Source organism: Lepidochelys kempii, chromosome 2 (assembly GCF_965140265.1).
Source record: "Lepidochelys kempii isolate rLepKem1 chromosome 2, rLepKem1.hap2, whole genome shotgun sequence".
In the NCBI taxonomy this organism is placed as follows: domain Eukaryota; kingdom Metazoa; phylum Chordata; order Testudines; family Cheloniidae; genus Lepidochelys; species Lepidochelys kempii.
In genome coordinates this window covers 168818397-169106754 of record NC_133257.1, presented here as the reverse complement: position 1 = coordinate 169106754, position 288358 = coordinate 168818397, and the positions used below count along the sequence as shown (strand labels likewise).

The window sequence follows — 288358 nt, the reverse complement described above, 5'->3', positions numbered from 1 at the left end:
GCAACTGAAAATAGCATATTTTAATAGAAAACGTCAGACAACCTTAAATATAGGCAGTAATACCAGCTCTGCCTATTGTCATAGCTAAGGATTTCAGGTGTTCCATAGTTGTCCAGTAGATATAACTGAAGAGAGATCTCTAACACAATTCAGTGATCCCCTATCTCATTTATTTCCACAAAACTGTTTGGGACCTCTTGTGTGCTGAGTAGAGTATATAAATTAAAAACTAAATATTTTGATTTTCAATCGCTGTTGGTTAAAGACTTTGTAGTAGATGAAACTGTATATGCTTTGAGTTAATCAGCTTCTATGAGTATTTTAAATCTTAAAATAAGCAGGTGAGCTGCTTAGGTTTACAATAGCTCACTGTTCAGTGTCTTCAATCTTAGCTTAGTAGATTATTTATTAGAGTTGGTTGACATTTTTAAAATTTTAAAATCTCAAAGAAGGAGAAAATTTGAAAACAAAAATGTAACCCACTCCCCCTTTGACCAGCTGTATAACTTAGATATTTGGGGGTTTATCAGAGAAAGTGTACTTCTGATCTATATTTGTATGCCTGACAGTATAGCATGAAAGAGGATGATGGCAGTCAGAGGTGTCCTAAAGCACTTCTTTTCCTCCTGTCATTGTAGATCAATCTTGTTTCCGGTGTGGCTAGGCTTATTTTAGTGTAGGAATGGCTGGATTCGCTTTCAGAATCCAGGCTTGCTCCAGGAATCAAAGACCACCCACTCTTTCTTTTTATTAGGTTGTCTTTGTAACAATTTTATCTTTTGGAATAGCTTCCCTGATATGGACAGATGATGTAAGTACTGTATCTAGCATTTAAGCTACTAGAGTTAGTAGCCTCAGAAATCCACAGCTTCAATGTAATGATCTTGTCAGACTTTCATGTTCTGTAATTCTTTTATTTTTCTGATTTAACATTTTTGTGACTCTGCCCTATTTAACTGCTTCTGAAATACTGCTTTGTTACTGAAAAGCTTGCATATGAGGATCCTACTACTCCTTACAAAGCTGGCTGGCTGATATCATCCGATTTTGCAGCTGGAGCAACTGAGGCATGAAGATGACTTGCTTTCACTCTGTCCTAAACTAGTTTTCTAGATTTTGGAGAACAGCGTGCCTGTTTCATTCGATTAGTTATTTTATATAGATGTAGAAGAAAAGATTCATGAAAATACTGTAAATAACAAGACAATGGCCTTTACTCTCATGCTCTGAAATCAGTGTTCTTTGCTCCATAAAGATAGATGTGTTTCTACTTAGAAGTAAGTTTCAAACAAAACAGGATCTGGTTTAATAGTTTCTTTTTTATGGCATTTATACTGGTATATTCATTTGCTTGTCCGTGTAATAATATATATTTGTATGATGCGGTTCAATTTCTACAATGCTGATATTATCGTTTTGGGTTTACTTTTCAGGTGCTGTCTCTCTCTGAAGTACTCTGGCCATGCATACTGTTCCTTATTCTGGCTGCAATTCGCATCCAACAACCTTCAAAACACAAGGAAAACTGTATGTTTCATGTTTAACCTTCATGTTTTGCACATCTGTAGACTATATTCTAAAGAGGGCTTCATAATAAGGAAATATCAGCAGGTTAAACCTGAGGGCCTGAATCAAAGCCCATTGACTTCATTGGGATTTGGATCAGGCCTTAAATTGGTTTTGTCTTTTGTGTCCTATAATATTATAATATTGAGTCCCCCTGCAATCTATAGTTCTTTCTGCTTCACCCTTTCCAAGCATTATCTTACCTAAAACAGTGTGGTAGATGTTACTGTGCTATGTTTTATTTAGTTGCTGCAGTTCTATAGGATTCGGGCATGGTCTGTATTTTATAACCTGTCTGGAAATGGCATCTTGGGTTCAACCCACACATTCTCAACTTCCTAGAAGAATGATGTAATGCAATGTCATTTAAAACAAGAAATAGAACAGGGATCAGCAACCTTTGCCACTTCCCGCAGCCCCCATTGGCCTGGAACAGCGAACCGCGGTGGTGGGAGCTGTGATCGGCCAAACCTGCGGGTGCTGCACGTAAACAAACTGGCCCGGCCCATCAGCAGATTTCCCTGATGGGCCACGTGCCAAAGGTTGCCGATCCCTGGCATAGAAGATACAACAAAAGAAACAATGAAAATCAGTCACACCATTATATGGGAGCTTAAATGATCCTGTATTTAAGACTGACATGTAAAACCTATTTCCTTGTAAAAGGCTTATGAGACCAGAAACCATGGATCTCTTTCTTTATGCTTGCTTAGAAATTAAACACACACAGCTATGAGCTAATTAACAAACCTTTAGATTAAGTGGTGTTAATTAAGACTGGTGTCTGAAACAGTACTGCAAATGCGGCATCATGACGTGTCTGGACTCTAGGTGTTTATCTAGTGTCAGTATAACACCCACTCTCTCTGTCTAATTCATCATTCTGTTGAATGGAACATAGTCCTATCAGTTGGAATAGTGACTTTTACCAGTAACTTTGTTGTCACAATTCTCCAGTCAGAAACTGATACTGTTAGTAATGATTCATTCTTGGGAGATGACTGAGACCCATGGTGCATGTTCAATCAGTTTTAACTTTGATCGTTGCATTTATAATTTGAATACGTACATTTCAGTGTGTGGCAGTGTATATACAAGGATCAGTTCCTACATGTCTCTAAAGAACCTAGCACTCAGTTCTATTAATAAGGAGATAGGAAGTGAAGAATATCTTCTCCAAACTATGGGGGCATTTAAGAAAACTGAACATAATTACACAAGTTGGCATGTTGCTGGGACAATTTTGTGAAAAGTGCCTCGGGATCTTATAATGACCATGAATGGAAAGGTCTTCTTGATCCTACACCTTCTCTGCTTTGCTTGTGAGAACTGATATGTTTGTATGTATAAAAGAGAACACAACTATTTCTTTTGGGAAGAGATCTTTGTGGACCAAATTTTGCTGTCAGTTACACTTTTGGAAATCAATGGTAATGCCCCACTGAATTTAACAGAGTAACTGAATTTTCACTAGCGTAGCTGAAGGCAGAATTTTGTTCTGTTGTCTACAGAGTGTGGTCCCAATTCTGCAAGCTACTTTGGATAAGCTTGCAGGATCAGGGCCAATATTACGGTCTCAGTAAAATTTAGAAACTGTCAAACTTATTTAAGATGGGTTGTTTTCAAAATGGCGTTGGTCATACAGAACTAGAACTAGACCGTATGTTTTTATGAAGCAGGCTAATACTCTTTCCGGGGCGCTATGCAAGGACATCTCTATGTTGTTTAACTGGTAGTGCAATTTCTAGTGATATATGTCTCAAAAATAATGATATTTCAGTTCCAACAAAACTAGCTTGGGTTTTTTAGGTAGTATGGAATACTTGAATACACTGTTTCTCCAGTTCTTCCACTTCTGTTGTGAACATTCAATAGGAGTAAAAAGAAAAGGAGGACTTGTGGCACCTTAGAGACTAACCAATTTATTAGAGCATAAGCTTTCGTGAGCTACAGCTCACTTCCTCAGATGCATATCGTGGAAACTGTAGCTCACGAAAGCTTATGCTCTAATAAATTGGTTAGTCTCTAAGGTGCCACAAGTCCTCCTTTTCTTTTTGCGAATACAGACTAACACGGCTGTTACTCTGAAACCATTCAATAGGAGTGTTATGTCCAGGCCTAATTCAGCTTGGGTAACTCATTGTAGCTATTTCTCCAGCAATTCAGTTGCATGAAATAGTCTCCATTTCCTGTCCAAAGGTTCCTACATAGCTGTGGCTCTCACTGGGGGCTTACAATGGAGGAATGGACAGGTTTCTCAGTTATTCACTACAGTCTCGGCTTTATTGAAAAACAAACAAAGAAAAAACACCCTTCAAAACATAAGGAGGACTTGTGGCATCTTAGAGACTAACCAATTTATTTGAGCATAAGCTTTCTTGAGCTACAGCTCACTTCATCGGATGCAGAAAGCTTATGCTCAAATAAATTGGTTAGTCTCTAAGATGCCACAAGTACTCCTTTTCTTTTTGCGAATACAGACTAACACGGCTGCTACTCTGAAACCCTTCAAAATATGTGTAACCAAAGTGTAACTAGTGCAGCAGTGTCTGCCTGAGTTTGCAGAAAGTCTGAAACAATAGCTCTGAAGTGCAAACTGCCCCATTCATTTCAATGAGTGGTAGCTCAAATGCCAGTGATGATACATTAAATGTCAACATTGTTAATTATTTCACTGCTCATTAAATCATGGAAGGAAGGCAAGGACATATTTTATTAGGAAGACTTGCACAGTCTACTCTAGAAAGCCAGTCATTTTGGGTAGGCCAAAATCAAACACACAGTGAGGTTGCAGAAGAGTGACTGGTTTCATTTTCCTAAAGGGGAGCTCAGCTTTCAAAAGTTTGTATAACACTGTTGAACTGTGTTGCTCTGTGCTGTTAAACTGTTGTCATACTGAACCCCAGACGTGCCTACGTTTCAGTGCTGAGTGAATCATTTATAAATGGAATGCATGGTGGTGCAGTATAAAGTTTTTATCAAGAGATTGGGATAGCTGCATTACTTGCAAAGTGTTGTGGTACGTAGAGCTGTGTGGAGAAAGGGAATTCCATTTCATGGATGATTTTGATATTTCAAAATTTGGTTTTGTTCCAATTAGGAACAAACCCACCATTTTAAAAAAAAATTTCTGAGAAAGGAAATGGAGTTCTGGCTCCAGGGCAGGCCACTTGGCAGGCTGCTCCAAGGCCATGGCCCTTGAAAGCCCTGGGTTCCCATTTTTGGGGTAGTCCACACTACTGGCTTCCCCACAGCCATGGACCCTCAAACACCTAGGGTCCCTAGCCCTGGGGCAGTCTGCATGGCGGGCTGCCCTGGAGCCATATACCTTGGAAGGCTAGACTGCCAAGGACCTGAGCAGATGAGCTGGCAGGAAATCTGGCAAAGGTTTCCTCCACAACACCAGTGAAATGAGCCTGTCTTCACAAAAGGTTCTGTGTTGCAATGTAATTTTTCCAACAAGTTTTAGGGGTGAGGGAGCAGTATTACTACTAAAGCTTTATAGCCTTAGTCTCACTGATGTAATTTTGTCTGCTGTTGCTTTTTAGGTTATTTGGAAGCCCGGGATTTGCCAAGTCGGGGCCTTTATCCTTTTGTTCAGAGTCTCTTCTGTAATGTTGGCTCAAGGTGCAAAAACAGCAGTTATACATCTCAGAAACATCACAGTTTCCGGTAAGATGCACCAATTTATCAGTATTTCTGACTAATGTGTCTTTTCCTATAAGAAGGGTCATTATTGTCTAGTAGCTAGGAGTTGCAGGAATTTAATTACTGTGGGCTAGATTGCTTCCCCCAGTGTGCTGTGTGAGGGCGGGGCAGAGCTCCTTCTGACCGCTCCTTACATTTTTCAGGGTGTTTTTGCTCCCCAGAGATAGCAAGGACCTAGCCGTTGCTTCTCACAGAGGCTGCTATTTTAATCTGTCTAAAAAAGTCAGGGGAGAAGGTGGGGAGACTTCTTGTGCTGTCGCCAGCCCCCCATGCACTCACACAAGACAGATAATAATTTATCCTGGTTAGAAGTTCTGTCAGTACATGATGTGGGGCAGTGCATGGAAGATAATACTATATTTGCACATTTGTATTTTGGATAGTTCGGGAGTGTCTGAGGTTTCCCAGTTATGGGGTGCAGAGGGAAGAGAGTGGGAATCAAGGACAGCATCTTGAGGGACAAGAACAGAGAGCTGAGGCAGGAAATAGGAGGAGCTAAAGGAGTGGTCAGACAGATAAGAAGAAAATCAATGGAGGGCAAAGTCAAACAGAGGAGAGAAAACCCAAGAGTACACTTAGATTTTAAGCTCTTTGGAGCTTTTTTTTGTTCTGTGTTTGGACAGCACCCAGGATGATGGGGTTCTGGTCCAGGAGTAAAGCTCCTAGATACTATTGCAATACAAATAAATGATAGGTAATAAACAGCCACAAAAGAACTGAACTTAAAAAGCTTTCCTGTTTGGTAATAATAATAGTACATAGTAGCAAACATGTAAATCATTAATTTACTTCAATATACTGCCACAGACTGAGAATTATGAATGTAAGTGAGCAGGGTGCTCTGTAGATGATGGGCCTAGTTGCAAATAGCCTTTTTGTCAGAGTTATATTCAGGGCAAACTGGATAACCAGGTCACTCAGCCAGAACACAGTGATTGGCTGTGAATATATAGCAAATAAATAAATAAATAAAATAAAAAAAAATCTGCCAAGTAGAATGAGATTGCTCCTTTATAGGCCTTCAGAGTGAAAAGCTTAATTTTAAAGATAATGTGGACTTTAGCAGGGGTCAAGTGTAAAGCTTTCAATGTCACAGTAATATGTCAACCTTTCTGTCCCTTTTATGTTACATGCTACAGTTTTTGGAGTAAATCACATTCCAGTTACTTTATATGTGAGTCCCTGTAAGTTGTTTAAACTGAAAAGCTATCCCAGACTGGTAATTTTCCTCACGCTATATTGTAGAATGTACAAAATGGAGCCCTGAAATTAGTTTATTTTATTTCTCTACCGCACAAATCAGTGCTAAAATAACAAGGCATTATGCCTTGACACTGACTTTGTATTTAAAAAAAAATCAAGTTTTTTTTCTGTTCTGTCTGAGGTGGTTGGAAGCTCCCCGATATTAAAACATGACACTCATATAGTGAAGTACCTAACTGTAAACTGTCTTGATTGTCTGCACTGCATGAGTATTTGCACAGCTCTGACTGTAGTCTCAAAGTCACATCTCAGCTTAATGTAGAAACAGGAAAATATTTCCTGGAGGCAGAGTTTCTTTCATTCCAGAGATCTAGTGAGGAATCTGAAGGGATATTCCAAGGATTTCATCAAGTTGATTTAGAAGTAATATCTATCTATAGATATATAGATGCTAGATTTATGGCTGAGAAGCATGAAGCACACAGCCTACTCAGGATAGAAAGTGTGAAAAGTTGGCATAAAGTTCATCCTGAAAACAGTCTGTTCCAGACCAGTCCACCAGTATAAATTAGATCAACCTGAGGGCTTCTCTGAGTTATGCTGGCTGTCAACAGCCTCTAGGTTCCAAGTGCTGGCATAAAAGTTATATAGAAGTTCCTCGTTAGATCTCATGGCCCAATTATTCCTCAATTTGCTGGTGCTTATGCTCAAGATATGCTTTTTTAACTAAAAAGGACAATTTAAGCAGGGGATTAATCACACTGTTCAACAATAATAGAATACCATGTATTTAAATATTTTTGGATGTTTTCTACATTTTCAAATATACTGATTTCAATTACAACACAGAATACTAAGTGTACAGTGCTCACTTTATACTTACTTTTGATTACAAGGGTTTGCACTGTAAAAAGACAAAAGAAATAGTATTTTTCAATTCACCTAAAACAAGTACTGTAATGCAATCTCTTTATCATGAAAGTTGAACTTACAAATATATAATATGTACAAAAATACTGCATTCAAAAATAAAACCATGTAACATTTTAGAGCTTGCAAGTCCACTCAGTCCTGGTTGTTCAGCCAATCACTCAGACAAAAAAGTTTGTTTACATTTGCAGAAGATAATGCTGCCCGCTTCTTGTTTACAATGTCACCTGAAAGTGAGAACAGGCGTTCTCATGGCACTGTTGTAGCTGGCATTGCAAGATATTTACATGCCAGATGTGTATGCTTCAACCACCATTCCAGGGGACATGTGCCCATGTTGATGACAGGTTCTACCTGAAAACCATCCAAAGCAGTGCGGAGTGATGCATGTTCATTTTCATTATCTGAGTCAGATGCCACCAGCAGAAGGTTGATTTTCTTTTTTGGTGGTTCAGGTTCTTTAGATTCTGCATCGGAGTGTTGCTCCTTTAAAACTTTTGAAAGCATGCTCCACACCTCGTCCCTCTCAAATTTTGGAAGGCACTTTAGATTCTTAAATCTTGGGTCAAGTGCTGGAGCTATCTTTACAAATCTCACATTGGTACCTTCTTTTTGTTTTGTCAAATCTGCAGTGAAAGTGTTCTTAAAATGAACAACATGTGCTGGCTCATCATCTGAGATTGCTGTAACATGAAATATATGGCAGAATGAGGGTAAAACAGAGCAGGGAGCGTACAATTCTCCTTCAAGGAGTTCAGTCACAAATTTAATTAACTCATTATTTTTTTAACGAGCGGCATCAGCATGGAAACATGTCCTCTGGAATGGTGGCCGAAGCATGAAGGAGCATACGAAAGTTTAGCATATCTGGCATGTAAATACCTTGCAGTGCTGGCTACAAAAGTGCTATGCAAATGCCTGTTCTCACTTTCAGGTGACATTGTAAATAAGAAGAGGGCAGCATTATCTCCTGTAAATGTAAACAAACGTGTTTGTTTTAGGGATTGGCTGAACAAGAAGTAGGACTGAGTGGACTTGTAGCCTCCGAAGTTTTACATTGTTTTGTTTTTGAGTGCAGTTATGTAACAAAAAAAAATCTACATTTGTAAATTGCAATTTCAGGACAAAGAGGTTATATTACAGTACTTGTATGAGGTGAACTAAAAATACTATTTCTTCTGCTTATCATTTTTACAGTGCAAATATTTGTAATCAAACTATACATGTTGATATCAGTTACAACACAGAATATAAGATATATATGAAAATGTAGAAAAACATCCAAATATTTAATAAATTTCAGTTGGTATTCTATCATTTTAACAGTGCCATTAAAACTGCGATTAATTGCAATTAATTTTTTGAGTTAATCTCGTGATTTAACTCCGATTAATCGACAGCCCTAATTTAAAGGTCAGAAGGCATGCCCAAAGTCACTCTCATGGCATCTAAGTGGCATATTAACAACACGTGATCTTCATGGGAGCCTGGCTAAGCATTTGTATTCTAGGGGTGCCACACATTTAAAACAAATCTGAATAATTTGCATGCTCTATCTCAAAGACGCAAGAGTGACAGATCTGGGGACAAATGATTCCAAAAGTGTGTTGCCACTACTTTCACAGAAAATTGAGAACTCTGTGTGTGTGTGTATTACTTTCAGTGGCTAGTTCTGCGTGCTACTCTATATATTAATTTGTTTTAATGGGAACATAGTACAGATACAATATGCTGTATGTATGGAATGGATCTTCCACTGTGATGAGTGTGCAATCAGCTGTATATTAAAAGGCTGATCTTAGGAACTAAAATAAATGTTGTTGTATTTAGTGCTGTTAGCCCTGCAGAACCAACACATCTAAGAGAGGGAACTAAAAATAACAGGATTGTTTACTAAATTTTAATTGTTTTTATAGATTATAAAACTAGAAAGCACCACTGTGATTATCTACTCTTGACTTCCTGCATAACACAGGCTATGAGGCTTCTCTGAATTAATTACTGTTTAAACTATAGCATCTCTTTTAGAAAAACATCCAATCCTGTTTCAAAAATTGCCAGTGATGGAGAATCCACCACAACCCCTTGGAGGTTGTGTTAATGGTTAATTACCCTCACTATTAAAAAACTGTGCCTTGTTTCTATTCTTCACAAACACACTGAAGAAAGCGAAGTTGCACAGGTGTTCCTGAGGCATCATTGGAAGACATTGGGTTTGCACAGGTGCAAGTAAAGGCATAATTTGTGCTGCTAGACCATTAGTTAGTGGTGGGCAGGTGCAAGAATCTAATTTGCTACTCAGAGCCAAGAGTGAGTTCTCAAGGCTGCTGTTTAGAGGGAGAAGTTTTACTTGTAATCTGGCTGTTTTTCTGCCCTAATCTTGCAAATGCTTATGCACATACTTAAATTTAGATTCATGGGTTCACAGAAGTCAGTGAAACTCCTAACATCCTTAAAGGTAAGCATGTAGTTGAGTGTTTTCAGGATCAGAGCTTTACTCTGAAAATTCCCCAGAGACAAACCTAGAACTCTACAATCACCTTTTTATATATCTGTTTTTCAGAGTCAATTTGTTCTCTCTGTGAGTTTGCCTCTATATTTCAGCAAAATATTGACCATCTTTCACTCCATTCCTCCAGAAGTTTCTTAGTGCAATTAAAGAGTTCTTATTTTCCTCCTCCCATTGACCATGTCTGTAGCTTTTAGGGGTTGGTAGGTATTGTTTCAACTTTCATGGGTCCATTTTCAAAATGAAAACTTCAGATGTTAATCACTCAAGCACAGCCCCAGCTGAAAAACTGAGTCTCTTATTAAAGTACTATAAAAAGAATCCAACTTTTCTATCTGTAATCCATTCAGATTTGAAGCAGACTATATAATGAGTCGCCAACAGGAATTGTTGAAATCAGGCAAGCTTGCATGAAAGTGAAATTTAGTTAAGTAGTTAAGAGCCTAGTGGAAGTTTTATGATGATTTCATTTTCTACCAGTCAGTAGAATATCTAAGGATTGTGGGAATGGGGCCTTCCTTACCTAGGAAGAATTTTACAGTGGGGGTTGGTGTAATGGTCCCTGGTAGAATATGCCTCACAGAATGCTTCTAATAAACCTATCAGATATTTTTTGTCTATATTTGGCATATTCTGATTTGATTCAGTTTTGGGGAAAATATTTTCACTTATATTCAGACCCAAATGCAAAGTACAGATTAAATAACTATTCAAAATAGCTGCTAATTAAGTAGTTCCTCCAAACGTTTACCGAAGTCCTTTCTCACATTTACAGTCAACTGTAACTCAGATTGTGATGCGTGACTGTCACAATTAAAACTAGGACACAAGCTCCAATTAACTGTTTTGCTCAAACAAGCAATCTCCAATTACCACACTTTTTCCAGTCTGATAATTCTATAGTTTGAGAATGGCCTGTTGATTTTTAAATTCACAGCCTTTCAAAATCTTCTGGTTCTGTAATTTCAGAGAAGCAGATCGTTGCAGGTAGGGTCAGTGGCAAACAGTGTGTGTGCTTGGGGAAGGAATTCCGTTCCAAGCAGCCATAAAGCCACTACAAGGAGCCTTCAGCAAATACCTCCCCAGCCTGAGTAGCCGGTGCAGTTGTTCTAGAGATAGGTGGGGGTGTGACTGGGGCTTGCCTAATGACTTAGCTACTGTGCAGGGCTGTAATTGCCCACAGTGGCCATTGCAGGAGAGGTGCAAGTTAGGGCAGCCCTCAGGACTACTTTAACCAGAGCCATAGGGTTAGAAGGCCTCCTACATCCTTATTGCCTCCCCTCCTGCAATGGGCTTTGCACCATGGAAGAAATTAATTCAGGCCCAGATCTCCCAAAATGACCAATAGGTCTCAAGTATGGCAGTTTTTCTAAAATCAAGATCAGAACCTTATCTAGCAATTCCTACTGCTCTCTTTGCTGGGGCAGATACTGATTGTGTGTAGCCCTATACAAACTGAGAAGTATGGGGGGGGGTGGCTGCAGGAAGACTTCCAAAATTTGCGCAGGAAAGCAGTTGGCTTGCCCTTTGACCTTTGATGGCAGTAGTGAGGCGGTATGATCTGTCTGCCTTGGCTGAGTATTTTACCCATCTGGTTGAGCATGAGCAGTGCTTAATTTGTGCCAGGGCTGAGCTCTGGCAACTCTAGGCTTGGAAGCTCATAGCTCTGGCACTTCTGGGCTTGCTGCATCAGTTATGAATTAAAAAATTGCCTGAGCCCAGGCACCTCTTTCATTACAAATTAAGCACCGAGTATCAGGTTTGCATGGGAGCTTGCTGGATGAGGGTTAAGCCAAACAAAACAACTGGAAGTGATTATATTGGTCTCATTGACTGAGGGAGGGCTTTGGGTGTTTTTTGCTTGAGTTTATAATTTGAATGTCACAGCAGATTGTCTGTTCCTGCATGCTCAGGTAGAACTGTGGTTAAGATTTTTTTTCCCCCATCTGAGCTTGCTTTGTTACAGTTACCCATGCCTCTGGTGTTCTCTAGATGTGGTTTTACCTTAAGACCATTCAAACTCTCAGTAAAATAGTACAGAATTCAACTCTCCGACTGCTTATCAAGCAGCGTTGCAGACTGAGAGCATTTTATGGTGGTACCCAGGGGTCTGCACTGGCTGCCAGTTAATTCCAAGTGAAGTTTGAAGTGTTATAAACCAGACTTTAAATGGTTTGTGCTCTGCCTATCTAACCAGCAATCTCCCTTCCTGGATAGTACTGCTGTAGTTGTGATCTGCAGAGGCACTAAAGCTACTAATCCCTTGGATGGAAAGAAAAAGGGCTGGCAGCCTGCTGCTTTCCATAACTGCTCCCCACCTCACTGCTTCTCTTGGTCTCAAAGTTATGATGAGAGGCTCCTCTGTTTATTGGGCTTGTGGTCAGTGAGCACAGTGGCCAATAAGAAGCTGTTGATCAGCTGAATGGAAGTTCAGGGAGGGAGGGAGATTTTAATTCCAGTTATTTGGCTGATATACACTGTGGTTTGGGGCTAATCTAGGTAGGTTTGGGGTTGTATTTTTATTTAGAGTTTTGGATATGTGCCTTTTCTCCATCTAAATAAAATAACATAAAGTTCCCTCTCCCTGAGAAGACTTGTATCTTAACTAGAACCAAACCCCATAAAAGGGATTTGGAGGAGACATGGTGAGGGAGGCAGATTATCATATATCTGCCTCGTCTGAGGTGACTTGAACCTTCCTCTGAAGCATCTGGTGCTGTTGGAGACAGGACACCTGACTAGCTGGACCCCGGGCCTGACCACTGTAACTCCTCTGAACGATATATTTGCTTAATTTTTAAAAGCCCCCCAAATCCACATTTAAAATATTCCTGATATGAAAAACACTTCAGGTATATGAGCAGCTAAATGACCAAAATCCGAGGTAAGCCTGAATGATCAGTCCTGCAATGAGTTCCTCATGGGCTCATTCCTGCACAGCCCCACTGAAGTCAGTGGGGTTCCATGTGGGCCTAGGGGTCTGCCAGTAGAGTTCAATGTAGGACTGAGGCCTGAACTCCCAGAACCAAATGCCTGCTTAAAGGTCAGGGGAAGTTGACAGCCAGACCAGAACTCTGTTCATGGGGCCCATTAGAAATCTAGAAAATGTATTAATTAGAATTTTTCTTTTGTGAGGTTTGTTGTGTCCAGGAAAAAGAAAAGGAGGACTTGTGGCACCTTAGAGACTAACCAATTTATTTGAGCATGAGCTTCCGTGAGCTACAGCTCACCTCCTCGGATGCATACTGTGGAAACTGCAGAAGGCATTATATACACAGAGACCTGTATACCTCAGGAGGTATTGTTTCATGGTCTCTGTGTATATAATGCCTTCTGCAGTTTCCACAGTATGCATCCGAGGAAGTGAGCTGTAGCGGGAGGAGGTATTGTTTCATGGTCTCTGTGTATATAATGTCTTCTGCAGTTTCCACGGTATGCATCCGAGGAAGTGAGCTGTAGCTCACGAAAGCTCATGCTCAAATAAATTGGTTAGTCTCTAAGGTGCCACAAGTACTCCTTTTCTTTTTGCAAATACAGACTAACACAACTGTTACTGAGTTGTGTCCAGGGTCATTCTTGGAAATTTTGTTGTGTAAAGAAAATGAAGAGAGAAATATGGGCTATATTCTTTGTTTTCATCTGACAACTAATACAGATGTTCCCGACTTACACCATTGTTCCATTCCGGAAAGCCTTACGCAATCGTTCCATTCCGGAAAGACTCAAATTTTGTGTATGTCAGAATTTATACCCATACGTTCGGTGATGAGCTGCCAAAATCTTAACAACCGGTTCCCTTCTCACCCCACGAGGGAGTCGTGGCCCACCCCCACCCCCCGGGACTCCTGCCCTATCCAACCCTCCGCGTTCCTTGACGCCCCGCCCCAGCCCCATCCACTCCCCTCCCCTGTCCCCTGACTGCCCCTGGAACCGGGCAGGAGGGTCTCGTGGGCCACCATAGGGGGTGCCTGCCCCGCCCCTAAGAGCCAGAGGGACCTGCCGGGGAGTGAGGTGGGGAGTCCCAGCAGGGCTTACCTGGGGTGGCTCCCGGGAAGCATCCAGCAGGTCCCTCTGTCTCCTAGGGGCGGGGTAGCAAAGCTAGTGGGGTAGCAACCGATTCCGGGGCTACTCCGGGGCTGGAGCACCCACGGGGAAAATTTGGTGGGTGCAGAGCACCCACCGTCAGCTCCCCACCCGGCCCCAGCTCACCTTGCCTCCGCCTCCACCTCCTCCCCTGAACGCACCGCCCCATCACCCCCGGCTTCCCGCGAATCGGCTGTTTGCGTGGGAAGCCGGAGAGGGCTGAGAAGCAGGCGGCGGCTTTGCACTCAGGCCCAGGGAGCGGTTCCCCTGCGTGCCCCCCCTCGGGTTACCTGCTGCGGTGCGGGCAGCCCTCTTCGTGCCCCTCCCCCCCCCCGCCCCAGTTCACCTCCGTCTTCCTGGGCCTGAGGGTGAAGCCGCTACTTGCTTCTCAGCCCGCCCTGGCTTCCCATGCGAACAGCTGATTTGCCAGAAGCCGGGAGAGGGGGCGGAGAAGCAGAGTGGGGCAGCACGTTCAGGGGACAGGGAGGAGGCGGAGGCAGAGCGGAGGTGAGCTGGGGCTGGGCGGGAAGCTGCTGGTGGGTGCTCTGCACCCACCAAATTTTCCCCGTGGGTGCTCCAGCCCCGGCGCACCAACGGATTCAGTGCCTAAGGCACCACTTTTGGCCGGTTGTTGTTTCAGGGAGCCTGCCTTAGCCCCGAGCCCTTGCTGCGCGCGCTGACTGGACTTTTAACAGCCCAGTCGGTGGTGCCAACCAGAGCCGACAGGATCCCTTTTCGACTGGGCATTCCAGCCAAAAACTGGATGCCTGGCAACCCTACTCATGTATTGAATAGCAACTGTAGTTTCGGCTAGAACCTTTTCCTGTCATGCCCCCCCCCCCCCCGATTACCAGTAATGAAATCTGCCCATCCCCTTTCAATTACTGCACAGTTGGCTCAGCAGAGGAGTTTGAGCTGAAGGTGAAGCTGGGGGAGAAGCTGGGGCTAGAGGCGCATGAGGGCAGAGAGAGGAAATAAAGGTAGAGCTAGGCTGGGGGCAGAGCAGAAGGCAGAGTGGAGCTGTAGCTGGGATGGAGCTGGGCTGGGTCGTGCTCCCTGCCTGCCTCCCACAGGAGTTGGCCGGACCCCACCACTGACCCCTGGAATGTTCTTCCATGTCCCACAGTTTGGGGACTACTGTGCTAGATAGTCTCTGGTATTTTATCCTGTTAATCCTCAGTCTTCAAGTCAAAAACTAACCATCAATCAAGTTCAGGAAGAAATCCTTTCTCACATCTAGGTGCATTTTAATTCATTTAGACTTATTTGGAAGAGTCTGCATTGACCATTGTCAGAGTCAAGACATCAGACTAGCTGTTCCAGTAGGGCAGCTCTCGTTGTCCTGCTACCCACAGTATTGTGGGATTTTTGCACAACTCAAGGCAACTGTAATGAGCTGACAAATAAAAATTGGGTAAATGGGGAACATTAAAAACTCATCCCAAAAATGCAAAATGATGCTCAAAGCTGATAGAGAGGAACTTGCAGCTGCTTTTTCCAGTTTCTATTTTGAAATGACCTTCCCTTTTCCCCTTTCATGGAAAGCGCTTCCAGTTTCCAAGGTGGTCAGGACAGCATGATGGGAACTGACCTGACATTCCTGAAAGAGATACAAGACCTTGCAAAGGGGATTTCAGAGACCTCTGAGAAAGCTATTGCTTTACAAAAGCTGTGGGAGGAAGAATCAAAGTTCGCAGGTAAGTCGTCCTCTTTTAGTAATTGGCTGATGTGCTTACCTGGCACTGAGTGAAAGCCACTGAAAAAGACAATGCTTCCTTTTATCATTAAAAAATCATTGTTTTAGCTAAGAAGTTGATCTATAATTATTGTCGTTATCATAATGATTGTTGGGGGTTTGCTTTGTTATTTTATGGAGCCCAGAATTGTGCTAGCTGTGTTCTACAGAGACATGGATGCCTGCCCCCATAAATTTACAATCTAAATATTAGACATGGCAAAATGATTGTGGGAGATAAATAGCAGAGAAGTGGTTGGGGAGGAATATAATGAGTGGGACTGGAAAAAGAAGGTCAGGTTTCAGGAGGAGACCTAGTTTGGGATTACATCTGGCACAAAGGCACAGACTTTGTGGCCTGGCTACTACTGGACAAACACAGGTCTTGCAGCGTGGAACACTGGCCACCCAGTCTGCTCATTAAAGATCTCTCTCCTACAGCTCTGTGTAGGGTTGCCAATTTTGGTTGGACGTATTCCTGGAGATTTCATCACATGACATAATCTTTAATTCCTGGAGACTCCAGGCCTTACTTATTGCTAATAACAGGACAAGGACCAGGGTTAGTAATACGATCATCTGGTTACCCTGTCAGGCATGTTTTCAAGAGCACCCTTCTGGCCCACCAGGTGTGCAGAGGCATGGTGTGCACATGGGAGTGACTTGACCTAGCCCCGTCTCCCCTAGTGCCTATGCTACAGCCTGTGCACGTACCGAAACATTCAGCCACTGGCGTGAGTAAGGGACGGTACAGAACCACACCAGTCTATGGGGAGCTTAGAAAGGGGTTGCATACTGGGGAGAGAGGGCCTGTCTGTCTTGCTCTGAAGAAGCAGTAATGACTTCCAATGCACCCCTCCTGTACACACAAAGCAACCGTGCAGAGTAGTTGTCCTGTCAGATCTACCAGAAGCACCCTCCATTACTCCCACTCATCTGCATTTCAGCACGCGTCACTACCCCCACTCTGCTGCCTTTCCTCTGAAATAAGATGACATTCTACCTTTTATATTGGGTAGAACACCCAGCACTCTTTCGGTAACCCTGTCTAAGCAGAATAGAGTGGTCAGTAGTGCCTGGGACCATATTACTCTCCTACAGTTTACAAGATAATTTTGCCTTACCAGTGAAAATCATCCCTGGTAAGTAATTTTTTTTAAAATTGGCTATGTAATGGTACCTGGAAATATTAGGAAGTACAAAAGATGATCAGATCACCAGTTCTTTGGTGCACTGCTAGTTTTATGGTCTTTTCCTTTCAACAAAATGCATTTTATTAAGTGGTCATTCACTGTATTTAGTAGTGATGCTTCTGTCATGAAGAATAACGCAGCTCTTTGAAAAGGAAAACTTTTTATTTTTATAGGGTCCACCAACAGTTCCATTTTCTTAACCGTAAGTAATTTTTTTTGTGTGTGGAAAGTTACAATTTCAAACTTAGCAATAATTGATAGATTTTCTTTTTCAAGTTTTAGTAAAGCATATTGTAGAAAGTGGAGTGCTGCTGAGGGCACAGTGATGCAGGGACCTAATGTAGAGGGTCACAGATTGCTACATCACTGGTTTGAATCCAATCTGCATTATTAGTGGCTAAAAGCCTTTATTGTGTGAAGTATGTTTGTTGATTACAGTGAAAGAGGTTGTTGCTGCCTAGAAGAGATTACACCCTAATTTTAGATAGGATGCAGCGGGGAGGCGTGGACATGGAGTGAAGAAGGACAAGGGTTACACGGTTTAGCTGCAAACTCCAGTTTGGAACCTGGGATTGGACGCCGTTTAGTGTACCATTTGTAAACTGCTCTCGAGAGCCTTGATTGAAAAAAGCTGCAGAAATGCAAAGTTTTCTTCCTGGTACTGAATTGAAAATAAAAACAAAAATTGTGTTCATCCCCATTTTACAAAGACAAATGTCAGTGTCATTGAATTTGGCCTTGAAGGTTTTACTATTTTTAAAATAAAAAATAGAAACAAAAATACAAAGGCTCCAGTTTCCACTCCAAGCCTTATTCGTGTTGATGAGTATTTATGCAAAAGAGTCCTGTTGAAGTACTCACCAACATGATTTTACATCTAATTCACCAACATGACCCCATAAGCTAGGGGTTAGCATGGCTTGTTTGTTTTACAGAAGCATCTGAAGGTGTGATCCAGCAAAATAGATCTCCCCAGTCAGTCAGTTCAGCAGAAATGAGTCCATCCCCTCAGTCTATTTCTTGTCTGTTTGCATGAAAGGCCTTTCCTGAAGAGGTGTAAAGTGGGGGTGGCATACATAGAGGCTTCATTATAGCACACCTCTTCACCCCTCACGGATGTGCAGTGATGATTCTCTAGATTCTACAGATTTGTTGTGTGATTGTCAAGCTAATCATCTTTCAGATTTCAAAAAGTCTCCATCTCCTAGCAGTGGCGTGGCCTGTACACTCATGAGCAGAAGCAGAGGAAAGGGCTTGTTAGGTTTTTTCATAACTCAGTTTTCCCACAAGAGATGCACATGCAGCAGAGTTACAACCACCATGAGTTGAAAAACGAGGGTTCTCATTCCTATGGTGAATTTCATTAATGCACAATGCCACACCCAAGAAGGGTTTTAAATGGTTAGAAATCCCTGTGTATGGGGGGAGGCAGAGGACAGTTGCTGTTTTCCCACCCCACCCCCAATGAAATAATTGGGTCACATTTAACACATTTTTCTTAAAAATCAAGATGGACTGGAATGAAACTGAGGGGATGATTTCTGTAGTCGAAAGCCTCCACAACCAACCCTATTTCTGGGACTTTCTTCATTCACTCCCATGGCTGCAGGCAAGCAGCCTTTACAAAGAAGGTGGGATAGGTGCTACAGCTCAGTTTCTGCAGACTATTAAAAAGTAAGTACTAAAATCTGGGTAATGTATTTGTTCTCCCTATTTGTGCTTTCTTTTATTTCCATGGATTGATGCTTTTATCTAACTCATTGTACTTCCCACTTGCATGATCAATAGCAGGAGAATTCATAGCAAGATATAGATATACAGCAGGATTGTCAGTGTTGGCTTCCCTCTGCTTGCATTGAAGTCAACGGGAGCTTTACAGATTACTCCAATGGGAACAGAGTGAGGCCAACACTTGCCCAGAAAAAGGTCCTTGGGCCCAATTGTCACCTGGTCTATTGATTGTATTAATTATACTGATTACTTAAGAATTGCCCAGTAACTCTGAGGTGTGGTAGGTTCTTGTCCCAAGATCAGGCCCAATATGATCAGAATTATTATTCAGTTGGGAACCCCTACACACATACACACAAAAAACCTTCTGAATTTGTAATAGTTTTATTACACTTATACCTATGCCTTACTTAGCAGATACCTGTACCTATAGGCTGTGCTATTGGAAAGCTTGGGACTCTTTCTTCCTTTTTTTCTGCAGTCCCTGCTTTTGCTCCAGACCCTTTCACAACTCTACCTTTCCTCCAGGTGCATCTCAGCAGAAAAATCTTTGAGAGGTTGCTGCATGTGAGTGGTGACTGAAACGATCCCTTTGCGGATGAGGGTGTTAGTTTTGTCAAGTTTGATGGGATTCTTCTGGATCGAGAGTTATATATTAATGTAAAATCATTATCACTTTTATTAATCCAAGGAGGATCTGAAATACTGAAGTCTTTGAGTCCATTTGATGTTAATCCATTTGGATGTCTATCATTTTAAAACCAGTTTATTTCTTAAGTGCTTTAATATAATGTAGTTCAATTAAACTGGAACTTGGCAATCTATAGCAATCAGTGTCAGGTAAGTGACTTTATTTCACCGCTTAATCCTCTTCCATCTGCATAGGAGCATCTTCACTTATGCATTACAATGGCACAGCTGTGCCGATGCAGCATTTTAAGTGTAGACCTGCCCCATTTCAGTGCCAAGTTGCTTTGAGCAACCCACTCCATACAAAACTGAAAGCTTCCTTCCACGGCTCCTTAACTGGCCAGGTTTACTAGAAATAATCCGTGTTAATTAGAAGAAAAGTCCAGTAGTGGCTCTGGTTTGTGATTGAGTTGTGTAGGTCTTCCCAGGCTGATAGATCAGGTCATGGAGGTGTGTGTGCTGCTTTCCTGCGTCTTGCTCTCTGTTCCTGTTCGTTTCCTGGTTATTGCTCCCTGAACTCAGTGTCCCAGTGCCTCTGAGTGTGAGTGCACTCGTGCGTGCATAGCATTGGGTGTGTGTGGCAATTCAGGCTGTGCTCTTATGTCTTGTTCAGAAGGTTGCTAACTTAACTGGTTCATGGTTATTTCATGTTTTGGCTGACCACCTACCTGTGTGTCTTGCTTCAATTTCCTTGTATTTTGGGATTGCTATCCTGGACGCATCAGAGCGTAACAAGACGCTAGGTCTACAGTAGGAACTTACATTGGTATAACTATGTTGCTCAGAGATGTGGATTTTCCCTGGTGTAGACAGAACCGTGACAATGGGATGGCTTCTCCCATCAACATAGCTACTGCCTCTTGGGGAGGTGGAGTACCTATGCCAACAGGAGAAGCTCTCCCATCAGCATAGGTAACATCTTCACTATGTACTATGGTGGCACAGCTGCAGCACTGTCAGTGTAGAAAAATCCTGTGTGCAGGAGAAATCTCTATCTGCCTCTCTTTTTAAGGGCAGCAGCACCAGGAGGGAGATGTAGTTGCAACACACTATTTACCTTTATGGGGAAAGTACAGAGGATCTCAAAGTGAGGCAGGGAGGCTGGAGGGCACCTGAAACTTGATGCAAAGTAGCAATTTCAGGAATTTATTTGGGAAAATGATCAATTCATAGATTGTAAGGTCAGAAGGGACCTTTAGATCATCTTGTTTGACCTCCTGTATAACACAGGCCGTAGAATTTTACCCAGTCGCCCTAGTATTGAACCGACTGAGGTATGACACCGTCCGGCATATTCTAGTCATTTCTGTGAATCTGCAGCATGCATGGGACCCACCCCACATGTGCTTAGAATGGGAAATTGAAAATCTCTGCACTGACTCTGCCACTCCTACTTAGGGCTTTCCTTTGCCTTGTTAAAAAGCACCAAACTTGTACGTTGTTTGTTTGCAACTGAGAAGAAAATATTGTGTCTCACTTATTTAGAATAAATGACAGGCATGGTGGTGCTCAATGTTTATATTCTTTGTAGCCTGCCTGAGCAGGGCCCATCACAGTCTCTACGCATTGGCATGTGCATGGGTGAACTGCTTGTGGTAAGCTAATTTTTTTTGCAAAGTACAGCAACAGCTGATCAAGTTAAAAAAAAAATACTGTTGGATTTTAATTTGCATAACAGCCATGGGGTAAAAGAAGCTATCGAAGTGTCAGATGAAATTGGTGTGGATTCTAAAATGTATCATCAAATTAAATTTACAATGATATTAACTTCACAACAGTGCTGGTCTGTTTGAAGAAATTTAGAAAATAAACTAAATGATTTTGTTATATGCAGTGTCATTGTAGCCATGTTGGTCCCAGGATATTAGAGACAAAAGGTGGGTGAGGTGTAATATCTTTTATTCAACCAACTTCTGTTGGTGAGAGAGACAAGTTTTTCTCTAGTCAGCTCATGAATTTTAGTGTCTGGCAAAGTTATGAATTTAGGTGCTCAGGCTCGTCTTTTGAAGGTGTTGTGCAGGTTTTGCAAGATAATGGACAACCCTCAGATATCCACCCCAGACATGTCACCAAACTCATCCATTTCAGGGTTTTCTAGAATATTCTTTTTTTTAGAAAACTTTGTCAAGCAAAACATTTCACTAGAAACTTCATTCGACGAAACCCCATTTTTTGACAAAAAAGTTGTTAAAAAGTTTCATCCAGCTCTACTTCACAATCCTTCTGCTGCCCTCTCCAAAGAGCGCGCACAATGTTGCCATGCTTTGACAAGTGCTTGATTTTTCACTTTTGCTTTCAGTTCCTTAGCATCCTTAGAAGATTTAGATGCAGTTCTATCAAACCAAAGTTTCTACAAAACAGTGAAAATAGGACTGAATATAACCATCACAGCACTACGCTTCTTGCAAGACTGGAGCCTTGAAGGTAATTGAAGGCTGTGTATGTGTGTGGCCGGGGAGGGGGGGTGTTGGGGTTCTGTCTTTCTTTCTTTAAAAGTTGCGGCATGAATTACAGGCATGTCAGGATGGAGCCAAAATGTTTTTGTAGGCAGCTGGCTGAGCTCCTGTTGAGCTGATAATTAAATACTGTTGAGATTTGCATTGTATTGTTGTTGTGCTTTGGGGCACCTAGAGCCTTGGATAGGCATAATTTTAATTTGTTTGTTAAATTACAAAAATATGCTTATCATGCAGCCCGGCAAACCTTTCTTAAGTTTGACATAACACAGTGTAGTCCCAATAGATCACCTTGAGAATAATCTCCTTTTACTCATGGTGATTCTTTGGAGAGGGTGTTTCACAATGAGTGAGTTCAGTTTCCTTCGGTTATGAAGAGAACTAGATTCAAATTTTGGCCCAGTTGCAAGTGAAAATTAACGTGGTTATCTTACCTTAGTCTTCCTTTGTCTCCTATTGTAAATGCCAGTCTTTGCTCAAGGGCTGAATCCCATCTGCTGCACAGATGCATGGACTGAGTTTGAGGGAGAAGAAGTCATTGGGAGGCTTCCCCTTGTGCATCCACCCAGGCAGGATCCTGCCAAGGATTTAAGAGCATGCTGTACACCAAGGGGTGTAGTCTGTTGTTCAGGAGCCATGTCCGGACTCTCCCTCTTGCAGCCATCCAGGCCCCATTCAGGAAAATAGTGTGCTGAAGTCCTATTGAAATCAATGAAGTCTCATGGGACTTGAGTGCAAATTTAAACACTCACTCAAGTGCTTTTCTGAACCATGGCCCTAGTACAGCCAACCGCAAGCACTAGGCAAGGCAGGTACACTTCAGCTGAGCAGTAAGCAGAGCATTGTTCTGACCCATCCTTCGCTATCTTGGCCTGCAAATGCAGCTTGGTGTTTGTGCCAGCTGAATGGCTGACACCACTCCGTTCCTCTTCCACTTATGGCTCCCCAGGATAAAGTCAGGATTATGATTAATTGGCGGAGCTGTATGGGGACAGACAAGTGGTATTTGCTTGCACTGGATGTGTAGAAGAGCAGCCCAAGGCCTGTATGACTCTTAAATCCCATATAAGCCCTCAAAATAAGGACGAAGAGGTACTTAGGTTGCCTGCTGGCCCCCTACACAAGATTGAATTTCATTTAGTGGGACAGACTGAAATCTGTGCCCTAAACTCCCTCACAAGCAAACCAACCCCTCCTCCCACCCACCCCAGATAAACCCAGAAAGTAAGTCCCTGGGGGCTTCAGACAGGTGGATGGAAGTATTAGGGCATATTAAAAAAAGGTGGCCTGTATAGTAAATATTGTGTGCAGAATAAGGTTTTAATCAACTGTATGAATATCTCTTACAGATGAGAGAAATTATGACTCAGGCCTGGTCTACACTAGAAAATTAAGTCAATTTAACTGTTGGTCACAGGTGTGAAAAATCCACATTTCTGAGTGTAAAGTCAACCTAAATCCCCATGTGGACAGCAGTAGGTCAACTTAGCTTCCGTTGAGCTAGCTGCCGCCTCTCAGGGAGGTGGATTACCTACCCTGATGGGAGAATCCCTCCTGTTGGAATAGGGAGCATCTACACTGAAGGACTAGAGCTGCCGTGGCACAACAGTGCCACTCTAGAATTTTAAGCCCTAGAAGCTAGAATGTTATAGACAATTGAAACCCTAGAGTACAGAAGTTGCATCTTCATTCAAACCTATTAGCATGTCCATTTACCCCTCGGTGATCATTCATTCCAGCGCAGTTGCACACAATTCAATACTGCATGCCAAATTAAAGACACTAATTCAGATAAATGGGATGCTGCAGGGTCTGTTGGCACTTGCTGCATCAGGGGCATCCTATCATCTGCTCTGCTGTTTACATCTGTTTTCTCCATGATATGTCACATATTTAATTGATCACTCTTAGGCTTGCTTTGGTATGAGATGCTGACTTCCACATCTGGTTTCATGCCATTGGTAGGCTAAGCTGAGAGAGTTACATGGGAGATGTGGCAATGTGGTTATTAAACTACTCAAAGAAAAGGGGACAAGGCAGTTTCTATAAACTATCCATCTAGCTGCTTTTTGAATACTGGAGTGACAGGTGCCAGAAATAAGATAAGAATAGATTACACAGAAGAATAGATTCTTGAAACGTGGTTAACTGTGCGTTTTGTGATTTCCTTTACTAGTTAGTGTTAGGGACTTATTGTTGAATTATGGTCATTAACCAGTTTAATCCTCCTCTTCAATAGATGGCACTGCCAAATTATAGTGTACAATAAGGAACTCAATAAGTGTAGCAACAGTATCAAGCAAAACGAAGGACATTGTTCCCTTTCAACTGAAATAATATTGAGAAGACAGGAATGGAAAAGTAGAAAGAATCTAAATGCAAGTGTTGTCCTACAGAGTAGATTAGGATGTATGTAGATTTGAAGGCTACAGAAAATTTAATTCTTTGGAAATGTTTTGTTGAGATTGTGTAAACAGTGCCCCACCCTATCCTACCTCTCAGTCTGGTTAGATCCAGATGTAGGACACCATGTGAAGATAGTGGGACAGACTTGGTCTGAAGGTGACACAAAATATTAATTAGGCAAGAAGCTTAAAATGCTGTGGGCTTCATCTTGTTAGCGTAAAGAACTTTCTGTAACCTCAGTTTCATGATTCTATGGTTCCAAGTAAATAACATTGAATGAGAAAATAGAGGAGATGCTAATTTTGGTCTGGAACCTAGTTAACTTTGAGACTAAAATCCTCTTGTGGGTTCCAGGACTAGCTGCTCCAAGAAGCAGTCGTTTAAGGTGTCAAGGGACTTTATCTCTGCATCCCGTTCTGAGGTGACAGGTACCCAGTCAATACGGGGATAGTTGAAATCTCCCATTATTATTGAGTTTTTTATTTTAATAGCCTCTCTAATCTCCCTGAGCATTTCACAGTCACTATCACCATCTGGTCAGGTGGTCAGTAATATATCCCTACTGCTATATTCTTCTTATTAGAGCATGGAATTACTATCCATAGAGATTTGATGGTACAGTTTGGTTCTTTTAAGATTATTACTTCATTTGATTCTACGCTTTCTTTCACATGTAGTGCCACTCCCCCACCAGCTCGACCTGTTCTGTCCTTCCAATATATTTTGTACCCTGGTATTACTGTGTCCCATTGATTATCCTCAGTCCACCAAGTTTCTGTGATGCCTATTATATCAATACCCTCATTTAAAATGAGGCACTATAGTTCACCCATCTTATTATTTAGACTTCTAGCATTGATATATAAGCACTTCAAAAATTTGTCATGTTTTTAGCTGTCTGCTATTACATGATGTAATTGAATGAGACTTTTTTTCCTTTGACTGTTTCTCATCAGATCCTACTTGTATTTTATCATCTTTCATCCTCTTCTCCTTCCTAGGACATAGAGAATCTCCATTAATAGATTCTCCCCTAAGGGATGTCACTGCCCAAACCATCTGCTTCTCCACACCTGTCGGCTTCCCCCCAGCCCTTAGTTTAAAAACTGCTCTACAACCTCTTTAATTTTACGGGCCTGCAATCTGGTTCCATTTTGGTTTAGGTGGAGACCATCCTTCGTGAATAGGCTCCCCCTTTCCCAAATGTGTCTCCAGTTCCTAATGTATCTGAATGCCTCCTCCATACACCATCGTCTCCTCTACCCATTGAGACCTATTTAAGTCTCAGGATGGGTGAAAATTGTGCATAGTTCAAAAATCTGAAGGCTTTGGCATTCTGGAGGACCGGTATTGAATCATGAATACTATCCCTATTCCTTCTTGAATAATGTAAAAGCTCTTCACTGTGTACTTTTATTGTTTGGTATGTATCTTCTAATATTGAATTAATTTGGTAAAATTGGTATTGGCTCCTAATACAATAGACCAAAATTCAATCAATGTACTATTTGCTTTATACTGTTAGATTAATTCCACTCACCAGACTTCTAGTGAAATTGTGCATATTGACTATATGTGTCTGTCTCCCATGCACACGCTCCCATCTTAGGGTCTCTCTCATAAAAAGGTGACAGTGTCACTTATGGACCCTATCAGAGATCGGTTACTAGAAAGGTAAATTCAGAAAACGTAGGAAATGTATCACATAAATTAATCTTTTCTTATAGGCTCTCTGTACAACCTGACCTTTTGGGATATTGTGTGGGATCCGCGTGCAGTCAAAGAGGAACTTGAATCCAGATTTGGTTTCGATGATCTTCGTATTGAAAAACTCTTGAACTATATGGTAGAGTTAAATAAGGTAAACTTCTAAAAATGTCAATGTTCCTTTTTTGTTTTGTTTGTTTCCTTTGCAACTCATGAGAGCTTTTCATCCCTTGGAGACGCTAAAGCAACATCTTTCAGAAGTAGCTACTTACAGGGCATTGCCATTGCATAGAAGACAGCATAATCTCATATTGGATAAATGACATCTGCCCAGCCTCCGTCCACAAACTTGGATGAAAGCATTGCAGGTTTTGTTCAGCCAATATTTGCATCATGATTCATGATGAGCTTCTTGAAGAACATCAATCATCGCTTGAAGCAATTTATAATGGAGTGAGAGAATGTTTTATTTAGATGAAAACAGGGTACAGATGGGAAAGAACATTTCAGATAAGCACTATCTTCTCTTTCTTTGCATCCTCCACAAGGGGCCATAGCTTAAAGGGATACAGGCAACTTGAGATCTAACGTGGGTATGGCACTGCAGCAGGGAGGGTGCTTTCCAGTACAAATAGACAGAGAGCTCTAGCTCTGACCAAGCTAGCAAGCTAAAAATAACAGTGTGGCTGAAGCAGCACCAGAGGCAGGTTGGGCTAGTTACCTGAGTATGTACCCAGGGGCTCAGGCAGGATTGCACTTGGGCAGCTAGTCCGGGCTGCTGTCTGAGCCACCATATCACACTGCATTTTTAGTGTGCTAACTTGAGCAGAGCTAGCCCATGTCTGTCTACCTGCTCTGGGAAGCACCCTCCCAGCTGCAGTGTCGACATGCCAATGCGTGATATTAAAAAGATGGGTTTTTGAAATAATATGCAGAACAAAATGAAAGGAGGGGGGAAAAGAACCAAAATAGCAGTTTTCCGTTTGCCCAACATTGTCTCTGAAGTGCCAGCTAAGTAAATATATGTTACAATGAGACAATGATGGAAATTCATGCAGCAGCCACAAGATTGCAAATTGTCTCATCTCAGCTCCCATCAAAATAAAAGCAATTAGCTTCAGCAAGCACTTGTGCAAATGGAGCTGTTTAAAGGCCTGTTTGCTTTAAAAAATGGTTTCTCTGCCAGGCTCTGTTCACCCAATATGAAGGTGATGGGGGCTCTGCCATCTTTCTTGTTACCCTTCCCAGAGGGGCCTTCAGAAATGATATTTCTGCCTTAATCCCTACATGTGTTAAAACTGAATCTCCATGCTTAAAGAAGAAAGCCCGTGGCTATGAATCGTTCCGTGCAAAGATGACAACCTCTCTAATAATGTTAGTCGGGAGAAAATAGTCAAGAATTAAACATTGTAATGATTCATGAATGCCTAAAAGGACAAATAAAAAAAAAAATCCTGGTATATTTATAAGTTCTGGGCAAACAATTGAGTCCAAACTTGCTTTGTATTGGCTGCTTCTCTGAACTGAACCCCAAATGCTGCTATTTTAGAAAAGGTTCTGTCAAACTTTCTGGAGTGACTCATGAACATGGATGCTAAGCTTGGGGCAGACTGGCCACAAACCAGGGCATCAAATTGGATGTGTGTTCTAGAATTAGATTTCACCTACCAAGTATCAAGTGTGAACTCAGGCACTGTAACAGCCTGAACATAGAGTCAGAGACGATCCTCTTGAGTTCTTGGGTCTATTTTCCCATCCAAGCAAGCCTGCTTTTCTCTGACACCAAAAATCACAATCTTCAGATCACCCCAAAGGACTAGTCACTTACTACAAGTCAGGTGTACCTCAGATCTCCAACCAAAGACTGTGCTTGGTGCCAATCCTGTAATTAATTAACTGAAGATTTATTAAGTAGGAAAAATAAATGAGTTATTTACAAGGTTAAAGCAGGTAAATATAAGACACACAAATGAGATACAGTCTTAAGTTCCAAAAGATGACACTAGCTATAATATGTAAGCTTTGTATGTCCCTGAGGGCTAACCAAAGCTAAACAGCTGGGGACCTCTTACTTATGCTCAGAAATCTTTACCCCTCAAACGTTCAAGCAGATTAGGGATAACAATTTCTCCTTAACAGGGATTTTTATTCCCTTACCCCAGCGTTCAAGCTGTGATGGAACAGTGGCTTCTGCACATACCCTCTTCAAGCGTGTGGGGGAAGCAGTCAACGAAGTCTTTTGTCCATTGATGTTCTACAATGACTTGTTTGGTGTCTATAGGCCTTCTTTTGTTGGGGAGTAGATGACACCTTTTGTGTAGAGCCATGCAAAGCCGCGGATATCCATTTATATCCATGGACCATTTGTGCGGATAGCAGCGTGGATGAAGATACAAATTTTGTATCCGTGCACGGCTCTGATGGTGGGGGGTCTGGGGGGCATGGCCAGGGGTTGCTGGGGGCCCCCCACCCAGGGCAGGTGAAGGGTCCGCTGTGGCTCCCCACAGCTGCCCGTACACTCTTACCTTGGCCAGGCTGTGGCTCCGAGGTACGCCGCCACCAGCGCCAGATCAGGGACAGGTGTGGGGATTCTGGGTCCCTTCACCTGTCCTGGGCAGAGGGTCTGGGGGACAGGAACTGCTTCCCCCTCCCCACCCAGGGCAGATGGAGGGACCCAGGCTCTCTCCAGCTGCCCATGTGGCTCCCCCCGACTGGGCTCTGATGGGGGAGGGGGAGAGTACCTTGGAGCCACAGACTGGCCCCCGGTGTAGAGCCCTGAAAATCTTCGGATATCTGGAGGGGTTTACAGTCTTAGCAAACCTTTTTATAGTTACAGAGCAAACTCTTAAACATTACCTTATTACATGGGATGCAGATATAATAAGTAAGGTTAATACTCTCATCTCATAAAGTTTAAACACATTCTTATAACTCTAATATCTATTGTAATAGACATGCAAGTCATACTGGTTTCCAGCTGTGCATTTGTCTGTGCTCAGTGAGGCCCAGTGGCCTTGGCATGAGCTGGCACCTGGTCTGCCAGCGTCACAGTGCAAACTCACCATACTGTGGTGATGGCCCAGAACAGAGCTCTGTTACTCCAGTTCTGAAGAGAGGGGAAGGGTTCAGGTTTGGTTCCTCTAAACTTTGAGATTAAATCCTGAATTTGAAGTTGTCTGCATTCACCAATCATTAATATTCATGCACCTCGGACTCCAATTTCTCTGTTTTCAGAAGAAATGCAAATACACTGCCTTCCAGTTAATTCAATTGCTAATTTAGTTGATCATCTATTTAATGTGATGAAAACTTCAGGGACCAAATAATTGTAATTAAAATAACACCTCCTCCCTTCACTGGTATAAATTTTGATTGCTTTAGGCGGGTATTGTTTAGTAGTTTAATCTAGAAGGTTGCCACTTAATTAAGGAAGGTTAAAATCTTGAATCAAAGAGAAGAAAATGAGTCCAAAGATGCACAACAATAAAGGTTGACTGATTAAAGTTATGTTAGATAGACATTGTCAATGTTATAAATGCTACCATGTACAATATGCTCCCTGGTAGATCTTCTGCTTATTTCAGGCCCAGTAATAAGAACAGATTTCCTATTCTTGCAATCTAAACTTTTATTAAAAAAAAAAAGAACCCCAGTGAAGTGGGGTCTGCACAGTTTCTGTTCTACTGGCAAACCAGTAAACTGTTGACGAGCAGAGCCCTGTGCGGATACAAAATTTATATCCAGGGATATAAATCCGATATCCGTGGAGCTGCAGGGCTCTACCACGAACCACAGCAGCGAAAGCAGCAGCATGTGGGGCCATTGCTTGCAGGAGCCAGTGCCCTGGCTGGGCAGTTCCTCCGGCGTGACGGTACCGCGCCCCCAGTCCTGCCCCCAGCCTCGCCATTGATGCGGGCACCAAGGCAACTGGCTGCTGTCCCGGGTCGCACTAGCATGTGCAAGTTTAGGCACTTTGGTGAACTGTAGCTATTATATCTGCACTGCTTTGATATGTCATAGCTTTTGGAAAAGCCTAGTTATAGTAAACCCTTTTAAAAATCCGTTTACGGAAAAACTCCGATTTTCGCCCTTTGCTGTGTATGACCTCTCCCTGTTGTGAGTGGTTAACTTGATGGAGGATGTTTTCCTCTTTTCTTGTCTCATTTCTTCTGTCAGTGCAAACAGCATTCTTTGGGCAGGGCAAATAGCTCTTATAAAACTCATTCCCCCCTTAACATATTAAAATCAAATACAAATGTGACAAATTAACAAAGATGGGGTCCGTGTATGGCATTTTTTTTGTTATTTAGTTAAACTGATTTCAGACTTTTTTTTTTATGTAGTGTCCTTTTTCATATTACTCACCCAATCCTCGCCTGAGTAAATTCTAGTAATCTAGTCATTCATCTCAATGGGACTATTCACATGAGAGAAAAGTGTGGAAAAGAAAAGTGTCCCTAATTCTGAAAAAAAAAAAAAAGTCCAATTTTAAGATGATAAAAATTAAGGCCAAAAAGGATCAGTGTGATCATGTGTGACCTGTCTAGCCACACCAGATTGTACCTTGTAATTCCTGCTTCAAATCTGTCTTGTGGTTGGGCTAGAATATGTTGGTACTCTTCAGAAACTTCTTAAGTGCTGCTTTCCAGGCAGAGTTTGAAACCAATTTCAAAGGAGCTTGGCACACACAGCTTCCATGTAGGTACCTAAGAAGTGGCCAGATTATCAAAAATTTGGCTCTGAGTTCTTGGAAGGGTTTTGTCATTGAGGATCAGTATGATCTAGCGAACTGAACGTGGGACTATCGCCCAACAGCCCCTGAGTTCTAATCCCAGCTATATTGGTTTGCTGTGTGACCAAAAAGTCCCTTGACTTTTCTGTGTCTCAGATTAGCCATCTACATAACTGGAATAATCTCTACATACTTTACACTTATGATACTAGGAATCTTAAGCCACTGCTGCTACTTAAAGAAATATATAGGATTGTGAATGTCAGTCCCAAACATTCACAGCATTGATGTATGAAGACCCGAATTTCTTGTCTAATGTTCCAACTGGCTTGCCGACAAAACTTTTTGCGGGATCTCCAGTATTACCCTAGTCACAGATGACCAAAATCAGAATTTCAAAAGGCTGATTACAGGATTATTGTTAGGATGAGTCAGTCAGTATTTACAGAGTGATATGAAATGATATTATTAAGAAATAGAGGCATTTTCCCAGGGAAAATGCCTCTATTTTTTTGTACAGAAGCCAGATTGACTTTCCATGAGGCAAAAGCATGGTGAACATTTGGCAGCCTTCGCAAGCTATGAACTTCTAATATATATAAATTAGTAATCTATCCCAAACAATCCCATCTTCCATCAAATTTTGCATCAGTGTAGCTACACTGGCGTAGCTATTCTGGTGCAAAATTCCTGGAGACGTATGCTGCACCAGTGTAAAATGGGTCTTGCACCAGTATCATTTATTTGGTTTCAAGCTACACCAATGCAAAAATCCCTAATGAAGAGAAGCCCAGAAATGCACGCAACTGGGTAGTAGCTAATGATTTTTTGGAGTGTTTCCTGTCAAAATGTGCAGAGTACATTTGCAGTCTCTATCGCAGCTCACTAGATGGTGATAACTGGGCTTTGTTCATTCTGAAAGCAGCCCCATGGCTCTGCTTTTTTCTCCAACAAGTAAGATGATATGGGTGATAATACTGAGTGGTTCTCTGGTGTGCTCATCTATTTCTTTTGTCACTGCTAGATTCCCACAGAAGGCACACTGGAGCAGTTTGTGTGCTCAGTCCTGTCCAATGTGTCAGAATTTAAAGCTAACAAAGAGGATAAAGAAGGAGGCTGTATCCCTGCATGGCTTGAGGTCAAAGTCTATCTTGTCCATTCTGTCAACAAGATCAAACTCTACATGCAGGTATGCTTTAATAGGACAGCTGATATGATACATATTTTGCTGATATACTGTTGGTCAATCATTAGCCCTTATTGAGCTAGACAATATTCAAAACCACAGGCTGACTGTATTTTGTTTTTAAAAATGACATACTGCACAGTTAGCATTAGCTAGTCCTTACAGTGGAAAAATAATGGAAACCCTGTTTCTCCAGCCAATAGTTAATCAAAACTTCTCATTAACTGGAGCTCAGGCATGAAACCTGTCAGCACATAGAGAGTGAGATTCACTTCTGTGTAGAGGGCCAGTAGAAGGACCATGCACCCACACTGGAGTGGACGCCCTGATTCGCCGTATCCAAGGGATGGCTCTGAAAATGGAGAGGAGCTTCCATCCTGTAATAAATGAAAGTTTGTTTCTTCTTTATTGTGCTAGATATTTCAGCAGTGGTTAAGCAGCAGCAAGTCTCAAAAATTCCTTTTTGAACTTGGAAGAAGCATGGCTGATCTTGTATCTCAATATCCAGAGGACAGTGAGGCCTGGAAAATTTTTTCAGGAATAAATATCCTGATCCAACATGTGAATGAGAAATTGGAACCAAACTTTGCAGAAAGACGACATGAATCTCCGGATGTGTAAGTTTATGCATCTCCATTTTCAATATTCATAGGGCTATACTGATTTTACTTCAATGACAAGAAAGTCAGAGTAAATAATCAGAGCGTAAAATTTTAGTAAAGCTTTTGCTCTTGCACAAACTCCTCTTTGAGCAGTTTATTATTAAAACTAATATTGTAAACAAGCTGTAAAAGAGTATTAATTTGGGCAAAGAGGGTGGAAAAGAAAATGGCTCAATGAATTTATGCAGAGGTTGACTAAAATAGAAATGTAGGGCTGGAAGGGACCTCGAGATCATCTAATCTACTCCCCAATGCTGGATTAAACATACCTTGACCATCCCTGACAGATGTTTGTCGAATCTCATTACTGTAACTAAGGGTGAAAAAGCTACTGATACTTGAATGATTTTATTAGTATAACACCATTGGTGTGTCTGTTCCTTTACGGACAACTACCATAAAATTGACAAATCCCTGTCCTAGGGAATTTAGGACCTGATCTTGTAAGCTAAGGGCCAAATCTTGAGAGCTGTCGAGCACCTGCAACTCCCACCCCTTTAGGGTGGGAGTTGCGGGTGTTCAGTATTAGGGAGAATTGTGGGTGTTCAGTATTGGACAGTAATCGAAAAGGGTGGTGGAAGGTATATGGGCAAGGAGGTTGGGAGGAGGAGGCCAGAGGGATACCGTGATAGGCTGGAAGAAGATATAGAAGGGATATCCTGGAAAGAAGAGAGGGTTGGAGGACAGGATGAGGAGTACGGTTTCCCATTGGGTGATATCCTTATTCTTCCTGAAGAAATTGGCAAGACCCATCAGAGAGCTAAAAGGAGTGGGGTGGTGGAATAGGTTCGAGGAAGGCAAAGTGTCAGAATTGTAAGCATACAATTTAATCCAAAGAGGCTCAGAGCTGTTTAGCAAGAAAGACAGCAGAGCTTAAGAGTTGTTGTGGAAGTCCACAGAGTCCCAGAACAGACTGGGTGTTCAGATTGGCAAGGGTATCAAAATTGAAGGGAAGGAACGAAGAGTAGAGGGAGATGAATCTAGGATAGGTATATAGGGGGCTGAGACTCCAGTGGCATCCAGAACACTGACAGACTGGATATTGTGGAAGGATTGTCTATTAGGTCTGGGGGAGCGAGAGATACGGAAACACATTTTAAAGTTTAGTTTGTTAGTAGAGAGATGTTTTAAACCCGTCATCACCTGGGTAAAAGCCCTCACCATTCATTTCATATTTACTTCAAATCTCTTGGCTGCCAAACTGCTTTCCCTCACTACGGCTGCCATCCGCTTTAGTGTTATCCATCTTCTCTCTCCTGGCTATGGTCACTTGTGTCCCAGCTTTGCTCTTTCACTTAGTTTCAGCATTGATTTGGACGGAGCTGCATTTGCTGTTGAACAGCCTCATATTAAATATCTGAGTCCTCTGTGTATACACAAGCACCAGCAATTAGTGCAGCAAGACAAGAGAGGAGTGGTAGTTAGCCTGGGTTGCAGGACTGCAGGGTTTAGCCCCTGGTGACTCCAGGCACCGAAACTGCTGCCAAATATATGGTGAATCCTCCAGGCCGTCACCAAATGATTCTTCCATATTCTGCAAGGTGGCCTCACTGGCTGATTACCTGGGGTAACTGAAACCTTTTGTTAGAGAAGGAGAATGTCTTCAGTGGAGCTCTCTTTTCATAGCTCCCAGAGGTTCACAGTGAAACCCAACTGGGAAACCTGGAGGAGTCTCTTAGAAGTTCCCTGCTTGGTCACTTGGCATCCGTTAGTGCTGGTTTCTGACGATGGGAATGTAGAGGTGTCTCTGCAGATGGTCCCTCTGTGGCCTCCTGAATGGGGGAGAGATCAGTCTTGTGATGAAGGACTTCAAAAAGTGTCAGTGTGTGGCCAGTGTTTATTACCCAAAATACAGTTTTTAATCTGTGTGTGAGAGAGCCTCTTTTTGTTTTCAGTTTAAATTGATTTTTATAGAAAAAAATCCAAGTTTTACAAAAAGTATTATTCTTTTTTTTCTGATTTTCACCCTACTTTTGTATCATTCAAATATAGAAAAAATAACATGTTTTATTAGGAAAATACAATACATTGCATGAGATGAAATGTATTACGGATAATATAGTAGTCTGCATATATGCAAAGCTGCTTGTTGAAGTAAGTCTATGTATTAGTTTAGAAGATACACACAGTAAACAAACAGGCACGCATTCAAGTTCTAAGTGTGCACATCTGAATGTACAGAGAAATCTCATGCCCACCATGCACAGATTTCAAGCTGTTAGCAGATAACAGTTTAAATATTTGACACACTAAAATGTGAAGAAAACAAAAATCTGTATCAGAATACATTTCAGAACACAAGGAAGTATTCAAAAGTTTTCAAAAAAACAAAACAGGAGAAAAGGGTGAAGTTCAATGTACATGCTGCAAATGGTGTGGCCCAATTATTAAATGTAAATATGTATAGGATAATAGATGTAAGTCTGCAACAGTAAACTGTTTATTCAAATGAAAAGTTTTATTTGGGGATTAGAGAGATTGTTTTCTTAAACTCAGAGGTGGCATTGGGTTTTGAGTTCTGTTTTAGTTCTGCAGCAAACCACATTGAATTCCGTTCATCAAACCATTAATCTACTAAATTCTTTTTTTCACATCCTTCTGTCCACCAAAATAAATGCCAATATTTATGCAGAAAAAATAAGGGTTTTTTTGCATCAATTTTCACCTGTTTTTTGTTGTTGTAATAAACACCATGAAATTCATGGGAAAAATTAAATAACATAAAACCTGAACATGAAGGGCCCTATATGTGAGGAATTGCTGTGTGCCCGACATCAATACCACTATTTGAAGTACTTCATTAGGAAAGGAATTTTATGTGTCTGTCTGTGTATAGATGAAACCAAATTGTTTAATTTTATTCTCTCATGAAATGGCTTCATTACTCAAAATCAGGGGAGGTCAATAAGCAGGAATGGACGGCGAAATCTTTTTATTTACTTATTATTGTTATTGCAGTGTGAAAAATGTTTCTCTGTAGTCCAGACCTTGACTATACCTTGACCAAGAAATTTGGACCTTGACAAAGAATAATTGGACTTCCCCTGTTCTAGATTAAGAGAAGGAGGGTAATCTGAGAGAGAGAGAGAGAGAGAGAATGGTCCAGTAGTTAGTTTACTGGCCTGACCCTTGAGAGACGCGGATTCAAGTCCCCTATTCCATGCCAGGTTTATTATGTGACCTGGGACAATTTCCTTGGTCCCTTAGAGAACTAAGGCACTATCTGTAAAATGGGGCTAATAGTACTTCCCTACCTAATGGAGAGGTTGCGAGGTGCTCAATACAAAGGTAATGGGGACCTGTCACCAGGTCCTGTTGCTGCTTCCCAACTCCAGCATGTGTGGTCATGCCACTCTCAGCCAAGGTTTATTTTTATAACCAAGGTTAACCAACAAACAGAACACACTCTCAACTCAATACCGGGCCACCACTACTAGGGGTCTTTGGCAGTCCAGCTTTGCTCCCCTCCTGGAGCCACAGCTGTGGGGTAGCTTCCTTGAGCTCCTTGTTCCAGGGACCCATGAGTTAGCTCCATTCCAGCATGGCTTTGCTCCCCAGGACACTGTCTCTTCCCAGCTGAAGAGTAGCAGCCCCTTTATAGGCTCAGGTGTAGCCCAGCTTCTTTAACTAGCTTGATTAGGCTCACCTACTCCAGTCCAAGGCATCTTGGCTCTGTCTGCACAGAGCAGCTATCCTGTGACAAGGCCATTTAAGAACCTTGAGAGACTCTCATTCTTTTTCTTTCTCTCTTGAACTGAAAGGTAAATTCCAAAAGTGCAAAACTTTTTCTTTTCCTCCCTTAATGTTGCTGAGACTTGTGAGTTTGCTAAAACACCACAGACTGCGCCATTCTGTAGCCTGAATGGATCATGAAGCAAAAGAATTCATTCTGACATTCACCATCTAAAGCTGAGAATAGTTTGAATATTCATGTTAGCATTCCAATGAATCTTCAAGCACTGATTTTGTTTTATTTGGGTGTCTTTAGAGGTGTGGTGAGGGTTGTTTCTTGAGTTTTGCTTTTTAACTTTTATCTCAGAGCCATTATATACTCTCAAACTATAAAGAATCTGAAATTGAACCCACCTGCTGAAAAAAGAAAATGCATGAACTCCAAAGAGTGCACCTAAAAACAGATTTTGCAAAACATTTAAGCACTTCCTGAAGGCTCATTGAAATTAATGATACTGAAGCATGTGCTTAAGTGCTTTGCTGAATTGAAGCCTGAATCTTTAAAATTATACTTAGTAACACAAGCAAGTACAAATACCAGCAAACACAAACAGTAATCTTATTCAAACAAGTAGTTCCATAGACTGACGTGCGAGATTATTCATGCACATAAGTGTATGCAGGATCAGGCTCCAAATCTCTTGTTATAATTATGCAAGTTTAAGAATAAGAGGAATAATACTTACCCTGAGATTCTTGAGTAGTGCATGCAACACTGCAAATACTTTCTATTTTAATGTACAAATATTATTTTGTATTCTTCCAGTCCAATAGAAGTATCCTATTAGCGATCTGTCACTGGGCTAGTTGAAATCCACCTTGGTGCTTTAGGGATGCCTACAATTCTCAAAACAACAGACCGCATGCGAACAGAAGCTTGCAGCTCTGTAAAGAATTGATTGCTCATTCATTTCAAGAATTCCAATTCATGGCACAAGCTAAAATACAATCCTGCTAAATAACCTGTTACAAACAGAGGCTTTAGGGACCTGGTTTCCCCCATCTGTAAAATGTGGGCAATACTGCTTTCCACAGGCAAAATTTAAAAAGATACTATACAGGAGTTAATATGTCTGCAGCCATAGAAAGGTAGGTAACTAAGTAGTGGTATCCAGATTTTATGGATTGGGGAAACTGAGGCTCAGAAGGCTAAATTTTTGTCTGAGGGGCACTATAGTGTTTAGATAAAGCACAAGATGAGGAATGAAGAGAGAGATATTGTAGTTCTGCATCTGACATTGTTGGTGTGTGAACATGGCTAACTTAAATCTGCACCACACTTTCCTTTCTTATAAACTGGATATACTGATATTTACCTACTTACAACTAAATTGTTTAAGTGGCATGTAAAACCATTTGATAGAACTGGGGATAGAACTTGGAAGGTACCAGCCATGCATTCTGTCCCGTAATCCCCTTTTGGGGAGCTGCCTCTTGAAGATCCCCATGTGCAGAAGTGTTTCATTTAAAATACCATGAATACCCATGTAGTAAAATATATCTTGTGGAAAATGCCATCCCCTGAATGTTCTAAAAGGGAGGAAGGATGGCTTTGGGATTAAACCTGCTGTAATGGTAACACCTCGACTCTTTAATAAATGTGAAAAATAATTTAATCCCATATGACACTTCAGTTAATACATTCCAGAATTATATTTGTGTTTTTTTGCAACTGCATCACATTGTTGGCTCACATAAAATTTGTGATCCGCTATAATCCCCAGATCTTTTTCATCAATACTTCTGCCTAACCACTGGTTCCCCCATTTTGTTTGTTGTGCATTTGATTTCCTTTCTAAGTGTAGTACTTTACCCTTGTCTTTATTGAATTTCATCTGATTGATCTCAGACCAAGTCTCCAATGTATCAAGCTTTTTTAAATTCTAATCCTATCCTCCACAGTACAGTACTTCCAACTCCTCCCATCTTGGGGTCATCTGAAAATTGTATTAGCTTACTCTCCATCCTGTTATCCAAGTCATTAGTGAAAATATTGAATAGTGCCTGATCCAGGCCAGAGCCCTGCTGGGCTTCACAAGGCGAGTCCTCCAAGGTTGACAGTGAACCACTGACAGTTACTCTTTGAGTACTGTCTTTCAAATAGTTGTTCACCCACCTTATAGTAATTTCATTTATATGTCATTTCCCTAGATTTTTGTGGGACTGTGTCCAAAGCCTTACTAAAATCAGGATGTACCACATCTGCAAACACAATACATGATATGAAGATAAATACACTACAAAAATAAGGTCATTCTTCAGTACTGCATCCTTCTTGGTGACACATTGAACTTTCCATTCTATTTTTATCATTCTTTTTGCCAACAGAAACCTGTATCTGGAGAAACTGCAGACTGTGATTCAGAGGTTGCCTCAATGGCCTGTTATGAAGAGACTGCTTCTGGTAGATGGAGCTATAAGGAATGTAATAATCCAAAAATTATATTTCACTAAAGGTAAAGCTGCACTGTAGTTACTTTTCACCAGCTCTCAAATGGCTGCCATGGCATTTATCAATAGCATTCTACATCTAGGAAAGTATTTAGACTGTGTAATACATTCCATGCTAATATATTTCCAGTGTCTCTAGAGTTTTTCAAACTTCATTCCTCTTAATGATAAAGCACAATATATATATGTGTGTGTGTGTTTATATATGTATATGTATACACACACATTTTCATTCTACAAGTTTAGTAAACAAGTAATTGTATAGCTCTATCAGTAATCTGCTTTCATCCTGATGAACACATGCCTATGTAGTAGGATATGTTCTGTTTTTCAAGGATTAAATTCATGAAGAGGTGAATAATTGTAATTTTATAAAATATGTTGTCTCCTACAAAAGTGGATCTGAACAAGATCTCCAGATCTGAACAACCCTGTACTTGACCACAATTTTGTGTTTTGATCTGGATCCTAGTCCAAAGTCTGTGGCTGGGTCTCTACCTGTGTAGCTGTACCGAAACCCTGGATATGAACACACGTGGGGAGTTTAGATCTGGATTCGGCTCTGACCTTTGTGGCTCAGGCCCATCTCTATTGTTTTATAAGCCTTTTCCCTGTCAGTGGGCTATATCTGATAACTGTTTTTCTTACTGCCTATACTGTGCGAACATTTCAGATTTAGAGTATTTCTTTTATGACTGTAAATAGCTATGTTGGATTTTTTTGTATTTTCAGATGACTCTGCATTAGTCAGTTTTAAGTGCTACATTAATTAATCAACTTTCAGTGTCTTTGAAGTGCAGTTCTATTCTGAAAAATTATTGTAAAATATGTATAATTATATTGTCTCAATGACTTCCAAATCACATGTACTCAGTTTACATATAAAAGTGTTTGCAAAATCAAGGAAGGCTCCCAGAGTCAAGAGTTTCCTTCTTTTGCACTATTATCAGATATAAAGGTTTTACAGGTCACATTATGCCCTCAGTGATAATAGTGGCTATTTCTTCAGATTATAGCATCAGTGATATCTCTATTACTGTTATCATTAGTGGGTTTGTAGCTGATGTAATTGAAATTCAGTACACTGCTCTCTTGCTGATGCACAAGAAAAAAGTATAATCCAAGTCAATGTCTTAGCTGTGTTGGCTTTGTGGGGGGGAAAAGCTGTGAAAATGTATTTTAGCTACTAAAGACAGGCAACGTGACTCTGAGCGCACAACAGGGAGCAGACCTGGTGAGGAAGAAAATGCTTTCTTTACATAATCACTTTTCAAAGTAGAAGCACAATTCTAAGAAATGAAATTTAGTTCAGAATCAGGCACTTTATATTTCTAACTTCAGTTACACCACTACCAATCGGGATAACTCCACTGAAGTCAGTGGAGTGAAACCACTGTAAAACTGACGTGTTGTAAGCAATATCAGGATTAGGCCCATAAACTAATTTAAAACAATTGCTAATTGGCTTTTGCAAGCTGTGAATATACATTCTTTAGGGCAGGAACAGTCTTTTTTTGTTTTGTATTGTGCACCCAGCACAATAGGGTCCTTGTCCTTCTGACGGGGATTCCTATGCAATAAAAATAATTACATGTGCTGTGGTAATAAAAATAACCTGTAGTAGTAGTCATAGTCTTGACTTACTTGTGCGCCCCAAACTTCCAAGAAATTCAGGGTCGTGCCTGTAGTCTTTTTTTTTTTTTCAGATGCATTAATTTGAAATATTTTAGGCCCAATCCTGATGTAATTGGTGTAGCTGCATCGATACTGACAGAGCTATGTTGATTCTACCGTCTGAGGATTTGGAGAATTAACTTCTTTAAGGTGTAGGAAAGGCTGATGCTTCTTTGAGAAGAACACGTTTAAGGGCACAGCTCTAAGATCGTGCTTAGGGACTATTTCGTGAAAGCTTGGTGGCTAAATGCCCATCAGTAATACAGCTTCCCCTGTACGCAGTACTCATAATCACAGAAATTGTCATACAGTCCAACGCTCCTCTTGCACCGGTATAAATCACCAGGAACTCTATTTAAGTCAGTGGAGCTGTACCAGTGTAACTTGTGTCAGAGAAGAGAACTGCAGGGAATGGAATCTGAATGCAACTGCTTTCTGTAGCCCACTGCACTGTACAATATGGCCATTCCGGTCCCAGTTCTGGGGGGTATTGGGGTGACTTTGTACAGCTCCATTAGTATAAAGAGGTCTGGAAGCCAGAGCAGCTGGCCCGAGGAAGATCGCTGAATGTTGGAGGACCCTCACGTAGTACAGATCCAGTGTTTCAGCTAGCATAGAGGCTTGGGAGCTTGGGCATTGCACAATGTCTCCCAGAGCTCCAGGAGAGCATGGCTATCGTGCCACAGAGGTGCTATGTACGTGTTCCAGCCAAACAGAGGCAGCAGTGCTGGCTGGATTTAGGAGTGGAAGCAGAGCTTTGGACTCATTCCCTCCCAACCTGCTTGGTGTGGATGCTAGTCAAGAGTAGTCCTTGCTGTCTGTGAGTGCAAAGAGTGCGGTTGTATACACACCTCCTGCAAAGGAGGATGGAGAAGGCTCCTTGTGCTTTCCCTATCAATACACACAATCGAGCCCTATATAGGGGTATTACACTTACATTATGTTGTGTTTCATGCATATTCCAGAAGGTAGGTTTGTCTCTTTTATAGCACATCAAAGAACTGCACATTCTGAGTCACAGGGATAAATATTCCATCACCTATGGGGGTGGTGGAATCTTCATCCTTAGAGGTTTTTAAGGCTCAGCTTGACAAAGCCCTGGCTGGGATGATTTAGTTGGTGTTGGTCCTGCTTTGAGCAGGGGATTGGACTAGATGACCTCCTGAGGTCCCTTCCAACCCTGATATTCTATGATTCTATGATTTCCTTTTTCTTGAAAAAATGTATAAATGTCTTACAGAAATTGTACATAACCTGGAAAAAATGACACCCTTTATTAAAAGAGATGGGCTCATGCATCTAGACATTGGAGCACTCTTTTTGGAGTTAAAACAGGCAAGTCATTACTTAATTCATAGTCTTTAAACAATGTGCATAAAATCTACAGGTTAAAAATGGTTCTTTTTTGTGCCTTGTATAGATCATGCTTGCTAAAAAAAGTGGTTCACCATTCTGTCTGTTGGCCTTAGTTTACTTTTTATTTTATATGTTCTAGTCATGGGGTGACATGGCTAGGGTTGAATTAAATCAACCTCCCATTTTCACAGCAATAGTGTATCAATTGTATTTTAGATCTTGATGAGTAACATGTCCTGTACATGCCAGGATCTGTTCACCATGTTTGAGAAGGCTGTTCAGCTTCCACAGGACTTAAAAGTCAGAGAAATTTTAGCGGGATTTGTGTGCCATCAGAACTATCCAAATGAGACTTTCGAGTTAAGCAACCAAATCCAGTCAATAAAGGAGTCTGTAAGTGTTTATAAATATCTTTTTCTTTTTTTTATTTAATTTAAGATCTGACGTGCAGGCTCAGTTTACTTCATTTTGTACTTTCAGAATGGCCTTGAGTAGTAAAGTACCTTCAGTAAACTATTTATAATAAATTTGTGGTAATACTCATACAATCCCTGCGTGTATCTTGTGTACCTATGACAATTTGGATGAGCCACCTTGCCAGGATATCCCAGAAGGAGAACAGATTGAGGACCCTGATTCTCATCTCTCAATCTTGCCTACACCTATATAATTTGGGAATAGTTCTACTGAAGTCAATGAAGTTACATTAGTATATGAGACAGGGCCCAAGTCTCAAAAAAGCATCTTCCCCTTTAATAGCTTACTGGTTTACAAACTATTGCTTTCTTTATTTTCAAAGGTCCTACTTTTGCAGAAAGTACTACGTGGAGAACAGAGCCTGCCAGATTCAATGATGGAAGAATATTTGGGATGGCAAGAAATAGAACAGCAGCTCACTGAAAATAGTGCTGCTTTCTGTAAAATTAATCAGTTGCTGAGCACAAAGACACCATCTGGGGAGGATGTCTATTTCCGCTCTTGTCAGGAGCAGCTACTCCTCTCATTGTAATGACTCGTACAAGTTTTTATATATAAAGGGCCTGATTGTATTCTCTCACACTCATCTAAATTGGGGAGAAACTCCACTGGCATCAGTGGAGTTATACCAATGTGGAATTAGTGTAAATGAGATCAGAATCCAGCCCTGTATCAAGAAAACTTGCTTAAATATGAAGTGATTTTATATTTTCTCTCAAAGGTTAAATCTAGGCATAACATTTGTTAAAATAAAGTTGCATGTATACTACATGGTTACTGTCAAGTACTTTCTGAGAGTATAGCCCTACAGATACTTAAGAATGTAACATCCCATCCACTGCATGAAGATACTCCTGTGCATAAGTATCTGCATCATCAAGCTGTGCTATAGGGGAGGTTGGTTTATTTTTTAAGTCTCCTTTAGGCACAAACCTAATTCCATTGAAGTCGTTGCCAGAAAGCCCATTGATTTAAATGGCAGCAGGAACAAGCCCATTGCTTGTCTTTAGATATTCGATAATTTATTACTGTCTCATTTTTGTTTTCCATTTGTTAGAAAATTGATTTTTCTCCCCCTATGTGTTTCTAAATGAATTAGAAATTGACTGGGGTGTTTTGTTTGCTTCTCTCATTTGATCACCAGCCTCACAGATAATTACAGCATAACCCTGGCAATAGAGCGTGACAAACAGAGGGCCCATGTGTCACCTCAGTTGGCTCTACAAAGTGCTGTTTTTATGCAGGACACACATGAATTTTGGCTATTGTTTTGACTGATTTCTCTTTTTTTAATGACAAAGTGGTGGATGATTAATATAAAGTAGGTATTTATAATCAGGAAGATGCACTTCCCTCCCAGACTGGAACATGTCATGTTTTGAGATAAACTAGTTGTTAGTCTTTCTTTAATTATTTGTACTTTTTCCATCTGATCCACAACTTGTGTGGCACTAAAGACGGCCGCCCAGTTCTGCTCACATGGACATCAATGGGAATTTGCCCTCGATGCCAGTGGGAGCAGAAGCTGGCCATGAGCCCTGCTTGCCTTACTCCTGTGATAGTTGCTCTGAAGTCAGTAGGACAGCTAGTACAAGTAAAACACAGCAGGATTTAGCTCTAACCAAACAGCAGAACCGTGTGTGCTCAACCCAGTAATTTTACTTCAGAAAATCAACATTCTGATCATGATATATCCTTGATCGTTTCAGGGTTATTCATACACTTGAAGAAATATGGTTTGCTTTTGAGGAAGACCCATACTGGAAGGACTTAACAACATTTGTTAGGAGAACATGTGAGAGAACTCAATATGTGAACAAGGAAGAAGGTTTCACCAGAGGTTATTCAAGTAAGGAAACAACTAGTTATTGCCACAACAAATTCTTTGCTTCTAAAGGTTCTGTATGCTTCTCACGGTACAGTACTCAAAAAAGAAACAGGCTGGTTCATTGTGGTTACATTTCTATTTTCAAGAAAGCTTTCACTCTTATGATTAAAGCAGTAGTTAAACTGCTAGCTGAGGAAAACTCCAGAACATACAAGGGTCTGATTCTGCACTCTCTTACCCCAGAGTAGATCGGGGTGATTTAAAGTTGTGTGGGAATCTTTCAAAAAAAACATTCTTTTGTCATAATATGTTGATTCGTCGAAACTTTCAGGAAGGTTTCTCAATACCTGAACGGAATTTCTGGTCAGAGGGAGACTGAGATCTCAGAATAGCCAGTAGCCCAGACCACTCACCTGGGATGGGTGAGACCCAGGTTCCAAGTTCCTTTTCTGAAGCAGGTAGGACTTGAACTTGGGTCTCTTTCCCACATCCAAGGTAAATGCCTTGATCACTTGGCTCTTGGCAGTTCTGGGGTGGGAGTGCCTCCCTTGTTTTTCATAATTTTGTTCCAGTAGGTCTTGGTTTTGTCTTGGTGTGGAGCAGAAAAGCATTCTGAAATTTCTGAAAATGTTTTTTGGACAGGAAATCTATTTCTGAGTCTGACCTGTACTGTGAATGCTTTAGTTACTATTTTTTAGTAAAAAGAAAAGGAGTACTTGTGGCACCTTAGAGACTAACCAATTTATTTGAGCATGAGCTTTCGTGAGGAGAGTGAGTTTGTGTGTGTATGGGGGTGGGGGTGTGTGAGAGAACCTGGATTTGTGCTGGAAATGGCCCACCTTGATTATCATGCACATTGTAGGGAGAGTGGTCACTTTGGATGAGCTATTACCAGCAGGAGAGTGAGTTTGTGTGTGTGGTTTTTGGGAGGGGGGTGAGAGAACCTGGATTTGTGCTGGAAATGGCCCAACTTGATTATCATGCACATTGTGTAAAGAGTTGTCACTTTGGATGGGCTATCACCAGCAGGAGAGTGAATTTATGTGGGGGGGTGGAGGGTGAGAAAACCTGGATTTGTGCTGGAAATGGCCCAACCTGATGATCACTTTAGATAAGCTATTACCAGCAGGACAGTGGGGTGGGAGGAGGTATTGTTTCATATTCTCTGTGTGTATATAAAGTCTGCTGCAGTTTCCACGGTATGCATCCGATGAAGTGAGCTGTAGCTCACGAAAGCTCATGCTCAAATAAATTGGTTAGTCTCTAAGGTGCCACAAGTACTCCTTTTCTTTTTGCGAATACAGACTAACACGGCTGTTACTCTGAAACCTATTTTTTAGTAAGAACAGTTAGATCCGCAGCATTTCTAGTGTTGGATTTTGAAAGGGCTCAGGATAGCCCCACGCACCTACAATACACGTCCCACTCTAATATCAGGCATCTGCTTCCTTCAATTTCTATCCCCGCCACTGTTCCTTCACCTAAATTCACCATCCATGTTTGCACACATTTTGAAAGACTGTTTGCTCAGCCCATTGACACATTTTCCAAATAGTTCTTAATCAGTGTCTCTCAATTGAACTGCAAAGCTCTAACAAAAACAGAGTTAATTAGAAATTTGCACTGAATACCCTGCTGCTAAGCAGGCTCTTGAGAGAATTTGACCCCCAAAAATGTACTACATTATTGGATATTTTTTTTTAAATCCTACTTATGATATGACCTGGCATGATGTGAAAGTATCCCACAAAGCAAGATGATTGATTACATGGAATTCAGAGTTGTGGAAGCTGTGATGGCTCTACAGGATAACCAGGGCGTGCTTGTGAATTTAATAAGGTTTTTTTTTGTTTTGTTTTTTTTTAAGTGCTAGGAAATGAAAAGTCTGCTGTGCTGAATTTCTTTCCCCTGGCTGGTGGGAGACATTCAGGACATATTTCTATAATAAAAATCAATCTTCATTTTACAGTAGCTTTGCACTTGCTATTTAATTCAAAATATATTTTCATGTCTTTCTGTGATGAGTTGGCTATCACTGGTGTGTTTTATGCAGGTCTGATATTTATTGACTCTCTATCACGGTCCTTTAAACCGTTCAGTGCTGCTTGGTATCAAAATGCCCTTATTAAGAGTGTCGTATCTTTTCTTCTTTGAAGAATATAATTTCTGGATTTCTGTAGGAGTATCACAGAATGTAGCTGTAATTCTCATCTCTTCTGATCCAACTGCTGAACTCAGCGAGAATCTTTGCAATGACTTCAGGGGGATTTGGATAGGGCCCCTATTGAACAGAGTTCACTTTGCTTCTCTCTGCTGCATGACAGCCTGCATCTAGTCGTATATTGACAAGACAATGCATGATGCATCTCCTTTTAAATTATAAAATGTATTTTCTCTGCAGATGATACTGAAGCATCTCTCTGTTCTGGAAAACAGCTCAATCTGAAGGCCATCACTGATAGTTACTTAGCATTTCTGCAAAACTTATCAAATTCCACATTCATTTCATGGTCCAGGTAAGTTAAACTAATTCAATGTCAATGCTTTCCTCCACTGTTTTCCAGAACAGCATGGTGGATTTTTCCCCCTGTATTTTAGATATTTTGTAATGTTAAATTAGATTTTTTTTTCTCATTTTAAGGAGATGGTTAGCATTTCTACATGTTACCAATAAGAAATAATATCCTATGTAGGATTACAGAAGGTTATATCTTTGTGGCCCTATTCAAAAGCTTTAATAAAACCGCTCTCTGCAGCCTTCATATTACCACATGTAACTAGTGTAACAGGCTCTTGGAAGACTAATGTATTATTATATTGGAGTCTCTTTCCCCCCCCCCCGCCACTAAGTTGGTTGCCTTATTGACAGGGCTGTCATGTCTACTTGAACGATACAGTAGAATCCATTTAATCAACACTGTTACATAGCATTTCCATCAGGGAGCAGATTCAGGGCAGCCAGTGCATTTCTGTGATTCTAAATACATTAATGGCATACTTAATTGTGAAAAGTAAATTTTAAATGACATGCCTGGTGGTGTCTGTAAACCTAGTCACAGTAATTGAGGGCCGTAGGTAAGCATTAGCTACATTATATTCCACCCTCTGTGAACCTAGTTTCACATTATACAGTTTTCTTGCTCTCTATGGCTGCTAAATATTGACTTATTTCTTAACCTGTGAAACAGAAAGACTGAGCATAAGTGCAATAGAGGATGAGCACTCAGTAGTATGTACATTCTAGAATTTAAGGCTGCTTCCACAACTGAACCACATTGCTCATCCCATGGCCTGTGTTGTACCCTTGGTGGTTAAGGAGGACTCCCTAATGATTTGAATGAGGAGTTTGCTTAAAAGTGATGATACATGGTCTGTTTTGTTATATGCATAGTAATAGGGCTGAATTCTGCTCCCACTGAAGACAGTAAGAGAGTTTTGCCGTTCAATTCATTGGGAGCATGATCAGCCACACAGGCTCACATTATCAGCCACACAGGAACAAATGCACTTGTCCAGCTGGATAAAAATGTCAGTAAAGCAAGGTGAGAAATGAGCATTGTGACAGTAAGACAGGTATGTAGAAACTGGTGTCTGGTGTGGTGTAGCTACTCTGTTGGTTTGGAAACCATATAATTTCTATTGGCTCCGTTCATGGAATTTATAAGTTTCTTGAGTTGGAGCTCCATGTCTTGAGGTCCTCTGATCCCAACATTCCTTGACTGTTGAGTCCAAAACTTAGCTCTTTTTAACCAACCTTGTAAGAAGAACTGGTCTTTTTTTTTTTTTCTTTTTTTTGTCAACACTTATGTTCATTGAAAAATGGCTTTGACAAAATGGATGTTTTTCAAGATTTTATTGAAAAACCGAAAACCAAACATTAATTGGCTTTCAGTAGTTGGCGGGGGGGGGAGGGGAAGATTTTTGGCTTTTTGGTTTTTGGCAAAAACCTTGAAAACTTTCACTTTCTTCAAAAAGTGTGGAAAATAAAACACATTTTTCTATCTGTTGTACTTGTAAGTTCCTTGACATCTAGCTAATCAGTCTGTAGAGCTTCAAGGCATAGCTAGCTTCATCAGCAGAATATACAAGTTCCTTGAACTGCAGATGTTTGACTATGCCAACTTTGCCAGTCGAAGTAGGTGTTCTTAACAGAGCCACCTAACCTCAACTGTATTTAGAGGACTTACGTGTTGTGACTTTCTAATCACTGTTTTTTTCATGCTTTTTAAAATAGGTTGTGATTGTCAGTTAAAGTATTACAATTCTGGTGTTTTTTAATTGTTTCACTATTGAGCAAAATGTACTTTGTATATATGAAATACACTTTACAAATACAATTTTAAGATGTAAATATAGCTATGTTCTAATGTATGATAAACCATTACATTTAACTGGTTTGGGATGTAACTTTCCTATAGGTGACTAATTTGAAAAAAAATCTCAATTAATGTTACAGGATCTTGACATCTGTCAAAGAGCTTTTGAAGAGGGAAAAGAACATAAAAGTTCTTGAGGAGCAGGAGTTGGTCTTCATTCTACAAGTTTCAGAATTCATACAAAAAATGTTGACGCCTGGTTCTTCAGCCTCCTCAAGCCTCAAAGACTTCCAGTCCATAACAGAAATAGCCTTGACTAATGCAATTATGTGGCTTAACAGTTCTGCCAATATGAAGGCAGATGCTACAGATGTTCATATATTTTCTGAACTCGATAATGAACTACTAGAGAATTATCAACTTCTTACAATGCTCTGGCAGAGTGAGCAGCTGGAAGTATTTTGGCAAGTAGTAAAAAAAGTCTTGGATCAACATGACCATAGGATGTTTAGAAGTCCAATGGAAGCAATAGAGATGCTGCAGAAGTTATCTAAAATTAGAATATCTTTGCTTCAGGAAAATCAAAAAGTCCTTAATGAAAGTTTGCAATTCTTCCAGAAAATCCTTACGGAGTGGCCTGAATTCACTTTTCTTGACATAGATTATGTAAACGACTTCAGTGAAAAATTCATAAGGAATCTCTATGAGGTTGGAGTGTTGACTCAAGAACATTTCACTGCTGCTCTCAGCACCATTCATGCTATGAGAAATGTCTCTTCTGTTCTAGTCTCAAATACAACTTCTGTATTCAAAGTACAAGACATAGGGAAAATTGTGTCTGATTTCTACCAAAACATCCCAGAGGTAGGGGACAGTAATGCAGCCTCACTTATTCAAATGCTTTTCTTTGTCCACCAAAACATTGATCAGTTAAGTACCCAGAGCAATAATTCTGTGCTAACATTCTTCCAGAAGATCTCAAAAGACATTTCATCTCTTCTAATTCAACATGATTTCCAAAACATGAGTGAGGTTTTTGACTTTCTGTCTGAAGCTATACATCTCCTCCAGGGTCTCACCCAGAAACCTCTCTGTGAAAAGTTAGCAACAGTTTACAACTATGTAGAACTCCAGGCCCAGTCTCTAGCACAGAAAGGGAAACAAGAGATAGAAGTGGTATACAGTACTCTGGGCAACCTTAAAACTATATTTAGAGAGACAGAGCTTCATAGAACTGCCTTTCAGTATTTGAAACAACTTTTTGACATCTCAGCAGAAAGCTTGTTAAATAATGAATGTGCTGATTGGTATACACCTAGCATTCTTTCTGTGAGGCAAATAAGAGATGTTTACAACTCACTTGTAGTTCCATTGGTCAGAGTTCTGTCAAATACATCAAACTTCAAAAGTGAGGTAAATGTGCCTTTTGCCATGCATTGCACCACTACCTGGCTTCAGATGTGGACAGAGATTTTGGAAGAAATGTCTGAAATACTGGGGTTGGATTTAAATTTTTTCAGTTATCTTCAGAATGGGCTGAACCACCTTACTGAAGGCCTTGAAAATATCACCCATGCTGAACTGTGCAATACAACATTTACAATCAGTGCTGAAACTACATCAGCAATACATCTACTGAAAATAACAACAGACGCTTATAACGTAAATGAATGGAAATACTTTGAGACTCTAAGTGGTCTCATAAGTAAACTTAGCAACATAATTAATGTTATCAGCTCAATTAAAAGAGAGAATTTAGAGGAAGTTTTTCAAACAATGGAAAATGCAACTGTCAAATTGCAGAAATCTCTATTGAAGGTTAACGTTAGCAGGGAGTTTTTGGATTCCTGGTTTGATGTTTTCTTTCCATTGAGTTCTAAAGTGGAATATAGAGATACACGTGTAGATTTCAATGGGTATTCACTTTCAGATATTCTAACACTTTCTGCGGAAGAATTTGGAACTGTTCTCACTGACCTAAGAGAGACTGCTGGATTCCTTAAAAATATATCCCAAGATAAATATCTATTGTCTTGTATGATCATTTTCCAGAATGTTACCAAGTTAGTTTTGGAAGATATTTTGAAAGAGAAAAATGTTTCACAGATATGTGTTCTGTCTCATCTTAATCCTCTTCTGACCTCGGATAACATAGTGAATGTAGTAGAGGGCTGTAATAGATGGATACATATTATCAGTAGCCTCAGTGAGAAATACATCACTTACTCCCACCTTGAGAATGCAAAACGTGTTTTATTTTTGTTGACGTTTCTGGGAAGCATTAATGAGACTGATACTAGCTTAAAGAATACCCTGGACATTGTTAACATTACTTTTAACCTCATAGAACCTCCATGCTTACTCAATGGTTCTGTTGCACATTGTGCAGATGTTTGTTTCAGCATTCTAGCAAACATTTTAAAAGTTCTTCCTACATTTTCTGCAAAAGATGGACAGACCCATGACTTTATCTTTACTCTTTTGAATGTGTCAAGGGGCCAAATTCAGTCAATTGTCAAAGACTTAATGAGATTCTCACCATATACATCTGACTCAGAACAGATGTATTTCACTAAATTAATCACTGGAGCTATCAAGAAATCAAGAGAAGTCCTTAATTTGACTCAGAGTCTCCAGCCTTCTTCAGTAGCACTTTTGAGAGGAATTCATTTTTTTCTCAAGAATATAACTTCTGAATCCCTACAAAATAGCTCATCTCCTCTGGACACTGTAAATCTTCTAAATGCATTTGAAGCTCTTCCACAAGACAAAAATATGAGCTTCCTAAAGAAGTCCTTTCAAAATCTGATTAGTTACTTTATGTCACACTTGCCTCACAATATGCAAAGTTTGCAAAACTTAACTCTGAATACATGGATGAAAGCAGCAGACCTCAATGTGGAACTAGTAAGGAAGGCACTAAACATCTTAAAGTCTTATAACCTTACCAATTTTCTGATACGATCAGGTGATAAAGGGTTTCCAAAGCATACGGCAACTTTGGTGAAAAACACTGAGAATGAAGATCTAGAATTCTTAATAGATCAACTCAAACAAATCCGAAAAAGCCTGCATCATTTCTTTAAAAAGATCAAAACTGTGTACATTGAGAATTCTGTTCTGGACAAGTTGACAGGCTGGTTAGATTCCTTTGAGAACAATTCATGTTCTTGGAACTTGACCAACTTATGGCAAATGACTCAATTATTTAAAGAGACTGAGCTTGATGATATATTACAGGTGCTTTACCTTCTTCCTGATGCTATCAGTCTTATACAGCGTTTGGATCACAAAAACATCACTGATACCCTAATAGAAGTGTACACTTTCACATTAACTCAGGAAGCAAACATGTCAATATGTACCAAGGAAGATTTATCCAATAAAATAGATCACCTTCTAGAGTTACTGGAGGTAGTAGCTGATATGCCTCAGGAATCTGCAAGGGCTTTGAGTTGTCTGACTGCAGTTATCTGCTGGAACCTCACCACGGAGTCACCTCAGAATGACCCAGCTTTAAGGACTTGTAACTTAAATGCACACAGAAATTTTTCATCTATTTACAACACAATTGCTGATGTACTTGAGCAGTTCAAGCTGACAACTCCAGGGGGACATGCCCTATGTTCTAATGAAGATTATCGGAGGGAGATCACTTACAAAGCGACTTGCTTCTTTCATCAGCTCAATGAGTGGAACTCCATTCTTCTGAAGCTTTCTGAGATCCACAACATAAATAGTTTGGCTCTGAAACAGCTACTGGGATTTTGGAATAAGCTATCAGTATATGTTATGGCTTTTGGAAATAGTAGTACCATTGCAGTCTATTGCTCTTCCACACCGAAGAGACAAGCTGCTTTAGAGCTCATAGAAGCACTAAACAATATGACATCAACAGAGATGGCTATGGCCAAAGCTATTTTTGAACAGTTAGCAGATCTGTATCATGCTCTAAACTTGGATAGAAGCACAGGAATGTCTATTACAAAGACTCTTCTTACTCATTTAAAAAGCATGGCCAATGAAATATCTGGAGCGCTGAATAATGAAGATGTCCTGTCTTATTTTTTTTCTGCAGCCCAGCCTCTTCTCACACTGTCTCCTTTTGGAAACCAAACCTACATGGTGCTTACAGCATTATCAGCTTTGAGTAGAAATAATAGTTTGATTGGTAACTTTGAGGCCCTTTGGCTTGATAGAGAGAGATGCATACAAGATTTATTAGTCAATTTTAGTGTTCCGAACTTACTTTCTGTGATAGACAAAGAAATTCAATTACTAAGTGCAGCAGCCAGAAAAAAATGTTCATTGGCACTTGCTAGTTTATTGAAACAATTTAATTCATCATCTCTAGAAACTCTACTAAGAAGCTTTGAGGACTTTCAAGAAGTTGCGAGAGACTGGCTACATGAGTACACTAATAAAAATTTCTCTAAAATAATAAATGCACTAGTTGTTCTTATGGCCAATGAAAAGTCCTCTGATGACATAGTTCTGATTATCAAAGGTATCACTGAATTTTTGGAGCTCTTCAGAAATGGCTCTAAAGAAGATCACATTGATATTTCATTTGTTACTGATCTTCTTAGTGGGGAAAAGCTGAATAACGTTCATGTTGCTCACACAATTTTACAGAACAGTCTGCTTAACATGATCTCTGACCTCACTACTGAAGAAGAGGTACTGAACTTAAATGACACAGACCTTCAGATAATGGACTTCATTGATTTGTTTTTTGATGATGCACAATATGAAAATAATGGAAAACAGATCGCCTCATTCCAAAACAGGACAATGGAGATGATAAAAGAATTTTTACAGATAATCTTTCCATCTTCTGGAGGACATTATAGCAATAAAATGTTTGTCTTATTAAAAAACTTACATAAGGATATAATTGCAGAAATGAGGTGAGTGTGTTTGTCTATTAACTTTGTGTCCAAATACATTTAGAGACAGGGTTACTGTATATTAGTGACAATTTGGTTATACATTTTATTATACTTCTACTTTAGAACTGAACCTGTGAGTAAACCCACATCTGGGACCAAAACTATATTTAATGGATCAGGGCTATTATTTTATTTATTTAAATTTCTGTAACAGTTTTGGATTTTAGGATACACAATTTGGAAAGAATGATAGTGCAAAACATTTCAAGGCACTGTTTTGTACCTTGTAAAAATGGTATTGCTCTGAAAAAAGGGACTGATTTTTAAATGGTATGGGATTGCTGCACCAAATAATATGGAAATACTTGAAAGTAACCTACGTTGCCTTCGAGGTGACCAAACATAGAACATGCCTCTTAAATTCTATACTTCAAATGGTTTCAGCTTAAAATTCAACTTAATTAAAAAATTAACTGTTCCTATACCAGTGCAAGGAGTCTTGAGTTATGAACTTTCATGGAATTTTGTGCAGAATAATTGAATCACTGAAGTTTTGAGGAATTATTTTTGTACAAATTAAAATAATCCCAAAGCTGCTATCAATGCACTATTAAAACTGGAAAATCGAGCACACACATGATAAAAGTGGAGGCAACACTTAAATCCATTTCACATCCTCTGTATTTCAGTATGTACATTGTAACATCTAAAACTGAGTAAGATAGTAAAGTATGAATTTACCAAAACAATAAAGAACAGAAAATTCCATATGTTAATATAGCCAAATTAATGTTAAAAAGTTAAACTTTGAATTTCTTGAGTTTGATTTCACAACCAAACAACTAAAAAATACGTGCTTGTGGATTTTTCCCAACTTTAAATGTTTGTATCTTAAAAGTTATTGCACCAGTTTTTCCTCAAGTTTTGAATTGCTTTTTTCTTCAGTGAATAATAATCCAAATTTAAAGTTTCTGGCATCAATAATTCAAGTTGTGATTAAAAATTTAATTTGAAAATGTGGAAAGCGTCCCCCCCCGTCCCCTGCTTGCATAACACAGAATATTAAAAGGATTCTGCTCTAACATCATAATAGAAGTAAAATACAATAGCCTAAATAACAACTCCTCCAGTTTTATGTCATTGTAACTCTGTTGACTTCAGTTTGTTGGGGTAATCTGGCTGTTGACTGAAATGAAGTTACACTCGTGTCAAACTGGAATAAATCAGTTATGAATGAGGTCCACAATATCTAATCAATATCACAAAGTGGCTAGACAATTTTGGGTAATACTTTTATTAATAGTACTTCACCAATTTCTTTCCCCACCCCCTAGCCACCATTTTCTTCTCTTTATTATCCCAAAACCTCTACATTTTTTGTACTAATTTATAAAATACTGAGTATCGGGTTTTTCCATTGTTGAGATGCCTGTTATGGCATCTTCCAAAAGGCCTGATCGGGCAACCAGAATGTCCCTTTGGATGACCAGAGTCCACAGCCAAACATTAATCATATTATAGCTTACTGGTAATCTTTCTATTTTGTAGTAATACTCCATATTTTCCTAAACTAGTCTTACAGTAATGATAATTTGCATCATCCCAATCAGCAATATTTCTGTTGCAGGATATTCCCCAAAGATGATATTGGAACTCCACTAAACTTGGATCAGTCTGTTAATCTAAAGGAAGAAGTTGATGGGTTGAAAGAAAATATGTATGACCTAATCAAGGATGGAACCATATCTGAAAATGGGACATTTCATTTTGAGAGTGCAAAAGGACTTAAGTTTATGAGGGATTTGTTTAATGTTCTGTTTAAAGATTTTTCTGTAAAAAATGGCAGCAGAAGTAACTATGAACTGTTTACTTTTGTGAATCAGGTGTTATTTAATACAAGTAATCCTGGTGACTTTGCCCAGCTGATTAGAGATCTTTCTAGAACTCTTCAATTTATGCGGCAAACTTCTGCAGAAATGGGAAACCTCATGAATTTTTTTAACAACCATTTCAAGGATTTCCTAGTTAGCTATCCTACTTTTCGAGAAATGGTGCTTGCTAATTTAACAGAACTGTTGGCCTCTGTGGATAAGGTGTTTCCTTTGAAAAATAGGCAGATAATAGAAACTACAGAGACATTACTTGATCTCATCTTGTGGAGCGGTGGAGCTAACTATACTCGCAACCCCTTTCCAGAGCTTGCTGTTGATTTGGGCTCATTGTTGTGGGAAAGCAATGAATTTGTAAAGCTAGCAAAAATAGTAGAAGTCATTGTTAAGTTTTTGACATTGTCCAAGAAAGCTTCAGAAAAGGTAGCTAGCTGTTTGGAACTATCTATCAACTCAAATGCTACGGAAAACTTAGACTACATTGAGATGGTCTATTCAGACCTCCAAAGAGCTGTTCATGATGCAATAGAAGAGTTAACTGAAACTGAGACTGCAGAGATTCTGCTTTCAAGCCACCATCAAGTGGCAGATTTGGGGAAAGCATTTCTTGATTTGACGTACTTGTCTATTCGAGATAAGCTTTTCAGATCATATGGCTCTGGAACTGCAAACATATCAACCAGATTGGTCGCAAATCTGAGCAAACTCAGTGGTTTAAATGATATTGCAGGTGAAATTGCTGAGTTTTTAGCAAATGGGCAGAATTATTCTGCAGAATTGGAAAGACTTGTTGCAATTGTTACCAGAGCAAGCATAAACTCATCTGATGATACTGCCAGTCTAATAGAAGATCTTCTTGATTTTTTTGTACCAATTAATGATATTATTAGTAAAATACATTTAACTTCTAGACTAAATTTTACTCATGATCCAATAAATGAAGAAAAATGGGAGAGAATTCAGGAGATGATTACTTATTTGGGCAAAGGAAACATTACAGCAATAAAAGCTTCTATCAGAGCTGTAGCTGATCTCTTTCTGGGAGCTTTCTGGAAAAATCACTTAGGTGAACGTGACTTAAATCTGCTGCTGACTTATGCAGACAACCAAGATGACTTTCTTAAAGTTTTAGAAGTCACTATGGAATCATTCAAGTTAATGAAGAATGTTTCTGGAGGAAGCTTCAACCTGTGGTCACTTTTTGCCAGTCTTATGAACCAAAATATAACTTACCAGCAGAAGGAACCGTACATCTGGGAAACAATTATTGAGGACTCATTAAATAGAACTAATCCTTGGATAGAGTTGCTGCATTTAAGTGCTGATCAGCAAGTGAATTCCCCAAGAGCCTTACTCCAAACAGTTATGGCATTCTTTGCTAATGGAACTTCTGATGTAGCTGACATGGCCCAGTTGGAAAACAGGATACTAAGGATGATGCATGACTTTGACTTGATTTTCAAACCTTTATCATCATATGAAAAGTATGCCAGACAGTTGGTTAACTTGGCTGAGTATTGGCGACAAGGTCCACTAAAAGAACAAAGGTAAATATTGGAAGGTTGGCTTATTTTTAAAATCATTGTCCAGGTCTGATTTTTGTTCAGAGGTGCTGAACAGTGCTGGCAGTCAAGTCAAAGCGAGGTGCTCAGCATCTCTGAAAATCAGACTGATTTATATTGAGATTGAATTGTTTTAGAAATGAGAAGAAGGAAAGGGGCCATGGGAAACAATCTATAGCCAACACAAGAAAAGTAGTTAGCATTTAAAGACTTAACATTCCTACTAACATCTGAAGATAGTGTGCCACCACCCCTTGGCCTCATTCTGATCTGGTTCACATTGTTGTAAATCAGGAGTGATGTGTAACTGCAATGAGAATCAGGCCCGCTGATCTTTGTAATAGTGTGTGCAGGCCTTATTGAAGCTATTCTCTGATTCTGTCATCATAAAAGTGATGGTATCCTATTATTTTTCCTTAGAGTCTCTGAGATGTGCCAGGGTTTCCAGAAGCATTTAAGCCCTGCTAATGCCCAACTGCTACAGAAGGTGCAGATTATGGCTTTGAGTGTATTTACAATCCTTTCAGGTTGGTTGCTGTAATAATAACTATTGGCAGGATGGGTCTATTATTCATGTTGTTGCTGTGTTGCTAAGACTGTGCTCAGGGCATTCATGTGTAATAGCGATAAATTCACTTGGATGGTCTCAAGCCTCAGAATGAAGTTGAGAGGCATCTGAAAACAATTTGACTCAGAAGGCCTAGTATAACAAAATGCCTCACAAATGGATGCCTTAAGTTAGATTCCTAAATCCATATTTAGGCTCCCTGGATTGGGGTGGGGGTGGATTTTCAGAAGTGGTCAGTGTTAGCCTAACTCTGCTCCAACCACCTAATGGAGTAAAACTCACAATGAGATCAGAGTTAAGCCAACACTGAGTGGTTTTGAAAATTCCACCCATAAATAAGTTATGGTTTTCAGATGTACTGAGCACCCAGAAGATCCCACTGACCTCTGAAAATCAGGTCACTTATTTAGCTCTTACATAGGGGTTTATGTCTGTCTGTCTGTCTTGATCTTTGTACTATTTGGTTACTTTAAGTCTTCTGAGTCAAGTGAAACCACACAGAACTCTACGTAAGATACACAAAAGGTAATCAGATGTGCTCATTTTCTGCAGAGTTGCCTAGCTCAACTAGTCACCTAAATTTGCCCTGCCGGTTTTGAATGAATCTGAATTTAAAAAGACTGCTCTGAAAAGTGACTAGATACAATTTGCCCCACCATTTCTCTCCTATGTGTATTCAGTGTAAGGTCAGCAGATTTAATGACAGGAATGAATTTTTATTAGTCTGTCTTTTTTCCTGTTAACTGGTGGACCAATCCAGCTCTGTGAGGCAGCTGGATTTTGTTCTGTTAACCGTAGGGCAGCTGTAGGGCCAAAGTCTCTCCTCACTGTCACATGTACAAACCTACTGAAGGCAGCGGAATGGAGCTGTTTGCTCTGGATATGATGGCGTACCATTTGTGTAAAGATTGCTCCTCCAGGGGATCGGGTAGGAATGATGGAAGATCCCTTTCATGACTGATCCCTAGGATTATCTCTCTACTGCAAAGCATCCAACATACTGGCCCTTCCCTCCACTTGCAATTGTGTTGTGGGAGTTACTGCTGCCCTGGGGATACAGTAACCTTAAGGTCTCACCATAGGGAAACAGGATGATGAGGGTCCCAGAGAGCTGCTCAGAGTGAAAAATATTGTTACTTATTTGTATGATCATAACACCTAGGAGCCCCAATCATGGATCAGAACCCCACTGTGCTAGGTGCTGTACAAACAGAGAACAAAAAGATGGTCTCTGCACCAAAGAACTTATAGTCTAAATGTGAGATAAGAGACACCAGGTGGATACAGACAGATGTGGGGAGTATAAATGAACAGTGAGACAGTATTGGTCAGCATGACGGGCAGTGGTCTGATCACACCTGTGAAACTTTCTCAAGTTTTTTGTAAGCATCACAGCAAAGGAGAGTTTTGAGGAGGGATTTGAAGGAGGATAATAAGGTAGCAAATAGCAGATGTTTACAGGGAACTTCTCCCAAGCACAAGGGACATCATGGGAGGAAGCACAAAGATGCTTTCTTGAAAATATTATAGCTAGGCAGTGGAGGTTGGCATAATCAGAGGCAAAAATTGACAGCTTGATGGCAAAATAGAAATTATAGGGTGGGGATTGACGGTGTGTGGCCTTGAAAGTGAAGACAAGTATCTTATGTTAGATGAGACAGAGATGGAGAGGTCATTGGAGGGCGTAAGTAAACTTAAAACTCCTGACTGTCTCTGTGTCTTGCTTTCATGAAACTGTCACTAAGTCCTTGAGCTCTGGTTCTGCACCAGGCCTGATTGCCCTTGGGAATTGCTCAGGATGGTATAGGACCACCATACAGTTGGTGTAAGGGTAACATACCCTTTTCTCCCATGTAGCCTGTGCAATGACTATCTCTAGAAATAATACTTAGCAGTTGTACCACAAAATATTTTCCTGCCCTTACTTTTAAAACTTCTTTCCTCACTCCTAACCCTTCTCAATGCTGTTGGCACTTCTGACAGGGAATCATGTTTAGAGTGATCTTTTTCACTGATTCAGCCTGTGTGTTTTCTCTTACAGACAACCCGACTGTCATCAGCAACCTTCTCTGTGCTTTTACGAGCTGTAAGGATGACCTAACAAGGTGTTTCCTCCTTTCTGCCATTGAAGGAATCAATTTGGTTCATGAGCAGTATCAGGTTTGAACAATTTCTAATCCTGCCAACATCCTTTTGTCATGCTTTAAATTTCACACTGGAAAATTACTCCATAAGTATTTTCCTTCTTTTTTTTTTCTACTGCCTGAAAAATCAATCACCATGCTTGTGTATAATCAGGGTTTTTAAGGGATGTTGTTCTGCCACACTTGATAGTGATACCGAGAGGGAATCACATAATATATGCTGACAAGTGTTGAAAGCCATAAACAGAATAACTAGACTGCCATTGGGTACCAAACAGCAATTGGTATTGCAGGTGCTTTCACAGCACTAAAAATTTATAAGGACAAGGGAAAAAAATCCAAACAAAATACAAACCAATCCCCCAGCCAGAAGCATCTGGGCTAAAATAATACCCAGAGTACAATTAACTGTGCTGCCAAGAGAGATTGATCTCTGTATCTACAACAGTTCTGAAGTTTGGCAAAACTCGTAATCAGAAGACCAACAATGTAGCATCTAGAGCCCCATTCAGTGCTCAGTCTTGCTCCACTGAAGTCAATGAGAGTTTTGCCATTGACTTCAGTGAGAGGAGAACCAAATCATCAGACACCACCAACATGTTAAATGTACCTTTTTTTACTATAAAGTTTTCCTTTCCTCAGTTTTGGCTCCCTGCTCTGATATTTTGCACTTGGTCTACTCAGAGCTCTTGTTGATGTACATGGAAGTTCTGAGTAGGTAAGGCGAGTAGACAGAGTTGGGAGCCATCTGATGAATCTGAGAGTAGAATTTTGCTCAGAGACCATGTATCTCTTGATTTTTTCCTCTCTCTCTTTCCCAGTCTCTATAACACCAGTCACCCACCTACACAAAGCACATGTACAAAAGGCCAAAAAGAAATGTCCTAGCTTGACAAAGAATAGTTAGATAAAAGGAAAAACAGCGATAACAGTACACAGGTCATGATGCAAGGGGGTGGGGGCACCTGGTTGCAGGTATTTAATAAATCATTATCTATCTACATTTTGATTTGTGTTTATTTTTAAACAAAGTTAACCAGAAACTACACAACATTTAGCATTTTAGGCCTGTTATTTCAAGCAAATAAATACACAGCATGTAAATTTAACTATGGTTGCTATCTTTTGCAGGATATTGAAACAATGTTGTCAGCTTCCAATGAAGGGGAGTGTGGGAACCGTTTATATGTAAACAGGAAGCTGTCCAGTACCTTGGAGAGCTTCCAGAGAGCATTACAAAATACCACCTACGGCAGCTGTGAATGTCAACTCACCTTTGAGAACATCCAGAAACACATGCAAACGTAAAGCCTTTAGTTTTCACTGCCATGTTGTTCTGCTACGCATTACTTTTTTTAGTCACAGTGATATCGTTCCGTATGTATTCATAAAAAGTTTGCACAATTACAGTTTAACCTCTGCTCACCTAATGTTTGGTTAACAATCTAAGATCCAGGTTCATTGGAGATTGGTGAGATCCCAACAGCAATATGTACTACTGATCCATGATGATCAAAATCCCTGTTTATCAAAACATGCTGGAAGTTTTCAAACAAACAAAAAAGTTACTGTGTAGTCATTAGTGGTATCAACAATACTGCAGCAATAGTTACTGACTTGACTCCTGACTGAAAATTCTTTTATTTTACCTCTACGCCAGACAGTTCAAATAAGCATCCACATTTTTGGGTTCTTCGCTAACTTCCATTTTTCAAGGCTTGATCCTATGATGTGCTGAGAGTCTTGTGCAATGTGCTAAATATTCAGGTCAATTCAAGTTGAGCGTGCACAAAAACTCACAGGCATGCTTGGCACCTCACAGTATTGAGCTCTAAGTCGTCTTAGATTTTTATTCTGTCTGTTAAACAGTGCTGCTGTGCAGCCACCCGAGAGAGTAGCAAATACTATTGTTAACTAAAAGGTAAATGAAACTCTACTGGAAACCTTGGAGATTCTTTAAACCAGTTGCCTGTAGAAGGGTAAAACTTTACTGTCCTCTCAGTTTCCATCCAGAAGACCATGTTTTCAAAATCTACCTGAAGGACTTAAGTCCATTAGTGCCATTAAGAAGAGTCTGTGGCCAGAAGCTGCTGTACCTCTAGACCATTGACTCATGTCACCTATTTTTTTAGGCCATGTACTGAAAGTCATGGAGATGAGAAACTGCTAGACCAGTGCTTTTTCATCTGGTTTATTTTCATACAACTTAATAATGGAGAATCTCATGAATCATCTCCTCTCATAACTCCCCCACGGGTAAGAAGTGTGATTATCCCTGCCCAGGCAGTGTGTGTGCATAGTAGGAAGGCTTGTTGCCCCTCTCTCCATCTCTAACAGCTCACATGTATAAGCATCAGGACTAATCTGGTCCTTAGGATTAACCTTTTGCTTCATTAATGTTACTTCAGTAGTCCATGATAAGACCTGTACTTAGTAAGCTTAACCTATGGTAAAATGAACTACTTGGAAGTGGCTGCTTGTAAAACTAGTGTTGTCATTTCAGGTTGGCTGGAAACCTAGAGGCACCTTTGTCAGGAAATCCAGTGGTAGCTTTTGTCAGTAACTTCAGTCCGCCAAATGGTGAGCACATGGTTTCTTTACAGGAGCTAACATAAACTACAGTGCTGTTTTGGAGATCACTGAGGTACATTTGTTCACGAGGCAAGAGAGAGAACATAACTAAGTAAAAAGAATGCTGCTTAGGGAAAGTACTAAGGTGACATTGTATTGGTGTCTTATGAATAATTTGGGATCTGTTCCTCCTCACTATCTCCCTGGCCCACCTGTTGCCACTGGCCCCAGGTCAGTATAGTTTCTGTGGAAACTAGGCTGCCAAGGGCTGCTCCAGTCACATGCTCTTGGAATCATTCTGAAAGGGGAGATCCAAACTGCAGAGAGAGAAGACAGATTAACTGATTGAAAACTGCCTTTGGTAATTTAAGGTGCCTTCTTCCCAAACCAGTTGTGGGGAATGGTGTATGCTCCAATGGAGTAACCATCCTGCCACCCTTCTCTGCCTGTGGATCTCGAATCCCTCCAATCCCTTAGGATTGGTAGGAAAGAGAATAGCATGCCTTGGAAACAGCACTCAGCCCTTTCCTGCCCCCATAGCATAGATCTGCGAGGAAATGGAGGGCTGCCTGCTGACCCCCAATTAAAGCAGTGTGGTGGGAAATCGGCAATCCATGTTTTCCTGCATTGCAGATGTGAAAATCAAAGACTGTGTGCATAATGTTCCTGAGCTGGCTCGGGACCTTCGTTCTTTAGTCAACATTTCTGAGGAGACTATCAACACCCTCTTGGAAGCCAATTTCTCACAGTCCAAGGTACAAGGCGAGAAATGGGATGCTGGATTAACATATTGACCTATAAAAATGCTTTCCAGCTTCTTTTAGCTGGTGTAGAAATGAACAAGATTTGTTAGGTATGTGGGCCTCCTATGTTTTCATTTGCCATTTTTTTATATGGAAGATTGTTTTTGTTTGGGAAATTCAAAATAAAGCATTAAGAGCCCAATGAGAAAACCCTCTGATACTAGCAGCTAACCCCCTGAGGCATTGTATAGTCTTCTGGAAACTTCAAGGTTTCACCTTCCTGAATAGTTAATTTCCTATTCTCTCCTATAATGGGCAAAAAGTTTCAGCTTTCAGTTGATGGGGTGGAGGCAGGACAGGGACAAATTCTCTGGAAATAGGCACAGCTCCATTGGGTTCAGTGGAGTTTCACCCATTTTTATCTACAAAAGGTTGTCCTTTTACCACCAGGACATTCTGGAAAGCCCATAATCTCCATGGGGAAATTGTACTGCACCCCACATAGCTCTGATTTGTAATGAGGAGAGCAGATCACTGTCTTGTGCTCCTGTGATGTGCTACTCCCCCAAGAGCCTTGATGTCATTGTCTCTGTTTCCGATGACTGTGACCAATTCCATCTCTGAAGCTTGGAGTAGTATTAACTCTCCTTTGTCCAGTATGAATCATAAATGGGGAAGCTAACTACAGGTGTTCTTTCCTCTGTGTGTGCGCGCGTGTGTGTGTGTGTTGGAAATGAATTGGTATTTTGGTACTTGATTGAAACTGATCAGATCAATCAAGCAGCCACTGGATGTCACTGATGCTCTACAATCAGAGGAAGCTTAAGGTTTTGTCCGTAGAAAGATTGACTACTAGATTTCAGAGTAACAGCCGTGTTAGTCTGTATTCGCAAAAAGAAAAGGAGTACTTGTGGCACCTTAGAGACTAAGCAATTTATTTGAGCATGAGCTTTCGTGAGCTACAGCTCACTTCATCGGATGCATCCGATGAAGTGAGCTGTAGCTCACGAAAGCTCATGCTCAAATTGGTTAGTCTCTAAGGTGCCACAAGTACTCCTTTTCTTTTGACTACTAGAATGGCAGTTCTCAGTTTGAATTCTTTCACACAACAAGCTTAACTTTACTTATAGGTGGCTTCTGTTCCTTTGTCAATGTTAATAATTGCTATTATTGCTATTTCATTACTTTGTTAGCAGTAAATGTAGACAAGATACCTGGAAGGGATTCAGTAAAAGAGGAATTTGACAGTAAACTTTTATATCCCTATTCTCTTGAAATAATAATGCTATGGAGCTGAATTTTCAAATGTGGTCTCTTATGTCTGCAAATATTGTGGGCACACCCTGATATGCAAGCAAATGCCACATTTGCATGTTCATACAAACATTTGCTTGTGTTAAAAAAAAAAAGTACGTAGACACACCCAATGTGTATGGGACATAATACATTTTTACTTTTGCACAGCATGGAAGTATATATTTCAGATGCAATGTATGCATCTCCTGTTATGTAAATGGTATGTTGTGGACATAGCTATGAAAGCATTTTTTTCATTTGCAGTTGTGGGGGGCAGTTTGACCACGTTTTATGAATACGAACCTTGCTACACTTATTCATGCTTTTGTCTCGCCTCAAGACTAGACTACAGTGATGTGCTTTATGGTACTTTATTTTAAACGGCCATTCAGAAACTGAATCTAACCTAGACTGGCTGCTCACTTAATGAGTGGCCTTTTATGTGAACAGTGCATAAAACTATTGCCCAGAAAACTGCACTACTTTTGAATTTCCAGAAAGAGTTCATAGGGTTGGTTTTAACCTGTTAGATAAAGCCTGAAGCGGCTTGGGATAGAGCTGGTTAGGAACCAGAATTTCTGTTCCACGGAAGATTTTTGAAGAAAAAAATCCTGTGAAACAAAAATTCCTAAATAGTTGGATTTGGAACAATCAACATGGTTTCTTTTGATAGTGTAGAAACATTTATTTTACATGTATAGTATATTAAAATAGTAAATATAATAATTATAGATACTATCTATTTAAGAGTAAATATCTTTAGCAGTAACATTTTAATATAATATAAACTAAATTGAAAAGAATAGTCAAAATGAACCCTTTTGACTTTTTCCTTTTGAAACTTTTGTTGAAATGACGTTTCCCACAATATATTATAATTTCAATAAACTGCATTTTTCATCAATGACTTTTCATCCAGCTATACTTTGGGATCCGATTATTGAGGAACCATCTGCCTCCAAGTGTCCCTGTGTGACACTACCATTGATACAATTAACAGAGATGCTCCAGGGACAATTCCCTCCTCGTGAACATGGAGTTTCAAGCTCTGTGTTCAGCAAAGACCTCCTGACCCTGGAACTCCTGTTCCTTCTCTGTCTCTCAGATCCTTGGATTTGTTGTTCCTCTGAACTCACTACAAGAGCTGTCTTTTCTCCTGGGCATTAGAGGAGGAAGGTGTCTGAGGGGTTTGGTGATGTATCTGGGCTGGCAGGATTTGTCATTGATCTCCTATATTTGTGGAGGGATGAGTCATCTTCTGTACTACTGGATGGTACTATTCACTACTAAATTAAAGAAATGCAGCTGTTTTTATTGTTTTCTTGTCCTATCCTCACATTGCCGTATTTGTCTGTTCATATGATGTGTATTTTCTAAATTTTTGTGTAAGCTCTCTCGGTCTTTGGGTGTACCTACACTGCATTGTAAACCCGGGTCTGTGGGTTCTGGGCTCATGTACTCGTTGTTTTGAAGCCCAAGTTTAAGTGTCCACACTGCATTGTAAACCTGGGTTTACAATTGCTGGACCTTGGTCTCTCAGCCATCTTAACTTACCCTTACTGCACTATGCAGACTGTATGATGCAGGTCTGCTGCTTGAGCTGCATCTGCACTGCAAAATGACAGGACTTGGACCCAAGTCACAGAGGCATTTGGACTCTGAACCCCTTGCCCCAAACAGGATCCTAGGACCTGGGACCGAAGTGCTTGCTGACCCGAGTCAGACAGATTTGTGTGTGAGTGGAAGGGGGACTTGGGCTCAAGCCTGAGTCAAAACCCCAACTTAGTGTGCTGTGTAGACATACATTAGATAAACATAATGGTCAGACCAATGTCCCATCTAGCCCAGTATCCTGTCTTCCAACAGTGGCCAGAGAGAGTGAACAGAAAGAGTAATTATGGAGTGATCCAGTTCCAGCTTCTGGCAGCTGGAGGTTTTGGGATGTATGGAGTATGGGGTTGCATCCCGGACCATCTTGGCTAGTAGCCATTGATGGACCAATCATGAACTTATCCAAGTCTCTTTCGAATCCAGTTATACTTTTGGCCTTCACCACATCCCATTGCAACAAGTTCCACAGGTTGTGTGTGCGCTGAGTTTCTTTTAAACTTGCTGTCTATTAATTTAATCAGATGACCCCTAGTTCTTGTAATATGTGAAGGGGTAAATAACACTTTCCTATTCACTTTCTCAATACCATTCATTATTTTATGGAGATCTATCATTTCCCCCCTTACTCATCTCTTTTCTCAGTTGAACAGTCCCAATCTTTCTAATCTTTCTTCATATGGAATCTGTTAAATATCCCTAACTATTTTCATTGTCTTTCTCCACACCTTTTTGAATTCTAATATCTCTTTTTTTTTTTTGAGATGGGGCAACTAGAACTGTATGCAAGTATTTGAGGTGTGGGCATACCATGGTAGCATTATGGTATTTTCTGTTTTATTATTTATCCCTTTCCTAAGATTCTGTTCGCTTTCTTGATGGCCAGTGCCCACTGAGTGGATGTTTTCAGAGAACTCCCCAAAATGAGTCCAAGATCTTTCTTGTGTGGTACCAGCTAATTTAGACCCCATCGTTGTGCATGTAGAATTGGAATTATTTTTTCCAATGTGCATTATTTTGCACTTATTAACATTGAATTTTATGTGCCATTTTATCTCCCAGTCACCCAGATTAGTAAGATCCCTATGTAACTCTTCACAATCAGCTTTGGACTTAATGATCCTGAGTAATTTTGTGTTGATATGTCAATCCTTGTTGTGGTTTTTAGGTGCTATCACAAAAGAAGTATATTTTTATGAAATGTATATGACATTTTTTCTATGAATTTTCAGTGTTAAGTATGCCTGCCCAGATCAAGGGATGGTGCCTGTTAACTGAATGATGAACATCTTTATAAATGAAAATAAATAGTAATGAGAAATGTATTTTTTGTTTAGATGCCCATATAGTATAAAGTTCAAGCATGTCATCTTAACAAATATGTAACTCTGTCTTCCAGTTCAATTGGTAGCTGTTATAAATACAGTTATTTATGTTATGAGACACACATTTACAGTGTATTCTAAAAAAAAAAAAATCTTGATACATTTCAGGCAGGATACATTTTAATCCATGTACTCTTACAAAAGTTACTCTACAGTGCCCTTGCAGTAGCTTTAGCTGGAAGATGTGACGAAGAAATTCTTAGTCTCTTGCTGACGCTTCCTGAAAATGGCAACATTTCTCTGGCAGTGAAGGAACTTTGTTCTCTCCCAGCGCTGGAATTGTATACCATGATTGCAGTGATTGCCCAGAACTTAAACTTGCGTTATATCATTTACAAGGTAAGAGGAGCAAGTGCTTACTTCCTGAACTTTTTGGCGCTAGATGGATAGGTAACCCAATTACTGATCATAGTTCTGCCCCATATATTTTGTTGTCCTAGATGTTTATCCCAGTAGAACCCAAACACTGTCCTCATGGAAGTTCCTGCACTCTCGCTTTGCATTGTGGAACCAGTAGATCTGCAGCAGGATGTACTCCTGTATGTTGAGGGCCTGCTCCAGCTTTCGCTGAAGTCAATGGGAGTTCAGTCAGACGCTGAGGATGGATCCTGCCCTGCTGTTTGTGGGGGGTGGGGAAGGAAGATTTAGGGAGCCCCTATGTTCTTTCCCCTCATTTCCCAAACCAATGCAACAGAGGGTGGCAGGACTGAGGCCTCAGGGTGGGTTTTCTCACTAGTTTCATGGGCAACTCTGCTTCTGTGACTCCTTATGAAGGGTATGATTTTAAGCACAGAAATGGAAATCAGGGAACCCCAAGTTCTAATCCTGGCCGTGATGCATAACAGTTTAAGAATGGAGGTAAGGAACAGCTTATTCTATTGATACTATGGAGTTGGTATGCAAGTTTAGCTGCTTGGAGGTTAGCCAAGATACCAGATCAAATACCCCCAACTACTGCAAAAAGTTGTATGGGACTGTTAGATACCCAAGGGATCCAGAACTTGGTCTTGTATCTCACCCAAAAGACAGCTCTATAATTAACACTGCACCATCTAGCAAAGTGTTTGGGCAACAGATTGCCACTGATTTGTGGCTCCGGCTTTCTTGTTTAGCACTAACAAATAGAAGTTCCCAAACTGTGTTCTGATGGTTCTTGGAAAGCTGACTGGTCATACTGTTCTCAATCCTGTTGGTAATTGGATGAAGCTAAGAATGCATAAATCCTTTGCTAGTATTAGTCTTCCATGTGAGCAATTGCTGTAGCTGCCACAGGAGTGTTCTTTGATTATGTTCTGTCTCCTGAATTGCCAATAAAATTGTCAGCTAAATGCTATAACAGAAACTTTGGAGATCCTTTAGGAGGCCATAAAAACACAGCTCAGTTTTGAGGTCTTTGGCTGAGTTTGTAGTGCTGGAAGTTAGAATTAGTAATCTTTTGACTTGTAAATTGAACAGATCTCATGTAGCATCATTTGAGAGAGAATAAATATGTAACCCCTGATACTACTTTTACCAAGGCACTTATCTAAGACCACAGGGCAATGCAAGTATTTTATTGGCTTTACTAGTCTTTGGAGCTTTATATTTTCCAAAGCCTCTGTTTTAGAAGTAAAAATGTTCACTGTGTTATGGAACTTGTAACAGTAACTATGTGCATGGGCTGAATAAAATCATTCCAGGATTACACAAATACAGAGCCACCCCCTTCAATGCATAACAGCACTGGGACAACTTTTTGTGCTGTACAAATACTGTGCCTAAAAAGATAAGTGAACAGATCAAAATTCTTTTTCACACCAGACTCTGTGATTGAGGACAATAGGACCTAGAATCATCTGGGAGCAGTAAGATTGTACCATGGTCCAAATTTTCAGAAGCATCTAAGTCACTTAAGAGTCTAAGTTTTATGGGAACATAGGTTCCAAAGTTCCAAGGGACTTAGGCTCCTAAGGATATGTCTACACAGCCCACAGCAGTGATCCCCATGCTACTGCACCAAAAGTAGCTGAGTAGACATGGCTCAGGCTAGAACTTGGGGTCTGAAGTCAAGGGAAGGTGGTGGGCTTCAGGATCTGAGCTGCAACTTAAAAGTGCTGTCTGCACAGCTATTTTTAGCACAGCAGTATGAGCCTGACTCTGCTGACCCAAGCTTGGAGGCTCACTGCTGAGGTTTGTGTAGATGTATCCAAAATGACTTGGGTGCTTTTGAAAATTTTTACTCCATATGCCTTTGATGTTACAATAGTTCATCTCTTCAAGATAAGAATATCATGGGCTGTGGTCTAATATCTGCAACAGAGGGTTCTCATGTGTAAGGATCACATTAGTCCAAAGACAGACTGCTGGGTGAAAATGTTTACTTGCACTTATAGAAGAAACTGAGCTGGATACTTTTTTGTTGCTTTTGAGAGCTATGCCACAACCTAGAGGCAGCTCACTGTGGCACTCAGCCTCTTAATGTTCATGTTAACAGAATTTTAAACTTCTAAATAATTTGAGTGGCTACTATAGGACCAGCTCATGTGATTTTAATGGTATTAAACTATGCCTACATGGGTGCTAAGAGGAAATGGGGTTCAGCTGAATTAATATAACTCAATTGAAAAACGCAAATTTTTGCCCAAGTAGACTGGCCTTTTGGGGATTACTGACAAAGTTAAGAAATTTAAGGCTTGTATGTGGTTGGAAAATCATGGTGCTGCCATTGTACACAGCTTTCTGCATTATGAAGGGGGACCAAGCATTTGGTGCTGAAACTGAGTTGCCTCTGTGAATACCTTTGGGAGTGGTTAACCAGAAACAAATCTGGATATATAGTTTGAGATGAGACAGTTATGAACAAAATTATCCTGTATTGGGTGGGATATGTGGTGGCTAGTGTGTGTGCATTCTACTCCTTTGTGGTAGCTGATCTCCAGAATGAGAAAAGGCAAACCTATTTCTGGTAGTTGAAAGGTATTTACTTGAGCTCAAAATGAGAGAAAATTTTTTTTTTTTTTGAAGCTAGAGATCCTGGATTCTTGTTTCTGATGCCACACATGTAGAGTTAAACTGATGACTATGACAACAGATTTGTAATAAACAGACCAAGCTCCTGAAAATGCCAGACTAAAGTGTTCCTAGAATGTATACATAACTAAGGTGAGGAGAGGAGCTTTTAGTTGCTTCTTGAAAAATAGGTCAACTGGAACAAAACAGTGACTCTTCTAATGGCTCTTTCACTGAGCCTTGTTGATTTTAATAAATTCCTAGTACAGGTCTGCATCGTTCACTTGACTGTTTCCATCAACTGCTCCTCATTTGTTTATGGGAGTTTTTTCTGACTTAATTGGCTAATTGTTTTCATTGAATAAAGCATGTTCCAGAATGTTTGCTATTTAAAGAACATATGCAAAAGAGGATGAAATCCAAAAAACTGATAAACTTACACTGTACATTTCCATAATTCCAGAAAATGCACTAGTAAAGTATGGGTGGAGGAAAGAAATAGAGTATGTAAAACAGTGGAAAAACACGACTATTTTTTATTGTCTCCCTTGAACAGCTAATCTTATTAAAACAATTTTGCATTAATGTAACATCAGAGTGACCTATAAAAACATCCCCCCTGACCCCCCCCCCACACTAAGATCTTCACTGGCAAAAGCAGAAGACAAATTGCATTTAGATCCAAGCAGGAGATGAAATATATAAAACTGAGTGTTCTAGCTATGAGACAATAATTATGATGAAAATGAAGGGAGGACAGGGAAAAACCTGCAGACTAAGAAATAGCAATTCAACGTGACTTTAAAACCTACTGAATTGGCAGCTCAGCTAAGTGAATAGATAGTGATTTTTCTTTTAAATATTAAACTTCTGTAATAAATTCACTGTGAAATCTTGGCCACATTGAGGTCAATGAGAGTTCTGCCATTGGTGTCAAAGGGGGCCAGAGTTTCCCCTATGGAATCAGCCTGAAGTAGGAAAGGAGAGACAGAGCTGTGAATCTAGACAGCAGAAACATGCTCTGTATATTTCAATTTTAAACTTAAGGGGTTCTAACCGTAGAACACTTTTTGTAATTGTTGTATCTCTCTCTCACCAACAGAATTTGGTCCAATAAAAAGCCATTACTCTGGCCCACCTTATTTCACTATATTCAGACAAAGTTCAGGGACCTTAGAAAATTGTGAGGAGACTGTGGTCTCTTTCGTCATCAGTACCCATTCCTGTCACAGCCAGCGTGAGGGCACTGAGAGAGCATTTGGGGGGAAAAGTGTTTGCTGGAGTTTTAAGCAGTGCAAGGGAGGCTGAGGAATTTATAAACTCCATATTGTCTAAATAGGGTGGATTTTATATTAATTGATCCTCATGTTTTTCTCTTCTTCAAGATCATGATACCTTCTGAGGTGAACAAGTTACTGAATGCAATGTTGGAAGTGGTCACTAGCATCATCTCCCTTTCAAATAAAGGCCAACATGTCCTTGAAAATCTTCCCATGTTCCTCCAAGCATTCAAAAGCATTGATCTGCTTGACATCTCGGCATTTCAACAGGTGTGTGTGTGATATTTCATCCATTAGCTGTGTTTATAGTGCAAGCATAATCGCCTTTGTTAGAGGACTTCATTAAGGTCAGGTACTAAATAATGAGGAGGAATGCTGGGCAAAATCATAATGTATCGCATAAACTGCTTGGTGGTGTTGCATAATGGGTGAGTTGAGCCTGTTGTACTCAGGTCTTGGTACATTTCATGGTCTCTTTCATCGCCAGTACCCATTCCTGCCAGAGCCCAGGGTTTTCCTGGTGATCTCCCATCCAAATACTGCCCGCTCTTCTTGTTATCTAATTGAGATCACAGCCTAAACCGATACGGCAACAGGCTGTTTATTAACAATGACATCTATTCTGTTTGTCATGGAGATAATGGGGCACACAGTACTAACATTTATTTTTTTTTTAATTAAAAAGCCATTCCTTTGACCCTGGTCTTGCAATGTTTCTTCATCTGCTACTTTTGTTATAGTGAAAATTGTTCACCTATTGTAAATCACATAACTCATTTCTCCAAATGTACTGTATGGGCAGTTGATAGATCCATAGTGTTGAGTGCTTGATTTTAGCCAGTGACTGGTAATTGTCTCCTTGGTAGGAAGGAGGGTTTTGTGGTTAAGGCACTGAACTCAGGACTGCTGGTTTCAGTTCTTAGCTGTGCCATGTGTTTTCTTTGTGACCTTGACTACGACACTTGAATCCCTCTCTGCCTCAATTTCCCCTCTGTAAGGAGAGGATGATGATACATTCCAAACAGAGTGAGGAAGTAAGCTCTTTGTGGCAAGGACTCTGACCACATGTATGTACAATGGCTAGTACAATGTTGGAGCTATTATAAAATAAATCATGGGTCATAATAAAGGACTCCCCTGTCTAAGGACCAGATTCTGCTACCCTTTTTCCCATTGAGTAATACCTTATTGCAACAGGTTGTCTTATCGTTTTCAGTGGCACTATTTTCTGGTGTAAGGTGTTACTGAGAGTAAAGATGATCGAACCTGACCCTAAAATTGCAAACCTTTAAAATGCCTCATCGGTAGGTAATGCATGCCTGCTTGTTACTACAGTATAATATTCAACGCTTCCTTAAATCCCACTTAGAGGGCAATATTCTTAGCAGATGTAAATCAGCATGGCTCCATTTACTTCAGTAGTGGTATGAAGTACCATAAGTACCTTTTCCCATAAGGCTCTAATTTGTATGACAAAGTTAAAAAGTCAAAACGTTACTCAGACAGGCCTGCCTGTTTGTCCTTTAAAGCTTTTCTTTTATTCAGAGCTTGTCTGGCTGTTCTATAGGTTTGGTTCTTCTAATGCTCCACTTTCCAATGCGGCATTTGTCTATATATCTAACCTGATAACCTTCCACTCTCTGGGCTAGCTCTTCGGCTGGTATAAGTCATTGTAGCTCTATTGAAGTAAAGGGAGTTACACTGATTTACGTCAGCTGAGGATCTGGTCCTATCATTTTTTCACATCAGCTCATCTGATTTACAGCAGGTTCAGGGTCTTCTCAACTGTGAATAAAATAATATGTATTGGGCCTACCTCCCCAAAGTTGATGATTTGATAGTTAATCTTTGATAAAACTCTGCAGAGAGAAGACTGCAACAGCAGAGGGGGCCACCTAGTCAGTTTTGCTCTCTCATTTGCTGCTGCTTATGTCATCCTGGACTGCAACCCGTCTCACCCTGAAGTTTTGTGTCTTTTCATATCTTCCAATTTCCTGATTACTTGTTCTAGCGCAATCTTTATATTTTGCAGGGCTTTTTTTTTTTTTTTTTTTAAATGTTTCCCCTGGGAAATTTATGTCTGTGTCTGCCATCGAGCCTCCCCTCTAAACACCGAGGCAAAAAATAATCATTTAATTGTTTTAGCAATTCAGTGTCTACCTCTTTTGTCAATAAATTACCCATGTGATTTCTCAAAGGCCCTTCTGTCTACATTACTGACCTTTTGTTCCTTTATGTACCAGGAGAAAAGTTATTTATCTTAATCTTCCATTCATTCTCAGGCTTTGTAGGCTCTGCTACTTTATAGTATATGCCCTTTTACCCTTGATTATTTTGTTCACTTCTCAGCTCATCCACACTGGCCAAGTTTGTAGCCCTGGGTAATGGCAAATATAACCCTGGGGCATATCCTGAGACACTTTCCATCTCTCCTGTGTTGCCTTCCTGCTGGATTTTTACTCTAGTGATTGAAATACTGAGCTGCTTTCTGTTCTAAAGTGCACTGGGGGAATATTTTGTAATGGATAATTTATTTGAGAAAAATCACTTTTTTTTTTGGTTGGTGAACTGATCATGATTTTTTGCAAGTTTATTTGCAGATTAAAATCATTCACTGAATCATTTCTCTGTCACTCACAAACAGTTTGTTATGAGTATTCAGGATTTTAAATGCAAAGTATTTTGATTGGGTCCTCGGGTGATTAAATGGTTAGTATGTTTCTCTTCCCTGATTGGGTGTGCTTAGAAACATGATTCCAATGATATTAATTTCTAATTCTTTGCCTTTGTACATTCTGCAATACATACAATTTTCTTTCAGTGAATGTTCGTGCCAGCAAATTCTTTTGAGGTCTATGAATGAAAGTGCTATATAAGAGGTAGTGAGTACTGAGTTCTTAACTAGTACTCATTATACTTCCTCTAGATCTGTGAACATGCTTCTTTCACTTTGTTGATTGATGTATTTAATTTAAAAAGTTTTTCGAAAGGTACAGCCTCCAAGCTGACCATAACCGATTACATTCTTAAAGTGAAGTTCTGCTTTGAAGATTGACTTTCTAAAAAATCATGTTTCACACTGGTTGTGTCCCAGTGATTTCAATATTAAATATGTTCAGTTTATCAGATTAAGTATTTTCCCCCCAACCTCTAGTCTTGTAAACTCAACCTGAGATCTGAAAATCTAGCTAGGTTCTTTCTGACATGGGTATCTTCAATAATGATACATTTCAGGCAGGCCAAATGCTTGTTTTAGTCACACCTTTGCAGCCCAACTGTCATCCAGTTATGTCCTCAGTTACAATTATGCAACCATGTAGCCTTCAGTGGGATTGCACAATTGTGAGCACATAATTTGAAAACTGCAATTGCACAGTTCGGCTGTTATTGGAACTTGGTTAACAACACAGTTGAAGGTGCATAAACTATAAGCATAAGCAGTCAGATCAGTCTCCCAGAACAGCATCTGTTCTATAGGACTGACGACAATAAAAATCTATCTTTCTTCAGTAAAGAGGGATGATTTAATTGAAAAATGATTGTGTAAAATGGTATGTTCTTTATTAAATCTGGTCCTGGTGTATGTATATTTTGAAAGTACAACTGCACTTTAATATTTTGAACAAAGTACAACTGTTTCTTTGTAGCAGGCCCGTTTTCACGGAAGACATTCCCATCATGTAAAAAGATTCTTATTTTTATTGTTGCTATTTTTATAATGTGTGAGAGAAGAGTAATGCGCTCAATCCCACTTCTGTTTTTGTTGAGGGAAGCAGAGTGTATGGAAAATGACAAGGTAATCCAGGGGTCTGCAATCTGATGGTCCTGATATTTCCATTCTTTTTCTGTCCAGTCAAGCCATGAAAATATGACATTTTCGAAAGGTTAAAGTAGTACATTATACTAACGTCTTTCACAGAGTATTCTGGCCATTAAACTGGCGCTATCTTTCCCTGACACAGAGGGTCATGAGAACAGAAGAGAGCACAACATGCATCCATTCTTGTAGACAATCTGAAAACTGTCATTTTGTTGACCTCCTTGGATGCAGTAATGGGGAAGAACATCTGAACTACTACTGCAGCTATGAAAGTTATGACAGGATAGTTCAGGGCAATTGTGTTGTAATTGGGATTCCATTCCTTAGTAATTGTTGTTCTAGTTCTTACAGGGTGGGAAATCTAGAAGTTCCATTGTTGGATCCCTTCAGTCTTTAATAAGGGCAGTCTGTAAAGAAGAATCCTCTTTCTTCAGCAACACCAACATGTTCATTGACATGCCCAGGATCACTGAGCTCTTGGAAGATGATATGGCAAAATACAGCATTCCCGAAGACTCAAGTAAGGGAAACATCAATCACAAGTTGCATATATACGTACTCTCATTCAGAGTTTGCTATGCATTCTAAACCTTTTCCTCTTAAATGGAATGTTGATATATTCACTGGCATTTCAGCTAGCTGACGTTGCAATCCTGAACACAAGGAATGATTTGATGAAAGGTTTTATTACACAGAAATGATTATGGAGACAAGTGACAAGCAATTCAAATTATTTTGTATTCTTGCATTTAACAACAATAAATGACTCCCCTGTCTCAGGCAGGTCATATATATTGGAAGTTTATTGAATGTTCAAAATTACATACATTATTAGATACAAGGTTGCAAATCTATAGTTATATACTTTTATTTTGTGAACTTGGTGTTGTGGTATTTTATGATAAAATCCTTAAGCTTCTGAATACAACCAGAGAAGAATAACTTTTGTCTTTTCTTGTAGTTGAATTGTTGGCTACCATTAGAGTTAATATTCCAAGTTATCTGCACCCTGCTTTTATTCTTCTATCATGTGTATGAGACTGCTTTCTAGACCTATCACACACCCCTACACCAATATTTGACTCATCAAAATTAATTTCTGTGATCTTCCAGGAAAGGAACTGTAACTCAGAGAGGCATGATTCCATTGTTGCTCCCCAGGGAGGGGTGGTGGTGATGGGAAAAATATCTGCTTCTGGCTCTGCGACTAGAAGATTGCAACATCTTGTCTGGACTCAGCTGTTCAAGCTGGCACACTGAACATGGAGTCAGAGCTCTTCCCAAGCCCTGCCACTCACACAGGCAGGGAGTACCAGTCACATAGTCTCTGCTTGTCCTTCCACTACTAATAGTGGAGTTGCAGAGAGGCTGCACAGGGGATTGTGTAGGGGTCCTTACCCCTCCTGCCCACTTTCCCCCTCCTTATAAATCTCAGTGGCCCTGGCTTCCAGTCCTGTGTGCTCACTACTGAACTTGCCTTATAGTCTTATAGTCCAACAACTGGACAACACTTCCATAAAAGTTCTCGTCTAAAGGTTAGCTACAGTCCTCCATATGCTCATCATACCATCACTCTGTTCTGGCCACCTTTGAGCACTTGTTAATTTTTCTCCAGTTACAGATCTTGTTTAGAGGGGACTAATTTCTTAAAGGGAGATTGTGGAGGAATGATCTGGACAAAGGACTGGGGTCTAGAAACTCCTTGGTTACAATCCTGCTCTGACACTCACTCCTTGGTTTTGGGCAGGTCACTTCACATTGCTAATTCAGTCTGCCTTTGTAAAATGCAAATAATAACATTTGTCTCCCTAGCAGAGGTGGTGTAACTAGAGCTGGGTGAAATTTTTGTTAAAATTTTTTGGCAGGTACTGAAACTATTTGTGAATTCAGGTCAAATACAGCAAATAGTTTCTGCTGAAAAACCTTACATTTCTTGGGAATTGTTGAAATGATTTGTTTTGACATTTAGTTTCAAATCAATTTTTTTGTTTGTTTGGGGAGAAAAAACAAAAGCTTAGTTTTGGTTAGAATGGTTTTTAGAATTTTTTTGGTTCGCCACCAAAATTAAAAAAATCAATTACTCGCTCTGCTCTACTAAAGACATTACTTAATGTTTCTACAGTACAGTACACTGAAGATGAAAATTACTACAAAATATTACTAAATATTTCTAAATCTACTAGTCACCAAAATACCCAATGTAAACTAAGCATAGAAATTTAGACCTGATCCTGCGAAAAGGAGCCCCTTGACTTCAGTGGGGAGTCTGTCCACATGTTCCTTCTTGCAGGATGAGGGCCGTGGCTCACAATGAGGTTATTAAGAATATACATCCATCTTAACATGCTTGACTACCAAATTTTACTTGGGTTAGGGGAATGGATTTTTTCAGCTAGGCAGATGAAATATAGATAGGTTTAAAAAATGAATTAAACATCCTACAGTTCAGTTCCACATTTGCATCTATCTGCAGCTTTCTGAAATAGGCTGTGCTACCTTTCTTGATGAAGAAGTCAGTAGACATTTCACTGTCACCCAAAAGCTGTCTTGTCAAATAGAAAAGACAGTTTTCATTGAATGGCCTAAGAAAGTTCCACAAGTAAGAAGGTGTATAGCTGCTGATTAGAACTATGCTCGCCTTCTCTTGAGTATGAAAACAATGATCAGACTATTATAAATCCCTCATTGGTCTATAATTGGTGGTGCTAGTCTCTTTTATTCTTTAAAGAACTTTTGATCTGTATGAGAATTTATAGCAGTGAATCTTCCCTCAGCATTTATTTTATGTTTGTTTTGCCTGTGTACTTTGACTCCAAAACTGTAATATACCAATACAGCTTTTAGGATAGGTGCAGTGGATGCAGTGTTTTTACTAAGACCTGGTCTACACTACACAATTCGGTTGACATAAGGCAGCTTACAACGACCTAATTATGTCAGTGTACACAATACAGCCTTCCTCCCGCCGAAGTAAGTGCTCTTCTACATCAGCATGCTAACTCCACTTCCACGAGAGGTGTAGTGCTTATGTCAGTGTAGTTAGGGTGCCTGTGTTACTTATATTGGCTGTCTTGTCAATTTCACAGCTTCATGCATTCCTGGGAAGGACGCGCACCACCGGCGGAAGGAGGGTAGTGTGTAATTACTGCAGTGGCTGTAAGTCAACGTAACATAGGTTGACTTAGGGCTGTAGTGTAGACATGCCCTAAGATTCTGATCTCTTTGGGGGATGATTGTTCTCAGCTTATCTGGGAGTTGTGGATCCCCAGCTCCTCACAGGTTCAAGCACTTGGTGAATGAACTACATCTCTCCAAAGAGCTGAAGTGATGGTTCAGTGAGAATTGAGGGTTTTCAGCACCTTACAGAGGCCAAGCCCTAAGTTAATGTGTATAGGCATTATGTTGCTGAATAAATCATCATATCTCTTAAATATGATCTCTCTCTCTCTCTGTTTCTCTCTCTTTTACCACAGCTCCATTTTGCTTGCAGCTTTATCAGGAAATTTTACAGTTACCTAATGGGGCTTTGGTGTGGACCTTTCTGAAGCCCCTGTTACATGGGAAGATACTGTACACCCCCAACAGCAAAACGTTTAACATGGTGATAGAAAAGGTGAGTATCTAAGGAAATGAATAAATCAAATGTCTGTACTCAATATGGATGGTAGAAACAATGGGAAGTGTTTCCTTTAAGAAAACTGGCAGGGTTATTTCCCCAATATGTTCATCCTGCTCCCACTGCACATAAAAAATAACAGTAGTATCTGACAGGTTTCAGAGTAACAGCCATGTTAGTCTGTATTCGCAAAAAGAAAAGGAGTACTTGTGGCACCTTAGAGACTAACCAATTTATTTGAGCATGAGCTTTCGTGAGCTACAGCTCACTTCATCGGATGCATACTGTGGAAACTGAAGAAGACATTATATACACAGAGACCATGAAACAATACCTCCTCCCACCCCACTCTCCTGCTGGTAATAGCTTATCTAAAGCGATCACTCTCCTTACAATGTGTATGATAATCAAGGTGGGCCATTTCCAGCACAAATCCAGGGTTTAACAAGAACATCGGGGGGAGGGGGTAGGAAAAGACAAGGGGAAATAGGTTACCTTGCATAATGACTTAGCCACTCCCAGTCTCTATTCACGCCTAAGTTAATTGTACCCAATTTGCAAATGAATTCCAATTCAACAGTCTCTCGCTGGAGTCTGGATTTGAAGTTTTTTTGTTGTAATATCGCAACTTTCATGTCTGTAATCGTGTGACCAGAGAGATTGAAGTGTTCTCCAACTGGTTTATGAATGTTACAATTCTTGACAGATGCTGTAGTTTCTTTTGGTAACTCTTGAGCATTAGCTCAAGAAACTCCCTGAAAAAGCACAAGATCAAATTCGCACAGACACCCCTGGAACCCCGACCTGGGATATTCTGTCTACTACCCAAGATCCATAAGCTTGGAAATCCTGGATGCCCCATCATCTCAGGCATTGGCACCCTGACAGCAGGATTGTCTGGCTATGTAGACTCCCTCCTCAGGCCCTACGCTACCAGCACTCCCAGCTACCTTCGAGACACCACTGATTTCCTGAGGAAACTATAATCCATCGGTGATCTTCTTGATAACACCATCCTGGCCACTATAGATGTAGAAGCCCTCTACACCAACTTTCCACACAAAGATGGACTACAAGCCGTCAAGAACACTATCCCCGATAATGTCACAGCTAACCTGGTGGCTGAAGTTTGTGACTTTGTCCTTACCCATAACTATTTTTACATTTGGGGACAATGTATACCTTCAGATCAGCGGCACTGCTATGGGTACCCGCATGGCCCCACAGTATGCCAACATTTTTATGGCTGACTTAGAACAACGCTTCCTCAGCTCTCGTCCCCTAACGCCTCTACTCTACTTGCGCTATATTGATGACATCTTCATCATCTGGACCCATGGAAAAGAAGCTCTTGAGGAATTCCACCATGATTTCAACAATTTCCATCCCACCATCAACCTCAGCCTGGTCCAGTCCACACAAGAGATCCACTTCCTGAACACCTACAGTGCTAATAAACGATGGTCACATAAACACCACCCTATACCGGAAACCTACTGACCGTTATTCCTACCTACATGCCTCCAGCTTTCACCCTGACTACACCACACGATCCATTGTCTACAGCCAAGCTCTGTGATACAACCGCATTTGCTCCAACCCCTCAGACAGAGACAAACACCTACAAGATCTCTATCAAGCATTCTTACAACTAGAATACCCATCTGCGGAAGTGAAGAAACAGATTGATAGAGCCAGAAGAGTTCCCAGAAGTCACCTACTACAGGACAGGCCTAACAAAAAAAATAACAATGCCACTAGCCATCACCTTTAGCCCCCAACTAAAACCCCTCCAACGCATTATTAAGGATCTACAACCTATCCTGAAGGATGACCCAACACCCTCTCAAATCTTGGGAGACAGGCCAGTCCTTGCCTACAGTCAGCCCCCCAACCTGAAGCAAATAGTCACCAGCAGCCACATACCACACAACAGAACCACTAACCCAGGAACTTATCCTTGCAACAAAGCCCGTTGCCAACTGTGCTCACATATCTATTCAGGGGACACCATCACAGGGCCTAATAACATCAGCCACACTATCAGAGGCTCGTTCATCTGCACATCCACCAATGTGATATATGCCATCATGTGCCAGCAATGCCCCTCTGCCATGTACATTGGTCAAACTGGACAGTCTCTATGTAAAAGAATAAATGGACACAAATCAGATGTCAAGAATTATAACATTCATAAACCAGTCGGAGAACACTTCAATCTCTCTGGTCACATGATTACAGACATGAAAGTTGCAATATTACAACAAAAAAACTTCAAATCCAGACTCCAGCGAGAGACTGTTGAATTGGAATTCATTTGCAAATCGGATACAATTAACTTAGAATAGAGAATAGAGACTGAGAGTGGCTAAGTCATTATGCAAGGTAACCTATTTCCCCTTGTTTTTTCCTACCCCCCCCCCCCAGACGTTCTTGTTAAACCCTGGATTTGTGCTGGAAATGGCCCACCTTGATTATCATACACACTGTAAGGAGAGTGATCACTTTAGATAAGCTATTACAGCAGGAGAGTGGGGTGGGGGGAGGTATTTTTTCATGCTTTGTGTGTATAAAAAGATCTTCTACACTTTGCACAGTATGCATCCGATGAAGTGAGCTGTAGCTCACGAAAGCTTATGCTCAAATAAATTGGTTAGTCTCTAAGGTGCCACAAGTACTCCTTTTCTTTAGTAGTATTTGTGTTTCAATTTACTCCATTTACTTCAGTGAGTTTGCATCAGTGTCAATGAAGAGAACTTGGCCCAAAGTTTTGCAGTCCCTGTTCAAGTGAGCCAGGAAAACCATGTTAAAAGTGTTGTAGTGAGCCTGCAGTGTCAGAGTGCAGGGGCCCTAGGTAAGTCCTTGGTGAGTAAGGGTTAACTTCTGCCCCACTTCCCCCTCCTTTTGCACAGCTGCTCACAGGAAAGGCTGCATGAGGGATCATCTGCTAGTTCTGTGTTTGTACAGTGCCTAGCACAATGGAGTCTAGGTCCATGACTAGGGCTTCTAGGTGGTACTGTACTAAAGCCTTTGGGAAGATAGGCTGTACACCTCAGGTCAATGGACTGGATTAAAATCCAGGCTTGGGTGCTTCTATGTTTTCTTTTTGATTCCATTAACTTATTTTACTTTATTGTTACAAATACTAATCCTTGAAGAAAAGACCTTATTGAGCATAGCTGGGTTTTTTTTTCCTGCTGCTTCATTCCTCTCCTTTACCATGCTAAAATGTAATCACGACTATATATCTGCTCATATGGTTTTCCTGGCCAGTGCATATGAGGCTTAATTGTGCTACAAAACAGTACCAACTCTGAATTATAGATGATGGGTGGGGTTTTCAAATGGAGTCAGGAATCCCACTGAAAGTCAACAGAATTTGAGTGCTTAACTCTCTTAGGCACTTTTGAACATCCCACCCTTGTCTGTGCAGTACATGGTATGTCTGTCATATCCCTCTACTAAGTGGAAGTATGTTAGATATGCTCATATACACACAATTGGCTCAACTAGTGGAATTGTTCCTTTAGTTCACCTAATTTAATCTTGTGGCATAGGGGAGTGGCAAGGAGGAGGGTGGTGTTAAGACAACTCTTATGAATTTTCCTGCCTATACTGTACAAATACCTGGTTAGCTGATGACATTGGTGACTGCTTATATGACGAAAAATTCTAAGGTTGTTACTTGGCAGGTATCCTGTATTTAATAGTCCCAATCCCAAAGAGTTTATAGTCGTGTTCACAGACACTGTTTTTGTTCTATGCTTGTACAGTGCCTCTCACAGTAGGGGGTCCGTGACCAAGGCTCTTAGGCACTATTGCAATACAAATAAGTAATAAGTATTATGAACTATTTTTAAAAGGGCTTGGAGGTCAGAGGAAATATTTGTATTTACCTTGCAAATATGATGCTTGTTAATCTTAATTATTAATTGTTAAATCTTAATTATTACAGGAACGGTAATTTAAGTTTATTTAAAATGTGAAATAAAGCATTACTGCTTGATAATGGTATACAAAATATTTTTTAATGATAGTGTTTTCCATGGTAAACATATATCAGTACAATGTTCTGACTTTTACTCTAAAAAGTAAGATGTTAAAATCTAAGTGAAATGATAAACGTTAGAACTACACGTTAACTTCACAATACTCCTTTGTGAATCAAAAATAACACTTCTTGTGGTTTCTTAGTTTACAATTAAAATGAAGAACTTAGTTTGGGTGACAGGCTATATCTCCCTTAGTCTGCTGAGTTGAATATAATTAATTTTAAAACTTTAGGCTGATTTAAAAAAAGAAGGTGCTCTTTTGATTTTTACAAGCGTGAACTGTAAGTGGTGATAAAACTCTGTATACAGAATTGCATTCTGCTTTACAGTGACACCAAGAATAATGCATTGTAGAGATTTCCAAGTTATTTTGCCAATTAGTATGCCACAGCCACTATCTTAATGGGATCCATGATAAGACAGCTACATCTTTCGGCACATGTTGAATCCTAGTGTAGATCTTAAGTGAAACGAAGTCTACTCAGTAACAGCACTGAGACTGTCAAGTTATCTTCAATGAGACAATTTTACTTTGTTTTTTTCATCTTCTGTAACTACACAGATTCTATCAGATATTATAGCCCAATAAATCTATTAACATGCTTGGACCTCAGACAGTTCCATCAGCTCATTCAAGATGTCTTGTAAAAATAAATGCTAGACTCACCAAGTTATCAATGATAAATTATCTGTTTATTTGTAAACATGGAACTAGCAGTAGATGCCTCCATCAAATCCATCTTTACTGTTCCTGTTGCACAGTCTTATTAATTATCATACCCTATGGAAATTAAGTAAAACTAAATTATCAACAAATATCCTAAATATTGGTATTGAGTCCAATCCTGCAGCCTTTACTTAGGCAAAAGTGCCATTGAAGTAGAGGTGCAAGTTTTCCCCTAACATGGACTGCAGGATTGTACCCATTCAACTACTATTCCCCAGGGGTAGCTAGGTACATGCTACAAAGACTGGTAGCATTAAAATCTGTTTACATTTCAGGATAATTTTCATGTTTTGTTTCATAAAATGGAATATCTCATCTCAAGATTACTGACAACCATTCTTACAATAAGTTATTCAATTTGCTTTCTACCTGTGATAAATAAACAATTCTGAGGTTTAAATCAATATTGACCAGTCAAGTTCACACACACAATAAATGACTATATGCCGACTGACATCAGCTAAGTTCAATGGAAATTTTTGTTCAATTCTGAGCCAATCAGAAAGCATGCATCTCTGATTCTTGATTGGCTCATCAGAGGCAATGTGTCTTTCTTGCCATATTATTGCATCTCCATTTAGGATGATAGTTTAAAGAAAGAGATGTTACATTTAAGAAGTTTATAGCCATTGAAAGATTTTTTTTCAAATTTTTCCGATTAAAACAGAATGTATGTAACAATACAATTCAGAAGTAAAAGTAAGAAAACACGTCTGACAAATTCATCCTGTTTTTGGATTCCTGCCGCCTTGCTCACAAATCCTTAATATGAAAGGCAAAGCCTTTCTTTATAAATATCAAGCCTTCATAATAAGATAAAGGAGGTTCTTATTCTACAACTTTAATTGGGTTGTCTCGTGAAGTTTGGCATTTGAAAAAAAAACACATTTGTTTCAACTCCCTTCATGATGAAAAATTATATTACAATGAAATGTTTTAACAGGCTGACAAATAACCTCAAAAGGATGTTTCTAGCTTCACCTTATTCACAAAACTAGGAGGTTTATAAAAGGGTGAGTCTGAAGGCAATACCAGAGAGGACTTTTGGTGGAATTCAAAATGGGATAGAGCGTGCTAAGTGTAGATAGGGTTGTCAGGGAGCTATGAAGCGCTAGCAAGTCTTTACTGAGCTTGTGCAAACTGTTTTTTTCAAAAGGATTTTAACTTGGCTAAATTTGGGGCAGATTTTCCCAGGGACAGTAAAAGGCATACCCCTGACACAAAGGCCAGCCCCTGCCCAATTTCATGTTCTTGCTCCAGGGCATGGGGAGGCTGTTGAGCTTTTTAAAGGAAAGGTGAACAATTTTTTTTGACACAGAGGAAATTTTGCCCAACTTTTTTCTAAGAAATAGCTGAACCCTTTTGGCTGACGTTTTCCCCCCCCAAAAAATCAGCCCCGCGGCAGACACTTGTCATGGAAAATTTCAGCCTAAGTGGTTAAAGTTTGGCAAAGTTATATGGACCTTTAAACAAGGCTTTATAATGGGAATTATCAGGCAGGGGTAGTAATAGGCAGTGCTACAAGCCCCACGTATAATACAGCTGTTTTCATTCTTTAGATACATCTACTTACCTCTGAGGAGACTCTCCACTGAACTCTTCCTTCACAATTTTCCAGGTCTTAAAGGCACAATAACCACACACCAGCCAAGCAGTTCTTAACAGTCTATACACTTTCTCTGTTAGTTTTTAAGTAGAATATGGTGAACTGGGACTTAAAGTTTGGGCCTAGTCTAAATTTTTAACCCTTCCTTTATTCTGAATTGAACCTGAATCTTCAGGGTTTATTAAGCTACATATGTCCCAGTGATAAGCATCCCTCTCTACCCACTTTCCTACTTGTAATGAAGCCCGTGTGGCCCCTATCAGAAGATCTTATTCCCAAACTGTCCACCAGCATCCCCTCTCTAAAGACTTAATATTGTCAGAGGGAAATGTAGTTGGCTGCCAGTGGCCATCCTAGCACCTCCTGCACAGCTAGTGTGGGGAATGGGTCACCAGTGACCTTTTCTGGTGTGGTTTTTTTTTTTTTTTTTTGCTGCTCAGGCAGGCATCTCCTGTCGCTTTACACTTCCAGAGTTTATCTGAATGTCTTTGTAGAAGGCACTTAAATGGTGCGGGACTGTGCCAAAGTTCTGCACTTTTGACAGGAAATATTAGAATAAATCTACCCCCAATTCTAATTTGCAACTCAGTGCAGAAGCTCTTTTTTGCTGGGGAATGCTGTACATGACTACGCTACCACCATCATTAGAGCATAATGAAGAGGTCTGGTTCCTAAAAACAGTTATGACGGCTATGATATTAACTTAAGCAAAATTGATATCACAGCATTCTCTAACCTTGAGCTGTAGATTCCTAATCTATTAGGCAAGGGGAAAATAAGACAGATGTTTAAAGATAGTTGAGAGGAAGCATAGTCTAGTGATTAAAGCATGGCAGTGGGACACAAGATTTGGCCCCACAGCAGTGATTTCAGATGGAATATGTTCTTTCAGTTGTTTTTATTTTCCAATCTGTTTGTTATGTTTAACTTTTATTCCTTATTATTTAATCAGGCTTCTTAGCTTGACCAAATACTACACTTAAGATACTTTGAAATACTAGTGATTTCCCCTAATGAGAAGTTGTACATAAACATTTGATTGATGTAGTGCAGATACAGGAATATTCTGAAAGTACCATTAATTAGCTGTGTTATCCATTGCCAGTTTTTTGCATGTTGTATGTAAATATCTGTGTTTTTTAACAGAACCAATGGAAAGTTAATTGCCAAAACCAAACATGAACAAACACTTGTATGTGTGTAAGGGTGGGGCAGGGAAAGGGGCATAATTTTATAGGCTTTGAATAAATCCTAATGTTCAGTAGCCATCAGACATGGTGAGGTGGTGTATTTCACTAGAAAAAATGATGCCACAGATCCTGCTGTCTCACCCCGCCTCCCCTGCCTGTCAAAATGGCAGTCTAAATTTTAGTCAGGTTTAAATTATCTTTCAGAAGTGTTCTCTCTAATAATACTGATCCTTTTCATTTTGGTGTTTGTTCAAGAATCAGCTTACAACTCAGAATGTCTCTCTCCACACACGCATGCCCCTTTTTCGATAATCCCCTCGTATAATCTACCTTTATCATGATAATAATGATCCCTTACAAGCATTAGGACAGAACTGGCCATAGAATGTAATACTTCAACTAATACTTATCTGTATTTCCAGAATGAGCTTAAATCACCATTAGCAGCAGTAGCTTATTGTTTTCTTTATCATAGTTCAATCAAATTTGGAGAGGTAATTATTGTACAGATGTATGTGTATTGATATAACATTAATACTTCAGTCAGTGGTGTACTCATATATTATAACTCCTATCAATTTCCTGTATCTGTTTTTGCTATTTGCAATCGCATCATCATCAAATTCAACTTTGCTCTCTCTGTCAGGATCAGGCTCTATGAATTGTTCATCTATTATTCCCTAAAACATTTTTTTGTGACACAACTGAGGTGTTCATGTGATCTCTTGAGCCTATTATTTATACAACTTTTAGAGGTGGTCAAAAAATTTCATTAAGTCATTTTCTGAGGGAAAGTGCAATTTAGCCCAAATTAAAACATTTAGCACCAACATGTACATTTAGATGACATTTTGACAGGTTAACATCCAAATGAATTGTTTAACTTTCTCACTTTGTTTGTGTTGCAATGTTTCATTTCAATATTAGCATGCTTCATTTTGACTTAAATATTTAATTTAAATGTTACATTTAATATTATACCAATTCAACATTACTGAAACAGAGTTTCTGAATAATTTTTTGGGGAATTTAATGCTAAAATTCTTTCCTAGTTTGTGATTAATTTGCTCATCTTATCAGGTCCCTTCTTTGGTACCCCCTAGTGATATTGGTACGTGATTTCAAACCTAGCTGCAGACACCTTGAGTGATAGTGGAACACACTGAACCTTCTTGTTGGCTGGGTCGTATGAAAAGTCAGTCCAGTCACTACTAGATCTGGCTAAATGTGAAAAGTTAATTGATTTGCTGATCCTTTTGTGAATAAAATCATTGAGGCTGAGTCATTGTGACTGTGAAGTCATGTTATTCATGATTCATGTATATTTGGAGAAACCACCCATGTTTGTGAAAACTGAACGTTTACCAGTTTTTACCACAGACTTTCTAAAAATTCACACTAGAATGTGCATTATTCACTGTTCTGTCATTCAGAGTCCATCCTTTGGTGAGGGCAGAAGGAAAGGACTTGGCTGCTACCCCCTACAGTCAAATGAGAAGGTCCCTAATTCTGCCTTCTTCCTTACTGGACCTTGCTAGATCTCCCTGACTCAATCAGCACCAAAATTGTCCTCAGGGTTGAAGGAACTGTAGGTTGCATCCAGATATTCCACATATTCCTCCCAAATAGGCGGTGCTGTGATCAAGAGAGAGGCTTTAATTTGAACCTCTTTTATTTTTTGATTGGCTCTCACTAAAGTATTTTGTGGTACCATGTATGAAAGGCAGTATATAAAAATAAATTGTATATTATTACTCTTCATGTGGGAAACATAAACACAGCAGGAAGCCTTTTCTATGATTTGTTAGTCTCTGAATTTTTGTTTTCCTTTGAAGATGAAAGGAAACACAATGCATTTACTTCTGACAATTAAAGTTGACATGCAGAGGATTTTCAGGAGATCTGAACCACCCAAGTTGCTCCTGTTTCCACAGGAATTACTGTGTGCAGTTTTCATTTCACTTGGCTTCATTTCTTCCTTTAGGCTAATCACACATTTGGTTTTGTGGACAACCTGAAAATTTATTCTGAGGCCTGGCTAAGGATGTCTGAGGTTTTTAAGAGCAGTGAAAACTTCCTCATGGTCAATCAGCTCCAGGTTGGTGAATTGTCGATGACTTCCTACTTTCCAATACTATCCACAGGAACAAATAATTGAAGAATTAAAGTAGCCTGTAAAGAAGTGGTAATTCTAGAAATACTAGATCACTATAGGAAATGGAGTTCAGGATCAGCCTTTACAAAGATCCTGGCTCTCAGGTGGAGGAATTACCAGAAATTCTGCAGGATAGCGGTGGTGGTACAGTCAGCACAGACATATGAGTTTTTCTTATGAGTGGCACTTGAAGACCGTATGTCTGTGACAGTAAACCCTGCTAAAGTTTAGATTATAGATCTACAATGGGGTGGTCCTGAAAATCTTTTCAATTTTAAAGTAGCTAGAATGAGTAGTTACCTCCCTGTCTGCAGTATTACCATGTGATATTGGAAATACTATGAATAGTACAATGGCGAACAGTCACTTACCGAAGGCAGCGATTCTCAAACTTTAGCAACCTGAGGACCCCCATTTTGATTTAAAATTTTTGGGGGGTCCCCAAGCCTCCCACTCAGCCCCAGGCCCTACCCCCACTCCACCCCTCCCCCTCCTCTTCCACACCTCTTTCCGCCTCCTCCCCTGAGCGCACTCCATCCCCGCTCCTCACCCTGTCTCCCAGCGCCTCCTGAACGCTGCTGAACAGCTGTTCCCTGGCATGCAGGAGGTGCTGGGAGGGAGAGGGAGGAGTTGATCAGTGGGGCCCACGGACACCCGGAGTATGTTTGGGGACCCCTTGGGGTCCGCAGACTGCAGTTGAGAAACGTTAATCTAAGACAATTGGCAAGTTTTTAAATACTCTTTACAGCTTGAACTTGCTTAATTCTCATAATTGTCTTCCCCAATGTAATTGATCAGGTCTCACAGGGACAATGGAGGAAATTTAAAATGCAACAATAGCAGTGACTGCTTAAATGTAGCACCTGGTTAACAGTTTTTCCTGTCTGTTTCCAAGTCATATCTTCTTTCTTTAGTCATTAAAATGTAGTTTTGGCACTTTTTACTCTTCACCATCTGCAGAGCCATTAAGCTGTGGAAGAATAAACTGATGCTCATGCATCAACAATAGCATTGTTAATTAAGATTCAATTAAGGAATGTTACTTGTGATCCCTGAAAGGCCTCGTGGAGCTAATTGTTAGTCCTTTTTCTTGGAAACTGAGCAAATGAGATATAGAAATTGAGACAATGAACATGGAAACTGAAGATGCTATTTTCCAGATAATATTGTTTGTACGACTGTTAATAATGCAATGCTCCAAAATGTTGTGTTTTACAGAACAAGCAAAAGGAAAGGTCTCTTCCCTAGCCAATTTACAATAAATGTATAGATTTCAGAGTAACAGCCGTGTTAGTCTGTATTCACAAAAAGAAAAGGAGTACTTGTGGCACCTTAGAGACTAACCAATTTATTTGAGCATAAGCTTTCGTGAGCTACAGCTCACTTCATCGGATGCATACTGTGGAAACTGCAGAAGACATTATATACACAGAGACCAGGAAACAATACCTCCTCCCACGCCACTCTCCTGCTGGTAATAGCTTATCTAAAGTGATCACTCTCCTTACAATGTGTATGATAATCAAGTTGGGCCATTTCCAGCACAAATCCAGGTTTTCTCACCCTCTGCCCCCCGGAGAGTGAGTTTGTCGGGGGGGTGGGGGTGGGGGGGGTGGAGTGGGGGTGGGGCGGAGGGTGTGAAAACCTGGATTTGTGCTGGAAATGGCCCAACTTGATTATCATACACATTGTAAGGAGAATGATCACTTTAGATAAGCTATTACCAGCAGGAGAGTGGGGTGGGAGGAGGTATTGTTTCATGGTCTCTGTGTGTATATAATGTCTTCTGCAGTTTCCACGGTATGCATCCGATGAAGTGAGCTGTAGCTCACGAAAGCTCATGCTCAAATAAATTGGTTAGTCTCTTAGGTGCCACAAGTACTCCTTTTCTTTTTAATAAATGTATAGATGTGACTCAGTGAGTTGGGGAAACAAGGGGTGAGGAAGGTTAAAGGTGTACAACAAATAAGGTTGTATGGTTACTTATTTTAGGCATGTGCATACTTTCATGTATCTGCTAAGTACAAGGGGCCAGAGTCGGATGTTCTTGTTCATGCTGAATAGTACTTTATTCCATGAGTAATCCCACTGAACTCCCATGGAGTATGGAGCTATTATACTGAATCAAGGGGATCAGAATTGGAGAGGAAGTACAATCCAGTGGTTAGGGCACTAGCCTACTAGTCACTGTCAGAGACTGTTTGTATGACCTGGTGCAAGTCACTTAGCCTCAGGTCCCCATCAGTAAAATAGGGATAATAGCACTGCCCTATCTTACAAGAGTGTTGTGAGGACAAATACACTAAAGATTTGTCAGGTGCTTGTCCGTAGGAGGGGGTGTTTTTATCAGTGGTTCTTTGGTGCCCAAAGCTGTTGGAACCATAAGCCTAATCTTTAGTTGCATCTCATTATGAAGTGTATCTGCCATTTTGGAGCCACATTTTCTTCCATGACATACAAACCTGGTGTTAGCTCACTAATGCCATAAATTATTGACAGCTAAAATGTGGAATCTTGAAGCTGAGTTTATAGAAAGTTTTCTATAGTGGGCATTTTAATTTTTTTATAAATATTTTTACTCTTAGTTAAGGTATGTGCAGATGTTAGCGATATTCTCCACTTAACTAATGATTCCTACATAACATCAGGTTATGAGTTTGGGGTCTTTGTCGTACGTTTGAAAAGGCAGGGTCACACCTTTGGCCGTATTGCACTGAGAGCAATGGCTGAAAGATACCAAATGCCAGTTCATTTCCCAGTAACTCTCAACTCTGATTAGGGCAGCAGTTCCCCAGGGAGCGTTTGAAACAACATGAACAGATTTTTTTTTAATCCCTTTGCTGATCTTAAACAGCCAATTAAGAAAACCCTACAATCTCAGTGCTGGTTTAATAATGGAAACAAAAGAAAACAACAAGATGGAGATGAGGATGGAAATGTATGGTATGATATATCAATCTGTGATAGGCACTTACTTGGTTCCCATCCATGTAGTATCTAATTGCCTCAGAATCTTCAGTGCATTTCTCCTCGTATTTCCGTGAGGTCATTTTACAGATGAGGAGCTCAGGCACAGATACTAAGTGACATGCCCAAGGTCACACAGAAGAAATCTATGGCTGAGTAGGGAGATCTATGACTCTTTGTGTGTGTGTATGTAAAAAAAATTCAGCAACTCTATCACAGATGCTATCTTGCAAATCATTTCTCTTACTTTAGGAAGCTCTCCAAAACAGTTTTATAAAGAACTTCATAGAAAGTCACTTGAATATTGATGTGGGGAATCTCATTGGAAAGCTGCAAGAGTATGGTAGGTATATCTGCATATGGACACACAAGATTTATTATCCCCATGACTTTGTGTTTGACTGAAATTTCAGCAGTAATAACTCTTGGTTATGATTCACATTGCCCTTACTTAAATAAAAACTAAAAGTGCATTTTACAATTATCTCATTTTAGTTTCAAACATTTTTAATATTGTTTGCTCATTTATCCTTTTGTAAAGAAACACAGTTAATTTTGCTGCATCTTACCTCATGTCCATACAATTAAATTCCATCCATTTCACTAACAGATAAAGATTAATATCTTTAAAATAGAAATTCCCTTATTTTATAAATAATTTGAATCCAGTTCTTTCCCACCTTATGGGCCTGATCCTTTCAAGACCCACAACTTTTGTTGAGCCAAATGAGAGTGGCAAGTGCGGCTGGGTGTAAAACAAGAATTCTGTTTAACAAAAGATTTTGAGGGTCTGAAATTTGTTTCCATTCCACATTGGAATGAAAATGAGATATTTTGAAATATTTCATGTAAAAACATGAGACACACAGAATAGTCAGTAGCCTAATGGTCAGGGCACTTACCTGAGATGTGGACAACCCAGGTTCAAGGGCCTGCTCAGCCTAATTTTGAGTCCTTTCACTTTCACTTGTTGGTGCTGATCCGTTTTGAATAAATAGGAAAATATCCATTGGGTCAGAGAGGAAAACACTGACTGTATAACCTGTTGGTGAGTGCACTCACCTTTCATGTGGGAGACCTAGTTCAAATCTGACTGGTTTGGAGCAGGGACTTGATCCAGGTGAGGGCCTTAACCACTGGGCTATTCTGGGGGGCACCTGTTTCCCTCACTGTCTGGTTATGAACAGAAATTCCAATAGGTACCCAAGAAAGTGTTTCAATGAATCTGCATTCTCTGACACCCAAAAGTTTCACTGAAAAATTCTCAACCTGCTCTACTTGCAAGTGCTCATTACCTCTCTGGATCAGGACTGTTTCTTGGGCATTTGATTCTGTAGCAGAATCTGCAGAAAAGGTACCTGATTCTGCAAGGTTCTTTGTCCCTCCTCAGAGGTGAAGGCCATTGAAAATTGACTCAGGACCTTACAGAAGTGGCTCTAAGGTAAGTAACAAAGCAGAAAGTAGGTACCAGAAATAGCTGTGCAAAGGTTGCTGTCTTAGTATCTGTCAAGGTTCCTTCACCACTCTGAACTCTAGGGTACAGATGTGGGGACCTGCATGAAAGACCCCCTAAGCTTATTTTTACCAGCTTAGGTTAAAAACTTCCCCAAGGTACAAACTTTGCCTTGTCCTTGAACCCTATGCTGCCACCACCAAGTGTGTTAAACAAAGAACAGGGAAAGAGCCCACTTGGAGACGTCTTCCCCCAAAATATCCCCCCAAGCCCTACACCCCCTTTCCTGGGGAAGGCTTGATAAAAATCCTCACCAATTTGTACAGGTGAACACAGACCCAAACCCTTGGATCTTAAGAACAATGAAAAAGCAATCAGGTTCTTACAAGAAGAATTTTAATTAAAGAAAAGGTAAAAGAATCACCTCTGTAAAATCAGGATGGTAAATACCTTACAGGGTAATCAGATTCAAAACACAGAGAATCCCTCTAGGCAAAACCTTAAGTTACAAAAGGACACAAAACCAGGAATATACATTCCATCCAGCACAGCTTATTTAACCAGCCATTAAACAAAAGGAAATCTAATGCATTTCTAGCTAGATTACTTATTAACTAACAGAAGTTCTGAGACTGCATTCCTGATCTGTTCCCGGCAAAAGCAACACACAGACAGACAGATGCTTTGTTTCCCTCCCACTCTTCCCAATTTGAAAGTATCTCATCTCATCATTTTGGTCAGGTGCCAGCGAGGTTATCTTAGCTTCTTAACCCTTTTCAGGTGAAAGGGTTTTCCCTCTGATCAGGAGGGATTTTATAGCACTGTATACAGAAAGGTGGTTACCCTTCCCTTTATTTTTATGAAAATATTGCTAAATTATTTGAGGAAAATGCAGGAGAGGATATTTTATTTAATAAGTTCTGAAACTTCCCCAAGGATTTTACCTTTTTATATATTTAGATATGTTGGTTCCATGTAAATTATGCAACTTGTGAAATATTGCTTTCACTTACAGAAACATGTAATTATGCAATATTCCAAGCACGTAGCAAGTCAGTTGATATTTCTCATGCTCAAATATTTAAATGATTAAGTTGTAAGAGAAAATTTAAAAAATGATGTATTATTCAAAATAAGGTCTTCTAAAGATCAGCTAGGGGGAAAATCTCTGGTGACATACATGGATGCTTAACCTTGTTAGTGCTAGGTTATTAGTATTAGGAATATTCTAGCCCCTGAGATGCTACAAAACCTATACATATACATATACATATACATATACATATATAGTATTATTTCTTCTGTGCCTTCCTGTTGGGTAAAATAGTAGATATTTGTATGGTATTCCCACCCCTGTTCCATTGCTTGTGTTCCTTCTGAATCCATCCCATTGATACTGGCTTGCCTTCTGCTTCTTAGTACATCTGTCACTGTCTCATCTCACAACTGCCTCTCTTCCTGATCCTTGTTCATCTCTTCTTCACTAACAGTGCTGCCTTCCATCCAGATCTGTTTAGTGCATTTCTGCTTCTCTGCCTTCCCATTGTAGTACCTGCTGTGCCACCACTCAGGTGCACTGAGTCCCAATCTTATGTTAATGAGTTAATGACTCTGACCAAGTCAACTCATCACCTAATGTTTTTAAGGATTAAACACTCAAATGTTGTTTTTAAAACTTTTAAGAACCTGGAAGCTCACATTGGCCTTCCCAGTACCTATTTTTCACTCCTCAAATGTGAATAATTATTTGCTGGGAGATGAGCTAGTTTTGTGGGTGTGTTAGACTTTCCTCACAAGTTTCTGTTAAATCCAGTTGCAGTAAGAATTGTTTTGAGTTAAAATTTCCCCGTGCTGTAAACCCATTGTTGTGATTATTCTCTCCAATATAATTAGCACAATCCACAAAAAATTATTTGCAGATCTGAACTCCTCCAAAGGTTGAGGATGTTCATACTCCTGGTTTTGGTGGAAGTTCAATTTTAGAGTGAGGCCAGCTGTGAAGTTCCAGATCCAAACATCACTAACGATCGGAGGGCCTCCAGACCAGGGATTTCTGCAGCCCAGCATCTCCCACAATTCTGTTACAACTGAGCTAATCCCATCCACTCTCTGCAGTTTCTGGAGGTGGTTCCAAGCTGCAGCACAAGTGTGTGCTGGCCACACCTCATTCTCCTGCATGCTGCCAGATCTTCTGCTTCCATGGCAGCAGTCAAGTGACAGTTCATTTGCTTCCACCCTTTCCTTCTGCCTTTATGATTTTCTAACCATTTTGGGGCAGTAACAAGCTTTTTCTTTCTTCCAAGCCTCTTTCCTGGTACAGGGTTTGTTCAGTGTTGTGGTCACAGCCACCCAGCACCTCTCCTGCAGTATCTCCCTGCTGAGCTCCTCTGTTGGCAAAGTCCAACAGGTGCTCTATAGGGGAGGGAGTTTTCCAAGGCTCAACAGAGAATAAATTATGCCCAGCCTTCCCCCAGTTACCTGAACCTAGCTCAGACAGGCATGTTGGGGCCCCTACCTCCACAAATAGCCATGACTCCACTGAAGAAAATTCAACTAGGGAAGACAGAACAGAAAAGTGACAGGCTCTGAGAAAGAAGAAGGCTTCATCCAGATGACCCAGGCTGTAAATCCTGGGGTGACCAAGAATCACAGATTAGACCTCAGCAGGGCTGTCACACCCTCCCCCCATCTTAAAATGGGTATTGAGAACCTTGGGAAGAGTAGCAGCGCTCATGTCTAGCCCTCCTCCTTCCCAATTTGAATTAGGGAGTGCTGATAATGAGACTCCATCTCCTGCTCAGGAGGAAAGGAACCCCAAAGGGGAAGACTTAGATGGAGAGGTTTCTAGAGAGCTCTAGACTCTGCACAAGCCAAGTCACAGAAGATTACACTCTGGTTGCAGCCAGGTAGTAATGCCTGCAAAGCATGCCAAAAGGTCAAAAAAGCCCCAGAAGAATACAAGGGGGAAGAAAAAGTCCAAAAGGTAAACATCCTTTGACTCAGGCGCCTCCTCCTCTTTGGAGGAAGGAGAGCTCTCGGACTCCAAATCTGAGCAGGACTTGGGATAAATGCAACACATGTGGTGGTGGTTTTTTTTTCTGTGCGTTTTTGTTTTTGTGTCTCCCCGCCCCCCCTCCCCCGCCCCGCATCCTGAGAAGTTTGCGACCATGAAATTCTCAGCCAGACATCCAAGCCAACAGCCAGGAAGCATATGTGGTTTTGCCCCTGGATGGCCTCTCCAAGCAAGTCTTGTGCTCCTCTGAGTTCACGGGATCTCTCCTCTTTGGAGAAAAGCTAGATAAGATAGTGGCAGAAAATGCTGCAGAATCAAAGCAGGTTGTCCTCTCTCCTCTGAGTATTCTAAGACGGGAGTACAAGCCCGCTTTCAGGCACACACATCCCTTTCACTCATCCTCCTCACAGAAGTACCAGATGAAGGATATCCAGTTAGACAAGGTTTGGAACTGGGCTCAAGTAGAAATTGGAGGACAGGCTTTGTGTTGGCAGCCCCTGCCTTATGACTCTTATGAAGTCCTGTGTGGACTTCAAATCTGACTTGCTCCCCAGATGGAAACTCTTCTGGCTCTCCCATGAGTAGTCACTCTCCTGTACATCTGCTCTCACAAGAGCAAGGGGATGGAATTGGTACCTGTAGGGGTGAATCTGACCCATAAAATTCACTATTCTTTTATCTCATGGTCAAGGTAATCTTTCCAAAATTGGGATACCCATAGCATTCTCACTGCACTGGAATGGAATGTGAAGTTAGGGAGGGACTTTATGCATCTATGGGATTTAGGAGCATAGTCCTACAACATAGTACTTGTGCTCCTCAATTTCCTAGGCACTTCTGAAAATCTCCCCTTTAAATGATATTTTACAAATAGTTTTATGGTTCTACAATACATTTACAAGAAAACATGGCTCTGACCTCTATATGTTGCCTTGAAACCAATAGTTCCCAATGTGTTTACTCTTCTCAGAGTCTATGATGGAGAAAATGCTTCACAACTCGGTGACTGAGCAGATTAACCTATTGGCAGAGCTCATGGTAAATATCTCCTCCTGTGTGTTACTGGATCGCTTCCAGCATCTTGAATCTGTGGAGAAATTGGAGGCGAAGGCACAAGAGCTCATGCAACAAAATAATTTCTTGGCAAGTAAGTATCTCATTTAAAATACGTACTGACAAGAAACCCCTGATTTCATAAAACTATCATTCCCATATTTTCCCTGTTACAAGAGTGCTTCAGCGATGTGGCAGCCAGGAAGACAGAGAGTAATAAACACATAGAAAACACATATGGTAAAAATACAATAAAAAAATCCACATTTGCCTGCTAAAATTATACCCGTGATTCTTGAACACTGTAATGCAAGCAATAAAAACGAGTGATATTGCTATTATAACTGAGGAATCACTACTAAACAAATTCCTGGAGTCAGTTATACCTAATAAATATGATACCAGGAACAACAGATAGTAATATAAATACGCTGGAGGGTAGGGATAGGATACAGAGGGCCTAGACAAATTAGAGGATTGGGCCAAAAGAAATCTGATGAGGTTCAACAAGGACAAGTGCAGAGTCCTGCACTTAGGATGGAAGAATCCCATGCACTGCTACAGACTAGGGACCGAATGGCTCAGCAGCAGTTCTGCAGAAAAGGACCTAGGGGTTACAGTGGACGAGAAGCTGGATATGAGTCAACAGTGTGCCCATGTTGACAAGAATGCTATTGGCATTTTGGATGTATATGTAGAGGCATTGCCAGCAGATCGAGGGACATGATCTTTCCCCTCTATTCGACATTGGTGAGGCCTCACCTGGAGTACTGTGTCCAGTTTTGGGCCTCACACTACAAGAAGGATGTGGAAAAATTGGAAAGAGTCCAGCAGAGGGCAACAAAAATGATTAGGGGACTGGAGCACACGAGTTATGAGGAGAGGCTGAGGGAACTGGGATTGTTTAGTCTGTGGAAGAGAAGAATGAGGGGGGATTTGATAGCTCCTTTCAACTACCTGAAAGGGGGTTCCAAAGAAGATAGAGCTAGACTGTTCTCTGTGGTAGCTGATGACAGAACAAGGAGTAATGGTCTCAAGTTGCAGTGTGGGAGGTTTAGATTAGATATTAGGAAAAAATTTTTCACTAGGAGGGTGGTGAAACACTGGAATGAGTTACCTAGGGAGGTGGTGGAATCTCCTTCCTTAGATATTTTTAAGGTCAGGCTTGACAAAGCCCTGGCTGGGATGATTTAGTTGGGGATTGGTCCTGCTTTGAGCAGGGGGTTGGACTAGATGACCTCCTGAGGTCCCTTCCAACCCTGATATTCTATGATTCTGTGATTCTATGAATATACAGCGAGAGTGGAATGAAGCCATAGAATAAAAAGGTTTGAAAACAAAATATGCAAAAGAGGCTATTTCATTGCTTTTTTAAGACAGCATCACCTAGTTTTTCCTCCTCTGATTTTTAAATTTCATATCCTTTGGTGTTGCAGAAGAGAGTTAAGAAAATTAATCTTTGTAGGAAGCCTGTTTGCTTAAGAAGGTAACTTTCAAATCAGCTCATTTACACAGACTAAGTTAATTCTTGAGCAAGTTCTATTATTTCTTCTGTCATGTCTCTGTCCCACCTCCTTGAAATGCCTCCTCCACTGCTGGAAATCTGCCTGTTGTGCTGATAAGGCTGTAAAAGGAAGCAAAAGAACAGTCATTCACCATTGTAGAAATTTCTTTTCCCTGCCTGAACTGTTCCCTCCCGGTACATAGCACTCCCTGGAGAGGAGAATAAAATTCTGGCCCCATTGAAGTCAATAGGTGCTTTGCCAGTGACGTCAATGGGGTACGTTTTTATCCATTTTTTTTAATTTTTAATTTGTGCATTTGACGAAGTTCCGCACTGAAGGCCCCAGGGCTCCTAGGAGTTATAAGAGAAGTCATGGTAAAGCAGAGATGGGGGTGAGACCAATTTAAAATCTAGACACAAGACTAGTGCTCAGAAGATCTGGGTCTATTCCCAGTTCTGCCACAGATGACCTGTGTGATCTTGCACATGTTACGTAATCTATCAAAAGTAGGTCCTCCCTTCCCTCAGGGAGGGACCTTCACCTGACAGATGAGATCTTGTCTTTCCTAAGGGCTGCAAGGTAGAGGTCCTTTGTCTTCCGTGGCTTTCCCACAAGTGAGCTGTTCTGCTACCTTTGAGCTTCCCCTCCAGCCTGTGACTCTCTTGGAGATGTAGTGGGTAGGGCTGGCTGAGCCCAGAGCAGCTCCTTAATCCTTTGTTGTCCAGTGTGTGATTTGTATATCCCACCACACCTTTTAAAAGAAGACAAGGGCAACTTTTTCTCTTAATCAAGAATGAAAATATAGCAGAGTAAAAGGGATAGGAGGAACCTAGTCTATTGGTACTCTGTCTGAATTCATCTTACCAGCTTCAGAAAGCAAGTCTGGAGAACAAGTTCTAGAGGACAAAGTACAAGGAAGTTTTTCTTAAGATTTTGTCCAGGCCCACAGAAAAGAGGGTAATTCTAGATCTTAGAAGGCTAAGTACTAAGATAAAATATCAAGCTCTTTAACTGTGTTAACATTAACAGTAAAAGGTGCCTCTGGTAATTTAAAAAAAATGCATTGGGTGATGAATATAGACTTGAAGGATTTCATGTTTCTGTGCTGGAATCCCACCAGTACGAATCTCAGGTTTACAGTACAAGGAAGTAATATACCAATACCACATTCTTTACAAGAAGACAATGTGGCCTTTTTTGAAGATGGATGACTGACTATTCATTGGCAGCATCCTAGCAGAAACATAAGACACAGGACATAAAAGGGACAGGAATATAAAATCTGTAGCATTTCCAATTACAGTTGGACAAAATTTTCCAGATGAAAGACTTTTTATTTTTTGCTAAAAAAACAAATTCTTGTTGACTGAAACGTTTTTTAAATGTGTCAATTTTAACATCATGGTTAAAAAAAAAATAAAATAAAAATAAATTTTATTTTGACATTTTCATAATGAAACATTTTGATTTTTTGATTCAAAACATCTTGTTTAGAAATATACCTGAAATATATATGTGTTAAAAAGTTTTAACAAAATATTTGGTTTGACCTGAAAAATTTTTTTAAACTTTTTGGTTTGCAAAATTTTTTTGTTTGGGGTAAAATATAACAATTTTAAAATTTTAAATTCTTTTGGAATGGATAGTGATAAATCAGTTATTTACCCAGTTTTATTTCCAATCCATGAAACCCCTTCTTGATTTTGTTTTCCTTTCTTTGATCAGGTATTATATTCAACACCTCAAGTAACAGGAGACGCAGACAAGATTCTGCTGGCCACCTCTCACAACACATTTCTTATACAATTAGAACTAGCATTCTGTACAGCATGAGAACAGATTTGATAAAAAACCCAGTGTGGAAATCCCATCCCCAAAACCTGCCAGGTGATGGGTTCAGATACAACTACATCTTTGTTCCACTTCAAGACATGATTGAAAAAGCCATCATTGCAGTACACGCTGGAGCAGATGCCTCTGAGGCAGAAATACAAGTACAAGCTATGCCATATCCATGCCACACCAGTGACCTGTAAGTAAACGCCCTGCTTTTGAACCTAGTGCTGCACTCTCAATAGTGTGGTTGTGATCTGGCTGAGCTGTATAAAGGGGTTGGGAAGCTGTCAGGTCTTCCTAACTGGTGATTGCCCTATTATGGCATAGAACCAGTGTGGTTGGCTCCTATGCATCTCATTCTGCCATTCCTGGCAGAAAGAATAGAGGGAGAAGAGGATATGGTAAAAGGACGCTGAGAGATTCCTATATGGCAGACAATCCTCTTTGGGAGTTCTTATCAGCACGTGTACTTTACAGCAGCCCAAAGGATTTTTCAAATTACACTGGGGCTGGAGCTATCTTAGGACTAGCTCAATGATCAGGCAGCAGAAACCAGCTCATGTGCGATTTATCCCCTCTACTATGGATAGCAGAGGCTGAGAATCTGTCTGTTGGTTTGCAAAGTGTTTAGTGTATACAAACAAAAGATAAAAGTAGATAACTGAAATGCAAGCCGCAAACACTGGAGCAAAATTTGCCTTGTAAACATAATAGGCACTCTAAATATCTTTATTTGCAATTAGCACCTTGCAAAACATTAAAATAATTTGGGACTTTTATTCTTCTTCAATACAAATACAGTGTCACTGTCTTGGAGATACACTTTACATGTTCCTATATACTGATCCTATATTTTACCATTAAATTATAGTACGCATGTTTAACTAGTAGCAGCAAAGGAAGTATTGTTACTAGTCTTGAGTAAAATCATACCCTCAATAATTGTTTTATATATTGTAATATTTTCTGAGTATTAAAATATTGACTTTCTATTTTTACATCTTTCTCCTCTGAGTCTTACACGTATATTTTTGCTTGAACAGGTTCTTGAACAATATTGGTTTCTTTTTTCCATTCATAATGATGTTAGCATGGATGGTATCTGTTGCTGGCATGGTCCGAAAACGGGTTTATGAGAGGGAGATTCATCTTGAAGAGGTAACAGTTAGCTGAGCCTTTGATTGTAAAACTGGTTTAGAGGGGTATACCGAAAATGCACACTAAACTTTAGAAGAGATGGTTTTGTGAACAATAATGCATCTGCTTTGTCTTTCACTCTCTCCTGGGCTCTTAAGCTGAGTTTCAGCTGCCAAATAAGATTCACAGGGATATTTCTTGGAGTCTCATTGGTCTGCAGAGATTTATCTCTGTTGAAATAAAGGAGAGCAGTGAATGACAGAATTATGAAATTTAAAGCCGAGCACCTTTCTTTGAACCAAGTCTTGCAGATAGAGATCCCAATCTTCCATGGTGCTGAATGCCTTCAATTGCTATTATGTTTATCCATCCTCAAAGAGCAGCCACATACTTTCATTCAGAATTACCTTTATTTTAGATTAGGAGAACAACAACAACAAAAAAAAGTAGGGTCTCCTTTAGGTATTCTGAACTGAGTAAAAATGGCTGGGGATTTTAGTCTTTAGGGATTTAAAGTACACAGAGAAAACGAAGGCATAACAGTTACAAAGACAAATAATCACAGCTAAATTTGAAGTCAAGGAGACAAGTTTATGGCACTCAGAAGGTACTCAGTATTTTGCAGGATCAAAACCTAAAAGCCACATATTTAGATATGGATATAACAACATTTTAACTCACAAGAATTCAAATGCTATTTTAGGTTCTGCTGAAGACTTCCTGTTTGACCTTGAGCAAATCATTTAAAATCTCTAGACTTTGGTTTTCCAATGTGTAAAACAGGGCTTATCTACTCTGCAGAGGTGTTTTAAGTATTAACTCACCAATGTTTTCAAGGTGACTTTTGGAAAAACACTAGAGAAATAGTGTATTAGAATCCAAAACAAAGTGTTGTTTTTTTTTAGAATGGTGGGCTCAGATGCATGTGACAATTATTTCTGGCCATATGAGCAATGTTAAATCTGAGAGTTTCACGAATGTATGCAAAAGATTAGTTCATGGTGAAAATTTGTCCTTTTTTCCTATCACCTTTCAAAATTTTGTGATAGGCGAAATTGTAAATTTCCCCAAATTTACTTCTGGATGAGAAATAGCACATTTTCTCTTCAGAAATTGCCCTTAAGTTCAGCAAGAAAACAGCAAAAATAAAGGAAAGGTTGTTTTTCATATTTTTACAATATTCTAATTTTTTTTTGCATAGCACTTTTAGTCTGTGTCTGATAATCATTCATAGTCGTCCATTATTTTTATGGTTATAGTGCTTTTATATTACTACTATTATTTTATACTAATGACATAGATGTGTACGGCACTTGAAAGAATAAAGGTGGATTCTCTACCCAAGAGAGGTTACAATATAAGTTTCTGATCCTGCAAACGCTTGTTCATGAATGTGCGTAGTCCCTTTGGAGTCAATAGGGTTACTCATATGCATTATGCTCAAAAGCAAGCGTCTACAGAATTGGGCCTTAAATTAAGATGAGAGCAACAGAAGGAGTTAACAGCACATGGAGAGAGTGGGAAAAGTATAACACAGGGGTAAGGATAATAGGATTACATGGTCACTTGGGAGGCTAGTGCATATCTCTTGATGGTTAATTTTTTTTAAAAAAAGTTGTGACTAATTATAAAATGTTTCTCTGCTCTTGTAGTATATGAAGACAATGGGTGTGACTCCTGCCATTCATTTCCTAGCTTGGTTTCTGGAGAATGTCATTGTGCTCACTATAAGCAGTTGTGCTCTGGTCATCATTTTAAAAGTGAGCGGCATCATTGTGTACAGCGATGGCTTCCTAGTCTTCCTCTTCATCCTCGATTTTGGAGTGGCGGTTGTTATGCTAAGCTACCTCCTGGGTGCATTTTTTAGCAATGCCAATACAGCAGCTCTCTGTGCCAGCCTTATATATGTGATCAGCTTTTTACCTTACATAGTTTTGTTGGTCCTGGAGAACCAACTTAGCTTTGCCCTTCAGATCATTACAGTAAGTATTTCTTCTTAAAAACTGTTGATCGATTCATTTCCATAATTATGTGACCTTTAGCAAATCCCCTCATTCTCCTGTCCAGATGTTCCTACTTTGCTCTTACATCTCACTGAAATTGCATGGCTTTCCTAGATAGAAAACCAGTCGAGAAATACAGCTTTGAACACAACAGAGTGGAATCTAACATGAATGTTCAAGAAATTGGCAGAACCCTATGGAAACCATAAGGCTCCATATTTCCAATGCACATGCATGATACAGTCTTACAAAAAAAAAGAATAGTTTGGAAAATTAATGTGCTCTCAAATAGTGGTTGACATCCCATTATAGGATTAGTGGTTATCCTGGGCAGAAAAAATGAATATAAAACTTACCAGTGAACTATAGAAATCACTCCTTTGTTTAAAATACAACTACAAGACAAACAGATCTGTAAGAATACATATTGCCCATCCTGCTCTTTGCAGAGGGTACTATGTATGGGGAGAGGAATGAGATTTCCTTTAAAATTCTACTATTGAAAATCATGTTTCGTAATTTTGTTTTATGTTCACTATTCTACATTATAAATTACAATTCAAACAGCTAGTCATGAACTACTTTACCACATTATCTATTTAGAGTTCCTAGGTGGCATTTTCCTATCCTCTGCTTTGTGTTTCACTGTGCTCTGCAAAGCACCCTCCTTTTGTCACAATGAAAATCTCTGATAAGGTCTGATCTAAGCAATGTTTGTTCTCCTGACTGCTGTATTCTCGGAATAGGTATTCCTTATTCTGGAGGTACTGTCAAGTCAGGATCACAGCTATGTTAGCTCACCTGACCTCCTTCCAATTCAAGGAAAACAAACAAGCAAGCAAACAAACCCTACTCCTACTACTGTATTTTAAGATTCCTCTTTTTTATTTGATATACCTAATCCTCTCCAGAGAGGGGAAAAAATAGAACACTAATATACAATGAATACCAGTTGTAATTTAATATTAAACTCAACAGTACTGTAGTTCAAAAGTGTTCATCGATGAACACACAAAGTGAAGGGAATGTGCTATGTCTGTGTAAACACTGCAGGAGTACATCCAAATATGAGTCTGTTATTCTCCAATTGAGGCCCAATAGAGACCAGAAGTTATTCCATTAAGAATAACATTAATTTATGCCTGTAAATTTCTTGAACATTAATGCAAGAAACACAAACAGCTTATGCAAATATTGCACTTTCTTAAATATGTTTAGGACTTTGTCTCAAAACAACACTTTTTTAAGCTCTTTAGAATTTTGTTGAATTTTTAACATTTTTAATATCAGAAAAAAAAAACAGTTTTACCCACCATTAAGCTCCTATTCATTCCATATCTGCAAAATTAAATATTATATACACAGAATTAAACAATCTAAGTGACACTGTAAATAGGGAAAAACAAACCAGAAATGCAATAGATCAGTGTTTAGGGTTGAATAGTATGTTATACTCTGTTTGCTACGCATAGAGCTGCCAGCTGCACACATTCAACCCTTATGCTATTGAATACATATTTACCCATTCTGATTCTGACTGATGAGTTCTAAGTCTCCTGTTGACTAGAATGGGAACTGAATCAGGCCCTTGGTCACACAGCAGGTAGCCATCATTCCAGACCATGTTTTTCATGGGGTAGGCTGAGAGAGCTACCTCGGTTGTTTCAATGTTTACCTTGTCCTCCCCACCATATACTTGTATTATCCACCTGTCTTTACATCGTATGCAAATGACATAAGCTCTTAGGGGCAGAAGCTGGTTTTTTAAATGTGCCTGACACAATGGATCCTGCTCAGGGCCTCCAGGCACTCCTATAAGACAAATACATTTGTATATTTAAATACACTGCCTATCTTGTGTGTTCTCTTCCTGCAAAGTCTTATCCATGTGTTTATTTTAAGCCAATAGAACTATTCACAGTGTATAAAGATAGGCATGTACATAAGCCTTTGCCTGATCAGGGGCCTACATCTGTAGTGGTGTACGTCTTTGAGAGAGAGGCAAGTTATACTTGTTTTCCAGGCCCCTGGCAGAATTTTGCCTTTCTGTTTTAAACAATGTGAAACATATTGGATTTGCTGACTTTCAAACTATAGAACGTTTTTCATACAACAATGCATATATTTTATCAGTATTTAGTAATGATTTATTTCCCTCTGATGCTGGTTAGTGATTTTTTCCATTTACCATAATTCTTCCATCCTTGTTACATTACATCACTGAAGTTAGTCATTTTCCATTTTGTACTTTTCTGATGCAGTATGGTGCAATTTATACTGCTCCACTGGAAATAAAATGTTATTTCCTTGCAGTAGAATAGCTGCCCATTGTACAGTATAATGTGTGTTCCATCAGCCTGTCTCTTGTGAATTCTAAGGTCATTCACTTGCTACAGAAAATAAATTGCATTAGCCACTTTTCCAATGCTATGCATTATATATTTGCAATATATGGAGGATTTATGATGCTTCATAAATTGTGATAGCGTTTAAATAATGCCTTCAAATATTAATAACCTGATACATAACAATCTTTTATTTGGAGAGCACATTTCTGCAAAATGCAGGTAAATATTGTTCAGGTTCAAAAAAGGTAAATGAAAGATGGGATTGTTAACCTTTCTAGAACTGAAAGGTCCATTGCTTCTCCATTTGCACTGAACAGTGCTATAGTTATTTACATCACACAATATGTTAATGGAGATTTATTTATGTTCATCTCCTGTTTCTTTTCTATTGTTGCAGTGCTTTCTGTCTACAACTGCCTTTGGGCAAGGAATATTTTTCATTACCTTCTTTGAAAGCCAAGAAATAGGTAAGATAGGTAGTTAGCAAAACCTTTTTATAATGATCATGGTATATAAAGAACTAAACTTGGAAACTTATTTCACTTGCTTTGTTTTGAGTGAAACTTTGTAGAATCTCTGATCCTCAGCAAGTAGTACAACTCAGGACTGGAGGGAGGATGTAGATGTAGCTTTAAGCCACCTTTGTGCTCTATGATTCCCAGGCCAGGTTGATGGTGTTGGTCTCCTGCAGTAAATTAGAGAAGCCTTAAGCCTGCTCTAAATTATGGCTGCTGCCAGTGCCCCACCAGGGGCTAATAATGCAGGATGTAAGGAAGCCCCAGGCACACCCCCAACATTGCTGATATTTTGTAGTGTATGTGACATGCGTGAAAGATTTAATCAACTCTCAGAAGCTGCTAGATGACAATGTGCTGCTCTTAGGGTATTGTCAGCCAGTGAAAATGTCTGAAGATGCAGGTCCAGATCTGCTGCTAGATCAAATTAAATGGAGTTATGCTTATTTACCCTCGCTGAAGAACTAGCCTGTTGTGTTTCACTGGTTTAGTGTGTTGCCTCTCAGTATCGTGCTGGTGGAGTTGTACGTGTAGCTATGAAGCATAGAGGATTCCAAGTTGATGTTGCAGTTTAATTTACCTCTTAATAACAAGCAGTTGCTTTTCTGATTTACCTCTGGACACTTGATAAGTTTCTCCTAACACAACACTTTCAGAAATTGTTTTTCTTTATTTTTCATAAAGATTGGATTTAAGATAATTTTATACCATTTTTCTTCTATAATTCAAATATGTTCAAATTTTTGGAAAATAAGAATATTTTTATATTATTAAAAACTTTTTATTGAAGACTTTTATAGATGAATATACTGCCAAAGATATAGTTTTCAAAATTGTATTTGTTTCCACTTGCTAACAGTACTGCCCACGTTTCAGCCTAAAATAAATTCTTAGATTTATATAGTACTGAAGAATACAGGTGCAAAATATAATTAAGTCAGTAATATTACTATGTGCTAGAACCAAAGCTCATTGAAGTCAGTGTCAATGCTACCAGTGATTTCAGAATCAAGCAGTATGCATCTGATTACATAGTACTGTGTACTTTATAGAATATTTGTTAACTCATAATAAGCTGTAATAGTTTGTGGAACAGCAGGTCATTTTAACCACCTTGGGCTCTTTTGCCTTATAAGACATTCTGGGGGTCAGATATTATTTTATTGTTTTCATATATTGAAAAAAATATATGGATGAGATTCCCAAACATTAATGGGAATTGAATGTACAAATCCTCGAAACAGTTTTGAAAATCTCAGCTCGTGTGTGTGTGTGTGCTTGTGTAATACCCTCATGATTGTCCTGAGTATGGATTTTTGAACCAAGTAACTGATCCGAGATGGAATCTTTTTCTTCATTTGGGGTTATTAACAGCAAGATGGTCTTGGTGTCAGACTGGAAGCCATCTCAAGCACCAGCTGCTGCTAGACGGTTTTCTACTTATGTGCAAGCTGATAAGTATCAGAAGAGATATTGCAAACTAGAGCTGGTGGACAATTTGCTATCAGAATTTTTTCCACAAAAATATGCTTTTGTGAAAAAAGTCCATTTTTTGATTGAAAATTTTAAATAAGAAATGTCATCCGCCCAGGGAAAAATATGTTCTTGACCTGCTTTATTTGAAACTATGTGGCTACCTTTATAAGATATTATGTAGAAAAGTGCAATAATCTAGTTTTCTGAATAGAAAAGTTATTCAGAAATACAGTCACGGTATTACATTTGAATTCTAACTACTGCTAGTGTTTTGTGTTTTCATTCCTTTCTTCATACACCTGATGGAATATGAGTTGAAGTAATTTTTCAAATGATTAGTGTCTGGAGCCCCAATCCTTGGCTGTCACCATCAGGCACTACTATAAAACATATGCTATATAATAGATTGCATTTAGTCAGGATTTGCAGGTTGCAACTAAATAAATTTGCAGCAGATCTCTTTTAAACCATTTGTTTACATGTATCAGCAAACTGTCTTAATCCCTGATTTATTGAACAACTGAAAACGAGCTTCTCTCATATTTTATTCAGCATTTTGCCGAGTAGTCCTATTTTTTCTTTTTACTAAAATAAAAGGACAGCTAAAATAAAATAATAAACTTCTTAAAAACTCGCTTCCACTACGAGTTCTTTCACATTTGCTCGGCAGTAATGTTACCTGCTGTTGCACATAGAGATGGAGCAGCCTAACGTTTAGTTTCTATTCAGTTAAAATTACAGTTATTAACATTGTTCTTTTTTGTTCGTCAGTGCTCAAATACCTCTTGAGAGTTTGGTGTTCACGTGTTTATGATCCTGCTACCTGTGGTGCTCTACAGATTTAGTGTTGACCTTTTTTTATTACTAGGAATTCAATGGAGTAACATGTACCAGCCCCTGGCACAAGGAGGATCCATGACCTTTGGATGGGCTAGCTGGATGATTTTCTTTGATTCAATTCTATATTTATTAGTTGGCTGGTATTTCAGCAATGTAATTCCTGGTAAGAACAAGCACACACAGATTTATTAATACCAAAATGAGTTCTACTTTTTCATTCCTTTATAGTTAAAATATTAAATTTTTGATGCCTCTGAGTTAGGGCTTTCTGACATGCAAAATACATGACTACTGCTCTGAGTGAGACTAAGAAACCCTTCATGCATCCATAGGTCAGTGAATGACGCTAACTGGTGGGCTAGAATTGTAATATGGTATGAAGTCCATTTGTGTATGCATATAAGGAGAGCAGATAATTGGATAGGACTTCTCAGGCTGATTGACACTACGTAATGACAGAGTTCCGTCCAGTAGAGGAACTCATACTGAGTTAACTGGGTGTTCTGTCCGAGTGAGGATTTTCAGAATGCTAATGAACAATATTGATTTCCTGTTTATCATCTCTCACCACCAGTAACTCTGGGTCACAATTGAAATGAATTAAATCCCAAATTTATTCTCAGAAGGTGGGATTCATCTTTCCTCCAATCTCCAGGTTGTTGGGTTTTTTAATTAATTCCCTTAAGTTGGTTGTTGGGCCATTTGGAATGCTTTCTAAACATCTCTTTCATGGCCTGAAATTTACACTTGCTCAAGTTGGCATATTACATGTTTTTTTTTCTGCTTATTGTATATTTATTTCTAAATGAATAACTGAGAAGTTTGACATGGAAATGGAAGGGAATACAATAATATAACTGTATCTCAGGCAAAAACCTTTCACATAAAAATTAAGAATGTCACTTACTATTCAGTACCACATACTGTGACTCCATGGATACAAAAACCACATTAAGTGAATGCTGAGGGAAGCACTGAAAAGGTCAGGAAATGTAAAAGTTAAGGTGATATGTACAGCCATAATTCTGCCCCTTTGTGTAAATGTACTACGGTACAAGGCCAGATCCTTGCTCCTCTGCCAGCTGGCTTGTATTGCCATGGTGGTGCAAAGCAGCTGGAAAGGTAGCAAATCTGTCTCCTTGATGATTCCACTTGTGTACGGAGAAGTATCTTTGGTGCCATTCAACTGGTGCAGCAGGTTCTACATCATTCCTCCCTCCCCTAGTGTAGGAAGCAAATCTGGAAAAAAGCAGTTGTGGCTAAGATGTCACTTGGTATCTCTTGCTGCTAGAATGGCACCTTTTGGCAGGTGGCACATGCTAGGGACTGGCCCAGATTCGGGAAGGTAAAAAGCTTCACACCTTTACCCTGAGCCTTACTAAGCTTAGCTCAAGATCTGGACCAAAATCTTTATTTGGATTGTCTCATTAAATGCCAGGGTAATGATGAGAGAGCCATTTCCACAAGAAAATTTCAGTGTCAAAAGTTCTATTAATTTCGGAGATAGCAAGATTGGCCCCAAAGCTTGCAAAGTGCTTTTGGATATTTTGGGAAGAAAAGTGCTATATAAAAACCTATGCTACGCAGTATAGATAAGATTTTATAACCCTGTTCCATTGGAAAACAACAACAACAGAAATATAGGATAATAGGATTATTTTATATACTTGAGCAACAAATGAATTTTGAAAATGTTTCAAATGTTTCTCTTATATTTAACATCTAGGAAGATTGGGGTTCAGAAAGCCATGGTACTTCCCCTTTACTATCTCTTATTGGAAGGAGCTGTGTGGTACAGAGAAGAGAAGGAAACATCTAAATTCCAATCTGGTTTTCGTCAATGAAGGTTTGTAATAGCAGGAGCCTTTTAGTAAACATTATTTTCTTTTTCTGCGTAATTCACTGTTTTTAATCCATCTTCTATAATTGGTTGAGTCTAAGTTTAAATTGATATCTCACTCCTCATGCATCCTAACATTTTGTTGGCTTTTTTTTTATTTAAAAATATTTTGTTGAGTAAAAAGTTTTCAATGAGCTGTCCACAAAGATGTCTGAGCGGATAAAGTTCAGTTAGAACTCATTGCTTAAAAATGGTCATACTGGGTTAACCTAATGGTCCGTCTAGCCCAGTATCCTGTCTTCTGACAGTGGTCAATGCCAGATGCTTCAGAAGGAGTGAATGGATCAGAGCAATCATCAAGGGATTCATGCCCTGTCATCCAGTCCCAGCATCTGGCAGTCAGAGGCTTAGGGATACCCAGAGCATAGGGTTGCATCCCTGACCATCTTAGCTAATAGCAATTGATGGACTTATCCTCCATGAATTTATCTAATTCTTTTTTGGACCCACTTATACTTTTGGCCTTCAGAACATCCCCTGGCAATGAGAACCAGAAGTTGACTCTGCATTTTGTTTTAAACTTACTGCCTATTAATTTCATTTGGTGATCCCTGCTTCTTGTGTTACGTGAGGGGTAAATAACACTTTCCTGGGGCCTATTGACTTTCTCAACACTATTCATGATTTTATAGACCTCAATCATATCCCCCTTGTCATCTCTTTTCCAAACTGAATAATCCCAGTCTTTTAATCTCTCCTTTTATGGAAGCTGTTCCATACCCCTAATCCAGTTTGTTGCCCTTCTCTGTACCTTTTCCATTTCTAATACATTTTTTTTTGAGATGGGGTAACCAGAACTGCCCGAAGTATTCAAGGTATGGGCGTATCATGGATTTATATAATGGCATTATGATAATTACTGTTTTATTATCTACCCTTTTCTTAAAGCTTTCTAACATTCTTTTCGCTCTTTTCACTGCCGCTGCACACTGAGTGGATGTTTTCAGAGAACTATTCACAATGACTCCAAGATCTTTCTTGAGTGATAGCAGCTAATTTAGACCCCATCATTTTGTATGTATAGTTAGGATTATGTTTTCCAGTATGCATTACTTTACATTTATCAACATTGAATTTAATCTACGATTTTGTTGCCCAATCACCTTTTTTTGTGAGATCCCTTTGTGACTCTTCGCAGTCTGCTTTGCACTTCACTATCTTAAGTAATTTTGTATGATCAGCAAACTTTGCCATCTCACTGTTTACCCCCTTTTTCCAGCTCATTTATGAATATGTTGAACAGCACCAGTAAAGATCACTGGGGCTTCCCACTATTTCCTTGTCTCCATTTTTTAAACTGACCCTTTGTTTCCTATCTTTTAGCCAGTTATTGATCTATGAGAGGACCTTCCCTCTTATCTTTACTTTATTTAAGTAAGAGAGATCTTGTCAAAGGCTTTCTGAAAGTGCAATATCCAGTATCCACTATATCCACCACATCACCCTTGTCAACATGTTGTTGACCCCCCAGCCCATGATTCATGATTTTCCTTTAGAAAAAGCTATGTTGATTCTTCCCCAACAAATCGTGTTCATCTATGTGTCCGATAATTCTGGTTTTTTTACTATCGTTTCAACCAGTTTGCCTGGTACTGAAGATAGGCTTACTGGCCTGTAACTGCAAGGATCATCTCTTGAGTCTTTTAAAAAAAACCAACAACCTGGCATCAGGTTAACTATCCCCCAGTCATCTAGTACAGGAGCTGATTTAAGTGATAGGTTACATACAACATTTCTGCATTTTCATATTTGAGTTCCTTCAGGACCTTTGGGTAAATAGCATCTGGTCTTGGTGACATAGTAGTGTTTAATGTATCAGTTTATTCCAAGACCACCTCTATTGACACCTCAATTTGGGACAGTTCCTCAGATTTGTCACTTAATAATGGCTCAGGTGTGGGAATCTCCCTCACATGCTCTACAATGAAGACTGATGCAAAGAATTAATTTATCTTCTCTGCAATGGCCTTGTCTTCCTTGAGTGCTTCTTTAGCACCTCGATTGTGCAGTGGGTCCCACTCATTGTTTGGCAGGCTTCTTGTTTCTGATTACTTAAAAATGTTTGCTGTTAGTTTGAGTCTTTTTCTAGTTGCTCTTCAAATCCTTTTTTGGCCTGCCTATTTATACTTTTATGCTCCTTTCTATTTTCCTCAGTAGGATTTGAGTTTCAATTTTTAAAGGGTGCCTTTTTGTCTCTGCTCCTTTTATTGTGTTTTTTAGCCATGGTGGCATTTTTTGGTTCTCTTGCTATTCTTTTAATTTGGGGTTTACATTTAATTTGAGCCTCTATTTGGTGTTTTTAAAGTTTCCATGCAGCTTGCAGGCATTTCACTCTTGTGACTGTGTTATCCGGGGCTTTATGAACCCAAAGCTCTTGGTAACGTTTACTCTTGGTGAGGCAGAGGCAGGACATAAGTAAATGGGGACATGGCCATCCAACTGATGATTGACATTACAGTACAAGAGTGCTCTTACTTAAAATTGTACTTTATTTAGTCTCAAGCACTTACATATGTCTCCAACTGGTTAGTAAAAAACCCCAACCCCCAATAATTACCAAAGCCTGGAGCAGTTTTCAAGTGGCACAACGACAGCCATCCAATGTCCTGTCTTCCATCTGCCATTTGGTAACCTCAGGTTTGTTCACAAAGTACTCCAACTACCCAAACTTCTCCCCCCTTATTTATTGTTAGTATGACAATAACATGTCAATCAAAAAAAACTTGTTAAGCAACCAATTTCAGAGTTTAAGCAATAAGTTTCTTCAGACCGCTAATTAGAAAAATGTGTTTTTTCAAAGTCTGCATGCTTGAGGGCCCTGACAAACACATCCCAGAGTACAAATATAGATAAGCTTCCTGTTTTCTAAAACCCATGCCTCAGCAATTTCAACAGAGATCTTATCAGGAAGGATGCAGGGTCAGGCTCCCTTCTTGTGGTCGCTCAAACTCCCTCACCTCCTGGTTTAGTTATGCTAACACGGGCCCACTAACTTGGCTGTTTTTGTCAATAAGCATGATAATTGATTTTCCAGTCACTGGTAGTGGTCCAGGCACTTCACTGATCCATCGTAATCTCCCCGTATAACTGTTCCTTTTAATGTCCATTTACATAGTTTCCTCATTTTTGTGTAGTTCCCCTTTTTGAAGTTACATGCTACTGTGGTGGGTTTCTTTGCTATTTCCCCCCTCTACAAGAATGTTAAATTTAATTATATTGTTGTTGCTATTTCTGAGCGGTTCAGATATATTCATCTCTTGGACCAGATCCTGTGCTTCACTTAGGACTAAATCAAAATTTGCCTCTCCCCTTGTGAGTTCCAGGGATAGCTGCTCCAAGAAGCAGTCATTAATGTGTCTAGAAACATTATTTCTGAATCCCATCCTGATGTGACCTGTACCCGATCAATATGAGGATAGTTGAAATCCCCCATTATTACTGAGTCTTCTATTTTTTATTTTGTCTCTAATTTTCTTGAGCATTTCACAATCACCATCAACATCTGGGTCAGGTGGTCAGTAGTATAGTCCTCTTACTATTCTCTAATTATTCAAGCACAGAATTTCTAAGAGATTCTGTGGTACAGTTTGATTCATTTAAGATTTTTACAATATTTGACTCTATGCTTTTTCACATAAAGTGCCACTCTCCCACTAGCCTGACCTATTCTGTCATTCCTGTATATTTGGTACCTTGGTATTACAGTATGAGTCGTTCAAATGACTCTTTGAATAGATATTACTTTGTATCTGTCAACACTGAATTTCATCTGCCATTTTGCAGCCCATTCACCCAGCTTTTTAAGGTCCCTTTGACATTCCTTACAGTGTTGTTCAGGTTAGTGAACACTGTACAATTTTGTGCTCATTAAAATTCATGGCCAGAGTTCTGTTTTTCTTCAGCTACACTTTTTTTCAGATGAAATCAAACATCAGGCTCTGTTTTTATCTTCTATTTGCTTCTGTGAAAAGTTTGTCTTTTATGTGAATTTTCTTTTTCATTCTGTCTTGTTATCTAAACTCTGCCCTTTCTGGCTCTCTTTTTTAACCTCATATTTTAATAACACACTTATCATCTCTATTTTCCAGGGCTACCGCTGCCTACAACTATTTCCACTATTTCATTCCAGTTCTGTGTTTGGCTACTTATGCATTCCTTACATGTTTTGCTCTTTAAAATCTGATTTCTTTCTTTTCTCCAAGGCCCATTTCACTACATTGTCATGTATTTATTTTGATTAAAAATTCATGGATAGAGGAACACATGCCACCCACATCCTTTCTTGGGCCTTGGCAGTCTTCTGTGACTATATGAAATTACATACTATCTGGTAATTATCTGGGCTGGTTCAGCTATCTATAGTGGAAGCCAGAAATCCCAGTCACCCACGAGAATTTTGTATCAATACCTCTCTACTACTGAAGGGAAAATTTCAGAAGCTTCAGAGGTTCACTTAAATGTCTAAATATGTAGATGTTAGTTGGAATATTATCTGAACTATCTTGAGTTTGAAGCCCTCCACAGAGTGATCTCTCCTCACAAACAGGTCCCTCCAAAAAATAGATTTCACGTTTACCTTTGATGTTTTCTTTGGATAGAGACCTTCACTTTTTCTCTCTGTCCTGACAACTCTTTGCTCTTCTTGGTCTTTCTTTTCTCCTTCCAGTCTCTCTCTCTCACCTGAGCAATGGCAGGGTCCAGCACCTTTGTATTAGGCTCCAGAGGCACCTGGGATTCATATCAAGTAGCAGAAAGGGCTGCTAGAGTTAAAGGTTCTGGCCTCTGAAACACAGTCCAGGAAAGGTAAAGGGGAGGATGAACCAGGAGAAGGACGTTGGTATGAGTTGCAGGGAAGCTGGCAAAGTCTAGTTGGAGGATGGTCACAGGGTTGTTGGAAGGGGTTAGAACCAACTTTATGCTAATATGAAAAATGACTGAGCAACGAGCAGAGGTTCTGGTTGTTTCATATTTAAACAGAACTGGTTTTCCAAACACTAGTCTGTTTTTCCTTCATGTTGTGTGCATTTCTTTTTCTCCACTCCATTTAGTCAATCCATATTGTTCCCATTTTCTCTGGTCCGCAACCTCCACTTTTGCTCGTTCCTTTGTAAAAATCTCATTATTCAAGAAATACATTTTAATAGATGACATTAACTTTTTAATAATTACTATATATGTGTATATTTGTATTAGCATGTGCACACATGTTTATCAGTTTTAGTTTGAGTGTTTTAAGCTGCAATTAAACGTTTTCACTGATTAGATACTTAGCATAACTGTGGTCCCTATCCTTGATCATTATAAATTGGCATAGCAGCATTGATTTGAATGGAGCTATCCCAATTTATACCACCTGACCCTGTAGTTTAAATGTTACAGCAGTGAGGACCATTTCAGGAAAGGTAAAGCCAATGAATTTTCACTATATAACTGCCAGTGCTTTTAAAGCCTTATTCTTCATTTACACAGGTTCTCTGCCCCCAGATGAGAGACACATGAGTGAAGGAGGAAGCCCAATAGGAGTTATTCTGATGTCACTCACCAAAAAATACACAGACAACAAAAAGACTGCAGTTAAAGATCTCAGCCTCATTTTCTACAAGGGTCAAATCACAGCTCTCTTGGGTGCCAATGGAGCTGGCAAGACTACAATAATGTATGTCCATTGCTGAATGATGGCCGACTACACATTTTACCTTATCTGGTGCCTTGAAATGTTTTGTATATCAGCAAATGAGCTACTCCATCTCCTTGCTTGGTTATTGTTCTTGCACAGTTTTGCCATGCAAAAGATGTCACTAAGATGGCTTAAATTAATTTATTGTGCCATGGTGCCCCTGGCAAAACAAATGCATTGCCATGGAAAATTGGGTCTCCTTTATCATAACCTCAGTGGTAAAGCTATTGTTTTAAGCAGCTTTAGTGGTAGCTGGGCGACGTGGGGTTATTGTGCGCATGGGTACAGAGACACCTGAAGGAAACCCTTCTTTCTTTTCCTCACACCTATGCTTCCATCAGATGGAGATCTTAGAGGTTTACTGAACTTGCAAGCTTTCTTCCTGGATGTTGAAGAGGATGTTCTGACAGTTGAAAAGAAGCAGAAATAACAAAGAAAAACATTTAAAAAATCTGGCTTAATTAAAAAGTTAATTTATTTCTGCCCTTTATATTAAAGAAATATCAAGAATTCCGACCATTTTTTCCTCAACCCCTGCAGGTACATAAATTACTAATGAGAATGAACTGGATTCTATATTTTAGTCAACTTGATTAACATGGGTAAGGACTGCAGAACTGACCTTCATGAATTAGGAATTAGAGATTTAACCCTGCATTTACAGCTAAACTGTGAGAGATATATCATATTTAACCAGGAAACACTGGTCAGTTGATCTCTCTCTCTCTTTCTTTCTGCCTGCTAGACAAATGAGCCTTGTTCAGGAAATAGCAAGAGAGATAATGAATTATTGATATTGGGTTTAATTAAAAAAAGATTATACCATTAGAAACTTTTCCGTAATTATAAAGGGCCAAATACTCCACTTGTGCAAGTTGTTGTTGTTCCAGTACACCTAATAGAAGTATACCACTTTACATCAGTTGAAGATCTACCTAAAGCACTTTTGTAGTACAAAGGGGTGTTTCAAGTTGTTGAGCACCAAGTAATTTTATTTATAAAAAAATTACTAAAACTTACAATTTAGAGAAACAAGAAATAGCAGGGCAAACCTTTAATTCTCTCTCTCATAATGCTAATTCAGTGACATGACTCCCACTATTGTAGTCACAAGGCGTTCTTTGCCAGGATTAAGGGGAAACTGCAATTAAAACAAGCAAAATAATACCAGTTTGTAACTATGACTGCCTTACCAAGGAAAGGAAAAGTGAAAAATAAAAAACAAAAGATAAACAATTGTTACTTCAGTTACAAACTCTTCTATGTACAGTATGAGTCTGTGGAGAACTTTGGACAGGTTACACCTTTGAAAGTTGTCCGCCCTGACAGAGCTCCTTTTATTCCCAACATTAGTAGAGAGTCCTGTGTCAAAGTATCCTTATTAACTAAAACATCTTATAGATGGGCAAAATAATTTTGTTCAAGGGCAGGTGAGTCCTGTTGTGTTTATGATGGATAACATAGTTTATAAATGGGTAAAGGTTTTAAAATCTTAACTGAGTCCTATGAAGCCAAAGAAAGTATTTGTCAGTTACTCAGAAGAAGCCAGTCTCAAGACCACTCTTTGAATGGCAAGTTAATTAATATCCAGAATCTTAAATTCAAATTAAATCCCACTGTTTCTCTTTCTCTATTTACCAAAGGTTAGCCAATGGCTCCTCTTGAGAAATAAATGGTCTGAACAATTTGTGGTTTAATGGAAGAAACTATGGATATCCTAAGTTACAGTGGTATTTCAATATCACATGAACATCATTACAAGAAAACTTTAAATCTAATTCCTTGGCAGCCCTCTACAACTTCATCTCACCAATCCATATTGAAGTCTTGATGGTGATGCCATTTGAGCTAGAAAATTACTTCTTCTTGATGCTGTTCAGTGTCTGTCTTCTTCTTAGTAGTTGGTCACAGCTCAGTTGCAGAGATGAACAGGATGAACTGTGATGAATTCTGCAAAGTTGAGGATGAGAGCAGAGTGTTGCTGGTCATTTGCTTTATGCACCTCTTGTCATCTAATTTCACTGAAAGAGGAGAAAACACCTCTTTCAGACTTGGTAGGATTAAGATAAGCTGTTGTCATTGTTTCATTGGCTCAATGCCTTTGTGGGTTGGTCTTAGTAAAAACCCTCCCTTGTAAATATAAACTTCTACTTCCTTTTGCTTTTTTGTGGTAGGAAACTGTCAGAACATCCTTAATGTTAGAGTTTTAACTTTTTATTCAGTCCATTTTCTGAGCTATTCAGTAGGTTTCATCAGGAGTTGAAATTCTGTTTCAAATAGGTTCAAGCCACCCGTATGTTAGATCTGAAAGTTTTTCAATTTTGAATTAGTTTTAAACTTAATTCTTGAAGAGAGGTTCTTAAACTTCAGTATTCATTAAATAAATTATTGTCCTTTCTCCTACTCAATCTTTGGAGAGGTGCTGCTTGTTTTTAGGAGTTTGGTAAGGAAGTTGCTTAAGCATTGCCATATAACTAATTACCCTCCCATCCCCAATTAATAAAAAATTAATAATGTATACTCAAATGACTTCTTACACTAATAGCCAGTCACAGAAAGGTCAGTGGATTCCATAATAGTACATGAAGCATCTTACCATTTAGCAAAGATATTAGTAAATTATTGCATAAAAAACTTTTCATTTAGATAAAATATTTGCAGCTGTACATCTCAAAAGCATTTAAGGAATAAACAAAGTTTTGAACCATTAAAAGGAAAAACGAGGTAGATAAAAGTAACCAACAACTTCCATAAAACATTTTTCAGCTATCCGGGATTTTCTTAGTATGAAGCATGAATGCTTTTGAGTGCTTATAGAAGAAATTATTTTCAATAAGAAAATTCTTTAGCACCTTATGAATAGGTTTTAAATTAGAGGTTTTGTGTTGAACGAGCCTGTGTGGAGGGTGGGATAAAACGAAAGCCCACTTTACATCTTAGTTTTACAGTTAACACCACATCCATACATTTTCCTTTGTTCTAAACAGAACATCCTTACCTTCTTTTAAAGTCAAGACTCTTTCTAAAGCATAAATATCATCATACAATTTTTTTAAGGTAAGATCATATTTATATCACCTGGAATCTTACACAAAAGATGTCCTGTTTTTTATAAGACCCCTTTATTATGGTCTTTGGACCAAAATGGTTCTTGGATTTACAATCTGCTTTTGCGATCTATTTACATCTTTCAAGTAAAGATTTGTATTAAATATTTATTTTATGCAAAACACTCATCACAATAACCAAAGCTTATGTACATTTTAAAAACATAAAAGAAAGTAGCATAGAAAGTTAAAGCAAAATTGAAGATAAAAGTTAATTTTTAGACCCTGTATAAACATACAGGAGTTTTATAGCAAAGGTATCTCCTTTGGCACTTGAGACTTGTCAATGGTTGCCAGAAAGAAGATTGCCTAAAGAATTCCATTTAATAAAATTGAACCTTCCGTTTAATAAAATAAGCAACCAAAAAACAAAAATATATGTTCAAATCTCCAAGCACAATGAGTATACAAATAAATGTAGGTCTTTCTTAAAATCAGTAAAGATAACATTGTAAGAGTAAATGATAATTTTATTAATAACCATTTTTGCATTAATCTCAAGGTTTCCTCCATACAGACTCCAGCATCATTTAAATAATGCTGCTACTAGAGAAGAAAATATTGCCAGAAGTGAATTGATCAAATTCAGGATACAACATAGTGTGTCCTGAATGTGGTGGTTTTATTGAATTTGTGTTATTTCTTATGAGTGGGAGGTAATATATTTTTTTTTATTGGACCAACTTCTGTCGGTGAAAGAGAAAAGCTTTTGAGCTCCACAGAGCTCTTCTGCTTCTCTTCTGTGATCAAAACAGCTACAACAACACTGTTATTTCTTGTATCAGATCAATGTTGACAGGCCTGTACCCGCCCAGCTCTGGGACCATCATCATCAATGGAAGGGATATACATACTGAGCTGGCTGCTATCAGAATGGAGATGGGTGTTTGCCCTCAGTATGATGTGCTGTTTGACACCTTAACTGTGCGAGAGCATCTGCTGTTCTATGGCTCAGTGAAAGCACCTCTATGGACAAAGAAACAGTTACATCAGCAAGTCAGTAGGTTAGTGGTTCTTATTTTCCTTGTGGGAAACCTGTATGTAGGCTGTCCTTCAAAACCAGTCCAAGAACACTGTGGTGAACGAACAAAGCCTCATGCTAGGAGAGTCAGCCCTAACTATTGGAATCCTGAGAGCGCTAATGATGGGTTTGGTGTTCTAAAATTCTGGCTTGTAAATGTATTTCCTGATCTTAATTTTCAGTAATAAAATTATGGAAATAAAAATTAGAGTAAGAATATTACAGACAAGGTTTAAAAAAAATCTCTAGTGGTTTCAGCTAAAGCATAGTTGAAGTGGAAACTCTCTTTTATAGAACTTGGACTACTGAATTCTGAATACCCTAGAACCATGTAATAACAATGCTATGCAAGATCCTCATAGACACGGGGGATAGATTCTTGCCACTAACTGGATATTTTTATGGGAAGCAGAACATTTGTATCAAATTAGGCCCCCATTGCTAAGGCTAATACAGAAATGAGAAATTAAAAAAAAGATTAAGGCAACAGTAACATTTCTTTTTCTAAACAAAGCAACACAAGATTTTAATGTAGCTTGTCAGAAGATTGGAAAACCTGCTGTGTATACCTTGATATAAATGTATTTATTCATATAAAGTCAGCTCTTTGCTGTAGAAATTTGCTTTCTTTAAAGTAGGAAATTACTTTGAAGGACTGGAGGACTGAGCAGACAAGCACTGGGATATCTTGTCTTTTGCTTGCCAGTTCAAATCAATCCAGGTTGATAGTGATAGAACATAATTAGCAGCCAATGGCTGTTGGGTGATGTGAAATAAGTTAGTGGTCTTGCAGTCCAGTTCTTATTGGACAGGTGTCCACATAATACATGGAGGCAGCATCAAACAATGGCTAAGGACTGACTAGCCTATGGCAAATAAACTACCTCCTTTTCCGAAGAGATGACCTTTCACAAAGTGTGGGGAAATGTGCTCTGCTGCTGTTTATATTGTTCTGTTGGCTTTGCCTTTCAATCTGGCACCTATTTACAAGCTGAATTCATCAGGGCTTCATACCATTGCTTCTGTTTGGCATCTGTTTGATATAATGGGACACCACACAGACGTAAGTGTTTGCATTGGGGGATCTCTTTGCAAGTCTGTGGCCTTCAAGTTCTTGTTTTTAAGGAGAAGCAGAATGTGCTAATTATCCTCTAGTTCTTATAATTGTTTCTTTCAGATCAATGTGTGGGTTTTTACTTGCCTGGGTGGTTATACTAGGGTAGCAGGTGTCTGGTTTTCGACCGGAATACCTGGGTAAAAAGGGACGCTGGCGGCTCCGGGCAGCACTGCTGACCGGGCCGTTAAAAGTCCGGTTGGCAGTACAGTGGGCCTGGCAGGCTCCCTGCATGACTCTGCCCGGCTACCGGGAAGTGGCCAGCATGTCCTGCTGGCTACAGGGCTCCACGCAATTTCCCCACCCCGAGCGCTGGCTCTGCAGCTCCCATTGGCCAGGATCCACAGCCAATGGGAGCTGCAGGAGCCGTGTCTGAAGGCAGGAACAGCAAGTGGAGCTGGCGGGACATGTTGCTGCTTCCTGGGAGCTGCCTTAGGTAAGCACTTCCTGGAGCCCGCACCACTCACCCCCTTCTGCACCCCAGCCCCCTTCCTGAGCCCCCTCCTGCATCCCGCACATCTCATTTCTGGCCCAAGCCCCTGCCACAGCTTGGAGCCCCCTCCCACACTCCAAACCCCTCGGCCCCACCCCCCCAGCCTGGAGCCCTGTCCTGCACCCCGAGCCCTCATCCCCAGCCCCACCCCAGAGCTCTCACTCCCTCCCATACCCCAACCCTCTGCCATGGCCTGGTGAAAATGAGCGAGTGAGCGAGGGTGGGGGAGAGCGAGCGATAGGGGTGGTGATGATGGAGTGAGTGGGGGACTGGGCCCCAGGGAAGGGTCAGGACATGGGCTGGAGCTTGGGGGCAGGGCACGAGTGTTCAGTTTTCTGCGATTAGAAAGTTGGTAACTCTAGGTTATACAAATATTTAAATAATAATTCAGAGTCCTTGAACTATCCTCAGCTGTCCTTGAACTGTTCCCCACTCCCTCCAGATTCTTAGAGGGGCTAATCTAAAGCTTATTGAAATCAATGGAAGGACTCTCAGTGACTTCACTGGAACATGGTTGAGGCCTATAATTTTGAATTCTTTTTTGCTTTAGCTTGTACAGAGGCCATTAAAAGTATATTTCAGGAGGTTGCCATTAAAAATAAGAATTTTTTTGATTATTACTATTACTACTTTTCAGTGGATACCAGAAGAAACTGAATAGTTATATATGCTGATCTGTACTTGAACTGCCCATGGATATTTTGCATACAAGTGACTTTTCGTCACTTTGCTGTGGGTTGGGATCATAGGCGCGGGAAGTAGGGGTGTGGGAGGGTGCTGCAGCACCCCCAGGTTTTATGCGGGACTGCTGGCCCCAAGCCCAGGGCTCCACTCCCTGGCTCAGGTCCCGAGGGTTGGCCCCGCTCCCCAGACGCTGGCTCCGCACCCAGGGCTCTGCTCTCATCATGCCACCTGGGACTCTGCTCCCCAGCTCAGGACCTAGCCACTAGGCCCGTTCCCCAGCCGCTGGCTCCACACCCTGCACTCCACTCCCCAACCCTGCACCTGGGCCTCAGGTCCCGGCCGCCACCCCAGCTGCTGGCCCGGAGCTACGCACCAGGCCTCATCCATTGCTCCCAAGACTCCACTCCCAGGACCCCATGCCTGGCCTATGCTCCCAGGGCTCTGCTCCAGATCCCTCACTTGGGGTCCTGGCTGCCAGCCCCTGCCTGGGGCTCCGCTCCGGGCCCCACGCCAGCACCCAGCAGTGGCCACAGCCTCAGCCCCCTTAACCCTGTCTGGGTCCCCCCTTCCCAGAGACACAGCCCTGCTCCCAGACTCAGCTCTGGGGCGGGGGAGAAAGGGTAAGAGGACTGGCTTTCAGCACCCCCACTACTCAAAATGTTCCAGCGCCACTGGTTGGGATGATGTGGTAGTTGATCTGAAAAGGCTTGCAATTTTCAAAGGTCACAGTTTTATTTGTATTCTTATTCTAGAGCCCTGGAAGATGTGGATTTATCCCACCATCAGTTCAAACGTGTTGGAGCCCTGTCTGGGGGAATGAAAAGGAGGCTCTCAATTGCTATTTCCTTTATTGGAAACTCAAAGACAGTTGTTCTAGATGAGCCCACCAGTGGTGTGGATCCATGTTCACGTCGGAGAATCTGGGACATTCTGTTGAAGTACAGGGCTGGTACAAAACTTATCTCATGTTCTGGCGAACATCCTTCCCAGGCAAAGGGTGGTTGAAAATAGTATTTTGCTTTCCAGTTGCTGAACAGAAATCCTAACAGCGATAACTGTTTCATTCAGCTGTTGAAATGCGGAGTCCCATGGTCCCTCTCCCACCAAGGAGCCAGATCTGCTGGCCATTTCCAGGGTGCAGCGCGGTGTCGGAACAGATAGGGACTAGCCTGCCTTAGCTCTGTAGCACCGCTGATGGGACTTTTAATGGCCTGGTTGGCGGTGTTGACCAGAGCTGCTGCGACCCAGTCCCTTCCATTCCATGACCCAGTTCTGGGTCGTGAACCACGGTTTGAAAAATCTAATGGATTTAATGCAAGATTCAATTTAGCTATGAGTCCATGCTGATCCTGCCCTGGATGAAAAGGGTTATCTCCTACTTTCATCACTGTTTAACTTTGCTTTTTCATTTTTGGGGGGCTCTTACTTTCCCATATGGCTGCATATATTTTTCTTCTAAAGAAAATACTCATCAGTCAAACCATTCCATTGATTTTCAAGTGTCCTGAGCTAAAACTGACTGTAGAAGGTAAGCTTCTGAGATAGCAGGCACCTCCCCTCCCTATTAGCTGGAATAAACCACAGTGAATGATCCCTTGAAACCGGCACCAGAGTTATGTGATTTTAAGAATCTCTTAATCTCACAAAACACCTTCTCAGCCTTGAAATTGCAACTGCTTGTTGTTGTCTCTCTTAGATTCTAGTCCAAACTTTGCACTGTTTTATAATCTGTATAGTCTCAGTGAGTGTGAATGGGACACGTTAGCAGGCATTTTGTGTCTGTGTTCTGCATACTGAAGTACATGCTTGTAAATTTATAGAATTACTATCGCCTCAAGTATCCTCCTGGAAAAAAAAAAGTCTCTCTCATGAGAAAACATTTTAAAATAAAGTCTTAATCTGTGTGCACTGCTCTTCCTGGCGTAGGTTGCACCTTGATCTTCACCACTCACCATCTTGATGAGGCAGAAGTGCTCAGTGATCGCATTGCCATCCTGCAGCAGGGGCAGCTGAGGTGCTGTGGTCCTCCCTCTTATCTGAAGGAAACATATGGCCAGGGATACCGTCTAACACTCATAAAAAAGGTATGGTGACAGAATTGTGCACAATATGTACTTCCAGCTAAGAAAAGGTCATATCAATTATTCTGAGGGAACCTTGCAACGCTGCTAGTAATTTACATGCAAGATAAATGTGGTAATTCTTTTATCTTGTATAACCAGCAATGAAGGGAAGACTTGGTCTATTTAATACTGGTGTATAGCAAATGTTTTTCGCAACCTTCATAGTTGAATTAATTTGCACATAAAATAATCTAGCAACATAGTGAAAATTAGTAATTTTGATGATTTGCTGAATAGAGGACCAATCCTGGAATCCCTTACTCATGGTGAGTAGTCTCTTGCTCACAAGGTTAGACCCAGGAACTTCACTGGGACTACCCAATTGAGGAAGGGTTTCCAGCATTGGCCCCATATTTGTTTTCAGTTTGACCTGTTTTACAATTTTCTGATGGCATATAAACTCCATTTATTATTGTTTTCCTTTCTGCACAGCCTTCTTCATTTGAAATCGAGGATCCTGAGTACATCAGTCAAGTCACATCTCTGGTACAGTTCTATGTACCAGAAGCATTCCTAAAAGAGAACAGTGGGAGTGAGCTGACCTATGTGATTCCAACGAAGGCAGATAAGGCCTTCTTTAATGGCCTCTTTCAGGCTATGGATGAAAACCTTGAACGTCTACATGTGACTGGCTATGGTATTTCAGATACCACCTTGGAAGAGGTACTTTGTTTCTCTCTCCATAGTAGCTGTCAATGGTTAAAGATGCTCTACTGGCTTCTATCTAACCTTCTTGACCATGTTTTTACTACCGAATATTTCAGGACAGGTTCCTGAGGGGCGAATGAAAGAGCATCTCATGTAGAATATAGATTTCAAATTTTGCTGTGTTATTTAAGGGCAACAACCACACTCTTCCTATAATTCATTCCAACAGCCTGATGTATCCTAAAGGGTGATATTGCCTTTTGGAAAGTTCTTCTCTATCTCAGCTGATCTCAGGACATATTTACATGACCTGGGCTTTAACCCCAAACCACTGTCAGTCCAAATCTCTTATTAACTCTTAGCATCAAAAAAAATTGAGTTTTGAATTAACTGAGGATGAACTTCAGAAGGTTTGGCTGTACAGTTCAGATAACTCAAAAAAATTCTGTCTCTTCTCTGAATTCTATCTGAACTAACAAAACCTCAGGAGTTGGCAGAACTGGCCTAGAAATCTGACAAGAATAGCTGTTCTTGCAAATTTACTTCAGCTTCTAATCTGGCCAATGTGCCTGATGGGGGTTCATCATGACTGGTTTTGGCTCTGGCATTATTTAACTGGTTATACCAGAGAATGAATTATTTCCATTACAAAATTCCCTGACCCATCATTACTCTAGTATCATAGTGTAGATCCTTAAAAAAAACAAAACACTCCCCTGTTTTTCACTGCTTGAAATGATGATATAAGAACAAAACTAATGTTTTTCAGTAGATGGGAGACAATATTTTCATTTGATGGCACAATCCACTCTGCAGCATTTCGTGGAAATATGATTTTTCCAGTGATCTCCTTTCTGTAAACAGCCCAAAGTGAGTCATGTACAAAAAGAAAACTTAGGATATGACCAAGAACAAAACAAATGCCAGGTATACAAAATGCACATTTTTATGAGTTAGTGTCTCTTTAGATAGCTTACTATACACTGTGTGATAAACTTTCAATCATTTTATGTACCCAGTGCCCTAAGGGATGGGAAGGTATGTTGCATTATTAGCAGCCGTCTGAAGAGAATGTCATCTAGGGAAGACACTTCTCTTTTCTGTGTTTATGAAACAAAGACTCTGGAAAGCTTGTCATCTGGGACATTAATTATGTGTTGTAGTTTTGCAGCATGAACTATGCATGTGGAAAATAATGGGGTCAGATATAAAAACCATTAGCAGTTATCTGGTTTGTAACACTGAGACTTTTTTTGTGTGCCAATTTAGAATTGACATTTTATTTTCAAATAAATACAAAAATCCACGTTCATACGAACAAACTTAGAATGATGAGAAATGCTTAGCTCCTGTTTACTAAGTACATTCAGTTCTGTGAAAGGGTTCATTGGAGCAGTGGTTCTCAACCAGGGGTACATCAACTCATCTAGATATTTGCCTAGTTTTACAACAGTCTACAGAAAAAGCACTAGCGAAGTCGGTACAAATGAAAATTTCATTCAGTGGCTTTTTATACCACTCTGTATACAAAACACTGAAATGTAAGTATAGTATTTATATTCCAATCAATTTATTTTATAATTATATGGTAAATATAAGAAAGCAAGCAATTTTGCAGTAACAGTGTGACGTGACACTTCTGCATTTTTATGTCTGATTTTGTAAGAAATTAGTTTTTAATTGAGGGGTACTCAAGACAAATCAGACTCCTGAAAGGAGTACAGTAGTCTGGAAAGGCTGAGAGCCACTGCATTGATGCATACATTAGAACAGCGGTTCTCAAACTTCATTGCACCAGGACCCCCTTCTGACCATAAAAATTACTATGTGACCCCAGGATGGGGAGACCGAAGACTGAGATCACCCGAGTCCCACTGCCCTGGGCGGGAGGTCCAAAGATGAAGCCCAAGAGCTTCTGCCCTAGATGGGGGGCATGTAATCTTAGCCCTGGGTGGTGGGGTTTAGGCTTCAGACTTGCTGGGGCCCAAGGCTAACATCAGCCTGGGTGACCCCATTAAAATAGGGTCCTGACCCACAGTTTGAGAACCCCAGCCTTAGAACTATGTGAAGTGCTAAAAAAGTTGTTAAGACCCTTCATGTACCCTTCCGACACACAGGATATGTCTACACTGACCAGGTCAATGGATTGGGTGCTCAGGCTGTGGGGCTAAAAATAGAACATGAAAAAATAGGGGTTGCCATACCAACTAACGAGACTAATCAATTAAGGTGGGCTATTATCAGGAGAAAAAAAATTTGTAGTGATAATCAGGATAGCCCATTTCAAACAGTTGACAAGAAGGTGTGAGTAACAGTAGGGAGCAATTTAGCATGGGGAAATAGTTTGTGTAATGACTCATCCACTCCCAGTCTTTATTCAAGCCTAATTTAATGGTGTCCAGTTTGCAAATTAATTCCAGTTCTGCAGTTTCTCATTGGAGTCCGTTTTTGAAGTTTTTTCGTTGAATAATTGCAACTTTTAGGTTTGTAATTGAGTGTCCAGGTAGGTTGAAGTGTTTTCCGACTGGTTTTTCAGTGTTACAATTATTGATTCTTATTTGTGTCCATTTATTCTTTTGTGTAGAGACTGTCTGGTTTGGCCAATGTACATGGCAGAGGGGCACTGCTGGCACATGATGGCATATATCACATTGGTAGATATGCAGGTGAACGAGCCCGATAGTATGGCTGATGTGATTAGGTCCTGTGATGGTGTGCCTTGAATAGATATATGGACAGAGTTGGCAACCGGCTTGTTGCAAGGATAGGTTCCTGGGTTAGTGTTTTTGTTGTGTGGTGTGTGCTTGCTGGTGAGTATTTGCTTCAGGTTGGGGGTTGTCTATAAGTGAGGACTGGCCTGTCTCCCAAGATCTGTGAGAGTGAGGGATTATCCTTCAGGATAGGTTGTAGATCCTTGATGGTGCGCTGGAGAGGTTTTAGTTGGGGGCTGAAGGTGACAGCTAGTGGCGTTCTGTTACTTTCTTTGTTGGCCCTGTCCTGTAGCAGGTGGCTTCTGGGTACTCTTCTGGCTCTGTCAATCTGTTTTTTCACTTCAGCAGGTGGGTATTCTAGTTTTAAGAATGCTTGATACAGATCTTGTAGGTGTTTGTCTCTGTCTGAGCGGCTGGAGCAAATGCGGTTGTATCTTTGAGCTTGGCTGTAGACAATGGATCATGTGGTGTGGTCTGTATGAAAGCTGGAGGCATGTAGGCAAGTATAGTGGTCAGTAGGTTTCCAGTAGGTTGGTGTTTATGTGACCATCGTTTATTAGCACTGTAGTGTCCAGGAAGTGGATCTCTTGTGTGGGCTGGTCCAGGTTGAGGTTGATGGTGGCATGGAAATTGTTGAAATTGTGGTGGAATTCCTCAAGGACTGCTTTTCCATGGGTCCAGATGATGAAGATGTCATCAATGTAGTGCAAGTAGAGTAGCGGCTTTAGGGGATGATTGCTGAGGAAGCGTTGCTCTAAGTCAGCCATAAAAATGTTGGCATACTGTGGGGCCATGTGGATACCCATAGCAGTGCCACTGACTTGAAGGTATACATTGTCCCCAAATGCGAAATAATTGTGGGTGAGGACAAAGTCACAAAGTTCAGCCACCAGGTTTGCCGTGACATTATCGGGGATACTGTTCCTGACGGCTTGTAGTCCATCTTTGTGTGGAATGTTGGTGTAGAAGGCTTCTACATCCATAGTGGCCAGGATGGTGTTTTCTGGAAGATCATCAGTGGATTGTAGTTTCCTCAGGAACACCATCCTGGCCACTATGGATGTAGAAGCCCTCTACACCAACATTCCACACACAAATGGACTACAAGCCACCAGGAACAGTATCCACGATAATGTCACGGCAAACCTGGTGGCTGAACTTTAGCCCATGAAAGCTTATGATCAAATAAATTAGTTAGTCTCTAAGGTGCCACAAGTACTCCTCGTTATTTTTGCTGTTACAGACTAATACGGCTACCACTCTGGGACCTTCTTTTTGTTATATCTGAGGACAATTGCTAGCACAATGTGCTCCTGCAATAAGAGTAATAAAATCATAATAAAGATAATTTACAGGTTTTTATAACCATTCTTTAGAATGTAATGGTGAATGATATCCTTGTTGTAGAATTCAATGGGGTGAGTCAAAAAAGCCTATGAAAGACTGTCATTCTCTTTGAAATTATACAGGGTGATTTTAACTTTGAATGGAAAGGATATAATCTATTAAATTTTATAGGTGGTTAGAATATTCTCTATATGATTGGTTTCATCCTCTTGAATTCTATAGGACTTTTACATAAAGGGAAATTATAGCCCTACCACAGAAACCAATCATAGCAAACATATAACATTCATCAGCATATTTCTCTGGATCATTCAGTTTAAAGGTACCTGCCCTTGGTTGTTTTCTGCAGAAAAGCAAATAAGCTTTCCTAAATGGCAACAGATACTGATACATCATGCAGTACCTTGAAGACTAACATGTTAATTTGTGGTGAATTCTGTCATCTCTGCACAGTCATCGTTAGCCATTGTTACCTTCATTCTCCATTTTCTTATCAAAAGCCTCTTTGTGCTGGCAAGTAAATGGATAGCACATAATAGTTCTACTGAGTCTATTCAAATAATTCAATCTGGAAACAAAGAACTCTGACTTTAAAAGGAAAATATATCAAGTTATTGTTTGTGTAGAGGTCCTGCCCCCCGCCCCAACTCCCTGCTGTTTTTTCAGTCCACTTGTTTTCAGAACACTTGTATGCTTTCAAAATCTTAACCCTTTAAGGGAGACCATATTGCCACTTATGTCTAGGAAGCATCTTGTGAGTGGAAAACATGTCACTGGCACATCAAACCCATTCTTATCAACTTAGGTACGTTTGATTTTAACTGTTTTCTCCTTGTCTGAATTAGGAATAATATAATATAAATATAAGCAATAAGCCAAGAGTGGGAATTGGGGGAGAATCAGGACCATGATTTATTAAAATCACTACATAACGCTTACAGCTGGCTAGAGGATAACAAATCTGTTTCATGACAACTTCTGATTTTTTGAAATTTGTGTTCATTCTGCATTGGAATGTTCTTGCAAAATGGAATTGGGATGAAACGTCCATTTCCAGATTGAAAAGGTTTTCTGTTCAGACCTTTCTCTCTCGAAATGACCAGAAAGGCCATGCTGGATCACAGACCTCTTCCTGGCAAAATTTTGTTAAAATAGATACAGCTCCAGCAAATGTTTCACCTTCAACAAAACAGCAAGTTTCAATGAAAAAAACATTTCATCAAAAATGTTAGTCAGCTCTACTCACACTAATGTATCTGTTTCGTATGCTATTTGGGCTGTCTGCCTTACATCATGACCTCTCATTGATCCATGTCTAAAAGATATATGCTCTAGTTCAAACAGGAATTATTTTAGGGAAGTACTGCACTCTTTGTGATGTGGGAGATCAGCCTACATGATCACAAGCGGGTCCCTTGTGGCCTGAATCTACCAGTGACTTTGTTGTGAACCTGACTCTGGCTCTATGAAAGTGCAGGCAATTTCTTCTGGTAACTGTAAGCTGTGTAATGTCTCTCTTCTTCTGAGGCGGTGTCTATACTACACCTCTGTTTGGATTCAGGGGCGTGATTAGCAATTCACACTCAAGTGCTGTGCTGTAACTCCCCTTTGTGGATGTTGCAGGCATGAACTAAAAGGTTCCTATTTTGCGTTAATAGAGTCCAGCTATTTACACACTTCTAGCTCAAACTGTGGGCCATATAGATGAGCCCTGAATGTTACAGCTAAATAAGTGTGTTCCTGTTGTTTGCTAAACCTAGATCTCTTGTGCATTAGTTTCCCTATTGACACAGGAAATACAGTTAATGGCTATGAGCATACTCCTGCACCATTTAAATCTATGGGATATTTGCGATTGATTTCAGCTGCAGCCATAGGAGCATTCACTGTCTGAAGAAAGGATAAAAACAACACAAAAATGGAAAAAAGAGAGGATAATTGCATCAGTAGTTCTGACAGTGTTATATGTTTAAGATAAAATAGTAGTAGGAGTAAAGATTTTGATAATATTAAAGTACTTAAAAATCAAAACTGTCACAGGGATATTTGACCTGCTACTTCCCAGGTTTCATTTAAAAATACAAATATACAGAGCCATATAGGATTCAAACATTCCCAAATCTGGATCTGAATATCCTTAAAGCTGAAGATTTTCAGATCTGGAGTTTTGATTGAGGGCTATCTCTATTTTTTTTTTTTTTTTAAAAAAAGATAAAAAAGCAAAATGTGTAACATTCTTCCCAATCCACTCATATGTTTGTGGGAACTTCAGTGGTTCCTAGTACAAGAACAAGATATTACAGTAGGGAAAATGTATTTAACCTTTAAGCACCATTTCCCTACTATTTTGGCTATATGTATTGATTATTTTTTCTACCTTCTCTTCTGTTGTTCTATATTTCCTGGGCTATATTGACTCTGGTTCCATCATGTTATCTCCCAGGATCTTTGCTGCCCTTTCATCAACAGGTTCTTGGCCAGTAGCCATTTTCTAATATAAAAATTAAATGAGCACATACAGGACTTAACAGTTTTGTTTTTACAGTGGAAATTGAGATAAGTGGGACTGGAAAACCCTAAAATGCTGCTGAAATAGTACCTTGATACTTTGTTTGCAAGAACAGTCTACAACTTTTCATCATCCTCTTCAACCTCTCCCTCATCCTCCACCATCTGCTTCTATTTTCTTCTCTCGTCCTCATTAAGGAAGCTTCCTTTCCTCCCATCACTTAAAGGCACAGATCTGCACTGAGATGGCACAGGGGGGTCCATGACTTCCTTCCCAAAATCTCCCCTCCTACTTCAGAGATGATGCTAGCGCTGGCAGTAGCATTTTGGTTCTGTTCCCAGGTTTGTCACAGACTTTCCTTTGGGACATTGGGCAAATTACAGTGTGTTAGTTGCCATCTGTGTTATGCTTATAAGAAGCATATGGGAATTTTTCAGGGGAAAAGGCAATACGCCACATGTATTGAAGACACTACAATTAGCATATGCATTCAATCACACCACACATATACACAAACAGTCGCGCCAGTCGATGTTAGTTACCAGTCCAGAGTCCAGATCAATCTAGTCGTCAGCCAGGTTGACCACGGGTAGGTAGGAGGCGAGTTCAGTCGATCGCGACGCGATGCTCCTGGGAAGTCTTGGCAGGACGAACCCAAAGTTTCATGGCAAGGCACCCTGTTTATATAGTGATTTTCCTTCATTGGGACCAATGAGTTTTGCACTGTCACACTGTAATCGATTGTTTGAGTGCTTGTTTTCTTAAATTGTCCTTCTCATCCTTTATCTTGTTCTTTCATTAAGTTCCTCAGGGAGTTATCCCATGCTGTTTTTTAATTACAGCTATCTTGTCCCCATTGATAGGTGCCTGTTTCATTTTTAGAGTCATCAATCTGCCCTCCTCTGACATTTTAATAGGCCTGTGTTACAGCCTCCTGGCACCCTTGCATCCGTCTCTGGTTCCTCCATAGACCATCTGGTTCAGTGATGGCCTTCACACTTCTCTCTTAACACACACACTCCTCATTCACACACAAAACAAAATTAATTTACACAGAATATTTTGAACAGGAAAATCAAGTTGCAATGCAAAAGAAAAACAATCATTAACTTCTTTTAATTATTTTAAAATGCTAAACCTACAACAAACCTCAAAGGTCTGTCGCTGCCTTGAAATCAGTCCAGACACAGATTCTGGCTGATGTATCTCTACCCATTGGCACATTAGGCCATTCTTTTTTGCTATTCAAAAAGGGTGGCTGGCAGGATATGATCAAATCATACACCGATGCATTTAATACATACTACATTATTATCTCATTATTATTTATTCATCATTTTAAATTATGCAAAATACAAAGATAAAATCCTACTACTACATCTGTACAGTAGGGACAGTGATAAGCTCCTGACTCTCAGGGGAGCTGAAGATAAATTCATTAATGCTTGTGATATGTTCAGATACCATGGTGGGGGACTGAAGTACTTAATTAGGGGTATTTGCTTTGGTTTTTAGTTATGAGCTTCGCAATACTGGAAATTTGGTGCACAGCGGTGACATCATCAAACCATCCCACAGGAGCCAATCAAGATATGGGTTTGGACAGTCAGTGTACACCTATAGGCTCTAATACAGAAACAGCGTGAGACACTTAACTTCCTCTGTCCTTGAACTGATGGCCAAAACCATTCACTTAAAGTTGCCGTGTAGCTAGGCAGTCCGTCATTGCTATTAAACAGCAATTATATTGACTAAACAAAACATAATCCTTGTAGCTAGCAGACCACAGTAGAGCAAGAAAGTGCCTTTCCTCAAAGCCAATGTATTTCAAATTGATTGGCTTTTATTATCCATTGTATAGTGGACTCCTTAGCGACTATGCGCTTTTGTTATAGCCAATATTGGAATCCTTTGTGGGAGCAATTAAATATGGCCATGAACATTTTTTTAACATTGTTATAATCAGAATTTGATGTGCACTCCCAAACAGGAGGTTTAAGCGAGAGAGAGTCAAAGTTGCTCATAATTTTAGTGAAAGCTCTGTTTAAAGGTGCTCAGGAGAGGTATATGCTCTGCTGAATTGATGTGCAAGCTTACACTGGAAGCAAAATCTGAAATTTTAGACACAAATTTGGAGTTTCTAGGCCATGCTGTGTTGTTACAGATGGCTTTGGGGGGAAAATACTTCAGAAAAGAGCTTATTTTTCAGCATCTCCTATCTCAGGTATATCTTGGGCCAAATTCACTGTTGACAAAATTGAATGTGGGCCTACTTACCCCACTAGTGGATGTATTTTGGTTTCTTTTCTGGTTAATCTAAAATCCTCCCCCAGACCTCCTGTGCCTTCTCTTCTCCCTCTCCCCCACCACAAAATTAATTTGTGGCCTAGGGAGAAAACGTGAATTTACAGAAGGAACATATACTTGTAAGGATGTTTTTGAGTTTTTATTGATTTATCAGGCTTACAATAAGAAGTGAGTGAGTGTCTTAACACCTCTTAAGTCACTACTAACAATCTACTGTAGTATTCCAGCACCTCTAACCCCCACTATTCTAACTCTGAAATTCCTGCTGACTTAAGGTGTAGAAACAGGATCAAGCCCAGTAGAGTAGGTCTCAGGCAAATCTAGTAGACACACTGTGTGTAACATTTACATGTGCCTCTTAGGGTATGTTAGCACCAAAATTAAAAACCCGTGGCTGGCCTGTGCCAGCTGACTTGGGGTGTAGGGCTATTTAGTTGCAGTGTAAACCTCCCATCTCACAGGATCCTAGAGCCCAGGCTCCACTCCAGGACTGGGAGTCTACGCTGCAATTAAACAGCCCCGCAGCATGAGCCCCATAGACCAGCCACAGGTGCTAACTGCAGTGTAGACATATATTTAGGTTATTAAACCCATGGAAAATATTACTGCTATTTTTTAAAAATACTTCCACGAGCTTCTCTCCATCTCTTCCTTAGGGGCTTCTGCCCTTCAGATGTACTGATGGAAATTACATGCCTGTCACTTTGATTAAAATACGCTAACATCCCTCAAAGAAGACCCTCTGATCTTTTTTTAAAATCTGATTAATCGTTCGTGGTGTTTGTGTGCAGATGGCAACTACATTTGCTACAAAACGTACATTATTTTAACTGTATTTCAGCAGAATTCCTGCTCTCAAAGGGCTAAATCATCCCTTCCACTTCCATGAGTGGAGAGGGCCAAGACGAGCCGATCTAGTCGGGGGAGGGTAGAGTTGGGGAGATTGCCCACCCACTTCTGCTAGCTGTGTGGAAGCTCTTTTGCTAGTGTTACAAGGCGTCAGCACTCTGGAGAGTTTTGTGGGTTGGGCCTGGAATGTAAGGAGATAGGACGGGGAACTGGCTACTGTCTGCAGCACTGTCCCTTGCTGAGCCCACGGAGTTCAAGTTGGAATACCAGTGGGGAATTAGTGCTGCTTCGAGTGTGCGTTAACTCTGGACCCCATGTGTCCTATGACTCCACACCTGGGAGACTCAGTCAATGACAGTAGGGTTGTTGAAAGAGCTATGCAATTAGAGGGCAGAGAGGACCAAAGAGCAGTGTGCTCGGGTCAGCAGCACTCCATATGGGTACTTCTGAATCCATGGAACATTTACCCCTCTCCACTGGAGGGAAAGCTCTTGCCCAAAGTAATTATACTGGATCAGTAAGTTATAGGAATGTTCCAGCAGAGTGGAGTGAGGTGGTACATTCTGGTCTGACGCCATGGGTGATGGAGGGTGAAAGCCAGTTATGGCAAATAAGTCTCATTTCTCTTTTTATTTCACAAAAGGTATTTTTGAAGCTGCTGCAGTACACAGAGCAGAAGCCACAAGTTCCCCTGGCAGAGGAGTTGGGGCTCCCCCACATTAACAGCCCTGAATCAACCTACCAAAACTGTAAGTAGAAAATTAAGTTCTCCTTGAAAGCAACTGTGCTCATACAAGCAAGAGACTTGCAGCTAAACAGGCAAAAACTTTCCTAGGTCAGACAGCATGTGGAGATTGCCGTGGGTCCCCATAGTGCTCTGGTAGTGCCCTTTTGTGTGCACATGAAGTAGCCAAATAATCCTTCTCAGATGATACACTTCATGTTGCTCACTCTGACTAGGGGTATTTTGAACCAAGCTTTGTGTCCTCTGTCACAATAACCTACAGTCAAGGCTGTCACTATGTCATAGCACCTGTGCCAAAGAGAACTGTCACCTAATTGACACCATCCCTCACCAAGTGCAAACACTGTGGGTTGGGATTTACAAACCGTTCAGTGCTGGCTTAGCTCCACTGCCATTGAAATCTGTGGGAGTTTTATCACTGACTTCAATGGGACATTGAGTTCTTTTCAAAATCTCTCTAAATACCCTATAGTGACTTGTACATTAGATAATTAACTAGTCCTGTCTACTACTTTTCTTGTCATATACATATGGTGGTGGAGATGTGCATGAGGAATGAATGTGACGAGTTCTTCTGAAAAAAACAAAAACAAAATAAAATAAGAACAACAAAAACACCATGAGAGATTAAAACAGTTGCTCGATTAAAAGGTACAGTTTGGGGTATCCCTTTATTTTATAACTGACATACAATTCTGTATTACTGAAGACTCCAATTAGATAACACCGTGCAGTTAGATTTGTTTCTCCTCTCTATGTTGCATTTTCATTAGGGTCTAAGAATTGCAGTTTCTATGGTAATCAATATTTGAACTATATTGTATCTAATAACATAAGCTATAATTACCAGCTAACCTTCCAGGATGTGTCTTCATTTGGTATTTGGCACATAATTAAAGAATTGGTAATTAGTTCCATATTTCTGAGGCTGATAAATTATAGTAAGAAAATATGGTGATAATGTCATTTCTATGGGAAGGAAGATGGAGGAGAAATTTTCATTCAAGGCTGATGACTGTCATTCATCATTAAGCACAGTTGTGAAGTGAAGGCATAAGGGCTTTGGAAATTGCTCATGAAAGCTATCCATCTCTGTTAGTTATTCAGAATATTCCATGGGCAATAGCTTGACCTGTATACTTTTGTCTCGGAAAGCAGACTCAAAGACAGTCAAAAACTTTTTCTCAGAGCAGTTCAATGGATTTTAGAAGGCCCAAAAGCAAATGGCTGGATTATTAAGAACACAGCTAGAGAGAATTTGGGTTAGAGAGCTGTTGTGATGATGCATTCTAGAGAACATCACTGGAGTCAGTCTCTTGGATCCCTGCACCTGGACTGCCCACAATGGAAATATCTATCTTATATGGCCACACCAATCTGAGGAAGTTGGATGTGTTAAGGTCCATGCCAGTAGCTTTAGGTTTAGCACGAATCCGTAAGGGTCAAATCTGTGTAGTGGGGCTACCTATTCCTCTCCCATTGCCTAGCAGTAGTCAGCTGTGGTTTTGAATGTCCTGAAGCGGTTGTTGGAGCTGAAGGTACCTTCCCATGTTGTTGCACTTCAGAACGTTTTTCTGGGCCACGTGGTGATGGGTGTTACTCTGTGTGTGTGTGTGTGTGTGTGGCGTGTCTGTGTATAAGGGTATCAGAGTCTGGGCTTCTGTGTGTGGGTGGGTGTGTGTGAAAAAGTGCTGATGTTGGAACAGGAACTGTAAAAGGTTTATAAAAACCAAAAGGCAAAAAACCAAAACGTTAAGATCCAAGAATGACAGGATTTGGCCAATGAGCAGTTGCAAAAAACACACAGGACCTCAATTCATCAAAGCCCTTAAACATGCACTTAACTTTAACTATGTGCTTGTGCCCCATTGAAGGCAAAGGGACATAATCACATACTTAAAGCTAAGCACATGCTTAAGTGCACTCATGAAGAGGGATGGACTGCTGAATTGGAGTTGGAAACCTACACGTCAACACAAAAGTAAAGCAACAACTTGTGTATCCAGTGTGTTTGTTTTAATGCTTTTAATATATTTGTAATTTTGGAGTCTATACACATTTACTTGTTATTTCCAATCGGTAATATTTCTTTGCAGAAGCTCTGCTGGTCCCCCTTAATTTATTTCCAGTAAAGATTAGATAATTATATAGCTCGTCTCTTTCTGTGAAGAGGAGATTGCCTATACAGTTTTCTGTGACATGTGCTTTTAAAACTGGACCACAAGGGAGGAAAGGTGAAAATAAGGTGTATGAATACTTTGCTGAGGAGCTAAATGAATAATCTGCATCACTTTTCACTACGGAGCATATTAGCAAGGTACTTACGCTGGATCTGATCTTTTCTGAATATAAAGATAATATGCAGTCAGGGGCTAAGGTATCAAAGTTATGTTCAATGAAACTGAAAGGTAAAATGTAAAACTAATAAAAGCACATCCTTTTTCACACAACATATGATTAACCTGTGGTACTCAGTGCAGCAATAGATCACTGAAGCCAAAAGCTTAGCAGCATTGAAAAAGGAGTAGGCATTTATTTAGATAACAAGAAATCCATGTTTATAATAGTGAATATTTAAAAAAAAATGAAATGGATAATCCTCATGCTTCTGGGTACAAGCCAGTCTTCTACCATTGTGGTCACAAGGAAACTTTCCCTGGGGGCAGATTATCCCATCGCTGCTACTGTAAGCTTTCTCGTACCTTTCTCTGAAGCAGCTGATATTAGCCACTGTTAGAAGCAGATACTGGACTAGATGGACCACCGCTCTGACTCTGATTTTAAAAAACTAGCACTGTACCGTATCAATAAGGTACATGTTGAATGCACTAAGAACTGGCTAAATGACAATCTCAAAAAGTCATCAATGGGGAATCATTAAATGTGGATGTTTGTAGTGGGGATCCACAGGGACCAGTTCTGGGCCCAACAGTATTCAACACAGTCATCAATGATCTGGGAGTAAATATAAAATCACTCCTGATAAAATTGCAGATGAGAAAAAGGTTGTTAGAATGGTAAATAGTGATATGGACAGGCATCCGCAGTATGATCTGGATTTCTTGGTAAACTGGGTCCCTTAACACAAGATGTGTTTTTAATACAGCTAAATGTAAAGTTATACATTTTGGAATGCAAGCCATACCTCCGGAATGAAGGATGGTTTCCTAGAAAGACTTTGAAAATGGGTCCTAGTAGACCAGTAACGGAACATGAACTCCCATTGTGGTACCATCTCAAAAAGGGCTAATATGATTCTTGGATGTATACACAGAGGGGTGGTGAGTTAGGAGTATGGAGTTGATTTTGTGTTTGTATAGAGCACTGAGGAGACCAAGACTGGAATACTGTATCAAGTTTTGGCATCCACATTTTAAAAAGAATGTTGACAAATTGGAGAGGGTACAGAAATGATTCCAAAGAATGACTGAAGGCTGGAGAAAATGTCTTGCCCTGAGAATTGTAAATAGGTCAATCTTCTTAGCTTATCAAAAAAATTGAGGTGGTGTTAATTTCAGTGGGTAAGTACTTCTACTGAAAAAAAATATAGGGTACTCAGGGGCTCATTAATCTAGCAGAGAAATGGACAACAAGAACCAGTGGCTAGAAATTAAATTGGGAATAAGGTGTGTGTTTTTAACAGTAAAAAGAAAAGGAGTACTTGTGGCAGCCTAGAGACTAACCAATTTATTTGAGCATAAGCTTTCGTGAGCTACAGCTCACTTCATCGGATGCATACTGTGGAAAGTACAGAAGATCTTTTTGTGCTGGAAATGGCCCAACTTGATTATCATACACATTGTAAGGAGAGTGATCACTTTAGATAAGCTATTACTAGCAGGAGAGTGGGGTAGGGGGAGAGAAAACCTTTTGTAGTGGTAAACACCCATTTGTTCATGGTTTGTGTGTATAAAAAGATCTTCTTCTGTACTTTCCACAGTATGCATCTGATGAAGTGAGCTGTAGCTCACGAAAGCTTATGCTCAAATAAATTGGTTAGTCTCTAAGGTGCCACAAGTACTCCTTTTCTTTTTGCGAATACAGACTAACACGGCTGTTACTCTGAAACCTGTTTTTAACAGTGAGGGTGATTAACAACTGGAGCAAACCAACAAGGGAAGTGGTTGATCCTCCCTCTCTTGATGTCTTCAAATCAGTATTAGATGCCTTTGTGGAAAATTTACTTTAGCTAAACGTAAGTTATTGGACTCAATATGGGGTACCTCGGTGAAATATATTGGCCTGTGATATGAGTTCAGACTAAATGATTTTATGGCATTAACCTTTTTGAATCCCTGTTGGCAATTCCTACATTTGATAGAATTATAAAAATTGGGATGCAGGAAGGCAGTAGACGTAATATATTTGGGGACATACTGCGCCACTGTTTTTTAAGTGGAACTCTGCATTCTGTCCCCTGGAGAGTTTTGTTTAAAAAGATGGATGATGGATTTTAATAAATCTTTCAATACTAGGTCTCAAAATCTTACTGGAAAAATTAATTTGTGTTGGTATGGTGTGGCAGATCCCTGCGTAGAGTTTGGTACCAGCCTTAGCCTTGATAATAGTGCCTCTCCTGGTACTGGATGAGAATGTATCCCATTTGCTATTGCCTATACACAGTGCTGATTCCCATTCCTATTTGGGACCAGTGCTGCCCCCATGTTGGGCTTCAGACAACTCTGACTCTTTTTTCCCCATTGGGGGCTGGTTCTCCTGTTATCACCAGAGAACCTCAGGGACTCCTGAATATCCAGTTCAGAGTCATCTCCCCTTCATCGTCACCCAGTAGGCCCTTGAGATCTTCCACAGACCACGATTGGTACCGAGATCACCATCTGTCCTGTAGTCAGGATGGGAACTCTTGGCTAGGGCGTGCTAGCCACCAATGTCTTTAGGCACTCTTCAGTCCCCGGGGTCACACTCTTCGACCTGCTCCAGGAGGAAAGTCCTGATGGTGGCTCCTGCTCCCAAACCACCTCATCTGGTAGTGACTGCTGCACCTGGTCCCTCTCGACCACTAGGGGTATTCTGAGCAGATCCTGTGGTGTAAGAACAGGACTGTTGTTGGCACAGCCAACCAAACCACCTCTTGGTCCTCTCTGGATAACTCTACTGTGCTGGAATCTTCTTCTCCATGCCTGAGGACCTTAAAGCGTATCAGGACTTCCTAAGATGAATGGCCACTACCTTGAGCATCCAGGCAGAATTCCTGCAGGAGAATACACACAAACTGCTAGATATTCTCCAATCATCAGCTCTGGGGAGAAGAGCCCTCCTAATAAATGAGGCTGTCTTGGAGCCTGCAAAGGACCTCTGGAATACTCCGGCTTCATTGTCGCTTATTCAGAGAGACAATGAAGGGGCACTTCATTCAGAGTTTTGAGGGTTTCCTCACCCACTTGTCCCCTAACTCTCGGCTGGTAACTGCAGCAAATGACATGGCATGGCAAGGCAGGTGTAGGTCTATCCCTAAGGATAAGGAGTCCAAGAGGTTGGACTTTATGGAGGAAAAGATGTATACCTTTTCTTCCCTGCAGATGCACATCGTGAACCAGGAGGCATTGCTTTCCAAATATGACTTTGTTAATTGGGTGGCCATGTCATGCTGTCTGGAGTGGCTCATGATTGTAAGTGCCAGCCTTAGGGCAAGCTGTCAAAAAGCAGGGCAGAAACCCCAAACAGATTATATGTTCTATAATCAGACTTCACCAACCCAGTAACATATGTGGACTCTTAAAGCACTATAACAATCTCACCATGGCATCACAGACAGTCCCCTTGGGTATGCAAGTCTATCTTGCCATCCAGGCAAGTTGGACTTAGTGATAGATGGTCCCTTACACCAAATTGTGTGTCCCTTCGCACAACAGTATTCAGGTTACTTCCAGTCCCAAAGGACCAGTCACTTATCCAACGTCAGTTGTTCTCAGATCTCAAACCAAAGACAACACTTATAGCTAATCCTGCAATAAACTAGCTAAAGGTTTATTAACTAGGAAAAATAAAAGGTTATTTAAAAGGTTAAAACAGGAAAAACACACACACACAGCAGTTACAGTCTTAGATTTAAAAAGGTAATATAAACTTTTATAATAAGCAGCTCTAAATGTCCTTCAGGGCTGACCCATGCCAAGCAGTAACTAATCATCCAAGATATCCTAGAAACAAGCCAGCAGCTTTGTTGACCACCTCAGACTAATGACCACAACAAGAACTACTTCCACTTGTCCAAATAGGTTGCTGTGGTGGAGGGCTTCCTATTATTGAACAAGACTTACCGGACTGCTTCTGAACATCATTCCTCCTCCTCGTCTAATCGTGCAGCATCCACACTGTGAGATGCAGGCAGCTGAACACTGGATTCAAAACCTGACCATGCTTCTGGGTCAGGAGGTTAGGATGAAGAGGAAGGGATATAGGAGGAGCAATGACAATGAGCATGGTATGGTCCAATTTTATCTTGAAAATGACCTGTGAGATTATTTGAATTAGGGGAAAAGCATATAGGAGTGCTGATTCTCAGCTCTGGTGAAAAACATCCGTCAAGGAACCAGACAGAGACTCCCTCGGGAGTACAGCAGTCAGCATTTCTTGTTTTGTCTCATGGTGAAGAGGTGGATCATGGAGATGCCCCAAACTGAAAAAATGGACCGCAAGATGATGGGCTTCAGAGACCACTCTTTAATCAGAGAAATTTCTGCTGAGGTGATCTGCCAGGTGATCTGGACCTCCGGTAAATGATTGATCATGGATGTAATGTTTCCCCAGATGCAAAACTACCAGACCTTGATCGCCTCCTGACACAGCATGTTGGAGTGTGCTTCTCCCTGTACGTTTACATAATGCATCACAGTGGTGTTGGTGATTATGAGAATCACTGAGTCCCTGATATGATTTTGAAAAATCTGACAGGCATTAGATGGCCCGAATCTCCAGAACATCGACATGGAGAGAAGCTTCCTGTTCTGACCACAGGCTTGAACTTTCAGTGACCCCAGATGTGCTCCCCAACCTGTTAAGAAGGCATCTGAGAATAGTTTTAGTCGGTGGGCAACAGAGTTTCTTGAAACTGTAATAAGTCAGTGTCAGTATTGGGCATGGTAGCTGGTGTATTGATTGGTGTATGAATTTACTCCAATTTTTCCCAGCTTACCTAGTGCCTCTGCTCTCTGAAACCAAAATATTTATGGGGTTGGTAGGCAGCAGATGCCTGTGTGCTGGTGATACCATATTGTTCCATCATCTCCTTTGATGAGGTAAGATATGGACAGGAAAATCCCAATTGCTCCCCAATCTGCCCAGCCAGTTCCATGTTGAATATCACTGCACATTGATTCATTATGGGTTTTTAGAACAAGAAATACAATAACCAAGGGAAGCTGGACTATCTTGTGGCTGGAGGTGGGGCCTGGAAGTTAGGCCTCATGGGTTTTATTTCTTTTTCTGTTGCCAATTCACTGTGGTTATGTCTACAATGGGAAAAAAAGATCTGTTCTTAACTTGGGTTGGCTAACCCATGTAACTAACTCAGGTTAAAGTAGCAATGGAAAATGGACATTCCAGATTTTAATTCAAGTTACTAACTCCAATTAAGTCTCAGCCTCCCTTTATAGGCTTTACTTGAGCTGTTAATGTGAGCTAAAAGTAATGTCGTATTGTCATTGCTATTTTAATCCAAATTAACTAACCAGATTTAAGAAGGCACTTTTGGGGGGGGGAGAGAAGGGGGTGTTTGGCAGTGTAGACATACCTTACATGGCTTTTACTGAGCAGGTATGGTCCATGATCCTCCTGGTTTTACTTCTACAATAATTCTAAATTTCAGGACTAGAAATATGTACGGTTGAGGTTATCCCTCTACCTCGGTGTACTGAAAGAATGAGGTGAAAAGCCAGGGGCAAAAACGATAGACAGTAGAGGTAAAACTTTTAATTGTACTTGCTCAATAACATTATCTATTTTGCCCTCCTCACCTATCTGATCCCTTGCCCTTTTGATTTTTTGGTTTAGGTCTTCATTTTCTCATTCATTAACGCGAATTTTCCAAAATCAGCACATTAAGCTTTCCTATTTGTGGTGAATTTTTTTCCCCATAATTCAGTTAGTTTTTTGGAAGTTTAGGTCAGTGAAACAAAGCACCAGATACTCATTTGTAGTGTGTGTTAAGCCAGGTGTTTAATCTTTAAAGCAGAGTCTCAACAGCCAAAAATTGTCACCTTTTGAGATGCTCCTTCACTCCGCTCAATGGATTTCATTTTGCTGTCTTTTTCTTGGGTTAAATATTCCCTTTGTTCCCTTGAGCAATGATGAGCAAATATACAATCCTACTGTATGTGACTCGGAGATTGACATGGCTACTCAAAATCTTTGAGAGATATCCATCAGTTTAGAGAAATAAATGATTGTTCCATATTTTAAATTTAGTTTACTTTATTGCAGAAAATGAAAATATGGTGAAGGGGGGAAAAAGGTGTAATAAAGCCTAATGTACTGTGAAATAGAATGATGTTTGGAAATCAAGGCAGTCCTTGGTAAACAGTTTACAGTATTTCATGAGAACATTATAAAACATCAATATCAAAGGCTCTGTATTTACTCTTCATGTAAATTAGAAGTTGTTCTTCGAGTGATTGCTCATATTGATTCCAAGTAGGTGTGTGTGCACCACATGAACAATCATCAAAAACTTTCTCCCCTAGCAGCACCCGTTGGGTTGGCTGTGGGGCCCCCTGGAGTGGCGCCTTCTTGGCGCTCAGTATATGACCCTGACGACCCGGCGGCTCCTCAGTTCCTTCTTACCGCACATGATGGTCGTTGGAACTGTGGCATCTTGCTCAGCAAGTTCTCCATGTTTTCCTAGCTCTTGTTTCTCATTGTTCTTATACCTTTTATTTAGTTTCTTGTAGTTTATTTTAGTAGTAGTTTGTAGCAGTTGGGCTGGGGGGTTTACCCTCCATCCTGACCGCTTTTTCCTGGGAGGGCTTTCATGCCTAAGTCCCAGCGTTCAAGCCCTGCAAGTCCTGCTCCAAGCCCATGCCAACAGGCGACCCCCACGATGCTCGTCCGGAGGAGGCTAACCAAGCGGTAGGTGCAGGATTTGCAAAGGGTTTCACCCTAGAACCAAAAAGGAGCGAGACTTTTGCCTTAAGCAGCTCCTTATGGAGGCAGCACTTAGACCTCAGCCTCCTTTGGCGCGGCAGGACCTGGCACCGAGTTCTTCAGTGCGTAGCGCCCCGGTGGCAGAGGTGGAAGCAGCACGGTGGACAGACTCTAGCAGAGACCTGCAGCACTGCCACTCCCCAGCGCTGAAACCAGTGGGATCCACCTAGCACTGCTCCCGCTCCCACTATCTGGTGCAGAAGCGGCACCAGAAGCAAGAGAGGAGTGGCTCTCCATCCCAGAGGCCCACCACTCTGGAGCTGGCCAGTGGGGCACATCCTCGTGAGGAGCACCCAGTGCCGAAGCCTGCGGAGGTGGCACTGTTGATTTCGGCGCCGCAAGGGGGACCATTGAGTCCAGTGCTGTTGAACTCCCCGGCCCACATCATCGAGGAGGTAGAGCTACCATCCACTCCAGTCACCTTTGCAGCCGCAAGGGACCTCATTGCTATGATGGCTCCAAGGTCGCCTACAATTCGCACCAAGCCTCCGGTACCAGAGCGTGTGGCTCCATCTCAAGGCAAACCAGCGATGATCCAGCTGTCGGCACCACTGATCAAGTCCTGGCACTGCTTCCAATTGTGGCACCGGTCAGACTTGCAGTACCTCTGTAGGTCATGCCAGGGCTCCCGATCATGACGCTGATCTGCACGTCTGTCCCCTACGTGGAGCAGGTCCTGGACTCGGCACCGATCCCGGTGCCGCTTAACAACCCTATGTATCTCCAGATCATGGTACCGCTCTAGATCGCAGCACCGCTCGGCACCACCCTGGCCCTCGCAGTCCCTATCCTGGTCCTCAGAGGCAGGATCTAGGTACTCGGAGTGGGACCGGCGCTGGTCAGGCCATGGACGTTCTGAGGTGGGGGCAGGGACAGGCACAGTGGCTATTTTGGACCTCATGGGTGCACAACCAGCTTCAGGGTGCCCAGTCTAAAGGCTCCCGATTGGCCACCTCTGAACCAAGGGTGCCGAGGTCTCAACCAGTTCGCCTGCCCCTAGAGGTCCTGAGGAGGTGCCATGCCCCTGCCGCCCCTTGGAACTGACTCCAACTCTGGTTCCTGAACCAGGGGCTACCAGTGAAGCAGGTTGTGAGGCTCCTGATGAGCAGGACGTATGGGAGAACCCGGTTCCCCATTGGCCTCTTCGTCCTCCTCCCCAGATGAGGGCGTGGCAGGCACTTCCATCTCTGGACCACCTCTTATAGACAGCCACACCCACCAGGACCTCCCGCGCAGGGTGGCATTCAACATGGGTCTGCAGGCCAAGGAGGTGGTGGAGTCAGGACTCAGTGGTCAACATTCTGGGCCCAAAAGGTCCTTCAAGGGTGGTTCTGCCCCTTGTCAAAACTATACAGGCCAATGCCAAGACTATCTGGCAGACTCTGGCCTCCATCCCTCCCACAGCGAAGGGTGTTGAGAGGAAGTACTTCATGCCCTCAAACATGTATGAATATCTCTTTACGCACCTGCAACCCTGTTCATTGGTGGTTGCGACTGTAAATGAGAAAGAGAGGTAGGGACAGCAGGCCCCAGTGCTTAAGTCCAAGAAATCCAAGTGCCTGGACTTGTCTGACCGTAAAGTGTACTCTACGGGGGGGCTCCAGCTCAGGATTGCCAACCAGCAGGCAATTCTGAGCTGATATAACTTCAGCTCCTGGAACTTGATGCTCAAATTCAAGGAGCTTGTGCCAACTGAGTCCAGAGAGCAGTTTGGGGTCATAGTAGAGGAGGGCAAGGCGTTGGCACAGACCTCTTTACAGGCCTCACTGGATGCTGTGGACTTGGAGGCATGCACTGTGTCCTCAGGTATTGCCATGAGATGCACCTCATGGTTGCAAGCCTCTGCCCTACCGCCTGAGGTTCAGCTGACAATGCAGGACCTGCCTTTTGATGGAGCAGGTATGAAATCCTTGGGTATGCACAGCCCAGCAACCCAACAGAAACGCTTCAAGCCTCAACTTCCACAGCAGCGCTCCTACCCTCCTCAGCTGAGGCAGGACTTTAACAGATGAAGGAGCAAGAAAGGCAGAAGGAAGCCCTCCAACCCCTGTCCGGGCAAAGCCAGGGCCTGATCAAACTATTGTTGGGTTCCAAGGAGGCCTTTTGAAGGGATGCCCGAGGACCGCGCACCAGACTCATCACCGGATCCTTCCCCGCCCTTTTTGAATTGTTTGTCCCACTTCTACTGTGCCTGGTTCCAAATAACCTAAGACCACTGGTTCTCTGCAGAATGGAAGTGGGATACTCTCTCCAGTTCTGCTCCTACCCTTCCTCCCACCCCCCTTCCTTGTCCCTCTTCAGGGACCTCACGAGCAACTCCTTATACAGGGGGTTTGGGCACTCCTGTAGAAATTTAATATACGTTCGTTCCTCAGGAACTAAGGGGCAAGGGATTCTACTCCTGATACTTCCTAATCCTCAAGGCCAAGGGGTTCTCAGACCTATCCCAGACTTGTGTGGGCTCCACAAATTCATGGTAAAGTTGAAGTTCTGCATGGTCTCCCAGGGCACTGTTATCCCCTCCCTGGATCTGGGAGACTGGTACGCCGCCCTCGACATGAAGGATGCATATTTCCACATAGCGATTCGTCCAGCACACAGGGGCTTCCTGCGCTTTGTGATCAACCGCAAACATTACCAATTCACTGCCCTATCATTCGGCCTCTCAACAGCCCCCAAATGTTCACCAGGTGCATGTTGGTCGTGGATGCTTTCCTTCATCGATGGCAGGTGCAGGTATACCCCTACCTCAATGACTGGCTGCTCAGGGGCTGCACCTTGACACAGGTGCAGTCCCAATTCCACTTGGTCAGGTGCACGCTCAAGTAGCTGGGTCTCCTCAACTTGGGGAAGTCAACCCTGAAGGCACGGGCCTTCTACCCGAGTCCTGATTCAGAGTCATCACGGACATCATTCAAAGCCTCCAGCAATTCCCAACCTCAACAGCAAAGGGTGGCTTCTTGCATTTATGTGACCCAGCATGCCAGGCTCCAGCTAAGACCATTGCAGATGTAGCTTGCCTCAGCTTACCGCCAGGGGTGCAGCAGCTTGAATTCAGTGGTCACGGTGCCGGGACAGGTCCTCACATACCTTTGCTGGTGGTTCAACCCCCAAGCGGTGTACGGAGGAGTCCTCTTGCACAACCCCCAACCTTCCTTGTCCCTGGTTATGGATGCGTTGGCCATCTGATGGGGGGGGTGCAACTGGGGGAACTCCAGACACAGGGCCTGTGGTCACAGGATGAGCTCTCCCTCCATATCAACGTCAGGGAGCTGAGGGCAGTGTGCCTTGCTTGCCAGGCCTTCCAGGCCTGACTGCCAGGACAGGGAATAGCAGTTCTAATGGACAACACCACCACCATGTTTTACATCAACAAGCAAGGAGGAGCCCGTTCCTCCCCACTATGCCAGGAGGCCCTTTGGCTGTGGGAGTTCTGAATAGCCCACTCCATTCAGGATGCTTCCTTTCTACCAGGAGTTCAGAACACACTGGCAGGCCACCTCAGCAGGTCCTTCCACACTCATGAGTGGTCCATCCGACCAGATCTCCTACAACCCATTTTCCAAAGGTGGGGATTTCCCCAGGTTGACCTGTTTGCCACCTCACACAACAGGAAGTGCCCAACATTCTGCTCCTTCCAGGGTCACAGCCCAGGCTCCCTCACGGATGCGTTTCTGCTACCCTGGAGAGGTCACCTGCTCTATGCCTTTCCGCCATATCCTCTTGTGCACAAGGTCCTGCTCAAAATCCACAGGGATGGGGCAAAGGTAATTCTGATAGCTCCAGCTTGGCCTCCCCAGCACTGGTATACCACGCTACTGGAGCTGTCGGTAGACACACCAGTCACTTTGCCTTTCCTTCCCGACTGACTTACTCAGGACTGCAGTTGCTTCTGTCATCCCGACCTATGGTCCCTCCAAATCATGGCTTGGAAGCTTCATGGCTGAACCCCATGGAGATTCTGTGCTTGGAACAAGTAAAGAAGGTCCTCCGAGGCAGCTGGAAACCCTCTCCTAGAGCTACGTATCTGGCAAAGTGGAAAAGATTCTCATGTAGGTGTGACAAGAGTCGTGACCCCCCCACCCCCCGTCCAGGCACCAGTACCCCTCTTCTTAGAGTACCTCCTGCACCTGAAACATCAAGGCCTGGTAGTGTCCTCCATAAAGGTACACCTTTCTGCGATCTTGGCCTTCCACCCGGGAGTATCTGGTCAATTGGTCTTTGCCAACCCTATGGTTGGATGCTTCCTCAAAGGTTTGAAGCTCCTAATCCTCAGATCTGGCAGCCTGTACCTGTGTGGGACCTTAACCTGGTCCTGTCCAGGCTCATGGGGCCCCCATTCGAACCAACAGCGACTTGCTCTCTCCTGTATCTGTCTTGGAAGACAGCTTTCCTGGTTGCCAGTACGTCTGCGAGATGGGTGTCTGAGCTAAAGACCCTCCCTCGTAACCTTCTTACACAGTTTTCCACAAGGATAAGGTGCAACTCAGGCCACACCCAGCCCTTCTCCCCAAAGTAGTGTTGCAATTCCACATCAGTGAGGACATTTTCCTACCTGTCTTTTACCCTAAGCCTCATCCCATTACCCGGGAGCAACGGCTACACTCCCTTGATGTTCGAAGAGCGCTATCTTTCTACATCGAGTGCTCTAAGCCATTCGTAAAATTGAACCAGCTAGTCGTAGCAGTGGCAGACTGGATGAGACACCTCCTGGTCTCTTCTCAAAGAATATCCTCCTGGATCACCTCCTGCATCCATACATGCTATGTACTGGCCAGTGTGCCGACCCCAGCTCTCACAACACACTCCACTAGGGCCCAGGCCTTATCAGCGGTGTTCCTGACGCAGGTCCTGATCCAAGAAATCTGAAGGGCAGATTTGGGCCTTGGTACATACTTTCACCTCTCACTACTTCATCATCCGGCACACAAGATATGACGTGGCTTTTGATAGAGCAGTGCTACAATCAACATTTCCTTAACTCCAACCCCACCACTTGGGTAAAGCTTGGAATCGATATGAGCAATCACTCAAAGAAGAAAAAACGGTTACTCACCTCTCGTAACTGTTGTTCTTCGAGATGTGTTGCTCATATCCATTCCAAACCCACCCACCTTCCCCTCTGTTGGAGCAGCTGGCAAGAAGAAACTGAGGAGGAGCTGGGTCGACAGGGTCATATATTGAGCGCCATGAAGGTGCCACTCCAGGGGGCTCCACACCTGACCCAACGGGTGCTGCTAGGGGAAAAACCCTACGTGGCACATGGCACGCACACACCTAATTGGAATGGATATGAAAAACACATCTCGAAGAACAACAGTTACGAGATGTGAGTAACCGTTTTTACGATGTATGTAAGGTTATCTAATTTACAAAATAAATTTAATATACCTTTGTGAAAGGGAAATGTGACATTTCTATGCTGTAGCTACTCAGGCGACATAAAGATTTCTTTTTAATTGCCACAAAAATAAAAAATTGAGATTTTGTAAACATGACGTAGGTAATATTGAAATAATTTGCTACCATAGGACACATGGCACATTACAGAGTATGGTCTTTGTAAACCCAGACGAGGAAAAAATCTTCATATTTTTGGTACAAGATTTCATTTGTGATAAATTTTGGTCTTAACTCTCTGTGCCTCAGTTCCCCATGTAAAATGGAGATAAAGCCATCTCACCTCACAGTGGTGTTGTGAAGATAATTTCTGCTACTTTAATACAAGAAATAAAAATAATAATTAATGTTAGAATACTACAGCAATGAATGCAATTGAAAAGTCCATTAAGAATTTTTTTAAAAAAATATTCCATTACAGAGTTTGGATGTTATATGTAAAGAATGGGTTGGAGGAATGTCTTACACTGATTGGAGAGGATAAAAAAGAAATACTGAATGGTTGCTAATTCACTGACTGGTTGCTAATTCACTGACTGCTTGCCATTTTCCAGCCTGTCTACAGAAAATTAATTCTGGCATTTCCTACCTTTGCTTTATTTTGCAAGCTCAATTTACATTTTTAATAGGGAATGTAAATATATACACACACACACACACACACACACACATGCACTTTAAAACCTTAAGTATGTACTTGACATCACTGTTCATGTAGCTGCCCCAAGAAATTCAGATGCGTTAAATTATTCAGGCATTTTTAAAGTTCAGGTATTGTTATGTTTTCTTGTACAGTAGGAAAAATACTGCTAAGAATGCAGAGTGCTAATTAAAAGAACTTTTACTCCAGAAAAGATTTATACAATGGCTAATGAAAGAACTGTGATGTTGAGTCATTGGTGTTTTGTCTCATCTAATGCATAAATATCTAAAGAATAACTACCATGCATAAAATACAGTTTGTTCTGTTTGAGAGTTGTGCTAACAAGACTGTAGATAGGGTTGATGGCACCTCCATTTTAAACTCCACTTTCATTTGATTACAGATTTCTCAAAAGAAATAACAAAACAAAACTTCAGCTAAAATTACTCATGCCCAGTCTGAGTTGATTTTTTTCCTAGTAAGCATCATGTAACTTCATTTTTTAGGTTATTCATTTTTGAATTATGAGAAGGTGGTTTGGACACCATGCTTCTTTTGTTTGTGTTTTAACCAAACCAGTGTTTCAGATTTGGGTGGGTTGTGAGAAAACAGCCTTATTTTTAAATTTGAGACTTGGCATGTATAAGGGCTACAGCTTTTATTGCATTTGGAGAAGGGGGAAAAACACTTTATTTTATTTATAGGCCTTTCTTTAATGCTCCCCATTGTAGTATCTAAATGCCTCACACACATTACTGAATAAACGCACAAAAACTTGGTTTATTGACTGTGAAGTTTCAATCAGGTCACAGCCCACCAGTGGAAAAGCTGAAAAGCATGGAAATAAAAAGCTAAGGGAAAAGTTTCTTGCATTCCTTATCTGCATGGTAACACGGTTCAGCACTGCATCAGGCTTTCACTTCCACTTCCAACAAAATAAATTTTTCACTTCCAACAGATACCAAAAAAAGCAATATGTACCCAGATAACAAATGTTCTGGAATCAACAGACCAGCACATCTGACTGTCCCACATTCTGTACATTTGGGAAGTTATTCTGGCTTCATGTTGTTCTTCATGATGCCATCATTAAAATTTTGTACTAGCATATGCGGTAAGGGGCTGGTCTACACTACTGCGGTAAGCCGACCTAAGTCACCAGACCCGCTAAATTGACACTGCTGCATCGATCACAGCAGTGCTGATCTACCAGTAAGTATAGACATGGTATAACTGACAGACCTCTCCCTCCTCCCCCATTCTGGGATCCTCACTACCTGAGCTATAGGAGCAATTGTTAGCCAGTACTTAGTTCATGCACTAGAGGAGGACTTAACCCACGCTTTTCCAGTGGGTTGCACAACTATTTCCTAGTGCGGAACGTACTGGCTATCAGGAATCCTGGCTTGATATCCCTGGCTCTGAGAAAAGAATCTGGCTTAGTGCTTAGAGGGAGAATAAATATAGCACATTCAATCTGAAAGGCAGGGTGTCAATTAGATAGGATTTAGGTCTACCATGTTAGAATCCTGGGTTCTCTTCCTAACTGTTCATGGAGTGATCTTGTGTTTACCTCTTTGTTAGCATGTTATTATCATGCATTGTGCCACAGAGTTGAGGTTTGAGACTTCCAAAGGGGGATTAAATGGCACTTGTATAGTGCATAAATCTTATGTTGGACCTCTGGCGTACGTGAGAATTTCACCCATAGTGAGCACTGTTCTGTCTCTCTCAACACACCAGTGTCTCTGTTTATCTGACCTACCTAGATATATCACACTCATCAGAGAGCCTTACAAGATAATAAGAGTAGGTTCGGTTAATTAAAATCCGCGTAGCTATTTGCAGCTATTGGGTTAATCCAGCCAAGTGAGTTATCAGAATGCATAGGGAAAAATATTTTTTACAAAATAAAATTGTCAGATGCATGTGTGTGTTTGAATAACTTTTCCTTCTTTAACTTTTCAACTTTTCATTTGCACAGCTCTTTATAAAATTTCAACACTAAATGGTATAACAAACTAGTGATGATATTGTCTAAAAAGTATCCTAAAATGAATTAATTGAATTTCACTTGACTGTATGGTCCTGATATGCTTAGTGTATGAGTTTTTCAGCCAAGAAGAGTTAGGATTCATTTGGTACATCCACGAGTAGCCATCTGGAAAAAAGCATGCCTGTTGAAACTTCCTTAGTCTGATTTTTACACTTTCACAGAAAGTCAGACTAAGGCTGGCTATGTATGGTGCTTCAGTAGCCTATACAGATGGATTGCCAGGGGATATTTTTTGGTTTTGAAATTATTCGTACTACCTATGGAAATGTGTGTGCATCTCCCACTCACTTTGAGGCTGTGATCCCACATTTCCATCAACAACACAGAGCTCAACGTATGTCAGTAGTGGTTATGTAGCCAACTCCCTGATCCAGAAGCAGCTGAGACTCCAAATATCATTTAGTCAGTAGTACCCAAGATACAATACAAGGTGCAACGAATTATCCATTTGCTAGTTAACCTTCCCAAAACAATCTCCGAAAAAGGCAAGGGAAGTGGATGCTGTTAACATTCTGGCCATTGTCATCACTGTGTGCGAGAGGAGTAGTGTGTTTTTGAAACAGTGGTGAAATGTTTGTAACAATTGCATAACGTTTGAAACACAGCTGCATGATAACTGGAAAATTGCTTACTTAACTGCTTTTTTCCAGCAACCAGAACAAGGAATGTGTACCCCATGTATTTGATCACAAATTGACAGATTGATCATGAGTTGTTCGATAAATTTCTTAGCGTATTGCATGGTGTAGTGTATGGAATTGAAATAAAAGCCAAAATGGGGGAGAGGCTGTGATTCTTGTGGCTTTTTTTCCCTCAGTATGTATTAGCAATGTATTTTAAATCAGCATTTAATATCTATTTTATATTGAACTATACAATGTGTTTACACATTGAGGCAAACCTGAACATTAATCCCAAACATGGAATCTAGATTCAGAAATTGTGGTTTGGGTATAAATCTGTCATGAGTGTAGTAAAATCCCAGATAGAAACACTAAAAATGCACTTATTAGGAGTGGAGGGGTGGGAAGTGAGCATGGGTGGCTGTCCATACACCCATCCTCATTTTACATCTCTCACCACCCTCAAAGGCTCAACCTCGTCTTTCCCTTTAGCTGATAAAGGTGAGATGCTTGTTCTCCCACAAGCTGTTGATCCAGCTTTGAGAGGGCCACAATGTGCTTGTTCCCAGTCACACATTGGCTAGGTATATAGCTACAATGATCCTAAGCCCAGCCAGCCCAGAGACTGTAGCATTGAACTAAATGCAAGTTCTGTACTTTTTGTACATATTTCTAGAATAGGTACGTGGGGGGTATTAGCAGTTAAGCAGGCTTTGATGTTCTTTTTTGGTGGGGGAGATCTTGTGAGATCTACCATCCTCAGTTAAGAGGAACCCAGATCTACTTTAAGCCTACTGAGGTAGGCTGTGTGAAGTAGGCCCCATATGAGTAAGTTTGATGGTAACAAAGGCCTAAAAATAAATTCCTCCTTATGAATAGTAAGTGATGGGCCTGATGGGCTAAGTCAAGGCTGTTCCTCCAGAAGCAGAGAAGGGTCTAGCATACAAATGAAGGGGCTTCCTCTCTCCTCAGCTCTCTGAGAATAGCAGGAACTGGGCACCTAGAGAGGCTGCTGGCCAGAAAAAGTTGCCAGCAAGTTTTTTTCTAATGAACCCCATCTTGTTTTGGTGCACTCCATATGTTGTGTCTGTTGTCTTGTGGGTGCTGTGGTTTTTCTGTATGAACTGAATTTTATGCATCACCGAAATCTTCAGCCACTTGCTTATCTGATGATGATGATGATGATCTTGCTTTCCCAGGTTCGGTCCTTATAAGCCATGTACTAAATGCCTAATATATGATATCGTAAGCCCTTTGAATGCCTTACATACATAAAGGGAATCCTCTGCCCAGTGCCTGGGTTGAAAAAAATGAGCTAGGTCAATCTGCATTTGGAAGCAGGAAAAATCCCCTCTACCAGGTCATGGAGTCGCAACTGAATCACTCTGTGCCTGCTGTCCAGCTTCAGCTGTACTAATTCCCAAGCAGATTCCACAGAGGTTTGTGGGGGTCTTGCCCCCACAGCTACTTCAGCTCTTCTGTTCATGGATCTTAAGCCCCATGCAGAGTTCTTTTGCAGAGGGACATAGATATAAAGCTCTACTCCACAGCTGGTTGACATTTTTCATCTAGAAAATTTTCCCATTGAAAAATGGAGCTTCACTGAAATCAACATTTTCTGGAGTATAAATTCTAAAACAAAAATGAATTGTTTTGAATCAACTTCTCAAAATAAAATTGTTTCCGATTCTCTACTTGTGGCACATAATAATATAATCTCTTGTGGGTTGTAATACCTTGGGCTAATTTTGGTTGTTGGGTTTAGCATGTGGGTGCTGGGTGGTGCTGGTGGTGGTATCTTGTGATACACAAGAGGTCAGACTTGATGAGCTGGTGGTCTCTTCTGACTTTAAATTCAATGACACTTTGAGTCTAAAATATTTCAAATGAAATGAAACAAGTTTTTATTTTGTCTTGATTTGAAACATTGTGTAAACAAAATTTCCCATGTAACATCTGAAAGTTTTATTTAATTCCTATTCCCTGGGAATTTTTCCTTACAAATAAACTAGATTTTATCATTAGCTCTACCATGGAGGTAGCTTGTGCCCCCATTTCTCATAGATAGGGTAGTTCAGCATATGAATTGGTCCTTCTATGCACGGAACCACTCCAGGGCTGGGGACAATAAAAGAAAATGTGGAAATGGCTAAATGACTTTTTTGTTTCAGCTCTCACTAAAAAGATTAGTAGCGCTTGGACATCTAACATAGGAAATACTAGTGAAAATGAGGTAGGATCAGATGCTAAAATAGGGAAAGAACAAGTTAAAATTTACTTAGACAAGTTAGATGTCTTCAAGTCACCAGGGCCTGATGATATAAATCTTAGAATACTCAAGGAGCTGACTGAGGAGATATCTGAGCCATTAGTGATTATCTTTGAAAAGTCATGGAAGATGGGAGACATTCCAGAGGACTGGAAAAGGGCAAATATTGTGCCCGTCTATAAAAAGGGAAATAAGGACAATCCAGGGAATTAGACCCGTCCACTTCACATCAGTACCTGTAAAGATAATGGAGCAAATAATTATGCAAACACCTAAGTAACAGTCAGCATGGATTTGTCAAGAACAAATCATGTCAAACCAACCTAATAGCTTTCTTTGAGAGGATAGCAAGCCTTGTGGATGGGGGCTTGACTTCATAGTAAGGCTTTTGATACTGTCTCGCATGAGCGTCTCATAAGCAAACTAGGGAAATACAACCTAGATGGAGCTACTATAAGGTGAGTGCATAACCAGTTGGAAATCCATTCCCCGAGAGTAATCATCAGTGGTTCACAGTCAAGCTAGAAAGGCATATTGAATGGGGTCCCTCAGGGATCAGTTCTGGGTCCAATTCTGTTCAATATCTTCATCAATGATCTAGATAATGGCATAGAACAATGGTTCTCAAACTGTGGGTTGGGACCCCAAAGTGGGTCAGGACCCCATTTTAATGGGGTCACCAGGGCTGGCTTAGACTTGCTGGGGCCTTGGGCTGGAGCCCAAGCCCCATTGCTTGGGCCTGGAGCTGAAACCTGAGGGCTTTAGCCTTCAGCAGCTGGGCACAGGTTACAGGCCCCCTGCTTGGGGCAAAAGCCCTTGGGCTGTGGCTTTGGCCCCTCTACTTGGGGCAGCAGAGCTTGGGCAGGTTCAGGCTTTGTTCCATCCTCCTGGAGTCGTGTAATAATTTTTGTTCTCAGAAAGGGGTTGCGGAGCAATGAAATTTGAGAATCCCTGGCATAGAGAGTACACTTGTAAAGTTTGCAGATGATGCTAAGCTGGGAGGGGTTGCAAGTTCTTTGGAGGAGAGGGTTAAAATTCAAAATGCTCTGGACAAACTGGAGAAATGGCCTGAAGTAAATAGGATGAAATTCAATAAGGACAAATGAAAGTATTCCTCTTAGGAAAGCACAAGCACTCCCTACAAAATGGGAAATGACTGCCTAGGAAGGAGTACTGCGGAAAGGGATATGGGGGTCATGGTGGATCACAAGCTAAATATGAATCAACATTGTAACACTGTTACCAAAAAAAGCAAACAGAATTCTGGGTTTTATTAGCAGGAGTGTTTCAAGCAAGACACGGGAAGTAATTCTTCTGCTCTATTATGATTAAGCCTCACCTGGAGTATTGTATCCAGTTCTGGGTGATATATTTCAGGAAAGATGTGGACAAATGGGAGAAAGTCCAGAGAAGTGCAACAAAAATGATTAAAGATCTAGAAAACATGACCGATGAGGGAAGATTGATAAAACTGGGTTTATTTAGTCTGGAGAAGAGAAGGCTGAGAGGGGACATATCAGTTTTCAAGTACATAAAAGATTGTTACAAAGAGGAAGGAGAAACATTGTTCTCTTTAACCTCCGACAATAGGACAAGAAGCAATGAGCTTAAATTGCAGCAAGGGTGGCTTAGGTTGAACATCAGGAAAAAATTCCTAACTGTCAGGGTGGCTAAGCACTGGAATAAATTGTCCAGGGAGATTGTGAAATCTCCATCATTGGAGATTTTTAAGAGCAGATTAGACAAACACCTGCCAGGGATGGTCTAGATAATACATAATCCTGCCATGAGTGCCAGGGATTTGACTATATGACCTCTTGAGGTCCCTTCCAGTTCTGTGATTCCATGGATTCACAAGGCATGGCTTATCCCTTCATGTTCTCCACTGTTAAAGCACTTTTCATCCAAAAATCTCAAAGCACTTTATAAAAATCTTCACAACACTTGTGAGGTCAATAAATATCTTTGTTTTACAGATGGATAAACAGATGCAGAGATGGGCTTTGGGCAAGTCACTTAACCTCACAGTTGAATCAGTTAAAAATTCAAAACAGAAGCTAGGACCTCTGACTCCCAGTCACCTTCTGTAATAGTTAGACACCCTCCTTCCTACTGTGCTTCTGTATGACAAAAGACATTTAAAAACATACACATTGTTTTTTCAACTAATTTTAACACAGCAGTTTTGTATCCTAAATGAGAACTTCAAAACCTTTGTTACTGTTCAGAATTCTGGAACCTATGAACTTTGGAATGAGTTATAAATTCTGGGTTCCTGGAGTCCAAAACTACAGGACTCATTGAAATGAGTTGATTGCTTTCTGTCTCATTTTTCTGTAGCTTCATGAATTAAAATTCACTAATAATCGTCTCTGAAATGCAAAGGGAGAGTCTGGGTGAATTGGGAAGTACAATTTAATTGTGGACATAATTGCACTCATAAGTCATATAAGACAATTTTTAACAGTTGGGTCAGATTTTTAATTTTATCAGCTAAATTATTCATGTGAAGGTTTCTATATGCCATCAGCATGAAAGTTAAATTCATAATTGGGAGGTTGGTTGGTCCTTTTCTATTATAATTATAATTACCAATTGAAAAACTCTTGATTCTCATAATTTTGTGCTTTGCTTATGCCTCCTGACATGCATACAAAAGGGATATAAGAAACTACTTCCTTACATCAAGCAAAGCAAAAATGACTCTGAATTCCAGTTATAAGCAAATACATCACATTTTCAATGAAAAAAACAGGACATGCTTGGGTGAATTTCAAGTGAATGTGGAAAGATCTACATAGACCTATGTTTGATATGCAGCCTGGGGGGAGGGACCTTTTGCTGTGGGCGGACTTGTGCCTGCCAGTTCCCAGATTCCCATTAGGTGCAGTCAAAAAAGCAACAAAAATGGTAAGTTGCCTAAGGAATGGGATGGAGAATGCAAAGAAGTTTCATGCCATTTGTATAAATCCATGGTTCACCCTCCTCTGGAACATTGTGAGCAGTACTGGTCACTCAGATAAAAATGATATTGTTGAAGTAGAGGGGGGTTCAGAGACAAGCAGTGAGAATGATTAGGGACATGGACAAATTATTACCTGCTGAGAGATTGAAAAGATTTGGATTGTTGATAGTGAAGGTAAAATATCATGCTTTAGGATTTACACCAATCTCAAAGTGTTTTGGGTCATGAGGGGTCTTCCCTCTGTGATGGATTATCCCACATCTCCCTAAGGGGGCTCCTTGCATCTTCCCTTGAAGCGTCTGGTGATGGCCACTGTTGATCAGGATACCAGACTAGATGGACCTTCGGTCTGATCCAGTCTTTGCAAGTCCTGTGTTTTCTCTATCTGTTGAAATACCTGACTTATTTTGCTACTATTTTTCTTTTCTCTTTTTTCCTGAGAAGCAGGTGAATTCAGAGTTGTATTTTCATTGTCAGACTTTTCCCTAAGAAATCACCATATTTGTCTTTTACCTTGGACCTGTGAATTATGTTCCAAAAGTCAGATACTGTGAATGATTCAGATCCCATTGTGTGATTTATTCCCATGTGGCCATGTTATTCATTTGTGCTTTTATCTCAGCAACATACTGTTCTGTTGAAAATGCATTGACCAAGACTTTAAAAAGTCACTAATTTTGTGTGCCTCAATTGTGAGATGCTTTAAGAGAGTCTGATTTTCAGAAAGTATGGAATACCATCCTCTGATAACCAGGGTACTTCAAGGTGTCTTAAATCAGACATCCAAAATCCCTTGTCACATGCAAAAATCTTGGTCAGTATTCCTGGTAGAGATTTAAAAGTACATAAGAAATCCATTAAATGAACTCTTCTTTTTTCACTCAAGTTGTGTTCTCTTAAGCAGTCTTAATTAAAAATATGGCTCCCAAACCCAACATCAAAACATCCCAGGGACTGTAAGGTGGGGTTTGGAATGCAGATGTGGATCTGAATTTTGTAGCTAAGCCCTTCTCTCTCTAATGGACCCAAACCCCAGAGACAAACTATGTCATGTGCAGCTATAAATGTAGGGGGGGTTTACATTATGATACCGTTGTCCCTGGTAGGTGTGCAGGGAGCTGGGTTCTGAGGTTTCCTGCCATGTGAGAAATACATTTCGCTTTCTCTTTCATGGAGATTTTACAGTGATTTATTTCAGCCGGTCTGGCTTGTTTTCCTTGTTCTGAAATAAAAATCACTTTCGTGAGGGGAAGAAGAAGGAGGTGAGAAGAGTGGGATAAATGCTCCCCAGAGCTAGTGTAACCTCTGTCGTTTAAGTGCGACTGCATTTAGGCCTTGATTTAATGTCCATCAAAGACAGTAGAAAAACGTCTGTGGGCTGTGCTGCGTGTTGTATCAAGCCCGTAGTGAATAATTTGGCTCAGTAGCATATTTAATGCAGATGTGCATTGTAGTTTGTGAACCTTCATAGAGCCTACCATGACTGACACTGTATGGGAGCCCAAGTGCAGAGTGAGAATAGAAAGCAGGGATCCCTTCCATGCCTCTTTGAATCTGTGCTAGGGCAGCACCAGCTGGAAGTCTGTCGTCAGGGGAGTGCATGCTGCAAATTCAAAATTCTCAAAACAGAGATGTGGTGTGTCTCTAGGGACCCTGGAGGCATTCCGGCTGCCTCAGAGGTCTGGAAACAGAATCCTGGGGCTAATCCACTAGTATGGTACATGCTTGCATCCCCCTTCCGTTGCCATGGCTTTCAAAGCCACAGTTAAGCCTGCATATATGTTGCTGCCTGTGTGGGGCTATCTGGGGAATTCAAGCATAAGAGTCTCTTAAATTGTGACTCTAGCTGAAATTAAAGTGATGCCAAAGTTTTCAACCTTCGTTAAAGAGCATGAATGGTGAACTATATGGGACTGATGCAAAGTAGGGAGCCAAAGGTGCAGATTGTGAGTTAAAGAGGTGAAATTTCTCCAAGGAAGATACTGCTCCTTTTGTTCCCCTCCAGACATGCTAATTAAAATGGTCATAATTTCCAGTGAGTAATGCTTAATATTTCATCACTGGGCTTGATATTTACTTCCTGTCCCCTACCTGTTCTCACCAGCCCCCTCGGTGTAAGTTACAAAAATACAGCCTTAGTTAAAGACACTTTTATGCTGTCTTCAGCAAACTCAACTTGTTGTATGGTTTATAATATTGCAATTTCTTATGACAAAATGTACAGAATTTTGAATGTAACAAGAAACCCATTGGCCAAGTTCTGTGCAATGGACCATGTAGATCAATGGACTTTCACTGAGGATACACAGTATGGGAATGAGCACAGAATTTGGCCTATGCTTTTCAAAAGCCAAATGTCTGAAGTATCATAGCATCATAGAATATCAGGGTTGGAAGGGACCTCAGGCGGTCATCTAGTCCAACCCCCTGCTCAAAGCAGGACCAATCCCCAATTAAATCATCCCAGCCAGGGCTTTGTCAAGCCTGACCTTAAAAACTTCTAAGGAAGGAGATTCTACAACATCCCTAGGTAACGCATTCCAGTGTTTCACCACCCTCCTAGTGAAGAAGTTTTTCCTAATATCCAACCTAAACCTCCCCCACTGCAACTTGAGACCATTATTCCTTGTCCTGTCATCTTCTACCACTGAGAATAGTCTAGAACCATCCTCTTTGGAACCACCTCTCAGGTAGTTGAAAGCAGCTATCAAATCCCCCCTCATTCTTCTCTTCTACAGACTAAACAGTCCCAGTTCCTTCAGCCTCTCCTCATAAGTCATGTGTTCCAAACCCCTAATCATTTTTGTTGCCCTTCGCTGCACTCTCTCCAATTTATCCACATCCTTCTTGTAGTGTGGGGCCCAAAACTGGACACAGTATTCCAGATGAGGCCTCACCAATGTCGAATAGAGTGGAATGATCACATCCCTCGATCTGCTGGCTATGCCCCTACTTATACATCCCAAAATGCCATTGGCCTTCTTGGCAACAAGGGCACACTGTTGACTCATATCCAGCTTCTCGTCCACTGTCACCCCTAGGTCCTTTTCCGCAGAACTGCTGCCTAGCCATTCGGTCCCTAGTCTGTAGCGGTGCATTGGATTCTTCCGTCCTAAGTGCAGGACCCTGCACTTATCCTTGTTGAACCTCATCAGATTTCTTTTGGCCCAATCCTCCAATTTGTCTAGGTCCCTCTGTATCCTATCCCTACCTGCCACCGTATCTACCACTCCTCCTAGTTTAGTATCATCCGCAAATTTGCTGAGAGTGCAATCCACACCATCCTCCAGATCATTTATGAAGATATTGAACAAAACCGGCCCCAGGACCCAACCCTTGGGGCACTCCACTTGATACCAGCTGCCATCTAGACATGGAGCCATTGATCACTACCCATTGCCCTACAATCTAGCCAACTTTCTACCCACCTTATAGTGCATTCATCCAGCCCATACTTCTGTAACTTGCTGACAAGAATACTGTGGGAGACCGTGTCAAAAGCTTTGCTAAAGTCAAGAAACAATACATCCACTGCTTTCCCTTCATCCACAGAACCAGTAATTTCATCATAGAAGGCGATTAGATTAGTCAGGCATGACCTTCCCTTGGTGAATCTATGCTGACTGTTCCTGATCACTTTCCTCTGGTGTAAGTGCTTCAGGATTGATTCCTTGAGGACCTGCTCCATGATTTTTCCGGAACTGAGGTGAGGCTGACTGCCTGTAGTTCCCAGGATCCTCCTTCTTCCCTTTTTTAAAGATGGGCACTACATTAGCCTTTTTCCAGTCGTCCGGGACTTCCCCCAATCGCCATGAGTTTTCAAAGATAATGGCCAATGGTTCTGCAATCACAGCCGCCAACTCCTTTAGCACTCTCGGATGCAAGTAAATTCAGCTTTTGATATTATCTCTATCTTCATCAGTCCAACTTCTCTCCCCTTATCTGTATCAAAACTAACTCTTTTCTTCTGGATTTGTACTCACTGACCTTTCCCCCTCCCTCTGCAACTGCCATCATTTTATGTTTAACTGAGATTGTTCTCTATATAAAACACCGCCCCATGCCAATATGAGGAGTCACCTTTCAAAATTAAAGAAGAAAATTCCAGTGCACCAGAAGAAACCATGAAAGGCAAGAGACAATTGACTCCGAGGCTAACTGAAAGCACCTGCACAAACAATGGTTAAAATCTAGTGCAGAAATAACATCTATGAACAGCTCAATACATAGAATGCAAGATAAGAGGGACAAATCTAACTAGATATGATAGTTCTTCTTAGATCTTATTGAGCCCTAGTGCAAACAAGCCATTCGGTCTTACAACACTACAAACACCTGCTGTTAAAAAGCAACCCCAGAGACCAGTGTATTTTAACCGAAAGAGAAAGTAGAAATATAAATATATACACACACACACACACACACACACACACACACACACACACAGAGAGTTTGGCTAACCTGCAACTGAATGGTGGTAAGGGGCATGGTAATAGTGTTACACATATTTGAAGGGTATTAATGTCAAGAATGAAGAGGAAGTAATTAGCAATATTCACAGGGGTTTAACCATGGATGGGGTTTCCCATAGGGTAGTGATGGAAGATCTGTCAGCTGGGATTTGGAGCCATCAGTTTGGTTGGATAAAACATTAGAACATGTTCTATAGGGGAGATTCCTGTATTGACAGAGAGATGAACTGAATGCATTAATGGGACTTTTTCACGTTTAGTTCCTGTGATATTACAATATTTTCTCTTGATAGGTGGCCCAGCTCCTATTAAAGCCAACTGAAAAAGTCTCATTGATTTCAGTGGGAGTTAGATCAGATCCTTGATGTCCACACAGGTCAAGACTATAATAACAGGCACTTATCCAGGGATTCCCCACCCACCCTCATGGCCTCGGCAAGGGCATGACAAAATTGTATACTCAGCACTCTCACAGTTGTGCACAGGGCCCCAAATGCGGCAGAGATGAGATGGGACCTTGGTCCCACCACTCTTTTTTTCATACCTGCGGAGCAGAGGCAAAGGGAGAAGAAACACTTATGTCACTTGGCTAGTCATGTGCAAATTAAGTATTGGTTTTGCAATGGGCACCCATTTACAGTCTGAGCAAGATGTTAATCAACAGGTTATGTGGGCGTGTGGGAAAGAAAAAAAACAAGAAGGGTCATCCTGCTTAGGAGTGAGAAGGAACTTTTGAAACTATATCTGGGGTGCAGATGAACCCCCAGTTATCCTGTCATCTATAAAGACGAACTGACAGCGGCCTTGATCTTGTGAAAGGGGGGATTTCAGCCAGCCTGGTTGAAAATGCTGAGAAAATGACATAGGATAAGGTATCTTGTAGGAGATGTTATGCTTTTGCTTTCCAATATTCTTACATTCTGTTACTTGAATCTCTGTTCTTCCATGAAGTGAGCTGTAGCTCACGAAAGATTATGCTCAAATAAATTTGTTAGTCTCTAAGGTGCCCCAAGTACTCCTTTTCTTTTTGTGAATACAGACTAACACGGCTGCTACTCTGAAACCTGTTCTTTGATAATAAACTTATTCTTTGTGTGTGTGTGTGTAAGTAAAATATGTGTTGTGTGTTACGTAGAGTGAGGATCCTGAGTTGAATCTTGGAAGCTGGTGAGTACTACTCCTTTGGGAGTAGCAAATCAGACAATCGTGTGTATGTTCAGTGGAACAGGTACTGAGCATTGCAGAAGGATACTGGGAGGATTCGGGGATTGGTGTGTGCCTATTGCTAACCTGTAGAGGGAGAGCAAGGCCTGGAAGGTTGTGCTCGTGTTGCCAAAGGCTGGTGGATTCAGGGAGCTGATCCACAGCCGGCACAGACAAGACTTCCTCATGCTAAGGGCAGATAATAGCGAGATGCCTCACGATTCTCAGGGGGAACCCACGGTTATCATAGGATCATGTTGCACCATTCCAAATACCACTGCAGGTGGCAAAATCCTCTCTGGGTTGCTGTGGCCAGATTTGTGCATTTCTGAGGGCCCTGTATGCCTTGTGGAGCAATGCAGCTCTATAGCGCCTCCTCCTGAGGCCTGTGGCTAAATGTTGAAATTTGAGAGAATATTTGTATAGCACTTTGAAAACACAAAATGCCTTATACCGAAAATGGTATGCAGGATTGTTTGTGGGTTTATTGTTCCAGTTCCTTCGAACTGCACCACAGCCCATACTTAAGCAAAACTCTCATTGACTTCCACCATTGACTTCAGTAGTTATTTTTATCTGAGTCAGGAGTGCAAGATTGGGCCTGTGATTTTGTTTTATCATCATTTGTTGTTATGGCTGTTTTATTTTTGTCCTTGATAAGAGACTAAATGTTTCCCAGGGAAGGTAGAGAGAGAAAGAGAGAGCTTTTTTTAAAGAGGTCATCATGTTCTCTGTTTACGGATCTAGCATCAGATGAGAATCATGTGATTTCCCAGAAATGACAGTGCATGTTTGTGAAGAGCTTTGTCTGTCTCCCGGCAGGTAGCTCACTCCTGGATGCCCGGAGTGTGCGTGGAACAAGGCTTGTTCTCACACAGATTGCTGCCCTTTTAATGAAGCGGTTTCACCACACCAGGCGAGACTGGAGAGGAGCTCTATCAAATGTTCTGCTCCCTGTCCTCTTTGTCGCCATGGCAATGGCGTTGTTTACTGTGAAGCCATTAGCTATTGATTATCCTTCACTCAAGCTGATGCCAGGCCTTTATGACAACGCAGAATCCTCCTTCTTTAGGTAAAAAACCCGTTTATCATCATCATCAGTAACTCTGGAGCAGGATCGTCATTTTTGATTATTTAAGTTTTTTTTTCTCTAAGCAGAGTAATCAAACTCACATTTTCTAGCAAATGGATTTTTTTAAAACAAAATGTCTTGAGAGCTGCTCACCCCATCAAAAATTTGTTAGTCACTTATTTCAATTGTGTGGATAATAGTGATGGGTAAATTGCATCTATTTGAATAACAGAAATGCATCTTATTATGTGCTGAGGCACAAAGCAAATGGTGGAGAAAGGACAGAGGCTTTGGATCAGGCTGGATTGGGCAATCTCTTTCAAGATGGGTCATTACCATTTTTATATAATGTATATGTGTGCACACAATCATACACATGTGCATATGTTTATTGCTTTAGCTTATTTCTGTTTGGTTTACTAGGTCTGGAGGCATTGCCTATAAAGCTTTCTTGGTCTACAAATGCAAGCCAGCAGTTATAAGATCTAGCGTCTCTGTTATTGAACTTTTAACTGCTGTACTTATGGCTGTGGAACGTACTAGCTCTGCAGGTGTTTCCTTTGGATCTGTCAATGTCTGTCGGTGCAGCCCAGTTTACAGGGTCCGCAGTCCTTTTCTATACCAAGTGCAGACAACAGACTGCCACAATACTATATATTGCCTTGCAATATTGGATAGAGATGCTTCCTGCACCTGACATAGGTCAAAAAGGAGGATGCAGGTTGTATCATAAAGCAAAAGTCCATACTGTTGAACTTATACATGAAATGTGAAAGACTTAAATTTCTTTTTTATGGCAACTGATGGAGATTCATGCCAATAACTGGAGGATAGGCAGAGTTAAGGTCCATGTAGTAACCTTTACTTTGAAATCCTTCACCATTAGTTTAGTTTTTAAAAAATGTTAGTTTTTAATCAGTGAAATAAACTGTGAGCTATTCTTCTGTCTCAAAGCTATTGTGACTATATAGCTAGGGCACATGTTTTGAACAGAGTTATTTTATGCTGCCTCAGTTTCTATCTTGTACTTGAATGTGGATCTCCTTAGTTCTAATGACCTTATTTATTCCCCCTTTCCTCTGAGCAGCACTGAAAGTGATGATCTAGGAAACCTTTCTTATGTGCTGTTGAGACATTTTGCAGGCCAGGATCACCCATGCACCTATTCAAGACAAGATGTGTAAGTATGAACAATGCAACTTTTTTAAAGTACTAAGTGACTAATGATTACTGCTGTTGATACAGAGATTCTCGCAAGGGGGAGTGAATCAATAGTTACTATTTACATTTCATGTTTTGTAAGATTTTATGTTAATGTTATAATATTTATTCATTAAACAGTTATTAGCTATTAGCTGCCTGAATAGGAATAATCTTCACTAGATGTAGAACACTGGATTCAATCTTTCCTTATGAAATGTAAGTTTAATAGAATATATTATGTATTATTATTATGTAATATATATGTGCCTCCAAAAGTAAAAGAATGGATAACATGGAATCCTGTGATTAAATAATTTTATGTAGTATGTCCATACAGCTTATGCTTTGTTTGACCATTTTAGTATGACTTTTAAAAAATTGTATTGATGAATGAGCTGGGTTCTAGCTGAAATGCATAATAGGCTTCTAAGTCCCATTGAAGTCTGTGGGAACGTTCCAATTAATTTCAGCAGGATTTGGATCAGGTCCGAAGTCAGTAAGAATGAAGGTTGGTGATACAGTCAGTAACTGCTAGTGACACTATACTGAATCAATGTTCGTTAAAGAGAAGGCCAGATTTTCCAAGTTAGACATTACTGGTTTGGGTAGTATGTTTACTTGCATCCGTGTTACGCACACAAAAACCTGGTGTACAACTAATTGGCTGTTTGCTCAGGGAAATATTGATTTGCATGCACTTGTCAGATGTTTGCAGTGACAAGTTAGAAGCCACTAAGTGAGAAATGTCAGAAGTTATTACACTGATCCACGATGAATAAAACTGACATTTCATTGAACAACAATACAACCATGGTTTTAGCACCAATATTGTGGAGGTGGTGAAGATGGAAGTGGTCAAGATACAGCATCTGTTTGTCATTCTTTCGACATCCACTGTTAGATAAAATATTATAGTTTATCTTTTAATGATTGTTCCTATTGTTATTTTTGCTCCAGTAGAAAAAATGATTCATGCTGGCAGACTGAGCCTAGTCCACCACAGGAATTCTTGGATGCATGTGGGTGTGTGACAGATCATCGGGTATATTTTATTCCTTTCCTTAACAAAATGAAACTAATGGATTGGGCTCATTATGACTGGTGATTTTCATTCTGTCTCTAGTATTGCTTTGACTTAATTTTCTAAAGTTTTCAGGGAAATAATGTATAAAATAATATTAGGCTACATCTAGACAAAACACTTGCCGTCACTATGTCAACCTTGTGAACTATCATATCTTCCAGAAATGTATCACTGTGAGGACACTGTATATGAAACAATTTTTTGTTAAAGACATATTTTCCCCAAGATAGCTGTCAGACATTTCAGATATAATTTTGTGTAAATCTGAATGTGATAAGCCCAGCAAAACCAAGATCTGGGCATTTGTGGAGTTGGGGCTCAAACCTGTCTTAGCAGCATTTGTTCTATGGCTATCAAACTCAACTTGGCAGTGCAGAGAAGGCTGGGGACTGGTCTCATCTCCTCTTCACCCTTGGAGGTTGGGATGGGGTGTTGGAACCCAGTGAAACACTAGCAGGAAGCAGTCCTTGTATGCAGGATAGCACAAGGACTGCAAATGTGGCCTGCAACTGCACAATGGAACTTTTGCCCTCCACCTTGTGCGCTTGTGAACAACACCACTCTGGGGTTTTGTTAGCCAAGTGCCCCCTATCTATTCCCAAGCCCTCATTTGCATCCTGCAATAGTCTTGTAACTGTAATAAGAATGAACAGATCACTGCCCCACTTCTACCCTCTATTACTGTAGTTTATTCTTATCTGCTCTGGAGATAATAGAGCTTAAGCTTGGGGGCTGGGGAGGGGGCAGAGAATCTCTCTATATGAAAATGTTCTATTATCTGAATATAATGTACACTGCCATCAATACCAGCAATATTAGGGTAAAAAATTGCCCTCCATCGTGCTCATACCACTTGAATTGAGATAACACAAGTTAGAGGAGTTGAACTTATATCAGCAGGCAGAACTTTGCCTTTAAGACAATATGGAAATTAAACTACAAAATTAAGTGGTTAAAATACAAAATAATGTTTAATAAACTGAAAGTTCGTCTAATTTCAGGGTTGGAAGAGTGTGTTCTCTCCCCCCCCCCCCCCAGCTGATAGAAGTTAGAAATCTGCAGGTTATTAGGACAGCATTTTGAGTTCATTTGCTCACATTTGAAAATGAAGCCAGCCTCTGAGGAAAAGATCTTGGAGTAGATAGTTGTTTGTGAGCTTATGTCCACCATATTACATCCCTCCTCATTCACCAGATTTTTGTCTCTCTTCTTCCTACTCTCTGGCCCAAAGAGAGAATTCCCATAAATCATTAAAGAAAGTTTTCATGTATTTCTCATCAAACACATCACATGAATTTGAATCCTGTCTCCCCCTCATACTCTGTTCAATGAATTTTTTGTGTTTATTTTCAGCTTCAGCAGATGAATGATAGTGGCTGTAAAAGTCTCATTGCCTTTTCATTGCTGTAAACTTTCCCAAAATTGCATGATAAAAAATGTTGTTTCCAAAACAAAGTTGACTGATAAGGTTACAACGAAAATAAAAGGTGGCTTTGATTTACTAGTGACAGTTACCACGATTTCAGATGTCCTATGAACATAAAAAACATACCTAATTTGTTGAAAAGTTATAAAAGCCAGAAAAAGCCAATCCAGCTGAAAAGCAAGGCAGTAAAGTTTGAGTGTGTATTCAGAATCATGGCTAAAAAATAGTGGCTGAGGTTTTTAAAATAACCTTACTGATATATGTATATTGTTTTCCAGAAGTGTCCAACCTTCAATGTGTCTGCTGCCTACCTGGAGAACAGGAAAGGGCATGTTCTGTACAACCTCTCGGGTTTCAGTGTGGAAGAATACTTAATCATGTCTACAAACAAAGCAAGGTAATTTTAAAATTCTTCTTTGAGTAGTGTCCATATGGGTGTTCCGCTGTAGGTGTGCTTGCGTCCCTGCATTGCTCGTCGGAGAACCTCAATAACAGTGTCCGTTAGGCCCGCACATGGTCTCTCTCTCCTCGTGCCCCACCATGACGCTAGCCCAGTGCACAGGGGCTAATCCTGCTCAGTTCCTTTTCAACCTCCAGGGCTAGAGATTAAGCTATTAGCAATCTGTTTATGACCATCACCTTCTTTTACATTTCTATAGTTAGTCAGTCTCCCGAGACTTAGTTGTAGTTTTTTCTTTTTGTACGTTCTTCCCAAACAAACAGACAGACAAACAAACAAACACACTTCCCCCACAAATCCCCCACCCCAACTTTTTCATCGGAGACCCTTCACCCCACCCCACAGGGTTCACTGGGCTTCAACAAATGTCTCTCCTGCAAAGAGGCCATCCATGTAGCAGACAAGCACTCCCAGTGCATATGCTGCCTCAAGTAAGGCCATATTCCACAGAAGCGTGGACTCTGCCAGCAGCTCAGATCCAGGCCTCGCAAGGACAGGGTGTTGAGACGGAAGATTATCTTCACGGAGGCAGTCCTCTAACCTTCCCTGGACCCACACCGAGAGTCACCTGGCAGACATGAGTCTTCCCCATAGACCTAAACATCCAGGGTTTGTGAGTTGAAGAAATCAGCCAGAGACCCCTCTCTCAAGTCATCAAAAAAGAGAGCCGGAAGTCCCCAGAGTGAGCCCTGAGCCAGCCGTAAATGATCTCTGACATGCTTTGTATCCTTGGTACTGTTGGTACTGAGGTAATCCCAGCCCGGTTCCCACAGCTCACAAAGATCTGGAGCGGTATGTAACATTGACATGCCTAAGGACCCGATGGGGACAGGCACCAAGTCAATGGCACTGGAGGACGAAGACAGGAGCCAGCACTCCACTAAGAAGATGCTGCTGGTATGCACTGTAGCAATGGCAGTGGCATCGATGCCCCATCCGGCACTGGACTGGTCAGTGCAAGCAAGATCTCCAGTCCCTTTGGTTCTGCCAGTGGCTCCAAGTCAGTTGGTACTGTCAGAATTCCGGCACTCTAGAGATCTCCGTGTATCCAACATACCAGAGACTCCTTGGTACTGGGACCTCGACACAGAGTCTTCTCCGCTGCCCCACGCAGCCCCACTCTCCAGTGCAGACTCAAACAGAGAACCAGAGGAGGTCGTGTCTCTTTACTCCTCTCATGCTCCCTATGATGCTCATTACCAAGAGGGTCCTCAGTCATACCCTTAGACCTCCCCACCATCACCACCTTAGTAGAGCCAGCCATAGGCACCAGCACCAGGCTTTATGCTACCACCATATTGGGATCCTTGGGCTGCATATCACCCCCCCATGCCTCTTGGGCTTCTAGCCTCACCCATGAACCCCTGAGATGCTTCCCCTCCACCACAGCATCCAGAGCCTTGGAATCTCCAGAAGAGATTGTGGAGGAACAGGATGGTGACATTAAGGAAGTGGTGACTCTGAGTACCAACATCTCCTCCTCCTCCTCCCCAGATGAAGCCATCATGCATCCACCACTTTTGTTGGCCTGTGAATTCTGGCTTTTCCACAATGTGGCAAAGAGAGTTGTAGATACTCTACAGACACCATTAGAAGAAATCAAGGACACCTATCACAAGGTCTTTGACATACTATGCTCCCCCTTGTCCTCTAAAATAGCCTGCCCTATTAATGAGGCTCTCCTGGACCCTGCAAAACTGTACAGCAGACCCCAGCATCGGTGGTGCCTACTTGAAAGCGGGCCAATAAATATTATGCCCCAGATAGGGAGATGGAATTACCTTTCTCCCACCCTCCACCCACCTCCATTATGATGGGTGTTGTGAACTCTTGTGGTCATCAACACCAAGTGAGATCCACTCCCTACAACAGGGATTAGAAGTGCTTGGACCTCTTTGAGAAGTAAGCTATTCCTTGGCCATGCTACAATGAGTTGCCAGTTACCAAGCCCCAGTAGCAAAATATGACAATGTCAACTATTTGAAACTTAGCAACTTTATTGATCAGCTGCCTGAGTTGCACTGTGACCAGTTCAAAGCCGTCATTCAGGGTGGACAACTAAGGGCCAAGATGGTGCTATAATCTGCCCTCAATGCAGCTGACACAGCAGCCCAATCCATCTCCACAGCGGTGGTTATGCAATATGTATCGTGGCTACACCTGTCGGGCTTCCCTAAGGAGATGCAGTTGACCATCAAAGACCTTCCCTTTGAAGGCACTAAACTCTTCACAGAGAAGACAGACTTCTCTCTTCATATCTCAAAGATTTTAGGACCACTCTCCACTTCCTGGGCATCTACATGCTAGGACAAAAGATAAAATTTAGTCCACAGCCCCAGAACAAACCATGCACCTCCCAATACCTTACTCAGCACTACTACAAGCCACGGAGGAAGAAAACTAAATTCCCTGGGCCTAAATCATCTGGCCCACAGATCCTTACCATCCACTTCCAAGCACCAATTCTGATGTGTTAGTCAAGGCATTGATAGATCACACCACCCAACTACTACAGCTGACCACCGCTTCCTACCCATTTGACTACCACCGGGCAATGTTGTGCAGGACCTGGGAATGCATAACATCGGACTGATGGGTCTTGGAGATTGTTCAGAATGGCTACTCCATCCATTTTACCTCCTTACCCCCTGCCTGTCCCTCTTCAGGGACAGTTCTCACAAGAGTTTACTACGACAAGAGATAGTTTGTCTCCTCTAGTTAGGAGCCTTAGAGCCAGTACCTCAACATCTACAAGGCAAACGTTTTTATTCTTGCTATTTCCTAATACCCAAGAGGAAGGGAGGTTGGAGACCCAGATCAGACCTCTGAGCACTCAACAAGTTTGTCAAAGCTCAAAAATTCAAGATAGTCACTCTAGCAATGATTATTCCACTGCTGGAACAGGGAGACTGGTTTTCAACCCTTGACCTTCAGGACACGTACTTCCATATCTCAATCCTACCATCTCACAGATAGTTCCTCAGATTTACCCTAGGGCAAGACCCCAGTACCAGTACAGAGTACTCCCCTTTCAGTTATCAGCCACTCCAAGAGTATTCTCCAAGGTTCTCTCAGTAGTGGCTGTGCACCTGTGCTCTCAAGGGATCATGATGTACCAGTACCTGGATGACTGCCTTCTCAGAGCTCAGTCCTTTCAAGAGACTCACCGAGTCACCAGATCTACAATAGATTTATTCACAGAACTAGGCCTACAGATCAACGCCCAGAAATCAACTCTTATTCCAGTGCAGCACCTGGAATTCATAGGCGCTGACCTTGACTCCTTACACGTCAGAGTTCTCTTATCTTAACACAGATTCCTCTTTTTGGCCCTGTTCATGGACACTGTTCAAAGCAGCCCACAAATATCAGCCAGACACTGCTGCCATGTGCCCCAGACACTGCCTACGCTGGGGCACATGGCAGCAGCTACAGCAGTAATACCACATGCCAGGCTTCACATGTGATACCTCCAGATGTGGATCAGTTCAGTTTACAGACCAAACAGAGACAGACTAGATAAATGTCTGTCACTGCCCACCAGGATCAAAAAGTCCTTGGACTGATGGAAAGACCTAGCAGATGTTTGCAAGGGGATCCCGTTTTCAGAAACCTCCCCATCGTTGCTTCTCACCACCGATGCATTCATCATAGGATAAGGCACATATCTAAATGACCTCAGGACACAAGGCAGGTGGTTATCCACAGAGATATTTCTCCACATCAACCTCCTCAAACTCAGGGCAGTCAGGAATGCCTGCACCCATTTCCTCCTGCTGATCAAGGGATCACACATGAGAGTCCTAACAAACAACATAACATGTTTGTACTACATAAATTGGCAAAGGGGAGCTAGATTGCCTCTGCACAGAGGGAGGATAATTTGACCACACTATCAGTTGCTTACCTTCTGGGCACTCAAAACTTGATCGCAGACTGTCTGTCGCAAATTCCCCCATGACCATGAGCGGGAGATAAACTCAGCAGTGCTTCATGACCTATTCAGGTGGTGGGGGACCAACCACAGACCTGTTCGCCACTTACCTAAACAAGAAATGTCCATGCTACTGCTCAGAGCAGGGATGGGACAACACTCCCTGAGCGATGCTCTCCTTCTCCCTTCGGACAGGGACCTTCTTTATACCTTTCCTCTGTTTACCCAACAGTCAAAAGTCCTATTAGAAATAAAAAGAGAAGGAGCATATGTCATACTGATTGCTTCTACTTGGCCAACAGACTTGGTATCCTTACCTGTCACAACTCGCTATGTGCCCGCCAATCTCTCTCCAATCCATTCCTTACCTCCTCTCGCAGAACAAAGGACGCACCCTACATCCCATCCTGGGGATTCTTGGCCTCAAGGCGTAGCTCCTTCATGGTTCCAATACACAGAGAGCTCCTGCTTGAAGGAGATACAAGAGGTATTACTGCAAGGTAGAAAGTCCTCGACATGCCCATCTTACCTACAAAAATGGTCCAGGTTTTGGATTCAGTGTACTTCCACACAAATCTCTCTGGCATCTGCAACTTTTCCAAAGATCCTAGACTATGTACTAACACTTTTTTCTTTTTTTTTTTTTTAAATCGGGACCATCAGTTCCTTCAGGGTCCACCAACTGGCTATAGCAGCCTTTCACAGTCAAATAGAGAGCTACTGAGTGCTATCACACCCGACCACTAAACAATTCCTTAGGGATATAGAAAACCTTTTCCCACAACCCTGACAGTCTACTCCCATGTGGGACCCAAACCTGATATTGAAAGGCCTGACTAGACCTCCTTTTGGCCTTGTGGCTACCTGCTTGCTTACATACCTTTCAATGAAGAAGGCCTTCCTGATTACAATTACTTTGGCTATCAGAGAATAGGAGAAATAGCAGCTCTGATGGCATAGCCCCCCTATGCAGTATTCTTTCGGGACAAGCTTGTGCTCAGGCCAGATCCAAAATTCATCCCTAAGGTAATGTTTCCATTCTACATGAACCAATTTATTCACTTTCCACTTTTCTACTTCAAGCCTCACTGTGACAACAGGGAGGCTATATTCCACATGCTAGATGTCAGGAGATCCCTAGTCTTTTACCTGGATAGAACGAAGGCTTTCAGGAAATCTCTTAAACTGTTCCTCTCTATTGTGTAAAGATTGAAGGGCTCAGCAATATCAGTCCAGAGACTCGCCAAATGGATCTCAAACTACATTAGATGATGTTATCAGATCTGCATCATGACCCCACCAGATAATATTCGCGCACTCTCCACGAGATTGTTCTCCTCATCCGTTGCCTTCTTCAAGAATGTCCCTATCTCTGAAATCTGTAGAGTGGCGACATGGGCATCAGTCCATACCTTTTTCAGAAGGTGATCGCTGGGGACTCTGCCTCAGGTGCCATCTTCAGCTCCACAGTATTGTCATCTGTAAGTGACCCAACTCCGAAGCCCCAGCCTTCTGGTAGGGATTTTGCTCAGAGGTCACCAACAATGGCGCACTCATAGGGACACTACTCGAAGAAAAAGTTGCTCACCTCAAGCAATAACGATGGTTCTTTGAGATGTGACTCCCTATGGGTGCTCCACAATCTGCCCTTCTCCCCTCTGCTTCTGAGTTCTTGTCAATGACTCTGTGGTAGAGAAAGAACTATGTGTGTGTGGGGGGGGAGCGGGAGGGGTGTTAGCCCAGGCACATGGGCTAGCCTTGTGGTAGGGCACAAGGAGAGACAGCACATATGCAACGGACACTGCTACCAAAGTTCTCCAACCAGCAGTGCAGGGATATAAGCACACCAACAGAGGAGAACCCATAGTGGGGACACATCTTGAAGAACCATCATTACTACACAAGGCGAGTAACTTTTTCTTTCTCAGGGTTTCCTCTTAATTAATCAGTTGCCTAGAAAAGTTGTCCCAGCCAAGTGGATAACAGACACTCAGATAGTACAGTGTTGAGCAGCAGTATAAAACCCTAAGATAGCATTGATCAAATGCTTGGTCACGTACAGACAGATCATATGTGTGCCAGCTAAATTGTATATGTGCAGCATGGGACTTCCTGCTTCATAGGCCTCTTGGAGCTATGGGAGAATCTTAATCTGTCACTGGTAGCAGGGTTTATATCCACAGAAGCTTCCCATTATTTACACTTGCGCTTGAACTGTATATGTTTGGGAGGGTGAGTGGGCCTGGGCTCTCTGCACTCTTCCTCTCTTGCCATTCAGAGACCTCTGTTGGGGTGGTGTTGGCAGGGCAGTAGATCTAGGCGTTAATACTACATAAAGATCAATAGGACAATTTACATTTTTCAGAGCTATTGTTGCAGGCCTTCTGTAGACTCAGGCATTGCTGTAACACTCCACTCACATTTCAAGATTTTCTTTGCAATTCTGAGAGCTAGAAACTGACTTTTATTTAAGTGAAAACTCTGATTCTGGCGTAATCATATGACTCCAGGTGCCGGGGCTCGACGTGGCACCATATAGTGCCTATGCGTTACTTCAGCCCGGCTTAATTGTCAACCACTGAAGAGTGCCATAATTACAAACATTTGAACAGGTGCAACTTTATCAAGAAGAGGGAAGTGTTACACATACATGCGAAACACGACATGAAATTGATTTAATAACATGGAGGAAAGTTATGCTCTTAGGGTAAATGACCAAAACACATTTTGAGTGTTGGGAACTTTCAAAACTACCCCTTCCTTGCTCATCAGCTTATTTGTGTTTTCCTTTTCTGAAAATACAGGTTTTAACTGCAGGTTTCAAAGGGAAAACATTTGTTGGAAGGCACATACCATTCACCTGTATAAAAGGAGTAGATTAGACGTCTCTTTCAAATACAGATATCGTGATTATATGGGGCTGAGCTGTACTTCTAACTTGAAATGTAAAACAATAATAAAGAAGTTTATGAATTCTGTGTTGCAAGAAAACATTTCTTACAATGCTAAGAAAGGTAAGCTGCTGACAGACAGCCTCCTATTACTTTGTTTTGTATTACCAGATATGGAGGCTGGTCTTTTGGTGTGAAAACATCCCCTGAACTTCAAGACCAGAAACTGAATAAAACATACTCTAAGCCTCTGGTTAAGGTAAGATATGCATATAGAGTCCAATCCGTATTGCAATGCCAAAGTATTCAAATTCCTAACTCCTTGGCACTTAACATAGTTACAAACTGACTGGTCAACCACACCTCTCATTTGGAATTAGAAGCATGCAATCAGGCAGACACACACACACACACACGCAAATACAGTACAGAACCATGTTAAATGTAAACTACTGAAAAAATAAAGGGAAAGTTTAAAATAAAGATTTGATAAGGGAAGGAAACCGTTTGTGCTTGTTTCATTTAAATTAAGACAGTTAAAAAGCAGCATTTTTCTTCTGCATAGTTAAGTTTCAAAGCTGTATTAAGTCCATGTTCAGTTGTAGATCTTTGAAAGAACCATAATGTTTGATTCACAGATACAAACATTTCAGAGTTACGAACAACCTCCATTCCCAAGGTGTTCATAATGCTCAGGTTCTACTGTAAAATAATGTAATTTTAGAATCCTTGTGTTTAAAATTGGGAAAAATCCTAAGATATTTTTAGTCAGTTACTCTGTCCAGGATTGTTGTATTACCCTGTGCTTTGTGCAATTCGGTCGTAAATAACTCAAATGAGGGGTTTCCATCACTTCCCTTGGGAAACTATTTCACCGTCTAATAGAGCTCACTTTTTAAGATTATTTCCCGATAGTCAGCCTACATTTTTCTTTATTTCCCTTCTACTCCTACTAAAATCAATCTCAAAATTGGCTGAAGTAAAGTGAACTATCGATTGTGTTTTATTGATGGCTATTTCAGTCTTGTGATCAATATTCTTTTTTCTGAACGCAAACAAACTAAAATATAGCAATTTCATTGCATTTAAAAGAGTAAAGATGTGGATGTCTAGAGTAGCTACTGCAAGAATAATAAAGTAAATAGTACTTATAAGATGCTCCTAAAATACTTTACAAATATGAGTAAGTATTATTCCCCTTTTACAGCAGGAGAAACTGTGAGTTCACGTCTTGCATGAGGTCACATAATAAGCCAGAGGCTTAGCACCCAGATCTCTCGGTTTCCAGACTATGTTTTAACCAGTAAATAATTCTGTCTTGCACTGTACCTCACTACCAGAGGTTTTCCTGATTAACTGTTTTGGAGCGATCCATTAGAGGCAGAGACTGTAGGAGTAGTCCTCCATCTACCAAATTCAGACTTTTCTTAAGGCTTTTTGAAGTGCACTGGAAATATTTCCAGAGAGGACACTGTAGAAGACTGGATGAGACCTATGGTCCATTGGGGATTTAGGAGTCTAAGAGATTTTAGTGTGTTTCCATTGGTTGTAAGACCTTCCTCAGACTACCTGAAAAATCTTTGAGGTTCATACAACTGTTCAGAGAACTTCTAGACCCGGAGTCCAGCAACATGAAGGGGAACAGCAGTCTCCCAGATGTGTTTCAGGGTCTCTATGACTGACCTCTGTTTTGTGTTTTTGTTGAAATGAAGGGCACTGAAGAAGCAAGTTGCCATGTAAGTTAAGGGAGCTGACGTTTGAATGTTAAATTGGAGCTGGACGGAAAGAAGCCCTGACCTTAAACATTTTATATAGGTTGGAAAGGGTATAAACTTGTTGTTTTTGAAGTAGAGGTGGAAACATTTATCCAAGCCTTGCCCCAAACTACCAGCAGGGGCAGGAGGTTAGTTATTAAAATGGGACATGCACACATCCCTTATCTGAAGTTTGGTTTGGCACTTTTGCCAAATCTGGATTTATCCATCAAAAAACCAACTGTTTACATTTTATTTTTTGGTTCTTTATGGTTAAGGGTATGACTCTGTTATGGAAGTCACTAATTCCATTACTTTACGGGACCTCCATGACTTCTGCAGTGGCAGGGCTGGAGGAGCTGTCGGCTCCAGGGCCATCAGGGCAGGGGTCCCAGGGTTGAAGCAGCAGGGGGTGGGGAGGGTCAGCCCCTGCCACAGGAGCAGCATTGGGGCTGGAGCAGCTGCTGCGGTCAGCCCCGGGGCTGCCAGAGTGGCCAGCTACGGGGATGCCAGAGCAGTTGCCCCCAGGACTGCTGGAGCAGTGGCTGGTGGCCTGCCCCAGGGCCACTAAAGCAGCTGGCTGGGGGTTGTCCCCAGGGCTGCTAGAGCAGGGGCTGCCAGTGCAGTGGGCCCTGGGGCCTGCCAGAGTGGTGTCTGGTCCTGGGGCTGGAACAGAGGCCTGTAACACCTCCCTCCCACCCGCCCCCCGCAGCACTCCCACTGTTAGTTCCCACTCCCACAAAGTATTTTTAGTGAAAGTTAGGAACAGGTCATGGGGTTCCCTGAATTTTTGTTTATTGCCTGTGACCTATCCCTGACTATTACTAAAAATACCTGTGACAGAATCTTAACTTTATTTATGTTCCCCCAAATTTCTTGCAGCTTTGAACTCTTGACTTGATCAGTGCATAATTGTGCACTTGAGTCCAAATGGCTACAATATACTGTGTTTCTCTGTCTGCTGTTTTTGTTTGTTTGTTTTGGTCTTTGGCATCTACTCCACCTGTCATCAGCAGAAGAATAAATTATAGTTATACTGTTAGTGAGTAAGCTTCATTTTTCAGAGCCAACTTAATAGTGCATTAGACTTATAAAGGGCTCTATGTTATCTAAACTACCTCCTTAAAGTGGCTTTCAACTGATGTAGTGTCAAATTGTTGCATTAACCTTTCAATAATTAATGACCAGTCTTTGACCTTTTGGGCCTGTTCACAAGACAGTGAATGTACCATTTACATAGCCTTTTATGAACGAAAATGGGAAATTTGCATATGAAGAGACTTACTGTACGATTCATTACACAGCAGAAAACCTCTGAGTCCTACACAAATTATTCCTCTCCACAGCAGGATGTACATGACAACTAACTTCCCACTCCAGTTTTAACAATACCTAGCCAAAACATGGAAGGTGACAAGCACCTTAAATGCATCTTGTTCCAGGTATGAGACAAAAATACACCCACAGTGTGTATCACATACCAAGCATGTTTGAAAAAACTCTGGCATTCGACATTCAAAGATGACTCATGGAACAGGAGTGTGTAGCGGAACTCAATAGCTCATCCCACCCACACCTGCCCCTTCCTTAGTTGTATTGCGTGTTCATTGTCTATGTAATCTGACCTATAAAGTGTTTGTTGCAAGGTGGCTTGCTCTTTTAAGGGTCAGAGGGCTGGGGCCAGCTAACTCTAGTTACTAAGGAGGCACACCTGAGCAGGGGTCGGGCGATTCCCCTATAAAAGCAGCAGGAAGCTTCAGGGAGAGGACACTCAAGGAGAGCCAACCAAGGGAAATAAGCAGCAAGAAGGGAGAGTCTCCTGTTGTGGTCCCTGATATGAGGAAGGGAGACTCCAGTTGGGAAGGGTGTGGCTGGATAGAAAGCCTGTCTGGAAGTTTGATTTCTATTTGGAGAGAAGGCCTGAAGGCAGGTCAGGCCTTGCATCTTCTCCAGCTGCTCAGATAGAAGGGAGAGACTGTGCCAGCTTAAGGCTGAGGTGAAAGACTTTTTTCTGTTTGTGAATTTCATGTGAATAAAATCAGACCCTAGGGAGGGCTATTGTCATTGGACTTGTGAAATCCTGTGTGGAGTTTATTTAAGAAGCCCCTTGAGGAGGGAAACTGAGGCAAGAGGCTGCTTCCAGGGTTGTGGTGAGGAGGCACGTGCGAGGCGGATGACCCATTGACAGTGCTATATAAGTGCTAAGATTCATATTCAGACATGTATATAACTTATTGTACAAAAACATCTGAAAAGCCTAAGCAAACCTAAAGAAAGTTTGAGTTCTTGTTGTGGTCTGTAATTACGAATTTAGGGGGCATCCCCCAGATAGTTCTTTCTCTAGTTTGACCTTACCGAGTTGTCACAGGTTCATGGAACTGAGGCAATATGAAATCAATTAGATCCCAAAGTAGCCTGTGCCTATTCACCATATAATTGTAACGTAGAAAAAAAAATGTTTCTCACTGTGGAAGAAATTTGTCGGACTATGAGTAGAAGATAAAATGATGTAAATTCACAATTTGATAGCATTTATCTAAGGAACACCCAATTGCTCTTCTCAAAGGCAGTAGAATTCCACTGCAGATGAATTTTACTCATAGGTACTCGAGGGAGCGAGAGATATACAACTTTTAATGAACCAAGTAAAATATAACCATTCAAGAACACTTGGCATAAAAAAAAGCATAGATGGTAAGAGCATTGTTGGGACACAGAACTCTTAGGAACTCTCCTGGATATTAACTCTCCTTGTACGTGGAGACCACCCCTGTCAGGGGAGAACATGTACAGTAACCTTGGCAAAATATCTGCTGTCCTTCAAAGCGTCCCCCTGTGATATTTGTAGAAATATACATATATAGGAATATATGCATATATATAAATGTAACCCTTCTGCCCGTCAGAGTTGGCAGCAACAAGGGCCGGGTTCAATATCTAGGGGTTCCATTCCAATAACACAATGCAAACCGGCTCGAGCCCCCACCCAGTGACCTGGGACCAATATATACCACCCCCGCTGGGCGCCTCCAAGAGGCAATACTTCCCCTCTCGCAAGCACATAGTCTGAGTGTAGCAAAAGTCTTTTAATAACAGAGAGAAACAATGTGGCATTATGTTGGGGAAACACCACCAACAGGATTCATAACACAACCCATGAGCAAAAAACCCACCTCAGGCAAATTGGGGGCATGCCCTTTTCCCTTTGGTTCTTGAGTCCAGCAACCCCAAATCACCCAAAGTCCCAAAAGTCCAATGCCCCAAAAGTCTCTGTCCCTGGTCAGGGCAGCCCCAGAGTTCGAAAGTTTATCTGCGGAGCTTTACCTCCCAACCTGGGTGGAAATAGGACAGGGGTAAGAGGCACCTTACGTGATCTGAAGCTGACCGCTCCATAGCGGCGCTCCACTCCGCCAGCCGCCCCACAAACTCCTTCGCTCAGCTGCGCTCCGCTCCGCCAGCCGCCCCACGAACTCCTTCGCTCAACTGCGCCCCGCTCCGCTCTGTCAGCCGCCCCAGGAACTCCTTCGCTCAGCTCCATGGCCCACAAGCAGCTCCTGCCAGCCACACACTGCGCCGCATCGAACTGCTTCACCAGCCGTCCCACAAACTGCTCCACAATATATCTTCAGGCTCCCCCACTACTTAACACAACACTCAGTGATTTCAGCTCTTAGGTGAATTCAGCTTATAATAGGGGAGCCCCAGTGCTGGTGCACTGTCAGCCCAAAGTGAGCTCAGCAGCCTATAACTAGACTTCTAATGAAATCAAAATTAGCTCTGATATTCCACAGTGGAGAAAGGAGGAAGTGCAATTAGCATGTAAGGCCCTCACCAGGGGGCCCATGCCACCAAGTATTAATACTTGTCCCCAGCCTCTCTCCATTCACACAGTTTTGGAACCCATGACCCTTGCCTAGCGAGTGCTACTTAGTTGATGGTGAATCCCTCCATCATAACAAAAGGCCACGTACAGTTCCAAGCACAGTTCCCATAATCAGGGTAATAACAATTTATTCTTCCTGCCCCAATAACAGAGACACTGGGGATCCCACAGCAGCCAAAGTGACCATTTGGGCAGCTATGGTCTCATTCTAGGCGTGGTGGGTGTGCCTATGCAAATGAGATCGGCCCCTGAAGTTCTTTTCCACAACTTGCCACACCTCACCACCAGATGTCAGGGTGGAGCTCATCCTGACACTGCTTACATAAACACACATCTATCTGAGTATTTTTTATGGTCCTTATCCCTGTAATATCTGAGCACCTTATAGAGCTTAATAGTATTCCTTTTTACAGGTGGGAAACTGAGGTATGTGAATAAATTAATCTATAGTCACACAAAAAGTCAGACACGGTTAGACAAATTAAATAGGAAGAGGAAGTTACAGAGACAAGACTTGGACCCAGCTGTCCTGAGTCCCATTCTTATGCGCTATTCCCTCAATCATGCTTGCTACCTGTGATTAGGCTCTACCAATTTTGAGAGTTAAAACTGGTCCTGTGCTAGAAGGGAGATTTTTCAAGGTTTGGCATGTCAGACCCAATTAGAAAACCAAGATTAATCAGCAGTTTCCTCCCCCATCTTTCACCTCACCTTAAAAAATGTTATTCACATGGCAGTGTTTTGTCTAGTAAAGCTGCGTGTTGTTTTGGATGGAACTAAATACCAATACCTTTTTTTCAATGTTGTGGTCGCTTGGTTCAAAATTAGTTGTGCTCAGACTTTTGAAAAAGAACCAGATGCATCCTCTGATGAAGATAATAACGTCAATGACTTTTTTTTCTTTTTGCCAGATTATAAATGATTAAATATTTTGCTTTAATTTGGTTATTTCCTGATGGCCTGACTCAGTTACATAATTTTATCTCACTCTTGAATGAACAATGCTGTGAATGCTCTGAAGATTCTGTGATTCTAATTACTGTGCAGGACTTCTAAATGTATTGTTAAAGACAATGCTATATTGTCATTTTTTTGCATTCCTTATTATTTTGGTTACATTATGAAATTTACTAGGAAATTCTGTGAATACTTATTGAGACCTCTCCCCTGCCTCCAATTAACTGAGGATGTGTCAGCAGAATCTTGCATTATTGTTTTTTGTAATTGCTTCTTTTTGTCTTTACAATGTGCATAATTGCAATGGGTTCCATTACATATGTTAAACATTCTTATTTGGGAGGATTTTAGCAGAATAGATAGAGGAAGAAATGGGATGATGTGTGGGGGCATTGGCTCCCCTTGCTAGTTCAGTATTGATTCTGTTCTGGCACATGGTTGCACAGGTGACCAGGAAGTGTAGAGATCTGAAAGTTAAATATTTGGAGACTGTTCCTGCACTTTTAGTAGGTCCCGGGCTTGCTCTTTTTCTGATCCAGTAGGGGGTCACCTGCTGATTAAATAGTTGTCAGGTCTCAGACTGGAACATAGAAGAACCCGATGAGCCACAAAACAATCCCCAATTCATAATTCTTTACAGTCAGTAGCTGCACACTAGAGTTAGCTATACTCTAGAGCAATGAGATAATTATTTTTCCTCCAGAAATGAGACCTTTTTGTAAATAAAGATTCTCTCATCTGTACAAATAAATATTCCCTTTGTGTAAAGAAGTTAAAATTGTTGCCATCTAGTGTCCGTTTGGTGGCCTATGTGAAATGAGTTGGTGAGGGTCAGCTGAGTTCCTAAGGACGGGTATCCACCAACAACCCCAACTATAAATGGAACTCATTACCACTTTTGTTGGTAGTATCAGCTGAAAGGGCATGGAGATTATGCTGTTTTCTCACCTCAAGAAGTGGTAATTCCATTAAAGCCTGAGGCATATTGGTTAGGCTATGGGACAGAAACGAGAAACTGGAAAGGAAACTGTTCCTTGGAGAAGGGTTGGGTTGTACCATAAAGGTATTACTCTATTGGAGAAGTGTAGAGCTGCATTGTTCAAGAAGGTATTGTGCCCAAGCTTGGGCACACTGCTTCCCAGAAGTCCTCATTGGGCAGAGGTGGGGTGGGGGGGAGCATGTTACAACACCCATTAAGAGCAGTATTCTTGCTTTTCTATGCTATTGGCCTCATTCCTCCATGCCCCTTATGGAGTGGCTAGCATAATTAGTTTCATGCAGTCCCTGCCTTTGAGTCCTCCTTTCCCACCCACCCCCTTTTCTTGAGCATAGGGTCAGAGCACATTTTAGCGCCAATTGTTGTGTTTTTCTGTTGCTTGCAGATCTCATTTTCAAATCTCAAAAGTAAAAAGTTCCTCAAAGTTTTATTGTTTTCTAAATTCTCCCACTGGGTTTCAAATTAAACCAATTAATGTTCCCTTTTCAGCACAAATAGGAGAGTTATGTGTTTCATGTATATTAGACTTGGCATGATTTAAGGGGCTTGTCAGGGTTCCCTCCCCACTCTGAACTCTAGGGTACAGATGTGGGGACCTGCATGAAAGACCCCCTAAGCTTATTTTTACCAGCTTAGGTTAAAAACTCCCCAGGCACAAATTCTCCCTTGTACCTTGGGTTTAAGTAACGCTGCCACCACCAAGTCATTTAACAAAGAGCCAGGGAAAAGGACCACTTGGAGTTCCCCTTCCCCCAGCAATCCCCCCAAGCCCCTACACCCCCTTTCCTGGGGAGGCTTGAAAATAATATCCTAAACAATTGGTTACAAAATGATCAAAGACCCAAACCCCTGGGTCTTGGAACAATGGAAAAATCAGTCAGGTTCTTAAAAGAAGGATTTTAATTAAAGAAAAAGTAAAAGAATCACATCTGTAAAATCAGGATACTTTATAGGGTAATCAGATTCAAAACACAGAGGATTCCCCTCTAGGCAAAACTTTAAAGTTACAAAAAAATGGGATACACCTCCCTCTAGCAAAGAGAAAATTCACAAGTTGAAAACAAAAGGTAATCTAACGTGCCTTGCCTTACTTACTTTTTTTTATAATATCAGAGACTTGTACAGGATGGTTTATAGGAGAAGGAGTTCTTTTGACCTGATGCTTCTCTGCTTTCCCCAGAGAACACACCACAAAGCCTCCCCCTCCCCCAGATTTGAAAGTATCTTCTTTCCCCATTGGTCCCTTTGGTCAGGTGCCAACCAGGTTATTTGAGCTTCTTAACCCCTTACAGGTAAGGAGGAATTCTAGGCTACCCTTAGCTGTATGTTTATGACAGGGCTGGTTTAGATGATCCACTAAACCATGAGTTCTCTTCCCTTTCCTTTGTTGCTAGTTGGATGGAGAGCCCTGGAATGGAAAGGGTTTGCAACAACTGTACTCAGCCAAAGGACCTCTACAGCTCATTTGATTCTGTTCCATCCAGATCAGCCCATCCCATGCATGTGGCTTCTCAGAGGGGCACATAGCTCCTATAATCTTACATAATTCCAGGGTATTAGGATCTGGGGTCCTGGTTCAGGACCCCTTTCATTTAACACCTCTGTTTTCTCTCTTAGGTGTGGTACAGTCAGAAAGGTTTCCATTCACTGCCGTCTTACTTAAATCAACTCAACAATCTTATTCTGTGGATGAATTTGCCTCCTTCTGTGGACTGGAGACAGTATGGTAATATTTTTCAAATCTCTATTCAAATGTGCATCCATCTCTTTCTAAAAATGCTGATTTAAAAAAAGAAAAGAAAAAAGAAGTAGAAAAAAATGGAAATCAAATTAAATAGCAGTGTGAAAACATGTGGAGATGTTTAAAGTCCCCCAGAAGGGAAGAAGTAGACTTGCATACTTTCAGGGAGGTTACAAGATGGGGGTCCCATAAAATAACAATGTAACTAAGAGGTTATATGTGGTGTTGAACTGATTTATGTATATATTATAATAATCAAAAATTACTGTTCCAGAATTATTTAATTAAAAGTTTTAAAATTCAAAATATGTATTCTATTTTGAATCATAAGCATTTTCAAATATGAGACCATTTTGAAAGTGACATTGCATGTTGGGTCCAAAGCTAAACCAGAAAGAAAGAGAGAGAGAAAAAGAGAGAGAGAGAGAGATTGTGATGCTCAGCATATTTAATGATAAGTTCTGAATGAAATCTCCTCAATCTGAATGAAAACCAGACTTTCGGGTTATTTGAAATCCAAATGGACACTTTTCTTATAATGAGCCAGATCGAAATACCAGATCCAAAGATTCCTGAATTTTTGGGGCACTGAAATCTGGATCCTGTTCTGCATTTTGCAGCTTTGGTCCATCTCTACCCAGATTCTATTTTCTCTTTCTTTCATGAGGTCCCTCGCAAAGGAACAATTAGCTTGTCTTGGAGAAAATTAAAAGTAGGTTATCGAAAGCCACAAAAGGTTTACATTTTACCTATTTTATTCATCAGGACTATTTTGCAATGGTTGCAGGTAGAGCTAGTTGGAATGTTTTGACCAGGTCTAGTTAGGGTTGATGGTTTGTATTCTGGTAGCAGAAGACATCCCAGTCAGGATTGGTACCCCATTGTGTTAGGCATTCTAGCCTATAGATCTAGAAGTGCTCGGTGAGATTTGGGAGACTTTCTCCAAACTAGGGATGGAGAAGTCAGTGCAAGGTAGTCAAATGGATTGGGGTAGTTTTGTGCTCTTTTAAATGAGGAGAGGATGCATAGTAGAAAAGGTTCATGGGAAATATGTGGAGTCTTTGAATGACTACTGCATTAAACTGGCCCAGTTTCTGTAGTTTCCTGGTGGTATACCCTGGTTAAACATCCCTACAGGTAGTTCATAAGCTGGAAAGCACTGTATTTATTACCATAATGTGTGTCTATGGCACAGGCACAAAAAGGATGGGTTGATCATGCTGTAGAGACTCAATGGAGGAGAAAGGGACAGGATCATCTTTGAAAGAGAAAGGGGTCAAGACGTATAAAAGTCGGTGGAGATTTTCAAAGGCACAAAGGGCAATTAGGCTACCAAGTCCCATTAACTTTCAGCTTTCTCTTATTTTGGTGGAGAGAAACTCTGTGGAATTTGAGGTTAATGCTACAGAATACATGTGATTATTTTTTAGTATAAGGCTGTTTGTGGGCGGAAAAAAGCATTTTTACAAGTACAGCTTTGTTGTCGCATCTCTGGAATGGGTTTTGATGACATCCGGAAGGATAGATTTAATAAACATGTAACTCTGAGGTAGGAAAAAAAACAAAAACATGGTGTGCTTTCAGATAGGAGAGAGAAATTGAAAGTAATTTTTAGAAGTGGTGTTCAAAAGGTTACTAGGGATTATTGAATTTCCGGATGGTAGACTATTTGTTAATGTTTTTGTTTACCTTGGATAATTTCATCTCGAGACTCGTGTTTATGGAGAGTGCAAGGTATATTCTAGCATATTGCTGAAAAAGGCTTTTAGAAAACTTGTTGAGATGTGTATCCTTTCTTGCATTAATGCCATTTTTTCTGTTTTCAGAGGATAACATTTTCCTGTCAAGATGAATAATACTGTTGAATTTCTTTCTTTATGTGTCAAGGGAATAATTGGACCTTTCAAAGGCAACAAAATAGATATTGTTTTACTGAAAAAGACTCACTAGAATATGAAAGAACATAGTTTTGCCTATAATGCCAAGCAGAGATGTGTAGGCACTGTGGTGCAGAAACAAATCTTGGGATAGGTTGATAAAGTCCTACTTGCCTTACTTTTGTGAGTAATCCAGTTGACTCACATAAAACCAGCTGGATTAGCCCCTCTTTGGCATAAGTCTGAGTGACATAGCTCATGGGTAAGAGGTTAATTCTGGCTTCCCCCCTGTCCTTTCCTCACACAGGAGAGGAGCTGCTAGAATATTTGAGGAAGAGAATTCATGGGTTGCCAGGGTTCTACAATAAGTTTCTGAGAACTAAGTTAGAGAGGTCTTTTCTTTTAGCTTTTACAGTTCCTTGTTTTGATTAATGGGTTGCTCCTGATAAAAAGGCTTTGACTTCTGCTGTGTCATCCCAAAATATTAGTTTGACTTTGACCTTACTAAGTTTGTGTGTGAATGGGGGTGGGGATGGTTTAGTGACCAGCAGAGATTTCCTCTTGAATGTTGTCCAGCAGTATCAATAGCAATGGAATCTGGCCTCCCGCACCTCAAAAAGGTACATTCTTTGAAGAGATGTTGACATTTCTCCCCTATTTAGATTCACAAATATCAAATATTATTTCATTGTGGGAACAACTGCAAAGTGGGAATTTGTTAGTTTCACATAGTTTTAATATTTAGGCACTTGATTTGAGTAGATGTTTCTAATGAGCAAGTGCATCTACAGATTCACATGGAAATTTTTGGAGATACTTGGACAGCGATTTTCAACCTTTTTTTTTTCATTTGTCAACCTATACAAAATTTTGAATGGAGGTGTGGACCCCTCTGCAAATCTTTGACATAAGTCTATGGACCCCCCAGGGGTTCGCAGACCCCCAGGGGTTTACAGACCACAGGCTGCAGAACACTGTCTTATGGTAAAGGAGCAGCAGGTGGCCAAAGTCAAAGTATACCAGAGTTAATATATCAGTGGTCTATTCTGATATGGCAGTTCAGGAATATTTTACTATCTGAAAATAGCCTGTCTTCAGCATTTCTGTGGACAGCAACCCGTAGCCCTATAATGAACCTAGATCTGTTTCCTCTTCTGTTTAAAAACAAACATCACTGACAACTGCTCCCATGCTAACCCATCCATTTCACCAGAAGCTGCAGGTGTTAAAAGAGAAATAAATGTGATTGTCTTTCACCGTTGGCATAAAAACTGGTAGTATTGACCCATGCTCATGTTGGGTTACAAATTCTGTGAGGCAGCGTGAAAATGAAAAGTTAAGCATTAAAAATATTTTACTGGTGGTGGGGAGGGGGAAATTCAATAGTAAAGGAAAATATGCTGGGTTTCTTCATAGTGCTGTGTTAGAGCAGTGCTTGGCACATACTTCAATGCATATAATATTTTGTTTTGTAACTTGTATTTCATACATGTTGTATCCCCAGGATTAGATAATATACTTAACGATGCTAAATAATAGTAAAGGGGGCAAGGAAAAAGACACAGGATTAAAAATATTTATGGTGTGGAAGTGAAGAGGCAATATGTTTCCTTATTAGCTGTATTACAGTAGCACCCAAAATATGCTAAGCATAGAATCATAGACTTTAAGGTCAGAAGGGACCATTATGATCATCTAGTCTGACCTCCTGCATGATGCAGGCCACAGAATCTCACCCACCCACTCTTGTAACAAACCCCTAATTTATGTCTGAGCTATTGAAGTCCTCAAATCGTGTTTTAAACACTTCAAGGTGCAGAGAATCCTCCAGCAAGTGACTCGTGCCTCACACTGCAGAGAAGGTGAAAAACCCCTATGGCCTCTGCCAATCTGCCCTGGAGGAAAATTCCTTCCCGACCCCAAATATGGCAATCAGCTAAACCCCGAGTATGTGGGCAAGACTCACCAGCCAGACACCCAGGAAAGAATTCTCTGTAGTAACTCAGATCCCACCCCATCTAACATCCCATCACAGGCCATTGGGCATATCTACCGCTAATAGTCGAAGATCAATTAATTAATTGCCAAAATTAGGCTATCCCATCATATCATCTCCTCCAGAGTGCAAGCAAATAGGAAGGCTTATTCCCAGCCCAAGAAAGCTTACAATACAAAAAGGAAGGAAGGAAGGAGTGCTTGTCATATTCTCTGGTGATATCCAGGGGCCAGATCACATTCCTAGGTCACTATTCAAAGAACAGGAATCTGTAAGCACAGAAATATTTGGGGTTTATGTATGTAGTGGCCATCTGTTGTAATCCTTGAATTAGGGTTGTAGCTTGTCTATCTGTTTTAAGCCTCATAGTGGGGGCTCATTGTAAGCCCAATATTGTGTCCTCAATTATTTATTTGGGCTGAGATATTTTGAAGGAGCCTAAAAGAGTTAGGCAGACAATGCCCACTGAGTTTCAGTAGGAGTGGTCAGCCTAACTACTTAGGCTCCTTTGAAATCCCAGCCTTAAATCCTAAAACCAGGATCTCACTAAGAGCCCTGTGCTAGGGACCTTGTTATCTCTGTCTGGTTAGTGGGGGGAGGGGAGATGTCAATCATTAATGAGCTGCTCCTGTGGAATGCTCCATAAAATAAAAGTTGTAATTCACAGTAAAATAGAAATGTCTCATTAAATACAAACACCTCGCAAGAGCTCTTAGAAATTCTCATCATAAATATAAATTCCCTCCAAAGAAGAACCTGTAAAAACCTATGATAACCTGTTATAAACAAAATCCATCAATAGCTGGAGTGGAATGCCATTTACACTCTCATGAATAAAGAATTCCTAGTCTCTGCAACTTAGGGCTGGTGCAGTCAGTAATATTTTGGAGGTAATATTTTACATCCCTAGATGGACCCTTTCATCCTAAAGTGATTCACAGACTGTTTATATCAGCACTACTGAAATGTAGATACCCTTGGGTTGGGAGGTGCTGGGCAAGGCAGACAATACACAATGCACTACACAACAGACAGAGCAGGGGAAATTTTTTATAGGTAATGGACCATACCTCTCAAGCTGTCAATGCTCAAAAGTTGAACATGGTGTATGACAGAAGACCAGAATGAGACACACAAAGTACATTACTGAAGGACACGTAAAAGGCTGCTGGATTCCTTCCTTTAGTGAAAATTACTCTCTTTGTAACCTTTAATTTCCTGAGTCATTATTTTTGAGATAAACTATTTACAAAAGTGAGGGAACATCCTAATCTGTGTGGAACACAGTCAACTTTAAAACCCTAATGATTGGTGAACCTATCATGAGGGCTCTTGAGTGGTGTGTTACTTGGACAAACGCTTACAGTAAAGAAAAGAGCAATGAGATCAAAGGCTAGCCTAAGGCATCAGGGAATTTACAGCCACAGAGGGACACTTTTTTGGGGGGTCCTCTGTACTTAGGTATTCTCTCAGGGATCAATGCCATAAGAGACAGACCTGGCTGGTTTACAGAGAGTAAATGAGCATGAAGACGCACTGAAGCTAATACTTCCCCTCCAGCAGTGTGAAGTGTTACATATCATTGGCCTTCTAATTCCATCCACAAAGCTGCAGCCTTTGTAACACCTGGCAACATGTTAAGGCCTGGAGAGTGGGAAGCTGGATTGTGTAAGAATTGAGCTGGCCAACAGAGTATAGTGCTTTACACCACCCACAGGAAGAAGGCAGGATCCATCACTCAAGTTGGACCTGGCTCTCTTTATGGTCAACAAAAGAAACACTCACGCTCAGTTTTGAAATTGCAATTCCAAGTCACCTGCTCTTGAAACCTCCTGAGCTTAGTGTGAAGCTACACATTTTGGACCAAAATGGCAGTAAACCGCCGGTTAGAGGAGAGGTGATGGGGGACAGGTGTCCCCAATGGAAACTCACCAAAGCAGCCAGGCATGCAACAGGGTGGAAGCATGCAGACTGCTACACCCTTGAAAGTGTACAGCATGTGTTTCCCCTGTTTGAGCTAGCTGTGCTATCCAGGATGGAGAGTGTGGTGTCATGGTCTCCATCACCCTCTCACTGTTCTCCCTCTCAGTCTAGCATCTTTACTAGCAATAGACCCCTCACTGCACAGAGGCTCAGAAGAGGGAAGGTTTCTTGTGCATCCTTGCAGGGCTGGACCCAATTTGGTCCTTGGTGAGCCAGATCCTCAGCTGGTATAAATCAATGTAGTGCCATTAAAGTCAATAGAGTTATGCTGATTTATTCCAGCAGAGGATCTGGCCAAACATGTATGATGTTTGAGTAGATTATATTGGAGTCAATCTGTTTTCATGCCATATAGAATATCTGCAGAAAGATAGATGTGTAAATGTGATAGCGAAGGTAATTTTTCTTTTAAACCAATGTCTATTAAGAGCCACAGTGTAATAGGTTCTATATGTTTCCCTGATTCAAACACCTTTGCCCATAACTACAATTCCACCTTTATAGAGAACTTATTTCTGCAGCTTTGGGATATCTTTTCTTTTAAAAGAATTACATGTACAGGATTGTGGATGTTCTTCTCTGTATGTAGAAGATCAGAGGCAACCCATGGGATTACCAGCAAAAGAATCCATAATGAAATTATCTTAATTCCCAGTGTGTTACTATTTCAGTGATGTTCTCACTGCAGAAATCATCTCTCTTTCTCCTCTCCTTGCCACGCTATAATCACACTTTTTCACAGTTCTTGTGTCTCATTTAGAGAACTGATTATAAAAGTGACTTAAAAACACACACACACAACACAACAAAACAACAACATAAAACCATGTTGGTGCAGCAATTTGCTCCAGTACTTTGCTTTATCTTTGTAATACCATTAGTCTCCATAATCTCCATCAGGAGATTTAATCAGGAACACAGGTTACTGTGATGCTTTGTTAATTGAATTTATCTGTTCACAAATGCACTGTTATGGTTATAGTTACTCTGTTACTAGAATTTTAATTATAAGGCATGACAACAGCTGTAGTTGAACATCTTTGGCCCAGCTCTACCCTCATTGACCCACACACTGAACTAAATGAGGCTGCATAAGTGGGAAGGCACAGTTTGGCCCCTGGATATTGTGTATACATAGAAGGGCAAGAACTTTCAATCGGGCTGGAAGTATGACAAAAGAAAGATTTTGGGAATCCAGGTGGCTCTTGCTGGTATAAAAAAATGGATCTGTATTATTATTAAAATAGTGAAAGACATTTTAAATTATTTTAAAAATCTGTATTCAGGAAGTAAAGTATTGGTGTTCTACTTCTGCAGCTGCAGTTCTATAATAGCTCAGCTGTCAGTTGTCATCAGCCAGTTCAGAATGTGTCTTTTTATTACAAAATGATTCAAGCCCCAAATCTTAGCCCCACCACAGAGCTGTGGAAGGGGACAGGGAAATATTCCTCCCTTCCAAGCCATGGAGTAATACTGGAACTGCTCTGTGGCTGCTGTTTCAAACTCAGGGCTGAAATAGCCTCTTCAACCCTTCATATCCTTACCTCCTTCTCCTTCATATCCTTACCTCCTTCTCCACTCATGCAGGGGTAGAGAATATCTAGTTGATCTGCAGAGGGAGGTACCATCTGTCCTGCCCCTCTCCCAGTCCCTGCTGTGTGACAACACAGCAGGATCCCAGTAGAGCTTGAGCTCTGCAGTTGTGCAGGCTCTCTGAGTACAGCCCTCCTACAGAGTAGAATCACACTAGTTCCTAGCAGGAGCAACTGTCCATGCTCTCATGAAAATGGCCAGGATTTGTCATAGAACCACAAGGTTAAAAGGGACCACAAAGGTCATCTAGTCTAACCCCTGCCAAGATGCAGGATTCGTTGGGTCTAAACCATCCAAGACAGCTGGCTATTGAGTCTCCTTCTGAAAACCTCCAGCAAAGGACCTTTCACAACCTCCTTAGGCAGTTTGTTCTTATGTGAATTAAGTGTCTCTGAAAGGTGCAGCACTATATTGATAGGAGGAGAAACTGAAGTTCCAGTATGTGCAGAACAGTTGTAACACTGACAGTAGTACATTGGACAGCCAGTGTTTCTCAGCCCTGACCTGGAGGAACCACTTCTCAGTGTGAGGGAGTCATTCACAGGCATAAGAGGGGCCGGTCTTTATTTCCACTCAGTGGTTTTTCCTAAGCTTGCTGGCCAGGATTTCAGTTAGAGCTAAATCTCATATCAGGTGTTATGATGCGTACCCTTGGAACAGTACTGAGTCTTCCAGTTCATACAGCATAGTCTACTGAATTCTGAAATGGCCACAGCATTCTCTCACTTACTAGTAGTCCTAGATCAGTTTTGAGCTAGTGGGCTGACAGGGTGCTGACCCCAACCATACTCCCTCTTGGCACCATGTGGAATTGCAGTTACCCTGAGCTCAGTAAATAATTCAAAGCCGAGAGTACTCAAAGTGACATTCCCCCTTCTTGAGGTCTTTAAACAATCTGGTCTCCTTTGAACCTTCAGGCCCAAATCTGTCCTCCCTAGGCTTCCAATTCCCCCTGCCATGCTCCTCTCCAGGCTGTCTGCCCTCTCTCTACCCCTTTAATGTTGCAGAGGCTTCTGTTTTTATCTTCACCCCAGAAGAACTGGGTTGGTTATTTTTTTAGCCACATGACCTGCCTGTCATGTGACTGTGCTTATTTTCTCCTCCTTCCTGGGGAGGCGAGCTAAGTGTATTATTGATTGGGCTAGATGCATCACCCCTAAAAGGGGCAGGCACCCTGTGACATGGGCCTAGAGGTGAACGATTCTGTGCCTTACCAATTTCTGATCCATTCAGTCTCTCTCATCAATTGTTTGCTGAAAGAATTTCAAATTCTGTTATATAATGAAGTTTGTTTCCCCCTGCCCCCCGCCTCTTCATTTCGGGAAAGCAGCCTCATAATATACAAGTATTGTTAGCCAAAGGAGCATGATTTTCCTCACTTCTGATTGTAGGAAACAACTAACCTAATAGTAACAAGTACTGGCAGATAGTTCAGGAATTCCTGATGCTGCTTTCTAGGGGAGGTACTCTCCAGAAACACTGCATCTCCCACCATACACTTTTGACAATACAGTCCATTTAGCAAAGCAAACACAAAGAAAGCAAGAGACAAAACTATCATAGCATCACACCTGTTCCCTATCAGCATTGAGGCTACCAGGGCTAGTAACAATGACTAAATTCTGTTTTTGTTCCGAAACTATATAAACTTTACAGTCTTTCACTGAAGAATAGATACCAGATATAAAGAACATTTTCCTCAAAAAATGTATCTGTACAGAAAAAGCCCCAGAGGGAAGGAAGCAAAGGAAATTTCAAAAAATTTCTAAAAATAAACTAAGAAAACAATGTTGTTTTTTTCTCAGAACTGGTATCTCAACAATAAAGTAGTGGTTCCCATTCTCAAGTTACTGTATCTCAATAAGTCTAACCTTCATGGTGTTCAGTTTTCCTAATATTCAATTCAGTTACCTCTGTGACTGGGACACAAAGATCCTGATCCATTGGAATCTGCGTGGGTATCAGAGTCCATGTTCAAAGATTGTTATTTAGAGGATGGGGGCCATAGAGCTAGTCTGTCTGTCTGACTACAGTGGGCTTTGCATCGGACCCATAGAAAAGAGGTTTGCTTTGCAGCACAGCAGAAACATCACATTTCTTTCTCATCCGGCTGATTAGTGGCCAGGCCTTTCTCACTTTGTTGATAGCCACTGCCATTAGCCAAGTTTGGGCGGAGATACTTGTAGATCAGTAACAGCAGAAACCTGCAATTAGTTTTAGAAGTTACAATGCTGTAAGAAGATGCTGGCAATTCTAAAGAAGATGCTGAAGTATGGTCTCAGGGATTAGTTACATGATGTTTTCTCATAGAGGTTCAGTCCTGGTATTGGTTCTATGTAGACAAATTCCTGTGCCCATATACAGTCCCATTGACTTCGGTGGATATTGACATGAGCTTGCAGAATTAGAGCCTTAGGTTGGCATTTTCAGAAACAACTAAATGTCTTGGGAGTACAAGTCTCATTGACTTCAATGTTACTTGTGTGCCAAAGTTACTTATATGCTTTTAAAAACCCTGCCCTAAATCCTCACTGTAAAAAATGTGAATACCTCTATTCAAAAGACACTTTTTATTGGAGATCAGTCTGTGATCTTGACAGACACTGAAGTTTCTAAGGAAGATATTTTGGAGCCACTGGAAAAATTCTGGTGCAGTAAATCAACGGGGTAGAGTGGTATTCTTCAGGTGTGAAACAATCCATTTTAAATTAAGAAATTTATGAAAAGAAGCAGAAAGGACTAGAGGTGAATGAATCACTTTAGTCAATGTGGCATGACATGTTTTCCCTGGTGAATACCAATTTTGAAAAACTTGCCCTAAAGACTGTTCATTCAAGTCTTCCAAGTACATTCCATAAAAATCCCCAAATAAAACACGACACATATCCATTAAACAGAGGCTTTATTATTTTGAACCTCCTTATTTTATCAATCATTTACATTCCTTGATTTGAGTTATGACTCAAACTTGAAGAAAGGGCTTTACGATCTTAAAAATTATGTGCTTGGTTTTCAGTTTAACAAAAGCCATCATAGCAAGTCTACACAATAAAAAAGGCACATAAAGGCAAGAAAGCAACCAATATGTACATTCCATCTCCCACTAACAGCTGTGTCAGGACAAATATATATGTAAAGTAAGAGGGCCCTGGTGATTAGACATGAGAATTTTAGGAGTTGGTAAATTAGAAAAGTAACTTTTTTTTTAAAGAAATACATGAAATATTTATTGATATACCAAACTGCATTTGCTCATTTTAATATAGTATGACATTTTTAGCTCTATTTTTTCTTTTTCAATTTAGATTATATGGAACTTTTTTTCCCAACTAATTACTAATTAAGAACAATATTTAGTACTCTGGAAAGAGGAACTTGCAGCACTGCTCTGAACTAAGTATGACAATGACGGATATTGTGTAAAGACAATTGACCAAGACCAGAGATTCAACTCCAATTATTTGTGTTCATTTAAAAAAAAATCTGTTTCTTTGTTTAATCTGCATTCTGCTTATGGACACTTTGGAAATAGAAGGTAGTTACTCCAGTAGTTCTATTTTTAAGGAGGCTTGGTTACATTTTGTAACTATGTCCTTCCTTGTGGATTGCTCATTTTATTTTCAGTACTACGACTTAACAAGTAAAGGGTAGCTCTTTCACTCGTTTGCTTTTTCAGTAAATTTTGTGTAATGCAACTGTCTAAGGCACATCTTATTCCCCACAGATTTTTGTTACCTGGCAGTTGTCCCATTTTCTTTTATCTGTGTGTATTGTGTGGTCTTATGATATAATTCCTTGTATGGGACCTAACTTAGCCTCTGCCGATCCTTGTCTAGTAGTGGCTTAGTCATTTTACACTTTTGTTAGTGTTTTCTCTGGCTTGCTTGCTGCATTCAATAAATACAGGCCTTTGTGCATTCAGAAGGGAAAGTATTTTTGAGTGTGTTGAGATTGTCACTGAAGAACTTTTGTCCTTTTGCAGTAAAATGTTTGATGCCGTTTCCTCTCTAGTACTGTTTTGCATGTTTCACTAATTTCATATTGTTTGATTTGGTTCAGAAAATTATTGTAAGTGTGGATGATTTTCCTCTGTATAATCTGTTGGTCAGGTTTTCAGCAGGTATAAGTTGGCACAACTATGCAAATTTACACCAGCTGAGAGTCTGGCTCTAGCTCTGGGGAGCAAGCCTTAGCACTTTTGAGATGTAACAGTTACCAGGCTAGCTGCATCTCAGACCCCTGTGTGGCATCTTGGAGTGCATCTCCCACCCAGGTGATAGGTCTCACTACTTTCACATCTGAGGGTGGGACCCCACAGCTGCCTCTCTGAGACCAAGTGCTGAGCTGCAGCTATCCTGGTTATCAACTGTGAATGCCTCAGTGGGTCTGATTGGATTTGACCCCTGTACCAGGTACTCCTCTTCAGGACCTCTATCAATTGGTAATTACAGTGACCAAGCAGGTTTCATAAAGCAAATAATTGTTTGTTCAGAATCAAGGCATTCAGAGAAACAGATCTTTAGACAATAAACAATCTACCTGAATCGATCTTGCCTTACCCCCTCACTCTCTCCTTACAAGTTTAGGTAGGTCCCATTTGTCCCATGCATCCATTCAGGGAGCTGGGATGACAGAGAGGATCTCTAGCAGTCTCTCAGAGAGTCTTCACTCTCCTCACCCCCAATGTTTTTTTCAGGGCTACATTTATCAGAACCAAAGGTCTTCACCTCTGCTTTCCTGCCAGTGTCTTCCCCTATCAATAGCTTTGCTAGCCAGAGCCTAGCAAAAGTGAGACTTCAGAGGAATTGGCGCCTCAGTTATCTTTTTGAGAACCAGGCATTAAAGTTTATCTGATGTCCATTATTCATTGTCCATTTTCCAGCCCCCCTCTGTTGAGAGCACAAGCCAAGGTTAACTCTTTGAGACCATGTAGCCAGTATCATAAACATGAGCAGGTAAATTGAGGCATACACAATAGTCATACAAATAATACAGCTATCTTCCAAGTTCTCTACAGGGTAGATCTGCAAAATCAGTTTTTGTCTCTCCTCCCTCAAAAGATGAGTGACTCCTGTGCCCAGGGTCAATCTTGGGTTTGTGGGGAAGATAAGCAAAGTGATTCTTTAGTTACCTCCTTTTAAATAAGAAGTGGAATGGGTAGTATTCATGCTATAACTTGCTTCCAGCTGCAGAAGAAGTAGAGCCCACCCATCCAGACCTATATCCAAAATACAGAAAACATTTTAAGGGACAATTATCTGAATAAGCTGAGTGAGTGGGTCTTGGTACCACTAGGATTTTTGTGGGCATTCTGGTGAATTTAAATATAATTTAATCATCATAATCCCTCTGAGAAGGAAATATTGTCGTCATGTTACAGTTGGGGAAATTCAGACAGAATATAAGGTCTTCATTTTCAGAAGTGTCCACAAATTTTGGGTGCCCAATTTGAGACACCTGAGGACTGATTTTCAGAGGTACCGAGAACTCTCAACTCCCATTGACGTAATTTGGAGTTGTCAGTATTAAGCAATTCCAAAGATCGGGCCTAGGTACCCAAAATTAATGGGCATTGTTGAAAATTTTGTCTGTATAGACTTGATTAAAATCACACTCAGAGTCATTGTCAAATCGTAGTTGGGAAAGTAGGAGTCTCTTGCTTTCAGATCTGTGCTTGGTCCATTAGACCATTTCGCCTCTCACAGTACTGAGTTATTCCTTATTGAGGCCACAGGCCACTCTAGCTGCTCAATAGAGGAATCGGCTACCTGCAGAGAGCTGGCCAGCAGCGGAGAGGGAACCTGTAGTAGCTGTAGTGTTATTAAAGGCAGTGCTGACAGCACCACCTCCAACAGCTGCCAATTGGTCTCATGTTCCCGCCAGAAGGGAGGATCCATTTTAGCAAATTCTATTATAACCAAAGGCCAGTCCCACATGTCTTCAAGGATACCATGAATAATTTGTGACTTCTGAAGTCTGTCAGTGGTAAACTTTCTACCCTAGCAATGAGTATACATCCGTTTACAGTCTCGTGTCCTGATCCTGCAGAGCACGTAAGTACATGCTTAATTTCAAGCACATGAGTAGTTCCCTTGAATTTAATGGGATTATTCACATGCTTAAACTCATGCATGTGCTTAAGCACTCTGCAGGATCAGATCTTAGCTTTTCCAGGAGAAGGATTAGACACTCACCTTAAAAAAAATAAAAAAACTGAGATTTCTAGGACTCTAAAATCAAGGGGTGAGGTCACAGGTTTTCTTCTCTTTGGAACCTGCTGCTTTTTGTGTCTTTGAAGTCTATGGAAGTTTTGCGACTGGTATAAATGGCATTGGTTAGAAACAGAAAGCTCAGACGAAGGTATTCATGAAAAATGAGCTTATGGGGGTACTGAAAGAATATACATACATAAGAACTGCCATACTGGGTCAGACCAAAGGTCCATCTAGCCCAGTATCCTGTCTTCTGACAGTGACCAATGTCAGATGCCCCAGGGGGAATGAACAGAACAGGTAATCATCAAGTGATCCATCCTCTGTTGCTCATTCCCAGCTTCTGGCAAATTTAACAGACATTTTTCAAATGTCTAAGTAGGCTGGGTTCAGCTTGAGTTTTTGGTGACGGTTTAGTTCAATTCTTATTTTATCCAAATGGTTTACCCATTTCTAATCCACTAGGAGATTTATCTGTGTCCCCCAGGATTCCAAAAGAAAGGAGTAAATACAATCTCAGTTGTAATATACATCCATCTGTGTAAAAGTTTGAAAAACTTTTCTGAGGAATAAGCTCCTGCACTCCTTTTTAAGTAAAGGAAAGGTTGTTGTAAAGAAAGTTTTGCTAAAATGTCTCTGATATGCCTGTTTCTGCTTCAGACAAATTACAACTATTGCTTTTAAAAACATTAATGGCATAAAATTTAAAAAAAAATGTAAAGCTTTACACAGCCTGTCAGGGTTCCCTCCCCACTCTGAACTCTAGGGTACAGATGTGGGGACCTGCATGAAAGACCCCCTAAGCTTATTTCTACCAGCTTAGGTTAAAACTTCCCCAAGGCACAAACTCTTTGCCCTTGGACGGTACACTGCCACCACCAAGTGATTTAACAAAGAAACAGGGAAAGGACCACCTGGAGTTCCTATTCCCCCAAAGTATCCCCCCAAGCCTCTTACACCCTCTTTCCTGGGGAGGCTTGAGAATAATATCCTAACCAATGGATTACAAAGTGATCACAGACCCAAACCCCTGGGTCTTGGACAATAGAAAAATCAGTCAGGTTCTTAAAAGAAGGATTTTATTAAAAAAAAAAAAAGTAAAAATCACCTCTGTAAAATCAGAATGGAAAATAACTTTACAGGGTAAAAAAAGATTCAAAAACACAGAGGATTTCCCTCTGGGCCAAATGTTAAAGTTACAAAAAGAAAAACCAGGAATACACCTTCCTCTTAGCACAGAGAAAATCACAAGCCAAAACAAAAACAAGCTAACGCATTCCCTTGGTAGAACTTACTGATTCTAATGGAGTTGGATTGTTTGCTTCCTTGATCTGTGTCTGGCAAGCACTCAGAACAGACAGACCAAAACCTTACCGCCCCCTCAGATTTGAAAGTATCTTGTCCCCTTTTTGGTCAGGTGCCAGCCAGGTTACCTGAACTTCTTAACCCTTTACAGGTAAAAGGATTTTGTGCCTCTGGCCAGGAGGGATTTTATAGTACTGTATGCAGGAAGGTTGTTACCTTTCCCTTTATATTTATGCCACAGCCCTTCTGGACAAATGACAGAAAAACCTCCCACAAACAGCACACATGTCTGTTGGTGATGAATCAAAACATTATTGTTTTGATTCTTCTTTTAATAACAAGCTTTGGCCAGAGATGTGCAACTTTGAGTGTTTAGTAGTCTCAGAATTATACTTGGTTTAAACTTCCGCTGTTCAAGTTTTTGATTCCAAGATGACTTTCCTGTTGTCATAAATCTAAAGGGAAGGGTAACAACCTTCCTGTATACAGTACTATAAAATCCCCCCTGGCCAGAGGCACAAAATACTTTTACCTGTGAAGGCTTAAGAAGCTCAGGTAACCTGGCTGGCACCTGACCAAAAGGACCAATAAGGGGACAAAATACTTTCAAATCTGGGGCGGGGTGGGGAGGGAGGTTTTCTCTGTCTGTTCTGTGTGCTTGCGGGAGAGAGATCAAGAAAGCAAGCAATCCAACTCCATTAGAATTAGTAAGTACTAGCAAGGAAATGAGTTAGTTTACTTCTGTTTTGGCTTGTGATTTTCTCTGTGCTGAGAGGAAGGTGTATTCCTGGTTTTCTTCTTGTAACTTTAAAGTTTTTGCCCAGGGGGAAATCCTCTGTGTTTTTAAATCTGATTGCCTTGTGAGATTAGCTTCCCTTCTAATTTTAGAGAGGTGCTTCTTTTACCTTTTTTCTTTCTAATGAAGTTCTGTTTCTTTTAAGAGCCTGACTGGTTTCTCTATTGTCCTAAGACCCAGGGGTTTGGCTCTGTTATCACTAACCAAAGAGTTAGGATATTATTCTCAAGCCTCCCCAGGAAAGGTGGTGTAAGGGCTTGGGATGATATTTTGGGGGAATAGGAACTCCAAGTGGTCCTTTCCCTGATTCTTTGTTAAATCACTTGGTGGTGGCAGCATACCCTCCAAGGGCAAAGAGTTTATGCCTTGGGGAAGTTTTAACCTACGCTGGTAGAAATAAACTTTGGGGGTCTTTCATGCAGGTCCCCACATCTGTACCTGAGAGTTAAGAGTGGGGAGGGAACCCTGACACCTGTTTTAATTGTTATTGGTTTGAAGCTGAGGAACAAAGGCATTCAGGGGATAGGACAATAATGTAGGGGCTGATTGTGCTTATTATCAGAATAATGTTTAGGTTTATCTTGGGCATGCAGTTGGACCCTAAACAGTTGTGGTCAGTTCATATAACTGGCATCCTGCAGGGCTCTAAGGAGGATTGGGTTTTGGAAAGAACATTTCTCTCCTTGTTAAAACAAAGGGGCAGATCCTAACGTTGGATGAGGTTGATTGTGCCATCAGAGTGGTGCCAAACTGCTTTTAAACCTTCCCCAATCAGGCACCTGTTGATTCAGCCAGCAACGAGGAATCTTCAAATGGTGGTGTCCGTGTTAGGGAGAGCTTAGAGATCAAAGGGCTACAGATCTGACCATCCTTTCTTTTTACAGAGCTCTCACTTCTCTGCCAGCTCAGCAGAGCCACCGTCCCAGACCCTAGTAAATTCTCAACCCTGAAGTGTAATGACTTTATTATTTACTAGTTTTCTACAACCTGGCTGTATGCAAAAGCCAACACAAACATATCATACTAGCAATATTCTCAGCCAACCAAATGAAGCATTTTACTTTTTAATAGGAAATCTTACATTTTCAAGCCTTTCATTTTCTTTTATTTTGGTACTTCAGCCACAGAACCATTTTCTACAAAAGAAATCAGGGTCATAGAAAACCCACAGGTGTGACTTAAACACTGGTAAAATATCAATCATTACATTTAGATTTCAGTAACAACCTTCATAACTAATCATGAAAAGAGAATACATAAAGTACAAAAATTACCATAGAATAACCCCATTATCTCTCTTCTGTGAAACAAACCCACTAATGATATATAATACAATTGGACTCACTTCCCCAATCCAAATGCAAGACAGCTAACATGAATCCATATGACACTGGCAAACTCTGAATGGTGTTAATCCATCAGGACTGGCCAGTGCTGAACAGTCCTGGGGAGGGCAGCAGTGGGTTCTGAACCAAGAAGGAGGGACAACCTGTAGACAAAAGAAGGGGCTGGTTTGAAGGGGCTGACTGCAGCTTGTCTGGTTTCCCTCTAGCTGACAGCTACCTCTCCTCCCTAATCTGTTTGTACTATTTACCCTGCTCCCCTTGCTTTTGGTTTCATTTTTATCCTAATACTGAGAGACATGAAGGGGGCAGGTACTGCAGAGGAGTGAAATGTCAGGGCAGGTCAGAAAAGACAGAGTGTTATAAGGTGGCTGAGTACTTAGAAGATATTCAGCAGGACAGAGCAGGAGATCAGCAACCATCAGGTTCTTGAATTGCATATTAGGGTTCCCCTTTTTCACTGTTGTGAGTGATCCCTAGATTTGGAGGGGGCTTCTGCAGGGAAAGGGATATATCAGGAGTTAGGAGGGTGGGGAAACAGGTTAGTATCTAAGGCCAATGACAAGAGTCTGTGAATGGATGAGAGAAATGGGAATGAAATTGACCAGCTCCAGGTTATCATCAACTTTCATGAGTGTTCTTCTAAATGGCCTCATCTGCCAACGGATATGGAGACATAAAATAAATGAAGGATGCAACATCTCCGTTTGTGAACATCCCAGAAAATGGACAAATAAAATAACTAAAACTATTATTATTATTTAACGATATCATTATATTTTATTACATCACAGTGCCTCTGTTTTACTTGGCAATAACCCAGTTCCTTCAGTCTCAAATTCAGCCACTGAGGAATCAGATTATTGCCTTGTAGAACAGAGAAGTGGATTTATTACGTTTATATAATAATATAATTATATTATTATATAAATGTAAAGACAGCAAGTCCAATTAATAGTTGATGTGGAAGCTTTTTTTAAATTGTGCATGAAAATAATAAAACTCTCATCCTGAGCAAAATGTGGATTTCCTCCAAGAGGAAAATACCCCCACTCCCACTTCAACAAAAAGAGCAGAATGAGAATTGTCTGACACTGAAAGCTGCCTTCAGTTTTTGACATAAACATTGAAAAATAGGTGATTTTAAAAAATAAAATACTAAAAAAATAAAAATAATACAATCAGATAAAGGTTAATGTAGGATACTGGTCTACATTTTCCCCCATACATAACTCCTGTGAAATCAACAATGTTTCTAAAGAGGATAATCTCTAATTTGACAATGTCTCTCAAACGCCTTTCAGGATCAAACCCGTACAGAGAAGTAAACTCCATCCATCATTAGTTAGTAATATTAGGTCCGTGTATGATTTATTTGCCAAATATAACATCCTTGTATAATTGGAATTCAGAAATAAAAGGGCCAATTTGTAGCCTTAATCCCTGATCCTGCAAGATGTCAACACTTGAGTCCTGAGCGTCATCAATTCCATTGTCTAGATCAGATTGGCTCAGAATTTCACAGCATATGGTCAGTTTGCACAGTTGGAGACTTAACTATGGAGCTGCTAACACCAATCCTCCATGTTAATGGCACTTTTGAGCTATTAAGTAATGCCTACCTACGAAAGTGAGAGTATTTAAAATAAAGTAATCTTTCTTTTGTTTCCTCTCCCTTTTCATTTTGCATCATTCTCTATTCCTCTCTGTTGCTCTTTCTTCTTCTATCACTCATTATCATAAACTCTGCTACCTCTGCACTCTGTTCACAAAACAAGTTCTGAAACAACTTTGGAACCTGAAAATCACAAAGGAACTTTGACACATTTTATAAGTATCTCCAAGATAATTTTTAATACAAATTTCAGGGTCTGTTAATTCTAGATCTTGTAGCATTGATGTGGGATTTTTTTTTAATTTCCCTTCATAGGAATCACGCTCTATAGCCATCCATATGGAGGAGCCTTACTAGATGAGGACAAAATGTAAGTAAGCTGTATATAAAATCAAAAGAAAAACCGCTGTAGCCAAATAATGAATGTTGCAGATTAAAACGCATGTATATTTTATGCAGTAATTTTGCTATGCACAAGTCCATTTAGCTGTGCATTTCCACTGCCAGTGTATGGTACAAGGGTGTGAGAGACCTGGTCTACACTGGGGGGCGGGATCGATCTAAGTTACGCAACTTCAGCTATTTGAGGATAATATCTTTCAGTGGGGTCTTTATTCCCCCATAATCATTCTTCTCTCTTGATTCTCTAAAGGAAACATCTGATACAACAATAATCTCTCATCAGTTTTTCAGGTTTATATATGTTTATGTAAGCATTTTACGTATATGTATGTATGTTAAGGGGATTGTTTCTCAGATTATCTAGAGTTTTATTAACATAGAGATGCCATGGATGATTAGATACAGCACAGAATTCCTGAGTAGGGTTACTCATCGGTCAAGGACCAGTGTTCTGGGCCTTAGAATTCAACATACTCTTTGTTAATATCCTAAGGATTCTGAAGAAAAGTTAAGATATAAATGAATCAAGTATACAAAAAGAAAAGGACTAAAAAGGTTAATATTTACTAAGAGATAATAACATCTCTATATCTATACTTGTCTTGCGGATGTGTTTGTGTGTACATAATATCACTAATCTCATATTTATCAAGATAAGTAGCAATTGTTTTGGTAATAAATGGGACTTGAAAATATTTGCCTGCCTTTGTTTTAATAGTACCATTTTGTTTTGAACCTCAGAATGGAGAATGTTCGTCAGTGTGGAGTGGCGCTGTGTATCATGTTGGGTTTCTCTATTCTTATGGCATCCATTGGAAACTCAGTAGTGAAAGACCGAGTGTCTGGTACAAAACGCCTGCAGCACATCTCTGGACTTGGCTACAAGACCTATTGGCTTGCTAACTTCCTGTATGATATGGTACGTACTGTGTAAGGCAACACATGTCCCTGCATGGCTCTAGGTATATTTCTTAATGGGTTGTTTTGGGTGGACTCAGACTAGTGGAGGAGTTGTGTTCATAATAAAATTCATTTTTAATACAGTAGAATTCTGTTGTGAGAAATGTTTAGGGTAACACCCTGTTTAATTGTTACATGTTAAGACATCCATTCTGTATATTTGCGCACTGTATTATACCCATTCGTGCTTTTCCACTCTAATATAAAACTCCACCGGACAGGGACTGTGTTCTCAGTTTTCTGAAGTTGACTTGTGATATATATAGTAAATAATAGAATATATGGATTTATATGTAGAGAACTTCCTAACTTAAATGCAGGCATACAAATAAAATCTCTATCTTGCAAACAGAGTTCCACTAAACATTTCTGTGCTCGTGCAGCTAGGTTAAATTATTAGCAACATTAATTCAGTCTCCTACAAACTAACATTCTTTATCTGCAGTCAGTGCACAGAAAAATATGAAAATCTTTCCATCCTTTGAAAATATCAAGAACATTATTGTTTTCTCAATCTCTCCCAATCAGTTCCTTACTTACCAAGTGCAAAGACACATGTATGAGTAGGAAATGACTTTTGGAAAGTAGGATTTAAATCATCACTGTGGCTGGAATTCATGGCTCCACTCTCAAAGTGTGAGAAATTAGCCTTTGCGCAGGGAGCTAATCAGGGGTGAGAGAATAGAATTCACCATTCCGGCTTGCAGCCAGTCTGCAGTGAAACCTATTCACATTCACTGATATTTTGTGTCCCCTGTGTATGGTTGGCCCATGGAGCTATATAATAATGGATTCTGTAATCCATCCACAAACAGCCCGTGCAGCACTGACCTATTCAGAACCAAAGCAGAGACGCTGGCATGCTGAAGATGAATTCCCTCCTCCCAGAAAAGCTCAGTAAAATCACTGTGTATATATAGGTACTCTGTTTAATTATTTTAGTGGTTTTTTTCCTAAGGAGGAGACGTTTTCTTGCTTGTGAGACTGGGTTCTGCTGCCTCTGGAACCAATTGATGCCAATTCGATTATCCAGCAGCTTCACCTCAAAGCGCTCCAACCAATCTGTATGACAAGGGAGGAGCATACTTCTGCAGTACTCCTTATCCTTGTTAGTTCAGGGAAGGAAGGACTCATAATGCAATCCAGGTCTAGCACAGGGCAATTGAAAGCACTAAGCACGCCAAGTTATTCTTGGGGGACAGATTTTTAGAACATTTGTGGTTCTCACTCAAACTAATCTGAAACACTGGAGCTTCACCCAGCCGTGTTCTAAAATGGGACTTTCACACTTGAGCAAACTTGAAATAAGAGAACAAAAAACACATACTTGAAATAAGAGAGCACAAAAAGCCATTAGTTAGCCAGTAAATTTCTGTATTCCCTTTGCTCTCATTTCAAATAAGGGTGCTTGACTGAGAGCTTATTCCCTCATAGGGAGGGCACGGCTTCTCCTTGTGCTTGGTTGTGCAGAAAAGTCAGCTCCTTGATAGTTTTGCCAGTCCATTGCTTTCAAAATGTTGTCACATATTCTGGATGATGTATCCTGGGCTGGGAAAGAACAGGGACTGCTTAAATGCTAACCATACTGCAGGTAAGTTAGAGATTCTGAATGCATGAATATATGAAAAGTCAAGCATAGATTCTTCCCAGACTTTTTAAGAGTTTCAGATCATGTCATATGTCATTAATTAGATAATCTTCCTTAGATTTGTGATAAATTTTAATATTTGATTTATTATCATGATAATCTGGCTGTTCTTAATATGTTGATTGATTGAATTAATATTTCCATTAATATCTTCAATAATAAGAAAAATATAATCTGTAAAAAATATTATGAGAAGTTGTGTTGCTCTGGGCCCAATCTAAATTAATGTTGTGTCATAAAGCATAAACAAAAAGAGGGCAAAATTTAAGATTGCATGTGCAACCTTAAGATTGACAAGGATGTTTCAATCCTTACCTGCAAAACCATCACATCTACTTAATGTAATTTTTATTCTGAAAATCCCTAGTGAAAAAAATCCATGGACTGGAGCTCTTTAAACAACACCTTGTTCCACTCAGTGTTCACACTGAAGTATTTTAGGGTCCCTGCATAGCTGAAAATTGCATATGTAGAACACTGTTGCATGAAACTGTTTATAATAGGTGTGTGAGCTGGGGGCGGGTAGGGCGTGTGTGCGTGTGTTTCTCCTTAATTCACTTTTGGGCAGTTACCAGGCTGGGAAATTTTCAAACCAATAGGTGAAAATTTCTGAAAGTTATGAGCAACTGAAAACAAGTAGTATTAATGGAAACATTCACCCAAACTTACTTATACAATTCTCCAGCCCTAATGCCAACGTAAACATAGTGTGTGGTCATTTCACAGGGGCTAAAAATTGATCGGCTGCTTGAATAACATGTGCACTGCAAGCAGGATGAAAATACCACATCCACTTCCTCACATCTGGCTCCATTGTCCTCCTCTTAAATCTTAGAAAATGACAGTCTCCAAGGTGTTAAATTAGTTGGGAACTAATCAGTCAGTGTCCTATGGGATGAGTCTGATGTTTCATATTGTTCCTCAGTTTGAATGTCCTTTTTAAAAATGAGAACTCTGATATCATTCCCTCAATAAAAAGAGAGGCTGCTGTTGTTAATCATTATCTGTAATAGTAGCACCTAGAGGTCCCAACTAAGATCAGAGCCCCATTGTGCCAGGTGTTGTAGAAAACGTATTAAGAAGGGACTGGACTGGACTGAAGAATGTAAGGCTCTGAATGTGAAGGAGGCATGGAGTTAGTTTCTACAACTTAGAATTAAAATATCTGAAATCTTCAAAGCTATTGGGAAAAAATAGTGGGAAGGGTTGCAGACCAAGCTGGATGAGCAAGCACCTCAAACAGGTGATAAAGAGAAAGCAGAAACCCTACAAGGAATGGAAGATGGGAAGGATCAGCAAGGAAAGCTATCTCCTGGAGGTCAGAGAGTGTAGGGATAAAGTGAGAATTGTGGAAAACCAAGCAGAGTCGGTCCTTGTAAAGGAAATTAAAACCAATAGTAAAAGGTTCTATAGCCATATAAGTAAAAAGAAAACAAAGAAAGAAGTGGGGCCACTAAACACGAAGGCTGGGGTGGAGATTAAAGATAATCTATGCATGGTCCAACACTTAAATACTTTGCCTCAGTTTTTAATAAGGGTAATGAGTTTAGGGGTAGTGGCAATGTGAATAATTGGAGTGAGTTTTTGGAAGTAGAAATTACGCCACCCAAGATAGAAGTCAAACTCAAACTGCTTATTGGGACTAAATGGGAGGGGCGGGGGATAATCTCCATCCATGAATATTAAAGCAACTAGCACATGAAATTGCAAGCCCAATAGCAAGGATTTTTAATGAATCTGTAAACTCGGGGGTCGTACTCTCCGACTGAAGAAATGCTAATATAGTACTTATTTTTAAGAAAGTGGGGTGGGGGGGAAGTGAATTGGGAAACTACAGACCTGTTAGTTTGATCTCAGTTGTATACAAGGTTTTGGAACAATTTTGAAAGGAAAAGTGGTTAAGGACATAGAGGTAAACAGTTATTGGGATAAAATAATTTTAAGGATAAGGAAATGCAGTGTATCTAATCTACCTGGATTTCATATGGCATTTGATACAGTTTCCGATGGGAAATTGAGTTAAATTGGAGAAGAAGTGATATGAGAATTGAAAGGATAAGGTTTGAGATGAGATGAGGATTGAGATGAGAATTGAAAGGATAAGGAATTGATTAAAGGGGAGACTACAGCGAGTCATACTGCAAGATGAACTATCAGGCTGGAGGGAGGTTATGAGTGGAGTTCCTCAAGAATTGGTCTTGGGGACAATTTTTATTACTGACCTTGGCACAAAAAATGGAAATGTGCTAATAAACTTTGTGAATGACATGGAGTTGGGAGGTATTGCCAATACAGAGGAAGATTGGAATATCATACAAGATGATCAGGATGAGTAATAGAAATGGGATGAAATTTAATAGTACAAAGTGCAAGGTCATGCACTAAGGGACTAACAACAAGAATTCTTCTATAAGCTGGGGACTTATCAATTTGAAGTGACACAGGAGGAGAAAGCCCTGGGTGTATTGGTGGATCACAGGATGACTATGAGCTGGCAGTGTGATGCAGCTGTGAAAAAAGACTAATGCAAAGGAGGCATCAAGTGAGGTATTTCCAGTAGAGAGAGGGAAATGTTAGTGTCATTTTACAAGGTACTGGTGAGACCTCATCTGGAATAGTGTGTGCAATTCTGGTCTCCCGGGTTTAAAAAAGATTAATTTAAACTGGAGCAGATGCAGATAAGGGCTACTAGGATGATCAGAGGAATGGAAAACCTACCTTAGAAGAGGAGACTCAAGTCTCTAGGCTTACCCAATGCAAATGAGGGGAGATATGATTGCTCTCTAAAAATACATCCGAGGAAGCAATACCAGGGAGGGAGTTTCTGAAGTTAAGGATCCATGTTGGCACAACAAAAAATGCATATAAATTGGCTATCAACAAGTTCAGCCGCCTGGAGAGGTGATGTGACTTACCAAGGTCACACATCAGGTCATTGGTAGAACTGGGGTAAGAACCCAAGAACTAGGAGAAGACTCTGCCCTGTGCCTGATCATTAGGACAGCTATCATGCCCTGTGCTAACTGTTATGTTAATGGCAGATAGGAGCATGTATCAAGGGGAGGCTAGATTCTTTATTGTCGAGTGTGTCTGTTACTGCTGTGTGTGAATGCAAGCAGTGTCAGTTTTTGTTAAAAATGTTAGGGGATGCTTCACCTGCATGTGTTCTCATTCATTAAAGTCATGCTGAAACTGCTTCTCAGTGCTCTGCTGTGGTTGCTGGATTGGTCAGTGAAACCCTGGTGCTTGTGGTGCTGCGGCGGCCCAGACTGGAATGCCTGCAATATCGTTTGGGGGCACTGGAGCAGCAGTCCCACCTGGATCTACTATGTGCAGGAGCTAGCTTCTTAAATTAACAGCAAGTGATGGCAGCTAGGATTGTAGGATTGGCACAAAGGCAAATGTATCTATTTGGATGGTATTTTCGCAGGGGTTTTGAGCAAGACAGTACTCCAGCTGCCCTGTGGTGGAACTACTGAGTACAAGATCGCAGAACTCCACTGCCTGCATATTTCTAGTGCGCTATGTAAAATAAAGTTGCTACCAATTGCAAAGATACTTCCATGTTCATTGGATAAGACCACTCTGAGATGCTTTCCTGTAATGTTTCTGTTTTTCTTCTCTTTCTAGCTGTTCTACCTGGTTCCAGTCGGCCTGTGTATCAGTGTTATTGCTGCCTTTCAGTTATCAGCCTTCACTTTCCGAGAAAACTTGGCAGCCACAGCTCTCCTGCTGATCCTCTTTGGGTATGTGATTGGAGATGCTGCTCTAGAATAATGGCTTGTTTCTTACAAACAGAAATCTTTAGGCTTGGTTTGCACCTGCTGCTGGGTGCATGATTTTCTGCCTTTGCAGACGATTATGGGGCGGCAGTGGATAATGAGAGAACAAGCTGCAGCATGAAGCTGAATGCATCGTGTGGGAAAAGGAACGGAGATTTGCTCACTCATAATGAGAGTAGTACTAAAAATGTCTCCAGTAAACACTCAATCTGTACAACAATCTTTTACTGTTAAAAATTGATTGTGTGTTATTCTCACGAAAGGAATCATCTAGGTGCCAAAAATAGTAGCGTAGCCAGGCTTGAATTTCAGTGACTGGGTTGCAGAATATCACCAAGAGCTGAAACTGTCTTTTATTATATTCATTGGTGTGAGAAAGCTGGCTGAGTTTGAGCTCCGGACTGGTTGAGGATATACCTCCAACAAATATTATGAGATGAGAAAGCACTTACCTAGGACTGCTTCAGCTAATTTTCCCAAGTCCATTTTTTTACAGGTGAAATAGCTCCTATAGGTATATAGGAATCGCCATACTGGATCAGACCAATGGTTCATCTACACCTATACTCTGTTTCCAGCAGGGTGATTGAGAAGAAAGTGTAAGATAAAGAATTATGGAATATGCTGCCCAGAGAGGAGGTTTCTTCATTACCCCAAGCAGTCGATGGTTGGTTTATGCATGGGGAGATATATCCCTTGTAAATGTTTATCTTACCTAACATAACTGTCTTCTCATCTATATAAATGTTGAATCCTTTTTGATTCCTGCTGTTGACTACAGTATGTGAATGGAGAGCTACATAAATCCTAACCTCTCTCCTCACATCAATGGGCCTGAAACAAGTATACAAGCCTCGTTCAGTGTCCATTGAAGCTAGTGGAATGACTTTTACTGAGTTCAATAGGTTTTGGATCAGGCCTATGCGGTATGATGCTGTTAAGAGGTATTAGTGCTAACGTTATTTTAGCCAAGTGATGGTTGAAGTTACTTCAGAACTTGTGACTATTAATTAGAGAGCTGGAGCATTTACAAAAGCAGAGCTGTGGCTGGCTTGTAACGGAGTTCAAACCATTAAGGATAAACCTTTTTGTACTGTGTGGGCCTGATCCAGCTCTAGTTGAAGTCAGTGATGTAACTTCCATTGATGCCAGTGGTGCAGGATCAGTCCCTGTATCAATGAATCTTAAAAAGTCCTGTACCAATCAAATGTTCAATAAATTTAACAAGACCCCAAGAAACGCTGTGTGACATACAAATGCATATATTTATTTGTACTACGTCTTCTTTACACACCACCCCTTCATGGCTCCAAACACACAGTCAATTCAGTGAAGTACTTTTGTGACTCTTTCCTCTCGCCCCCACCACCATAAATGTTTCATGTAATTTCCTTATATGTGTATTCCGTGTCATATTTTTTTCCCCTTTAAATTTTTCAATAACAGTTTGTGATCTTAAAAAGGCATTTTCTCAGGCTTTGTCCAACCTAAAATAAAGAGCAAAATCCTTAATGACCTAGTTATGTGACAGAAGCTTAACATTACTGAAAGCACTCTGCTTAATATTTTTTGTCATTCAGGTGTATTAATTCAAGCAGGGTTACTGACATTTTTTAAAATATCCAGAATTCATGACAAAGCTTCTCTGTCCTTATTTTTTTTTTCTGGCTGGTAGCAGAAATTTTGTACAGCACTGCCCTTCATGCACATTTGTCCAAAATGACCTGTCCTCAAGTCAAAGTTTCTCATGATATATGGAGTGCTTTAAACTCACTTTTGTAGGAGGGGAAGGTAGAAAAATAGAATCTGAGACTGGTATGGACTTTATGCAATCTGCCAAAACTCCCTACAATTTTAGAGCTACATTTTTATATCCTTGGTTCTTAGGCAAAACACCTATAGGTTAAATTCTCATCTCATTTATACTGATGTAACTCCATTTAAGCCATTGAACTCCATTGTCTTCAATAGAGTATTTGCACTTGTTTAACTCAATAAAATTTGGAGTAGTGATTTCAGAACAAAGGGGAGGAAAGACGGGTAAGGCATGGAACTGGAAACTTGGAAATAAAAGTTCTAATTTAAACTCTGCCACAAACTTCCTTGGAGACCTTGAGCAAGTCACTTAACCTCTCTGTGCCTGTAAATTGAGGATAATAGCACCTACAACTTAACAGGGGGAGTTGGCAAGTTTAATTCACTGAAGTTTGTAAAGTGTTTTGAGATCCTCACAAGGATGGTGCCATAAAAGTGCAAAATACTATGGTCTCCTTTGGTCTTAAAATCTGTTGTTCATTTAATCTGACGTCCTGCAGAACACTCAGTTTTATAGCATTTCACCGAGTGACTCCTGGAGTGAGCTGAATAACTTGTGTTTCAATAAGACTGTTGTTTTTCAAAAAGACATGAATAAGTTAATTTTTGGTGTGTGAGATGCTCATGTTGTATATGCAGTCCTGCCCGATAGTTCTAGTAAGCATGTCCTGCTTTGCATTTTTCACTCCAAATACTGTTCTTTGCACAGTGTTTATGCTCAAGTGACTGCCCTGGACTACACTTATGGGCAATGTTCTGTGGGTACATCTCTCTCTTGTTTGTCAAGAAGGTGACATTTTGCTCTTTTGTGCACCAAATGGTCTGATTGGGCAACATATCTCTGCCCATTCTTTCTTTAGTCACCTAAATATAACTCATATTTTAGCAGTCAGGCCTATGCTGCCATATCTCAGATACTACCATGTGGGAACTGTGGGTTAATGTTGATGTTTTAATGGTAGCCACTATGCTAAACATTTGTCCATAATAGATAATTCAGAGTGCTAATGTGCTGGTGGTAGCAGATATAAGCTATCGCTTGGACATCGTTTTCACAGTTCTTAGTTCCAGTTCCAGCATGCTATAATTTTTGTGAGGTAAAATCTATAAGAACAGATGGCAGCTGTGTGACCAAAGTTTGCTCTTAAACAAGTTTCTTTTTACTGTATCTCATTTTAGCTGAAGTGTATAAAATGGCTTAGTTTTGCAATTGTTCAGAAATCAAGGTGGTGAGCTACCTGGAGCCATGAAAGAAAATATATGAGGTTAACAAACAGAAAAGAATGAGTTACAACTGGTCCTCACATAGCAGTAGATATGTATGTTAAATTTCTGGAAATACAGGTGAAATATGTATGTGAAATACAGGAAATACAGGTGAGCCAGATAGGTAAGTGTTTCCACCAGTAAGGTTGAAGGATTTGGAAAGGAGTTATAAATCATAAAATCAATGAGTAGCCATTATATTTCTTTACAGTGACACAAAGGATACTGAGCTCATGAGTCAGCTGGTGAAGAAAACCATAAATTACTTATGATGTGGTTTTATTCTTTTTTTACTTGTTTCAGATATGCAACTTTACCATGGATGTATCTGATGTCCAGATTCTTTTCAAGTTCAGACATAGCTTTCATTTCTTACATCTCCTTAAACTTTGTGTTTGGCCTTTGTACCATGCTGTTGACCCTCTTGCCTCATTTGTTAGCCACGATTTCCGAAGCACAGGTCAGTATGAACCCTCAGCACCACTTCCCATAAATGTTGTGTATAGGAATGTATTTTCCAACGCCAAATCACTTGCAGTTTAAATTGTAATGAAATATCTCACTTTTTCTTTATCCTGAATCATTATAGGCTATTGTTCCCCACAACAGTTTATAAACCCATTTTGGTTTTACTTGTTTAAAAAAAAAAAGAATTGCACTCTAATAATGCAAAAACAGCTTTAATTGAAACGGTAATATTTTCCAGGCCTTTAATTCATAATTTGCACATAATGGGAGCTGTTCAGGTCCACTGAATAGATAATGTGTGTTCCAAAATTTGTTTGAATAATATTAACATAAGTGGTAAGCAGTTGTTTACAGGAGATATAGTGTATTGTGTGAATAATAATACATTCCCTCAGTGCATATATGTAACTCCCATTAATATTAATCTCAATGGGAATTGTACATGTGAATTGAGGAAAGGAGATGGAAATCCATAGTTTTCAGAACATATCTAAATGGGCTATGCTGAGGAAGTGATGTTTGAATACAGATCTGGAGTAAATTTTGGCTCAGGGTTTGGGTACACATTTGAGGACAAATTCGGACTAAGGTTGTGGCTCGGTTTTTATGGCACTCACATTTTAAAACTGCAAGAGCACAGGAATGGTGACTAAACTGACCCTGATCATTCCATTGTGCTTATGTGTTGCAAGATATATATATATATATATATTGCTGAAGTAGTATATATGTTCTGGTACTGCTGCTAACCATGCATTCACTGAATACGTCTTGTCATGCTACGATGACTTTCACTCTTAATCTTAACAAGAAAAACTAGAGACATTTTGTTTACATATAAGAATCTAGATACTACTTGGTCCGTAAACATTTTGCTGTTGGTAGTGTTCCAGGTGGAAACAATTACTATTTATATTATGGCACTACCTAGGGACCCAAAACCATTGAACTAGGGCACCATACAAACTTAGAATAAGAGACCATCTGTATTCAAAATAATCTGTGGGCTAGAATTGCATATGGACTTAAGTTTCAAATTTTGAAATGGTCTAGGGCCTTATTCTTCTCTCGCACTGGTGTAAATAAGAATAGACTCCACTGAAGTAAATGGAGTTGCAACAGTGTCAAACTGGTGTGAGAAAAAAATAAAGCTCATAGCCTTTAAGTCTGCTTAATTTTCTATTTCTAAGAGATTCAACATTTTCTCTGCCTTGCTTTTGCCCAACCCCAACTGACTCCTTTCTTTACAGAGTTTGCAGAATATCTACAACATCCTCAAGTGGGCCTTTATCGTTTTCCCACCATTCTGCTTGGGCCAGGGTTTACTAGAGCTTTCCTACAATCAGATCAAGTTTGACCTGACAAGCAGCGTTGGAATCGATTCTTATGTGAGTCCTTTTGAGATGAATTTCCTGGGCTGGATCTTTGTGGAAATGGCTCTGCAGGGCACAGTTATTCTCCTTCTGAGGATTCTGCTGCATTGGGACCTGCTCCAGAAACTAAGGTGTGTGGTGTGTATTATTTATACTCTGCTTTCATGGACATTGACTAATTTCCCAAAGACAGAGGAAGATTAAATCCTTCTGAAAACTAGAAGATAAGACAATCTGATCATTATTCCATGTGGCTGTAATGAGCCCATGCATTATGGCTTGCTATTTCTGTATCTTTATTAGTCACATAGGGTGGGAAAGAGAACTTCAAAAGTTATTCAAAAAAGCCAGATGGGAGAATTTTTTCAGTTATTTGATTAACTTTTAAACCATGAGCAGGTTTCTGTGAAATTCCTTCGCTCTAATAGCAGTTCTGGTGTAGCATCTAGAAGGAATTTTGCCAGTATTATTATAATTTAGATTTTCTCTCTTTTATATTAATTCCTTTACTCCAGGAGACAGGATTTCCAGGAAAGCTGCGCTGGTAACAAACTATCGATCTCTGACGTCCACTTGCAGGGTTCTTCTTTCCCCATGTACCATTGCACTGAAAGATCATGTTGGAGAACAAGCAGTCTCCTCCTCTTCCTCCTTCAAAAAGCTTCTGAAAGCTTGGCTTTTCTGTGAAACATTTTAGCATTAATAACTGCACCCTGCCATATGTTCCATCTTATAACATGGTGAATTGTACTTATGCTTATAATACATAATATAATATAATATAATAATATATAATACAACTTATGCTTCTGAAGTTTGATCCTGCTTGCATTGAAGACTGCCTTCTCTGCAAAAGCTTGCTCTAGACCCTTGTCTGCAAGGGAGGAATGGTGGGACAGAGCAAAAGGGTACCTATATGCTGCATGTTCCCTGCTCTTCAAAACCACCTAGACAGAGTAAGATTGTGGGGAATTACTGATGCCTCAAGCAGCAGTATTTTCCATTTTACATTCTGTGACTTGCTCTGTGGAATTAAAGAGAACAACAGAGGGCACTGAGCCCATGGCAGTCTACTAAACTTGACATACTGCTGTACATGGAGGGAAGGGGAGCTGGGACATGCCAGGATTAGAGGCTGTCATCTCTGTGGTCCTTAGCCTTCACCTTGCACTGTCATTTTGCACCAGAGAAGGAGTGTGCACTTCATGCTCACATTTTGTTCACCTTCAACTGCTTTTGCTCAAGACGGGAACATCTGTGATATAGTATTCATTTTCCTTATTTGTGTGAACCCCAGAGCAAGGCAGGCAATGTGTGTTTTCTTCAAAGCTGGCCTAATTCCTTGCAAAGTTTCTAGCAAAGCCACCTCACATTTCTGGCTTCTCCAGCAGGATCTTTTTCATGGGGAGGCCAATGTCAGAAATTTAGTTTAACTTTCTTTTAATAGAAAAGACCTGAAGAGTTTTTCTGTGGCTCCCCTAGGCAGATGCTTGAAAGAGCTTGCTTGAAAAATTCCAAAGAAACAATTTTTGTCAATTTGCTAATTTGCCAAAATTGAAATGTTGAAATGGAAATGACTTGGCGTTAACAAACTGTAAATGGAGCCCAGGCTTCAAAAGAAAATATATTTCAGTTCCATTAAAATTTTTGAGCTTTTTTGTTCTGATTTGGGTTGAATTTTTCCCCTGAAATCTCAAAAATATTTGCAGAACTAAAAGCTGTTTTCCCTGCCATCTCTAATAAGCAGAAAACTGCTCCTTTTAGTTATCCATGAAATGACAGTGTGTAATTTGCCATTTATTGTGATCTTTTCTTCTTAGGAGTCACTGTTCCATCAGCAGCACAGTCAGTCCTTCAGAAGATGAGGATGTACAAGTGGAACGAAAGAGGCTCTTTGGTGGAAGAACTCAGAATGATATCCTTCTACTGTACAATCTCAGGAAATGTTACCGAGGTTTCAGCAAGAGGAACACCGCTGTGAAAGACATTAGCTTGGGGATACCAAGGGGAGAGGTAAAAGGTTCTATATTTTTTTCCTTTTCATTTCTCCTCTTCTAAAAAAAAAATATTGTGTAATCATAGGCAATTGTTCAGGCATGTTCAGAAAGTCTGAAATCAAAGCTCTGTGGTTGCTAGCAGAAGCCTTCCAATTGCAGTAATTTCTGAGAAATCGATAATGTTGGGCAGAAGTGAAAGCACTGCTGGGGACTGTTAACATCTTAAAAGCAATGGTTGGTGATTGATATATTACTTTTTGGCTTACGTCTCGTTGTTGTTGTTGTTGTGTTCATTGCATCAGAAAGTATTATTTCTTTTGGCTTGTTTTTACTGCGATACTGTATGGATTAAAGTAACCTAAAAGTTAAAAAGCAACATAGATTTTCAGCCTGCTCTTATATGGAAGTAAGTGTTGTTTAAGCATAGAACTACTGTGCATATCTAGTTAAACAATTCACAAACCATGGACTAAATTCTGAATTGTCCTTGGGCTAAACTCTAATTAGCTTAAATAGCAGTTTTGCCTGAGTTAGGAAAGAGTTTAAAAACAATGAGGATTTGGCCTTATGGAAACAGTCCCAGTATATTTGAATGAACCGGAACCTAAATCTGAATCTTTAAACACTGTAGAACCTTAAGATGTCAGAGGAAAGTTAGCTAGTTTTTCCAGTTGAAGAGGTATGTGGAGATTTAACTTCCTAAAATGCAGGTGAGGAATTATTGCCTTTATTCTATAAATGCTGTCAGGGAAGGGAAGGGTATTTCCAGGTTCCTAATAACCAGTTGGAGGAGGTGAGACACCAGTGTGTGATGCTGTGGGTTTTTAACCAACCAGTGATCAGCTGCTAGGAAATACCTAACACAGAGTTGTTTATTGCTAATGTAAGCCTACTTATCAGACTTACAACTTCACTAAAATACAGCTGAAAGTATAAATAGCTTAATTAAATTAAAATAACATAAACCACTAGAATGCAAGCCCTGTCCTAGCATGGGTACATGCTGCAGTGCTTAACTGAATGACATTGGTGGCAGAGGGTACTCCCCTGCTATTAGCACATACTGTTCAGTGCTGGGTTTGGGGCACATATGGTTAGCACATTTCAGACACTGCCATCCACAGTATTGACGAGTTAATGTTTAATATACCACATGCTGGGCAACAACATGAAAAGACTCAATGCTTGTAAAAACTAAACTGGCTCTTTATTAAGACAGCTATTTACAGATATGCTGCAAATGTGTAGTTAGCATTCCAGCCTGTTGGGATCCTACTAAGGATCTCCCCCAGCCTAAGGGGAGAATCCACAACATCCGGGATCTCAATTAAGTACGGGGGACAACTAAAGATAGAACAGGAACAGGAGTGAGGTCACAGGGTTAAATGAGGGGAACTGGACAGGGAAACCAAGCAGAGAACCCCGGACAGCGCCAACTGCTCCTCGAAGGCATCAAGGGAGCCAGCGGACGCTGACCAGAGGAACTCTGCCCGGATGCATGAGACCAGGGAGGAGCGGAAATAGCATGAGCATACAGACTAACTTCCTGGTGCCTCCTTAAAACTCTGTCCTCCTGCAACCTGGGTGCCTCCCTCCAAATTCCAGGCAAGTTGGTTCAGTTTGGGAGGTGAAACTGGCTACTTGGGGAGCTCACAGCCAATTCCTTCATGGTCGTCTTCATCATGGCAGTCAGGATCAGCATGTTTTCCTGACGTGGCTCGAAGAACATCGTCTGAGTTTTGGGTTGTGGTTGTTAGGCAGGTGAGCACATTTGATCACTACAGAATGTACAGTTGTTTTGTAAAACAACTTTATGTCTGGCCTGGTATCCTCATCCCCAGTGTAGCCATTCTTGATGTGATAAGTGAGACATGTCAGGGAATTACAAAGATGTGGAATGTTTCAATTCACGTGTATTTATTTATTTACGTGTATTTACCATTTATTTTATTACTATATTTAGATAAAGGTTTATGGTCTGTTTCATAAATGTAAATGTGGTATATTGATTCAGCAGTATAATGGTTTTGATTAAGAGGGTTCTTGGTGGAAATGTAGAAGGTTGGTATCAGTGTCTGGTCAAAGTCAGGGTTGGTCATGAAACCACAACTGTGAAATTCCTGACTTTCAAATATTTATTAACTTTAACTTTGAACTTCCAGACTTCAAATACTTTGTTTTTTTAAATAACTGCAACATTGTAGTAATGTAGTTTTAATTTAATAGTTATTTACAACTGTAATTGTAAATTAGTTAATTTGGCAGTGGGAGAATTTCCTTAGTTTTTTAGAAAGTAGTTTTAAAAGCTATTATTTGTAAATTGAAGCAGTTGGTATATTTTCTTAAGATAGTAGGGATAGTAAAACTGTTTTGCTGTAATCATAGTTATGACATAAAGATTATACATATTATTCAATTAAACAGAAAACAATACAGTATTTGAATTAAACACTCTACTAATATTTCCACTATACTAGAGCTGTTCTGCTGATGAACCTTACCAACATTACAGGCTGTACTAGAGGATTCTGGCTAGAGGATTCTGGCTTTAGTTCTAGCTGTTGAGCTGATAGAATTTACAAATTCTGCCAGATATGTCTGTAAACTTCTCTGGCCCCAAGTGATTTCGCTGAAGCAGATTATACAATCTGAAAGCTACGCTAGCAGTGGGTATACTCCAGGAGCTCAGTTGGATCTAGAGAAAGAGCACTCAGACTCCTTGATTCCATGTGGTTCAGATTTGTTTGTGGGATGTTCCAGATGAGGTTTTACAAAACTGTTTGCATAACCAACTCTGGATGGTAAACCCTGATGAAAGACTTTGCAAGCTTTGCTAGATTTAGTGTGAAGTTTATAAACTGTATTGAGCCTGGACAGAATTTTCAGAAAGTCATGTTTCTGTGGTGAATAAAGCCTAGATTTTGTAGCCAACCTTATTAGAATTAGTCCTCTGCATCCAGGGATCTAGATTATAGAATTTGGAATTTCTGCATTTCTCGACTGAACAGTTTGAGATGATAGGTGGAGGTGGGGAAGTAGGAGGAAGAAAAGGAAATACTAAGCACACCCCTCCACTCCTGCCGTCACTCAAACCCAGGGCAGGGGAGTGAAGATGCAGATTCCCACCCTCTAGACCCTAAATCTTGCCCCTCAACACACTGTCCCCTTCATCGTTTTCTGAGGATGGTAAACTAACACGCTTATCATTCGTTGTCATGGTGTCAACCATTTATTGTCATGGTGTCAACAAGAAGGCTCACTGTCATTCTTCCCAATCCTTGGGGACTGTGAGCTGAACATCCCAGCCCTGTCTGCAGAGGGAACACTGGGTGGAGCCATCATAGGGATGTGTGTCAGTGTTTATTATCTTCCCCCTCATCCAGTAGGCAAGGACTTTGTTTCTCTGCTCCCTCAGGTTTTGGGAGGTAGGAGGTTACCTTGCCTCTGGTATAGGTACATTTGCTCCCACATTAGGCACTGTCTGTCAGCAACATATGGGAAATGGCAAAATGGGAACCTTAAAATTTTGAGTTCCTTTCCCAGTTTCCAAAGAATATTATTCAAACGGATTAAAAATTGGTCAATATCCAGCAAAGAGAGGACAAAGGTATAAATCATACACACACACAAATTTATTAATCCTGCTTTTGTCCTTTTACGTGACTTGAAAGGAAAATATTTCGATTGCTAATAATACTGTAGGTAACTATATGTATTCACTGAATAGGACTTTCAATGACACAAAGGGTCCTAAGTGTCCAGGTAGTTATTTGCAAAATTGGACTTAGGAAATATTTGAAATTTTTATCCACAGTGATCAAACTAGTGTTTTTATTACATTGCCTTTTCTCTTTAATTTGACTGAATTACTTTTTCAAGAAACCTTATAAAGGTTGAATTACATCCTGTGTGTGTGTGTGTGTGTGTGTGTGTGTATATATATATATATATATATACACACATAAAACTATGCATTCCTGTGTCACTTAGGTGATTTTTGAAATTTGCACATCCACATGTATGTTCTCTTCACAACTAGTTCAGGAGTGAAAAAAACAAAACATGATGAAAAGTTAATGCTGCTAGTTGTGATATCTCTATCTTTAGATATAATTATGTCTTTTTTCCTCTTCCTGTTAGTGCTTCGGGCTCCTGGGAACAAATGGTGCTGGGAAAAGTACAACATTTAAGATGCTGACTGGAGACATCACCCCATCTGGGGGGCGTGCTGTTATGATGACTCCTACAGGGTAAATAGCATAGAGCTCAATCAGAATACTGTTATGATCAAACCTATGAAAGCCTCAGCATGCTTACAACTCTTTATGTTGTATTCCAAGGAGTGGTTTGTATTCTTTCACAATTTACCACACACTACATTATTATTACAAAGGCTATGGTGCCAAAAAAAAAAAAAGGTTTTAAAGCCAGTTGACTGGGTTAAGCAATTTAACATTATGTAATTCTGTCTGGCAATTCAGTTAATTGGGAATGGGTTGGTTCAACAGCAATAGAGTGGGAGGTAGGAAATATCAGCACATATTCTACGGGTACACAAATACACATCCCCATAAATCAATACCAGACCAAAAGATTTTCACTGTTAGGCTCCTAAGCAGTACTCAGGAGGGCTAATTTCTCAATGCTTAGTGGAAACCCCCAGATTAATCAATTAATCAAGTGCAGAGGTGATCAGGAAGAACAGGGGTATTACATAGCAAGGGGACGCTGTTCCTACCCACATAGATTTGTTAATCCTGGGTATGCTTATTGCCTTGATTTTGATGTTTTTCATGTGCAATGTTTGTTTGTTTTTCTTTCAATACATTAAATGTAAAATGTGTAAAAAAAAAAAAAATGCAAACCAAAAATAAATGTTAAAAAATGCAAAAATCCCTATGAGCCAAGTGTGGAAAGACTTTTAGATGGAGAGTGATTGCAAAGATTAGGACACTAGAGAGGAGAATAAGCAATGACATGCCAATGGTTAAATGAAAAAGTCTGAAATCCTGTATGTATAAAATATGTGTTTTTATATTTCTGTCTTCAAAACTGCAATAAGAGAACAGGCTGGTGGAAAGGAGAAAGCTATAGCCATAAGTCAGAGATTCAGTTATACAGCACTTGTAGATTGTATTAGGGGAATGAGTGGATATAATACCAGAACAAGTGTTAAGAGGAAATTAATAGTGATTTATGACTGTGTGCCCTTTCACTCTCCCTCGCTGTTTCCTTCATGCTTTAGCACCTGCTTCTAAGCCAAGCTGACCTGTATAGTGTTGTCAGTTGAAAAATGTACACTCTCCTCTCTTTGAGTCTGATCCTCATGACCAGATGCCTGGTGAGAGAGAGAGTGTGTGTGCGCACAGTAGCAGCCTACAAAGGTGGCTGGTGCCCTGAGGCACTCGTAATTTCCCAAGAAGCCACTAAGAGCAGCTTTGGGAGAATGCTCTGACAGGCAGGGATTGCTGGAGCACAGCAGCAGTCTGGCCACATTCCCTCTTCTCCAGCCGTATTCCCTTCATTGGATGTACAACACTTGGAATTTCCCCAGGCAGCATTCGCTCTAGCTTTCCTGCACTGCTTCTAGTAATTACTGATGCTGGATGTGATCGGATGGAATTGTTGGTGAAATTGAAAGGCCAGTAAGATGGGGGGCCATTGTCTGTGAATGACTTGAGCTAAGATTTAATGCAGGAACGTGAGGAGATGGAAACAGAAATGCCTGTGGTGGGGTATTGCATTAGTTTCACTTGGTTCTTTTTTTGATCTGTCAGTCTTTTTTATGTAATTACCAAATTCACACAGTTTAAAAAGAACATGAATAGAACTCCCTCCCCAGTCCTAACCACCAAACTAAACAAGAAATAGCACCACAAGGAAATCGGCTATTTTTAATTATTTTGGTAGCTGTTTTCTATTTGGGAAGTGTCATAAACGTTTCCCAGTTCTGGATATTTCTGAACTGCAGCTTCAGCTAATGCTTATTGAAAATGGAACATCAGTGACCAAATCCTGGCTCTTTAGCTACCACATTTATGTGAGTATTTAGAGGCAAAAACAATATTGAAATTTCACCAAGTCATGGAAAGGCTTCTGTTCCTCTAATTTGCTGTGCACTGAAAGATACTCTTTAAGGACTCTACATGCACGCAGTAGTTTTTGTTACATCAGGAAACTTTCCGACATCTTGTTTTCCTCGTAAGTTTAAAGGTTTGTTTATTGAGAATAAATGTGCCAAGTATAAAGAAATGGGGGGGAAAGTGTCTGCATTTGATTTGTGCATGAATAGTCCCTGGGATGTTATCTGGACTATCCCAGTGCATGCAGGAAACCTTCTCTTTTCCCTTTCCTCCCTCCCTCCCCCACCACCACCCACAAGGCAGTTCAGTGGCTTAAAGACACAATCTTGCCTGCAGTGGGGATGGTTGAAATGAACACACATCCTGTATCTCCAAATTTTTTCATCTTTTTCTTAGGAAGATCTACAAACCTCTGTTTCTAAACAACCATATAGCTATGGTTTAACTCATGAAGAACCAGAAGAAGGTCAAAGTGCTACTTTTAATGGTCAATACCTATACAGTACACAATTTACAGGATATGTCATGAAAAAAGAAGCTGAATCCTTCCTGCACAGTCAGATGTTGCTTATCCCTCTCTGTCCTGGGCAGCTATATACATGTTAAGTTAATAGTATGGATATTTGATAATCTATTTGAAGTCATTGTAACACTGGGATTGAGTTTGACCTGTCATCTTTTATATCAAAGGTCCATTGTTTAGGCCGAGAAATTTAAGACAAGATTTTCAAAAGTACCTGATGATTTTGGGTATCTCTATTATGGAGTAACTGACTTAAGTCACCTTAAGGGGCTTTATTTTCAGAAAGTGCCCCATATACCCACCCACCCTCTGAAAATAAAGCCCCTTTAAGGTGTCTCAAGTTGGGCACCCAAAAACAATAGGCACATTTGGAAATCTTGATCTTAAAATTTGTTGTTTTTTTAAAAGACAAGATTAAACTTAATGTGAACAGAAGTATTTTTCATGTATTTTTTTTTTTTTTAAAAAGAGCATTGAAAATAAATTTTTAAGTGTTGGAAACCCAAAACCAAAAGCACTATGTAGCACATGAGAGCCAAAGAGAAAACTGACCTCTAGAGTTTCACTATTCAAGTTGGGCAAAATGTCTTAAAAGATGGAAAGTAAATAATATTTTAAAATGTTATTCAGATTTAATAATACAAGGAGTTATTGATAACACAGAGCAGTCATTTGTTTTTAAGTAAATAGGGCCAAATTAATCCCTCCTGAAATTTCATGGTCTTCAATAGCATCTTCTCAGAGATGTATTTGTCCCATAATTTTTATTACTATACTATTTCTTTAATGCAGCTGAAAGTAAATGTGTATTTCAAGTGGTCCCTGTGCATTTACTGTGATAGGTCTTATTGAATTTCCTACTGAAACATATTTATTGTGTCCAAAGCACACAATCAGTCCACGAAATAATTGCATTTTTTATTTTAGTATTCCTCCTCAGATGTGAAGGCTGTAGGCACATAATAAGGTTTTACTACCATGTTCTAACTGTAATTAACTACTCTAATAAAAATGCTCCAGAAAGAGAAATAATACAAATTTAGCAGTAATTACAAGCAAACATGACACAGTAATAGCGATGTACTACTTAAAAACAGTTTTACCTTTTCATTTTGTATGCATCTCATTAGCACTGGCATAATTCAGTGACACAGTCATCCAAACTATATAAACGATTATTGAATACAGGTAATGCCTCCCAGTTAGTTATTTGAAACCTAATACTAACCCAAGCCAAGGAACAATATCACAAGCAGTCACTCTGGAAGGTGTGGAAATGAAACACCAGTACAATGGAATACTATAATATTTCTGACCTCTGTCAATGGGAGTTAAATGGGCAGTAAAGGACACAATCAGAATAAATATCATATTAAAAAAAAACCTAATGTCCTTACCTATATTATAAATAATGACACTATAAAATGTTAGGAAAATCTGGCCACATATCCCATTTTTGAATGATATCTGTATGTCATAGCCATCAGTTTTCAACAATATGGTACTGGACTCCCATGTGGTAAGGAATAAGATTGTGTATAATGTACTCTTAAAAGCACATACTTATCTAGAATGTTTAAATAGAAAAAGAAAGGAGGCCATAGTGCTCACATTTAGATGTCACCATTAGAAACTAAATGTCACTACCATGCCACACAAATAGGCATTATACATCTGTACCATTTTCTTAGTTATGTTGCATAGCTGCCTTCTTCCTCCCACCTTATTTATTTTGCCCCAACAGCCTTCAGGGGTCCTGTATGACATGCAGCCCCTGCCGCTGAAGAGGGCTAGACACAGATCCCTCAGGAGGATGTCAAACCACTTTCAAGTATTAGCCAGAGACCAGCATGAGAGAACTTGACAGTTTCTTTGGCTCTCACTTCACTGCTACTTAAGCTTAATTCTCAGCACATATTTGTGTTTGAGTGCTTTGCCGAATAGTCATGAACTTAAGCCTGTGCTTAAGGCAAAGCCTGTGTTTAAGTGGTTTGCTGAATTGGGGTCCTATTGATAAGGATTAGATAGGATGGGCACAAGTTGTCCCATTGAAACCAGTGGATAAAGTAATTAACATTTGACACTCCTAATATGACTGATTTAATTTCTCTCCCATGCATTCCAGTGTATAGAGAGATTTTCTATTACAGCAACTCCCATTCATATTTGAACTAGAAGTCATTTTTTATCTAAAATCTTGGATTAGAAGTTCATAAGGCCAGAGGGTACCTACCTCTCCAAAGAGGGGAAACAACAGTATTTCTTTGCAACCAGAACTGGGTCTGTTTTCATGGTTATGATATTCAGCTTGATAAATAATTAAAAATGTAATTCAAATAGCTTTACTTCGAAAGCAGAATAAATTTGCATCAATATAATGGCTGAGATGGCTGTTGTAACACTGTATATCAGTATAATTACTTTAATTATAACTAAACTATAGTTATATTAATTATATTTTAACCTTGTCTTTTTATAATGTTAATTGAGTATTAGTATGCACTGAATCAAATGTGTAGTTATAAGCACAATGGAGTTCCTAACTACTTTTGTGATTTGTAAATTTGTATGTCATTTTGACTAATTAATGGAATTTATCTCTCTGTTGAAGCCAATGCAAGTACTGGATTATATCACTGCCTTTACTTTATGCTTGTACTGCCTGAAAGAAGCTGCAAAAATCAAACTGAATATAAATTGGTGTCAACAATAAAACAAATCTTCCAGCACAGCAAGCGGCAGATTTTCAGAGGAGCTGAGCTTTTAGGCCAATGGGAGCTATGGGTACTAAACACCTCTAAAAATGAGCCCTTAAATGTCCACATTCAAATTTTGTTAACATCACAACATATAAAGGGCCAAATCCTGGTGCCTCGCTCACCACTAGTCTCCCTGAAGTCAGTTGGTCGATTTGTGTAAGATGAGCACGTTTTCACCCTATTGTGTTTTTCTGCCATTCTCCTATGGTCTTTTTTTGATTCAGTGCCCCAGAGTGTCCCCTCACTCATTTCTGGGCAGGCGGGAGTATGAAGGTTTTCTGGCCCACGCTAGGGACGCTGAGTTAAAAGACCATAGGGAGACTGGTGAAAAAATAACTGTGGGCCAAAACTTTATCCCCACTGACTTTAGTGAGGCTGCCCTTTCTGTCATAGAAACCACAACACTTTGCAAAACCAAGAACAACAATCCATTTATATAAAGCTCTCCCCACTCCCTGAACTTTCTGAAAGCACTTTACAATGCAGAAGTAGTAGTAGTATCCCCAGTTTACAGGTGAGGTGACCAAGACACCGAGACTTTATAAAAAAAAAAAAAAATAGATCAAGTGGCTGGAATAGGACCCAGGGCTCCCATTTCCCTGCTCTAGCTGCTAGACTGCACTGCCTCTGATGTGGGAGCTAGGTAGTTCTTTACCTTTTGAAAAAGGGCAATAATAATATGTAAGGCTGTAGCTATATTGTCTCCTAATAATGCATACATATCTAGGTTACACTTTACACAGTCTTAACTACTCAATAGAGCTGGTCGGCAATTTTTTGACTAAAAAATTTCCGTCAAAAATACCAATTAATTGAAGCTGAATTTTTTTGTGGGAAAGGGTCAGTTTAAACAAATTTCCCTTTTTAGAAACAGTTGGGTTTTTTTTTGGGTGGGGGAAAGTTTCAAAATTGTCCATATCTCTCATTTTGACACTTTATAAAACCAAAAATTCTGTTTTAAGCTATTTCTTTTAGAAACTTAATTTCTAGTTTAAAAGAATTAAATCATTAAAAGCTCAACATTGAGACAATTAGAAATTATTTAAATGAAACACTTCAATTGACCTGAACCAAGAAAATAAGAATTCATTTGTCTGAATATACTTAGTAACAGAGCTGTGTTGGGAATCGATTTCCCATCCTGGGAAATTTTTGAAATTTTGACTTTTTACCCCAATGTGGTATGAGGAAAAACTGTAGAAATCTCAATTTTTTTCCCAGAATGGGAAAACCATTCCCTACACGGCTCTGTTACTAAATATATTCAGAGAAATGAATTATTATTTTCTTTGGTTATTTAGGGCTAGATTGCACCTTTGCTCAATTCCGTATTGCTGCATTTGGAGCCTTGGGAGGGAAACGTGGCTTTGAGTCCAGCCTCGCTCTATCTATAGCAATTGGATACATCAATAGGCACAGTGTTTCTCAGCATAATACCAAAACAATAAAGGCAGTACTACAGCAGCCTACACTTACATAGCAACTTCCATCTAAATTGCTTTAAAAACATCAATGAGCTATAGTGGTTACCTTTCAAACTTGTCAATAGCTTTAGGCAGGGAGCTCAAATGTGGTTGAAGGCATCTGTGTGGCCACACTAGATGGGCCACAATATGGCCTTTATCTAGCAGACCCAAAGATCCTGCCATCTACATACGCAATATGCAAATAGAGTATGGGAGGGATGGGATATTATGCAAAATAGTGCAAATGAGCTGTGTAGTTCAGCATGTTAGGTCTACGATTTTTTGGGTTAGTCACTAAAATATATATTGTATTTATTTTTTTTCTGCAACATCTAGAGGAAGCGTTTTTAGGGAGGGAGTTGAGAAATAAAAGGTTAAGGGATGGTAGACCACATCAAAGGGGGCATTCCAGGCATGAGGAAGAAGGCATATAAACTTAGGATCATGAAAAGAGATAAGTGAAGCACTCTTCTGGCTATCCATGGGGAAAGAGTCTGGGCCTGGTCTTCAGCTGGTGCAAAATGCCCTGCTCTATTGAATCCAGTAGAATGACACTAATTTACATCAACTGAGAATCTGGCCTTCTGTAGTTAGAAGTTAATTTCATTTACAGATATTTCTTACCAGGCTCTGAAGTCTCTAATATCCTTTGTCTATCTCAGACAGCATGTACCCTGAGCTGCCTCTTTGAACCACAACCCTTTTAGTGGCTGAACTGCTGGCATTTGCTTTCTGATTCTTAACCCTTTTGTCTTTCCTTTGAAGTCCGAGGAACAATTGCAATATGTTCTCTCTCTTTCCTTGGTGTAATCATTCAATGCTTGCACGTCAAACAGGACTTTGAGGATCTTCCCAGAAATCTGCTTCATATTGGCTAACCATTGTACCAGTGCAAATCTCTCTTTGTGTAAGCTAGTTTTTACAACCATAAAAGGTTTTTTCTCTGTCTCTTCTGATCAGTTCATTTAATTGTTTCCCACCTATATGTCTTTTCTTAGCCTTGGTCTACACTGCGGGGGGGAGGGGGAGAATCGATCTAAGTTACACAACTTCACAGCTATGTGAATAACATAGCTGAAGTCAACGTACTTAGATCAATTTACCATGGTGTCTTCACCGTGGTGAGTCAACTGCTGCCGCTCCCCCGTTGTCTCTACCTGCGCCTCTTGTGGTGCTGGAGTACAGGAGTCCATGGGAGAGCGCTTGGGGGTCAATTTATCGCGTGTAGACTAGACGCGATAAATCAATCCCTGCTGGATCGATTGCTGCCTGCCGATTCGGAAGGTAGTGAAGACATACCCTTAAACTTTGCCCAATGTTCCTAGTTTGGCAGCTCAGAGAATGGTATAATTCCCTCCTGCCTGCAGACGAAAATGGGAAAAGACCACTGTTCCTGTGTTATATGTAATGTTTTAGGGAGTTTCCCCCACGACTTTTTCAATCATGATTAGTATAGTGTAACAGTTCTTCACAGAGAAGAGTTCTTAGTTTTCCTATAACTTGCCAGAGCAGGCAGTTGTTCTGTTGCAATAAAGATTACATCTTCTAGATGTCAGTGAAGAAAAAACCACCAGCCTTTGTCAATGGTATCTCCTGCTTTGGCTAAAATGCCAAGGAAACTGGATTTTTTGCTTGCATTGAATATTGGATACTCAGATTCCACGGAAACCAATGGTTTCCTCAGTGCTCTCTCCAATTCCTGCCAAAGAAATTTTGAGCCTCGCAGCCAATCAATTAATAAATTCTTCTTTAGGTGTAGCAAGTACTGCAGGGCTTCATTTAGCAGAGTTTCTGAATCTCTCTGTAGAATACCCTTATTGTCTTTCCCTTTGGGATGGAGGCCCTTCTAATCCAAGGTTCAGTATACCGTGAGCACCCAGGCCAGCTGGGTGTGGAAGCCTGGCTCCTGAATGAACATGTATGAAAGAGGAAGAGGTTTCTGAGAGTGGGTGACTTCTGTGCTGCTGCATTCAGATAAGAATTCTGCTTCTTTTCCATATCAAAGTCCAGACATCTTCACAGTTTGGTTAAAGGATAGAAAACTAAGTCCATTTAGATATGACATCATGTTGCTAAACAAAATGGAGAAAACAGCAGAGTGCCACCAGCATAAAGCTAGAGTCAGACAATGGGGCATTAGACCCCTTTGTCAATAAACTTCTTTTACATCTGTTCTGTATTCTCTAAGTCACTGAATCAATGTGTGACCTTGTTGTTTTTCGTGCCTCAGTTTCCCTATCTGTAGAATGAGGATAAAAATGCCTTTTTTGTAAAGCACTTCGCAATCTGCGAACGAAAAGGCTATACAAGAGCTAAGTCTTATTCTATTATTATTACAACATTCAACCTTAAGTCTTACTAATTCTGCCTTAGATAAGGTTACCTCAATGTTTGGAGCATTACCTAAATTTTCCTTGTACTTATTATAGAGAGTGCCTAGATAATTTACTTTACTTCAGTATATGCAGTATTCTAAGGTACTGTATTACCTAAAGCTATTGACAAGTTTGAAAGGTAACCTGATGTTTTTAAAGCAATTAAGATGCAAGTTGCTATGTAAGTGTAGGCTGCTGTATTACTGCCTTTATTGTTTTGGTATTATGCTGAGAAACACTGTGTTTATTGATGTACCCAATTGCTATAGACAGAGTGAGGCTGGACTCGGTCATCATAAAATCTTGCTTCATATATAAAATCAACTGCATTTTCTCTTCCTGCTCTTTTTCTCATTAACATGGACGGCTTAATAACATCATGCATATTATATGTGTATGTGCTGAGGGAGGAGGAGAATATAATTAATACAACTAATAGCTTTAAAGTATAAATTAAGGATAATTATGGTTTGAATGCAAAACCCTATACAGTACATTATATAATGAGGAGGATTTTTTTTTAACAGGTGGAATGAGAATTTCTCCTGTACACATGAAAGTAAAATGGAAAGATGACATTTCCTTGGAGGTCAATTTATTTTAAAGAGGTGGGAAGTGGCGGTTTCCTTCCTCGGGTCAGCAGAACATTTGAAAACTAATCTGTCTTTTTGATTAACCTTTTTTTTCAGAATGCAACAAAAGCATAGGGCAAAGCTAAAAAGCACTCATCCCGTAGTCACATCCCGTAGTCATTTTGATTTGGAGATCCCAGTCAGTGAGATTGCTTATACTGCACTGGGGGAAGAACAAGCATCACACTATACCCAACATAAAGTCTCAAACACCCACCACCTCAAATGGCTTTTTGTCCTCTGTAAACCATATATGACATTTTTCTATCTTGTAAAGAGCTAAAGGCCTCTAAAAGTAGAAACAAACAAAGGCCCTGATCTTGCTATTGGATCTGCTAGCAAGGACCTTTGTACCTGTGATGGATTGGATCACAGAAACCCCCTTGGGGCTGCCAACTGATGTCCCAAGACTGCTTCCACCCCTGCTTTCCCTGCCAGCTTGGGACTCCAGAACCCTGCCTGGTTGTGCCAGACATGCTTGCCAGCTACAAACACAGACCCAGGTCTGAACTATGTCCCACAAACTGCAGGCTAAACTGAAAACAGCTTAAGAAGTGTTCCTGTCTCGAACACTCAGATGCCCAGCTCCCATGGGGTCCAAACTCCAAATAAATCTGTTATACCCTATATAAAGCTTATATAGGATAAACTCATTGTTCTCCCTCTATAACAATGATAGAAAGATATGCACAGCTGTTTGCCCCCGCCCCCTGGTATTAATACACACTCTGGGTTAATTAATAAGTAAAAAGTGATTTTATTAAATACAGAAACTAGGATTTAAGTGGTTCCAAGTAATAACAGACCGAACAAAGCAAATTACCAAACAAAATAAAATAAAATAAAACAAGTCTATGCCTAATACAGTAAGAAAACTGAATACAGATAAAATCTCACCCCCATGATTATTGTCCTTTGTTCCTGTTTCTTTCAGGTATCCTTTGGCAATGGAGAGGCTATCTCTTGAGCCAGCTGAAAGCAAAATAGAGAGGTTTCCCAGGGGTTTAAATAGACTTTCTCTTGTGGTTGGACACCCCTCCCTCCCCCTGTGTAGAATCCCAGCTCCAAGATGGAGTTTTGAAGTCACATGGGCAAGTCACATGTTCATGCATGACTCAGAACTTACAGGTAGCAGCTATTGTTCGCATGCTATCTTGAACGTTCTCAGATAGACTTCTTATGTGGATTGGAGCCTTCCAAGATCCATTGTCCATTAAGTGTTTCTTGATTGGGCATTTAACTTGCAAATTCCTTTCTAAAGAAGATGCCCAAATGCCTTACTAAGGCTACTTAAAATCAAACAAGTACACTGACAATATTCATAACTTCGAATACAAAAATGATACATGCATACAAATAGGATGAATATATTCAGTAGTTCATAACCTTTTCAGAGATATGTTACATGGCATATGTAGCCTAAAACATATTCCAGTTATGTCATATTTACTTTCATAAGCATATTTCCATAAAACATTATGGGGGGTAACGTCACAGTACCCATTAGAACTCCACATGAGTACAGGGTCTGCACTAGTTGATGTAATTGCAGGATCAGGGCAAAAGTGTGCAAGGCTACATGGCAAAATGTTTCAAACTCTTTTGCAATGTGTTCCTCCTTTATGGAAGTTATACTTCACCATCGGGACCCCCTGTATTTCTAGGTCTTTTAGTGTCTTACTTCCAGTTCAACATATATTGTCTTGGATTATTGGTGAAGCCAGGGACTCTAAATGGGTTCTATTGCCCTAAGCAAAATAGAAAACTAGCTAAAGTGTATCCCTATTGAGGCACAGTCACACAAACTGAGACTTAATGAATGTTTTGGCTGTTTGTTATTTTGCTTCCATAGGTGATCTTTTCCACCCAGATGGTAGAACCATTCTGGACGGGAATTGCCCATTCAGTTACTAGACTCACTAAACTAAATTCCCCCCTAATGAAAGTTTCCAGAAGTTAGCAAAATTACCCCAGCATTTAATTTGGTCTCCTCTATGTGTGCCTTGCATATTGCCTCAAGTCAAGACTTTAGTGCTCCACAAGGAAGGTTTGTATCGAACTGCTCTGTTTGCCTTAATTTGAGGTTGCTCTGTGTATCTCTTACAATGTCTTTGGTGCCCAGGAAGGAATTGACTATAAATAGAATTTCTGCATGTCAGAGTTCATTATGGAAGGAATTCACTGCCTCTGCCAATTTATGCTAATATAGTCCACATTAGTAAATCCATGCCCTAAGATGCAGATGGCTTTAAAAAACCATTTAATTTGATTTAGATATGCTTGAAATAGTGCTGGGAGAAATTCTGTAATGTTTATATTTATTTTTAAAGAGCAACCCTTGAACTGACCATGGGCAAATGGTGGAGTTTAATCCTGACTTTCATTTTATGTCATGTCACATTTTAGAGTTTACCAGAGCTCCTGACATTCACTTTTTGGTTCCATGCACACTTACATAGGTATTAAAATTTCATATATTTTATTTTTATTAAGAGCAAGAAGTCCATTCCAATGAGTCCCCAGCAAGGTGCATCATATGATGATAAATTAACTTTTGAGAGCATTTAAAATACTTTGATACTATGGTTCAGAATGTAAAATATACAGTTTGTACTACTTTCTCTCCAGACAAGAGAGCCTTGTAAAGGATTAACAGATACATATTTATGCTTTCTCCAATTTTGGCATTTGTAGCCCATCTACATAGAACATTTGCTTTTCCATTTCTAAATGATTAGCTCTGTATTCAACCTTATTAATCAGATTCAGAGCAACACATAAGCACTATAGCAAAATAAAAATAATATCATATTGTAAGTCAAAGCCTTTTTTTATTATTACCTTTTTTCCCCCAGAGCTCATCAGACTTTACAAAAAAGCATCTTGATTTTTGACAGGTCTATAGTTGCGCTGTTTGTCTGAATCATTTTCTGTAAATTTAAATCAGCACCACCAAATGTTGGATTAGGTATTGGAATAAATAAGGGTACATTTAGCATCATTATGGGTAATGAGACACCGTTGCAATCAAGCCTGCTTCTTAGCAATGAATGCAATTTCTAGTAATGTTGTACAGCTACAAAACTGAGGCCAAAGACTCTGAGATGCAGGTGATAATTTATAAGTGACAAGTGTGTTTTTTATCTGGATATCATCATTTAAACTATTAGGCATTTAATATTTCTCTTTTGTTTTTTTGCGTTTGCTGAAGAGTTTTTGAATATGTGGAATTACACACACACCCCTCTCTATCTGTAAATTACTGAGGGATCTGCTTATCAGTCAGTATAGGCACGCTCTGCAGTGCTTGAGAGAATGCCCATAACTAACCTTACCCCGATGAAACTGGCTGTTCTTGAAGTGTTCTACATCTTCAGGTCTGGTCATTCTTCTGTATTAAAGAAGAGTGTCATGAGGGTGCTTTAGTAAGATGGAGGGGGAAGGTACACCTGTGAAGTCAATTACTACATACCACATCTCCCCCTGCTTTTCCCAAGGCCTGCACAGGAGGCTTGCTTCCTACCTCCTGTGGAGAAGCAGCAGAGCATGGGTGTCTCCAAGTGACAGTGCTAGGCCAGGTGAATACTTTATACCATGGAGCCCAGAAGTAGCTCTGTCTCCAATTAGAGCTGCTGGCTGGGGAGCTAAAGCAGCTGCAGAATGGGGAAGCTCACTGGAACCAGAAGACCCTTTTCTGGCAGGACTGTGGGATTAGAGAGGGGAAAGAAATGGAAAGGGAAAGAGCACAGAGAGCTGCTGGGCTAATCTCAGGGAAGGTAATGAGAAGAGAGAGATGGGAGCTGAGCCTATTCTACTCCCATCCCTCTTCTTCGAATTCTAAGGTGAATATACTTATTCTTGAGGACTCTTTGGATTAAGGCTGTAAAACAGTAACACTAGTACTAAGTATACTGTACTAAGGAAAATCACGCTCAAGTATTTAAATCTTTTGCTTTTCTTTTAAATAGGTCTGAAATGGATATATTGTCTGCTAGCTCTGAAGGGATTTTGATTGGCTACTGCCCACAGCAAGATGCCCTGGATGACCTTCTAACTGGTTGGGAGCATCTTTATTATTACTGCAGCCTGCGTGGGGTTCCAAAACAATGTATCCATAAGGTAATTATCCATGAGTAGCTTTGCAAGGAATAGATGGAGCAAGTTTGGGCTATAGAGTTCACATGAGTTTCATTTTCTTGCACTAGAAAATGCACCTTTTAAGTCCGACATTTGTCTTTAACAGTTTTGGTCATTAGGAATCTTCTCTGCCCACCCCAAAATGTATTGATTACTTTGAAGTTTTAAATGTAGCATGATTTTCCTCTCATCCCAGTGTACATCAAGAGTAACTTCCCTGAAGTTATTGGAATTACACCAGTGTGAAAGCAATGCCTGGCCCACAGATCATAAAAGAATTAAAATTAAAAGTCTGCGTATGTAGCATCTTCACTTTTCACTTCACTATTCTGGCTTCTTAGCAAAATAACTTCAAAACTAGCTCTTCACCACTAATTTGCAGGTCCCGCCCAGCATAGGAGGCCTGTGGGGGAATGGAGTGTGGTCAGAATTGCTGCACTGCTTATGGTTATGCTCAAATAAATTTGTTAGTCTCTAAGGTGCCACAAGTACTCCTTTTCTTCTTTCAACTCCAAGGAAGGCCTTTGGGGAGACATTGCAACTGTGCACAAGATAGAGCAGCTCTGGAGCTAGTCTAACCTGACCCAAGGACACAGCAAACCCCTCACGTAGCTCCAGTATTGAAGTTGGGCGGTAAAGTTAGCAACAGCCACATTTTCCCCTTCACTTGGGCCCTGTGTGTAGCAGAGCTTGGCTGGACCTGAGAATGCAGCTTGCTGTCTTAACAAGGCCCCCCCTTGTAAACAGTGCCAAGCACCATTTACGATAGCTACTTAGAATTCAGCATCCAATCTTTTCCTTAGCTGTTCAGTGTTGTCAACCCACCTCATTAGTTTTGGATTAAGGACGGCCAGAGTACTGCAAACATGAAGATTTGTTCCCCTTGGTCTAAGGGAAATATATTAAGAGATAATTATTATTGCATTAAGCCTCTTGGTGAAAATTACCTGTCATCTCTATCCAGTGACAATTCCCCTCTTATGATCAGCTTTTAGCACAACTGTACTAACCATCTATTATCGTGGAATTTAATAGAGACACGGATGAGAACAGTTTCTGGCATGTCTCTTAGAGCTATACATTCATTTAAGAGAATGCTGTTTAAATATTCATAAGTCTCACATAAGTCATCAACTATGTTTTGGTCATAAATGTAACTTAAAGCAGAAATCAAAGCTTGATTATTTAATTAGGCAGCAAAGTCTTAAAATGCTGTGAAACATGGTTCTTAACCTTCTCTGTTTTGTCCAACAGAACAGATGACAATACATCCTTGCAATGTACTTGTCCACATGGTAGAACGTATATAATAAACTGAGGCACTAATGTTGACACAGTAGATATGGCGTGGAATTTTCAAAAGTACCTAAGTGACTGAAGAGCACAAGTCCCATTGAAAGTCAGTAGAAATTGTCCTAATTCACTTATATACCTTTTAAAATCATACCTGTGAGCTCCTCAGTATTACAGCCAGGGTGTTTTAAGCAGAAGTGCCCCGATGTGGAATATGTACACGATATGCCCACAACATTGCTCTAAGGAAGCTGACTGACTATATCAGGTGCAATGTGTGCAGAATGAACATTTTCCATCCCAGTGCTGGAATTAGTCCAGTGCAAAACAGGGCAGATGGGGAAATTACAGCTGGAGCATGAATGAGCTAATGAAGGAGGATAGCTGCCTCGGCATTGTTGGACATGTGGCAACTGCGTTAGATGACCCCTTGTAATAAATTTGCCATGCGGGGCATCTTTGGTTCAGGGCCAGTTCAAAGCATAGGCACTATAAACCTGTGCCTAGGGTCATGGCTCCTAGTCACACGGTGATTTAAAAAAAAACACAACTGTTTTTTTTATTCAGGCAAAATTACAATAAAACACTGACATACTACATTGTCCATTACTTGTTACTTATTCAGGATCAGTTTTATATTCAAAGACCTAAAGAGTCTGGCTTATTGGCTGAGGAGCCCTCCTCCTTATCTTAGTATACAAAAAAGTGACCAAATTTCTATGTACTGATCCTCTTTTTGGCACTTCTCCTGTGTATGTACTTGGTGTGAAAGCTTTTCCATTACAAGGAAAGTCCATATTTTACTTACCACAATTCCGTAGGAAGAGAGTCATTTTTCTAATACCGTGCAATCCAAAGTCTAGTTAACAATAAAAAAGAAATGACTTTGTTGTGTTTAAAAGTAGATTCTTGACTGGAGCATTAAGTAAGCAGGTCAGGGGATCTCTAGGAAGGAACATTTTGTCATAAGGTATCTTTAATCCTTTCCTCCCAAAATTTTCTAATTCCTGGACACATCTGCCACATATGTGAGTGTGTTCACTTTTTCTTGTAACCCTTCCAATAGAGCACCTCCCTAGCAGCAAAAATATAATGGATCTTAACTGGAGTCAAATGCCCCTATATAGTTATTCATATTTAAAAAAAAAAAAAAAGAGCTGCACATTTTCATAAGTGCCTAAGTCCCATTTTCAAAAGGGTCTTAAATACCTTTGCAAATCCGGTCCCAGTTTCCTTAAAATAGGCATGTCCAGTTTTTTCTGGGTATCAGATGGGGGACAAACTTTAGAAAAGCAAGACAGTCCAGTTTCATACCGGATGTGTGGCCTGCCTAGGTGCTATTGTAAATAATATATAATAACTGACCTTCAGCCTTCCCCCAAAAGTCAAACTAAAGCTAAACCTTGTTAGGAAAAAAACAAAACAAAACTTTTGTGTGAATCTGACCTAGGTATGCTATGCCCGTGTTCACTTCCTGTCCTAGACTCTTGTGTAGCGTTGCAGTACAGTGTGAAGCAGCTGCTGTGCCGCACCTCAGAAATGGCTAAATTTCAGTGGTGAATGAAATGATCCCTGTGTAAAGTTGTATTTGAGCTTAAATTTGTAAACCGGAATGCTTGTGAATCCTTGAGGATAGCAGTTCCTATGGAAATGTAAATTGTTGTTTTTGTTGTCTCACTCCCACACATTATGCTGTGCTCCAGGCCAAGCTCTCTGAGTGCTTACTGTTAAAGTGTTTGTGTTAACAAAAGAAGGAAAGAGCAGGCACTAGGGAACGCAGTTGTTTGATTCCAAGGTGGAAAGCAATCTGAGTTCATTTTGTTTTACAGTGAGTTGGCAAGCGAGCAGGTGACTTACCGTATGCACTGCCGCATAAGTAAATATAATCTATTAAAGCAATAACTTCAAGGATCCGATCCTTCACTAGACAGATTTGTCAGCAGCAGGAATTAAATGCCTGACATGAAGTTGAGTGCACTTAATGTTCCAAAACAGTAATTAACTGAATGGGAAAGGATGAGAAAATGGGTCACTTGTTATCAAAGTGAAACTGTATATTATATGAAGTTTTAATCTGCTTTTTAAAGCAGCCCTAGAAGTTTCTTTTAAATCATGATGTTGTAAAGCTTTGGGTGGAGTTTGAAGTGTATGCAGGGGGGGCATTGCTTCCCCCCTTCCTCCAAGGTAGGCTTACCATACGTTCAGGTTTTCCTGGACATTGCCTCTTTTTTGATAGTCCATTCTCCATCCAGGCAAACTTTTCAAATAAGAGGCAATGCCTGGGATTTTTCCTTTGGGGAGCAGACATTACAGCTCAGAAAGAGCCATCTCTGTGCCCCGATTTGGCCCTCCATAGCTGCTGAATCCTGCCCATCCTGGCCCAACCTAGCCCACTGGGTAAGCGGAGTGGTAAGTGCCTCTTGGCTGGGCTGCTCGCGCCACTGTGGGGCCTCAGAACCCAGCCAGGAGGGGTGACAAGGCCAGACCCCCCACGCTGGAGAGAGGGAGAGGCCTGCAGGGAGGTCTGATGGGGCTGGCACTGCATCCCGGGCCTGCACCAGCCACTCTACCATCATGGCAGGGAGTGCAACACTGCCCCCCACCTTGAATGTAAGGCTGCAGGTCCTCCGACCCTGCCCCCCCCCACCACCAATACCACCTCCCAGTATACACACACCCCCCTCGAGCACCCCCTTCCTAGGTGCAGGGTTCCTGAACATTAGCCACTCTGTGCTCCTGGTTAAATTCCCCCTGGATACCTGTGTGAGACCATAACAAAGACGGGGCAGGTGCCTGGTGACCCCACAGCAGGCTCAGCCCTGTAAGCCTTGGGCAGGCATGGCATTTGCTCCCCACGCATAGTCCCATTGGCCTGGCTAGAGCTGTCCTCCAAATATAGAAGTCAAACTATACCTATGTGTAAAACTAAATAGAATTTGAGCTGAGCTTAAATAATACACAGCTCTTGGGATGTTCAACCGGTTATCACACTGGATTGGCATATTTGTTTTAAAAAATATTTATTTTTATTACATTTGTCTCAGTGGAAATGGTTAGGGCTATATTGTGCTGTCAGTTACACCAGTACAAATCCAATGAAATCACCATAGTAGATGAGCGTAGAATTTGGAACACATTTATTCAAAGAATACAAGTATCTGTCCCACCTACCAACCTAATTAAAATCATAACAACTGCAATGTTTCAAGGCTTGGCCTATCAATATTAAAATTACTATTTCTGTTTGGAGATTCTTCAAACCAACCTTCTCTGATTTTTATCAGAGCTTCAAAAGCTAACAGATAGCCTGAAGGAGCATGGGCAGGGTTCGTCTTTCAATAAGTCCCCAGGTGGATTTTTGCTCCCTCATGGAGCTCCATTGACTTGAACTTTATGAAGGCTGTGTGCTATTCTGCCCTCTGATACTTTGGTGACTTAACCAGAATCTGAGCAGAATTTAGTCCTATAGTCAACTGAGCTTTGCAAGTTTGCTTTTGTGCAGCTCTTTTCAGGATCATAGCTGAAAGTGCAATAAACTCCTATAACTTCAGCTAATAATGAGTTTTCCTAAAATTGCTAAATTTACTCTGAAGAGTAATACATAATTTTTGTGCACAATTTGTAGAAAATTGGGCAAAATGTTTTTTTTTAATTATAGGGTATTAAAATTCATTCTAAGTTTGAAATGTTCAGTAAGTCTGTAATTATTCACACGAGTATCACCAGTTTATAAGGATGCAGCCCAACTCTTATGAAATTCAAAGGGAGTCTTTCTATAGACTTCAGAGAAAGTTGGATCTGGCTGTGTGTGTGTGTGGGTGTGTTAACTATAAGGATGATGAGTTGTGCATTGTATTAATCAGTCCTATTCAGAAGTGACTGATCCAAAATTAACAAATTATGATATTTTTCGAAGTTAGTAGGATGGATAAATATCCAATACTAAAAATTCCCTAGTTTGGAGGTAAATCTGAAGAAAGTACCAGGAGAGTCTCAGTACCTCTTCCTATATATAATTTACCTGAGTGCTGTTACTGACTTTGGAAAAGTCTCTGGTTTTTTAATTGGAATCAATTATACATGTTGTTTTTTGCAGTGCAATCAGTATGCCTGGTGCTTTATTGGTAGATACAAACGTGGTCCCTACCTTAATCTCCAGTCTACACAAATTTACAGAGATGCTTATCTTCACACCCTTGACTAGTCCCACTGGTTTCAGTGGGATTATTTGTGTGTAATGTTAAGTGTATGGGCAGGAATTCAAAGCATCTAGGCCTTAGATTTTATAAATCAGTGGGAGTTGGATTGGACTCTAATTTAGGAAGAGGAGAGCTCTTTACTTGAGTTAGAATTATTAAGGTAACACATTTTGAAGTTTTCTTAAGGAACATTGGAGACTAGTGATACGGCTGTCTGTCTATGGATGTGAAGAGTTGTTTTAGTTTCCTGGTTCTGGGAGAGAGGGAAAGAGTTGAGAGAGCTTCAAGTGTGCATTGAGGAGGTGCTCAGGTGAGAAACACCAACTATGTGGTTGGATGAAGTTACAATGTATATATTAGTGTACAAATCTCTCTTATAGCCCTTATTTCAGTCTGAGTCACCTATATCCTGCACAAACTGAGGAGTCACATCACTTTCAATTATGGAAAATTATTTATATCTGAAATAAAGACTCATGAAACTGAGGACAGAGAGGAAGGAATCCCACAGCATTTTCAGTTTTCTGCATGAAGTGTGTCACTGTCACTTTAAGTCTTTGTCACACATCATGTCACACATTTGAGTTTCGTCAAGATGAGAGGTATTTTCATGTATACTTTATGGTGTGGCACCATGCAAATAACAGTACACCATTAGGAATGCAGCTAAATGAAGTTATAATGGAGAAGTATTGGCTACTTTACAATATATCTAACTTAGATGTAATTTAGATGGCATCTTCATTACTATTTAGATTATATTAATGAGTTTGGGACTATTACTGCAAATTTAGTCTCTCTCTATAGATATGTTAATGAAAAAGAGATAACGGGAGGAGGCATCTGCTGAAGAGCATAGTCGAATAAAATGTATGATGTTATATTTGATGAGCTAAATTCTACTGTGCTGCTTTAGTGGATAAGGTTTGAGGGAGATACCAGGACATAGGGAGCCTCTTTCTGAGAGCACCCAGCAAAGCAGACTCTCTTCATAGCGCTCAAGACCGCACTAGGAGTGAGAAAATTTTATAACCCTTCTGCCTACCCACCATTGTGAATCAGTCCCCACAGCTGCACTGTTACACTTCTATTGTACAGATAATATATTAGACCTTCAGCCAGCTTGTGTATGTGCTGTAATCATCTGCAAAAGCTAGCTGGGTAGCTTTATGCATTCAAAGGAACAGCAAAATGAGTACCACGAAATGGCCCTTTACTTAGAAGCCAGCAAAATTTCTGTAGCACAAGAATAACTGCCCTGACTCAATGGTTATAACCTATTTAGAAAGGATCAAGTGGGCAAAAAGGGAGAGGGAGTGGTACTCTATGCCAAAAGTTGCCGTACTTCTATATTTGGCACTGGTCTGACTGTTGCTGCAATACTGAGTCAAGTTTTGTTATCCACAGTTCAAGAAGGATGTTAATAAATTGCAGAGGATTAAGAGCAGAGCCATGAGAATGATTAAAGGATTAGAAAACATGCCATATAGTGATAGACACAAGGAACTCAATCTATTTAGCTGAACAAAGAGAAGTTAAGGGGGTCACTTGATTACAGTGTAAGTACCTACACGGGGAACAAATATTTAAAAATGGACTCTTCAGTCAAAGGTATAACATAATCCAATGGCTGGAAGGTGAAGCTAGACCAATTCAGGCTAGAAATAAGACATAATGTTTTAGCAGTGAGAGGAATTAATCACATTAGAACAATTTACCAAGGCTCATGGTGGATTCTCCATCACTGACCATTTTTAAATTAAGACTGGATGTTTTTCTAAAAGATCTGCTCTAGGAATTATTTGGGGGAAGTTTTATGGCCTGTGTTCTAAATAGGAGGTCAGAATAGTTGATCAAAATGGTCCCTCTGGCTTTGGAATTTGAGTATCTCTACTTCCCTTTGCTATTTTGACAGTGGCATAGTTTAGCATGACTGTCTATGCACTGCCCATTCTGGTGTAAAAATCAAATAGTGGGGCATGTTTTGGTTCTAGATAAATTAAAGCAAAGGCAAGATTTACCCACAACTTGGGAATTACACCGCATTCATATTTCTAATAAAGAAAGACATAGTAAATTACTGCTGGGCTAGCTTGCTAAGAACATGTGATTCAGCCTCCTCGGGCCCTGCAAACTCTAACATCTGACTTGACTTCCTTGAACTGCTTTCTATGATTTCTCTGCCAATATTCCTCTGCTTTTTAAATTCCTCCCCTTTGACTATTCTTTTTTTAAAAGATTTTTTTTGCTGATTGTAGTAAGACTGGCAGTAATGTTTGAAAGCCATGTTAGAGAAAATAGTTTTTTTACAGCTAAAATATAGTAATCTTCTCTTTCTTTGTATGGCTCCATGTCTAGTTGGCAGCCGGTATCAAGCGGAGTGCCCCAGGGATCGGTCCTGGGGCCGATTTTGTTCAATATCTTCATTAATGATCTCGAGGATGGAGTGGATTGCACCCTCAGCAAGTTTGCAGATGACTCTAAACTGGGAGGAGTGGTAGAGACGCTGGAGGGTAGGGATAGGATACAGAGGGACCTAGACAAATTAGAGGATTGGGCCAAAAGAAATCTGATGAGGTTCAACAAGGACAAGTGCAGAATCCTGCACTTAGGATGGAAGAATCCCATGCACTGCTACAGACTAGAGACCAAATGGCTAGGCAGCAGTTCTGCAGAAAAGGACTGAGGGGTTACAGTGGACGAGAAGCTGGATATGAGTCAACAGTGTGCCCTTGTTGCCAAGAAGGCTAACAATATTTTGGGCTGTATAAATAGGGGCATTGCCAGCAGATCGAGGGACGTGATCGTTCCCCTCTATTCGACATTGGTGAGGCCTCATCTGGAGTACTGTGTCCAGTTTTGGGCCCCACACTACAAGAAGGATGTGAAAAAATTGGAAAGAGTCCAGGGGAGGGCAACAAAAATTATTAGGGGACTGGAACATGTGACTTATGAGGAGAGGCTGAGGGAACTGGGATTGTTTAGTCTGCGGAAGAGAAGAATGAGGGGGGATTTGATAGCTGCTTTCAACTACCTGAAAGGGGTTCCAAAGAGGATGGATCTAGACTGTTCTCCGGGGTAGCAGATGATAGAACGAGGAGTAATGGTCTCAAGTTGCAGTGGGGGAGGTTTACGTTGGATATTAGGAAAAGCTTTTTCACTAGGAGGGTGGTGAAGCACTGGAATGCGTTACCTAGAGTTGGTGGAATCTCCTTCCTTTGAGGTTTTTAAGGTCAGGCTTGACAAAGCCCTGGCTGGGATGATTTAGTTGGGGATTGGTCCTGCTTCGAGCAGGGGGTTGGACTAGATGACCTCCTGAGTTCCCTTCCAACCCTGATATTCTATGATTCTATGATTTTGGTTGAGGTAGCAACTCAGTGTAAATTACAGTCATTCTTGAGATTCCTTGACATTTTTCTTGATAAGCACATGGGATCAGATTTTTAACTCTCTATCTTTATTTTCTATTTTTATAAGCTCTTCCAATCAATTCTCAGAATATTTTTCTTGCTTGTATGGAAAACCCACTCTGGTTCTCAGTAACACACATTTTCCAAATGGTACTAAAGCCATTTAGCATAGTGGATAAACTGTGTGCCTTATATTTCAGAGAGAAGGACTTTATATGCTGTTTCAGATCTATTTTTCTTAATATCCCTTTTTCTTCTTAGTGTCACCAGGTGTCAACGGAACTTGACTGTGCTTAGAATTTTGCTCAGCCAGACTCCTTATTTGAAAGGAAAATTCCAGTGCTCAGTTATAATATATTAGGGCCAAATCCTCTGGCCTTCTTCAAAGCCAGAGATTGTGCCAAATATGGCAGAATCTCTGCAGTTCTACTATACGGGGGGAAGAGGAGGCAAAGAAGTGAACGGGCCATGCAGGGAGACTCAGCAACCCCATGTGTTCTTACTAAGCCAACTTCTTGTAGCACCTGTCTCATAAGTGGAGCAAAATAAAGTTTGTCGGTCACCTGGGGAATAGCAAGAAAACATGCACTTTGCATCACCAAATTGCCAAAATGGTGGTTTCCTGATTGTCAGATATGATTTTTTTTTAAACTTGCAGATAGTTAGGACCATATTTCCAAAATGTAGCTTCCATTTGACATCATACATTTTTAGCAGGTTATAGCATGGACGTGCACAGAAAGCAATCACCTGTTCATGCAAGTGATGGAGCCTTTCACCTGTGTATATGGGTGACAGTCAAGTGCATGGAGCGTTGCATAAGCGTTACTCAAGAGGGGCTTGGGTTTGAGATCCCTTTGCAAGATTTGTGTTCATTTATCTGTTTTGTTTTGTTTCTAGATGTAGTGTTAAGAATGTTTTTCTGTGGTATACCGAGGTTCTCAACTCTTCCTCAGGAAATTTTGCATAGGGACAGTTTGCTTATATAAACTAATTACCAAGGGCACGATCATGTATATACCAGTCATAGGTTGTAAATGCTCACTTCTCTGTGTTGATAACTTTTCTGTGAATTCTCTGAGCTGTCTGGGCTCTGTCTAATTTTAACCCTACAATTTCCCATGACTTTTGCTGTTGCCACTCAGATGGTGCAGAGTGAGAGGAAATATGTATAACTCTCCTGCTCGGGATTTCCTGGCAGATGTTCTCAGCTAGTGCCAGCAATAGGTGGAACAAATGGAATCAGAACTTGCACTCCGACTGCTCTTCCCCTCATTGCTATACCCAGCATAAGCTGCGTGCGCTAGAAGATGTGGCTCATTTTCATATCTAGAAAACCAGCTACATTAAGGGTTTGGTTGAGCAGAAATGTTAGGATTCTGACTGTCTCCGGGGCAGGAGACACCAAATCTGAGGACGCTGATTGAATCTTCTCTATTTCCACTAGTGCTGCTGTGCAGGGCCAGCCTAATCTGCCTCTCCCCTGCGCGCGCCCCTGCCTCCCCGCGCCACCCCCCCACCACTGTTTACACGACCAACTTAAACAAAAAGAGTTGGGACTAATTTGCTGTAACATTTTGGAGATGACCCAGACTGATAAGGGGTTCTGTTACCTACTGCCTTGTAACTTGGTGTCTTAATGCTGTCTGTGAAACACTGGATCCTCACTATAACAGAGGGCATGCTAGGAAACTGGGCAAAAGCAGATGATAGCTTGTATTAGAAAAGGTGCTGCTCCCTTCCTGATTACCTCACCCTGTCATAGCCAAGATCAAGTGTTTCACAGACAGCTCCCGGCTTAGATGCTAGCCCTCAGTTTCTGGATACCAAACTTCAAAACCACGCCTGTTTTAAAAAGTTTTTTTTTTCTTTCTTTCTCCTGCCATGATGACTCATTATTGTTCAGAGTGAAGGAAATGCCCTCCTTTCCATTAACTTCAATGGTCCACTATTGTGTCTTCCTGGCTGGACAATGGATGGGTACTTTAAGTTGGTTTTATATAAAGAGCTAGCCTGAGAGATGACACTGCCTCCTAATTACATCACTTCCTGTTACGAGGTGATGTTGTAGTTGCACCACAGTTACAATTACAGTGTTCTATGCACATATACGTGCATACGTTCATAGCCATCCCCTACATACAAATCTCCTAATGACCATCAAGCTCAGAACAAGCTTTCATAAAAGACCTTATCTGATGTAAGTTTATGCACAATAACGTTGTATACAGCTACTTAATTCAGTTGCTTATTCTCTAGGGTTCAGACCCCCTGTTCTCTGCAGGGGTATGTGGACCCTGATTGTCACACTTGCCGTTCTCCTTTACCAGCTCAGAGCCTGCAAGTGGAGATGTTATCAAGTTAGCCCTGTGTCTTGTTTAACTCACTCATTTAGAATGGCTGAACCCATTATTCATGTGATTGCCTTTCTGCTGATCCCATCTTTTTGTCTGACCTATTATTTCATTCTCTCAGATTCTCTAGCACTTGAGAAATGTGTTTGATCAGATAGATATTACAGAAACTAGTTGGAATGAGGAGCATTTTAAATTATTGACTCAACAACCCAAAATGAATGCAAATGACTGTTACAAGAGTTGACAAAGCCAAATTTTCTTGTCCTTGGGGGTCCCCTAGCTGCAGCCTTTTATTCTCAACATTTTGCCTGACAGATTCCAGAGCGCCTTCTTCCAGGACTTAAAAGTAACAGCATGTGTCAGATGAGAAAAATGGAAATACTTTGTGTTCGTTTTTAATATGCTCAGCCAGAAAAAAAAAAGATTCCATACTAGTGCAGACTCTATTGCAGTGGTTTTCAGCCCATGGTCTGTGGAACCCTGGGGGTCTGCAGACGATGTGTAAGGGGTCTGTGAAAGGTTGTTGCCGTAGAACAGTGGTTTTCAACCTGTGATCCACACACTATGTCTAAGATTTCCAAAGGAAAGATTTCCACATCTCCATTCACAGTTTTTAGGGGTCCGCAAATGAAAAAGGGTTGAAAGCCACTGTTCTATTGAATATACAAGTCTGACCAAGCTTGCCATTTCTTGATTTCAGGTAGCTGGGGACCTTGTTAGCCGATTGCACCTTGACACCCATATTAACAAACTGGTGAGGACATATAGTGGTGGCACAAAGAGGAAGCTTTCAACAGCTTTGGCTTTAATTGGCAAACCCCAAATACTTTTACTGGTGAGTAGAGTGAACATTATTATTGCTTTGGAAGTGTTAACGTACTTAATTATTTTATTTTCCTGTCTGATGCATGAAAACATAGTGCAGCTTCCAAATTGCCTCCAGGGAATAAGTGACACAGAAGCAGAGCAGTTGTCATTTTCAGCTCCCAGAATAAACTTGTTTTAATTTGTGCTCCAACATTCCCTAGTTGCAGCTGGGTTTCCTAGGCTGTCAGTAGTACAAGCGCTACATTCCTGCTGCTGCTTGGATATGTATTTTTTAGACCGAGATTTCTTTGATTCATAGAACAAGAGAAATAGAATTTACTGTTCAATGTATTACAAAGTATAGTATATTTTTTGCCTACATTTCTGCACAATGTAAGAAAATCAAAAAACAAAAAATAGGATTGTAATGGGGTGCTCACCCCACACAAGTCCTGAAAGGGTTAAGGTGAGCCAGAAGGGGCCAATTAACCTTATATGCTGCACTTGGAGGGAAGGCAGGGATTAATAAACATCATACTTGCAGATGAAGCCCAGTTGGGGGTAGAGCTGGGGTAGGGTTATAAAGCCCAGGAAGGGAGAACTGCAGGAATTGCAGGGAAGGAGCCTGCAGTCACACTCTAAAGGGAAATGGAGCCAAGGACAAGGAGGAAGGCCAGGGGGACAGTAAAACCGGGCATCCTAGAGAATCTGACAAGAGGCTGATGGGGAGGAAGTAGCCACAGAGAGCAGGGGAAGCTCTGGTGGCAGATAGAGAGGTTGGGTAGGAAGGAGTCCAGTGAAACAACAACTGAGACTGGACAGACCTGAATTGCTAGTCACAGAATCTCTGGTCTGGAACCCAAGTTACAGACAGGCCTGGTTTCCCCTATTAGCTGCTAGGAAGTGGCACAGGACCTAGAGGTGGAACAGAAGACTGTCTGAGGTGGCATCCGGGCACCCTGTCAGAGTGAATTAGATACCCCGGAAGTGAGGGTCTGTTTTGTGACCTGGCTTTGAGTTGTGGAGAGAGAGAGAGCCCACAGCACAAGCAACCAACGACAGGGGGCACAATATGGAGCAAAAGCTAATGCCAAGACCTAGCCACAAGGAGGCACACCTACAGTGAGTGTAGCCCTTTACAAGGATATGATTCCATGTGGCATCTTGAGCAATAGGGATTATTTTATTTTAATGACAGTGGTACCAGTAGTTTTTTCAATCATGGTAATGCATTCTTTAGTATTCTTATGAGCTGGGTAGAACTTTGCAATGGGATTCAGATTGATACGCATGAGCTCACCCTTCAATTAGTATAACTCAGTGGCTCTGAAACTTTTTTACTGGTGACCCCTTTCACATAGCAAGCCTCTGAGTACGCTCCTCCCCCCCCCTTTATAAATTAAAACACTTTTTTATATATTTAACACCATTATAAATGCTGGAGGCAAAGTGGGATTTGGGATGGAGGTTGACAGCTCATGACCCCCCCCCCCAATGTACTCACCTCACAACCCCCTGAGGGGTCCCGACCTCCAGTTTGAGAACCCCTGGTATAACTGTAAACAAAAACCCCACCTAAGACAAAAGGCGTGTGTGAGCCCACCTACTGACTTTAGCTGAGTTATGTTTTGGGTAGGAGTGTGGTGAGGGGCAGGGAAGAGAGAGAGAAGGCAGGACACAAAGAAATTGAGAAGAGACAAGAAAGATGGAGGGTATGTCTACACTTAAACCACTGTAGCACTTCAGTGTAGATACTATCTACATCAGTGGGAAGAGTTCTCCCATTGCGGTAGTTCAGTGGTTCCCAAACTTGTTCCGCCGCTTGTGCAGGGAAAGCCCATGGCGGGCTGGGCCGGTTTGTTTACTTGCTGCGTCCACAGGTTCAGCCGATCGCGGCTCCGAGTGGCCACGGTTCACTACTCCAGGCCAATGGGAGCTGCTGGAAGCGGCGGCCAGAGAAAGATGGGTACCTTCTCTCTTTTCTTATCTTATACTGAACCCATCATATGGTGTAAGAATTCCACTAGAGGAAACAAAAGTCCTCTCCAATTCCCCTTTCTATGCTTGGGAGGGAGGGGAATAATTAAATAAACAAATCTCATCAGAAATGCCACTGGGTGGGAGTATACTCCCCAGAGTAAAAGGATAAAACATCAATCCCACAAGTGTCTCCCCAAAGTGAGTACAGAATTGGTTAAACTAGATTAGTTCACTTACGGAGCTGTCCCTCTGAATCTGCAAATGTTCATAAGACCAGGGATACTTTGCTTCCTCTAATTTCATAGCACTAATCCACTTATGTGTTGGATGGTTTTACTTACATTTTTTGAGCTCAAACTGATCTTGAATGACTTGGCAAAAGGGGAAGGCTATCTTCTTAAGTCACCGCTTCCCCTACTCTCAGAAGGTACTCCAACTATTATGAAATCTCTTTAGGACAATCTACGACTGGAGGCACCCATTTCAATTTGCCTCTTGCTGTGAAAGATGCATCCTCACATATGTAGTTTGAGAAGAAAAACACATTTTTAAATAACTCGAATGCTCTAAAAGTTTTATACATATTATAAGTGTTTTGGGAAGGATTACTTATAAAGGATTTATAGAGGGTTTTATTTATGAAGGATCCATAATTAGGGAACAGAAGTAATACCATGTGAAGTGTTTTCTCTATTAAAGTGAGACAATGTTAAAAATAGAACCAATTTACCCAACAGATCTGCTCCTTGTTAATGTTTAGAGTCATATATTTTTATCACCTAAATAAGAAGTGAAGTTTTTGGGTTTTGTTTTGTTTTTGTTTTGTAATGCCTTTTACTCTTGCCATCCCTGGAGAGCCGACAAAGGAAATATAAGAGAGACTGAGATGGACTCACTCTCTCCTTGTGTCATTTGTGTCTAAGCACCAAAATTGGAGTTAGAGCAGCATGCTGCAACTTCCTGTATTTCTTGCTTACAAGTCTCAGCTAGGATTCCTTCCTGAAAACAAACCAGCCCCACACCATTGGTACTGATAGCCAATGCCACTCTCATGACACCCTGCATTCAGTGGAACCACTGAAAGGGCTGTCTTCTCTGTCACTACAAAAGTGGAGCGGATGGGCTTTAAAGAATAAGGGCCAAGTGGTATCTTCCACTTCCATCAGCAAAAGGTATAAAAACCCATCTTATCAGGCGCAGAGGATGCAGAAAGGGGAAGTGCAATCTCTGCTGCTGCACTTCCTTTTCCACAGAGGCCCTGCATGACTGCTCCAGGAGATTCAGTTTCCCCAGCTTTTGGAAGTGTTGGACTATGAATGGGACAGGCTGGGGCGATGGCTGGCCTCTGCATTTTGTCTTCCCTCAAACCCTAAGGGATATTATGGAGCAAGGCAATGCTGCCTTGGTCAGTATGTGGTCACATGGTTCCCCCCACCACAGATTGGAATGCCCCTTGAGGGAAAGCATAGCATAGGGAACCTGCAGGAAGGAAGCTGTGCTCCCATAGAGCGCTGAGGAGCTATGTGTGATTGTGCAGGGGAGACAGCATGGAGATACAGGAACTCTAATTTGTTAGCCCGTGCCTCTGGCAGATCCACAAATTCTAGGCAGGGAGGAGCAGCAAACACTGCATCCCCACCAACCCCCCCCCCCCACCAAAACAGAGAAACTTTGCTAATCCCAAGTCAGAGACCTCCCTTCGCCTGCATGCAAATAGACCATCTGAAGAGCATCAGGCCCTAATTGCATCGTCATCCAAATTCTTTCTCTCTCTCCTCTACTTCCATTGTTAACTGATGCATTTGTTTCTGTAGGATGAACCCAGTTCTGGAATGGATCCCTGTTCCAAGCGGTACCTCTGGAAAGCCATCATGAAGGAAGTTCAGGATGGCTGTGCTGCTGTGCTCACATCCCACAGGTGCAATATTATCACATTGGCTAACATCCTCTCTTTGTCTAATCACTTGCTCAAATTGAGTTCTGAGGCACGCACCTCTGAAAGAGAGAAATTGATATTTGTGTTCAGGATGAAAAGTGCTAAGGTCTCTTGCTATATTATGGCAGCTCTTTCTCATCCACGAAATCTGAATTTGCCAAAATTTAGGTGTTAAGGGCTACATTATGGCTTGATGGGCACTCTGAGATAGGGAGGAGATAATGACCTTTCCACTTCCCTTGCTCTCCCCATTCAAGGATCAACCACTAGTACAATCCCTATGTTCCCTGGGGTACTAGAGCTGTTCCTTTTAAGCCTCTCCAACCATCCCCCAAGGAACTAGCCATCACCAAAGGGGACAAGGAGGAGAGGTCCATGGCCATTTCCCTTCTCTGGACTGACCAGAAATGGTGGTTGGCATTGGAGTGGGGAAGCATGCTGCCTCAGCTTAAAGGATGTTCCAGTATCAGGTTTTAAGTTCAACCACATCTGCCCAGAGTAGAGCGCTGGTAAATATTTTCAAATGCACAGGGCTGGAGCCCCGGCGCGCCCTGTGGTGCTGAAGCCCCAAATCTCGGGGCTTCAGGAAATACTATATGAAAACTTAAGCCTTGTCCAGCATACACCATCTTTCTGCACTTCCTGCACTGGAAATGACTGTACCCCCCTGGGATTCCGTGGTTCTTTGCGATCCCCAACATGGCTCCAAACATCTTGTGAATCCTCCCTAATATACTCTCTATTTTGTCAGTTTAATGGAGGAGACATTGAAACTGTTTTGTAGCATCTACAGTAACTTGAATAAATTGCATGTTCCCTGCAGGGCATGCTACATAGTAAGTATAATTATATATAAATGGCTTAAAGTGAGGGAGCAATCTGATTCGCAGATAGAAATCTCTATCTGTGTAATTATGAAAGAATGCCTAGAAGGGGCAGAACTAATTAATCAAAACACTGAATTAATGTTTTGATCAAATTAAATCCTGAATTAGTAAATGAATCAATAAAATGCCACAACAGAAGATTTGTTAGATATTTTAAATGAAAGTTGCTTCAGATGTGTTCAGGACGTTTTCTTGCTGTGAATGTTCAATGTGCAAATGCTTGAGGCTCACAGAAAATGAATTTAAAAGTTGTTTCGGTATTCATGGAAACTGAATTTTTAAATTCACATACGTGAATGTTTGTATCCAAATTGCTAGACTAATCATCCAGCTAGGGAACACAAACGTGATTTTAGGTAAATTGTCACCGGTAAACGGCACAGCTTGATTTTCAAACCACAGAATAAAACCATCATTTTCAAACAACAAACTGAGGATAATAGTGATCAACGCAAAGATATGTTGTGAGCAGGAAAAGAAAATAAACTCCTCAAATAAAGTATTGATAATCATTCATTCAGCTCCATGAATGAATGATTTTAAGCTAGAGTAGTAAAAATTAATAGTGGTAGTGTACATGGATTCCAATTCTAATTAATAGCACATTGCTGCGACCGGTTGCATGTGGGCAACATTTGATGTTGGAGGCCAGATTTTTCAAAGGACTTCTTAAATGGGAAATGAATTTGTGTTTGTAAATGCAGTTTTTTGTGCATCAACAAATGTACATATAAAATATATGGCTGCTTTTTAAGGGACCCTCTGAAAATTTAGTCTTTGAAGTTAGTGGGCTTAAATTTTGGAGAGTACTTCTGTTTTTGGAGGTTGTATTAATTTTCCCATAGGGCTGGATTGTGGTATTTAACCATGATCTCGTTTGGGGGCATCACCCCAGAGGTAGCATTGGGAGGCATTGTACCTCAGAGAATGCCTCTTGGAGCTAGCTTCCTGCCTGTGCTGTGGGGAAAGCTATCTACAAAGTATCTTTATGGACTGTAACATACTCCCCTCATGTAACAGGGGCGGAGCTATGGTTTACCCAAACCCTATCTGTCCCTGCCTCCGTGCCCCCTTGTGAATGAGCTCCTCTCATGGGAGTACCTCAACAGTGCTTTCCCAAGCAATTCCATCTGAGGATAGAGCTTTTGCTCTAATATTTGTAAGTCCTGATAATTCATTATTATTTGAAGCATTCAAATACAGCATGGTGCATCTTTTAGAACTTTGGTGCTATATCCTAAATTCATTTTTGTTTGGGTCATTTTGTGGTCTCTACTCTGTAGCCCATAATAATACTTAGTATTTCACTTCACAAGGACCAGCACGAAGCAAAAGAAGCCGTGTAGTTTTACAAAGCTGCCCTGCCAAACGTTCCAACCCTAATTTGGAGCGACCTCCACTACGCATGTTAGAGAACATTGTGCTGATAGCCCAGTCCTTAGCATCTCTGCTGAGAGTGCAAATAAGGTAGTCAATTAGTGCCTGTAGTAGTATGGCTTTTGTAACATGGCCAAAATTGTCCACTTAGAAACAGACTGAAAACATGAATTCATTTTTATAGGACTCCACCAGCTGTCATATTGTAATAACTTTTGGTCTCTACTGACTAGTGATGCATTTGAACCATTGACCTAGAAGTGAAAGGTTCCGTATCCCATCTTCTCTGCCATCCAGATTCGTTCAAATTTTAATTAAAGTTTGTCATAAATAACTTTCATCTGTTCTAATTATTGCTCTTTTCACCATTTTTCCTCTAGTATGGAAGAGTGTGAAGCCCTCTGCACTCGGCTTGCTATTATGGTCGATGGCAGTTTCAGGTGTCTTGGTTCTCCCCAGCATATTAAAAACAGGTATTATCTGTTGACATCTAAACTACTGCTGCTAAATTCAGGCAGAGATTTAGCTAGACATTTTAATAGTGCCAGCAGGGTATAAATACTTACAACTGCAGAACAGTTTTCCCTTACGTACCATTACTGAAGTTAAAAGAGAAGCATTTAAGATATTAGCAAACTAAATGGATGTATGAATGACATTGCTAAAATACTCTATGATATGTATTGGTATTTGAAAGACAAAAAGCTGTATCTAAATCAAGTTTCTATTGCACCCAACCTGAGAAATGGATTGTGTGCAGTTTGACATTTTGCTGGATTCATAAAAAAAAAGCCTTACGTTCATCACATGCCTCTCTGCTCATAGAAATAAGCATGTACCAGAACAGTACCCACGAAACAAATGCTTTCTGGGCCCTCAAATTAGCTATCCCTCTCACCTAATACCCTCTTGAGCTGACCTCAATGGTAATTGTATGTCCTGAGAATCAGGCTCTCTATTTATAAATAATGTTCTTCTCTTTCCTTCTCATGGACTGAGCACACTCAATTCTGCTTTGTATGTGCTCTGAAGTGAAACATAATCTAGGTAAGTGGGTATGTTATAAAGAGGACCGGTGCACATTACCAATAGAAAAACAGGGCAAGAAGTAGTGAGTTAAACTTCAGCTTTGAAAACTTAGATTAAATGTTAGAATAGACTTTGTGGGTCAGTTTCTCAGCTGGTGTAAATCATAGAATATCAGGGTTGGAAGGGACCTCAGGGTCATCTAGTCCAACACCCTGCTCAAAGCAGAACCAATCCCCAACTAAATCATCCCAGCCAGGGCTTTGTCAAGCCTGACCTTAAAAACCTCAAAGGAAGGAGATTCCACCACCTCCCTAGGTAACGCATTCCAGTGCTTCACCACCCTTCCAGTGAAAAAGTTTTTCCTAATATCCAACCTAAACCTCCCCCACTGCAACTTGAGACCATTACTCTTCGTTCTGTCATCTGCTACCACTGAGAATAGTCTAGATCTGTCCTCTTTGGAGCCCCCTTTCAGATAGTTGAAAGCTGCTATCAAATCCCCCCTCATTCTTCTCTTCCGCAGACTAAACAATCCCAGTTCCCTCAGCCTCTCCTCATAAGTCACATGTTCCAGTCCCCTAATCATTTTTGTTGCCCTCCGCTGGACTCTTTCCAATTTTTTCACATCCTTCTTGTAGTGTGGGGCTCAAAACTGGACACAGCACTCCAGATGAGGCCTCACCAATGTTGAATAGAGGGGAACAATCTTGTCCCTCGATCTGCTGGCAATACTCCTACTTATACAGCCCAAAATGTCATTAGTCTTCTCGCAACAAGGGCACACTGTTGACTCATATCCAGCTTCTCGCCCTCAGTCCTTTTCTGCAGAGCTGCTGCCTAGCCATTTGGTCTCTAGTGTGTAGCAGTGCATGGGATTCTTCCCTCCCTAGTGCAGGACTCTGCACTTGTCCTTGTTGAACCTCATCAGATTTCTTTTGGCCCAATCCTCTAATTTGTCTAGGTCCCTCTGTATCCTATCCCTACCCTCCAGAATATCTACCGCTCCTCCCGGTTTAGTGTCATCTGCAAACTTGTTGAGGGTGCAATCCACTCCATCCTCCAGATCCTTAATGAAGATATTGAACAAAACCGGCCCCAGGACCGACCCTTGGGGCACTCTGCTTGATACCAGCTGCCAACTAGACATGGAGCCATTAATCACTGTTGAGCCCAATGATCTAGCCAGCTTTCTATCCACCTTATAGTCCATTAATCCAGCCCATACTTCTTTAACTTGCTGGCAAGAATACTGTGGGAGACAGTATCAAAAGCTTTGCTAAAGTCAAGGAATAACACGTCCACTGCTTTCCCCTCATCCACAGAGCCAGTTATCTCGTCATAGAAGGCAATTAGATTATTCAGGCATGACTTACCCTTGGTGAATCCATGCTGACTGTTCCTGATCTGTTTCCTCTCCTCTACGTGCTTCAGAATTGATTCCTTGAGGACCTGCTCCATGATTTTTCCAGGGACTGAGGTGAGGCTGACTGGGCTGTAGCCCAGATCCTCCTCCTCCTTCTCTTTTTTAAAGATGGGCACTACATTAGCCTTTTTCGAGTCCAATCAAAATAACTCCATTGGAGTCAGTGAGGCTATGCTAATTTATACCAGCTGAGCATCTGGCATTATAACTGTAAGCACATTTAATAATAACAACAAACTCTAAAGAGAATTTTTGGGTTCACAATCCCTGGAGATATCCAAGTCTAAAATAGATATTCATCTATCAGGCAATTGGGGGCAATGAGAACTAGGCAGGGGAATATACTAGGTGACGCACGGGAAGTTCCTCCCAATACTAATGATTTCTGGACACTCACAAATCAACAACTGCTTTCAGTTTCTCCAAAACAGGATTCCAGCAGAACATATTCTCAAAAGACAGTATGTCTGACACAAATTCATAGTAGTAATTCTTGTAAAATTAATTATTTTTATGTGGAAAAACAGCACACCAGGCATATTTTACATTATCAGCAGATTTGCATTCCTTCTATTTGCCATGTCAGTTCTTTCAATAATTGAATCTTAATGGTATGCATGTGGGATTTTGTGATATGTGCACTGGTTATCAATATCATTGACGTGTCTGTAGTGAGCCCGTAGTTAAAGCTGCACTAAGATTTTCACATAAAGAAGATTAAAATTTCTTTAGCTCACAGTTCAGTGATTGAATGTGGTCTCCAGATTAACCACACTTATTATCCAGAGAGCTACTGAATTTCCTTCTCTTTCTTTCTCTTTCTTTCGGGAGGAGGGAGAAAGTCACTAACTTTTCTACAGGAATCAATATAATTATCAGGGTTCCTTCCCCACTCTGAACTCTAGGGTACAGATGTGTGGACCCACATGGAAGACCCCCTAAGCTTATTCTTACCAACTTAGGTTAAAAACTTCCCCAAGGTACAAACTTTGCCTTGTCCTTGAACAGTATGCTGCCACCACCAAGCATTTTAAACAAAGAACAGGGAAAGAGACCACTTGGAAACGTCTTCCCCCCAAAATATCCCCCCAAGCCCTACACACACCCTTTCCTGGGCAGGCTTGAGAATAATATCCTAACCAATTGGTTAAAAAGTCATCAATGACCCAAACCCCTGGATCTTGGAAGAATGTAAAAATCAATCAGGTTCTTAAAAGAAGGATTTTATTAAAAAAAAGAAAGGTAAAAATAATCTCTGTAAAATCAGGGTGGAAAATACTTTACAGGGTATTCAGATTCAAAACACAGAGGATCCCCCTCTGGGCAAAACCTTAAAGTTACAGAAAACAGGAATAAACCTCCCTCTTAACACAGGGAAAATTCACATAAAACAAAAGATAAACTAATCCGCCTTGCCTGGCTTACCTATACTGGTTGCAATATTGGAGACTTGGATTAGGATGGGTTGGAGAAGATGGATTTCTGTCTGGTCTCTCTGTCCCAAGAGAGAACAAACACGTAAACAAAGAGCACCAAAAAAAGCCTTCTCCTCTCCCCCCTCCCCCCGACCCAAGATTTGAAAGTATCTTGTCCCCTTATTGGTCCTTTGGGTCAAGTGTCAGACAGGTTAGCTGAGCTTCTTAACCCTTTACAGGTAACAGGATGTTGCGTCTGGCCAGGAGGGATTTTATAGCACTGTATAAAAAAAGGTGGTTACCCTTCCCTTTATATTTATGACAATCATCCGGATCGGAAAATTGGCTCCAACAGTCTCACTTTTGTCTTTAGCTTCCTGTAGCTAAGCCACCACCATCACCATTAACTTAGAACCTCACGCACAAGCATCCAGTACAATGATATGATGGGCAAAGTAAAAATTAAATGCAATAGAAGTTGTTCCCCTTCTCCATCTTAACACTTGGGATATACCCGAAGGGAAGCCAATGAGAATTTCATTATCCTCCATGAACTTCCATTCACTGCTTTCTCGCTGTCCAGCCTCCCTCCTTGGTTTCCAAGCTCCAATCCATACAGATATCCCTAGCCAGCTCCTGATTCCAGGTTTCTTTATTCCACTGCATGGTCACCTCGCTAACATCCCAGGTCCCCACAGACCAGATACGGTGTGCTGGCGTGAAGTGCCTCTCTATTTCACAGCTCGCTGATTGATTGATTGAGTTTAGTTTCCAAATATATACCACAATTATTCTGCAGAGGACTATTACATTTTGGTGGAAAAAATAGTTACTAACTTTCCCAGAGAAATCAATTCAGACCATTCTGCGTTGAAATTTAGCTGGTGCAGTTTTTTCTTACTCCCTGCTTAACACCACTGCTATGCTCGCCCACCTCGGATATTCACAGCCAACCTCTGGAACCCTCCTTACCTTTCCTCCCCCTCGCCCCCCCCCGCTTCTCTTATAGTTCATTCATTACTCCCTCCTCTTCCCAGCCTCCTCCTCTGCCCCCCTTTCAGCCTTACTAATCCCACTGAAACCTTACCACTTGAAATGCAGTGCGCCTCCTGTTTTCCTGGCATCCTAAATGCCCGGCTGCCAAACACTACTTCCCTCCTCAATCTGCTACCCTTACCAACCACCCAGGCTACCTACTGCCTGCTTCACTCACCAATTCCTGCGGCCTTGAAGCCTACCCACATCCCCATGCCCACTTACTCAACACCCTTTAGTGTCCCTGTTTCTTCTATATCCTGTCAATGCAGTGTCCACCAGCACTGTAACACTTCATACAAACAGAAACAAAAAGAAGGAAAAAAGTAACCCCACCCCTTACACACACGCACACACATGTACACACAAAGTTAACTTTCAGTTAAGGTGACTCAAGTCAAGAGAGTCAGTAAAACTCAATACAATCACTTAAGGCAACATTAACAACTAAATGAACTTGATTTAACCTGTTCTACTGCCCAAACGCAACTGCAGCCTTTCTCCCATCTACAACAAAATTCCCCTTCCACTTCCAACTGAAATGTACAACCTTAACCTTAACTTTGACTTCTGCATGATTAATGTATGCTATTGATAGATTATGCCTTACCTTGAAAAGGCTGTTGTTGTTGTCACGCTAAGACTGGAGTAAAGATTGTATGCTTGAGTGTTACTTTGAGGAATTTGATAAGTGCATTGTGTGTGGTTGTATCCTGAAAGTGAAAATGTGTTTGTAACGGAGGTGAGGGATCCCATTCTATTTGGTAGTGTGTGTATTGTGCTAAGTCATAATATTAATTGATTTGCTTGGTGATTGATTATGCTGAAAGGAAATTTATGTAAACCACACAAATTTTAAATTAACAATGATTTTTGTGTATGTTGGTTACACAGGTGACACTTTTTTATTTATAGTTTATTTTTAAGCAAGAATTCTGCTGAAAGGAAATTCATGTAAACCATATTAATTGTATGTTAGAACATAAAAATGGCCATCCAGCCCAGTATCCCGTCTTCTGACAGTGGACAGTGCTCGATGCTTCCAATGAGAGGGAATGAACAGAACAGGTCAATATACTGAGTAATCCATCCCCTCTCATTGAGTTCCAGCTTCTGACAGCCAGGGGTTTAGGAACACCTAGAACATGGGATTACTATCTTGGCTAATATCTTGTGATGGACTTATCCTCCATGAATTTATCTAATACTTTTTTGAACCTATTTATACTTTTGGCCTTCAGAACACACCCTGGTAATGAGTTCCACAGGTCAACTGTGCATTGTGTGAAGAAATACTTCCTTATGTTTGTTTTAAACCTGCTGCCTATTAACTTCATTGATGACCCCTGGTTCTTGTGTTATGTGAATGGGTAAATAACACTTCCTTATTCGCTTTCTCCACACCATTCATGATTTTATAGACATCTATCATATCCCCCCTTGTCTCTTTTCTAATATGAACAGTCCCAGTCTTTCTAATATCTCCTCATATAGAGGCTATACTATACTCCTAATATTTTTTGTTGTCCTTCTCTGCATCTTTTCTAATTCTAATATGTCTTTTCTGAGTTGGGACGACCTGAACTGCATGCAATATTCAAGGTGTGGGAGTACCATGGATTTTATAAAGTTGCATTATGATATTTTCTGCCTTATTATCTATCCTTTTCCTAATGGTTCCTAACATCTGTCAGCTTTTTTCCAAGGTCTCATTCTTGAGTGGTAACAACTAATTTAGACCCCATCATTTTATATGTATAGTTGGGATTATGTTTTCCAGTGTGCATTACTTTGCATTTATCAACACTGAATTTCATCTGCCATTTTGTTGCCCAGTCACCCAGTTTTGTGAGATCTCTTTTTAACTCTTCACATGCTGCTTTGGACTTAACTGTCTTGAGTAATTTTGTATCATCTGCAAATTTTGCCACCTCACTCTTTACCGCTTTTTCCAGATCATTTATGAATATATTGAACAGTGATGGTCCCAGTACAGATCCTTGGGGCACCCCGCCATTTACCTATCTCCACTTTGAAAACTGAGCATTTAACGCTACCCTTTGTTTCCTATCTTTTAATCAGTTACTATAAGTTACTCTTATCCCATGACTGCTTACTTTGCTTAAGAGCCTTTGATGAGGGGCCTTGTCAAAGGCTTTCATTAACATTTAATTCCATTAAATAAAATTAGTTTATCATTTAACATTAACAAAGGTATTTTATGTTTGTTCTACTGATGCTATGCATATTTTTATATTTACAATTTTTTTTTACACAATAAATATTCCCAAATCACGTGTAGCTATAGTGGTCTAACTGACAGTTGAGTGAAACAAATAAATCTGAATATTGTGTCAGCATCTGAACCAAACCTTTATGTCATTGGTTCATTTCAATTTAAAAGCCATACGTTTTGGTGACAAGCATAATTCTGTAACACTTTCTTGGAACCTTATTTTAACATACTAAAACGAGGCAATGCTGTATAATAGGAGAACCCAGTAGGAGACATATTTTTAGTTTATTTACCATAGTATTATTATGTCTTGGGGTTTTACCCATACATAAATATAGCAACTCAAACTCCACACTGAGAAGAGGTTATTTCTAGACTCAGATAATTTCTACTGCTGTTTTACTGCTTTCCCTATTTGCCCTAGTCTCTCTTCCTGTTTTCCTTCTTCCCTATTCTCAGCCGATACGTTCACTGTTCATCCAAGGTCCGAGTTATGCTTGCAGGTAGTCTATCTCCGGTTCAGATTCGGGGCCATTTGTAAGATGATATTTGTCTATGTTGACAGAGATTTAAAATATCTCAGACTCATTGCCACTATTAAAGTTATTGTCCAGTTCCTTTAGAAGATCTCTTATTGCAGCTGCTAAATTTCTGAATAATGCCAGAAAGGCTTTGTTACTTGGAAAGAGTGAGCATAGAGGTGAGCTGGAAACTCATTTGTAGATATGGTTTGCAGGAGCTACATGCTTTAGTAGACGTGGCTGCTAAAACCTAATTTCAGTTGACTCCTGCCAAATAAGTCACTCTAAATTGTGAATTGATTACATTTCTGCTCTCTCCCCAGCATTCTCCATGATATTTTATGTTTTTCAAGAAATTGCACAGAAGCATTTTTATGTTCGATACAGCTGGCCAATCCTCTAGGAACAGTATTTTGAATATCTTCCTTCATTGTGGGTCCATCTGGACAGATTTCTCATAGTTGAAATACCCATACCCATTTTTCAAGTGCTGGATGCACATCAAGTCTGTGCACAAATAATATCAGCAAGCCAGCTGATTAAATTACCCAACAACTAATCCATTTGTTATGGCAGAGCTGAAGTGAAAATGTGTTGCCAAACTGGTTACACTTTACCATTTAAAAAATTAGGTTGATGAGGAAGATTTTCGTCTTTCTTTCTAACGCATTTGTGGATTTCTTAGAGTGAAAGGAGAGATTTGAATTTAAAAATCTCATGAATATTCCAGTGCTGAGTGGAAACAGCGTTACAATACTGGAGGATCCTGGGATTTATTAGGTAATAAAGTCATGATGTGTTTATTAGAAATCATAAAACATGTCATTAATGACATGGAATAATGCAATTTTTATACCTATTATCTTGAAAAATCAAAATATTTTTTTCATTTGACAAACTGGTTATTGTCACTGAGTGTGTAGGCATATATGGGTAATATATTTATCTCAATATATTCTCAATGAAGAATTAAGGTTGAAAGCAGCTTTCTGTGGAGTCCAGCTAGCACTCCCTGAAAAGGTACATTTTTCATTACAAATATTATGTATCTTTAGAAATTCCCAAACATTTGAAGTCTGGGAATGAGCCTTATCTATTTATATTTATACATATTAAACACCAAACCTTACATTAAAATAACATGATTAAGTTGCAAACTCAAGCACAAGAAAGTTAGGAAATGCCTGAATTAAAGTTGCCTGAGCACTGAATGAGGCACAGGTCCTGTTAAAGACTTTAGTATAATGCATTTGCAAAAGAGGGCCCTATTAAGGTTAATAGAGGGCCTTATTTCTAACATTCCCTGACTTTTGTGTGCTTGGCCTTGCAACCTTAATGATGATGTTTTAATAATTTTGTGTGTGTAATAGCCTAGGTTTTTTTTTTAAAAAAAAAAAAGCTAACTGAAGAAAACAGAAATTCCATCATTTGACATCAGATTGATATCCACATAGGTCATCAGTAGGTTTGGAACCTTTAATTCCACTGTACAGACTTCCATGTGAGCTAATGAAATAGTTGATAGCAGTAGTAGCTGCCATCCTCTATGTAGACCAGCACTAGAGGGAATGGGACACTTTGCCAGTGGGTGTCATAGACATTTGCTGACACCTGAGGAATCATGAGGCTTGGGAATCTTGGTTTCCATTCCAGGCTCTGGAGGGGAGTGTGCTCTAGTGGGCACAGACTCTTGTGTTCATTCTCCCCAACCATGACCTCTTCTGTCCCATCTGATACAATCTGTCCCTGTCCCAGTCCTAGCTCTTCCCTGCCCCTGACTCCTCATCTCAGTCCCATTCTCCTTGCCTCTCCAGTTCCAAACTCCACTCCTCAGGCTTCTCTTCTTAGTCCCGGGCTTCTTGCCCAGCAAGTCCTAATCTAATCCCTCCAGACAACCCTTACTGAAACAATCATAGTCCCCTCTTCTCATCTGATCAATCTCATTCTACCCTCAGTTATGTCTCCCAGCCGATATTCCCATTCCTTCTGGCTTCCAGAAGCTCTTTATCAAATTTGTGCTTCTCTTGCCTAGCTCCTTCTTCCAGCCTCTCTGCCAAAATTACCAGTACTCCCCCCTCATTGTGGCTCCTCTTCATATCTGTTTCCCTCACTTCAGTCCACTGCCCCACTAGGTCTCAGATCCAGTCTTTTCCTCCAGACAATCCCAGTCTTCCCCTGTTTCCTCATCTAAACACAGTCTTCCCTGACCTACTGGCTTGCAATCATCCCTCCACCTGTTTTTCTTTCCAGGTCCCAATCCAACCTCCTTCCTCAGCCACTCCCAATTTCCCTCTGCCATCCTCCAGTCCTGTCTCCACCCCTACAAGTTCCGTCTCATAATCTACTCCCCCTGTGACCCTCCCCCAACACACATCTGGCTCTTGTCCCTTCTGCATTCCAATCAGGCAGCTTCCTTCTCCACACTACGAGGCCATAGGAGTGAGACTTTCTGCTCAGGTGACTAGACCTGCGTAGCTGGTGGCAGCCCAAATCTGTAATCGCAGGGAACATTCTGCTCAGCCCAGGGCTGGAACATGTCCAACACACTCACTCTTTGGGGTATTTAATGGCTAAAATCTAAGTTTCTACTGAGTATGTGCACACTGCAGTTTTTCACAGGCTTATAACTTGGCCAAATTAGGTGGATCTTCATGGGGAGAGCAAAAAGTACACCTAGACACAAAGTACACCCTGACAAATTTCAAGTCCCTGCTCCAAATCTGGGCCACTACAACTTTTCCAACTTTTCTATAAAAATTTGCCGGACTCTCTCAACCTGAGTAAAACAACATATTTTAATCTAGCCTTATTCTTGACATTGGCCAAAACCATTTTAGCTGAAATTTCCCCAAAACAAATTCAGTCTGAGGCCAGCACAAAGCATGAAAAATTTCAGCCCAAATGGTTAAAGGTTGGCAAAGTTACAAGCAACTGAAAACAAGATCTTATAATGAGCACGATCAGGCAACCTCAGCAGGTTGTGCTAGTAGCCTGGTCTGTAATATATAGGGTCTGAACCACCACTTCATCACTCCACCAGTGGAAGACCAGAGTATCACCGTGGTGAATCAAGCCCAGGGGATGGGTGTGGGTGTACATAGGTACACACACACAAACTGTATGTATACATGTGTATGTTTAATACCGTTATCAAGATTTTGATATACAGTATGCTCCCCTTTATCCAAAACCCTTCCTTATCCTCCATTCAGAGTCTTGGTCTGGAGTCTCTACTGTGCCCCACACCTTGCGCCTGCAGGGATTGATGGGAGTGAGTGAGCATGGGCAGAGCAGAAACTCCCAGCCAGGACTGCAAGGAGGAGGAAGAGGAGGGGGACGAGCCCCCAGGCTCAGGGGAGGCCATCCCTCTACTGAATAGCTTCTGCCATCTTGATTATCTGAAATCTCAATTATCGGAATAAGATCCATGCCCACCCTGCTATTTAGATAATTAGGAGTATACTGTATATAAAATAATCAAAATTTTAAAAATAGGTGCCTACATTTAGGATCTTAAACCCATAAGTGTCAAGTGCCCAACATCTCATGTTGACTGTGGTGGGAGTTGCTGGGAGCAAAGCATTTAAAAAAAAAACATGCCACCTATTTAGCGACCTAAATATGGACTTGTGACACTAGGTTTTGAAAAATCTAGGTTCTGAGTGTGTATACATGGACATGTCTTATGAACTATATGTCCAATACACTATATATGGCCCATACCTGTGTATTATGTGTCAATCTGTCTGTTTTTACATTCCTGTTGTTACTTAAGAAAACAGATAATTACAAAAAGAAATAACTGATGAATAGCTTATGGGAAGGAGATTTTATATATTAAAAATTGCTATAAAATCTACTTATGACTTTGTATTTGTTCAGCAACACTGAGGTTGTTCCACTTCGAATAACCATATAAGGAAATGGCATATAGAAGTTGGTACCAGTTTTGAATTTGTTATTAAGCTTTTTTTTAAGAAAGTGAAAGTTTCATCAGTTCAGTTTTAATTTTTAATAGATACATTTATCTCAATTTTTTTCTCTTTTCAAATACATTTGTATTTGTTTGTAAATTTTATTACGTAAAACAGTCATGCTGGGCCAAATCAATGATCCATCTAGCCCAGTATCCTGTTATCTAGCAGTGGCCAATGCCAGATGCCTCAGAGGGTGTCAAGGTTCCTCCCCACTCTGAACTCTAGGGTACAGATGTGGGGACCTGCATGAAAAACCCGCTAAGCTTATTTTTATCAGTTTAGATTAAAACTTCCCCAAGTACCAACTATTTTACCTTTTGTCCCTGGGCCTTATTGCTGACACCACCAAGCGTCTAACAAATATAACAGGGAAAGAGCCTGCTTGGAAATGTCTTTGCTTTTTCATTGTTCTTAAGATCCAAGGGTTTGTTCACCTATGCAAATTGGTGAGGATTTTTATCAAGCCTTTCCCAGGAAAGGGGCTGTAGGGCTTGGGGGGATTTTAGGGGCAATCAGCTTCTTAAAAGAAGAATTTTAATTAAAGAAAAAGTAAAAGAATCATCTCTGTAAAATCAGGATGGTAAATACCTTACAGGGTAATCAGATTCAAAACATAGAGAATCCCTCTAGGCTAAACATTAAGTTACAAAAAGACACAAAACCAGGAATATACATTCCATTCAGCACAACTTATTTTTTCAGCCATTTAAACAAAACAGAATCTAACGCATCTCTAACTAGATTGCTTATTAACCCTTTACAGGAGTTCTGACCTGCATTCCTGGCAAAAGCAACACACAGAGAGAACCCTTTGTTTCCCCCCGCCCCCCCACCTCCAGCTTTGAAAGTATCTTGTTTCCTCATTGGTCATTTTGGTCAGGTGCCAGTGAGGTTATCTTAGCTTCTTAACCCTTTACAGGTGAAAGGGTTTTTCCTCTGGCCGGGAGGGATTTAAAGGTGTTTATCCTTCCCTTTATATTTATGACAGAGGAAATGAACAGAACAGAGCAATTATTCAGTGATCCACCTCTGTCATCCAGTTGCAGCTTCCAGAAGTCAGAGGTTTAAGAACATTAAGTATGAGGTTGTGTCCCTGAGCACCCTGGCTAATAGCCAGGGATGGACCTTTCCTCCATGAAATTATCTTTTTTGAACCCAGTTATACTTTTTGCCTTCAACATCCCCTGGCAATGAGTTCTACAGGTTTACTGTGCATTGTGTGAAGAGTCACACAGAGGGCCTCCCAAGAGAGGGCCTGATCCTTTGTTGATGTGAGTAGTGCTAATTGAAGTCAGGCAACTTGCACCCATGATGACTATTCATTTAAGGGAAGAAAAAATTGCATCCGATGTATGGAAAGGAATGTGAAGTAAAGTAAAGAGTTAAGCATTGCAGTAGTGTGTTGTTTCTTATTCTTGAAGTATGGCTGATGTTCTGAAGGATATGGCTTATGGTCTCTCTTCCAGACATTAAATTCTAATAATGCTTTGATTTTATTGTCTGATATAATGTTATTCTTTGAGTAATCTGTTGATATTATATGAAGCAATAGAAGAGATCAGTCAAGCTAGTTTTATACTAAATGATAAAGTGTGCACATTATTTTTTCACAAGCAAATTTTCAGACAGTGCTAATTTAATGATGCATATTTCCGGGCGGAGACAACAGAACTAGAAAGAACAACATCAAGGAAATGTGTGTTTTGAATAGTGAGATATATCTAGATGATTAGCAGCTCGGGCTAGTCATCAGGAATTAAGATACAGGCCCAGATATGCTGCTTCACTGAAATTACATTTAGCAAACTTGGTGGGAAGGGTGGTGTAGGAATTCACAGAGCTCCTTGCTGTAGCTGTCTAATACTCTGCCAATTCTTGGTGCAGGTTACAGGAGCACCCACATACTTCTGTAAATTGGTGACCACACTCAGCTAGTACATCTGCCAACTGAGTGTAGCAGGAAGATGTTGGCATCCAGCCACTTCTCTTCCACTCCCTCCAAGCCCCTGCACTGGGCTTTTGAGAAGGTGGCATAAGAGATAGCATTAATGGCTTTGTATCCCCTGGAGAATCCCTGGTTAGAGGAGACAGCCTCCATTCCCTTTACACTGCCTGTGTGGCACAAAGGGAACAGAGCAGGGCTGGGAACCAGCTCGATAATATAGTTGGTATTTACAAAATAATGGTCCAATCATGTAGACACTCAATGAGTAACTTTACTTCCATGAGCAGTTCCTTTGGGTTTGGTCAGAGTCCAAATTGAACAAATAGCCTGGTTGGAAAAGAGCGAGATTAAAAACAAATGAAGGCAGCATTAAATTGATGTGATGGTGCATGCTTATAGCAATGGAAAACGCCTTTGCTGAGCAGTGCCGAAGATAGGGCAACAGATGGCTGCTGAACAGGTGCGCTGGTTCAACTGATGCCTCTTTAACGATTGTTTTCCTCCTCCAGTCTTGAACTTTTTGGTATTTAAGGTTTGCTCCTAGCACTGCTAATCAAACCAGAATGTGGTGGTCTGTGTAATTCCACTTTGGGTTTCTGCATTAATTGTATCAGTTGGGTCAGAGAGGAAAACATTTAGAGGAAAAAATGGTCAGTTCAATTTCCATTGCCTCAGTTGACTACAGAGAGCAATTTGCTGGCTGATTACAGAAAGGGGGGGAGATGTTGTAGATGATCACAGTACCCTGTACAGAAACTTCTGCAGAATTCAAGGTATAGGAGATGCATATTTTGACTAGCCAGAAACATTTCCCATTTTTGAAAGCTTTTTATTTGTACCCATGTTGGTATTCATGCCATTCAGGATTAAGAATTACATTAAGCCACAGAGATTTCTGTCCGTGCTAATCAGAATTTTTATTTTTCATTGGAAACGTCACTGCATGCAACATTTTCATTTTATGAGACAGCTGAACATCTCCATAAAACAGCATTTTTCTGACTGTAATTCCACAGGACCTCTGTTACAGGCACCAGAAGACTGATCAGAATCAATGCTCTCTCGTAAAAGGTTACCTTCGCTTGGCTTCCATCTACATTGAATACCCTTGTTAACACTATCCATCTTTGTTGCATTTTGTTTGTCATTTCTGCAGGGATGATGATATGCATATAAAAGATTTAATTACCAGTCTATTATGTGTTTGTAAATCATTGAAACCAGCCAGCCACTGCTCTGGATTCCACAGCATTCTGCATCCTTCTCCTGTGATCATGTTGTTCACATGTTACTTCGTGCTAGTCAAAGAATGTTTGGAAATCAACAGCACAGATTGGGTAGTGTCGCATTTGAACAAAGCTAAATAATGGCATGTTTCCTTTTCCGATGCCATTTAAATGTTTGGGTCCAAATGCAATCGGAAAAATAAAACAAAACACATGCAGTGTTGGGGTGCTGTCTATATCTTTTTAAACAAGTCATCACACTCATATTTTAGGGTGCTGCAACACAGCTTTGCTACGTAGCCTTTGTACCAACCATTCCCACAATAAGATTCTTCAGTCTAATAAGATACATGAAAATAATACTTTGCTCTATGGATTTAAACTTTTGAAATAATTGGCTAGGTCTTCACCTGGTACATATTAACCATCTGCACTATATGCTAGAAAGAATATATTTAATAAAATAATGCTTTAGTTAGGTTTTCAAAACTTGACTTACCTACATATTATGTAATGTGTCCAGAGAGAGGAAAATAAATTATCTACATTATTCCATGAGATTTAATAGTGTTAACAAGTAGTTAAAGTAGGAAACTAGGAATCAGGAGACTTGGGTTGTGTTCCTAAATGTTGCTGATTTGTAGTATGAACATTGACAAAGCACTTAACAACTCTATGCCTTACTTTCTACTTCTGTAAAATACAGATAATACCCATGTTTGTAAAACATTTGAGCTCCTCCATGGCAAGGTCTCACTAAATGCAATGTATTGTGATCACCTACAGTTTAATACTTTCTCTCTCCCATTAGGAAAAATACACCTCCTACTCTTCCTTTTCTGTATTTGGTTCTGGCAACAAATGCTATCCTCTACTGACTGTTCAAAGCTGTGTAGTCATTAAGACATGTCCTCCTTTTACAAATAACAGTTTTGTGGCACTATGAGTATCAGTGACATTGTCTCTTCCTTGTGGTTATCAGTGTGTGTTGATGATATAATATTAAAATCCCAGTGGTGGTAATACAATAGGCATCCATGTTGTTACTTGATAACATTGTATGACAATCAATTTAGCTGAGCATTCTTTTCATCTTTATGGAAAAGAACATGTACATCTCTGTCTCTGCTCAATGCTTTCAGGTTTGGAGATGGCTATTCAGTCAAGGTTTGGCTTAACAAAGAAACAAGTAACCACGGTGCTATTTTGGACTATCTGCAGCTACATTTTCCAGGAACACAGTTTAAGGTACGCCTGAAATTCTCTGTTTATAGCAGTTGCCAAGGATAGGTTCTTGAGACCATTAACGAAAAGTAAAGTTGAATAAACTAGCTGGTTTCTCATTCTTTCCTGATCAATATGGCTACTCGTTTTAATTGATATGTGCGTAACTGTTAAATTGTCACCCACAGTATGGTGCAGATTAACCTCAGATGCAGAGTAGGGCCATTTCGGCAGCATAAGCAAATGTGATTGGTTCATGAGCTGCACTTCCCTTTTCTTATATTTGGTATTTACAGAGTCAGAATTTCCAGGACATGCACACAGGGCCTGATCCTATGTCCACTGAAGTGAATGGAAGTAATTTTGGAGTTAATACATCAGCAACACCATATTTTAGTTTGTCCTCACCCAGTCAATCCAGTACCTAGAAAATGGAAGTCAGGTGATCTTATTGCATTAGGAAGTCAACATTTACCCACAGCTACCACACAGTGACATCTAAAATGCCTCCGATGCCTTCTATTTTAAGCATAAGGATATGACGTAGTGTTTCAGGTATCGTGTGATAACTCTTGATTGTTGAATGGCAATTACTATGTATACATGTCATCACCAGAAAAGCTCTCAAATATATATTTAATAGTTGACTGAAAGTTGTGCTACAACTTTGTTCTCCTTTCCCAGCAGGTTGCCTGATTTAAAATAGGGGGCTCGGAATTAAAATAGGGGAATTCTTCTGAGGCTGAACTAATGCAAGGAAATGGGCATCCCAACCAAGAGATCCAGTTATATAATATTTTAGACATTTTCTCTCAAGACATTTGAACTCCTCCTTTCATTTTTCTTTCTTTTCTTCAGTCCATCCGTTCAGATAAACAGGTGTGATGTCTTAATCTAATGAGGTGTACAAGCCCATAGATGTAGTGAGATTTTCATTTTCACAGGCACTTGGCTATTTGGTTAAATAATATTACTGATGTAGAAATCACACATTTTTGCTCTTAGCTGTGTTCATAATAAACTCTAATGGTAACCCAGGATTAGTTGGTTTGTGTGTGTTTATATAAAATAGATGTGGTACCCACTAGTTAATAAAAGTAAACTTTATTCTACTTTCTCTAATCTTGCCAATGTCTGCAGTAAAATGGCTATAGTCCTGTGCTCTGAAGCACCTCTGTTTTCCAAGGTCACAGAGGAAAAGTCAATTGGTGTGTTGCTCACTGTATCCATAAGTGTCCTGGATTTGCATATATTGTATGATATGAACACATCATAAAAGGGTAACACTTTCAAATATACCACAGCCATCTGTCACATCCCCAAAATGTGTGTTCAGGCATAAATATCAAACTCAGTAGATTAAAACATATATTTTCACATGCAAAATTGATCCTTTATAGGTGTAATTTAGAACTCTGTCTCTGAAAATGTATCCTATAAAAGTAGATGGTCCCAAGCTGTAGAATTTTGGTCTGCATATCGGTTTCTAGCACCCTGAGTGTCGGGATAGGGTTCTGATTTAAGGTTTTGGTTTGGCCATTGTAGATACCGGCTGTGACATGCTGATTTCAATGTGGCTTCTGAAATGTTTCCCATTCCCCAAAGTGTCTGAATCAATGGGTTTGGTTTGAAGCCCTCTCTAACCTTAAAATTTATAAGAAAAATACATCCCCGCAGCTGCAAACAGCTCGCTGTCTTTCAGGTCTATTGTGATAGCTTTGTGGAAACTGAAAGATCTTTTCTGAACCACACCACGTTGTGCCTTTTACAATGTTACAATCAAGATCTAGTGGATTCTTACAGAATCCTATTTTTCAGCTGAGGCTCATATTGAAACCGGGTCAGTTGAAAATAAATATAACTCTATCAGAATATTCACTAGCATTTATTTATGTTTGTTTGAAGGAACAGCACCTTAATCTCCAGGAGTATCGTGTACCGTACGGATGCGGCTGCTTACCAGAGCTCTTCAAAGTTTTAGAGAACCACAAAGTTCTACTGCAAATCAAACATTATTCCATTAATGAAACCACTTTAGAGCAGGTATGTTCCTCCTCTGTGTTGCCTCTCTTTTTCTGAATATGCTGTGCCACTTTAATTAAGTATGCAGTAGAATATTGCAGTATATAGTTTATCTAGAGCTGTCCTAGTGCGATTCATAACCCACGATAACCTTATAACTAAAGGCTTTTCTTCCTTAGTGCAAGTGGTTGGGATCTTTCCTTTTGAAGCAAATGTCATGCAGTTTACTTGCATTTGCAACCTATGTACCACTGCAACAGGCACATTAGAAACACACAGATAGAAGGGTTCCCTGCTGATGCCTATGAAATCCTGGGTTTACATCATGTATAATATAGTGATGATCCTGACATTCCTGAGTGCCTGTGGCATCTAGGGATATAACTTCTCACGTATCTTCTGAAAACGCTGAGAAGCTGAGCTAGTCAGAACATTAATTATGTATAATATTTGCTGTGAGATTAGCTCTTTTTTCCAAGTGCAAATCATTCATGAACAGACTTTGATTTGTATGAATCTATCAGCTCCTGCTGCTTTAATTATTCAGTGAGCAATTTATCCAAACAAATAGCCTATGGGTTGTTCCTTGACTGTTCACTCAAGCTTGTTTACTCTTCATTATTTATGGTGAGTGATTATGGTGAGTGTACTGTTTTTGCACCCTGCCTGAATAAGTGAAAGTTTTAAACAGGATAACAAATATACTTCCTCTTGAATGAATTCCTTTGCTTCCATGTGAATATTGTTATGGGAATGAAGAACTGTCATCCCTCAAATATCCGAGTGATCAAAAAACCCTTTCACATGAATGTAGGTGAAAAGGAAATGAGCAGGGGACCCAACTGAATACAACGGGCATTTGGAATTCAAATGGATGTTTGGCCACATCAATCCACAGCATTCAGAAGGTTACTCAACATAAATTTTAGCTTTAAATATCTGGGCGTAGATCCTGCACCACTGAAGTCAATGGGAGTTTTACCATTCAAGTGGGTGGAAGCAGGATCAGGCCCCTCCCTAATTTTTTTTAAAAAGTATTGATTTGTTTATTCAATACAAGCAAAATCCAGTGTTCCCAAGGAATGTGGATAACCATATAAAATTTGAACTTATTTTATCATTATTTTTATTTGACTTGAAGATGTAGAGGTGAGGAGCAATTTGTTTGCAAACTGCTCTAGATCAAATGTAACTCCTGAAGGGATTTCATCAGTTTTGAACACAGACTTTACTGATTTGCTTTAGAAAGCATCTTAATAAAAGTGGCCTGAAAAAGTCACAAAAGGAGACAAAGTTCTAGCTCATGTATTGCTATCCCATAAGCCCTCCTCTGTTGTATCTTGCAGGTATTTATTCATTTTGCTACTCAGCAGCAGGAAACGTCTTATTCTGCACAAGAATCTTCCACCAATCATCATCACCATCTGCCAGTCTAGGCTCAGTGCAGTTCACCATCCAGCAAAATATTTTACAGTCAATACAACTTTTCACCTGGTTACTGCCAAACTGAAAGGGAAGGCAAAATTTGCAATTTATAGACCAAAAAACAGAGCTACCAGTTCTTAGTAGAAAGGGTGGTTATTATACAGACAAACGGCCAAAAAAAAAGTACACTCCTTTACTGAACTGGAATTTTGTAATAAAACAGTTGGCCTAATTAATGGAAATCTGTAACACAGTAAAAGGGCTGATCGTATAAAGAGTGACATTTCAGAATTTTTTTGCTGGAGGGGGTGGGGAGGTAGCCCTCTGTTCATTTGATCACAGTCACATTAAATATCCATAATTACTACATGAGAAGGGAAGCCAACCCAATGGATATCAGGAACAGCCATGCTATCATATAATATTTGTATTTAATAACTCAAATGAGAGCACTTTGACTTCTGCAATAATTCAGTTCTGTGTTATGACAAGCTAAATTAGCCTTTTTTATTGTATAAAAGAAGCACTATATTCCATAAGGGCTTTTTGTCACAGGGAGTATTAGTCGGTTATATTAAGTACATTTAACAAGGTTTCATGAATCACACTTGACAAGGAGTTCTCCCTAACACCTGTAGGTTATTTCTTTAGGGATTCTAGAGCATCATTAATAATCTATTTTGTTAGCTTTTTTATGTTACTTTTTAACGTTCTAAGAGAAGGTCAAACTGGGTTTGTAGCCCAGGACATACTGGAAGTAGATGAGATAAGTGTACAGGCATTGATCAATAACCTTTTCAGTCTATTTCAGATTCTTCAGACAGGGCTGTGCCATAGCCTTCAATAGGGTCACCAGCCTGTAAATCTGAGACAGAAATTAACATTTAATGAACAAAACCTCAGCCTCTTTCATCCATCCTCATATTCTGTGGCTAGAGAAAGATCAGAACTTCTTGGAGTGGGGGGAAGAGGAGAAGCTCTTAGCTCTTTTTTTATAAACAAGCTCTCTGGGAACCCTGTGCCCAGAAGTAGATATCGCTTTCATTTGGGCTCTATTATCTGATAGTTGAAATTTTGGAACACTGTGGTATTTCTGTGGTATAATTGATGTGAAAATCAAATTGTACACTTTGAGATAAAAGGATCTAATCAGAGGCTATCTGTGTTCCTGTGTCCCTGCTTTAAAATGACATCCTGCTACAGCATGGCATTAAAGTGTTATGCTTGTGCCTTAGGCTTTTCAAGCTGACCCAAAAGGGTTTTTGATTCTCACATTGGCAGGTGTATTTTTGGACCATGATGCTTGTGAACGAATTTAGAACTCAGGGTTCCCACTTTGAAAAATTATTCTTGCTCTTTTCAAAATGTTAAATCCTGAAAACTTAATTAAATGTCAGTTTTCTGAGTAAAGTGTGGAATATTGTATTAATGTAGTGGGTGAATAAAGTAAATAAGATTTATTTCAGACTGATGTTTGAATGCAATTCTGTTAACTAAATTTCTCTTCTTTGAATCTCTTCATCTGTCTCTCTCTCGGGACCCAATTTAATTGAAGCAAGTAGCAAACAATGTTTCTCTCCCAATCCTTTATGGTTGAAGAAGGTCAAAATCTAATTGAGTTCCAGTGTACTGGGTTCTGTCTCAGAGGACATTTTCCCAGTCTTTGAAATGCTGCACTCTGGAAGTTTGCAAAGTCTAGTCTTTGAAGAATTTTTTTTTTTAATTAAAGAAAAAAAAATCTGTTCCAAGAAAAGGTCAATTCATATGTTAATGTTGACAGAGTCACTGAATTTCTGAATCACACAAAAATGGTATGCATGTTATCACCTTTGGATTTTGAATCCAAGACAACAGAGGATTTTAAAGAAAAAATACACCTTCTCTTATGAGATTTCTGGTAGGTATTTCCATGACCGATTTCTCTGTGTCAGACTGTGTGCCTCTTGCTTTGCAGGATGAAATGAGAACTGAACTCAGAATTTAAAACAAAGGAATGGCTGAAATGCTAAAGTTGAAATAGGGAAGATGAGTTTCACATCTATCTGTTTAAAAGCCTATTCCCATGCCCGTTGAAGTAAAAAGAAAAGGCTTCCACTTACTTCTGTACTGGTTGGATCTAATTTTACTTTCACACTTTCTAGAATGAAATTGGTAGAGAAAAGCCCAAATCAGAACCCCCCATGAATTTAGGATTTTAATTACTTTGGATCTTAACCTCCCATATGGTTTTCAGTCCAGAACAAAAGGGACCTATTTCCCAGATCTGGTTCACATGTGACCATAGTTAGTGGAAATCTGAAAATAACAAAATCTTATGACATTTCCAGTTAAAATGGTGGGAGCCTTGTTGCAGTCATCTGCTCTGGTGATTTGTAAGATTTGTACCATTAAAGGCCATGTCTCCTCTGAATGGTTTGTGACACTTTTTGGTGTAGTTGAATCTGACCAGAATGGGCTTGAACCTGAACGTTGAACCCAGCCTAAACCTAATCAGGTTAGAATAACTGCTTTCTTGATTCATCTCTAGAAATGGGAAAGATGGAATGGTATTTACATCTTTTAATGTCAGCAGCTTGCAAATGTGTTTTTGTTTTGTTTTAAAAAAGGCATCAGATCAGAGCCACAAATGAAAATATCTTGCTTTGATTGAATGAGAGCTGAGGTCAGACAGGAGGAGTTCTGGAAGACAACATTCTTTCAGAGTTACACACTAGATGGTGACATCACAAACAAAACTGTTGCTGCAAGTGTCATGATCGTGGAAGCAAATTTGAAATGGAAATCACACCTTTCTTAATCCGGCAGAGAAAGCAAGATTCCAGTTCTTTCAGCATGGGCCTTCCCATTGTGTGCTTTAATGAAACTTCTTTGTGCTGAGTAATGATTTGGTCATCTGAAAAGACATCAGAAGTCTCTCTTCCTTTTTGTTGTTGTTTAGCATCATAGCAAAGATTGTTTCATCAGTGCAATTGTACTTACTGCCAAACTGAAATACACATTCGGCCGAATTCTGGCCCCTCTTGTACCCATAAATGTGATGCCCATGAAAAGAAGGTGCGTTAAAGTAGCCAGGGGACTTTAAAGAAGGATGGTGATGCACTCAGGCAGATCAAATTAGTAAATGCATACGCCTGGTTTTCCATGATTGTCAATAGATGGAGAAACATGGGTTTCAACTGTAAGAAAGGTAAAACCAATAGGCAAGATCTGTATATACATCTAATTTATTCCAGCTAGAGAACAACACACTGCCTACCTTTTCCATCCCATTTGCCAATCTGCTGTGCCAGCTATGGTTAAAAGAAATACCATGAGGATTAAAGAGTAGGAGTTCAGCAGAATATAAGGGAGCCAGCAGGAAATGAACAGGATCCTCCTGCCAGGGAAGAATGGCAGGTGAGATCACATGGGATTACATTGATGTGGACTTCTTCCAATCTCAGGAAAATAAAATAAAAAAATGTTAAGGTACAGTTGAGTTTGCTAATGCAATTCAAGAGATGCACCATAAATGCATGCTTAAAAAAATCTTCAACACTAGGAAGTATGGAAGTCACAAGATATGACTACATAGACAATTCTGATACCAACCCCAAATCTCAGTTCATGGATTTAGATCACTATACAGAGAAATTCTGGATAACCAACATCCAAACAACCCTAATTTTGTCTCTGTTCTAGGGTTATCGTTTTAGGTTTCCAACCCAACTTCCATCGAAGAGTATGATAGTGTTTCCTTAACTTTACTCAGAGCATGACTAGTTCCTTATATGTCATTTCAACATTACAAATATGGATAACTGAGGGCATGTGTATATGATATTCATTCCAAAGTTTAGTGACTTGTACTGACATGAATGAATAGGTCCTGTTATGTATTGATACCCTTTTTTGCCCCTAGTACTTAGCCAAAATTTGGGGTCCTACAGTTTCCATTAGAAGGAGAAATTGAGGATAGAACCAGTTATTTGTACAAAGAATATACAAAGTTTTGTTTCCTTGAACACAAGAGGAATCAAACACAAAATAGGGTATTTGCTTACAATTCCAAGCCTCTTTCAGACAGCACTTAACCCAAAAGGCCTCTCTTAGTTTTTTTCCCTGAGTCATCCTTCCAGTGCTTCTATGTCTGGTGCTTTGTGGCTGTCTTTTCTCCTCTCCTCCCCAGTCAAAATAAAATTTGTGTAGTCCCTTCACTCACAGTGATAATTCCTCATCGGCCTCACATGGTGCCTATGTTTCAGTTTGAGGCCTATGTTGTTTCAGCTATTTGGTTCCATGAAGGAGTTTAATGGCTTCTTAAATTAAGGGTGAAGTTATGCCCTCCCCCCAGTGAGGTTTAATGCAATCCATAACAGTATGTTTTATCATGTGGCAACAAGAGTTATATTCACACACGGTAGTTTTGTCTCTAATGGTATTTATTTCCTTTTAACCTGGAACTAGTTTCCTCAGCAGAAAAGTATTGCTCTTCAAATGGACTCTTTTGTTATAAGACCACTATTGTGATTGCCATGGGTTCTAATTATTCAGACTTTTTTTCTGTTTAAGTGTCTTTCTGTGTTAACTGTGTGCTAAGGTTGGTATCAAAACTGTTTTTGTAATCTCAGATTGATTTTCACACTTGTTAATGGTGGAGTTTGTTCAAAGATGTGTATAACCCCTCTTAGCGCATACTAACCGTAATAGTAACAAGAACATTTTTATTCAATGTTCTAGTTTATAAAGTATTTTATAATGTTGTATTTTGAATACTGTTAAAAGATGTTTCAAGTTTTATCTGAAAGTGATAAACATGATATAATATGAATATTGTACACACCTTGTACAGCCTATACATCCTATAGCCAAAAGGCTGTATAGCCTATTGGACGTACACAATCTGTGTACCCTGTATATCATTAGTCATATGATATTTGGGATCAAAGGTTTTATTATCTTTAGTCATCAAATTCATTTCATGATGAATATATTTGACAAAACCTCCTTTTTGAGACCTATCCATTAGTTTAGGTTAATACTATATCCATTTACATTCCCAAGTTTATCTTTTTCAAAGATGGAATTAGAAACATACACTTTGTAAAGTAAAAGCATTGCAGAATTTGAATCTGTCAGCAGGCCAAATGCATCTGACATCACATGTATTACATAATGACATTCCAAATGTAAAATCACTACATACTTTTGAAACATGAAAATAGTAACAGAATCTTGAAATCGGTTTTTTTAAATGACAACATTCACAAGTGTCCTATGGTGTACACGTGTATGATTTTTTTTTAGACTTCTGCAGTAAATCTATGTTCAGATAAGAATGGTCAGAAAATAATGTGGATCTCTCTCATTATAAAAAAAAAATCCTACCCATCCTACGGTACTGAAAATAATCAAAACCAATTCTGCTGCACACGCTAATCACAGAAGAAATCAGACTAGTAGCTCTTCCAGGTAAAAGTTCCCTAATTTAGGAGTTAGGATTGTCAAATAAGGCTTATAATGGAACACCATTTGCAAATTAAACCTTGGAATTGCAATCAGCAGCTCCTTAGTAGTAGTATAAATTATAATAAAATAACCCCAGAGACTTTCAGCATTACGCATAGATGTGCAGAGTAGGTTTACCAGTGGATATGCCTTCCTGCCTCCCCCATCATAATTTTGAATTCTGGGTATGAAAAGGTCAAACAAAATAGTTTAGATTCACATCAGGCTAGCATATCTCCACTTATCCAAAATATTTTGCATTAAAAAAACCAGTAGGAAATCTTACAATAAAAGGCATTATTTTGAGATTCTGATGTGACAGATTAAATTGATTTTTGCGGGCTAATTTTCATTGGGTCAGAAGTACTCTAATAATTGCTTTATCTCAAAGCAAATTTGTTTCTGTTCTTAAATGAAACCCAGCACCCTGACCCAAAGTGTGATGGGGTGCACCTACCCCGCCCTAGTTCTGCAGGGGTTAACTGTGCATTGCAGGCTGAGGAAGCCATGCCTCTTCGCCTCTGATGGGCATGCTCATCCAGGAGGCAAGGTATAAAAGGAAGCAGCCCAGCTCAGTCTGGGCTGGCTGCTGAAGGGAGAGGACACAGATTGCAGGCTCTCTCCAGGGAGCTGCTACAGGACCCGACCCCAGAGTCAAGGCATGCAAATGCTATTTATATTTATACTAAAGGTCTTTGGAGCAGGGATCATTTTGTGTCTGTACACAAGGTGGGAAGCAGCCCAAGGGACTTAGAATATGCTCTGGTGGGTGAACTAGGAACACAGTCAGCATGTTTCAGGAGGATCCCCGCTGACTCAGTGGCAAGTAACCCCACACTGCTGGGACCCTGGGCTGGGGCTTGGAGGAAGGAGGGCCTGAGTCCCACTACCCGGAGTGCCACACATCCCCAAGTGGCGCCCCACTTCCCCAGCGGGCCAATAGGCCACACAACCCCATGGAGGGGTACGACTTTATTGACTCAGGCCATTACGCCACACTGACCTGAACAGAAGGGCTGCATTATTGACTCTGGCCATTAGGCCATGCTGCCCTGAGCGGAAATCACAGAGACAGTTAAATCTCAAACTTTTTTCTCATTTCTATAACTGCAAAATGTTTTTGGACATACAGAGAAACCTACGTCTGAGGCCACTCCATAGCATTCCCAAATATAAATATATTTGTATGCATTATGCCCCACCTAAGACTGAGATTCAATTAATTTAGATGCTGTACAGACACAAAATGATCCCTGCTCCAAAGACCTTTAGTATAAATATAAATAGATGTCAAAAACAGACAAAAGATGGGAGAAAGGAAGTATTATTATCCTAATTTTACAGATGGGGAACTGAGGCACTGAGTGATTAAGTCCTATGCCCTAAGTCCCACAGAAAATTTGTGGCAGAGCTCAGAATTAAACCCAGATCCCCTGATTTCTAGTAGGTCTTAACCATAAAACCAAATATATGTTTTCATATATGGGATACAGACTTGCATTTACAGGTTGCTGGTTCAAGCCCAGCTCTGACAGCACCATATTGTCCTGTTTCAATCCTGCTCCAAGTGGATAAGTGACCCAATCACCAAAAATAACATTATTCAGCAACCTTGTTGGCAACCTCAGCAAAGACTGAAGAGACAGGGAGAAAAACTACTGAGTCTTGGATACTGCTGGTCCATTTACAGAAGGGTTTGAGCTCCTTGCTGTGTGGTATGGATGAAGTCTGCAGGCCTGGATTGAGCTGCTGTGAAACCATCTGGATGTGAGCTCCGCTCCCTGACCCAATTGATGCACACTGAATACACTCTCTAGGAGTGCTTCTAGTGGCTGTCTAGTAGGTCTGCTATGCTTGGAAAGGAGTTGCAGGATAGAGTGACACAGTGGTAGCTGCTGTATGTTGCAGCCAGGACCATCTGCCTCATTACTCTGTCCCTCCTTTCACATAGGAGAAAAAAGAAGTTTCTGTGGAGTCTCACTTCCTCCTTCTAGTGCATCAAGGGAGAGGGTTGCTGAATCTTCTCCCAACCCAACAAAAGTCACCAACAAGCCACAGTCTTTCCCAGCCGGCTGTCCTGCTGCTCAGATCAGGCTAAGAACCCTCCCCATCTCTCTCGCTCTCCAGGCCCACTGACAGGTAAGTGGAATTTTTATGGATGAGCAAATCAGGGCTACTGAAGAAATTGATACTGGGGCTAGGAGAAGCCTGAGGGGAAGGAGATAAGGCAACGGATAGAGCTGCTAGAGACTGACTTGATGTAGGGGCCAGCTGAGAAAGGGAACAATGTTTTTGGTGTGGGGGAATGGAGGAAACAAGATGGAACGAAGGGGGGGAACCAGAGATGCAGTGTGCGGGGTGGGGCAGAGACAGGCAAGAAGGAGGAGCAAAGGAACTGTGCAGAGGGAAGAAGAGAAGTGGAATAAGGAGTATTAGTTGTGGGAGGAGTGAGTGGAGTTGGTGAGGGTGGAGATGAAATAGTGGGGCTGACTGTGGTGAAAGAAAACAAAGGTGCAATGTGTCTTAGAGGTACAGGAGAGGTGACTTTGAGGGATGATGGAGTTAGAGGTGACACAGAATTTGGGGAGGGGGTGCGGGATGGGTGTTATTTTACTGAGAGAAGAGAATCATTTAGAATGCACCAGATGGCACCAAATATCAGATGATTTTTAATGCCCATGTCAGAGATATCCCAGACTCCACCTTATTCTTCTGCCTGAAAATACCCCTGTACACTGCTGTGAAGGTTTCTTCCCCGTCCCATCCTGTCTGCGGATTACTTATTACATGAGACAAAGACCATCATTGTGACTGCTCTCGGCATGAAGGGCTGATCACCCTTTACTCTTATCAGGCCTGATTCTCCACTGCTCTTGCCCCCTGCACACTCACAATATGAATGCGAAGTGGGGATGAAACAGTATTACATAAGAATGGTAGAATTTTGCATTCACTTTGCACAGATGTAAAGGACAACCCATGTTGCAAGGCAGTGGAGAATCAGGCCCATGGACATCAATGAGAATTAAAGGTGCTCATCGTCTCTCAGACTGGGCCCAATTGACCCTTGTGTGTTCTGATCAAAGGCTATTGCCCCATACTGCTTTTGTATCCATGAGAAGTTTCCACTGTGATGCTCATTCTGTATCTCTTCTGTAACTAAGAGATTCAGCCTCTAGGGCTGCTTGTCCAGCACCTTTCCCAAGAACTAAATTCACTTGGTATCAGTAATAATTCAGTCAGGAGCAGGTAAACCTCAGCCAAAATGAACCCCTTCCCTCTTTCGTTCTTCAATATTGTGACCAAATCTGGTCTGTGTGACCTGGCCCTTACCACCAACCCACCCTCCTCCCCGCAGTTTCTTAGTGATCTTGTCTCCTTAGTGACACCATTTCCTCCCGCCACAATCTTTCCTGAGTCTTGCTGGCCATACAATGACTGATTGATTGGATCTGTCCTTGTGTACACATATTCCCCTTCCCCATTTATTATTTAATATAAATTTATTTTGTAAAATATTTATACCAATGTTTTTTCTATAGCTTTTTTAGTTCATTGGTGTGTTTTGATAAATTATGTGAGCCAGATCTCTTTGGTGCGGGGTGGGGGAGATATGTGACTTTTGGCCCTGAAAGAACATGGAGACAGACATGGTGTCTGGAGGGGGAAAAACAAGTCCCCCTCTGCCCCGACTCGACAGCTATTTTTAAAAAGGTGACTACAGGTAACAGTTTTATTTCATAGAAAGGCAAAGAAAGAAAGACCAGGGACATTCAATTTCTAAAAACACTAACAAGCCCTCAATTATTCATGTGTAATTACAGTTCACCCACATTAGCTACAAGAAAACAATAAAACATAGGCTCTGTGTGGCAGACTCTGAAGAAAGGGATTAGAAAGGAAAGGTTAGCAAAGGCAAAGGATGACTGAGTCAATGCTTCAAAGCTGTTCAGCAAAATACTTCAGCACGCTCCTCCCCCACCCCTTCCTTTCTCCCTCTCGCTGACTCCTGAGGCTCACACCTTTAGAGAGTGACAGAAACACCAGACATCTCTTTCTCCAGACAAGAGCTTTCATCAGCCATTTCCAGCAGTTAGAGTTCCAAGAGATGTGGGAAATCTCTTGCTGTGGGTCTTACTCCCTTTCTACTAGGAGTGTGTTTCAGGACCCCAGGCACATATTTGACTGTCTGAATGTGTGACAAACTGGACCCTATGTGGCAGGGGTGGTATCATAAATTCTTCAAGGGGATAAGACTTGATGTGTGCCCAGGTTACTTCTGCTAAGACCCCAGGCTCTCTCTACCTCCAAGGCATGTTTATTTTGTAAGCCCTCACCACACCCCCTCCAACGCATTACTGGCTTTCACTCCACCCTGCAAAGCTCCAGGTCATGATACTTTAACCTTTGTTTGTAGCATGGTTACAAAGCAGGAATGACCTCAAAATCTGAGCTGTTTCTCCTAGTGGCTGCTCCTCCTCCAGATCTCCACAGTTACCAGAGCCCATCTCTCCTTCCAGCTTCTGTTCCAGTTCTGTGTCCCTCTTGTTTCTAAATGTGTGTGGAGTGCAGTAAGATCTAGTACCCCTTCCTAGCTGGTCTCTCTCACCACATCAGATGGTGCTGTAAAAGCTGAAAAACTAATAGCATGCCACAGACTGAAGCCTGAACACAATGTGGAATTTTCTTCACCTGTGTTCACTGCCCTTAATTATTTTGCTTTCCATTAAGTATTATTGGTGAACTACTCTACTAGTGAACCAGTTTCCTGTTAGGCATATTAACAGAAACAGCATATTAATAACAAATATTAGGGAATATTCACAGAAGCAAAATTTGTCCATAATTGCAGTTATTTGCACCAAAAAAAATGTATTCCAAGGATTAGTATAAGTGAGTCAGGGAGCAGAGTCAATATTATGTGACCTGTGTTTCCAATCAAAATCCAAGCAATGCAGCTCAAATTATGCATACTGAAACCTCACAACAAACTCATAAATCTACAGATGAATTAATATAAATTATTTGGCAGCTACTTTTGACTGGATTTTAAAATTACAGTTAAATGATTAGATGATTCACAAACTGAAAGAGGAGGCAAATTGGTTGAGTACATTATTCACTATGACTGCTCTTATGATGGGTGAGGATAGTGTACACGTGAATTTTTTAAGGTTACCAGATTGTAGAACTATGTCAAAACTTACAGATAAATTGTAGAGCTTTTCAGTGGAACTTAACCCCATTTTGATAGAGTTGAGAAAAATACAATATAGTCAATTTCTTCTGTCAGTACTCTGAATCTGCTGAAAGTAGAAGAAAATTAGTCACCATTTCTCCTTCAAGTCTATTTGTTTTGGTGTGCTGTGTGACCGTTAGTCTCTCAATTCAGTCCCTTCCTTGTGAATGCTTAAGTAAACTGCTTACGTATGAAAGTTTTAAGATGGCACTAGTTCCTGGCCAAATAATACATAGTCAAGAATGTCACCTAGCCGTGACATTGATTTAGGCCCTAGTAATGCCATATGTAGCACACAGGCAGACTGCTATGCCTACATGTAGCCCTATTGGCTTTAATGGAATCCACAGACGTGCAGCAGTCTACCTGCATCCTACTATTATATATAATTTGGTAATGCTTAGTGGCCAGGACTGCATTATCCTAGGTGCTGTACAAACGTATCAGAGAGATGATCCCTGCCCAGAAGCGCTTACAATCTAAGTGTAAACAGACAGATGGGGAAGCACAAGAAAAACAATAGTACGGTATTGGGGAGTATGAAAAGCAATGGTTTCAGCATACCAGTTGCCTGACCATTGTTGCATAATGCTGCATTACCAGGGCAATTACCATACTTGATACAGGCAAGTATCTGCCTTGGATGGGTGTTGTACAAGCTGGCAGCATTATTGGGATAGAATTATGGGTGTTGGAGATGTCGCATTTCCATGTGTTCCTGAGTTTGGTTTTGGAAAAGGTCAATCCTAACTTAGCATTGTTCCATGCTTTCTAATGTTTGCTTCTTATGAGTAAATGACAAGGACCTTTTAAAGTTCTCTGGCTTTCAGACATGTGACTAGTAAAGACTGTTGACATTTTTCTAATGAAAAAAGTGTTGAAAATATGGCATTTTTAATGAAAACATTGTTTCATCACCAAAATCAGAAACTATTTTACAAGATTTGTTTTCTTGTGTTTTCGGTTTTGATTTTTCCTCTCTCCTGCCTTTGCCTCTTTTTCTTTTCCTCCTGCTCTTTTTCAGTGACAAAAAGAGGAAATGGTCAAAGTGGGGAGAGGAGGGAGAAATGAAAAATGTTTGGTGCTTTTGAAAATCCCACCCATTATATTTTTGCCCAGTGAATTAGAATGAACAAAAAAAACACATCCCCCTGTTTGATAATACAATACATTTCTGATTCTTGCAGTTCATTTGCTTATCCATGCAGGGCTTTAAATTTTGCTCACATGTGCATATAAATATTTACCAAGTTTAAATAAAACTTTATCTTCTGCAAATAAATTTGTTAGCCTCTAAGGTGCCACAAGTACTCCTTTTCTTTTTGCAGATACAGACTAACACAGCTGCTACTCTGAAACCTGCAAATATATTGTATTCCACTTTTCTCCCAAACATATAAAACCAAGTGTATTAAATAATGTGGCATTAGATAACAGGAAATGCATCTCTAGCCAAATGTGAATAACAGATTAATAGAATCTTTAATTTGCTTTTATCTTGCTTTGATTTGGGACCAAATAGAATACGAGCAGCCTAGAAAAATAAAAGGGAGGAAAAAAAGATTATTTGTTTTCTTCTTTCAATCAGCTGCTTTCTTAAGAAAGAGGGGTATGACCCGGTTTGTTATTAAGAGATGATATTGGACCTTTAAAATGTAATGAAAGAATTTATCAAAATACGATAGTTTAACGGTCCAATGCTCAGCACACAGCAAAAGCCTTCTGAAGCTGCAAGTGGATTATGATTGCTCCTTTTAAATAGTAAAGTCAGGCTAAAATCTGCTCTCAGTAAGCAGAAACAACCCACAGTAAAGACAATGAGAGCTGAACCCAAATATGTGAGGGGATGATTTGGCCCTATGACATACCTCTAAGGAGTATGTCACAATAATTAAGTAATTGCTAGATGTCATTGGTGGACTATATATGTGAACTTGAAAGAATATTTATCAGTTTGGAAGAGAATTGTGTGCAGTGAGTTTGGTACAGTAATTCACAGACATAAAAAAGAGAAGAAGTTGTCCTATTCATTTTAAAAAAAAGGTCGTATTAATTCTAAATCTTCTCAACCAAGAGGTTTTATGCATTACAAAAATAGTGATAGTTTGGTCCAAAAATATGCCCATTGAAAACTACTGGAAGCAAAGATCCCCCCACCCCCAATTTAAAGATCATCAGCAGGTCGCACTGATGTAATTGAGAGTAGAATTTGACCCTCATATTTTATTTGATTGATTGTGGGTATCACTTCACTACCACTGTCAGAATTCAGAATGGAAAATAGGAAGTGTTGGAACTTTCCCGCACAACCTAAACTCTTCCCACTCCTGACACCAGAAGGAAATATCCATAGTAGATGGTTCAGATTTTTATAATATGATCATTCCTCTCCTTTCTTGCATGCTTCTGTTCAGCAGTGAACTAGTTAACAGTGCCGATGTGCTACCAATAGGCTTCAGAGTTTATTGCATCCCATTGAGATGAATGAGAGCAGTTCACACAGACTCTCAAAATGGTTGTTTCAGGCTGGCTGGAGATTCAGCCAGATATCATTGCATCAGTTATGCTGAGCTCACATTCCGAGGTTTATATTTGCAACTATAAGGAATAATCATCCTTTTTTAAAAATGAAATTTCAGCAAAAATTAGCAGCAGCCTTCAGGGAAAATGTTAAGTTTGCTGATTGCCATCCTCTGCTACACATAATCACGTCGCTCAGGAGTTCATTACTTGGTGAGAGTCCCATTTTCTAGCCACTGGCCTGAAAACAGGCTATAAGTGCCAATGGAAATTCTCTTTTATTTTGTTTAGATATCTCTGTTGTTAAGCAGATAGCCCTGAATTCTCTGTGTATATGTGTGCGTGCACAGTGTTATGAATAACTAAATTGAAGAAAGACTAGCACATGCATTTACTCTTTGCTTTGGGTATATGACCGCAATGGTTAGTTACCATATGTCTTTAGTGGGCAGGTTTGATAATTCACATGTGCCGCATCCTCCCTCTCCCAATATCACACTGTTGGCAAACGTGACAAGCTGTATGTTTTTAGCTTTGATTTGACTGATGTAAGGGATCTTCCTCACAGAATTTTTGGGTTATCTAGTATCGTGCCAAGTTGGTGGATGTGTTTAAATTTCAAAGTAATGCCCTCGTGAAGGCGTTCTTTTGTGATGTTCTTTTGTGATCAGGTTACTCTGTTGACTGGATGTGATGAGAGAGGAAATAACGAGAAAAACATTCTGAAAAGGAATAGGTAAAAGGATCGGTATGTCTATGATATCTCAGAACAGTAGAGGGAGCAAGAATGTAAAGTTCTCTTAAGAGCAGATGCTTCTGTTGAGGTCAAAATTGCAATCCTTTGAGAGAACAATTTTCATATACAAGGTAAGTAGTTAATATAGAGGCTGTAATAACATTTGAATACAAAAGCCAAAAATGATGTCTCATAAGTGTGTTGTTTAAGGTTGGAATATTTCCAGTGCTCAGTGTTATTCTCACTA

The 288358-nt window shown here is 40.5% G+C and overlaps 1 protein-coding gene across 1 annotated transcript; it reads left to right on the top strand.

The window, feature by feature from the left end:
• Positions 1-48577: 48577 nt before the first annotated feature.
• On the top strand, positions 48578-275539 carry ABCA13 (ATP binding cassette subfamily A member 13). Its single transcript, XM_073329650.1, has 46 exons — positions 48578-50394; positions 50611-53241; positions 54851-56659; positions 57095-57201; positions 59284-59402; positions 60518-60690; positions 61890-61966; positions 62591-62712; positions 67134-67328; positions 71363-71527; positions 75420-75597; positions 78551-78690; positions 88253-88366; positions 91643-91733; positions 96827-97003; positions 100140-100446; positions 101294-101408; positions 103040-103369; positions 106136-106205; positions 108598-108732; positions 110296-110415; positions 115939-116125; positions 120039-120257; positions 123318-123514; positions 124492-124649; positions 125121-125351; positions 135703-135808; positions 165420-165669; positions 166093-166243; positions 169661-169779; positions 176839-176926; positions 185876-185984; positions 205035-205089; positions 205863-206040; positions 211360-211475; positions 214896-215052; positions 216311-216564; positions 218254-218446; positions 222571-222680; positions 236237-236387; positions 248365-248499; positions 252266-252369; positions 255032-255124; positions 270601-270706; positions 272588-272725; positions 274051-275539. The coding sequence occupies exons 1-46, from the start codon at positions 48578-48580 to the stop codon at positions 274138-274140; spliced, it is 12687 nt and encodes a 4228-aa protein (XP_073185751.1). The 3' UTR covers positions 274141-275539.
• Positions 275540-288358: the final 12819 nt, after the last annotated feature.

Bases quoted from the DNA above. Each gene is read 5' to 3' on its own strand.
- ABCA13 (XM_073329650.1), top strand. From the start codon at position 48,578: ATGTTGACGCCTGGTTCTTCAGCCTCCTCAAGCCTCAAAGACTTCCAG. The intron at 135,809-165,419 runs GTAAGTAGAAAA...GTCTCCCGGCAG, and splicing joins TGAATCAACCTACCAAAACT to GTAGCTCACTCCTGGATGCC. The intron at 248,500-252,265 runs GTGAGTAGAGTG...TTGTTTCTGTAG, and splicing joins AACCCCAAATACTTTTACTG to GATGAACCCAGTTCTGGAAT.